The sequence below is a fragment of the Leptonotus elevatus genome, chromosome 17, assembly GCF_054856555.1.
Source record: "Leptonotus elevatus isolate MCC_2025b chromosome 17, RoL_Lele_1.0, whole genome shotgun sequence".
NCBI classification, from domain to species: Eukaryota; Metazoa; Chordata; class Actinopteri; order Syngnathiformes; family Syngnathidae; genus Leptonotus; species Leptonotus elevatus.
In genome coordinates, this window is record NC_141255.1 from 362441 (window position 1) to 590727 (window position 228287).

Consider the following 228287-nt stretch of genomic DNA (forward strand, 5'->3'; position numbering starts at 1 on the left):
GCTCCAATGATTTGAGCGGAAAAGAAACTAAAAGCCCTGACCTCAAACCTATCAAAGCCTTTTGAACGAGAACCGCTTGTGGAAAACTGGACACGAATTCCCCACAGACGCCACCAAAACGGGGCTGCCCAAGTCCGGCTCTCGACTCTGCCGTGTCCTAAACGCTACGCTAATACGACACGTCGGGTTCGAGTGTGGCGTCGAGGAAGGTGGAGAGGCCTCATTTGATCACATTAGCCTCAGACGCCTTCGAGGCCTTTTGTTATGCGCCCTAATCAATGTTGTCATTCGCGTGGTTTGAATGCAAATGTGGCGAAAAGGGTCCAGGTGCTTCATTTTCACGCCTCCAAATAAGTTTGATGCTTTTTGGAAAGCAGGTAGGCCCGGGTTGACTTCTCAGTTGGTGAGTGGTATGATTGCCTGCGTGGGCACACCGGAGCAATTCAAGTATTGTCCTGACCAGACGCAAGCGCTGTTGCGCAAGAACTGCACCACTAGACCATATGGATGTCAATCTTATATTAAATAAAAATAATAAAAAGTCTCTCTCCTCCAAAACACCTGATTCAAATGACCAGCTCATCAGCAAGCCCCGTAGAAGCCTGGTAAGGATCCTGAATCTGATCATCATCAGGTGTGTTGGAGGAGGGAAACAGGCAGCACTGCGGTAATTCCATAGCTGTGTTCGAGGTTGCTTCCATGCATCAAGCGCTGCTCTCTCTCTCTCTCTCTCTCGGTCAAGGTTTCTCTGCATCCAGCCCGCTCAAGGGTCTTAGCCAAGGTTTTCTTCGAGGATATCTGAAACCTGCTCTCTTTTTTCCTTTTTCCTTTTGGTAACACAAAATCATCATACCTTTATTTAACCAGATAAAAAACAAAACGTTGAGATCAAGGGTGACCTGACCAAGAGGTCAACAGCACACGTCTTTTAAACGGAGACATGCATACAATCAATTGAAATGCATTTTACAAATGTATGATGTCTTCAAATAAAATGTTGTTACTTTGTATTTTTGTAAATAAAGACTCTCTGTTTCTCAACTTCCGAGTCTTGTCTACATTTGGGTCCTAACGAGACTTCAAATGTTGCATACTGATATGATTTTTATCTGTAGTTTAAAAAACGTACAATTGTAAGGAAAACTAAGCCAAGTGCTCTTTCTTTAAAAGGATCTTTCTTTGTTTTTGGATGAACTTTTAGGCATCAAAAGCATGCGTGGTATTCGTATTTAGTATCGGTATTGGAGACTACTCAAGAGTTGAGTACTCGTACTGGTATTGGTCTGAAAAAAAAACATCCCTACTTTTAGGTGTGTAATTAATGAGCAATGGAGTGAATTCAAATTTGGGGGACAAATGGGCACATTTAGAAAAGTTGATTGAAATTCAATATCGACGTCTGACTCGTCTATTGCTGGATTGGAACCGTTTGTTTATTCGTCCACTTTTGCGTGTCTGCGGCGTCCTAACGTAACCGACGCGCTTGTGATTTCATGTGGTCAGAATGACAGTACGTACATTTGCGGCGCGTAGAGGAATAATAAGAAGGCAGCACAAACGGATTGGCAGCGTCCAATCAAAGAACGGCGACCCAACCTGAGAAACGAGCCGTTTGCGTGCGCGCGTTCCAACCACAAGCCTCCTCACGCCTCACTTTGCCGCTCCCCTTTTGTTTCCATCTCCACGTCCGAGCGCTACTCCTCACCTTCTCCTCTCGCCAAACAGGAGACGGCAACAAGGCGTCGCCTTGTGTCTCCCGCGTTGTCCCGAGCCAGCCACGCATGCGCGTTCATGCCGACTCATGTGAGAGCAATGAAACACGGCCGCCCGTGCAATTAGAGCGTTGCGCACACTGTGACAAGATGGCGCAAATGTGACATTTTCACTCGAGCACACATGCACATTGCACAATGGCGTCTCAATGTACGATAAGATGCAAATGTCACTTCTGTTATTTATTCTATGCTAGCCAAAGTATCCGTCGACACCTCATTGGGAACGTTCATGTTGCATTCCATCGTGTCAATTTGACCTCTTACTTGCTTTACTTCTCAACTTGACTTGGGGGCTCGGTTAGCCTTCTGTTGAGGAACAGCCGTTAAATGTCACCCGGCTGGCGACCGATCAAAGCGTGGAAAGACGTGGGCAGCTCGTACCCCCGCCACTCACTTGTCGTGGCAAAATCCTAATCAGACCACAAGATTAGGTGGCACGTGTTCAACAATGCATTGTCATGTGCAGGGGAGTGGAACTACCAAATGTAAAAAAGTAGAGCGGGAATTCAAGGAATGAACCACCTCAGATTTTTTTTGTAGTGGTCCCACCGATTAATTATAATCGGCTGATTATTGCCCTTCAAACATGAGCCAATTGTGCCAAATGATTGATTATTTTCCCCTTAAAACGTTATCAAAGAAAACCAAAGTTGTTGACGCTGGGAAAGTACCCAGAATGCACCATTTTGCTTGTGTAGCATTAGCAACTAGCAAGTGTGTAGCGAATGTTATTCTGGTTATTCTGTTGTCTTAAAGCGTCCTTTAAGATGTTTAATGACATCCCAGTTGGAGTTAACTGTAAAGTTAAACACCCAAAGATAAGAATGACATCCACTGAATATTTAAATACAAAACATGCTTCGTTTTGAAAAAATCGCTAGCCTAGCGCTAATACTAAAAGCGAAGGGAGGATCCCATTCAAATGCTAACAGGAAGATAGCATCCACTTTGGTAGTGTTTTTCCTTCAAATAACGAATATTCACACACAAATGCTGTGGGAACACAAACACAAAGATAAGATAACACGACGCAAGGGCACAAATTCTTCCCAATGTGTGAAAAACGAGTTATTTGAATAGAATTCAATCGGAGTCCAGTCCAGTAACTTTCTTCTGTACTCCCTTTAAGTGTGTACAAGCATGGATGCACTGGTCCCGCCCCTTGACCTGTTCATCCAATCACATTCAAATACTTTCATGAAGGCTTGACACATGAAACTAGTTTTGGCAGCTCGGGTCTGACCACAACATATCAAGATCATAGAAGTCCAGTCCTGAAGTCAGCTGGAGAGTAGATGTTAAAATTATTCTACTGGTCTATAAAGCCCTGAATGGTTTGGGCCCTGAATATATTAAAGAAATGCTCATTGAATATAAACATAATATTGCTGTGAGTTCAAAGCAAACACGGTGAATCAGCATTTAGCGTTTATGCTGCACATAAATGGAATAAGCTGCCGACAGAAGTGAAATGAGACGTTCAAAAATAACGTTCTAATATTTCAGATTTTTTTTTTCTCCCAAATCGTGTTCTTGCGCTGTACGTTCTTTTAGTAACTTTTTATTTCTTTACTTTGCTTTCAAATGTCTTCAATTCTTTTGTTTGTAAATACTCAATTATGTGAAACACAGAGTTAACCTGTGCATGAAATAAGCTACACAAAATTAGATGCCTTGCGGCAATTTGTCCTTTTCGCACAAAAGCGGTTATTGATTGACCACCAGTCTTTGTTTTAGCGTCTACGGAGACATTGTGCTTTGATGTCTGTCTTTTCATTGGTACAGAGGACGTTTCGTGTGTTGGGACAAACCAATTCCACAACTTTGCTCAATAGAAGCCAACTTTCTGGTCTCATACTGTCGTACCGTTGTGCTCATCCCATGTTACCATAGCAACAGCAGTGGTAGGAAAAGCAAAAGAATGAACAGGATGAGAGAACGAGCACACCGCAAAAAAAGAAAAGCAGCGTGAAAGGGAGTGCTAATGAGTTAAGAATGAAGGGATGGAAAGATAGAAGATGAAAAGCAGGAAAGAAGACGGCGACCATGAAGAAGAGGTTGAAAGGTTGCAGCAGCCCGCTTGTGACGCACGCACAAGCGAATGGCGGAGCCGCTAGAAGGTCACGGCGTGAAAGCGCATCGGCGTATCGTGCTCGCGGGGTGGCGGCGACGCCCCCCGTCATCATTGACACGCTAGCGGGACACGGTGGCCTGTTGGCGGCCTCAATGGATGGAATGAAACGAGTCTCTTGCTCAAAGTAGCTTGTTTGCTCAATGTGTCGACTCGGTTGGATTTTCAAGTCGTGGAATTCTGACAGCAGCGCGATTGGACATCTTCCGACATGGAAACTTCTTTTTGTGTCACACGGTTGAGAAAAACACGGAGTTAAAATAGGCTCAAAAATGTTGTACACGTGAAACTGAAAATTCATGTGTTGAACTTGAATAGGGTCAAATGTAAAAATGCATTCAAAATAAAAAATGGTGTGAAGCGTTTTCCTTTTAAATAAATGATTTCTTTTCACTTTTCGCTTCCATGTATGTTGACATTGGAGGTCTTATTTCTTTCAGTTGCATGTTTTTCTTTTCAGATTCAGATCTTATATTTTTCAGCTTCAAATCTTTTTTCAGTTTCAGACTTTTGACCTGAGCGGGCCGTGGAATCATGAGTGACCACTCGCCACATAGTACGTACCCGCACAAGCCTGTGCCACTTTAAGACAAAGGAAATATGTCTTAAGACATCTGTTGAAGAGGCATCCCGTGTCTTCAAATGTTTGTCTTTAGATGTCTTGAGACACAGCTATCCATCCATGCGTCTTTTTTTGAAGTATCAAAAGTACGAGTGTTATCGGCTACTGAAGAGTCGAGTACAAAGTGGTATCGGACGTCTCTAACAAATGTTGTTATGTTGTAGTTTGGGTCAAAAAGTTCAGACTTGTGTTGTGCGTGACGTATGCTTTCTGCTGTAGTGAGCCAACATGACAACGCGCGTCTGCTCGTCCTTCCTCCTTTTGACAAACGAGGGCATGAAAACGAGTCTTCCGCGCGCCAGGAGAATTGCCAACGCTTTCCTTTGGCCCCGCCTCTTTAATCAACCTGGTCTTATCTCCGCCTCGCATCCTCACGCTTGAAAGGAAGCCAGTCTCCACGCTCCCGCGGCCGCCCGTTCACCTTGCGGCCGCCTCCATTGTCTTCGCGGCACTCCGAGTCTCTCGCCCGCTATCTGCCGTTGACTTCATTTGACTTCGTTTTCAGCAGTCAAAAGTTGATACTTTGCCCAGAATCAATGTGATCACTTCATTCCTTTTCATGTACAATGAATACCTTTCAAAGGACTTTTTTCCACTTGCGGCCGACCGAAGATGACATCACGATTGGACGTAGGAAACGACCAATCGTGGTTCCGTTTGCTCACAAAACAGGTGAGCCACGATCGTCCGTTAGCGCCTTCCTCAGCACAGGTGATGTCGCCTTCGGTCGGCAGCAAGTGGAAAAATGTCGTTTTTCCATTCTGGATGTTAAAATGTTACCTTTTTACTGCTAAAAATGGCTCAATGAGTAAAGTATCCCTTTAGGCGCCATGTGCCGCTTTTGCTTGACATTAGTGATGAAACAGCCGGTTATAAACACAGGAACAAAAGTAATGGGACAGCTGCTCGCACCATCTGGCTTTGTGCTCATTGCGGGAACAGAAACGGGCTTTCCTAAAAGGCTGAAGCACAAATGAACTAACGCTCTGCCAATATTGATTCATGCATCGATTAATGTCTCACACTATTGTCCATATGTGATATCAATACCGTAAGGCGCAAAAGAGCTAATTCATTAAATCCACAGGTATGGATTGGAGTAGCATTCAAATAAAGTGATTCCCATTCCTGATTTATAGCCTGTACAATTTTGGCCACATTTCCTTCCTGAGCTTCTGAATTGTTTTTCCCGTCGTGTTTATGTGGATATTGGATAATAAATCCTCATTGATGGGATGCAGTCCAGACTTGTGACGGCCCCAGCGTCTGCTTAATTTGCACTGAAGGACAATTTTCTCTGCTGTCATCGTCTCACGCTCACCTTCTATTCGACTCTCAGTACTTTTCTGGCCCCTCGCATCCTTTTTCTTCATCCTTGGACTCTTGCGTTTCAAACATGTCTTGCCTTTTTCTCCCTTCTGTGTCGTCTGATCGATGTTACCTTGTAAATAGTTTGTGAAGTTTGTCCGTAGCTACCTTTTGCACAGCAACTCTCATGGCAGCTAGCGTATAAAGTTATCCACGAGGGGTTGCCGTGGCAACAAGGCGCCCATAAACCCGTTCAAAGATCTGGCCCACAAACACACAGGCAGCAAAGTGGATTCTAAGGAAAAAGGTAAGTCTTCAGCGCTTAGCGCTAATTTGACGAGAGTGTGATTATTTTGGACGGATTACATTGTGACAATGCGGCGGAATAATGGCGGCTCGTAAACAATGCTTGCTTTGTGAGCTCGTTGCGACTGTGGGAGAGGATCAGGTAGGCTTTAAAGCGCAGTCGAGCGCCGCTTGCAATCAATCGCATTCAATCAGGACGCTTAGGGACCTTTTGCCATTTGTTGGGTCCGGCCGGGGGAGTCATTCAACACAAGAAATGCGTGTTTATTTTTTCAATCTGCGTTTACAAAGATGATGCTCACTTTTGCTATTAACTGAAGGATGCATGTACCTGATTTATGGTCATTGCCTGGGCTAAACAAATAAGGCAGTAGAATTAAATGTTTAAATCGTAAAAGCTGAAATCTTGGAGAGAAAAAATCTTTTTGGGTGTGTTGCTTATTAACTCATTTAATTTACTGGATTTGGACTGATCTTGCAAGGCCCACAGAATATTGTGTTCTATTGCTATATAAACATGGAACCCACACAGCGGCATCATGAAAAGTGGAGTAGGGCACAACAGTGGGCACTTTACATCCATAAGCAGCAAAGCCTACACAACATATTCAAATTCAATTCAAGATCACAATATGGTGGAAAAGCGCGATATAAATGAAGTCGACTGGCATTTAATCATAGCCTTACAAATGAAGGCTATGAACAAAACCTTTAAATGGTTCAAAATAGGGCTGTGCAATTCATCGGAATCCATTTACAATTTCAATGATTACACTCCACAATGACAAAATTGGCATAATCGTGAACAACATTAAAAGATTATTAATACTCATTTTGAGTTGTTTAAATTGATATATATGTCACTTTGTTGTATTAAAATGACTCATTTAAGTCCAAAAGGAACTTACAGCAGTGTTTTTCCTCACCGATTTGAAAATATGACTGGAACGCCGATAGCTCACACACGCCCGTGCAAGCCGTTGAAGTCACAGGGCGGCCATCTTGCTCCTCCCATCTCGCGAGCAGACTACTTTATAAACTATAAGGCAAGGGTGCCAACCTTTTTTCAAGTCGCCGAGATCTCCACTTTTCAAGTGGCCGAGATCTCCCACTTCAGCAGCAACATGGCAAACTCACACCCATCTTTTCCATCCTGCTGCCACAAACTCTTCTCATCTCACATTTGCCATTTTCAACAATAACCATAAGCAACCTTCATATGAAAGAAAGTGGAGGGAGAAAAAGCGGAAAGAAGACAAGTCCATGACTTCCTACCTTGGTGGGAGAGCGGACGTTGGGAGGAGGCAGCTCGCTTCTCCTCATCAGGAGTATTGGACGGCGCTGCTTGCAAGGCAACAAGGTGGCAATGCGCTTTTTGCCGCTACGTCCTCCTCGTAGCTCGCGATGGTGTCGAGTTTGAAAGTGCCGCTCTGCATTTCCTTTCTTGGCCAACGCTTGCAAATTAAACCGACGGGGTTTGAATGGCAATAAACGGGAAAAAAATGTCTGAAGTCCTCTTGTTGATGTTGAACAAATGGAAAACATCATAAATGCTGGTTCTACTAAGTATTGTCCCAAACGTTGTCCAATTTCGATACTGTAAATGTATATGATCATATGCTGAGAACCGTTTCTTGGGAGGAGCAATATGGCGGCCTTAAAAGTCTTGGCCTACCGGCTTTCCAGCCATATATTTACATCAGTGCGATACTCCCAGTCCCACCCTACACTTCCTCCTTCTCTTCTTGTCAGAAGCTGCGTCAGACCTTCCTGTAGACTTTTGCATGACATTGAAACTGTTCAGCCTTAGTATGCAGTAGGGATGTAACGATATCCAAACATCGCGATACGATATTATCACGATATTGTGGGGAGGTTGGCGATACAAAAAAAACAACACAATATTGTGCTGCTTTTGTACATAACAGCAATGCATACAAACCACAGACACAATATATTGAGGCACTTACTTGCGAATGCACGCACACATTCAGTTCCTCCGCATATCGACTCGCTTCACAAGCATTTTACATTCCCAGGGCTTAAAGTACAAAAAAAAATCCTGAGCCTGAACTTTTTCCGGGGAGCGACGTTGCAGTGTCCAACGTGCCGACATCAAGCCGTTACTATTGGATTCGTGGCCGTGGATGGACTGGCCATTTGGGAAACTCGTGAAATTCACGACGGCCAGTCCTCCCCAAGCGTCAAGTCATCTCTTTCATTATCCATTTATATGATGTATAAGTGCAGTATATATATCTCATGCTGCAGCTATCGAATGTTTTGCTATTCAAATATCCTACGGAAAATGTATTGAATAAACAGGTATTTGGATAAAAATAATATTTTCGTGTGGTGAAAGAACATTTATGAGTAAAGAAGACATTAATCATGTATTTCCACTTACTAATGATCAACTAACTTCTTTTCTTTTCTTTTATTCACTTAAATTAAAATGTATTTCGCTGGCTAGAAAGTGCGGGAGATTTGAGAGAAATCTCTCGCAATGCATTTTGGAATGACTTGCGTTAATTATGAGGCAACCTCCCTCTCTACCCTCTCTTGAAACACATCTTTGTTCTTTGGCATTTGACTCAGCATGAGACTCATCTTGGTTTCAATGCTTAATGGTGCCTGCTGTATTTTGTTATTCATTCATTTCTTTTATTGACTTGGCTACTTATTCATTTAGCCACTTAAGATAATTATGAATGCATTTGGTGTCATTTTTGTTTTACCCGTCTTTATTCCATGACTGATTTTTACTCCATGTACAGCACTTTGTATGAAATGAAATGTCCCGTCGATTTTGGTCTGTGAGACAAAGTGACGTCACAGTTGCCATTTTGCCGACCGTCAACCGCACAGCTGAGTGAGCTCGGTTTATTTCAGAGGAACGGCGACTTCAATTCTGTCAGCATCAAAGTGCGCAAATCGTCCCGTCGATTAGACTGCCTTTGGAAAGTAGTCCGATAGCTGCAGCCGCTAGTATCGTTAGCACGCTAACACTGTAGACGCCCGAAACACTGGCAACAGGCAACAGGCACCGTGCAATACAATGTCAGCGTAATTCATTCTTTTTTTTGTGCCCTTGATTGGCCATCGAACGTGATTTCTGTACAAAGTTGTTCTGTTGACTTTGCTCGCAATAGTTTACGCCGGCAATAAGAACGGCAGGCAACGGCAACGTTCCGCAAAACGAGTCAAGTCATCCGTTGCGCCGCGACTGGCAAAAAGCTCCCGGGAAAAACTTCAAAATAAAAGCGTTTCTTGGCATTGCGCTCCACATATTACTTGCTATGGGAAGGTTCATTTTGAAGTTGGCCTTCTCTCCGCATTGGCGGTGTTTTGCCAGACGTGTCCAACATTCCCCACATGTGAACTGTTTACTTTGCCGGAATTGTCATTGCACATTGTGGCTCTTACGCCGGAAATCCGGCACCGTGCCGGAGTACTTTAAGGCCTGCCTCATCTGACCATTAGCGTGGATTTTAAACATATAAGGGCCAAAACATGCCATGTGAAAATGAAACTACACAAAAAAAAGCCACCAGGTGGTGCTAGAACTGCATGACTGGAAATCAACCTGACTTTTTAATCAAATGTGCTGCATTTAATATCGTGACATGACAATGATAAAATTGAGGCCGTTTTAATATCGCAATCTCACGATATTGCAGTTATTGTTACATCGCTAGTATGCCGCGTGATTTACTACAAGGTCATGCATTCCGATTCCGATTCCAATTCAGCGTTCCATAAGCTCGGGAAAAACAACTCGTTTGATTTGAGCTCTCGAGGCTTTCCATTTTCAAGTATTACTCGAAATAAGGCCTTGATGCGGCCTTTTTCGGAATATTTGTCTCCAACCTTCGGCGCTTTTCCCGCCGTCCCGACGCTTGAGTGTCCAATGTAGCGTTAAATTGCCCCTTTTACTTGTGTCGTGGTGGAAATGTCTGCTGGGAATTTGTGTTAATATTTGATATGTTAATATTTGTCTTGCTGTCAGCCAATGAATAATGCAGAGCAAGGAAGGCGGGATGGGCTGTTCTTTTCATAATTGCTGTGACGTGGCCTTTGGCTTGTTCTTTCATCGACACTTTTTAAACGTTTTTGTAGCATGAGCGGTGGTTGTAGAAACAATACGAGCCTGATTGCAACTCCTCCCCCGGCGAGCTACGTTCCGCTCAAGCTGCAGTTAATGCTGGCAATTATCATGTACTTACATCAATACCTTGTATTTGTTTTACCTTTTATTTGTAAAGAACTCGCATTCACTGTTTTTGAAAAAACTAAGTGCTATCGTACCTCAGATGTTTTTCGGCTCGACTGGACATTTGATTTTCTCAAGTAAAATAAAAGTAAAGCTGCTGGAATATCAATAATACTGCGGGCGTAACCAAGCTTTTCTCCCAAAGATACGACAGCGCCTCCTGCGTGTGCGACGCGGTAAATGAACTCCCTTTTAATCACCCTGCTGAAATATAATTAGCATTTGATTTGTATTCGTATGGAAGTGGGCTATATCCGCGCGGCTCATTAAGCAAATCAAACTCTGACTTGTTTGCTGTTCTCTCCCTGATTTCACATGATGGGCAAAGAAAAAGAAGAAGAAGAAAGCAAAGAAGGGAGGAGAGATGAAGGATGCAAATAATAAACAGCCTTAAATAGATGTAGAAAACATTCTTATGCATGACTACTCCCCTGCATAAGTGATTAAAAAAATGCGATCGCACATTAACTGTGCAAGTGAGACCAAGTGGAGGAGGTCATAAATAAAAAGTGAACACATTACAAATGTGATTTTAGATGCGTCTAAAAAGTCTCTCTCGTCTTCGATTGATGGTCTTGTTAAAAATAAAAAGACAAAAAAAATAATTCTAATTGTTAAGAGATGGCTGTAAATCCGAAACACAACCACCCCCCCCCCCCCACCCCCTTGTCTGGCTCCCAGCCAAGGCAATTCTTTTTGGGGAGTTTGCCGGCGCTGCTTTGTCAGCTAAATTCTGGAGACCCGCCTGCAGAATATTCCTGTCAATATATCGTCTTACAACCATTCGAATGGACAGCCCATAAAAGCCAGTCTGGAGATGGCATAGCAATTTTCAATAAGATAAAAAACAAGAATTACAACATTATTCCAAGAACGGAGGTGGGAATTCTTGAAATATTCAATCGTAAAATGGAGGACAATAATAGATGATGACACAACAGCAACAAGTGCCAGTTTTCACTTCCAAATTCTTAAAATTCATCGCTGCAATGCTATAGATCGGAGGTAGGCAACGCTGGTCCGGTGAGCTTTAGATATCTCACTCCTCCAACACAGGTGATTCAATTGGTCAGCTCAACAGCAAGATCTGGAGAAGCCTGATAACGATCCTCACCTGTGTTGGAGGAGGGACTGCGCTTCTCTTTCTCTACTGTACTGTACTTTTTCGTTGTGGTGTGATGGCATCAGTGAAAAACGCACTCGCAAATGTACTCAAATCCTCATTGTTGCTATGTTCATGCATACTTTGGTTCAGCGCTGAGTTTGTGTGTTTTACAGCGGGCATATTGTTAGACTGCTAAGGGGTCCTTGCGTGCGCCGTTTAACGTCAGGCACATTGTAGGGCTGGAATTGAGATTGAAATCACAATTATTAAAGCAATTACTCATTGATTTGAAAACTATATCAAAACTATGAGCGTCGCTTTACGCCCATTCACATTAAACACTATTCTTTTTGTCAAGTATAAAATAACTTTATTATATTCATTCTGCATTTTCAAACCTAAGCATTACATTACCCTCTTTACATATACACGTACACACACACACAGATTGGCTTCACATAAAGACCTATTTTGAAGGACAGACATTGAAAGAAATCTAAGCATCACGAAGGATTAAAAATCCAATTCGCCATCACGCTTGTAATTTGCAGCAGAAGAGTGAGGCAAAAGTTCTCTGTAAATTGGCCAATTGAAAAGCAAAACATGAGATTAACGATGAGTCAACATCTGCCCGGAGTAAAGTCGACTAATCCACGAACGGGTTCTTCCCCAGCAATGCACCCTTTTCTGCAAAATCTATTTGTCATTTCCCCCCAATGAGTGGGTGTGAATATTTCAAGGTGAAGAACGGATACAAAAATGAGTGTCACAACATCACATGAAAATGCATTGGAAACCCCTGAGAGTTGTGGTTGCACTTTTGTGTTTGTGCAGGCTGTGTGGGCGATGATTGACAGCTCAGTGCTGTTGGGTTCGTCCACTACTGCCAGCAAACCCCTGGAGAGGAGACGCACGCACGCACGCACACCGGCGAGGAAGCAACCCCAGACGCGCACACACACACAATGACTTTTTGTCTGTTGATCTGACTTTTGATTGCCATTGTTTTCATTGATACAGATGTGTGTGTGCGTGGCCGGGCGCTGAGGTCGAGTGTGTATTAAAGCAACGATGAAGCACTCGAATTCAATTGGCCGCTTTTCAGCATTTCAAAGCACTCGACCGGCCCGCCCGCCTGCAATTAGCTTATGTGCTGATTGTTTTAACGAGGAGCAGTAGAGCGCCGGCTCGCCTGTGCTTTTTTTTTGCCACAGACAAAACAATCAGGGAATATTTTAGTCACGTCATTTGGACGTTTGAGTCGAAATAACGCGGAACGTTGCGTGTTGCTACGACCACAAGCAAACTCATTAGGATCAGGTGCTTTTGTTTGGATTTGGAATTAATGTTGCCCCTAAAAATCATGGGCATTTAATTACGATGTTCAGGGGTTACATTTTGTCTCGGGATGCCTTGATCACATTTTTATTTTTCGGCACCCGAGTCCTTGTCCTTTGAGTATTTGACAATACCACGCCCTGATTTTATTGAACTTTTCTTTTTTTTTTTCAATTTACCGGGAATGTCCCATTAAGATTAAAAAAAACCTCTTTTGCAAGGGATGGGCAGAAGTTACAGTTCCAACACAATATAAAATGACATAAAAATGATACAAAATGCTCTCAATGTGGATTTAAAGAAATAAATTCTGTTAATTTCCGGTCCTTTCGCAACATGTAGAAGCGGCAGAGAAGTCAGCAGTTAGCAAGAAAATGTTATTTGAACACAAACTATATGAATGAACACTTCTCCAATATATGAGGGCAATAACGGACTTGGAGATAAAAATGTGCCAGTGAGCCAACCTCCTGCTGGCCAAAGGAGGCCATCCCACTCAAGTGTGAGGGTCGCTGTGATGGGTTACAATTAGTCGAAACGCGGATCTGCGTAAAACTATGCGGAACACTTTAGCGGCAGCTGACGAGGTTTCGCTGCTTCCTTCAGAACGACTTCTTGTCTTGACCCTCAAGCTAGCGAATGCGCTGCCGTCAGCGTGTCCTGGCAGTGCACGCTTTCCAATATTTTGGCAAAACATTGACATTTCTTACCAAATGTTACACGCTCACCTCCATCCATACAGCTGCTCTGCATCCCAATTTATTTGTATTTGATTTGATTCCGCTCTTCACACTTCGGCGCTCTTCCCACTAACAAGTCAAAACTGCTCATCTCTTATCACGGGTACGATAATTAGCATTCCAAGAGGCTCGGGCGCTGTAATTGCATGCTCGTGTATGCGAGTTAATCTACAATTCAAGTCAGATTTATTTAGAGTGCATCATCAGCCAGCCGAGGTCCCAGAGCACATAATAAAACACGCACACGGATAATAAACAACAAAACCTACGTGACACTAATCCTCCACGCCTTGTGTATTCAAAACAAGTGTGGCCGGGCCCTGCGTGCGCGATTAGGATATTGATGCCGCTATTGCCTCCAAACAAAGATAATTAAAGATCCTCGTGTGGCACTTAGTCACCTTCCATCACCGCTTCTTAATCCTACACAAAAGCAAATATGACAATGGAGTTTATTACGCTCATAACATTCTTGTTATGCTTGCGCTTGAGCACTCGCCGCTTGCGATTGAACGTGGACACCGCTGCCAACGATACACAATAATCAACATATTCATAAATGATGTCTCGTGGTGTCTCGCGCTGCTCAGATCGGTGCTCAACGGATTGTACGGATGCTCGACTGCTGTCGAGTTACAAAAGGCAGGATGAAAATATAGGATCAAAGCGTGTGGGGGGAGGAATGGATGCCTTTTGAGTGCATTTGTCTCATGTAAAAGTCACTAATGGAAGGTAGAGTGCAGCACATGTACCCTGGGCCACCATTGTCTGGGCAGCATGGCCACCGTCGCTGCTTTGCAGCTTCCGCCCCCAAAATGGAACATAGCTTCCTCAACTACAGTATGGAAAGCTTTAACTGGAGCATCCATTTTGGACAGCAGCTCCACTAACTTTTCATTATAAATGGCCTGTCTGCCTGCCATCCTGCCCCAGAAACGCATCTTCGGTGTACACAGTGACACAGCTGAAATTGTTGCTCAAACTCCGCAGTAAACAACTACAAATATCCAGTGTTAGTATGTTAAAAGAACACACCACTATTAACTCATTTTCCAGTGTTGGATTGAGGCAAAAAAAGAAAAGAAATTTAGGCTATGGTCTATGGCACTTGTGTCAAGATGCGGTCCTCGAGGGCCTGAGTCCTGGCATGATTCAACCATCAGGATCATTGACAGGCTCCTGCTGATTAGCTTCAATATGAATCAGCTGTGTTGAGCGTGGGAAACTTCTAAAACATGCTAGACTCAGGGCCTCGAGGACCGGACTTTGACACCACCGGTCTATGGCTACGGTCTCTATTCAAGTACTCTTGCAATAGTATTTTCCTCACTTAAGTCCACAAAAGCTCAAACTGTGGCAGTCTTTAAGTGGCGTATGTGGTGTTGTCATCAAAAGGTGTGTTAGTGGCTTCCAAAGTTGTAACGAGAGTAAGTTCTCAGTTGTTTTCCTCCGCCACATCACGACAAAGCGTGACAGAAAGACACCTAGTGACGCTCCATGAAGCAGGATGTGCGCTCTTAACAGGAGGCTCTGCAAGGCTTTAGATTGCCACGAGAGCATTCGTAAGCACCCCGCAGCTTTGACGTTCATTTGTTGAGACAACAGTGCCCTGGGACTTTGCTCGTCTTGCTCCCTAACTTCGCCGCTCAATTTTTTGTATGGCCCGAGGCTTTAATGTCAGGACCAATGGCATCCCGGTTTAAAGTGTCTCCTTTCCTGGAAATGATTGCTGTTAATGCATTAGCCTCTGGCCTCTATTAACTTTCCAATAAGACAATGCTTGTATTAAATTGTTCTCTAGGTGCATTATAGTAGAGAATTCCCAAAAGCTATTGGACAGACCGCAGACAGTCATTCACTGATATTACACTAAACTAGACCGCTTGGAAAGGTAAAGGTAGGCTAAAGGAAGCTAAAGGTATTCGGTTCTTCTTCGTTCATGTTCTGCTTTGGCTCCTGTCCTTTTGTGCGCTGTCAGTAAAACAGGCCATTAAATGAACATATCATCAATTCTCTTTTTTCCAAGAGGAGCTCAGTAAAAAGAAGTGCGCTGACAGACTTGCTGGCAGTTCAGTGTGTCAATAAGACTTGTCAGATATCCAGCTTGGCTGTGCTCTCCAGGAGTTGTTAACATCTCTGTGATCACACTGTGAACATCACATACAGACATACACACGATGCGCACACACATTGACATAGACACAATTTTTGGTATCAAACAATCCAAATGAGGTGCGCCAGGCTTCCTCTTCGACTCCAACCTTGTTATCCACAACCAGAGGAGCTTTTATAGAAAAATAATGCGCTGGAACAAAGGGATAATTGACCTATTTTTGACACCCATTTCTTGAGACCACGCTAGAATGATATCACGAGAGATAACTCGGTCATGCTAAATCCAACATGTGTACAATGAGAGGATACTACATAATGGATAGTAGAGCTTGGCCCGAGACAGCTGAATGAAGTGATCCATGGAAAGGAGAGGGTAATCATTTTTGCCAACAAATGCTACAGTGCCTGGTCACCATTTACATAATCGTATGCATTGCTACGCATCCTGTGAAAACCAAGAGCAACATCTCATCTATGACATGCTCTACTCAAAAGCAAACATCAGCAGACGGAATCAACTTCTGATGGTGGTAGCCGAGGGAGCGCCTGAGAGAATCATCACAGTATTGCCATTCAGTATTAAATTCTGATGGACTGACTTGTAGTATTTGTCTTTTTACCAAGTTGATGAGTGACCTCTTCCAAATGAGAGGAGAGTAGACAAGTGGACGAGGCTTGAACAGATCGCGGACCAATTTAAAGTGTCTAAACAAAGATGATGTTGGGCTGAATAAACACCTCAGACAGACAATTTGAATTGCAAATGTGTCGGAGACAGACGCCAACCTGTTTTGCTGTGGTCAGACGTGCCTTTGCATACAGAGAAGGATCCCGTCTGATAGTCGGAGCTTCCTTTGATGCCCCTCCTGGGCGAGTACGACCTGCCGCGCCGAGGAGCCCGAATCATAGTCGGAGCGTTTGCGACGTGTTGGCGGGAAGATGAGCAAAAGAGCGGCGTGGCATCAGGTCCGCCATATGGCTATCTGATCTTTTCAGCTTGGACCAATCTGCCAAACCCGTGGGAGCTTGGCCCGGTTCACTGCGCGCTCCATTTCAAAAGCATCTGATAGCAGTGCTTGCCTCAAACGGAAGATTTATACCCAAACGCTACGGTCGCAACTCTTGGCTGAAGGCATCGCCATCTCTCACCACTAAAGTCAAACAAGCAAGAAATGTGTGATATGACCCTACACGTACAGATATGTGACGACATCAGGACTCAATTCAACCTCGGCATGCCCATGGCTCAAATGAATCCTTCAAGCAAATCACCACAGCTTTGGCCCAGCCAGGTGTTGCAAATGCAAATTGATGATACAGTAATCCTCACTGCAATTCGATTTGAGCACTCAAGCCACATCGCGAGCCGTTTTTACGTTGCGCCATTAAAAACAAAAAGCCTATTACTTGTTCTGAAATGGTTTGAGTTGCCTGGCTACTCAAACAGGTCCTTGGCACCGAGCACAATTAAAACACTGACAAACAATCTGCATTAACTACACAAACACAGAGGGAATTGTCAAAAAAAAAAACACACACACTTTCAGTCTCGAGGCTAGTTTGCTCAAAATATTACATCAGCATCTGAGGGCTACTTTTACCTTACACTTAATGCAGAGACTGATATTCTATTTTAATACCAGATGGGGAAAACGCTTCTCTTTGTTCTGTGGCACTAATTACACCAGAATGGACCAACTGTCTTTGGGTTTTAAATAATGGCCCATACTACTTGGCCAAGGTAAAAGAAATGACTCATCTTACTAAATCTTTATGAGATTCTTTTATAAAAGGTTGTATCATCAAGATTAAGGTAACTGGAAATAAAGGTCACATTGTTACATGTTTACTTCAAATGTATTAAAAGTTATGGGGGGCTGCTTCAGAGGGACACTCTGGTCTTGTCTGGTCAGCATCGCTTGTCAGAATCAGTTCTTAGGGCGCCAGGATGACTGCCTCTGTGATATCATCAGCTAGCGGGAAGTGCTGAGACAAAAACACAAGCTCCTTGTGATCAAAGATACTGAGGAAGCCCGAGTGAGGGAGGACTGGCTGAATAAAACCCCTGGAGACATTCATCATATCTGCACACCGCACACACACAACACATACAAATTGTCAGAAAAGTTCCAGGACTATAGTCACAAATATATTTCAACTAAAAGTTTTGCCATTCCATGCGGGACAGACCATCTGTCAGCACAAAAAGATCCTGTGATGTTTGCTTCATTCAGGGCGCTGGACAAAGCGAGGAAGGTGGCAGATCCAGGTCAAAAAAGTAAAAACCCTGCCACAGTTTGGCTTTAGCCCGTAGTGCTAGCTAGCTAGCTAGCTCCCTAGCAGGTAAACGAGCACCGTGGGAGCTAGCTCGGGAGCTAGCTAACTAGCACCTGAGGCTAAAGCCAAACTGTGGCAGGGCTTTTACTATCTGGACCTGGATTTGGCACCTCTGGAAACAGGACATACAACAACATGAACCTGCTCGCAATGCCCTGAGCGTCCAAATATTCCTGACCAAGAAGACCATTTCCATTTTGGAGCAAACTTCCTACTGACTCGACCTGGCTCCGTGTAATACTTTCCTAAACCCACAAGCAGTTTTGAAGACATAGATGACATGGAGGATCACGGAAGAGTTCTTCCGGAAGTGCATGAAGGCGTGGCAGAGAAGGTTGGTAATGTCGGTTCGACTCCAGGAGAATTACTTTGAATTGTGGAAACCTGTAGTGTGGATTTGAAATAACTTTATAGCGGTCACACCAGTCCTGGAACTTAACTGACACCTCATATGTATGCAACATCGTAAATAAACCAGTCAAGACAAGTTTCTACTCTGATTGCGACATTTTCCCCATACTTACAAAAAGCAACTATTGAGCACTTCTGAAGAAGTTTGTATTGTCCTGTCAGCCGCAGGTGGCAAGAGGGCATTGAACAAGCTGGCGTGTACCCAGAGAACCCAATCAATAATTGATGAATGTTTTTTTAAAAGCATGGTGGATTTCATCCAAAGAAGTGAAGGATTTAACTTTGCAAGAAAGATTTTGTGTCCATGCAAATACGTTTTCTAGCCTGCAGATAGTCCTACAGATATAAGAGCGGTTTAAAAGTTTCATTCGGCGTCATTTTGAGCACGAGCAGGCCAAATGATTCATGAGACGCAGACAACGCCTACCTGCATACTTTCTGCTTCTGTGAATAGCATCCATCAGTGAAATTCCTTTGGTTCATTGCGACTGCAGGCTTTTCCTCCTGATTAACTCGGGTATGTTTGCACAAAATACCGCCGTGGTCAGAATAGTGCAGTTGGCGAGCCATTCATTAGGAGGCAAATTATGCTTTAGTCCTCCTTACGCAATGTTCTGTAGTCACTTTGCAGCAGACTGGAGAGGAGGAAGTGTTATTCGGTGCAAAAATGGAGATAGGATGCTAAGTGCCTATGACTTGTGCTTATAGGCAGAATACAAAACTGCGACTATGGTTGTTTTCGTTTTCACCAATGACTCACGTTCCTCTCTCAAACGTCCCTCTTTGTCTCCTTCCGTCTGTCCTTGACCACCTTGCGACTCACGCGCACCAACACGCACATGAGTCATTACTCTTCCATTTTCCTCCGATTAGACTGTTTCTCTGCGGAGTTAATACGAGACTGGCCAATACAAAGAGAGCCGGCTTCGTGTTTGCGGAATCTATAGCTTGGTTCCTTCCCCCCCTCGTTTAAACGCATGCATTCATTGACTTTCCAGTGTAGCGCCATAAAAAAATAACTGTTGGTGTCACACTTTATGGTTTTTTCACTTTAATGATGTGAGAGTCGCGGGTGATGGATGACCGCAGGAATGAGCATGGACGTTCAGGATGAGCACAGTCTGTTCTGTTTTCCACCGTTGCCAAAAAGAAACGCACCCGCGCCTTCGGCGTGTGGCACCCTCACCCGTCTTAATCCCACAAACAGGTGGGCCTCGTTTACTATTGGGTCTACTTCCAGGCGAGATTAATAATAATAAATTGATTGCGGCAATTACAGTTGACATATCTGAATTAATGTTCATCAACACACCACAGCTAATAACTCAATGAAGTAGCTGGTTAGCCCGTTTAGCCAGAAATTCCTCTGAGTGTGATGCAGTGCAGTTCAACTCAACCACAATCATGAGAATGCCATATAATTGACACTTACATCACAAGCTTGACAAGTTTATCCTACGATAAACACACAATAGATGAGGCCAGTAAAACTTTAAAGATCCGGCCATTGTTAGTGTCCTTAAGGATATGTGCAGTATCCTTGTCACAGTATATTACAATTCCACCTAAGAAAGTGCAGCTCATTAGATGGCGCGAGTGAAACCAAAGTTGTGGCCGACACTTGCGGGGTTGGTTTATCCCAATGGATCTGTCCCTCTCATCTAAATGGGCCAGAACTCACAGTTGCATGTTTATGCGCGATAAAAACAAAGTGCTGGATCGGAACCGTTGCTCACACCGTGACATTGGGGAAGCTTAGAGCTTCTCTATGTTGTCCTCGCTGGCCTGTTTTCTTTTCCTTTTTACCTCCTCGCCGAATGGTCCGGAGGGCAATCAGTGTGTTTCAAGACTTGATGAAGTGGAGCCTATTGTAGAGAACAAAGGCTTACTCCATCTTGGTTCTCGCTGGCTGACACTGTCGGTCCCTGGGGGAGTTTGAAGCTCTGTGCCAGTTGCTCAGTCTCCTGCCTGGTCGTTCTATTCAATGGTTACAGAATCAGACACGACGACAGAAAGGGAAGATTCACAGCGGGGTTCATTGGAGACTGCGACAATGACGAATGATTACATGAAACACAATTTTGTCATTCAAAGCCATTTGATGTCAACTGCGCTTCAATCTTGTCTGTACCGTATGAGGTGAGTTTCAGGATTGGTGACACAATAGATATCTTTCATTTCCAAACTAGCAGTTTTCCCCTTCAATGTGTGCCAGATGATCAACCAGCACGTATGCAAAAAGATCCTGTGGCGTTTGTGGCAGGACAACTTGCACACGCTCACAACGACCTGAGCATCTGACAGTTCCTGGCCGAGAGGAGCCTCGTCGTGCTGGAACAACCTCCATAAACACACAACCCCCCTCACCCCTCTCTCTCTTTTTGTTTGAATACATGCACATAAGTTATCCCCTATTTACTCTTATAGTATTACAAAGCATGCCTTGAAAACAGGAACTGTGCCTTATCACAAGATAGCGGCTGAAACACTTTGCGAATGAACTGTTGAAACCTTCAGCGTCGAAGAAAGACACGTCTGTATTATTATCTGTATGATGACTCATATCCTTCAAGGTTGCTGCTGTGTGTTTCCTCTCCCCCTCAGAACGACAACCGCTATGTAACGAGTGAATACAATAAAAAGAGGGCTGGGCAGAATGTGCTTCAGAGCGGATAGAAGATTGTAACTGAGTACTCTCTGTTCTCGGTTCTCCTCGCGAGCAAAAAAATCATTTCAATCACTTGTCTTCCTTCTTTGTCTATTATTTATTAAATGTCCATCAAGGGGACCAATTCTGAACAACATCAAAATGGCTGTGAGGATAGATGATCCCAGAATAATCCTTCCAGACATGCAGGAAGTGGAAGATAGCCGCCAAGGGGATGACTTTAAAGGGTAAAACATGTCATTTGGATCTTAAACACTGTATATCTATCTTCAGTGGCACCGTTCCTGGAACTTTTCTGACTCAGTCACACAATGAGTCACACTCACACGCGAGTTTGTAGCGAAAAACAACTCCAGTGAAGATCAGTTTGCAGTGTATTTCCTCAAGGAGCTGCAGCAGGTGCATCTGCGTATTAGCAAGAGACTCCGTATCAATAGTATCAGTTGAAGAACCAATGCAAAGATGCTCATTTCATATTGAAAAGAGAAGCGGTCGCTCACAGCAGATGGTACGTGAGTGACAAGACATCATGTGTGAAATGGAGGAAGGAAGGTCCTCTGGGAAAGACTCCACTGTCACAGCGAAGCGCTGCCTGTCACATCTTTTGCCATGTTCCACTTGGTCTCTTTTGTTTGTGTCAGATTGCATTTCATTTCTCTCAGGAGCCTTACAGTGCGCTACAGTGAGGAGATAATGGGGTAAAATAAGGTAAAACTACTTACTGATCATTTGACACAAACATAAGAAGCGTAAATCACTGGGGGGTTGCTTTTGTGGATGTATTCTCTGTCATGTTTCTTTCTCTCTTTTTCTTACTTTGTTTCTTTCTTCCAAGATCTATTTCGCTTCATGCTGACACTTCAGCTTTCTTCCGTCTTGTCTCATCTGCTTCTTTAGCGTCGTCTAGCCTCTTGCGCCAACCACCTCTGGCAGCTTTTCAATTCCTGCCTGTGTATTTCCAGTTCCCACTGCCGGGAAGCGCGGCCCGGCCTCCCTTGGGGATAAACACACAGACAGGAAGGAAAAAAATGCTGCTATAATCGCCTTCGGGGAACACAAACACACTGTCCGGTCACACATTATGTTTACTGGCGATGTGACAAAAATCTTGGTAGGTCATTTACGATGTGCTGTTTTCATCAAGAAGTCTATGGAACTTGACCTTGTACATTTACCGTGTAAACGGGATATTTATGACATTTGTATGACATGACTACGTTTCAAGTTTCGATCTGGAGCTAACTATGTTCAACAGATAGACTTTTACGGTCGCCAGTCCAATTTGCAGCCACAGGTGGCCAACATCGTTCAAGCAACTACACTTTCTGAACCCAGAGGAGCTTAATCGTCTGCAAAGCTCTTTAGCAGCTGTTATTTACATGAGAGTGCAGCTCAGGTGGAGCTCTAATTCAATGACATCAGCTCGTGTCAGTGGTGACAAATGGCAGAGGGGGGTGACGGACTAATGTGCGGCGGGGGGGGGGGGGGGGGGGGGGGCTCACAATTCCACAAAGTGGCTGACTGGAGCCCATTGGAAGGAAATATAGAGTCCATTAATGTCGCCGCATGGGCCGGCTGAGTCAGGGGAAAATTGTTAGGGGGGCAGTTTGCGAACTAGCTTAGAGCTTTTTTTTTTCTTTTACAAGTCTACAAAAAGCTACGTACGCAATGTTCCTGTGCAAGCCAGTGTGTAAAGTTGACTTTTTGGGACATGGTATATACTATCTTGCAGTACATGCAATTTGCCGGACTATGTAAACCTTTGAGAATCAACACTCATTCAACAATCGATGGAAGCGGCCCATGGGTCGGGGACAGGGCTTCGCTCCGGCTTCAGCTGGGTTGCGCCAAACGTAGTCAAGCATAAATGTCACAACCCGGTCGCCAGTCACATCCAGTCACCTGACATGTCCACAATCCCATTATTAGTGACTAATATCTTATTGGGCTTTCAATTTGTCTGTTGACGTGTTCACAGCTGTTGGGGACTCATTAGCGACTTGATGTAATTGTTTTTTAGCCCGAACATGATTGAGCACATTCGCCCCAGTAATTGTTGTAATCCATTTTGCTTTTACAGGTCTTGCACGAGGAGGTTTTATACATGGTGTCGATGTGACTGACCCCCCCAACGCCCACCCCCCTCCCCACCCCCACATCATCTGCGTCACTTCATTAATGGCGGGCTTTTGTAATTAATTCACGATCGGCTTAATGTCTCCAAAGACGCAGTTTAGGGAAGGAGAAAAGCTTTATAGGATTAATCCAAAAGCGTATGGCTTCAATGACGTGTAAACAATAAAAACATTTGTGCTTGTGGACGTCCAGAGTTAGACAGCCTTACGCATGCATACCAAACACTTATTAACACCCATGTGGCCCCTTACGCACATACATACACGTACACAACATCATTCTCATTAGTGTGCACTAATGAATATACATCCAATATTCGCTATTAATAAACAAAGAAAGTAAATAAAGCAATCGCTTTTGGACTGTAATTAAAATCCTCATATTATTGTGAACAAATGACCTTGACAATAGGCTGCATAAATATATTGAATTAGTGGTAGAGGCGCATCCTAACACGTTCAGACCAATATTTCACTGTGGTTTAAATGGGCTTTCATTCAAAAGGTCATCATAAAAATAAGCTGCATTTGTGGCTGTGAAAGATTCCATTTCAACTCAATGTTGAACCTTTACAGAAAACAGCAAAGTTCGGGTCATTGTGACAGTTTTACATTTGAGTCCATCACTCAAACAGTGTTTGTTTTTTGACCGAGGGTTGCTTGCAGGCTGGATTTGGCCTCTACCAACCAATGTTAATTACGCTTGGCAATAAAGATGATCCCATCGTATCTGCCTCAGTAGCTTGTATTAATAGCTTCCATTTCTTCTGACCACAGTGCTGAAGTAGCTGCCAACCACACGTACGTGGATGACCTGCAGTCACTCATTGTCACTGCTTTCTCAGGGAATGCTAAACTAACTTGCTCCGCAGCAGCTAAGAGCTGCAGTTGGCTACTAGCGTGGCGAAACGGTGGCCTCCTACCATGCGGAGATGATCCTCGAAATCGCTCGTGCTCGCTCGCTTCACGGAAGTGCATAAATACAGTCCTGGCCAGCATTGCCGCAAGAAGCAAGGATAGGAAAAGCCACGCTAAGTGCTAAGCTAAGGTGAAATGTAGAGTAGTGAAACGGCACAGTACAATTTTAGCAGAAGGGTTACATGTTTAGACTCTCAGCAGGCGTAGTCAGTGAAGAGCAACACCAGCAATTGCCTGGAAAGGACCCCGACATGATGAGAGTCGGATTCGGTAAGGACTCGAAACCAATCCGTTTGTTTACATGAAGTGGAGGTCCGGTTCAACTGGCACTGGCACAAATACGCAGACGCCAGGATGACACTCGGCATACAAAATAGCGTCATCGTGTCCGGCTCAACAACAGAATGTCATTTAGCAGCGATACAAAAGGGATTTGCGGAAAACCCGTTGACCCGTATCGTTCAGCTGAGACAGGCGTGCGGCCCACTTCCTCTGGCCCTTTGCGGGGTAATGAGAGCCGGTCGAAAGTGGTGCACCCGGCCTCCCTGGATCGTTAACTTCTCACAACACGAAGCGCAACTGGCACAAAGGTCTCACAAAATGAGCTATGGAAGTCCCAAAGGTCCCATTAGTCACTGCAGGATTTAGCCAAGCAGCGGAAAAGTACTCAGCATGTGACTATTTTTCAGCTCCTTAAAACTCAGGGGGGAAAGGGGGCGGGGGGGGTGTATTATTATAGACATGGGTCACTTGCGTGCAGCGCAAGTAGCGCAATTATGCTCCCATTCAGACTCTTGTCATTTTTTTGCTGACACCATTTGAATGTGCTCCTCAACATATGAATGGAAACGCCACAGTACATTCTTTGAGTGAATGCAAAATCCATAGAAGGCATCTCTACTCCTTTGACGCGGAGACGGCTAACGAAAGAACTCCCAGCCCTACCTGCAGCTAACCACCTGCTGCCCACTGAGATTACTGAAGAATTTGTAAAGAAAAGAACTGCTGAAAGAGCAATTGTTTCCTACTCGTTAATTCCCTCGCCCTCTTGCCGTGTTGGCTTCCATAGTGCGCTCCTCTCATTGGTCGGGATGATTGATGACAGGAACGCTCCGCACATCTGCACTAACCACGAAAGAACCTTCAGGAATCCGGGAAAATCAAGCGCATGGAGGCAAGATAAGAGATGTGGTTCTACAGAGTGGAGACAAAATGGAGCCCTGTCAAACATCATTCTACATTTTAAAAGGTTGTTGTTCCTTCGTTTTTTGGGACATTTTTAGACTTTTCTGCCTTTCTGTCGAATTTCTGACATTTACATTTTACATTACATTATTTTTGACATTGTATACAATTTTATGGACATATTTTCTGCCTCTTCCTTTTTTTGACACTTTATGGCTGTATATTGACTTTTTTTTATTGACACAAAGACTTTGGCAATTTTGTGGACATTTTATGCTCATTTTTAGGATTTCATTTTCTTTCCTATCTTTTCTTAAATCAATTTTCTGACTTTTTGCCAAGTTATGCGGATTTTCTGCCTTTTGTTTTGGGACATTTTATAGTTACTTTTTGAATATTTTCTTTTCTTTTCTTCGGAATTTTTGGCAATTCCAAGGACATTTTATGGTAATTTTCTGACTTTTTTTGGTTTTGGTCATTTTATAGTTACTTATCAAATGTTTGCTTTTCTGACATTTTGGACAATTTCATGAACATTTGATGGTAAATGTCTGCTTTTCCTCCTCTTTTTTGGACATTTTATGGTCACTTTTTGGACATTTTTAGGCAATTTTTAACCTTTTTCCTTTTGTCTATTTTTCTGTTACAGTTTTTGGAATATTGATTTGTTCCTTTTTTGTTATCTAAATCATTAACTTGAAAAATATTGTATCTAAAAAATTCTAAACAAATACGTAGAATAAAAAAAAAAAGTTGGCTCCACAAAGAGCTGCAGGAGAGGAGACTTAAAGAGCCGCGTGTGGCTCCGGTTTGAACTGCTTGAAGTCTTGCAAGCAGAACCTCTCACCACTCAAATTGGATTTCCTTGTAGTCACCCAACATTGTGTGTACACTGCATATGAAGAAGTATAATATTTCATCATGCTTGCACTACCACCCCCCTCCCCCCCTCCCATGTGTGTGTAGGGTCGGGAGCGAACAACTGGTGACTGACGATAATAAATTTGGTGAAGAGGTAAAAAGAAAAAAAGGCCATGACAGGATGAGAGGAAGGGAGTTGAAGGATGAGTATTTCTACATGGCCGCTCCTCTCATTACTTGATGGCGCTATTTTGCCAATTGCTCCATTTCATCTTCCCTCCGTGACACCAGCAGGCAGACGGACAGGAGGTCACTTTGATTTCCCTTTTTTACTCCCCAGTATCATCGCATCGATTGCTTCACGAGAGAAAGTTGTGATGAAGGATGAATTTAAATGTACGTCACATCTAAGTTGTTCTTTTTTCACCTGCATATTCATATCTTGCATTAACATTTTTGTTGTACTTTGCACTTTCAGGAGCTCTGCAAGATTTTTCTTCCCTCCTCGTCGGTATATTACAAATTATGCGTTTGATGAATTAATTGGTACCACTGCTAGTGATTCTCTTATAGCTGACTTGGCAATAATGGAACTCAAACTCAGCTGGTTTAGATTTGCGGCAGAGTGGTTAGAATCCAATCAGATATAATGGGTGCGATTCGGCTGCCTTTGTATCATCAAACGCACGGTATTTGGGATTCAAATTGCAGTTTTAGCTCAGAGCAAACAAAGGCTCACAATAAAGGTCTGTTTTTGAAGCTTTATCTTAATTCCGCAGATCTTGGAAATAAGCTCCGACAAGGTTTTGAGCAAGGAAGAAAGACAAATAAATGGGGAAACACACAGGATTAAAAGTGTTGTGGCGTTATGCCGATGAGCTTGTTTGTGCTCTTGACAGTTGTCGAGGTAACCCCATTATACTTCCCTTGCATGGTCTGATTTGTCCACAAAATCCTTCTTTTGTCCGAAAATATTCCAAAAGTCAATGACATCAATTGTCCCCATCTAAACTGAGGCAAGCGCGCAAACACTAATCATCTCATTATCCCCTTGTTGACTGACAAAAATACATTCAGACACTCGTGGGAATTTGAAGATATTGTTTATTTGCGCTACAAAGCCCAGCGCCGCCGATCCACAGCATCCAAACAGCTTCATTTGGTATTAAGAGCTGCTTTGTTTTGACAAAGTTGAGTCAAGCCAATCGAAGTTTCACACAGCGTCAAATGAAAACCACCCCAGAGCGTTCGGCGGAAACCCGATGGGCCTCAATTCATGAAGTTGCATTTCAGTTGATGTGATGTCGAACGACGCAATATGACCTTGTTGAAAAATTGCAAATTGCTTATAAAGTGAGTTCTTTTCGATCTTAGTGTGTGAAAACTGCAGAGGAACCGCAAACAAACATCGTGCACGGTGTCACGTATATGGTGACCTGCAATTTTCAACTTGGGGGTGTAATGGGCTATCGTTCGCACGCAGGCAGGCAAAGAGTGATAAGCGTATGTCGGAGAACATTGTGTGGTTTGCCTGGCGTTTTCTGTATATTTATAGAACATGGCACACTGCATTACATTTTCCAGGAAGCTATTCAGCTCTAGTTTACAGTATTTAAATCTCCTATTCATGTCTTCAAATGTGTACGCTTTCACGCGCCAACGGGCACAGCAGAATTCTGAACTGGGGGCCGTGCAGAATCGCTGTAAAAGCACCCCAAAAAATGTGTTTTTGTTTCTGTTTTTTTAAACACATGCTCGTTTCATAGTTTGCTGTTGTGTTCATGTTACTGCCTCCATTAAGGAGGGTACGTTTGAAATTGTGTTTGTTTTGTAATTAGCAGGATTACGCACAAACTCAACTAAACCTTTGCTTTTGAGAGGCCGAAATGAGTTTCCTCTGTAGGGTTTCCGGAAGCTCGGTCATTCGGGAGGGACTCGGGGTCGAGCCGCTTCTCCTCTGCATTCAGGCATGTCCCGCCGGCAGGTGGCCCTGGCAATGACCCTGGACACGAAGGAGAGAATATGTCTCTCAGCTAGCCTGGGAACACCTTGGAGGAGCTACGAAGTGGCTGGGGAGAGGGAAGTCTGGGCTTCCTTGCTAAATCTGCTGCCCACATGACCCGACCCCGGATAAGTGGCAGATAATGGATGGATGGAAGGATGAAATAAGTGGGCCACCATATAGTGGTTTATAGTGGAAGTACATAGGACACGAATGAGAGTAAGACCAAAATAGAGTTATTAAACGGTTCCAAAATAATAATGTCATGTGTGAAACAGTGGGACCTGCAACCCGCGGGTGAGGGGCGTTTACAAATGTGAAATCCTCCATTACCGGGATCAACTATTCTGTGGAGTAAATTTGACTCTATTTAGAGAGGGACCAAACAGACTCAGTTTTAGAGTAGGCCAATATTTACAATTGAAAGAGAGTAAATAAAAAAAATAACATTAAAGCTACTCAAGGGTTGAGGAACAAACTCACGACCTTCAACTTGGGAGACCGCACTGACTGCCACCGGAGCTATGCCCCTCCTACTGTTTGCTTATCTCCAAGAGGAGACCAAAAAAGCGTTTTTGCTCTCTTGAAACAAAGATTCCAGCTTACACGAGTGATATACTAACACACAGCAGGAGCTGCGTGGCTCAGGGACTAGATAAACTGTCTCCCAAGCTGAAGGTTGTGAGTTCAACCTTTGAGTGACTCTTATTTGTTTTTTTCAATTCTTTAATTTACTCTCATCCAAGTGTAAATTGTACTCTAAAACGGAGTCAAATTTCCTCCACAGAATTGACTGTGTAATCTCCTCACAAATTCCCTTACAAGCATGTGCATCCTCAGCCCGGGGACCAGAGTGTCCTGCACCCTGGCAGGAGGTCCAACAGCCTGCCATGCCAGGAAGGCCTGCAGGACTGGCAGAAGTTTGGCAGGCGGGCATTGTACCGCATTCATAACCAAAGAAGCGTGTCCCAGCTCATTTTCATCTCGCCTTCAACCAGGTGACACTCCGACATTGGCTTTATTGGGATTTTTGTTCTCGTGACAAAAGCAAATCGACGATGCTGATGTTTACTTCAGTGGTGTGAAAGTAATCATTTGAGAATATTGGATCCTTCTCGAACAACAGCAGTTAAGCCCAGGCATGACATTTAGCTCATTGAGCCGACTTTTGAAGAGAACTCTTTTTCGGGTTTTCAAGAATTAACATTTGTAGGAGGCTGGGAGTTGAGTACCGCTGACAGGGGGTCGGGTTCTATCGGGCAACCAAGTGGCACATTGCTCTTGTGGGCTTGCTTTAAAAAAAACACACACACACACACACACACAAAACGAGGTAGGATATTATGCTAATCCTACAACTGCTTTCCACATTTAAAATCAGTTTTGCACGTCACACACGCACATGAAAAAAACTTCCTAAAGTATGCACATATATTAAACAACTTCTCAGACAACACAAATTGTAGCGTTCAACTGTATGTCCTGTTGCATTAAAAACCAACACACACACAAAAGAAGCCCGAGGGAGGCTGTGGGGGGGGGTTGGGAGATGAGGTATAGCGGGGTTAAGATGTGAAAACGTTGCTAAACATTTTTGCTCGACATGCCGGGCTCATTTTCTACTTGAGTGCAAAAGTAGAGAAGCGGTGTAAAAGCCTTAATACATAATTCACCGCCATCTGTCCACAGCACATGTTGTGTAATAAAAGCTGTCTTGTCTCCGTCTCTCACACTCTCGCTGCCATGTAGGAATACTTGCACTTATTCTCTTGTCCCGCCCCACACATTTGACCCGGCTCCATTTACATGCCTGCTGTCAACGCCGTTTGCCGCCTCTTGCCAATCAGTGGCGTTGGCATTCCTCATGACTCGCCGGATCGATAGCCCGGGACGTCGCGTGTCTGCCGGTTTTGCATGCTCTCGGGTCCAGACCGGAGGCCGACAATGCAATAACGATGTCAAGCGCTTTCTTTTCGAGTCGGAGGCTGCCCCGCGTGGGAGGCGACGGGCCTATCTTCGCTTTGTGTCTGTGCGTGTGGGTGGCATGCGCTGTGAGGCTAAAGTGGCGGCCCGCTGATTAGTCGCTTTCAATAAACAGGTGGCTGATGGCCAAGCGTGAAGATGGAATTATACCACGTACATCGGAAGCTTGGTTTTAGATGCGAGCCACGCGCCAACGGGCTCCTGAAAAAATCTGCTAACCACGCTGTGCAATGTGTTGGGTTTGTAACAAGGCTCACTGGAATGTTTATGCTGTGTAATATCTCTTGAATTTCATCGATCTTGCGGACACATTACAGAGTCCAATTGTGTTACACTGACAGCGAGCTTCAATTGAAATGTAGAAACACAAGAGGGTTACCATCTTCAGAGTGACCAAGTGTTTTGAATGGTCCCTATTTTGTTTTTGAAATGAAAGAACGCTGCTGCGTTATGTCCACTGCTCATTCATTAGCAGAAAAGCTAGCGGTCGTAGCGGACGAGTCCTTTCGGCCGATCGGACTGAACCCCGATTTCTGTTATTCATATAAGAACGCGGCGGGAAGTGAGGAGTTATGAGGAGACGGAGCGTGGCCTACTGCGACCGAACATTTGATTTCGCCAACAAAGTGCCGTAGCAAATTGTTTGCTGCTGAAATGGGATGGAATAAAGCCCAATTTGAATAAGTAATATGACGTCCCATTCATTCGTCTTTTTCTGTTACTATCGTTGTTTAAGTCACAGGACCGAAAGGTTACCGGCGAGAATTAGTCCACTATGTGTGTGTGTGTGTGTGTTTTTGTTTTTGCTATATGGTCGGCCCATATTCCGGAATTTTACAGATTTGTGGGGCCATTTTGTGTAAATCAAATCCCATCCATTAAGTGGTGGTAGGCTGTACTCAATTAGCAAACGGACACCTATAGCATCGGCAATCATAGACAATCTGTTGTGGTAGAAGAGTACCAATGCGTTTCTCATTGCACTTTATGTTCTTTTTTATTTCCATTCATCGTTTCAGCCCTAAAACTGTACGGATTGTCAAGATCCATCTGTTTTTCAAATCATCACTTTTCAGCACTCTGCGGCACAACCTGTTGCGATGGTGCTTATTTTCTTGGCGTGCCCTCCACTGTAATGTGACGAATCCAGCTTTCCTTCGAAATGACACTTTGATTGCTCACATTTGTGCGGCGCTATTTGCTGATTGCCATCTTATTTGGCGCCACTTCCCCCCTTTTAGTCATCGGTGTTCTCTCGAAGCCATTTACAAATCACTGACCATAGATTTGCTTTTCCCTATTTAGGGTCCACCCCAATTATTTTACACCGCACAGGCCAGGGAAAGGTCTGCTTGCTTGCCAAATTGCCACCATACATCATCAGCACATATTTCCGATTCTTCTTCCGGCCAATAGCTTAGAGATGTGTCTGTTTTCGTAAAGTGGCGCTCTTATAAATCCTCCTCAGTCGATGCGTGGCAAAGAGTGACACACAGGAATTGTTGCATTGTTCGAGACCGCTAAACCCGAAAGGTAGTCTAGGAAAGGCTGAGGCCACATACATATTTAAGACGGAGGGGAAAAAATGATTCCTCCAAGAGCTACCTTACATTTATTATTCCTCCTTTTGCTCCTGGCTTGCAGCAAGGAATCTCTTTCAAATAAAAGGACGCTGGCTTACATAATGGCAAAGGTTTCTATGCGGTGTACTTGAGCCTGTACAACACTTTCTTCCGCAAATGTTTCGAACACATCACATCACAACATTCTTGGGCGCGACTCGAGAATTAAAGAGCAGGTGTAGCAAAATGCTAATGGCACTATCGGTTCAAGTTGCAATTTGCTGCCTACGTCATCGTCATTTTTCCCCTTGAAATAACACAGAGCCAGCATTGGCTAGCTAACTGCGCTAATATGAGGCTTGGGCGGGCCTTTTTTTTTTGCATGCTAATATGTAGGCTCATTCCTCCCGCTTTATTCTTTCTGTACTTTACTTTAGCACTTTGTTGTTTCCTCAAACTTCCTCAGCTTGTTTTGCTCTCTCGCCATGGACATTTCAGCAACCCCTTAACCCTTCAAAAGTCCTCCTTTATTGCAAAACAAGCATCTCTAATGGAGCTACGGCTAATATCGACAGCCGCTGGCAAGCGGAATCCAACAGCATCCTCTCGTGCCAAAAGTTGCTGCATTGAAACCAGGATTCGGAGAGCGTCTGTTCCTTTAGGTGCAAGCGATATCAGCAAGGTAACTGCTTGCACCTTTTCTAAAACCAAAAGGTTCCCCAAAGTGTAAAAGTCAAAGGAACAAAAAGTAAAACTTACCAAAACATTGTACAGTACTGCAAATAAAATATACCCGAGGACAATCTTTGAGTGTGTGTGTGTGTGAGTGCTGATAAGCTTGTGTAAGCGCTCGCCCACAATAATTGTTCTGCTCTCTGATGTCATTTGGACGTGTATTATTACGGCTTTTTATTATTATGATCAATGCTGCGCAATAGCAGCGTTTTAAAAGTGTAGTCAGTAAGTAATCTGGCCCATTAGGAATGACATTTCAAAGTTAGATAAAAAGGGACCATTTTCATAGCGACTCGGTCAAACTGCTTTGCCTTGCTACAATTTTCTATATTGTCAAGAACTCGTCATCTTTTCCCTTTTTGTCGCTCTCGACTTATTGTTCTTAATACTTCACGTGACAGCTCCAACGGCTGCTTGTATTTTCCTTGATCTTTTTTGTATCCCTGAAAAGTTCAAAAGCACTCCAGCAACTGGAAGGTCAGTTACGACACACGCAACTTTGTGAGCAGACACGAACCACTCTCATAGCGTTGTGACTCTCCAAACCTCCACAATATGTAGGCAGGATCGCACTGGAGTGCCTACTGAATATAGAAATTAGATTGTGCGATAATGTCTCGAGCTACAAAGATTGTACACATTTCTACAAACAAGGTCAACGTTTTCAAGCGGGTACAGTGTGGGATCGCTGACACGCGTACATGAAAAAAAAAAAAAGAAAAGGATGTTCTAACTCCCAGCCAAGTAACTCCCATCGCTCCCGGCTGCAAAGTCCACAGAATATTGTGTTCTATTGCTATAAAAACATGGAACCTACCAAAAGAATGATGAGATATTTGTATCTGTTCCCGTTTTTGCAGCAATTAGCGTTAGAATATAGCTACGTTTCATCAATATTCACATTCTTGTTGAAAACACTGACAAAAAGAGCCTGTTGTAACATGGCTGATCTCTTATACTCTGCTGCCACCCGATGGCTGTTTTTTGTCATAACTACCCATTTCTTTAAGCCACCTCTTCATGTCAGAAGTTTTATCAAAGCCTCAAAGTATGCTCTAGCATATAAAAAAAAATAAAACGTATAAATATGTTTTTGTGAGTGAAGGACAACGTATTAAAAACGTATGTCTATACAAATAAAATGTACAATTTACATTTAAAGTCATAGTAATACTCCATTACAAATAAGTCATGCGACCAACATAGCAGCTGTGGCTCACTTGTTTTAAGTGCTAATGCTAGCTCTGTATTGCTAGCGCTGCGCTATCCTATTCTTTTGAAGCATTATGGTCAAATCTTGCTACAATCTTTTAACCTCACAAAGTTCAACATTCAATCAATTCACATGATTTCAAACTTGAATGTTCACAACTCCTGTTTAATGATCATAATGACGCCACCTGGCGATACAGACATTGTGAAATGTCCTTGCCTTTGCTATGAGCATGAAATTCATTAAAGGTATTCTCATGGATCATTATCTGCTGGTGAGGGCAAACAATTCAACAGTGTGAAACATTTAAATGTACTTTCAGTTCATGCAAAAATGATTGAAATTTGAGTGTGTGTGTGTGTGTGGCGTGGGGGGGGGGGGTTCCAATTTTCTCCGTGGAGCAGAGAGGTGATTTGGGGAAAGATTCCGACTGAAAGGTAAGATTGCTTGCAGAATCAAACGCAGATGCCGAATACGCGAGAGAGTGACTCAGCAGCGCCAGACAAGGCGTGTGCAAGGCAAGTCTATTGGCATGGGGGGGAAATTGAAAAATGAAGCGGATGGGAGGGAAGAAAGAATGAAGCCAATGCGGAGCAGAGACGCACAACAATAAAAGTGTCCCTGTCCTCAAAAGCATTGTTTGGAAAGAAAGTAGCCCGACGCACACAACACCTGTAAACTTTACAAAGGCCTCCTAACACATTTGCGCTACACAAAGCTCACATAAAAAGATCTTTTTTGAATGAATGCATTTCACCTTCAACTGCATCTTTGTATTTGTCCCACTTTCTGCTTTATCTTGTCCACTATTGTGATGAAAAATGCAGTGGGGCCAAACGCAGGACTGCCTCACTGGGCTATATTTGTATTTCCACGCAGCCTCCGACAGGACTCATGAATAAGTCATTAAAGTCATGTAAAAGGCTGAAATGTCTTGCTTGAAACCACAGAAACAGAATGTTTTTCTTTGTTGGCGTTAAGTAAGTCTGCTGTTGTGAACTAATAAGCAGGGGATGATGTAAAAATGTTTGCCTTCACATTCTGGCCCACTTATTATGGAATGAAATGTGACAGCATGAAAAATGGATTCATATTTCTCACTGCACAAAGTGCATTTACTATTACTAAAACCGTACGGTCGGCAGTTTGTTAGGATTGTTCTCTCCGCTACATCGGAGTTCATCATCCGTGACCCCGTTGTGTCCAGGATTTGATTGGACTGTCGAACAATTGTCACTTATTGTGGGAGGGTCTGGAATGTAACCCCCTAGGGTGAATCGGGATTCACTGTACCAAAAATGTAAATCATATACATACTGTAAGAAAACAGCATGGGACCTAGGACTAAACCCTGTGGGACTGCAAGTTGCTCATGAATGGTCTATCAGTGGTGCCAAGTCGAATCACTTCCATGACCACGATCGTAACTGAAAAAATTCAAATCCTATTTCCATATTAAAATGATTGTAAATGCCTTTAATCCAGTTGACCCCCCCAAAAATTCTCTATTATTGCACTTTATAAAAAGACATCATAGAGGGAAAAATAAATAAGGCAAACCTCTGTAGTTGTTCAAGTCTTTGAATGAAGTGATGTTACCCAACCATTTCACACATGAACAAAATAAGTCTTAACGTGTCACTGACCGGATCAATGAAAACCACTCCCACAATGCAACAGTGAGTCAAAGTCAGGGCAGCTGGGTGAAGAGCGCTTAATTGAAAACACAAGGACGCGTGTCGATAAGAGCGCTAAAGAGTGAGATGCCACCTTTCTGCAAGTTTTGTTTACTTCCGCTCGGCTTGTTTTTCCTCGCTCCAAGCGTGAATAATTGTGCGTGTCGGGTAATGATGGCGGAAATGGGCGCTGGCGGTGTGCTGGACTCGCACTGTGAGTCTGACTGATACTCTGACAAATAGACCGTGTATTAAAAAAGTCACCTCCGGCTGAACATGTATTTTCATAACATTCCACTTGAACTTTTTACTTGACGCGTCATCTCATTGTGAGCTACTTTGTATTCGTCTGAACACATGAGCCCATCATGACGTGGTCATATATTTACAATCGAGTCATTGACAAATGTGCTCGGAAACACTTTTAATCCAAGTTCAATGTCAGTATGAAAAGTCGGGAAACCTCCCAATTTGTGACAGCCGCCATTGTGTGCCTTGATATCGCGGCGGAACGGTGGAGTTCAATTAGTCACATTTGTCGCTGTCTCGCCAAGCTTGTTTACACTTTCTGCCAGGGACAATGAAGTCCCTCCCATCAGCGGCGCACCAGCAATTGTTTGGCAGTTTGCAGTGTTCAACGCGGAGATCGTTGCGCTCTTACATATGGGCCATTGCTGTCGATAAGATTTCATATGGCTGGCGTGCTGCTCACGACACGACGAGAAGGAAAATCTCTTTCACACTGACATTTATAAACGGGAGAGAATTACAAGTAGTGGAATTACAACTTACAACTAACAAACAATGCAAAACACCTTCGTCTCATGAATGGCATTGGGTCACATACAGAGGTGGCAAATCCAGAACCAGAAAGTAAAAACCTCGCCACAGGATTCGCCACCAGCGGGTCACAATGTAGTAACCCTTCAAGAAATGTATATTTCAACACGATCGATAGAGTGACACTTTCAGACAGATAATATAACAATACTCGCAGGCCGATGTTCTTCATCCTCTGAGATGAACGACTAATATTACTACAGCCTGTGACTGGATGAATGGTTTGATGTATTATACTGCCCCCAGGTGGCCAAGACGCACAATGCACAATGTCCATTGAGTTACAGCAACAACAAAAGGTTGTGGGAAAAACGAGTTTATGTTATTACTGTGTTTTCATCAAATGGGCTATTCTCGAGTGATCATTTTCTTATTAAAAAAAAAAGAAAAACACATGACCAAAAAAAGTGCTTCAAGTCTTTTCCATTCATTTAAATGGAAATAAAGGTTTGAGATGAAAGAAATTAAACTTGTATCACAAGGCGCCATTACATCTCTAGTCTAATGTTTTAGCAGCTACACATCACACCATTTGAGATTTGCATTCATGCCTTGATTTCCCTAACTGGATTAACTTTTGTTTTTTCTTTTTTGGGTGAAAACGTGGCAAACAATAGACTGACAGATTTTCATCTTGTGTATTGAAGTGTTTCTCTTTCTGCAACGTTGCCCATGTCTACATGACAATTTGATTGCTAGATGCACATATTGGCTGTCAGAAATAAAGCATATTCCAAGGATGCTCGGGATATTGTAAAGTATATTGAGTAAGCGCATCTTCAGTAAGCAAGCATACCCCAAAAAAAAAAACAATTGACAATCAGGAAATAGAAGCAGAAGGAGAAAAGGTGTCGTCGAGGGAGGAAGTAATAGAGCATGCCAGTGGGAGATCAAACAGCAGCGATGAATAAGCGGGAATAGAAATGCAAGAAAACAACACATGGTGACAGCTGAAGTGAAAAAATAAAAATCATGAAGAAACAATATTGAGCAAACATCAAACAAGAGAATGACAAGAGCTAAGGTAAAGTGACGTCATGGGCAAACTTAAACATAATAAAGAGTGACGCCACCTCCCCACTGGCTTTTCTTGAATTTGAGACGCGCACTTGGTTATTGCAATCATTCTTTACAAATAAATAAATAAAAAATGTGCTGGACGCCTGCACGTCACGCTTGACTGCTGAACGCTATTGATGCAGTGCAGTGTGCAGAGGGGAGGGGACACAATCTTGTCATGTGCCAACATATTGCGCGTTGGCGCCGAAGCACGTCGACTGCTAATGCCATCCCTCGCTTGGGGAAATAATATTATCTTGGGGGGGGGGGGGGGTTGGAGCAGGAGCAAATAAGAGAAGAGAAAGGTTGCGATAAGAAAAGGGGGGAATGCAAATGAGAAAGCGCTTGTTGGCGAGGAGAAGAAGCGCTTGGAGGAAGAAGTGCAACACAGGTGAGAGGGAGTGGGACGAGGATGGAAGTGCACGTTGAATTATGGATGCGTTGGAAGCGACGCATGGTTTCATGCGCTCGCCTGCAGCGTGGGCGGCTGCATTGATGGCATCTGGCACGCAGGACACATGCTGGATTAACCTGCCAAAACTCATGACGCAACCGCATCGTAACACGGGACGCTCCGAGAGATTTTCAAACCCACGCATTGTTTGAAGACGCTTCAACGCGTGTACCGTACATGTATTGTGTGTAAACTGCGGCTGAGGTGATAAGGGTGACGTTTGACAGAAATCCATTTTTTTATCAATATTTGGGGGGTGAATTGATGCTAATGTGATGAAAGTCGAGTCGAGGTCGATTCATCTATGGTTGTCCATATTTTTCAGCACACTACAGTGGTCCACCACCTTTTTTAGCAGCAGTAAAGATTGACTTGTTGTTAGTGTGAGCCGTAAACATTTCACTCCTTAACGGCTCGTTGATTAGCAGGCCAGTCGACTGTACTGCACCGCATTGGCGTTCAGACTTCAAATCGATTCATCAGTAATCACGTGTTTTTTGCCTCTTGGTCAAGCAGAAAATGGACAAATAACTTCGGACCCATCTGCTGCTGTTGACGAGTCGACTTTTTTACGACTAATTGGTTCAACTCTAACAATCATCATCATACGTCACATTTACATCGGATTCTGCCCTTGTCCATTCTTTTATAATTATCAGTAGAAAAAAGGTCAGTTTCACTCTATGCACTGTTTCTCCCAGTGCACTCTCAAACTATAAAATGAGGCATTGACTTCTTTTACTGGTGGTTGTGTACCAGTAAAGTGGTCTCCACGTTTGAAATTTACAGTGGCGAATAGCCATCCCCGCTGAAAAAACGGAATTGGCAAGGACGCTTGTCAATAGCAGTGAATGAGTTTTAAACATTTGAATCCATGTACATTTTTAAGCCACACATGCATCCATCTATTTGGTAACGGGAAACTACCCCAGTGACTTGGAACCAACTGTAACAAGAATAAATGAACTTCTGAGTATATGACATAAGCTCACTGTCAAGAGCACCCTTCATGAGAACCACTCGTTAGGTGCTCTAAAATGTAAAAAAAAAAAAAAAAAAAAAAAACTGTAAAAAATGACAAGCATTATTTTACAGTAATTTGTTGTAATTAAGTTCCACTGTAATATCCCAATGAATACGTGTATAAACTATACAGGATTTGATTTTACAGCATGTAACTGTCACTGTAAAATCCTGCATTTTAAAAAACCCTGTAACGTCACAACAACACAGTAAAAATTCAAATTAAAAAAGCAAGAATTTCACAGTATTCAACAGCAGCATTACAGTGTAATAATTTACTCAAATATTCTCTGAGCCTGAAGACACCATTTCCCTTTTCTCTGAGAGGACAACAAAGGCACTTCCTCATCATATTTGGAGATTTCTTGCATGATTAATGAAATATAAATCAATGACAAAGCTGCTTCCCGAACCCTTCCGGCCGAGCTCATGGGACCTTAGATCAGACAAAATATGAATGATAGTGAATGAGGGGAGAAATATTATCTTTTGGTCCCGTTTGAGTTGTGACATGAAATCCAAGTATGTCGTTAATGGATTTAAAATGTACATTTGAAGTTGAAGAATGTCATACTTCGAAATGACATACTGATCGAAATTAGGAGCAAGGACTTGAAGAAAAGTTCAAAGTGAAAAAGACAAAGAAAAAGAAAAAGCTCTGCCAAAGGGTGAAAAGACGAAAAAGTATTGAATGTTGAAAGGCTGGGGACGAACGAGAGAGACAATCAAGTGTGGCTAAAGACAGACACAATATGAGGTGACCAACAAAGGGAACAATTGCTGAAAGGATGTCAAACGGTGGGGGACGATGAAAGTGAGGCCGAGGAGTAAGTGGAGTGAAAATGAAAGTCAGAAAGACATAAAAGTACGAGGAAATTGATGAAGGCTTAACCAGGACAGAGCGGCAAAGCACAGAGTTGTGCTCGAAAGGTCAGCGCAAGAGGACGTTAGGGCGCCGGATGTTTGATTTGACCTAGCAGTTCCCATTTGCGTAGATGCAGTGCGCAAAGTGGGAGGGAAAAAGTTTGGAGCGCATTTTTGATGCCAACTTCGAATGTCTCTGAAATGTTCTTTCGGGTCGTTGGAGAGCACAAGCAGACTTACGCAATACAACGTTGCCCACGAGCAGCGCGGCCACTTGTCTGCATATCGACGGGGAGCGTGGCAGACCTAATTAGGTCTTGCTTGGTCAGGGCTTTGGTCGGCGGTCGGGACGAGCCGCGCGGCTCACACCGTGACTCCTGACGTGCACGGTGTCAGCCATCACCGCTGATACCGGATGAGGGCAAACAAATGACTGCCAGTAACGCCGGAAAGCCTTCGTAAGAATGTTAGAACATCCTGTTACATCAAAATGGCAAAGCAAAAACAAAAAAACTCAACGAAAATGTCTTCATCTCGTGTATGTCCAAATCAAATCATCATTTTTAAAGGTAATGTAAGATGAGTTGAAAATGATATTGAAGTATATATACTGGGTGGGATCGCATTCGCGGTGCCGGGGCTGAGTTTGCCAGTCGGGAAGCTGCGGACTCTTGGGTTGGCCCTCCGCCAGGGGGGTTGCGCCCTGGTGCTACCGTGGTCTTGTCGGGCCGAGCAAAAAAGAAAAAAGAGAAAAGAAAATAAATGATATTGAAATGTTTTGGGATGATAGTTTGTGGTGTATTTCGCTGGCGTCGGGCCAAAACCGCAAGTCACAACTTGTTCAATTTTTTTTTTTTCTTAAAAATAAAAAATTAAAAAAAAGTCAGTCCACATGTGTAGGTGTTATTTTTATCAATTACGGACCACGCTAAAGTATTAAAAATGTCTTTCTCTCTTTGATGTATAGTTAAGAGTTGAACAAACATGCCGTTGCGTCTCGACCCCGACGCCAGCGATTTACTGTTTCAAACTACTATTCTAGGCAGTTATAAACATTTGACCATAGGAGAAGTAAAATAATTGAATGGCGGCGCAATGGTGTGAGCGCTATTCATTTTCTCCAGCAGAAGACCTTTTTTGTCATCATACATATCAGCTCCGTAGATCAAATATCCTGTGACCTCCTTTGAGAGCAACGAAATGCGATTGCAAATGTTTTGAGTTCTTTCATATTGCAATAAGGTGCTTTGAAGCGCTACCGTTCCGTTATGATGGAGCGGCGGCGGCGCTCTCACGAAGCCGGCCCGATCGTGCCTACTGCTTTTACGTGGCAACGTTTAGTCTCAGTGAGCTGTGAGCGGCGCTTCAGCGTCAGCTCTCTTGCGAACGTCTCCTTAAAGATCCCATGTTTGTCCTTAGCTGGGAAGTCCGTGAACGAGCATGAATAATGGCGCCCCAAGCCCGCGGCTCACTTGAATGGAATGCGGCCTCGCTGTCAAAAGGGTCACGTTACACGCTTGCAAATTGTCGACTGACATGCCATTTATTTTGTACCTACGGTTACAACTATGTACAGTATTTCAGGAAGAAAAATGTGCCTTTCGAGGGAGCAGATGTGGAAAGTTTGAAAACGGAAATGTTATCAATCAATCATTTTATTTTTCACCGGGACTGCCAGTGGTGAGGCCGTCTAAAGCACCTCGCTTACAACGTGTGTGATCCGGCAAAAGTATGTAGTGATGGGAGGGCATGGGCGGGACCACCATTTTCACTGGGACTCTGCTTAAATCGACTGCGATTGGGCTCACGTCACAGCAAGAATGACGGAAGTACGAACCTCTCGTGAAAACGTGAAAAGTGCATCGAGTATTTGGAGTATACGGTGCATGCTGCATCTTCTGTCCAGACTTGGAGATAAGAATTCAAGCTAGCAAAGTCATTTCTATTATTGAATTCCCTCACCCAATAAGATTGATGAATCATAAAGAATAGGGTTGATAAGCAGTGCCGAGTCTTAACAATTCCCACCATTCCATTATGCAAATACTACGTATTGCGCATGACTTCAAAAGCATCAGAAATCTACTAATTAATATGCACTGTATTACAAAATCATCAATATACAAAATAACCAATCGTACAAAAGGACTTAGCAAAATAATGATGCTCTTTACAATCAATTCCAAGCTGTGAACTGTGTGAACTTTGAATTTGTCTTGAGAAAGCATAAAAGCTGTCTCGAGCATGGCCACACACTCGACAATAAGCTCAATGGACTGAACACAACCATCAGATTCTTCCCACCGCATCTTTTTGCTTCTTTTCTCTCCGTGTGTTTTGCCACTCGAGGCTCTCAAGATGAACACTCGCGATTGGCCCCACAATGGCGGCGAGTTGGGGCATAATTGCTCCCTCCTCCGAGCTACCGACTGCATGCGCGGCTAAGCCTGTCTAAGATCATCATTTCAATTTGCTCTTAGCAAGGTTGTCAACACTCCAGTGTTCCTGGGGGGCGCGCTTCGCTTCTGACCCGCCGACAAGTTGCTAATCCTGTTACGCCGCAAGAGATAACGTAACAAAAGGTTCATACGGTGAAGGAAAACAAGCTGAAGCTCAGCTCCCCGCCAACATCATCGCGGCATGACATGTTATTAGGAAAAACATGAGGAATCTGTTCAAGCTGCAGCGGGAGCACCAATTTAGCATTAGGTTCGACGATATAGATGTACGTACCGACAGACTTCGATGAACAATATTTGAGAGACATAAGGCTTTTGTGTACACAGAAAAAAAAAAAGTGAAGTCAGCTGGTAAAAAAGGGGAGCAAAAATATCAATGTTGCACATATTTTCCAATTCCGTGTGTATTTCTGCTCAGTCGAGTGCGTTATGTTTTGTACAAATTCCTACTAAAGGTTTGAAGGTAATACGAAAGATGGTTTGGACTTCCATACGTATGCTTGTTATGTTTATGTTGTCATGCGGCAGAAGCTGTAGAAGAAGAATGCATATGCCTCCGCTCAGTTCGATGTCACGCGCTGTGACAGATTGCTGCGTATGCACGTACGTTTGTTTGTGTCGTCCTGCGAGCGCGCTTGCAGACAGTAATGGGATTGGACAGATTATGCTCCAGCCATTGTTGTCATGTCCGTGTTTTACAAATGCCTCTGCCTCCTCGCATGAAGCTGTGACAGCCAATCTCTCATCTTTGTCACTTGTCCTTTTTTTAAACTTTCCCCAGGAAGTTTGATTTGATCCAGTTAAAGTCGTCTTTGCGGATCAACGAGCCATTTGTGGGAAGAATTTGATGATTTTCAACCAAAAATGACTTGCGTGTCGACTCCCGCATGACGTCATGCCACGAGAGCGACAATAAACACATGATGAAAAAAAAAGAATCATCTCTGTTGGCCGCTAAGCGACCGTCAAGATGTCCAAGCGGATCATTCGTCAAACAAACGGACTTGAATGACGTACGGTATGTGCGCTTTAAAGCTCAACATGGCTATTTGTCTGCCTATTTACAGCTCGAAACTAAACAAATACTGGATACATAAAATAAGATGCTGCTTACGGTTAGGAGAAATAGGAGGATGGATCTCTCATCCAATCCGATAGACCCTCCTCGCTGATGTCAATTCACGCAGAATGCTTACTTTCTGTTTACCGTTCTGGAGGACAAGAAAAAGAAGCTTTGTTATTATTCGGCCGTTCAAAAATGCTTGTCATTTTACACTTCATATCTTGCACTGACATTTTGCCTTGTTTTTTCCAATTCACACACGTCCTCGCCACACGCACGCACACGCACGCACGCACGCACAGACCGACACACACGCAGAGCTACTGGTAGCTCACTGTAGGTAACTGCAGCTTGCAGCGAGCATACGTGGCACATGCATGCTAAAAACAAACGGTAGCATGTATGCTAATATACGGAAGTACATGTGTTTTAAAATGCCAACTGGAGTAAAATAGTGACTTCAGCTGTACTTTATATTCATATATAATTCAACTATTTAACTCACGGTTCTCACGTTATTCGTTGCCATACACTTTAACAGGCGTTCACAATCCATTCACATTCCGCGGCGTAACTCGTCCGGCCAGTTTGTTTTGGTGGATCGCTCCAATGCTTCTCACAACTTTACTTGGAACGTTTTCTTGCTTCCTCCCTTTCCGAACCAAGAATTCATTGATGTGGAATTGTCTTGCGGCTGCTCTATTCCCGTGCACAACCGCGTAACTGATAGATTGCAGTTTAACTCTCGACTCGAAGTTGACGCCATCTACGGAGTCAGCTCTGCGGATAGCGCCCGGTCGCTACACGTCGCCAAATGGGTGGGGAAAAATGAAAAAGCGAAAATGAGAAATGCTTGGCCCAAAACCGAAACGCCGAAAATAAATGATGCCCATTTTTCATTGCATTTATTATAATTCATTACAATTATAAAATGAATATCAAATATTTAGGCCTATTTAGCACGGGCATTTCAACAAAGCACAATATCAATTGAAATGCGTCCACACCACAGACATCAGAGACATGTTGGCGAATGGTCAATTAAACACCGAACGCAGGGTGAGCAACTGAGCATTTTCCGGCGGTGCAATTTCCCTTTATAGTCAATGCACAGTACTTTGCACCGGCGGGCACGGGTGCGTGCGGTGCGGCATGGTGCGGATGACGCATTCACATCAAATTAAATACATTTCTTCGCACCAGCTTTGGGAACGGACTGCAAAGTCACACGGCGTCCTGTACAGATCTGTAGTCACCCGGAGATAGTGGTAAGTGTTGACTTCTTTAAAACTGGTGATAGCAATAGTGCGAACATTAGCTCAAGTATTTAGCACGGCCACCAGAATGCAAGTGAAAAAGTGGAAGCGCTCGAGGGGCTTTCATCAAAGAAAAAAAGGAAGGTAGGTATTGCTTGATTCATCCTTTTTTGGCCATATTCTTTCGGCTCAAATTTTTTTCCGGCCAAATATGCATATTTTTGCCATTTTCGGACGGAAATGAAAGCAGCGTGGGAATCAGCATCACAAGCCTAGCAAATTCGTCCCATCACTTCGTTTATCGTAACAGGTAGCACTTTGCGGCGCGAGCGAAACCGCCTGTGTCGTTATGCTCCTGATCACGTCAGCTTTGCATTTCTGGTGCCTTTCTTTTTTCCCGATTCGTCATCGTGTTCGCCTGCTCGTTATCTCATTATCCCATCAGTCAGTCAGTCGTCACTCAGCATCTGTTTCCCTCACACACACAGACGTCTGCGAGTCAGCACCATTAGATGGCGAGTCCGTCACTGGCTTGCCGCCTGACGCTTGTCTGATTCATCCTTGCCAGTCGCAATCCATCAGCATAATCCGCCGATTGTTCGCGATGCAATGTGGCATGTTTTGTGAGGGCTAATGCGGCCCAAGGAGCATCGAAAGGCAACGTACTGACTTGACACGAACATGGATAACGACGTTACGCACTCCCAGTTCTCATTAACTGGCTCAAAGGATGGCGTCAAAGCAGGTCATTATGTGACAAAATCATATCAAAGAAGCCTGGTGTGTGTTTTTGTTGATATATATATCGCAAACTCAACCGCCACAACAATACTGATGTGTCAAAAATTCTGATTTATCAAATACAATTGTGTATTTATAACAACCACAAAGCTTTGCTTTATGCGAACGTCCGCTAGGCTAATGCTAACACTAGGGCTGGGCAATTAATTGAAATGTAATTGTGATTTCATTTTGGCTTCTCTGGATCATAAAAAAAAACATTATAATCAAAGAAAAATTATTAATGAGCCAGGATGTGTTTTTAAAATACTCATACCAGCAATTACTGTAAAATCCCAATGAGGGGCTAATAGAAATTTAGCATTAAGTTCCAGGAGTGATAGTCTTTCAAATAACAAATAGACACACACAAACGTTGCAACTCGTGGTGTAACAGTTCAGAGAAGCCACAGTTCAGTGGGCTACCGTACCTGGGTTTTAGTCCAAAAAGCGGAATTCTCGTTTTCTTTTCATTCATTTTTAGCAGACAGTAGTGCTAATAACAGTTGGTCCAAAATAGTGTCATTTAGAACTTTTGGACTGTACCTGAGAGAACTTGGTATAAGATGACCACAAAAAAGTACTTAAGGCTCAACCTTAAATTCAACTGTGAATTAAATTCAATTCTATGAAACCGTAGCAGCGCAAACGGACAAAATGGCTTCTTTCCCCAACATTTTGCTTGTGGTGGGTGGCTAGCTTCACGCAGGTTAGCATCTGCAGCTGTTGTGGCACCTGGTCCACAACAGCTGTCTATTGTAAAAGTATGGCATTTGCACACTAAAAGTGGCAGAAACTTTTGTATGCTGCCAAAATGAATGAAGTTATACTGCCCCTGGTGGCCAAAACAAACGCAGCAAAGACTGATTAATGGCTCTTTTTTCTTTCAATTTGGTTCAATGGGGAAAGATGAACGGAGCCTTCCTGTGTCTCTGTTGCAAGCTGCTGATGACACTCTAAGAAATGTGTGCTTTCTATCAACGACGGTGCGTGTGGTCTCGGTTGGTAGGTAGGCAACGGCATGCGTGTCGTCATGTCACGGGCCAGTGATCTGCCATAGGTGTCATCAAAATCGAAAATACGACGGCCGCCTCCTTGTTTCCCGTCAGCTGAACAGACAATCGAGCTGTCCGTCATCCTTCTTTCTGCCTCACCTGAGATAACACGTGAACTTCTCAAGTTCTGTCTCACAAGAGGACCGACCGCCGTGATTATTTCGACGCAGAGAGGCAGTGGCGAGCTGCGGACCTCAAGACGCGGCGTGTCGGAAGGAATGAAAGATGGAATCAGTTTGGCGCAGGCAGGCTGGTAAAAATAAGAAAAGAATAGATGGCGCAAGACGCATTGTCACAATGTGCTTTTTCCTCTTGGAGAGTCACAACCTCTCCATTTGCAATAAAATGCAATATGGCAGCCTATTACAATATACAGCTAGGCTGCATATTGCACAGGAATAATTTATGAGGCTTGAAAGCTTATACTGGCATAAAATGTGATTTAAATATCCACATTATGACTCATTATTGGACTTGGTTACAGAAAGCAACAGCACTGCTACATGCTGGGGCAGCCAGCTAATTATCCATACGCTGGTTACTTGAAAAAAGCAACACAGCAAGCTGTGAATTAAGTACATGGGAGGTAATGACCACCCACCACTTTCCACCGAGTCTGCACTTCAGATTTATAATACAAAGAAGTCGGATTTCCACATTCATTTGTATTTGTGTCATCATCATGACAGCGCTGATGACCACTTATTATAGTAGAACGAACTGACAGAATACTGTAAATCCCCAAAAACTAGATGAAGATATTTCTGTAGAAATTGTATATGAATGCTGAATGAAAGAGTGAAACGTGTGAAATGATATCAAGTGAGGTGGAATGTTGTTGAATGGTGTTGGATGATTTGGAATGTTATAGAAGGACGGCTAACAAACGGCAACGGAACCGACACACTATTGTCATCCGTGTCCTTAAAGCAAAACACCATTTATTAAAAATTGACCAGCTATTCAGTGAAATGGAAATGTCAACTCTTCCCTGAAAAAAAGTGTCAATTTATGTTGAGTGATTATGACTTTAAAGTACTTTTTAGGGATTATTTTTGCATTAGGCACAGTAGCTGCCATTTTTGGACAGTCATGTGATCATCGTGACGTATCACATGGCTTTCAATGACTACAAAAACACTCACAAGGAGGCTTTCATACTTCATAAACTAAAATTGTTTGGCTCGGCGGCGCAAAAATCTCGCTGGTTTCCAAACCCGGAAATGAAGGCGTCCCCGGGCCAGGACCAGGTTGTGTGAACGCTGCGGGGCAGACAGAGGCGGTGGCGGCGGCGGTCGGTCTCTCAGCCGAGCCGCCGCCGGCACCCGCTCGCCGCCCGTCACTACCGCTGTGCCGATATTTATCCGTGATTGTGCTTTTGTGCTCAAGTATCTCACAAACGTTTACTGCGCTTTGCTGCCTTTAGCAGCCTATGCTTAGGTGAACAAAATAAATAATACACAGCGAGTTGTTGTGGTGAGCCAAACTGCCTCCTTTGCAAACATTTCTTGCCTGTGATTGTGAGAATGCGGAACACTGCCTCTCTTATTCTTCACCGGGAAACCAAACAATAGCCGTGAAGAAAAATGAATGCCACATAGTTGGGTGAAATTGAAGGTTTTCTTCAAGAGCTCAGGATGGAGCGGAAAAAAACGTGACTTATGTATGTGTGACTCATGAGCGACGGATGGCGAAGGCAGCCTTGTGCTTTGTGCGTCTGACGTCTCAATGCACAAGAAAAGGTGTTGTACATTATTAGGAGAACACGCAGAAACGTAGACGTCAAATGTGTCGTGGTTGGAAAAAACAAATGTGTCGTTTTGACGCGGGTTTTTCAGTAACTTTGAAAGCAATAACTCCAGCTGCAAAAGTAAAACAATTATAATAATTGTGCTTTTGGTAATGGATGGACTTTAAATTGCCTGCTATTAAAAAGGTCCAGCTAATTGAATATGACAATTCAGGATGCTTAAAAAAGGCAACTTTTAGAACTATCACTCTAACTGTTCTAAACCTTCTCCAATCTGACTTTGATTTTGTCCCCTACAAAACTCCTAACTTTCAAACTCCATCAGCATTGACAAATTCATTATATGGCCAAAGCAACAGCTCTTTTTAACTTTGCAAACAGGCTTTTAAGCCCACTCAGCATCATTCTTTATTTGTTTATCTCCTTCTCCACAGAAGGCAGGCTGACACGGATCCAGACCCCCCAAAATAGAGCTGCTCTCATCCCACTCCGATTACACACGGTGGTGTCTGCTGCCAAAAAGCTCCCGCGCGCGCGCACGCACACACGTTGGGAGGAACATTTAGTATGAATGTTATGTACATCCAATAAAAGGAAATAATTGCAAATAGAGTGCAACAGAGGAACTCCTGGGGGAACAACTTTTTCAGGAGATCATTAATGTTAATTAGGTGATTCAGTCAACCAATTATTCCATTGAATCATATCAAAATGTATCATTCGACACAACGCAATACACACAAAGTGCATTTGAGGTGCAAGTATTTTATTTTGTCAGTGACACCAGAGGTGGCAAATCCAAGTCCAGAGAGTAAAAAACCCTGCTACAGTTTGGCTTTAGCCCCAGGTGCTAGCTAGCTAGCATCCTAGCTAGCTCCCATTGTCCTCGTTTACCTGCTAGTAACATCAGGGGTTAAAACCAAACTGTGGCAGGGTTTTTACTTTCAGGTGCTAGCTAGCTAGCTCCCGAGATAGCTCCTATGGTGCTTGTTACCTGCTAGGGAGCTAGGTAGCATCAGGTGTTATAGCCAAAGCAGGGAGCACCATGGGAGCTATCTAGGGAGCTAACTAGCTAGCACCTGAAAGTAAAAACCCTGCCACAGTTTGGCTTTAACCCCTGATGCTACCTAGCTAGCTAGCTTTAACCCCTGATGCTGATAGCTAGCTAGCATCAGGGTTTTTAATTTCAGGTGCTAGCTGGCTAGCTCCCTAGCTAGCTCCCATGGTTCTCGTTTTGCTCGGGAGCTAGCACCCTAGCTAGCTCCTATGGTGCTCGTTTCCCTGCTAGGGAGCTAGCTAGCTAGCATCAGGGGCTAAAACTAAACTGTGGCAGGATTTTTACATTCTGGACCTGGATTTGCCACCTCTGTCACCCTCTTCATGTTGTATATTGTCATATTTAAGACTTTGAGTGTGTGCAACTTGAAAAGACGGGTCTAGACTGGTGAGTGACGTGGACGTCATTAGTGTGTAGCTTGTAGTTGTGATTTTGCGTCAACCTATTTTGTAATCGAGTTATTCGATTCATAGTTTTGGCCCAATTCTGGACGAAATGTGATTTTTTTTTAAAGCCTTGCGCAACCCTCCAGGCAAATTCCAGGCTGTTTTTATTATATCTTATTTACAAGAGATTTTGGTCCCGTAAATGATGCCGGGAGTACAAAAAAAGCTTCAGCCATCATTTGTGCCGCACGAGGTCAACGGAGGTTAATACACGGCCATTACGGGACATTATGCACCATGGCAGTTTGGCGGCACAATCACGTGAACAATTGTGTTTGCCTCCTGGCATCTTTGATGCTCGCATCATCCTAAATGTGGGTCAAACATCCAGCGGACATAAGTGGAGTGATGTCTAATGACCTCGTCTTCATTCGAATATTGTAATTTGAGCTCCCGGCAATATACAGTAGGCACATAAGCAATCTTTATAATGTGTTGTAGATTTCTCAAAATGTGACTGCCAATGAATGTTATTGGACAATTTTTGTGTGTGATTGGCTATTAGCATAAACAGTAAGGAAATAAAGAGGTTTATTAGCCTGATTATTAAAAAAAAACAAAATAATCTTTTGCAAAAGGACAAAGCGGCATCACAGATCTCATCAATCCCATTTAGGCTTTAGTAAAACCGAGGAGTTGAGTCCATTATTAATCAGCATGAAGGCAGATCTGTATTTAATTCATAATCTGCCTCAGAGCGAGCATGTAGCTCCGCGGTCGGTCCGGTTCACTTTCATGTGGCGCTAATGAAGGAAAAACGCATAAATATCCAAATTGTGCTTTGGATGTGCTTCAGGACAAGTTGAGCAACATGCTAGAAGAAAAGAGCCGTGTTATGCGAGCGCTCCTCTTGCGTATGCAAAGTGACACATAAAGCATCTTATGCTTCCACGGTGTCTCACAGACAGACATGACACTGACTGCTCACGTGTGGCGTACCATCTGTGTCGTGAACAAGGAGTGTTTGCGTTGCGCAGGCCCCCCCGAGGGTTGGCTTCTCATGTCCTCACGTACGCTCTTATGTTCGACATCTTTTTTGGTGCCGACATGAATGCTACTCATACTCCATGTGCCTGAAGTGTATTTGCGCAGTCCCGCGTGTGCGTGTAATTGTGGTTGATACCTGTGGCAAGCGTGTTTCGGCACTGTGTATTCAAGTGAAGTGCTGTGCCTGTAAAGGGCTCTATAGCGAGCGAGTGTGAATAAAGAAGCAACATTTCCTAAGATGTTGCGTCATGTCGTCCGTTCAGGATCAATTTCAAACCAGGTAAACAACGGAGGACATTTAATCGATTTTTTTCTGGCTATTTTCTTTCAGCAAGTCCAGCAGAGACTGGAAACAATACATGATACCAGAATTAATTGACAATTGGCGCTTTTCACAGCAGCCATACGTCACCGCCAGCATTTTGGATGCCATTATTGATGACTACGTTGCACTGAAGTGGGATAGGATGGAGATGGAGCAGGGGCCAGAAAGAAGTTGACGCCTGTGTTTGAAAATAAGCAGCCTTTTGGGATGCAGCTCGAGGAAACGCAGCCAAAATACTTTGGCGGCCCGTTCAGGTCTATTGATACCACATGAGACTCCTTGGGCTGCTATAAATATGCAAAGTAAACACATTTGATGAGCGGCATTTAAAAGTAGTGCCGCGGCGGCAATTTGTTCGGAAAGCGTGAACTCAACTGACCCCTTCTTGCAACATCGCATCAATTTCAGATGAAAACTGGGATGAAATTAAAAGTTCCGACAACTCTCCTGACTCATCTCGCTTCCTGTTTGATGTTGATGACTTACAGGAAGTTACATGCGCTCGGCGGGCACCAGTTCTTGCCGGTCATGCAAAGGGCAGCTGTGAAAAGGTGATAATCAATAAATCAATTTATTGCACGATAATTAAAAATGAGCTTGATAAGTTTGCTGGAGCAGTCGGTTTGATTTTTGTCAGCAGCTGTGATCACATATTTGTTATCGTGACAGGCACAACCACATATTTTGATTGGGACTTTTTTTCTGTCTACCGGTTTCATTTTAGTTAGCGATTTGGGAAATTCATTTAATTGTGTGCTCTTTGCAAAATTACTTTTATGACAAAATTGAAAAAAAATAATAATTGCCAAAAGAAATTTGGCATAATTGGGATATATAGGTCTTTTTTTTATATATATATATTTGTCATTGTTTTTTGGGAAATTTTATGTATAAGTAAATTGTATTGGCACTTGGTATCGGTATGGGTGAGTACTGAAAATGTAATTACTGGCAGTAAAGCACTTAACGTTTTTGCTCTGGCACCATCTTGTGGCTTCCTGGTGCCAATGAACCCTGTGAGTTGAGGAGCTCCGATGAGACAAAAGGAGTGCTTTGCGGCCAATTGATGACATTTGGATGCCAAGGAAAAATTTGGATTTGATTTGATGAGCTCAAATCAAAGAATTGAGTTGTGGAGCTTCATTTAGACAAAAGTAGTGGTTTGGTACAAGGAACTCTGTTGAAGTTAGTTGAGGAGCTTCATGTTGACTACTTTTCTATATTCAATTATAAACCTTTTGAAGCAGAGCATCAGTTGGTCTCCAACACTGTACAGGTTGCGCAGGAGATGTCCATAATATTGTGACCGGCCATTTTTGTACAGTCTATCCAGTTTCGGTGCACCATATGTAAAATATTTTCCCCCAGAGAGCTGTCAAAAAGAGATGAATGGCTAAGCTATACGAGCTAAGGATCCATCGATGGCGCGTAAAAAAAGAAAAGAAAAGCAGTTTTTCAGGAATCCTAGGTCGGAAATAGAAGTCTGATCATCCCTAATGCCTCTCGGCCACTCTGGACACCCTCCCCAGACAATAGTTGACCCTTTTCAAGCACACCGCCGATGAATTCTCCGTCTGCTGAATCTCCAGCGGAGTAGGAGCGGACAGTCTCCCAGATGGACACGCGCTGGCTCCTGCTGAGGTGTTCTTGTCGTACCCACCTGAGCACTTCACGACGACAGAGTAAGTGGTCAAAGGAAGTGGATGCTCCCACGAGACAGGTGAAACGTGACATTAAATTTGCATTAACGCTCTCAGATCTGGATGACTTTACAGAAGATAAAGAGACAAGCTTCTTTTCAGGATCTAAGTCCACTTGGCTCTTTTTCAACAGTCTGGGACGGATTTACAGCATCACACAGTCCAGCGTGCAGACGCTCACGACAACTAATGCGTCGTGGTGATGATCGGAACAAACATGCAAGGCTGAAACAATTCAACACAAATCATTCTGTTACAAAAAGATCGCACCAACGATAAACAAATAGCAACAAAATAAATCCATAATAAGGACGTTCATACACGAGCTACAACGTATTCAAACCGCAAACTGGATACCGGGGCCTGACGGATTTCAGGGAGAATAAAATTCCGAAAACTGCTTAATCAGCCAATTCATTATAAAGAACGATTAATAAAAAAATAATTTGGGCCCACAACAATAAAGATACTAATTACTGTCAGAACATTTGACTGCTTTGACCCTTAGCATTAAAAAGATCATTAAAAAATAAAGCTAATATCGGCCGGCTGATTAATTAGTCGGGCCATCAAGTCGACACTCTTAATTGCTGACACCCGCGTCACACACCAGGCCAGGCGCCACCTTTTAAAGCCACACACACTTAAGGTCACATTTTGTTGTTTGAAATGTATTTTCATCCAATAAAAAATCAACTGGACAATCGGTAGAACAATCAATTCTCAACATATTTGCTAGCATATACATCCTAACTTCAGGTTCATTTCTAATGGCCGCAATGGACTGGTGAGTGTGTATATTTAAGTATTTACACGTCTATAATAGCAACACAAATATATGATAAGCTTTCTAAGTTATGCATCACACGTTCATGAACGCATATTGCAGCATATACGCTTGATTTATGACACGCTCGTCCCAAAATATGAGAACGTATTCCAAAACGGCGGGAACCTGTGAGGGAAACGGTAAAAGCAGGGGGGGGGGGGGGCAGCCTTCGTGATGTAATCCAACGGTGTCAATGCTTTCAGATGGGAAAAAACAGTAAATGTCTGCAGTGTCTCATGGGCTGGGACGTCACCTTTCAGAGGCAATAATGGTCCCACAGCACCATCTGTTGATCACTAGGAGAAACAAAATGCTTCTGCTTTTGGCTTTAAAAAAATATATATACTATATACATACACTATAATATGTGGAGCTACTTTTGTCATTTTTAGGAGTAGTAGGATTCACGTGCTTACATAAGGCTGTCAAATTCAAAGCGTGTGACAAATTTTGCCCAGTTCAAAGCAACAAGGGAGACAATTAGCGAGAATGTGACAAATGCACTTCTACCTGGAGTCTTGAGTTTTTCTCTGTATTAGCAGTTGGTGACATTTTCCTTCTCGCACAGAAAAAGCACTCGCCAATCGATGCGCACCCAGTGATCAAGGAGCCATTAAGCATCGGAGATTAGACGCAGACGTGGTAACATTTGTGAAATGATCGATTGGAGCAAAGTAGCGTCACCGTCCCTCGGAGCGGCTAAAACTAAACAAAAATGGAAAGAGCTGAAAGAAATCAATGTTTATGTCAGCCAAGGGATGGCGCATACAAACGCTTGTAAAAAGGGAAAGTCGCTTTATCATAATACAATGATGAAGCGTTTTACCACCTGCTGATCGGCACGCTCACAATAATCCTCAATGAATGACACCATCATTACAATAAAAGGTCATCATTAATCCGTCTTCCTTTACAGTCGGAAGAGTCAAGTTTGCTTCTGATGGAAATCAAATCGAAGGTGCTTTTTCGGCAGCCTGATAACAATGAACCGACTCGACAATAAGCGAACAATACCAAACTTTTTGGAGTGAGAACTAATGGAGGAAGTTGTGATTTGGAAAGTTGATGTTTTTTTTATTGAATCGATTTTAAACATGCATGTTTAAGCATGTCGTTTACTGGCTGGGACACTGCAATGAGTTCAGTGCTTAATATTTGGCTGAATGCGTGCGCTTTACTGGGAGTCGGGACCGAGGAGGGACAGCGGGACGTGAGGAAGAGACAGGTAGGCTCTTTCTTCACTGAGGCTGCAAGGGACCGGAAGCAGCTTCTAGAATCGATACTAAAGTGAGTCTTGGTATCATATTGATACCAAAGAGCTCGTATCGATCCTTTCCATTGATTGATTTGGGCTTCTCGTGGGTTCCTCCCTTTGCCCTGCGCCGGCGATACTGGCACCAGTATTTACTTGGTATTGATCAATATCAAAATGTGCAGTAGGCTATCGCACAGCTCCACCGCTAGCTAGCTTACCATCCGTCTGTTCCCCCGGTTTCGAAAAATGAACAAAATGAATGTGTTCAATGTGCTCTTACGAGCTCTCTTTTCTGTTGGGAACGCGCGTGTGAAGCTTGAACGGAGATTACAAGCAAACTCTTCCGTCCGTCGAGCTGCAGCTTTGCAGGGGTGTTTTTTTGTCCGTTTTTTGCCTCTTAACTCCAGTAGGCAGTTAAACATGGCTCAAAAGGCAGCTGTCATTTTGTCACTTGAATACTTTCAAACGTGTTAAACGATGCCTGCAACTGCAAGCTTCCAGGTGAACATTTTCAAGAGTTTGATTGTGGATGACATCATAGGAATCTGACCGTGTGATGACATCACCGCCGGGGTCACCTTTTCCCCATTCACACACTCAGCATCACGAGCTTTACAATCGTTATCGATCACCCCACTGACAAGGAAACATGAATTAGCATGTACTTACGCAACACGGCGAAGGCGCACGTATCCCCATGAGGAAACGTCACGTAACGACGTTCAGCACTCGCAAGGGAAAAAGCGGTCCTGAGGGGGACGCGCGCTGACGTATAATCGGCGACAGCCTTCAAATCTGGACTTCTATTGAATTTCGATTCCTTCCTTATTAAGACAGTGGAGGCAAAGCCGCTCGGATATCCACAGCCAGTCATCCGCTTTGATTGGCTTTCCTCCTAACAGGAGCTTCACTCGCGCTCGTTCCTTTTCTCGGTTACTTTACAACACACTCCAACATTCCAAATGAGAGGAACCAAAAGCCCAAACCATGTACGGGACTTTTGGGGCAGAGGCCGATACTGAAATTGGGGGCGAGAAAATGTCATAAGAACATTGCACAAGACGTGCTGTATGGGGAAAATTCTTTAAAAGGACAAAATATGATTCAACATGAAGCAGAACACTACTAAATTAAAATGAGGAACTTATGTCACCAAAGGGACAAGGCAAGCTATGCTGTATAATCTTCTTACATTAGAGAAGAGAGAACATGGGAATTAACAGTCGTTTATTTGAAAAATACATTTACACAATTTTAAACGTTTGCATAATAGTCTTACATTAGATGATGGTTGCCATGGGAATTAACAGTTGCCTAGATCTTTGTTAATATATATTAACAGACCGCCTAAAATATTATTGTCGTGGGACACAAAAGAGTAGCGTTATTTTGCTTGCAAAGTCACAGCTGACCAAAAATTCCTCGGTCGGGCTGTACTGTCGAGCGCTGTACATTTCATGTCCCTCCCCTTCGTTTGTCCTGCGGATTGCGCCCGATGTGCCTAATGAAGCGGTACCGGTACAAATGTAAAGAAAACACCGCATGTGTTTAAAGGGAAGCACAAGCGTCATCCATTTGCATGCACTCTAACACCACTTATGGCCACAGATGGCGTTGTTATTAAGTCAGTCTGCCACTGCACAAATGACAACAAACACACGGCGAATAAAGTATAATGGTGCATGTGAGCAGTGAAATAAAGGACAGTGAATGACTCTTGATTGTTTATACCAACGTAACGTTTGCGCAAAGTGCTTATTAGAAAGCCGTTTAAGAGGGCGAAGATGATGAAGAGTTCATCTTGAATTATGCCGGCAAACAGCATTTCAGATCGCAAATATATATATATAACTTTTTAGGAATAGTATTTTTTAACTCTAAACTATTAGAACACTTGGGCTTCACTGTCCTCTGACCTTTCCCGCAAGCAAGTTTCCTTCTCACTTAACGTCTTTACTGTCACCCGTGATCCTTTCCTGCCATTATGCTGGCATTTACCTGTCAGCTGCGTCCATTAGGGGCCGACCTGACCTCTATTGGGCGTGAGGAGGTCACTGCGGTCAACACTGACCAGCGTGTAGCGTGTACGTGACAACAACGTCAAAGCTCCACACGCGTTAAGGAGAAATATGAAGTGAGACCGCAACACTGCAACCGAACATTGCAAGCACTCAACGTGTCAAAACTGCATCGAGAGCTCATGCTGACCCACAGACACGTTATTGTTTATTCGCTATTACTATAATGAATTGAAATTCCATCAGTCCATTCAAGCCCCGAATAAAGCATTAACAAAAACAATGTCATGTGTTTTTAAACAAGAAATATAGCCTCTATGCTATTGGACATGATAAAAATATGCAGTAATATAATTAAAAGAAGGTGAAGAGTGGAACAGTTTGTGCATCACGATAAATTCATTGTGCGGCTTCTTCTGTTGTGCATGGGTTGGCCAAAAGGGGGCAGTATAATTTGCAAAAGAGACAAATTCTCAGTAAGCTGCGCTAATATTTAATCACAAATAAATAATAACTGTTTATGTTCATATTTCCATCCGCCGCTACGTCGATGCTAGTATTGTTAGCCCAGCTATGGTGTTTGAGTGTTAGCAGAAAGCTACGGACAAGGTTACGTGGTTATTCTGAATACCTTTATAAATCGTGTCATTTATTTTATGCTTCTTAATTAATTTTTGTTACCCCAAACCATGGAGAAGAAAATATTTTGCGCTCCCTCAAACCTCTGCCTCGTTTGTCTATAAAACTACTGTAAGTACACAGGAGCAAATACTCCTTGAGCATTCTCTGACGAGAGCGCCACTGCCACCTACTGTCGTGGTTGTACAATTACACTTTATTCCAGTACGACAAGGTCAAACTGCTGCTTGTTGCGAAGTTCGCGACGACCATCTCCATTTCTTGTTTGCAGCAAATACAAGTCAAGTGGCGGCTCGTATGGTTCCACTCTACCGTACACTTTGCTGTATTTTCAACAATAAATACATATTTAAAGTATGCAGATATTGTCCAATTTAGATTTAAAGAGAACAACTGATCGTAAATCCTGTTCGAGTGAAGAAAAACGGCAATTTCCGTACTCAAATGAAAAGCAGAAATCCATGAAGCAAGAAACCTGAAAAAGGACACGTTGCCTTCGCTGTCGTGGGCCACATCAAATGCGGGCTTGACACGCGTGCAAAACGCAACACGTCCTGTCTACCTTTTCAAAGATAATGCCCTGCTGTGGAAAACGAAATAAAAACTCTTTTGTTGTGGTTGCAGCTTGCCTGGCATCATACGGAGAGATGTTAGGTTGGTTGGGGGCTTTTAAAAAAGTGCATTCTGACAAAAGATACGCATCGCCTCATTTGTTTCATCAAAACAAGACATTTGCAAACATCTGCTTTGACTTTGGAAAACAGTGATGTACATTTTTTTTTTAATATTTCCTGATATTTTATGGACCAAACCAGTAAATGAATCACGCTATTATTTTTTTTTTGGGGGGGGGGGGGTTGCTTTACAATCTTCATCGTTAAAATATTGAACGCATAAATCTAACATACCCGTGAACGCTTGCAAAATGCGGCAAGTATGCTGCTGGTATTTTATTGTAAAAAGTGAAAATACAGCAATAAACTGTAATTAGGTGAATTCTGGAATAACAGTAATTTACGGTTAAATTGATAACAGCTGGGAACTGTAAAAGAAGAGTAACAAGCTGAAAAGTGAAACATCTAAATATTGTAAAGTCCTTCAAATTGAAACGGGATTGACAGGCGACCAGTCTCAAATATACCCCCTCATCAGGGCAAGTTACTGTAAAGGAGAGAAAAAGGATGGATGGAAGCTGGCAGTTCTACTTTTTCTGGCATGAGTGAGTAATACCTCATCATCATCATCATCATCATCATCATCATCATCTTCGCCTCTGATCCAAATCAAAGCATCTTTTGCGCTCCATCTCCAACTCACATCAGTGTGCGTTTCTCCCTATTTTTATTTTTTTTTTATCATCACTTCCATCCCCCTTCTTCTCTTCCTCCTCCTCCTCCTCCTCAATCAGGATGAAGGTTTGAGAAGGTCAGAGGAAGATAAGTGCAATTCGTATCCGTCTGGCATCTCGCTGGCCCGCAGATTGCTTGTGCCCGCAGTCACCCAGCGGACAATTCACCTCTCACCCTCGCTTTTGTCTTCAATCTGCCTTTCAAAAAAGGTCCATTTCAATCCCATTTGGAGTGTAATCCGACAACTGCGAGATCAAATGGACCTTCAACTGATGTTTGACAAAACATTCCAAATGTATGCCATGAGACGGGGAAATGAATATGCAGTGAGTAAATAAATGTTTGAAAATGAGATTAAATGTATTGCACTTAAAACTTAAATACAACTGATCTGAATTCAAACAAAAAAAGTACTGTACTGATTTAAAAAGGGGAGGGGGGGTTGTCTGATACCACTAGAGGGAGCTCACACTTTGAGAATACCTCGTCATGTTTCCAGAATCTGTGGAGCCCTAAAACAGACTCATCGTGTGCACATGCTGTTTCCATGGCAACTTAAGGCTGCAACACACATCAATGAAAGGACGGGTAGAACCGGCAGGAACAATAGTTTAAGATTTTGGAAGGGCAGTGGAGATTTTGCAGAACCAACCGCTCAATTTGTTTACCTAAAAATTCGAATCAAAAAGATTCAATGCAAGCGCTTCCAAGTTAAATACAACTATACGGCAGGGGTGCCAACCTTTTGTGAGCCAAGATGTCCGCTTTTCAAGTGGCCAAGATCTCCGACTTCAAACATCAACATGGCAAACTCACACCCATCTTTTCCATCCTGCTGCCACAAACTCTTCTCATCTCACATTTGCCATTTTCAACAATAACCATAAGCAACCTTCATATGAAAGAAAGTGGAGGGAGAAAAAGCGGAAAGAAGACAAGTCCATGACTTCCTACCTTGGTGGGAAGCGGACGTTGGGAGGAGGCAGCTCGCTTCTCCTCATCAGGAGTATTGGACGGTGCTGCTTGCAAGGCAACAAGGTGCTCGCTCGGCAGTCATCGAGGCGTCGAAGAGACGCACTTTTCCAAATATCTTCACCTGCTGCTAAGCTATTCCGCCATGGCGCCACATCCCGATCCATAGGAGTCCAATTGGAGGGAAAAGCTCTCGCACGCACACACCTGTCAATATCCTTCCTCGGGTGCTCCTGTCCATCCACGGCCATTTCTTCACCTCGCCTTGTCGTGCACTTCGTTAATGGCCTTTCAAATCTCCGATGGATTTTGGAAGGAGAATCTAAAAGGCTGCTTATCTCCCCGCTTCGGAATGGCTTCTTGTGTTGAGCAAGAACACGTAAGTGACGCCAATCGTTGCGGCTTTCGCCTTGGCTTGGGTGGAAATTGCCGGCTTTCAAATCCCGCACTTTTTTCTCGTAGCTCGCGACCGTGAAGAGTTTGAAAGTGCCGCTCCACATTTCCTTTCTTGGCCAACGGCGCGGTTCCCTTGCAGATGAAACCGACGGGGTTTGAATGACGATAAACACAACGATCATCTTCCTCCCACTCTGGGTGAAAATCGTACGTTTCGGCTGGTTTTTCCGCCATTTTAGGGCGTCCTGTCAGTGCTCTGTTGCGCGCTGCAACTGCTAGCTGCTAGCTGCTAGCTGCTAATTACTGCTAACCGCTACCCACTTCCGCCATGCACGCCCTTGGGGCAAAGGTGACATCATTTTTTTTTTCTTACTCTTAATACTTTTTGGAGTGAATGTGTAATATGGTGCCCAGGGGCAGTTATTACAAAAAATAAAATAAATAATAAAAATAGTAATAAAGTAATAATAATAAATAATCTCTCTCCCCTCCACCCCCCACCCCCACCTGAGGTCAATTTGCGAACAGTCCGATGGCTACGAATCGATCGCGGTAGACTGCATGTGCACTCCTGCTTACTGGATAAAAAAATAAATAAAAAGGTTTAAACCACAACGCCATTATGCAGTTTGAAAATTCAATTCATGTACAGTGCTACCAATGTTAACTATACTCTATAAAGAGAATTGTTGAAATTAATTTAAGATTACAATTTGAATTGTAAAATAAAAATAAAAAAATACTTTTCAGTAACACACGATTTAATTAAATGAATCCAAAGTGAATATATTATGTCTAATTAATTATGAGTTCATTAAACTTAATACCCTATATATGCACTTCATTGAATTGAATTAAATGAATTAAGTTAATTCTGGATTAATTTAATTTAATTGATCCAAAATGAATATATTAAGTTTAAATGATTATGAGTTCCTTAAACTTAATATATTCACTTGTATTAAATTAATCCAAAGTAATTATATTCAGTTTAATTCAATTTAATATATTCACTTAGGATGAACTGAATTCAATTGTGTGTTACCAATTGAAGCCATTTTTTAAAAGTTGGTCAACAATTCAATTTGCAATCTTAAGGAATAAAAATTGGAAATCGGAATAAAAGAATGTTTCCCCATAACGGCCTTTGTAGGCTCAGTTGTCGGACTATCATGGCATAAACCTCACACATTATCGATACTTTAACCTTAACGGTTACATCTTCTTTTCCTCCACCTGTTGATTCGGTGATGTCATTATCCAAAATAGATGCCGCACTTCGCTTGGGCCGCATTTGCCGCACGCACGGTCGTTAAGCCGTCGCGCATTACACAAATAAGCATTCTCCCTTGTGAATTGCACCAAACAAATGAGTTGAAATAAGGCCGTTTAGCTTTAAGTGCAGCACTCCATCACTTTCCAGCGCGCAATCATTAGCGCGTTCCCGCCACGCACAAGTGGCCGGCTCGCTGAATTATGCATGTTTGTTTGTTGCTTTCATTACGCCAGCAGGCGGAACCGCGGCGGATTTCCGAGCGGCGTTATTATGTGGCGCTTCCTCATACTTTGCGCTTGGAGGGATGACGAGCACTTCGGGGGCCTCGTGAGCTCTTTTGGCGCGCATCGCTGAAACCAGCTTCCTTTTCTTATTTCTGCCCGGCGAGCCGTCGATTCTGCTTATGTGCCGTTTGGGATGCAGCAGCATTCAACAGTCAGTCCTGTTAAAGAAAAAAAGAAAAAGGGAAAAAAGCATGACGCGATAATGCATCCAAGAACCCGAGTCTCGCTTGCATTTCAAGCAGTCCACATTCACCGGTTTTAGTGCGTGGGAGAGGATTTTTTGGGACGAGTGTGAGAATGTTTTTTCTTGTATGAGAGTTTCTGTATTGTGAGGTTTTCATTTTATCGTGAGAGTTTTTGGGTGGTTGTGAGGGCTTTCATTTTTGTACAGGTCCGTAAATTGTGTGTAGAGAGACAGACAGACAGAAAGACAGACAGAAAGACAGACAGACAGAGAGGATTGTTTGATTTGTCTGAGGTTTTGGCAGGTGTGAGTTTTTTGTCATGTGCGGGAGCTTTTTCAGTGTGTATTAGTACGTAGTAGTATGTGAGTACAATTTTTTGTTGTTGGTGGGCGGGATTTTTGGCTAATGTGAGGTTATTGGTGCTTGTGAGAGTTTTTGCGTCTTTTTGGTATGTGAAGTTTATGATTTTTTTTGGGGGGGGGGGGTGATGTGGTTGAGAGGTTTTTGCGTTTTTCTGCCAAGTGAGAGGCTCTCAATCTTGAGTGAGGGTTTGCGTGGGAGGCTTTTTGGTAACAGAGATTTTGTCACATTTCTTAGAGGTTTTTGGGCGTGTTTATGTTTAGTTGAACACACCCAGAAAAAACTGTTAAAAGAGAGAGAAATGAGAAAGTGTCATGTTTGGCTTCTGTTTTCCTCGTGTGTCTCCCTTGGTCTTGTTTAAGTGTGACCCCGCCCTTCCTCGTGTGATCCAATCAGTGCCCTCAGCCGCTTGTGTCTTGCCCCAGGTGTGTCTTGTTGTGTCGTTAGCGTCTGTGTATTTAGTCTGCTGTCTCCCCTCTGTCTGGGTCGCTTCATTGTTTTTCCTCATGTTATGCTGCCTGTTTTTGCCTTGTTGTTTTCCCCATGTTTTTGGTTTACTGGTAATTTGGAAGCTCGCTTTTGTTTTATAGAAATTAAAATCCCTCTTGTGACTGAACCTCGGCCTCCTCGCTCTGTCTTCCCGCATTTGGGTCCTCAAGCTCCCCCGATTCTGACAGAAACAGTTTATCAGGTGTACCGTGTAAGTCTGCTTTGGTGCATGCGAGCGATTTTGCTGTTAGCACAACGCAGAGGTGTCAAATCCATGCCACAGTTTGACTTTAGCCCCAGGTGCTAGCTAGCTAGCTCCCATAGTTTACTTGGTAGGGAGCTAGCTGGTTCGCTAACTATAGCGTCAGTGGCTAAAGCCAAACCGTGGCAGAGTTTTTACTCTGCCTGTGAGTGGTTTATGGGGTTAGGGTTAGAGTTTTTGATTACATTTTTAGGGGTTGAGTATGAAACATATTTTGTTGAACCTGAGAGGTCTGAAGTGTTTGTGAGATTTTTTAACGTGTGTTTTGTTGTGAGTTTCTGTGACTGAGGGAGATTTTGCTCGTGTGAGGTATTTAGTGTGTATGAAGTTTTTGGGTGAACATGCACATTTTTGTGTATGTGAGAGATAATGTCCCATTTTTCCTATGCAGCTTTTCATTAACTGAGGGCTTTTTGCTCTTGTATTGGAATTATGCAAGAAGTGTATTTGAAGTCACCCTCGCCCGCAGCTTGATGAGAAAAGCGCTTCATTATGACAGACGTGCATGGCTTGGTGCTTTCTGGCTTGTCAGGCGGTTGGCAGAATTCCCAGCAAGGCTCCGGAGGCCCGCTGTTAGCCTCTCCATCCCAGCGCCTGCTCGCCCTCCCCTTCGTGCTCGCAGGGGGAAGCGGCGGGACTCCCCGGTGGTCCGTAACGAGCGGCGGAGCCGGCACCTGCATGCGCCGCACTTAACGCATGCTGACACACCGCCACGTCTTAGGACAAGTTGACACTTAGCTTCCTGTAGAGCGAGGATGGAGATGGCGAGTTTGTGCGAGCACATGTTTGGGCAAAATTGTCATGTTTGGCTTCTGTTGTCCTCGTGTGTTCTCCCTTGGTCTTGTTGAGTGTAATCCCGCCCTTCCTCGTGTCAACCAATCAGTGCCCTCAGCCACTTGTGTCTCGCCCAGGTGTGTCTTGTTGTGTCGTTAGCGTCTGTGTATTTAGTCTCCCCTGTGTCTGGGTCGCTTCGTTGTCTTTCCCTCCCGTCGTGCTGCCGTTTTTGCCTTGTTGTTCCCCCCACGTTTTGTTTTTCCTTGCAATTTGGATTTCGCTTTTTGTTTTGTAGAAATTAAAGTCCCTTTTTGCACTTCACCTTCGCCTCCTTGCCCTGCTTCCCTGCGACTGGGTCCTCCACCAAACAAAGCCCCCTTGACAAAAATAAGCGTTAGGGTTTTTTTTAATGATGAAGCTGCAAAGAATGTTTTTTTTCTTCCTAACCTTGTCACATTATAGAGTAGACCGATAATATAATGATACTCACAGGCATATATTCTTTATCATCCGCAAAGATCGACAAATATCGCTGTCTCTATGCAAATCCGAAGGCCGGTATTGTTACTGCCCCCAGGTGGACAAGTTGCACACGCCAGGCAAAGCAACATAACGACCATTGAAATGAAGCAATAAGTTGACAAAAGCAGTTATTTTTCTTTACTTTCTCTTTAGTTACTGTATTACATTCCTGTTACTGTTTTTTATAAGTATATGGGGCAGCATATATGTATATTACAGTATATGTAAAAACAATTTGCACCTGCAACCAAAGTCACAAATAGGTCAATAGAATGTCCAAATATGTAACTGACGTCACAATGTGACGTAAATCTGCAAATGCGTACACTGATGGCGTAACCACGCAGATGAATGCGTGTACGCAACATCCGAGCCGCAAACGCCGCGCCTCTCGATTGGCTGCATTCTTACATGTGACTTTTGCTACAGCCGCGCAAGAGTCACAAATGTGTGTGTGGGGAGTCGTGTGGCTCCGACCACTAGGGGACGCTAGCGGCAATAATATTTCCGGTCTTGGTTGCCATCTTGTTGACTAGACGATAGACAGCGTTTGTTTTTGTTTGTTTTTTGTCTTTCGGAGACTACGGGCCGCTTCAGATTCTCGTCTTTGTCGAGGAAACGTTCAACTTTTTATGTCCATTACAGCTGTTAAACGTCCTCAGCGTCTTCTTTTGGACACACGCAAGTCTTGAAACGCTTCAAGACTTGTTGGAGGAACGAAGCCGGCTTTGCTTCCGTCTGGACGGGGCTCTCGTCTCCTCTTTCTGTTCTGAGTCAATCGTTGCCACGTTTGGTCATTTTCCACGTCTCGCCATTTCCTCGTCATGCCATTTGATTTGGATTCAGGACATTGTAGTTTTTGTTGTTTCCTGTCGGGAGGGATGGCGGAAATGGAATTGGAGGGGGAGGGGGGCGTAGGAATCAAGTCCTCCGACGTACATTGGACTGACACACCCGACACACTCGCGCCCATCAACGCGAATGTGCAAAATTGAGGCTCACAAAGTATTGGAAACAGCGTAATAATGTGACTCACAGAAGTCTGAAGTCCCGCCTCCTCCGTGGCATATACTCATATTCTAGTCCATATAGTGTGTTTTTCTTGGGAATTAGTGTGTGTGATGTTAAAACAACGACTCTCACTTGAATTGGTAAGCCAGTGGAGGAAGCACGCGCATTGTGTGTGTGGTGTGTATAATATGCTTGTTGGCAGAGCCCCCCTCGGGCGGGGTTCCGATCCGGGATATGAGGTTTCCTTCCTCAAACTACGGAACAGGCAGGCAGCAGGCGTTGCAGTATTGCTGATTTAGTATGAGATAGATGGCCTTACTGCTGCTAATTTGGTTGTTGGGATCCTACGCGTCAATGCTATGCCTCTGCGCTGTAGTGCCACCTGCTGACCATCATTGGAATTGCGTATTGATTTCAGACTACACAACCTGCATGAGGTTGTACAAGTGATGTTGAATCCATTTGGAACTGATGAATAGCATCAATAGACTCCTTGAGCTCCTTGAAGCGGCGGCAGTGTCATTTTGACCTTGATTGGAACACTTTCTACACACATCACAGCTATTTCCGATTTGGATGCTTGCCGTTTTCAAACGAACATCTGATTACGGGGGTGTCAAACTGCGGTCCTGGAGGGCCGGCGTCCTGCAGGTTTTGGAGGTTTCCCTCTTCCAACACAAGCTGATTCCAATCCGCAGGATCGTTATCAGGCTTATGCGGAGCTGGCGGATGAGCTGATCCTATGAATCAGCTGTGTTGGAAGAGGGAAACCTCCAAAACCTGCAGGACCGCAGTTTGACACCTATGATGGCGAAAGCGCCATAAAATAAGTGATGATACGAGACTACTCAAATAAGCATTGAATTGTCGAGGTGGCCCTCAAGCATGTCACAGTGGAACCTTCTCATCACGCCGTGCTCTCTCTCTGCTGACGTTGCTGAAAAATCAACTCCAGGAGGTTAATTGGACACCACAAGACGCCGCCGTAGCGTATCGGGGCGATGAGCCGGACAGTTTGCTGTGATTGTGTCTCATTAGGCATCATCTGCAGAGGCCATAGAGCCGTCTTGAGCGAGCACAAATTCAAGCTTCCAAAACAACACGAACATGCACTAAAATGTCCAAAATGATGACCAGAACATTTCGACGGCGTTAGTCGACGCTTGTTTGTCAGCGAGGAAGAAAAAGAAGAAGAAGGTCATAGGTCAAATAAACACATTCATACACATGGATCAGCAAAGGTGAGCTAACATCTGGCTGCACTTTAATTGGCTGATGCGCACGTCCCTCACCAGGTTAGAACACGCCTTTTAATACCATACACATTCAAAGTCACAGACAAATAACACCTGCATCATTTTATATTGTATTTTTGTTTGATAATGCAAAATCACTTTATATCTGATGATATCATATAATATTATTATATACAATAATTAAATATATCTAATGACTTGATTAATTGCTGAGAATAATCGATTCTAAAATATTTGATTGCTGCAGCCCTTGACCAGTCATTCTCAAGTGTTGTCACCCTCAGGCCCGCATTTTCCTATTTTCTTTTTACAGAAGTGAAGAACATTTAAGAACACGAATTGTCCAAAAAGAGCCTTTAAAAGCATGTATACATCATTTGATTGTAAGCGTAAAACGTACCTTTCAGAGCACCCGATTACGTAACTAGAGATGAACATGACAATAAAGTAAATTAGCAATCGCAAATGCACAAAATATTCCCGAAACATTTGACTTATCTTCATTTGGGAAAATCAAACGAATGTCATTTTCCAAATACATCAAGGCCGAGCTGGGATCAACTTTGGATATTTCACTTTTCTTCCCTTTTACAGCATACGACGCCAGCCAATCCCAGCTCAGTCATTCACAATGCAGTTGTTGTTTAAAAAAAAAAAAACGTTTTCGGAGATGTGCTTCACGGGAGACAACTCAATATGAAGTCATTTGTCTTAAAATGATGTAAAGCACGAAATCATTGTCATCATACATCATTAAAATGTGCTTTTTTTCCTTGTTGCAGTCTCCATAACATGATCATAACTCAACATGGCCACTTATGTGAAGAAACCAGCAGATGGCAGCATCCACAAATGAACAGGAAGGCATCTCCATCGACTTGCTCAAATGGAAACAAAACAATGTATTTGAAACTTTTTAAAGGACAACGGTGAGTACAACCGCAAATATTTGATTGGTTCAGAAAAATGAGACACTTTCGCTCATCTTCATGAATGATGTTGTCCTTGTCGATGACGTCTTTTGTTCTGACGTTCACTGTGACGTCACGTGATTGTGCATCCACGCGTGCAATTGCAATCATACAAACGCATTCAATGAAACCCTGTTTTGTTTTGGGGGGAGGGGGGAGGGGGGAGGGGGGGGGGGCTCGCCGACAACACGCCCCAGTAAACTCAAGATTCCTCTCCCACTGTTCACGTGAACTCATTTCTGATTTTTGCCTCTGCGTGCGTGCGTGCGTGCGTGCGTGTTTTATGCATGAGCACATGAGTGGGTAAGAGAGCGCCTCCCCTTTTATCTGCACGCGCCAAGAAGCGGGGGTCTCTGTGGGACGCACGCGCACGCGCACACACACAGTCGACATACTAATTACATGTGCGATGTTGCACTTTCACATTGTTACGTTCTGTGGACGTATTTCAAGGTCGAATGTTGCTTTTATTTCTACACAGGCCGAATAAACACGATGTGGCACATTGCACCTGTGGCTTTTTTTTATTTTACCGTCCAGTACTGTAACTTTCTTTCAACCCTTTGCTTCGCCTGGATGAAGGTCAAAAGGTGATATTGTCAAACCCAAACGCTCCACTAAACGGCCTTCATTGCATTTGGTCATTATGGATTATTTGAACAGGTGTCCGCCTTCATCCTTTTTGTTTTTTGAATTCGTTATCAAATGTAGGCATTCTTTTTTTTAACGTCCATGCAATGTGGAGTTTGTGGTCACAAGCACAAGTGAATCGATGTCTTAGAGCACTTTAGATATAATGTGCTCATTTCATTTAGTCCAGAACGTGTCTTGAATTATTGACTAAGCGATTGGTTATGCGCACGTCAATGAATGCGTGTGGGGTTCTTTTACCAAAATGAATGGAAATGCCACAAGCCGGCCGATACCGATGCCGATTATTAGTAGTCAAGGAGGCCGATAACCCATATTTGGAGCTGATATTCATTTTCAGTCCAATAAAAATTTAAAGGGTTGGTGGGTCGGTATATTGGCGTAAAAACAATTTGTTTTATACAAATGTCAATCTTGACTGTTGTAATGTCTTAAAGCATATTTATTGAAGAATTTTGACATCCTTTTAAATTTCTAACAAAATGTTCAGGAAGCTCCCAAGGTTATCAGTATGTCTTAAAAAGTGAAATAGAAACGTAAACAAGTAAATACGACAAGTCTCGATAGTTTTCTACAGTAAAGATATTTTTTCCCCAAATAAAAAAATACATCTGAAATCTTAAACTTTCACATTTATGTGTTTTAATATCCAACAAAAACAAATGGTTCAAAAGCATCTCTTAGAAAGTGAACTGAAAATGTAAATAAATAGTTTGCTGAGATTAAAACGGTTTTAGATTTACTTTATATCAACCGTCTGATTTTCAACAAAAAAAAGGATACTGATATTCATCAAAATGCCCAATATCGGTCCATCCCTAAATGATATTGTGTTTTTTTGTAATCCATGTTGGAAAAAATATCTACATTTCAAAATGAATAAATATGCCATCTGAAGTCTTGTATGGATGTTCAGGTGTGCCCCATCAATGTTGCATATCAAATTCCTTCACTTTATAGCCATCACAGTGCCTCGTGTGCGCCATCGGGAGAAAACCTTGGTTGTTGTTTTTTTACATGTTAACGCGGGCGTGGCTGCTGCCATGTCGGCCTGAGGCCGTGTCAGAAGAGTGGGGTCCGCAGCCGCGGTCTGCCGGGGGGGCTCGTGGATGCTCCAGTGATGGATGAAGAGTGACAGATCGGGGTTAGCCGCCAGGGGAGTCCATTTTCTTTGCAGTGAACGCCGCGCAACAGCAAGAAGAGAGGAAGGCGTGAAGAGAAGCCCTCCCCCCATCCCCCCTCCCTCCCTCCTCCCTCCCCCCTCCCTCCTCCCTTTCTCCCTTTCTGGCTTTCTCTCCTCCACTCCGGCGCATCAGTGAGCTTCAGGCGGCTCCACGCCGCATTGACGCTGCTCCATCCCACTCAACTCACACACGGACTCGAAGGGTGGACGCTGGATTCTGGATTCGGGGCTCCTTTCTTCCTCGGGTATGCCGCACATTCCCCCCCGTCATTTCGCTTCCCTCCAATGAGGAGGCGCTCCCGCACCGCCCGCTGATGATGAATGCAGACGCAGCACGGCCGCACGTTTGGATTTAAAGCACAAGTTTGCGTCTCATCAATGCAAGCGTTTGTTTGTATATTTGCGGACTGAGACGGCGATTTTCCCGCCCTGTCTCCAACATGGCTGTTGACTGAACGCGAGAGCGGCAGAGTACACGAAGGTGCACTTTCTGCAACCCCCCGCCCCCCCCATCCGCACGATGCAGATCCTCTGGCCCGGGATGTTATTCGCGTTCTTCCTCATCAACGCACACGTGTGTTTGTCCATGAGAAACAACAACGGGCACACAAAAGACCCGGCCAGGATTTCCAAGGGGTCACCGCGGGACCTTCGCCAAAACAAAGGCAGACACCACGCCACAGGTGAGGAGCGGCAGCCCATCATCCCAGGGACCTTGAACTCCACGTATCCGTGGAAACGAGGGGTCGCGGCTGCAACGAGGCGCTTTGCGCACGACTTGGATAGGACGGCGGAGGACGGCGCCTCGCGTCGGGGCCCGACGTGCCGCCGTAGTAAGAGGATGAAGTTGAATGGCGGGCTGAGTGCGGCGGGCACGCTGGCAGGTGGACGCCACAATGCTCCCAAGCCCTCCTGGGTGGGAGGAGGGGGGCCGGCGGAGGGAGATCGACGCAGGAGGGGCGCAAAAGAGGAGAAAGCTTGGAAGAGGGGGAGAATCGTTCTGAACAAAAGCTCACGGGCTCCGGCTCACGCGTCGCCATGGGAACCCATCCCCAAGCCGCTGGCCCTGACGGCCACCGACGCGCCCTTTGACCTCTTCACCAAGAGGCCCGAGCGCTTCACCTTCCGGGAGGAGAACCCCTGGGACGCCACGCCGATCACGCCGCCCAGCTCGCAGGACTTTGCGGACGAGCTCAAGAACCCGTTCTACCCGGTGACCAGCGAGACGTACGGCGCGTACGCCATCACCTGCGTCTCCGGGGCCATCTTCCTGGTGGGCATCGCCGGCAACGTCGCCATCTTGTGCATCGTGTGCCAGAACTACTACATGAAGAGCATCTCCAACTCGCTGCTGGCTAACTTGGCCGTGTGGGATTTTGTGCTGATCTTGTTCTGCCTGCCTATGGTGGTCTTCCATGAGTTGACCAAGTCCTGGCTGCTGGGGGAGTTCACTTGCCGAGTGGTGCCGTATATGGAGGTAACCCGCAACCCATCCTTACACCGTCAGAAAGAGAAAAAAAGGGGCCAAGTTGGCTCCTTTAAGGATCCAGAACCCTTAAAGCAGGCTTCCATAATGCTGCTTCTGGAGGTCCTGCGGGTTTTGGATGTTTCCGGACTCCATCAGCAAGCTCTGCCGGAGTCTGATAACCATCCTGATCTTCCCAGAATCAGGTGGGAAACGTCTGAAACCCGCAGGACTCCGAGCACTCGTCCGTACCCTTTCATGTAAACAATAGCGGCGCGACGGATCGGCGTTGATCCGCGGTCGGTTCGGATCAGGCGCCGCGGTTCGGATGGCCCACGATCCGCAACAAAGTGCGCGTTCTCAGTGGACGGCATTCAGACGTGTCGAGGAAGCTGAAACATCGTCAACGTAGCACCGCTTACGCTCAGGCTAACTTCAAAATAAACTTTGTTTACATTGACGGCAATGCAAATAGCCCGAGTAGACATTTACTTTGAAAGCGGCCCGCGTCGTGGCACCATGGCTCGCTGGACTTCCCTTTTAGACGTTTGGAGTTTTGATTGACATCCCAAACTCATATTTAATCGCTAATTTAGGAACCGCTAAATAATTACGCCGTCATTGTATGATACGGCAGAACGACGTGAGTGGCTAGCATGCGGCTCGCTGTTAGCATTAGCAACGGGTGCCTGGCTCGTAAAGAAAGTTTGACAGCTGGTAACTGGCTTACTTGAATTTGTTTTCAATATTGTGGACCGAGGCTACTTTGTAATTCATTCTCCGTGTTTAAAGGAAGAGAATTACACTTTCAGGTCTTTTCATTACTATTATATAAAAAAAAAAAAGATGACGAGAACTTTGTCTTAATTTTGCCCATTAAAAAGAAAAACATTCAACTGAAAATGTCAATCATCGCCGATTGTTGGAACACAACTTTAAGCTATTACTACCTTGTTATTTTACGTTACATGGACCAAGTATAAAAGAAGAATGTTCCAACCTTGTATTGCACTTCAAGTTGTGTTCCTAAATCCTAAACGGCGATATTGGACATTTTGAATTGTTTTTTTTATTTAATTTTAATGGGAAAATGCGTTTCACATAATACTATTTATCTTTTTTTTTCTTTGTCTTTTTTTGCTGATCTGAAAAACGATCCGATCCGTGGCTCAAATCCGTGTTCCGATCCAGCACGAGTAAACAATGTATGTTTAATCAAACGAAGCAACAAAGTTATAAATTGTTGCAACATAAAAGTATGAGTTGTCGCCAGGTGGGTGACAATTTGCGGCATAAACGGACAAATCTGGCGCGTTCTTCCGCCAAACGGCACCTTCGTTGAGACAGCGCTGTGGAGGTTCTGGTTTTGAATCGTAACTGCGGCCTTCCTGCCGTCCTCGCAGCTCGCATTCCCAAAAATGCGAGCTGCTAGCTACATTTTACGGTCAAACTAAACATCGAATAAAGAAAATGTTATGAAAGTTTGATAACAGCGAATAAGAAACGCGGGCTAACGAATAGCATCTATGCTACGCTACAACGCGACACATTTTTTGCCCATAAATCTTTGTTATGCAAATGGCGCCACCAATCTTGCTTTGCCTCACAGACATGCTGAAAGTGTATTAATAGACTTTGAGGTTTTAGGTTTCCTTAACTGGCCCATAAAACTGCATAAAAACCAAAAAAATATTTAAAAAAAGAAGAAGATCATCGTCCCATTCTTTTTGTCACCGCAGCAGTCGGATTCGTAGCTGGTTTGCGAGCACGTCTCCGACCTCTCGGCGCATACGACCTTTTTGCACAAACACCGTCAAATCTGCGTCTCACCTCCGTCCCGCATTTCCCTGCGCAGAAAGCCACCTTTGAATGTCCGCTTGTTGCCACTTTGGTGCGCTCGTCAGCTGACGGAAGACGTTTCCCTTTCGTATTTGGAACGGCTGTTTTGGGGGGTCTCATTTTTGGAAGGGCCATAAACTGCATAAAGGCGAGTTTTGAGGCTTTCCTTGCGAAATGACGAGAAATCGATTTGCTGGCAAAGGAGGTCAGCCAAGGAAATCACGTCGCTCCATTAGTTGCCCTTAATAGCCACGAACACGAATCGTTTTCTGCGGAATTGATTGCTTCTTGTTAAACAATAAATCCTGCGTGAAAACTGGAGCAAAACACGCATCTTATAAACATAACAATTAGCTGAAAGAAAATCAAGACAACTTTGATTGAACTTCCACAAAAGTATTGACAGACACAAAATCAACTCAACTCGTTGACTGTCCAAAAAGGGAACGAGCCAGCTCGTTTTCTTTCTTCGATCTTCTTTCTTTTATTTCTTTTTATTTATTTATTTGAATTATTTTTTAATTATTATTATTTATTTATTTATTTTCTATTTCTGTCAAACGTAATGGCGGATATCTGGCTGTGTCTTAATGATACTTTCTTCCTCTAAGCGCTTCCTCTACTCACTTACTCACTGACAAACACACGTCCACCGTGCTACAGCGCCCTCTCTGGTGTGGCTGGCAACAAACAAAAGCAAAGAAAACAAAATGCTTATGCAACGCAACAATGTGTTCTGCGCAGCCGATTAGTCCAAAACAGAATTGTGATTAACATTGCACCAAACCGCCAGCCATTTTGATCCGTCCCAGATGGCGGCCATTTTGCCACTTGCTGTCAACTGAAAATAACATCACAGTGGCTCAGGGCTCAAGTAACGACCAGTCACGGCTCAGCTGGCGAATGACCAAACTAAAACGTTTGCGAATGTTTCCACTGGAAAAAGAGCCAAAGTTGTTTCTCGAAGGATGCGTTCAAAGTCGCAACATTGGCTAAAAGTTTGCCGACAGCTTTAGTGGTTGTTCTTGTTTGACATTTTGAAAATGTCCTCGCGTCAAGAAAAAAACATTCATTTAAAACATTTAGCGAATGTTAAGTGAATGTTTTGTGAAAATTGCGACCTTGAACAAACCCTGACGACAATTCCACAATACCTGGACTCAAGAATCATATTGTCACGTTCTGTGTTTCGGTTTGTCTTATTGCTCACGTTTTCCTTGCGTGTGTCCTTTTGTCATGTGGTCCCGTGCTTGTGGTCCCGGTCCCTGGTGTTACGCAATCAGTTGCCCGAGCCAGGTGCGTCTTGCGCAGGTGTCTCTCGTTGCCTCGTTAATGTGTGTATTTAGTTCCCTGCTTTCTTCCGGTTCTTGTCGCCGTCACTCCCACGCCGCGTCCCGTCGTTATCATGTCCTCGCTCAGTCGTGTTCCTGTTTGGTTTGTCGCTTTGACTTGTGTTTTGGGATCTTGTTGATTTTGTTATTTTCGCCAAGTACCGTGTTTGCCTTTTTCCAATGAAAGCCCTTTTTTTTTAACTGCTTCCTTGCCTGACTGCTTTTTGCTCCTTGCATTTCAGTCCTCCACCAAACTTCATCCTTCTCATGCATCCATGCCGACTTGAGTATCAATTTCGCTGGATCAAAACAAAATAAAAGCAACGAGTGTAGACTACCAAAAGTGTGTTTGCGTGCATGCGAGTTGATCGTCTCCCAGTGGCACGCGCACGCACACGCACGCGCCAAAACAGTGATTGCAGCCGTCAGCAAATTGAGTGTGAGGTCAGGTCAGCGTCTGGACAATATAAGCACACACGCACAAACGATGCGCCGCAGATAACGACACCTTCGGTCAACGTGATTTCATTCGGTCATTCAATGGAGAGGTTCGACAGGCGCGGCAGACGTTTGGGATGCAACCAGCCTGCATTATTTGAGAAAAGCCGCGTTGCCGTGCCAAAGTCAGGCAGTTGTGCAGAGCGGCACATTTGGACGAGGGTCCGTTCGGGACGGCATTTACCATTCAGTCTCTCTCGTCGACGCGCTTGCACGTCCGTTGCGTACACGAGGAAGGTCAAACAGTCGTTTGACATTTAGAGTTTATTTATAACAAGCCCGCTCTAAAAACTCATTAAAACTGAGTATAAATAAAAACGGTATACCCTGATACTGTACTGAGATTTCTTTCCCTCATACCGCACACACGCCGCAATACGTTCGCTAGCGAGCATTGTTATTTTGGAAGGAGACGTTTTGGCCCCCAAAATATCAACCAGAACAGGAAGCACTTTGACAGCCGCCGGAGACGGCGACCGTTCTGGCAGACGACTGGCGACATGAACTCAAGGGAACGTCACGGCGCGTGATTTCAAGCTTACGGCACGCTGTGCGAGTCGGCTACATTAATAAATAAATAAACCTTTGGCTTTCAAGAGCACGAAGACAAAAAATGTTTGCAAAATTAGAATTGAAGTAAATGTCGCATGTCTTATTGCCTTAAAGCAGCCATGTCACACATGGTCACGCATTATTTGGGGGAGCGACAGCAGGAGACTGTTTTCCCTTTGGATGGGGGGGGGGGGGGGGCGTTCCCCCCTGACACATTTCTTTCCATCTGGCTTAATGCTAATTGTGTGTCATCATCACGGAACACAAAGTCCCTCAAGGAGTGTGAAATCTAAAGTCAGCCTTTTGGCACGGAGCCATCCACAGTCTTACTCGTAATCAATATGTGGCATGTCAACGATGTCGCGAACATACACTGAACTGATGTTTCATTCGCACGTTATTAGGTTAACTGACACGTTGTAACGAGGCCCGACGCGACAGACGCGTTCCAAATCCTGAGATGATGCTTCACGTGCTCATAATGCAAGTGAAACTGAAAAACTCTTTCTTTGCTTTGGTTCAGACGAGTTCTAATCAATTGTACTTAGTAAAAAAAAAAAAAAAAGTTTTTATTACAAAAGTACTTTTAGTGTTAGTTTTAGTTTTCCGAGTGCAAAGTAAAAAAAAAAAAAAAAAAAAAAACTCTCTATAGGATTGCGTAATAAAATACAATAAATAGTCCAATTGTTTGGCCTGACTTCTTCCATGCAGCCGCACATTAATACTGAAATATTTAAAAATAACGTAAGGCTGTCAAAATTAAAGTGTTAACGTTGGAGAATAATTTAAATTCATTAAAGCCTTAAAAAATTCCTTTTTATTCACTTCCACTGAGCCACTGGCGTGAAGATGGACTTTTTCACTTTTAGCTGCTTGGAGAAATGTCACGTCGACGTTCTCGTTTTAATTTCTTGTTCGTAAGAACGTGTTTTCAAGTGTAGTGTTTTGTTTTGTTCCTTTCGTTTTCGCTAACTGTACCCGCCTTGCAGCCAACGAGTCCTGTTATTTCTGGAACATAATTGGCAGCATTTGGAAGAAAAAAGACATTTGGAAAAAATCCCTTTTGCTTCTGCTATGCGACAGCGGACCTCGGCGGGGAATCATACAGAACTGGCGGACCGACGCTGCGCCAGAGGAGGAAAAAGGGTCGGCGGCCGGCGTAGACCCAGCGAAATGTTGGCCCTCCGTCAGCTTGACACATTCCCCGTCATTGGCTGACTTTTGCGGTTTTGGCTTTTCTTCTGTGTTTGCTACGCACACACATGCAAAGTTAGTGGGGCATGCTTAACCAGCAGACGGGCGCGATGGCCTTCCCTGCGCCCGCCGCTGCCGGCAGCCATTCTCCCTGCATCAGCTATCTGTGATTAGACAAAAGCCTCAGGGGGACGCGCGCTCTCTCGCTGGCGCTCGCAGTAAAGACGGCGTTGAAGCGTTTGGTGGCGTGCACGTCATTGGAGCGACACGCGCCGCGGCCGACGTCGCGCCCTGACGGCATCGCAGCCCTCCGCCACGGATTGTTCATTGGACAGCATTGGAATAATTCCGCTTAGCTGTTTGCCACGCACGTTATTCATACTTGACTCATTTCAACATTTTCAGCAGCAGGAAGTGAATTTCTTTTCTGTAACACTTTATTTGATAACTTCATTCATCTTCATGTACAATGAATTCCCTTAAAAACCCATTTTTCCACGTGCTGTGGACTGAAGATGACATCACAGGTGCTCAAGAAACAAGTAACGAGCAATCACGGCTCACCTGTTTTCTGGGTTTGGTCATGTGATGTTAGCAGACGGAGTCATGATTGCGCGGTTCCTGAACGCGCGTCACGTCATCTTCAGTCAACAGCATGTGGCAAAATGGGTTTCTAAAGTTTTTAATTGTACATGAAAAATAATCGTTATCACATTCATTACAGACAAAATATGATCTTCTTACTGCTGGCAAAAGAAGTTAAGTATCCCTTTAAAGTGGAAGTCAACCGTAAACATTTCTTGACCAAATCCAAGTCCAGAAATTCAAATCCCTGCCACGGTTTGGCTTTAGCTAGCTAGCTCCCATGGTGCTCGTTTACCTGCTAGGGAGCTAGCTAGCTAGCACTTGGGGCTAAAGCCAAACCATGGCAGTGTATTTACTTTCTGGTGCTAGCTAGCGAGCTCCCTCGCCAGCTCCTATGGCGCTCGTTTACCTGCTAGGGAGCTAGCTAGCTAGCACTTGGGGCTAAAGCCAAACCGTGGCAGTGTATTTACTTCCTGGTGCTAGCTAGCGAGCTCCCTCGCCAGCTCCTATGGCGCTCGTTTACCTGCTAGGGAGCTAGCTAGCTAGCACTTGGGGCTAAAGCCAAACCGTGGCAGTGTATTTACTTTCTGGTGCTAGCTAGCTAGCTCCCTAGCCAGCTCCTATGGCGCTTGTCTACCTGCTCGACTGAAGATGACATCAATGTTGCGCAGAGCTCAGGTAACGGCCGATCTGTTTCCTGAAGCTGTGATTGGTTGTTACCTGAGACCCGCGCAACATCGATGTCATCTTCAGTCAACAGCAAGTGGCAAAATGGCCGCCCCCTGAAATGGATAAAAAAAAATGGCTGAATGTTGCTGCTTAACTCATCTTCCACTAACCCGAATAGCATATTTAGACGGGTGGGGCTGCATAGAACATAATCTTGGGGGGGATTTGACTTCCCCTTTGAATAAGGAAACAAGAGCACACGACATGACGCGTAAGCCTGCGAGGAGTTGGACACGTTTATAATTGCGAGAGTACCGTTGTGAAATATTCACGAGGTGATTTGCATGCTTGAGTCGGTTGATTGAACATCTGCAGGGACGAGACAATAAATGAGGCCAAGAAGGAAGTTGGAAAGCGCGTCTGCCCGCCGCAAACCCCAACCACCTGCAAAGTGACTTTCGCGGCAGCTTGGCTGAAGTCAGAGAGGCAAAGGTTTTTTATTTCATATCCCAGGGAAATATGATGTCATTTAATGGAGGAGGAATTTATTGTCCGGAAGGAAGTGCCTGCCAAATGCTGTAAAACGCAGGGAGCGGCGTCACTAAACGGAGCTTTTGATATTTGATCTCATGAGAGGTTCTACTTACGCTAATTATTGTATTTCATTTTGTTGCACTCTGTGAGAAGGCAATTGATATGAAACATGATTAGGCACATAATAAAATCTCCAGAAGCGTGCGGTGGCGTAAGGTAAGCGCCGGGTGAGCAGATTTTCACCATTAAAAGCCGCTGACGCAAAATATACAACAAATACACGTCACCACATTTCGTCGCTCGTCAATCTTGTAACATTGGAAGTATTTGGCTTGAAAGCTCGGCTGGCGACCGCAGTGGACAGCAGGACGACATTTCCCAGGATTCTTAGATACGAAAACATGAAGTCGTTCCAGTCACCGCCCAAATGGGCCGTCAGTAACGAAAGACTTTTTGGTCGTCGACTTTCATCTGATGAGCGCCGAGTCGATGATAAATAAAACAATGACGTCAACATTGGGATTGTTTGAAGTCGCCGAGCTTGGAAGAGCTGAAGATAGCCAAGCTAGCTGCTATTAGCAACCACGAGCGTCTTGAGTGGAAGATAAGATGCAAAACAAAACGGGATTGGCAATGACTCCATTGAAAGTTTTGAACTGTGAAGTTCAGGACGTGAGCAGAATTTCATTTGGTTAGCATCGCTTTGCGTCGAGCTAACTGCAAACTACTAAACGGGTTCCATCAGTTTGCTCGTCAAAATGTGTCAATTGATCCAATGATTGATTCCATGATATCCAATGAAGGGCCAGTAAAATAACTGTCGCTGATCCTATTAAGGAAAGACCTGTAAAACCCAATATAGTATTTCTTCTTCAAACAAATGAAAAAGTGAAGGAAAATGACGGCAGCGTTTGATTTGAGATGCCGCACAAAGTCCAACGGGCCAATTTGAAGCCGTCTATTGTCAGACGCTGCCTGGCTGGCAGACGGATGACGGCTGAGTTTGCGTCTCTATGGCAACGCACGAAACCAGCCGACGTGATCCCCATCCTTCGCCCGGCAACTGCCATGACGCCGGCGGCGCTCACGCGGCCGGGCTGGCTCCACCGCTGCTCGTTAAGAGACAATTAATAAGGCGCAGCCTTTGCGGCACCGCCGGACCTTTAATCGCAAAGATGCAAAGACGTCACCGGAACGTGGAATCAAGCGCCAGCCTTATTCCGAGCTTAAGGCTGACATTATGCAATGCGGCCGTCATCGCGGTGACGCTCCAATAGGAGTCATTTCAGAGAATTCCTGAAATTGAGAACAAAGCGAGTCCTTTGCCCTCTTTTTTTTATACCTGCGTAATAATAGCTGCGTCAACATCGAAATGATAAATGCACCAAAAGGAATGTTGAGATGTGGATGCGTAACGGAGCCGAGACGGCTTCCATTTCCACTCAACCTGCCTGAGCTGAGCTCATTTCTCTGCCGTCCCCTCACACGGCTTTGTGGCGCCGCCAGGCCCGACTTTTGGACTCCTCTTATAAAGCGAACAAAGCTTGTTTGCGGCGGCTCGATGCTCCGCCCCAACGCACCGACCAAAGCTGCTCCTTCGTGCCGCCGTTTAAAAGACATTCATACAATCATGAATATTCACGTGTATTTGCATGCTGTCACTTGTGGGAAAGAAGATGGCGACGTGAAGCGGGAAAGCGGGCGCCTTCGCAACAAAGCCTCGTTGTCAAAGGCGGGCATTTTTTTAAATGCTATTATTTCATTTATTTGATTCTTATTTTGTCTTATTTATTTTCTCTTTTTGGTCCCACTTGGCAGGCAGCATTTGAACCGTGGACCGGTGTGTGTGAAGTGTGTGGACGCTTCGCACTCCCTGGTGTGGCTGCTTTAGAGTGCCTCGTTGTTGTAGCGTGGAAATGTCCTGCGACGACACACTGAGATATAATCCAAGCAAAAGTCATCGAGCATCCCTTTTTTTTTTTTGATTTTGAAGTCTCATTTGTATATTATTATTATTTTTAATGATTCAAATTTGCCGAGGTTGCTAACTCTTTTGTTTGGTGTCCAATTTAGAAGACGCACATTTTCACTTCACAGTAACTTTGAACAGAGAATACCTTTTTTCAGTGAAATGAAATGAACGCATGTCATGCTGAAGAACGCCGCCAAACAGGCCGTCAATCCAAGCCATGGTTTTGGTTCCGCTTGTGGGCTTTCGTCGCATCTCGCAGCTTCTGTTGAGTGTCGGACGTCTCCACGTTGTGGTTCCGATTCTGCCAAATGGGATGCGCCCGTTGGCCTAATGAAGAACGGGAACGCGACAGGCCCGACGAGCAGTTGGGATGCGTGTTCCGTCACGTTAGCGTTTGTTCTCCCGCGGGATAATGGGCGTTGTCTTAAATGCGCCGGCGCGGCCGTCGGCTGTGCTCCTTCCAGGTGGCCTCCCTCGGCGTGACGACCTTCACCCTGTGCGCGCTGTGCATCGACCGCTTCCGGGCCGCCACCAACGTGCAGATGTACTACGAGATGATCGAGAACTGCACCTCCACCACCGCCAAGCTGGCCGTCATCTGGATCGGCGCGCTCCTGCTGGCGCTGCCCGAGCTCCTCATCCGGCAACTGGTGGCGGAAGACGGCGAGATCCCCGACGGGCCTCCGGTGGAGCGCTGCGTCATCCGGATCTCGGCCGGCCTCCCCGACACGCTGTACGTGCTGGGCTTGACGTACGAGGGCGCCCGGCTGTGGTGGTGCTTCGGCTGCTACTTCTGCCTGCCGACGCTCTTCACCATCGGGTGCTCGCTGGTGACGGCGCGCAAGATCCGGCGCGCCGAGCAGGCCAGCGTGCGCAGCAACAAGAAGCAGATCCGCCTGGAGAGCCAGATGAACTGCACGGTGGTGGCGCTGGCCATCGTGTACGGCGCCTGCGTGGTGCCCGAGAACATCTGCAACATCGTGTCTGCGTACATGGCGGCCGGCGTGCCCGAGAACACCATGTCCGTGCTCCACCTGCTCTCCCAGCTGCTGCTGTTCTGCCGGGCGGCGGTGACGCCCGTGCTCCTGTTGCTGCTGTGCCGGCCGCTGGGCAGGGCCTTCTTGGACTGCTGCTGCTGCTGCTGCGGCCGCGCGCCCTCCTCGGCCGCCGCCAGCGACGATAACGAGCACGAGTGCACCACCGAGCTGGAGCTGTCGCCGTTTAGCACCATTCGCCGGGAGCTGAGCAACTACACGCCGGCCGGATCGCACTGCTAAGATGGCGGTCCCTTCGCCTGATCCCGTCCCGTCCCGCCGCGCGCGTGACGGGGGAAGAAAGTTCGGGCCTCGTTTCTTAATACGCTCGACGAGCAGAAAAGCATTATCGAGGTTCGGCATTCTCGGCGCGGAGGGAAAATAAAGGAGAGCGAATATGAAACGAACGAGCAGAGAGAAGATGCTAACGCTGAGCTAACGCTGACGGAAATTGCAACGCGGCTGCTCAGGTGTGTTTGAGGGTGTTTGTGTGCTGTCTTAATTACATTTCATGATTTTACTCACACTAAAATAAGGTATTTTTCTTTATATCTTATCCGTGCAATTGCTTTTGTGTGTGTTTGAAAAAAAAACTTTTGTTTTGCCTTGGCGGAGGTCTACGGTGCACTGTCATCGCATGTTAACATAAAAAAATGGAATCCTGCCGCCTGCATATTTCATTTTCCCAACAATCCTTTGTAAAATTCATTCAAATTCATCGGACCAAACTTGGGTTCGACTGTCATTGCCAAACTTTCTGTCTTTTTTCCTACTGGTTGAAACGCTGCCAAGCAACCGTGGAATGAAAACCTCCAGTCGGTCGGCGCTGCAGGATTCTGTTTACATGGGAACTCTATTGTAATTGCTGACATCGGCGTACGCACGTTTCCTCGGGAGATGCTTGTGGTTTTAGCTCGCGCGTTCTGTTGAACCTGCGACAGAAGCTGTGTCAAAGATGGCTGACGATTTGCTAGTTGTGGTTTAGGATGTCGTAGCTTGTGCAAGTGTACTTATTAATGAGGCGTCGCCACTGTACATACGAAACGTTAGCGTGACGGCGTTGAACGTGACTGGGCTGGCCTCAGAGAAGCAGAAAAACAAACGGAAAGAAAAATGTTCTCAACGGAGCATCGTGGAATTGAAAACACGCGCTCAGCATGGACAACGGACGACCCGCAACGTTGTTGTATCATATGACGCCTTGCACTTGGGGGCTGTAAAAAAAGACAAAAAAACGCTCTTTGGTGCTCTTATGACGAATGCGCTGTAAACAACAAATCAATCAATTCCACTTCGAATCGAGAGCAATTGAACTGCACACGCCAACGGTGGTCATTCGTGTTTGTGGACGATACTAACAATGAGCGGGACTTCAAAAAAAATGTCGAGTGCAACCACAAGCATGTAAAGCAGCACCAAAGTGACGACTTGATGAATAATTTCGTGTATTGTACTGTAAATGTTTTTTGTTTTTTTTATCCCTTAAAGATCTGATCGATCATTTTGAAAATATTGTCGTTTATTACAATCAAGACAACTGAGGGGAAACGGCCAAAACGATGGTTTACATTTTGAATAAGTCGTCCCCATAAAGTCGCGCAATCAAGCCTTTGATTTTTCAAGACGTTCAATCGTAAACTGACCTTTCACCTTCAGCCAACTTCCTGTGCCACAAGAAGCTCAATCGTACTTTTTCCACTGTCAGCACTTTTTCCCTTTGGCGACTGATCAGTCGTGTCGGAGTACGAACTTTATTGATTCTGGATGATCACTGCTAATTGGAAATCGCTTGATGGGGACGACTCGCGCTTTCTCTCGGATTGACCACATTTCTCGCATTCGGACCCAGGTGCAAGCTTTCCATGTCTGTGTGTCTCAATCACTTCAATTCTGCCTTTCTCGAATGTGTCTTGTGGTAGCAAGCGTTTCTGGCTCCCATGCAAAGGTCAGTTTGGCTCTCATGTGGACGATCCTAAAAGTTGACCTTCCGGTGTCCTTCGCAAACGAGGTGCTATCACGACTCATTATTTCAATTCCAGTCTGGATTTTGTCACGGAAGTCAAACTGACCTCCCGCAAATGTTCCGCGTGGGGGACGGGGGCGGAGTCCAAGTGTCTGTGTGTGTACTTTTGTGCGGTTCGCGCTGTTGATGAAGTGCTTCTTGCGGCACGCGGGTTGTCGAGAACTCTCAACGGCGTGAACGTCTTCTGTCCGTACTCGCCAACGTTAGCGCACGCTGCAATGTTGTCTTCAAGCACGCGCACTGGTTTCGAAATAGCTTTTGATGAAGCCAAAAACGCTCCCTTTGTCTATCAAAGAATGGAAAACTGTACATTAAAGTCCTGAAATCACAATCTCAGTTTCCTGTTTTCACTTGGAATGACGTTTCCGTTTTGCGCTCGTTTGCTGCCTCTGCGGATTTCGTCCAAAGGCGGCAAAAGTACTCGCACTGACTCGATACTTAAATGGTTTAGCTCCTTTGCTCAAAGTCATGGTCCACAGTTTTCCACTTGTCTGTTAGTAAACAAACCATTCCAAACAGACTCCTCCCATGGCCGACGCCCCCCAAAAAAAGAAAACGACATTCGCCTATTGGCTTAGCTTCACTTATTTATTGCACGTTGTAAATATACGTTTGACTCTCGTTCTCTGTTGCCGAGTTACCCTTTTCCGTGTGACTTAGCAGCCTAGCATGTGGCTAAATTAGCAAGCTAACGTTTTCTGTGTTTGGCCCAGAAAGTCCGCCAAGCCAAGAACCTCAACACTTCTGGGCTTGTGTTCATGTGCGGTGGTGATGGTTGAGGACAAAATCTGTATTTTGCCATTTTGTTGTGCTTTGCCATAAGTGGGACGTTTCTGGGCGAAAAGTCAATGTTTACCCATCCAGCCAATCACAGAGCGGTGGGCGTGTCACACTGTAGGCAGGCGGCCCGTTGCAAACGAGCAGAACGCCTTCAGTGAAATATAAAAGGGGAAATATTCCACCACAAAACGTGTCGAAAACAAGAGCGAATATTGGCTTGGCACTTCCGAGCAGCTGAAGCGCGACAGAGTTAGCCTGCTTGTAATGTAAGTGCCAAACGCAGAATATGTTAGCGTGCTAATTTAGCAACATGCTAGGCTGCTAAGTCATACAGACAAGGGTAATGCGGCGATCAAACTTATATTTACGCTGTGCAATAGGAGAAGCGAACCCAATAGGTGAGTGCCGTTTTCTTTTTTTTTTAGGCCATGGGAGGAGTCTGTTTGGAATGGTTTGTTGATCAACAGAAAAGGGAAAAACTTGGACCAATTTAGGGTGACCGAACGTCCGAACCTTTTGAGAGGACATACCATTTTCTTACGACCTGTTCAAGCATTTTTTATAGAATACTATAGTATTTTTATAGTTTTATAAATTGATGACGTCCGGTTAGCATTGCGTGGCTAATAGTTGAGGTATACTGTGTAACTGTAAGTGTCCTCTTTTCTGAAATGGAATATGGCCACCCTACCCGGAACGCCGCCTCATACTGTCGCTTTGCTAGCATGGGCAAAGTAAAACACACCACATTAGCAAATGCTAACGTACTGGTGCGTGTTTGTGTGTACACAACTTGCGTACTTGTGTGTGTGCACTTTCTCAGACAAGTCAACTCTGCTTGTTATCAGTTCTGGCAGCTCCCTCGGAAGTCGTCATTCCTTCTATTTAAAGCAAAGCAATAATCCATACGCCTTTCCAGCAGGACTGTTGCTATGGAGACACATTACTGAGACAAACAGCATACGGATGCTGCTCGGCCACTCGGGTGAAGAAACTTGCGATGAAAAGCCGGCTGGCCTGTCTTAGAGAATTTGGAGAAATCTTTACGACGCTGCCAGAGAGAAAAACAGAAGAAATGACGGTCGGCTGAGTCGCAATTATTTCCCCCGCAGTCGCTCGCAACATGTCGCAGGTTCCTCTACGGACCTCACACGAGCGATGCACGATATCGTTCCGCCGTTAACGCGAACAGCAATCGAACCTTTGTAGCAATGCAACATTTATGCGGAATTGGCGGACGTGACAATCGTCACCAAAGCGTGACGAGGCTGACTTTTTGTTTGCCTCAACATCTGATGGATCTCAAGTGCGGCTGCGGGAATAAAGTTCCTTGCATGCCGGTTCTCGTGCCGTGCCGGACAGCAACTAATGAGGTTTTGTTGCTTCAAAGCGTCTTTTCTCTTCCTTCCAAACCGCAGGCCAGCAAACCAAGAAACAAAAGCAGCCCGAGATGTTTTTCGTGCGCTCAAAAGGTGAAGGACCCCAATTGAATTATACGACTCGCTGGTATCGAAAAGTGAAAGTCTCGACGTGGCGACTTTCACGTACTTTGTATCGGTTTGATGTACATGTAAAAATAGTCGCTCCAGGATTTCGATGCCATTTTCCATCATTGTTGTGCTCAAAGGCCAGATTTTGCGGCCAATTTTTCTAGAAGTCGCAAAAGAAATGTTGCTCAAACACTTTTTCTCCACATTTGAAGCATTTCGCAGGCATTTCTTCAGATTGTTGCGGTCTCGTCGCTTGCCGCTTGATCTTGAAATGTGAGGCGTATAATTCCAGAAGATCGCTCGCGTGTTTCCACGTTTACTGGTTCGCTTGCAGTAAAGCTGCGTCACCTAAAAAATATGCATCCGTATTGAACTTAACAAAATAAAAGCATTCCACATTGTGCAAAGGCGTCGCCATAACACAGTTTAGCAATAATACGTTTACAAATAATGCCTATATTTGTGGGGACCGGGGTTAAAAATGTGCAGTAGTTGCAATCTATCGACATAAATATGCCGTAGATCGATGAAACAATAATTTTCTGCCTAATGAAACAAAATTGGATCATCTGATGATATTGCATGACTTTCAATAAAAAAGGCGTGTTTGTCGATGTTGATTGTCAGAAGAAGCAGACGGAAACCTGCTGCCGACGACCAGATGAGTCCTGTCGAACCAGCGCCTCTTGTTGCCATGGAAACCCTTCAGCCGCCAAACTGATCATTAGAGTGGTGATCCTTCTACCTCGTTCACCCGCTGTTCAAACCCCCCCCCCCTTCCCTCCTCCTCTTTTATCTTGCACATCATTCACCCTGTTTTTACTTCCTTGTTCTATCGTTTGCATCCTCAACCTTAATCTGTGACCCTCATCAATAATTGCCCTTGGTAGTTTTGATGACAGAGGACGACTAATTGAAAGGCCAATTAATGCCGCCCAACAACGCTGCTTGAAAATCCGGTTCTCATCCTGGGGCAAATTTTTTAATTAAGTAATTACACTACGGAATGCATAACTGCGTTCTGGTGGTCAATTTAAAGTGCAGATGAGTTGAGATGATGCTCACAAATGTCTCACCTCAGAATGTTGTGGGGTGAGGAAGTCCGAAACGTACAGTGGTTGTCATGGCGATAGCAAATTCGTTTTAACAGCAGGGAAATATCAAGCCGTGGAACCCTAATGCAATTTGCATGAATTGGATTTTAGTCGGACATAATCGCATTGGATTGATTAGTTATGGACGCCGTCGTGTAATGCTGGATGTCATAATAGGTGACATCGTCACATTATGGGATGGATTGGCCTTCATTTTGTGATGTAAGGTGTTCTTTTTTTATGAGGTCAAAAACACAATGTCCCAAAAGCCGCTATACGCTTTTCTACTTGGTTTCCGGCATCTTTCAGATAAATTTGTGAGTTGAGGCTTCCAGCGGATCTTGATGGTCTTCACGCTGCTCCAACACGTCGCACAATTGATGCTATTCAATCAAGTTGCTCAAAAGAGAATCTGTTCTTCTAACACCACTGATGAAAACTCCGAACTCCAAAAGCCGGCATTCGTGCCAGGAAAGGGAAAACATCTATCGGGAGGGCTGCATTGGAACGCGACATCAATAAAAGCTCCATTCAGCGGATGCTTCAGTGATGAATATTTTAGCCGTTCCAAATTCCGCTTGTTGAAAAACTTCAAGCAGAAGATGATTGTCATGTGAAAATGCGTGAATGAAATGTACATTTATGTGGGGGGGGGGGGCGCTTACGTACACTCTACCCACCATCTGGAGACATAAAGCAGCATCACACCAAGATTGCCATGCACGCAACAGGGGCTTCTTTTTCTTCTGCCCTCAAACCCCCGTTGAGTCCAGCTCGTTGCTATCTTCCTTCCAGATTCACTCGTAGGCACGCGCGCTGATAATCCACGGGGGGGCTGCAGCGTCCACCCATGTTGAATATGGATGAATAATTCCAGCCGCTTTCATCTCCCGGGTTGAAGCTTTAAACCCCAAATGCCCCCAAAAAGACATCCTGCACAGCCGCCCGCAACTGGGCCGCTTCTGCCGGTGAGGTGCGAGCGCATGATTATTGCGCCAGACCCTCGACGGCGAAGTGCAATGGAGGCACCAGGAAGTGAGGACAAGAGCGATGAGTTGAGCGCCAGAAAATTCGGCATGCTTCCTTTTGTGTCTCCGGTTCTTAAGCTTACCAGTTCATATATGAAAACGGTTTATTTGAATGAAATTAGATTTACTTTACCGATGAAAGCACCTCAGGAAAGGAATCGCATGTTAACTGTAGAAAGGCTTCATATCGCGTGATACGGACCCTCGAAGAACCCAAAAGCAACACTTCCTGTCAAAAGACAGACTTTCAAAATAAAAGCATGCAGTGTAGTAACAGTCACTTTCTTAGGCTATATGTTGGCTTTTGTTATATAGAAGTCACACGGGGAAAAAAGACTATGATACTGGCATGCTATTATTTTGAAGGCGTGCTTTTTGACAGGTTGTTACGTCAACGTTACCGAGCAGGCGGATATTATCGAGTCGCTCATAAATGTCGACGTGGACATTGACGGAATTCGGCCAAAGACGAACATATAGAGAAATAAATGCGATCTGAAGTGAAGGCCAATGTGGGCGTTGACCTGCAATTTCCCATGCTGCCTCAGCCGATGACATCACGCTGTGATTGCGCTGCTCGCCGCGAGCGAACGCGGCAGCACGGAGGCGCGCGGTGCGTGATGTCATGGCACGACATATTAGAGCTGTGAGCGGTCGCGTTCCTGTGATGGAAAGAAGGCCGCTGCGGCCGCGCGGCCTTTGGCTTTGTCAGTTACACCGTTTGACAAGCTCCCGAACCGCCGCCTTATCATGAACCGCGGGTACGGCCTGGAGCGGTTGCCGGCCAGCTGCTGCGTACTCCGAGCGCCAGTGACCCGAATCCGCAATTGAGCCGATCAAGCTTCAGGTCCAGCGTCTGTCCATTTGTCAATGGAATGGAGACACGTGCAAAGATCATGCGCAAAAGAAATTAAGTTCCGCAAGCAGCTCGACTCGACAGATGCCATGTCAATATTATTCCACTATGCGGCATGGAGTGACGAATCGAGTTCATCCGGAAGTGTTTTTGATGAAGAATTAGAACTGGAGGTCGGTTCTTTGATATGCTCCCCCTCTGCAGAATACGTGGTGGAGAGCGTTTTGGGGTGCGGCTCGTTCGGAAAGGTGGTCCACTGCAAGAAGGTGGCCACCAACGAGTCGGTGGCGCTCAAAATCATCATGGAGAAAGAATACAACAACGACGCGCAGAAGGAGGTGGAAACGCTGGAGGTGCTGAAGAACTTCAACTTGGAAAAATACAACATCGTCAAATGGTACAGCTCCTTCGTCCACGAGGGCCATTATTGTCACGAGTTTGAGAAGCTGGACATGAGTCTTTACCAATACCAGGTCACAGAGAAGGACACTCTGGAGCTCAAGGAGATTCGTCCCATTCTGCAGCAGGTTTGCTTTCGCGAGCGCGTGCAGGATTGTTGAATTTGTGGGCGTGGGGAACTGACGGTCATTTGTCGTGCTTCCAGGTTGCTTTATCTCTGCAGCTCCTTAAGAGCCTGGGAATAGCCCATACTGACCTCAAACCGGATAACATCATGCTAGTGGACCACGTCCATCAGCCACTAAGGGTTAAGGTCATTGATTTTGGCACAGCCATTTTGATTTCGGAGAGGTGCAAGGGCTCAGAACTTCAGACGCTCTGGTTCAGGTGAGCTCGTGACGGAAGCTGGGATGGAAAATAAAGAGTGGCCACTAAATGGTATTCAAATGTCAATGTTTGGTAAAGATCTCCAGAGATTCTTCTGGGTGCTTCCTTCAATGAGGCTATTGATATCTGGTCCCTAGGCTGCATTGCGGCAGAGCTGCTCATGGGCAAAGCGTTATTCCCTAGCAGCGATGAGTTTGACATGGTGAGTCGGCTGAAAGCTCGGCAACCTCCTTCCGCGTTGACTAAATGTGCTTCTTCTGACCCGGCTAGATGAGGCACATACTTCGAGTCGTAGGAAAGCCGCCCAACCAGCTGCTGAGTTCTGGAGTGTACACAAAACAGTTTTTCCAACATTTTGCCAGGCGTGACCAAAGGAAGCCAACCCTTTGGATGTTTAAGGTACGGAATGTTTCCAACGCTCGTGTTCAGTTCAGACTTTGGAGAAATGCAAATGTCAACGTATCCATCCTAGTCCAAGCTCTACACGTCGGCGTGCATCCCTTGCACCCTCAACAGCCTCTACGACCTTCTGGAGGTAAGACGTCCCGAGCGGCGCAAAGTCTCGCCGACCGCCGATAAGAATGAGTTGCGTGCGATGGCGAGCGTTCTTTTTCCTTTCATGAGGGATGCGACGAACTGACCGGAGAAGACGCGAGAGCGGACGACCTTGACAGGAGGAGCTTCGTTGACCTGCTGCTGAAGATGCTGCAGCTGGATCCCGGCGAACGGATCCGACCCAACCAGATTCTTCAGCATCCCTTCATCACGATGAGCCACCTGGTCGGCGACTTCAACGACTGCCAATAGTAAGGAATCGTCTTTCTTGCCGTGGCCGCAGAATCGCTTTTCTGACTCGACGCTCGATGCTTTCTAGCGTTAAGTCTTGCTTGGACCTCCTGACCGGCCATTTGACCGAGGCCTCGTTAAACCAAGGAGACTTTCAGCAGTCCAGCGCGGTGTGACCGCGAGGGTCTTCGCGACGATGACCACGGGTTCCAGATTCAGACAAAGCAAGACCGGCAGGAGATGCGATCCTGCGACTTCCTACTATCTGTTTGATTTGGGAGTTTCCGATCAGAGTCGATCGAACGTACGGAAAGAGATCAAGCGCAAGTTCAAATCGAACGTGAAAGCAAACTGACCTTTGGTCAAATGCGACGTGAGATTTGATCTTCCCGGAGATTTTTTCTTGGATTTACATTGACTTGATGACTGAGTGTGCAACAAAATCCTAAACAAATAAATAGAGGTCTGTCCTGAAGTATGATGGGAAGGAAAAAAAACACCTTTGTGTCCCAATTGGCATTCCTCTCTTACGCAACATCTTCGAACAAAGCCGCGACAAGAAAATGCGGACTTCCCGTGCTTTTGACGAGGGATTAAGCAGCATTGCAAATGTCGTTTTGTGCATTTCCGACGTCTTGTGGTCACGTACGAGTGCTGCTGTTTAAATTGACTTCATAATCAAGGGGACTTTTGTGGAGTGAGACACTTTGCGGCTTCGCCATAAGAGGCCTCATAAATGAGTGTTACGCATCGGCGGACTCGAAGACGCGCTCAGATTGAATTCCCGTGAGCGCTCTTTAATCCCCTTTCAAACACCTTTGAGTCTTCCTCGTTGACGATTGAACGAGGTTGGCGCCTTCGACGTCAACTGATGCTAATGTGCGGTTCCGCCGCGTCTTGCTCTTGATGACGCAGAATTCTCCGCAGCTCAGTCGACCGCACAATCGTGTTTTCTGCCCATTTTGCTTCGTACGGACAGTTTGCGTGTCGCGAACGAGGCGGAATCCGAGGGTCTCGAGGACAAGCCGCGGCCTCGGGTTCGACACAAACGTCAGGCGCAATCTTTGCACATTCCGCCCCGAACTGCCAGCGGCGTCCTGAATCTGCTCACCGGTCAGCATGTGAGGGAGCAGCAGGCAACGTTTGCCGGCGTGAACACGCTAGAGCCACAAACAACCGAGCTCCAAAAGCACATTTCGAGCCTTTAGCTAGCATAACAAATCGGAGATCAAGATCCCACAAAACTGAAGTCCTGAGCGTCATCGCGACCGATTTTCATTTTGGGTCCGAGTGTCGCCATCTTCTCACCGGCCTCAAAGAGTCAAAAACTGACAGGGCGCATCCCCCCCAGCCCCCCCCCCCCCCGACTTGCAACCACCCACTCACTCTGTTCTACTTTGCTTCAGCTAAAATTGAAAAATGGTGACATGGCGCATCGCCTTTACGCTAATGGAGGAAATCGGAGTCAACACAAATAGGCCACGATGCCCCGCGAGTGCCGTTTGCCAGGACTGGAAAACCCTTTGGTGACAACCAGACAAGTTAAAAAAAAAAAATCCTATTTCTACAATTATACTCCAAATATTGTAGAACGTCGGCGAGGCTGGACAGAACCTCGGGCTTGAGAACTTCTGTGTCACATTCAGGCCACCCAAAATATGTCAGGCGGGTTTCGGTCACCTGCGGAGGTTGAAGTCAAGCAAACGGAACCTTCTTGTTTTCCAAAAATGTTCCAAAACGACTTGGGCAACAATGTTATTAAGATATAAAGATGGATAATCTGATTTTGAAAAGAATTGGTTTACAAAAGCAATCAAGCGTCATTTCAATTGGATTAGTTTGAATCAAAGAAAGCCAGAACCATTCTGGTGACTTTCATTTGTGTTCTCCGCCGTAAACCAACGACGACACTCGCCGCTTATCCTCAATCTCTCTTTCATTCTCTGCTTTGCCTTCCGCTTCACCGTTTGAACAGATGAGCCAAAGCCAGATGTGCCCGCGCACGTGCACACGCACGCGGGCAGCGTTGTCATCTGTTGAACGATGCCAATGACAAACAAAATGGACGGGAGGTTCGGGGACGACATCCGGGGAAAAGGAAGCCGCCTCAGAGCAACAATCGGCGACCGCTCGTCATTTTAAAGCGACGTTCGTTTCCTTCGTTCTGCGAGGCGGCACGAACATCAAAAGTGCAAATAGGGATGACATCGGATTGCCGGAAAAAAAGGTTTAAGCCGACAAGTAGAAAAAGTTTGCTTGGTGACGAGGCGTGACGGCCAAAATACTGCGGCAATTGTTTTGAAGTTAACGCGAGGACGTTCGTTTGGGTGGAAATTCATCACATTATTGTGTGATTTGTCACATAACGAAACATGAACTCACAAATGTTGCATAAAGCGACGTCACGTTGAGCCAACGTGACGACTTGAGTCCAAAATATTGAGCTTGTTGTCATGTTTTCAGACGATTGAACTTAATGCGTTTTGGGTTTTGGGACATGCGGCACCAGAATGGACCGGTTCTACAGTGCATGGCTGAGTTTTGTTCTTCTTCTTTTTCCTTCTTGAAGGAAGAATACGAAACCTGAGATGGTTAAAATCGCGATATTTATTTGACGATGCCATAAGGAACTCTTATAGCACGATGTGGACCAGGAAACCGGTCCAAAATGGAGAATGCCACATTTGCGTGCAACACATGCGAGCCATGATGTGGACGGGACACAAATGTCCAAGATGGCGGCATGCAGGATTTTTCAACCTATTTTCAGGGAATCCGATGGAGCCGTTGATATTTGCTCTTTTCGTGTGCATACGCACTGCGTGCGAGAACGGAGGAACGTTGAGTCATGTGACAGCTTTGACCTGCTTTCCCGCGCTCCGTGTGAACTTTGTGTTTTGAGGCAGAAACGCGCACGCATTCGTGGTTGATGTCAACGTTCGTGCGTCCGGATGTGCAAACGGCAACGAGTCACGTGGTCTCGACGTGGTCTCGACGTGGTCTCGACGTGGTCTCGGGGTGGTCTCAACGTGGTCCCGACGTGGTCTCGACGTGGTCTCGACGTGGTCCCGACGTGGTCTCGACGTGGTCTCGACGCGGTCTCGAAAGAATTGTCCTGGCAAAACGCCGCGGCTGCCGTGCGAGCGCTTTCTTCACCTCCCTGCGGGCCTCACGCTCTTGCGGCCGACATCCACGCCAGCGGCTCCCGCGGCAACACTTGCAACTTTCAAAATGTGTTGGCGAGGCTCGGCGCCGTTGCCAAGTCAACGGCGCCGAGCGCAAAAAGGCTTGAAATCAACACAAAGAGGGCGTCTCGTTAAAAGGAAGATAAACCTCGAGGCTCGGAGAACTGCTTGCTAAAAGGAGCGGACTTTTTACCACCTTACTTACTTTTTGAGTTTGCGCATCCGGCTGGAACCGGTTCTGCTGGCAAGCATTTTCCGATGGTGGCGTTGCCTTGTGGCCCGCGTCCTCTTTTTGCTTGAGCTTCAGCTTCCCGCATCAGGAACTCTTTTCCCTGACCGGCAACAATGAACGCGCTTTCTCCACCACCTTCATCATCATCATCATCATCATCCTCTCTGCATTTGGGTCCTCCACACACCCAACGTCATTTGTCCTGATTTTGACAATAAAGAGAAGGAACGTGCATTGAAGCTAACGCCGAGCTTCATCTTGCAAAAGTCCACTCGTTAGCTTAACACAAAATGAAATGTTATATTGCCGTCTGATAAAAAACAAACAAACAATATTTGATTGGAAAAAAACACACACACATTTTCATCACAATTGCAAGCAAATGTTGTGTACGCGTTCGTTTGTCAAAAGTCGAGACGTCATTTCACGGGCGGCCAAAAGGGTCGCCATGCAACAATACCGCTTGTGTGTGTGCGTGTGTGTGCGTGTCGCAGAGCGGTCAGTTCCCTGTCACCGCGCGCTCGCGCACGTCTTTCCCGGCCCACTCGCACCAACATGTGGACGACGCGCACACACCAAGTGTACGTGCAGAAACAAAGGCGGGCGAACGTGCGCTTTGTGAGTCAAAGACGCTTTTTGTCCCAGCAACAAAAACACACGCTTGGACAAAGACGAAGGAAAACAGGAAAGGAAGTTGTAACTTTCCACTCAGGCTTGGCCACGACCCGAGTTCGCTTTCTCTTCTATGGCCTTGGCACTTTGTGTGTGCGTGTGCGCGTGCGTGTGCGTGCGTGCTACCACAATCCCCATTTAAAGGGTTTTAAAGGAGGTTCTGCTTTCGTGCAGGTTTTCAAAATTGAATTGACAATTCAGTTGTCAGAAAGTGCGACCTTCGATTTGAAAGTAGTCCGGGTTTCAAAGTCACGTTCCGAATGAAGGTTTGGCTTCCATGCAGGGCCCCGATTTCCAACACTTGCTACCAGGGGTGCGAATCTTGGACTGTCTCGCGATTCGATCCCCATTTTTGGGCTCCATTTTCAATTCAGAGCGATTTTTGATTCAAAATGATTTGATTGGCAACTTGAACAATTTGTTGGACGATCCGTCATCGGTTTCGCGTTGATTTGTCAGGATTCTGATGACTTCCGACGGTCCTCCAATAAATACGACCACATCGGTCGTTTTGAAAAGGTGCCAAATTACGATCCGGTTCCGTTTAGTATTTTTTTGCACGTCCGATCGCGCTGGCTAAACTCCAATTTGTAACACTTGGCCGTATTTTAGTGACCTGCTAAAATGGCCAATCGGGTCGATATTGTTGGAAGACTTGTTGACCTGGAAACAAATCTTCTCCCAACTCAAGAAAATGTCCGCCGCGGTTCGGCAGAAGTTGGCCGGCTCGACCCGAAGGCGCTTATTAACGCTTCTGCTCTCGTTCCTGATTCTGTGGTGCAAACAATAGATTCAAATTAAAGGTGACTTTTCCAAGCTCCTCAAGTGACACAATATTTTCTTTGCCTGCCAAGTGAGCTCGCAGGTGCAGTTACACAAAGATGTGCTCAGCGCGGCCATTGCCATAGTAACCGCAAAAAAAAAGAAAAGAAAAGCTCTCCATTTGAAAATCATCCCTGAGAAGATTTCGCGCAGTGGAAGCCGTCAGCGGCAGCGAGAGCGTGTAAATCCGCTCCCAGTGTTCCCAGTTGCAGCGTGCGATGGGAGGGGGGGCGGGGCAAGGGGTCGGGGGGGGCAAGCTGTTGCTAGGTGGAGCCGCACTGGTGCTTTGCGGACAGATTAGCGCATTTGAAACACGCTGGGGTGGACCGGCATCTGAAAATAGAGACCAGCACGTTGTTGAAGATGGCAGAAGGAGGAGGAGGAGGAGGAGGAAGAGGAGACGAGTGGAAAGAAAAGCCCGATCGCGTTCGTGCTGCAATCTTGACGGAGAGACACTGGCCACAATATTAGGAACGCCCGCTCGATCAACTCGGCCCAAGCGCTGGTCGCCACATTACTTTCCAGAAAATGTAAAGAAAGTATTGATGATTAAAAAAAGATATATTTGGAAGTATTTGTATATCTATATTTAGACGAAAAGGACACACAGTAGTAGGGTGCGTCAAAGACCTCATTTTAGAATTTTGAGAGGCGGCAAGCCAAACGTGTTGAAATCTATCGCTGACGTCTGGTCGAAACCTCGTCCATCCAAATGTGTCACTTTTCAGGAGACCCCCAAGACGGCATATTTGTTCAACCATTAGCATTGCGGCATCAAAGAGAGCCAGCCATTTTGCACAATAACACACAAAAATATGACATTTGATGTGTTTAGCATTGCGCTAGAATTGAAGCGCACTGCATCGCACTGAGAGCTTTTTGCGAGGACAGCAAGCAGCTCCCGTCGCCAAAACCATCGTCCTCAAAAAGGGCGATTTGGAACGCGCTAATAAAAGAGGACAAAAAGCTGCGCTGGATCGCGTGAAGCAAGTGATTGCGTTATTGATTGTGTCGCGGATTCGGACACGTTTGTTGATCTGCATCTCGTTGATTGTCAGATGCGGTCTGTCGGTTCGACCGCAGCGGCCGCATAAGACATCATCTGGTTGCAGATGACAACAATAGACAGTTGAAGGGTTCGAGGCAGGCAAAATTGGGATTCATTCTTCCATTTTTTTGTCCTCCCTCTCAAAATTGCTTTCAACACTGCAGCCAAATAACACCGTTCTCTGCACACGCACACGCACACACGCACACACACACCGATGCGTTGGCTGTGGGCTAAAGTTCGAGGTCACCATGGCAACAGGAGAGTCCGACTCAGGTGGTCTAATCTAAAATGTGTGGCTGCACCTGCACACATGAACACACACACGAGTGCACGCACACACAAAAAGGAGTAAATGCTCCCGATGTGATCGTTAAAACGTCTCCCTTGAAATGCAAATTGTCTTGTTGTGCAATTTTTAGCTTCTCATCTGCAATTGTGCGCAATTTTTCCTCCATTTTTACGTCCCAATATCCCAGTAGCTTTTTTGCACGCACGCACACACAAAGGCTGAAAGTCGGAGAATCCGCAGGTCGCATGCGAGCGCCCTTGGCAGACTCGAGTGGGCGTGGCCTTCATGCAGACAGCGTCGAGGAGCTAAAAGGATGCGACGATGGCGCAAATCCATCAGAAGCCGGAGCCGGTCGGGGAGAGAATCCAAACGGCTCATTGGGCAGGAAATACATCAGCTTGGATCAAAGATAGATCGCAAGTAAATGAGCGCCATGGGAGTTAGCTAAGAAGCTAGCTAGCAAGCTAGCACCTTCGCGTAAAGGCAAACTGGAGCAGGGGTTTGACTTTCTGGACCTGGATTTGCCACCTCTGAATTTCAAGCATATAACAAAGTTGACACCGGTGGAAAGTCGACCCACTCTCGATCCCGCGACGCCCGCGAATAATATCGACACGTCGCCTCTTGAGCGATCCTTGTTTACGCCTCAAAAATCCTTTCAAAGAAAGACCGACGTGTCGCGAAAGAGCACGTTTCTGTCAAATTGCATGAAATGAATTGCAATGTTGGAGTTTTCTCGTTTCTCATTTCTAGTTCCTGATTGTAAAACGGCCACAAAAAGGTGGTTGCAAGTACGATAACTTGAAATAAGGCGTACCTAGCAAATGCATTTTCCGCCATTGGTTGCATACAAAACACGTTGGATGATGGAAAGATGACATGGATCGAAATGTGGGAGCCTCACAAATACATTGTCGTCTCAAAAGACACATTTTTGCAACAAGAATCTGGCGCACACGCACACACATTTTGTCCTGGATGTATTTCAGACACTTTTTGATCCGTCAGATTTCTTGGCGGCGTTCGAAGATTGTCGGGTTCGATGGCGGGAGATATGATGAACTCTCCTCCCTTCATTCTGCTTATCTGCGGTCGTCTTTTGTTCCCGTGTCCCGTCTTTCTTGCTCGTGAAGAATGAATGAATGAATTGTATTTTTCAAACGCACATTTATATATAAAAAAGAAAAGAAGAGAGCGAAAAAAAATCTACTCAAAGATATAAAAAAAATCATACAAAACAAAAACATAAGCTATAACATGTTTGAAAAAAAGCACATGAATCAATTGAGAATATTATTTCTGCGACGCGAGACAAAAAGTCCAAATGAAGCAAAAGTGGAATCAGGCCAAACTTCCATGAATGATTCATCGCGTTCCTCCGCACCCGCCTTTCGCACCTGAGCATGAAGCTGGAAATAACGCGACCGTGTTTTTCTCGATTATGCACTTTAGAAGGTGCGGGAAGAAGTGAATTATTTATGCGTGACGGCGCGACCAGGAGGCAAAGCTGGACGGCGGGAAAACCGCGAAGGACGATAGCAGGGAATGATGGATGCAAGAATGGCAGCAAAAAGATGCAAGTATGATTTATGGATGTTCGCCGTTGCTGTGCAGAAGAAACGAGCGGCGCGGCAGCAAAGCCCAATTGAATTGTTCGGCCGCGTCCGCGCGCTCGCGTCCGCGCGCTCGCGTCCAACGGAAGTGTGTCAGTGGGTCAAAGGCGGACGTCGATACCTCGGCGCCAGATGTCTCCTCAATTGGCCCCCGGGGGGCGCAATTGGATGCTGCATTTTAAGGCTACTCGCGTGTGTCGGATTGGCCCGAATCGGGCTGGAGTGACTTTTCAATGGATTGAAGAATATCGTTTAGCTTCATGAAGGAAGAATTGAAACTTAAACACATTATTTGGTGGACATCGTTACGTTTGTGTGTGTTTGTTTTAAAGCAATCACATGGCTTCACCTCTATTAACTCATTCACTCGCCGCCATTTTGACTGAAGCAACCCCCTTCGCTCTCGACTGGCTTACTGGATTTCGACAGATTTTAGCGCATAGTTATCACCCCTGTTTTAATAAGTACCAACTTGGCACTCCTTTGACATTTCACTGTTACAAAAAGGGCGATCTGGTGCATGTTTGACGAGCAGACAGCAGCGTGCGTGCGTGCGTGCGTGCGTGCGTGCGTGCGTGGGCGCCGCGTGGTGTGGGAAGTGATGAAGAAGCGTGCCAAAGATGGCGTCGGCGCCAGGATCACCATGGGGAGGAGGAGGAACAAATAAAAGAGCAGAGGTGAGTCGCAGATGGAGGAAGTCCGAGTTGAAAGGCGAGTGTCCCATTTGGACAACTCTCACCTGGTGGCCAAACACGCAATTGCCATCCGAAAGGAGAAAAGAAATGTCTTGTCACATTGATTGCAGCTTTGTTTCTAAATGTGAAAATAAAAGTCCGCGGCTTGGTGGGCAATCTGGGCTCAGTCCGTCGTGGCCCAAACGTCTCCAGTTGTCTCAAAATGACGTTGCTGGCATCGAGCACGTCCAAGGACGCGTAATTCAGATTCTGGCCGCCTTCCACTGGCTCAGTCCATTTGAAGGTGATTTCATTTCATTTGAAATCTCTCGGCAGTAGCCCCTCCCCTCCCCTCCCCTCCCCTCCCCTCCCCTCCCCTCCCCTCCCCTCCCCTCCCCCCACCAGCCTCGGGTCAGCTGACCGTCTGCTTGCGGAGGTACCGCCGTCTCGACGGAAGCTCGGCGAGGACAAAGATTTTTCTGTTGCTGCTCCGATTCCAAAACTCAATTCCTAAAAGCCATTTTTCAAGACTCCATTTCTCCGGACCGTCGCACGCTCATTTTTACTGCATCCGTTTGCGCTCCTCCCCCAATTCTTGCTTCACTGACACGCCGGATCGCGTCGTCTCCCGGGAGACGATGACGTAACGTCATATGAGTCACCGATATGCAGAGAAAGGCTCTTTATTCCGCCGCTGGGTCGATCTTGGCCCGTGTTTGTTGCGTTTGAGCGTTAATGAAAGCCAAGTAGAAGCTTGTCACCGAATCCTCCTCATGTTTTCACATTTCAGGGAAAAACATCCGATAAATATCCACTTCCGAGTTTCAAGTGTTGGCCGTCGTGGGAAGGCCGCCATGACATCTCCTGGACGAGGTTTCTTGATTGCATTGTTAACAAAACAACAACTATTCCGCTGTGATAATCGTCTTTCTATGTCTCTTCTTTTTTTTTCATCTTTGGAGGATCTGAGACATTTTGAAATCGCAAAGTTGAAGGTAGCGTCTCATCTCGATGCCGGCGTGGACGTTTATTAAAAGACACATTTTGGGCTAAGAATAGACTTTGTCGAGCACGATTCGTCATCAATCAGGTCGGCATCTGATCATTTTGTTTCAGGCTAATAAATGTCCAACTCTTCTGTGCCGCAGTTACATTTGATTTGATTATTCAGCCAGCAAACCTTAAAACGCCATTCTTCGACACCCATGTCACTCACGAGGGCAGGCCCTGCATTTGAAAGCCGTGGTTCAAAATCACAGATAAAAATAATAATAATAATAATAAAAAAATCACAGATACTACATTAGAACATTACGATGATCATTTCACGTCATGCACTTGTTATTGCGTAATGATGCAAAAAAAACATTTGTTTTTAATCGATTTATTAGGTTAATCAATTGAATAGTCGGTGATATACTGGAGTCCAAAATATTTGAGAAGTGAAGCAATAAACCAGGCTCACATAGCAAAAAACGTATGAATAGGTTTTTGGGAGTGCAGGACAAAGTATTATAGAACGTAATTATTCGTTTTTGGATTTGAATGAGTCAGAAATCACGAATGGTGTAATGCTTCACTCACATGATTTCAGTTATGGTATGAATTTCGTGTTGTTTTTGTTAATGCTTTGATACAGCTTTTGACATGAAGAGGATGCTTAAAGTAAGGGTAGTTATTACAAAAAACGGCCATCGGGTGGCAACAGAGTATAAGAGATCAACTGGGGTCAACAAGCTTATTTACCCGCAGTTCTAAACAGATTTGTGAATAATGATGAACGACATTCTAATGCTAATTGCTGCAAAACACAAACAGATAGAAATGTACTTTTTTTTCTCAGTGAATGAGTTCAAACTATTTTACTATTTCAATGTTGTTGTTCACTAAAATACCGAATGCTCTCCTCGTGGGCCCGCACTTGATACGCTCGGATTCGTCAGTCCGAGCCTGAGTGGACGCGGAGGAGGACAGAAAGAGCGCCGACGTCAGCAAGCGTCCACGCGGCATATGAAGTCGGCGTCGGGTTGGACCCATCGGAGCGCGGGCACAGTCTCCGGAACCCATGGCGACCATCTCCCGCGGGCCCCTCGGGGCGCCGCGCGGGCTTGTGCACAACGGGCAGCACGGCGGAACAATAGAAGCGGGAATAGCCCCGCCTTACAGGACTCGCCTTTCCCATCGATTGGATTATAGATCGGCGGCTGCAACCTGGAGGTGGTCGCGGCGACAGCCTGTCGCTGATTGGCGCTGATTGGGCAGAGCCGGCGCCCAATATGACAGCGACCGGGAAAAGGTCAACGAGGTGGAACAAAAGACTCGTGAATGTCGCTTGCTATCAAGTTGTCACGGAAAGCCGACCTTGGCAAGAATAAGAAACCAGTAAAGGAGATTTTCCTCCAAAAGGTGCTTCGTGGCCACGATGATGACTTTTTGCTGATATCAAGACGTCAGCAAGACGTCAGCAAGACGTGCATGTGTAAAAACGCTTCCGTCCACAGGACGGCGAAAAGATGTCATCAGTAAGAGAGAGAACTTTGTTTTGCTAATTGGAGAGCGGCGAACGAACGCGGGGACGAGGCGGTGCTTGGGCTTGTTTAAGATGATGACGTTCAGCGGAAGGTCAACAGAGACGGTGAATTACTGCAGGTTCCACGGGAACCGCAGAGGAGAGAGTTCAAAAAAAAAAGTTCATTCATTCGTTCATTTACTGCAAGGATGGAACACAGATTAGCTTATGCTAACACAGTAGTAAAGTCAGAATTGCAGTAAATATTAGGGATGTTTCGATGTCAGACCGATACCAGTGCGGGTACTTAATGCTTGAGTAGTCAACGATACCAACGACTGATACCACTCGTCCTAAAATGTACGCCAAAAAACAATTACAGATCATTTGAAAGAAAATATAGCTCGTTTTTGTCACATTGCCTGAAATTAATTGCAATATTCTATTTTCTTCTCATATCTAGTTCTACTTCCTGTTCACAAAATGGCCACAAGAGGGCCACCGAGTAGCGATTCCTTGCAATAAGGCCGGGTACCTAACCTGGCAATAGCCACATTGATCGTTGCCAATCTGGGACTCAGGCGGGATATTCAGTTCAATACTTCAAGCTGATTGGCTCGTGCGGCAACTGGTTTCGACCAATCACGGCAACGGATGAAAATGTGCAACTGCAGCTCTGGATTTCGCGTTATGGTGAGTCATTCGTGGGCTTTGTATTTGTTCGGTGGTGTTTATTAAGGAGGACACTTCGAATAGACAAATGTGGCTTCACGTTGATCGTTCTCCTGAAAATGGTATCATAAGCGTTGCCATAGTAACCGCACGAGAGCGTTGTTCTTCCCCTTGTTGGTGTTTGTGCTGCTAATTGCATAAAGACGAGCAACTTCATTTAATCCAAAGGGAGGAACGAGGCGGGATGAGATCGCTACAAGGGACACGCAGACAAGTTGATTCGAATATCATGTTAAGGAGACGAAGGGGGAGGAGGACAAGCGGGGGTTTTGCTTCTTTGTGACAGGGCGCACCCTCCCCGGTCGGGGGGGGGGGGGGTTGCTTTGAATGCGTAATGAAGACCGCCTGCCGGGAATAATGCAAAGCTCCTTGGGGAGGAATGTCTTTATCCTCTTTTCATCCTCTCCACCCTGGAGGAGGCACGAATCGTATCCGAGCAACAGGCAACTTGGAAATATCGGACGTGGTCTGACGAGACCACATTTCAAATTGTTTCTTGCGGCCAAAGAGGAAAAGAACCATGCAAATTGTTATGGACGCAAAGTTCAAAAGTCCTCATCGGTGATGGTGAGGCGCTTGCACATCTGCGAAGGCTCCGTCAATCCAGATGTTGCTTTTGGAGAAACATACAATTGTGCTGCCATCCAAGCAGCATCTTTTTCATGGACGCCTCCGCTCATTTGGGCAAGACAATCCCAAACCACATTCTGCACATGTTAAACAGCGTGACTTTGTAGTCAAAGCGTGTGGGTGCGAGACTGGCCCGCCTGCAGTTTTCAAAATAAAAGGGGACGTAACATGAGCCTGTCATGCAATTCTAAGTTCATGATTATTTGCTCAAAACCATCAAGTTGATCACTTTCAACGTGAAATATCTTGTCTTTGTCGTGTATTAGATTAAATACAGTTTGAATGTGATTTGCAAATCATTGTCTTCTGTTTTTATTCATGTTTAGCACAACCTCCCCATTTCATTGGACTTGGGTTCGTCTTATGAAGGCCTCTCGTAGACTACAAAATTGCATGAGGCCATCTGCCCAATCATTAATGGCGAAAATGGCTTCTGAAATGACCTTTTCTGCTCCTCTGTCGCAGGCTGACGTTCATTTCCGGAGCAACTGAGTCGCCCGCAGACAGCTTCATCTTCATCTTCATCTTCATCTTCATCAAATAAGCCTAATGGAACGGATTTGATGCGGGAATGTTGTCGTCACGCTAATGGCGGCGGGCTGTCGAGCACCTGAATGGGATGGAGATGTGATGGGCGTGGCGTCTTGCTCTTGACACGGACACAAATAGTAGGAACGGTTCGATCGAGCGTCGCGGATGCCTGCGGTTCAAGATGGCGCGGAGGGTATCGTGTATTTATTACACGGCGACAAGCTTGAGCGTCACGAGCAACCATTTTGCTCTTGTTTCTGTGAATGAAAACGAGATTTTTGGCTCGCCCAAGCCGGTCACAAACATGTCGCGATGCTGCCACCTACTGTTCACTTGTGGTACTTGAGGTTCGTTTTCCTCTCTCTGTCCTGTCAAACCTCGTTCCGTGTGACCTGATTTGCAATAAATATACATCACAATATAAACAAGCGCGAGATGGAGTCTGTCGAACTCGCGCTGAACGTGCCGGCAAAAACAGCAAATGGCGTGTCGTAAAAACAAGTTTGTAAGAAAGCAGCAGGGAATGTCGACTTTGTTGGCGTTTTCCCCCGGAAGTATTTGAACGCAAGCAGAAAGTCCGCGGATGCGAGCAGCCGCTGCGGTTCCTGCGGAGCGTCTTTGAAAACGATGTTTCGGGACGGCCAAGCAGATGCTCGTTGATGACTCGTGATGGTTCGTTGTGCCAGAGACAGTTGTCGGATCCGGACCGGCGAGTCCAGCGGTTCCGGTGAGGCCGAGGAGAGCGCACGGTGGCTTCCGCCGTGGATGCGGCTCTACTTGTACGGAATGCACGGCGTGAGCCTGGACGTGCTGCTGTCCTCGCTGCGCGGGGTTCGAACCCACCGGGACCCCAAGTTGCTGGGCTTCTCCTCGCCAGTTCTGTGCGCGGTGCATTCACTGACCCATTTCGCGCTGGAGAAAGTCTACTCGAAGAAGCGGCGTTTCAAAGGGCGGCCTGCGCTTTTCCATCTGCTCGTCTACCCGTCCGTGTACGTCGGGCTGCAGGTTGCGGTCCAGAACATCAGCGACGCGCTGAGCCAGCAGGCCACGGTGACGTCACGGACGCACTTGGTCCTCCACTACACCCTGGCTCTTTATTTTAGCCAGGTGTTCCACAGGGGGGTGTCCAGGCTGCGGTACCGTCCCACCAAGGCGGCCATTCCTCGGCAAAGCCTTCCCGGGTTCTTGCGCTTCTTGTTCTTTGGCATGCACGGCTTTGTGGACGAGGTGGCGTTCACCTCCATCTTCAACCTGGTGGAGAACCGAAGCCTCGCGGGTCACACGTCCTTGTGGTCTTTCCTCATGTACGGAAGCTGCAGCTACGTGGTGGAGAACCTCTACCTGCACCTGCACTTCAAAAGAGGCTGGAGCACCTGGCGGAGGCTGCCCGTCTACATCTGCTTCATCTACGCCTGGGAACTGGGCTGGGGTTTGGGTTTGAGGCAGTTTGGCGCCTGCTCCTGGGACTACTCGCACTACCCGCACAACTTCCTGGGACTGGTCACGCTCCTCTACCTCCCCGGGTGGGCCTGCCTGAGTCTTTATCAGGACGTGCTGTCCAACGTTCTGCTCTGCGTCAGCGGCGCCGGAGACACGCGGCCGTCGAGTGTGGACGGCGGGGAAGTCGATGGACGGCCTCGGCGGCGGGAAAAAATGCTTTGAGTTGTACAATGACGATCGTTTCCGGTATGATTCGGAGAGAAGAGGAAGTCATTAAGAGAAAAAAAGGGAGAGTCTATAATTACGATTGCAAAAAGTTCTTCTTCCAGCGGTTTAGCCACGCAATGCGGAAACATTGTTCACTTTTCAAATACACCCGACACAAACTCAAATCGAAGTCAATCTCCGCAAAAGGTGCTTTTAAGAATTCACCAAAATAAAAAAATATTGTATTTTTCCCCCCCATTGAACTCGATTGTATTAAGTAAATAAACCGCCCATCTTTTTCTTTTTTAAATAAATTGGTGGGCTTTTTTTTTTTTTTGCATTTCATGAGCACGTGATTAGCAAAGTGATTCTGTTAGCAAGCTGGCGGTTCACTCTTTAATATAAATCGATGTTTTACTATGAAAGAGTGAACATGTTAAAGCTTGACGACACATGAAATGTGGTTCATTGCAAAAAGTGTCAATATTACTTTAATCCTCTTTGGAGAAAAAAGACAAAATGCCCGTCGTCATGTGAACGAAAACACGAGTTTAAGGAGCGGTAATTTCAGGGACTTGAAATGCCAAATCTGCCAAATGATTATGAAACGAGAAACACACGATGAGATGACTCGTTTTAATTTATTTAACAATATGACTATGCCGTGTTTGGGACATGCAAAATGATGCACCTGCAATGAAAGAACGCGGGTTCAAATGAAGGAAGGACATTTTCAAGAGACTTACGACTGTCATTTTATTCATGCAAATGCTTAATTTGTCGTGATTCTGATGAGGACACCAAAAGTACTTTCAGATCCGTAATCCAGCTCCGCCATCTTGCCAGTCACATTCAAATCAGTCTGTAAAAAAAAGTAAATTTTAGTCATGTAAATGGAAGTCACTGTGAACGAAATCCTCTATAAATCACTTTTATAGGAACGTTTTCATGAGCACGTGTGCTCGTATTTTGCGTATATTAGTAAACCATACCAAAAAATATGATATACCTTCCACTGTGATCAACCCAAAACGTCAGCAAATCCAGTTGAACTACTTTTGGTTGCTCGTACGGGCCATGAATTAAGCCGCGCCGTAACATCCGTTGACATAAAGCTTTACAAACACAACATCAAGTCCCAACATGAGAAACTCGTTTTAAGGGCCACGTAAGGAAGACCGGTTTTGACGTGATGACGTCGACTTGCACTGTGGCAAAAAAAGAAGAAGAAATCAAATCAAATCAAATGTCAAATGTTCTTGTGTCTGACTTCTCCGGTGAAACCTTGACTTGAACGTGTTACTATAAAATGACAAAAATACACACAAATAAATGCTATAGTTCAAAAAGTATTATGTGTGTATTTTAATTCAACAACAATACATGTTTGACAAAAGAAAGCTTGACATTTTTCCTAAACTCTTGTGAGTCTTTTTCTACTACAATGGTGCTGTTATAGTGAAATGCTGCCCTCTTGTGGTTAACTTTAAGCATTTAGTGGAATTGGGTTTTTTGGGGGGGTGGGGGGGGTTTACATTGCGGTGCCTATTGAAGACCCATTTTCCTATTGTACGGCAAACTGACAAATTGTACGAATGCCAACATGATTAAATATGCATGCGAAAGTCTGGAGTGCACATCTTGTTCCACGACCCCAAATATAATATTCATGCTGCCATCTTCCCTCCTTCTTTTGTTTGTGGGTCAGGCAGATTTGTCATGATGCCGACCCCCGACGAGGTGTCTGCACTCAAACCCGCGCAGCATTCCCAAGCAGCCACACGACGGCCAATAGGGATGTAACGATATCCAAACGTCACCAATCGCGACACGGTAAATATCACGATATGAACCACAAGATATGATCATGACGATGATCATGTGGGGAGGTGGGCGGCGTTAAAAAATGCTAATAACTCACGATATTGTAAAAAACAAAATATTTGCCGGTGTGACTCATTTATTGGCATAACTGCAGCAGTGGCCAAAACATTCCTACTTGAAATTAAACTGCACTAATAAACTACCCACCAGAGGGTGCTAGAATTACACCATACCCTACAGCCTCACCTGCTTTTAATATGGTGACACGACGACCGCGATATTGTGACCATTTTCATATTCGTTACATCCCGAACTGACACGTTCTTCTGTGACACACGCGGACTGTTTGCGTCACGTCGACTCTTGCTATTGCGCAATCGACCGTGGAGGCATTTGGAGAAGTAAGCGGACACGAGCAGAGAATCAGACGTTTCAGAACTCGCTTCCACACGTCAAAAAGGCAGTGAAGCCGCTCGCAGAACGTTCTCTCCGTGTGGCGACCTAAAAATCTAACCAGGTGGAGCAACGCAGCATTTCCTGGTTTTTGTTTTTCTCCCTTCCCCACTTGTAAATCAGGTTTTTCAAGTTGGTCAAGCATCGATAGTGCAGTGCAGGGAAATTGGGTTGACCAAAGACCATGTGGAAGCGTACATTTGCTGGGGAAAATGTACAAGCTTTGTTCCTTCAAGTTATTCAGACATCAAACTGACTTACAGTAGATAAAGAGTCTTCAAAATCCCAGTCATAAGAGGATGTGCACACTTATGCAAACCGCATTATTTTTGCTTCTTTTGTACATTGTACAGGTGACATTGGCGGTTTTAAAAAATATTGATCTGCTCTTATTTTTACATGGCAAAACCCTGGCATGACAAAGGGTGTGTAGACTTTTTATACCTGTCAGATGGCGTGTTTTGGCATAAGACAAATTGCTGTAAATCCGTCTGAACGTAATTGAAGGTTCATTCAGAATGTTGTCATTCACTGGCTGAGTCACAATGACAAGCATTTGTATTGCTGCAGCCTGGACGAGCGCGCTCATGAAAAATGTCGCCAGATATGCAAGTCAGCGGCCATTCGGCCTTTGACCTCCCTGAGGGCCCGCGTTGGGCGAAAACAAAAACAAAGCCACTTGAAATGGGACATTATCGGCCTCCGTGTTTGCAAACTGTGTCTTACAAGTGCCATAAATAAAGTGGGTGGCAAACACGCACACACATCTGGAGTGTATTTTCTTTTCTTTTCTTCTTTTTTTTCATTTCCAGCACGCCGCCATTCTGCGTCACAGCCATTGATGAGCCTGACTGAGCATGTTGCAAAAGTATCAGCACTCCGCAGGCTTACTATTGAAATAAGTATGAGTCACGCATGCCGGCAACAATGTATACTTTTGTTTGCAAATGGCTGTTAAGCAATATCATTTGCGGGGGAAAACATGCCTTGTTAAAAAGGGGGAAGATGATACAAATGTTAATATCTAATGGATGTTGTGGGACCAATTTGACTTCATGTATTGTGGACTCTTTTTTTTGTGTGCATTGTGATGAATCATCCGAGCAGCATTCGCGGTCCAGGAAGAAAATGAATCCTTACAGTGGCCAAATAAGCGCAGATCTTCTTTTCTGACGGAATTCAGCAACACAATCTTATGTGAACGCTTGTCTTTCAAAGGTGCTTTTTTTTTTGGATCGGCATTCATTGCGGCCCAAAGTCCTTCAAGTTGCTCGCACGATTCCGCTGGCAACACGCACGCACGCACGCACGCACGCACCTTGTGTCTTACCTCCTCCCATTCTGCACCGCACACATTCCTGTCATAAAAGCCAGGGGCGGACAGGACCGCACCACACGCACATCGAACAGGAAGTCGCCGGAGATGCCATTTTGTGTATAATCGTAAAGCTGCCGAGATTCGCGTACGATCTAATCTTATTTCATTGCGAAACCACACACAGTTAAAGTGCGTTTTGTGTCTCGCCGATCTATTTTGGAGCGCGTGGGACGGAGCCGTAGCACGACGTCGGCCCCTCCCCCCCCCCCCGTTCCACAAGAATGGACTCGTCCTGACGCTGCCATGTTGGATGGACCTGCTGGCTGCGGGCGCTGAGGCAGCCGGACTTCCCAGGAAAGTTTTGGCCGTTTTCCGCTCGATTGTTGCGCTTTTTTCCGCACACAACCGAGACCCGGCGTCTTCTTCGTCAACACTTTTGGCAACACTATCGCGTGAAAGCGACTTGAGGCGGACTCAAGGGCGGGAATCGGACGGAGGAAGACCGCGAATGACCCGCGGATTGTTTATGGATCTTTCCGGACTGAGTTTACCTTCTTAGAGTAAACGCTATCGTTCGGTTAACAATGAGTGGACTTCATAAGCTGCAACGGCAAATACATGTCGGTTCCATTCTACTGACGCCTCAAGAGAACGACTACATTTTTACCCACCTTGGCAGGAAATGCATCGTAAGTTTTCTTCAAAGTCTTTCAATTGTCGCTATTTGGTCTCATTTGCTTCCTGTTTAGCGACGCTCGTTTGAAGTTACTGTTCCTTTTCTTTTCCCATGGGCTGTTTTGACAGCCGAGGTGGCAAGGGGAGCGAGCGGCGACGTCGAACCTCGCTCGGGACGCTCGCAGTCGAACAGCACTGAGTTGTAGTCCAGTTTGTTTTTAGGCCTCAAAGTTGGCGCTTGGCACACCTGAAGTCATCCAGGAAATGTTGCTATCTGATTTAGCATCGTCACGCCGACGCAATTCGGCTGACATGGCGAAAGTGGCGTTCGCTGCTAAGTCAATCAACAGCTTGCAAAAGGGTTTCGTGTGTGTGTGTGTGCCGGCATTATATAACGTTAGCCGAACCTGGGTTGTTTTCGGGAAGTGTGTCCGCCGAAGGAATGTGCCGACAAGGCTTGGCAACGGACGGCGCTGACTCGTGAGAACTCATCGGGGCCCCCCCACCTTCAGTCCCCCCCACCTTCAGTCCCCCCCAAAAATGGAAGAGTTCTTCAGTGTCATGTCAGCATTCTAAAATGAGAGTTAAACAAATCATTTTGGAAGTCTGTCTCGTCTCGACTTAACACTCCATTTATCCCGTTTTTCCCAGCAGCGCTGTGGCCATTCCTGGTGAAGTGTTGTATACTGTAACTGTACTCTCAATTTGTACCGTGAACTCCATTATATGTGGGGAGATAAGGACCAGGCCCCCCATAAAAGTACTTAATATCTGTCTGCCCCGATACTACGACCCCGGTACCACTTTACCATCCTGACGCCAAGCTACGAGCAGGTGACTCAGGAGCCGTGTGGACGTGCAGTGCAGGTTCACACGGACACGGGTGGGTGGAGGAGCCATGTAGCATGGAGTAGCTTTCTTTTTGTGGAATCTGGGTCCGTTTTTTTGATATGAATGGCGACAGGTAGATTGTAACCTCTTCGTCATGGTGAGAAAAGCGTTTGATTCGGGTTCAGCCTGTCGCTATACGTTTCTGTCATAAATCTATGAACTAAAATACATGATTTGTGATCAAGTCAAATCATTTGCCATGGCACAGTTGTTTGGGAACGTCAAAGTTTTAGAAAATGATCTTCGAGAAAAAAGGTTTCACAAGTGTCGCGGCGTATCGGTCACACTGTTGCGTTGTACTGTGCTTGTCATGCTCGGACCTCGCCTGAGATGGCTTCCTCCGTTGATTCCTGAGACTGAAGTGTTTTACGATTGGGCAAGTGTTTGTTTTTCTTCTTCTTCTTTTTTGCTGCTCACCTGGCAGCACTTGAGCTACCTCAGTTTCATTTCCTGCCTCGTGACCCCGGACAGAAGCGCGTGTGCGCACCTCACGCGATTGCTGGTTTTGTCTTCCGTCCTTTCACGCGAGGCAGCACACCGGTTTTGTGGGGCGTGCCGCAGGTTGACGTAGGCCCGCTGAGAAAGGCCGCGGCGACATTCCTCCTCCGGCGCTCTCTGCCGGTCGTGTCACTCGGCACGAGACGGGGGTTTCGGGAGCATTCCTCGCAATCCGACCCGATCTATGCATGCGGGGAGAGGATTGCGAGTCTCCTTAACGTTATAATTAAAATGGCCGGCAGTGGTTTAATGACTTTCCTATGTGGTATCCGTTGTTGACTTTGGTTTCTTGGAGTTGATTGGATTCATCCTTGCATCTTCTCGATTGTATTCCCGGTTGACTGCAAAATCGGTCAAGTGTGGTTTCATTGCTTACGGGGCAGTCAAAAAAAAAAAAAAGGGGGAAGCCGATTTCACCGCTTTGACTCGTGCACGTGCAGCGACGCTCATTGGTATTCCTTCGCTTTGGACCATCAGCGGTACTGCCGGGCTTGGAAAAAACGTGGCAGGCGTCCAGTGTTTGTGTGTGTGTGCGTGCGCATGCTCGTGCGCAGACTGCCTGATCAGCAATCCCCATCATACAGGAAGTCCTGTGGTCGGTCCCCCTTTGGTGGTTTTTGCTGGAGAAGTGGAACACGATTCCACTCGATATCGCCCTATCTGTCTTCTTCCTGCCTGGCTCCATAAAAAAAAAAGAAAAAAAAGTCATTTTAACTGCAGTTATTATCTACTTCCACCTCCTGCACAAATGAGGTCAAACTTTCTTGTCTCAGAAATGGGGAAAAAAATGTCGTGAATGGTTTGAAGAAAAGAAGCGAGCGAGCGCGTGTAGCTTCACTTCCCGCCATCTTTGACCCCGTCAGGAACTATCAGCACTCCATGGACAGATGAAACCTCGGGCTCTTAAGTCCCGACGTCATTAAAAAAGGCCTTCAAATGGCCTCCTTTTTACTCACTGCTGCCAAGAGAATCAAGTTTAAGCATATCGTGTTTAGGAATTGCTAAAGATGTGGCGTTTCTGCAGACGTTTTGTAATCGAGTGTGGAAGCAAAGCAGCAAGAATAAATCGGAGTTCGTGAACCGTCCTCATTACTCAGTATTTGTTTGATGCTGCGTAGATTAGCGGATTGACAAACGCTGACCATGATGTCACGTCTGCGCTGCTTGAGCTTGCGTCTCAATTCGCCGTGCGCGGTCTTGCCTGGACTCCCAGCATGCAATTCAACTGTTATTACAGCAACGCTTCCAAATGATATCATGAGCAGTACGCGTTGTCACTTCTGTCAATATTTGACTAAAACAGGAATCGATGTTTGTGTTCCTCACAAGATAAAACGATAGCTGAGGGCCTTCGTGGCAGAAAACGCCTCGCCAGCCTCCAGCTGCAAAATAAGCCGTCAGCTCAGCATGTGTTTACCTGTTCTGGGCACAATTGAGAACTGAATTGAGAATGAGCCCGAAATTCCAATTCCCCAAAATGCACCGGCCGTCGGAAATTCCCGATGGCCGCGCTGCCGCCAACTAATTAAAACGTTGTTTCATTTCATGACTTTGAAATAAAGATAGAATGATAGAAATGTGACTTTTCTGGCCACTCCATGGTTTTATTTAATTTTATTTTATTTACATACACTTCATTTTAGTGTGTATTCTACAGGGTGTCTATATAGTCTGTACAAAGGCAAAAATACAAATGGCCCTACAAATTCGACAAATAAATGGAATGAAATCAACACTTTTAATATATAATAGACGAATGTTTTATTAATTATGAATTGCTTTCTTTTAGTAGGAATCAATACATCATTATTGATTCTCTTTTGTGACTTATTACATCTGTCCATTGTCTGAACTTCTTATCCTCACTCGGGTTTGCGGGCGTGCTGGAGCCTATCCCGGCCGGCTCGGGCGGGGTACGGTGTATACACCCTGAATTGGTCGCCAGCCAATCGCAGGGCACGCGTAGACGACCAGCCTTTCGCACACACAATCGCACCAACGGACAATTTGGAGTGATCAATCGGACGACCGTGTTAATTTTTGAAAGAAACCGGAGCACCCGAAGCAAAACCCACGCAGGCCCGTACGGGGAGAACATGTCCGCACTGGCACAGGGAGGTTGGCGCCGGAAAGGAAACCTGCACCTCAGAACTCCGCCCTACTTATGATGACAGCTATCTTTAGTTTTTTGTTTGGTGATGAAGTGATGAGTTCTGCTGATGTGCTGCGTTGTCGTCATCAAAAACGGAAATGTTTATTCAATCGTTGACATTGCATCGTCAAAGCAAGTGACTTTCAATCAAGATTGGGGAATGATTTGTAATCTATACGATTTTTGAAGAAAAGAAAAAAGATGGAAGCTGTCAGCCCAAGGGCAGCGATTATACCGGTTCCGGTGCCGGTTCTTACAGGACCACCACCTGAAAAGGCTTAACGTTAGAACCCTGCCCTGGCGTTTACAACCCTGATGCTTTCATCTGTGCAATGTTAGCTGGGAAGTCGAACCCCCACATGGCGCGGGAACCCTTGCGGCAACCTGTAAAAGCAACACGGCGTCTGAAAGTTTGCGCTGCTTTTATGAATCATTACTCGACTTTGCTCACTTTCAAGAAGCAGGAACGATTTCCTCGATAATGCTGATGATGAGGGCGAGTGTCACTTTTATTAATGCCTTTAAAGAAGTTTTACGGTACGAGCAGCTTCCCGACGTTAATCCGAGCGCCCCAATGAGACGTTAAAACCTTCAGGCAGCGGTTCTCCAAACTTCTTACGCCGCATAACTTGGCCGACCTAAAACAGACGTTATTGTAAACCGCAGTCGCATAAACTGCATCACTTTCAACATTAACACTGCGCTTCATTTTTTGGGGGGGGGGGGTACCTAAATAATAAATGTTAGAAAATAATTCTGAGTGATTAAATTCCAATGTTTTGAACTTAAAACTCAACGCGTCTTTATTTATACAGCGCAACACAATCTTTTTGCTTAGCTCGGGTCAACAACCGTCCGTCCCGCGTCCCGCGTAGCGCGTCCCGCGTCGCGCGTCCATGCACCGCGTTTGAAGCCCGACTCGCGCGTCCTGATAATTGGAGCCGTGAATGAGGGTTTGGCGCCATTACTGTCGTCGTACAAAAGCGTAACCACGGACGAGTCCGTCAGCGTCACAAAAAGTCCGCCATTGCCTTCATGACCCCCTGAAGCACCATGGTTGCCTTTTCGTTGTTGACCTACTTCTGCGCAGCACTTCCGATCGAAAGGCTTTTCTCATTGAAGCAACGCCGTCCGTCATAACGAGGATGTTGTGATGATGCCAAATCCGCAAAACCAAAAACCTGCCACTCGGGTCTGTTTGTTAGCCTCATGTTGTTATCTTCAGCTAGCGCGAGTTATTTTTTCTTCTTGCCGACGTCACCGCTTTCCAAGCCCCGCCTGCGGTCCTTCATATTGGCGTACATCAGGGAACGTCTGTTTTTCTTTAGCTTTGAGAGATCGCACGAGATTTCTGCCTCTGAGGACATCGTTTGTGTAGAAAAGCCATTTTTCCAAACACTGACTATGTAACATTGTCCATTTGGAACCTTTGAGTGATTTGCTGGCTTCTCACTGGACGGTGAGAAACACTTTGGGTTGACAGCGGCGGGGCTTGACTCTTGCCGTGTCCCTCCCCCCGTCTAGACGTTGTCCTCGGCAGTGGTCCAAGTGTTCATCGCGGACCGCAACGGCGCCTGGACCAAGAGATGCTGCGGCGTGGCCTGCCTGATCAAGGACAACCCGCAGCGGTCCTATTTCATCCGAGTCTTTGACATCAAGGTATGCGCACGCGTCACGCGTCACGTCGCGGGCGCGCGTCGTCGGCGGCACGTCGGAAAGCTAACCAAAGTCGTCTTGTGCCAGGACGGTAAGATGCTGTTCGAGCAGGAGCTGTACAACAACTTTAACGTAAATCCCTCCAGATCGTACTTCATCACGTTTGCTGGAGACGTGAGTTGACTTCCTCCTTCTTCTCTTTTTTTCCCGCTACCACATTGATGATGTATTATTTTGCTTCGAGACACCGATTGCATCATACTGACAAAAACGTCATCAATTTGAAAGCCGTTTTCAATGTCCAACGAAAGCAGTTGACTGTCCCCTTTTTTATGCCTCTGTTAGATATTTAGTAGACTTCTTATTTATAATATATACAGAGTAGGGCTGGACGATTAACCGGAATTTTATCGCCATTTCAATTTTGGCTTCTCCTGATCATTTAAATGTAATGATCGAAGCAAAACTATTAGAACGCTGCGGCGCATTGACACGTTTCCTACATTGTGAAAGGACGCCACGTAGCTTGTAGCTAACGTGGCTGTTAAGCTGTTTAATGGCAGCCCAGTCGGAGTTGGCTGTCAAACTAAACACACGAGAAGCAGAATTACATACTGTGTGTATTTTAATGCAAAACATGCTTGGCTTTTAACGCATCACGAGTCTGGCGCTAATGCTAATGCAAGTGAATGGAGTATCCCATTCATTTGCTAACAGGAAGTTAGCATCAACTTTGGGAGTGTTATTTGACTTGACTTTGCACAGCAATGAAGTGTAATTTGCTTTCCAGTCCTTTCGTTTGACTTTCACTTGCCACAATTTCCTCCTTTGTGGATCTCCAATGAATCGACGCATCTTAATAGCGCTGCCCGGTCGTTGTGAGCAACGAGGCAAGATTGAACATGAACGTGGAAACAGCCGTTGCAAAACACTCGGAAATCCCGGTTAGAAACTCTAAACTTGATATACGGCTCTGATATGCACGGGCACCACGCTGCCCCCAAGAGGCCAAAATGCGCAGGAACACCCAGTTGCTGTTTAAGTATACAGTATTGTTATTAAATTTAATTTTTATCAACAGCAGACCATGCGGTATGCGTCACAGTAAGAGAGAGACTGCGGGCATTGTGCACGTCACCAAAATCATATTTGTACAATAATGCGCTCATTGTTTACACCATCTAAAATGAAAAGGACTTGTGCCCATGCTTTGTTTTTGTGTTCATTATATTGTTTCTCCCACCCTCGCCCGAACCTTCAGTCGAGCCAAGTGGGCCTGAACTTTGCTAGTGAGGAGGAGGCCAAGCGTTTCCGAAGTCACCTGGCAGAGCTCTTGGGAAAAAAGCAAAGGAAATCTGGTACTGACTTCCTTATTGCACCTCACCCACCACTGTGGACAAAACGGCACGCTGAGCACTTCCGTCTCGGGTTTTACCTTCAAAGAGCAATTGGATTCTTTTCCATAATCGTTCAGCCCTAATGGCGATTCAGTAATTGTCTTTTAAATCACACTGACAATAACAAGTTCATGAAAACTATGACATGAAGTCTATTTTTATTTTTATTTTATTTTTTTAATGCACAACTTCACTGTCTTAAGTTTGATAAATGCTGTTTTTCACATAATCTTTTTTTTTTTATTAAACCTTTTAAATGAAAATTTATTTTTTGACAAAATCATCCTAAAAGCAATTTTAAGAAGGAGTACAAATATGATTGAATGGTTTCTTTGGTAAAAACGCAAAGAAACAGCCAAGCCAAAATGAGATATTTTTGTGAATTTCGCGAGCGATGACAGTTCACTGCCCCCCCCCTTTTTTTTTTTTTTTTTACTCTGCGCATGCGTGATGTCGTACAACCACGGAATCGTCTTCACTCTGAAGCTGGAGATGACGAGCTGTCAGTAAATTGCTCGCTCACTTTTTAATTGAATTTTGTCTCACACTTGACAAAAGACAAACGCGAAACATGTTTCGTAATTTGATCCGTCTTGTTGACTTATTATTGTATTATAATGACAACTTGCTTAAATTGAAATGTAGTGACTTTCCCATCTTTTTGAGCTGCTGCGATATTTTGTTCTTGAAATCACTGAACGCTGCCGCGTAACTCGGGAGACGCGATGCGTTGCTGTTCGTCCGTTAGCGGCGACGCTAACGGACGGCTTCTTTCGGCTGACATCTCGCCGCTAACCCGATCCGACCGCTGTGGCTTTCGATGATCGAAGGTGCCGTTTCCACGATTCCATCTTTTTTTGCGTCAAACGTAAACGCATCCACCTCCGGGGAACCGAAAGAGGCTGACGCCGTCCTCCCGTTAGTTTGAACAAAAAGTGTCAACACAATGAGATCATGCAAATTCCTTTAAATATGAGAAAAATCATGAGGAGATAAAACACGCGTGCAGCCAGCAAGCAACATGGCTGCACGACGTCATGTCCGGTTTGGACGCGGCAACATTTTTGCCACGTAATTCAAAGGTCACCAAATACTCGGGAAATATGTATTGATTTGAGGAGCCGGTCATTTTTAAGAACATGTTTGATAACGAATTAAAATGAGTGTCCAACACGCTTTAAATGGATCCTTCACTTCCCTCCTTTTCGCCTCGGGTGCACACTCTTCGCTCCCGAGGCTTCTTTCCTCCGTTCCTTGGAAAACACACACCACATGACAGCAGAATCTTTTCATTCGGTTCTCTGCTCTCGGACTTTTCCACACTTTGGATGTACGGACGGCTGTGATGATGCGTGTGCGTGCGTGTTCCGGATTTGGCTCACTAACTCTTTCTTCGGCAAGACTTTGGTTTTCACAAACTCTTTTCTCTGTCCGTCTGCCTTCGCCGCTCGCCAACTGAGCGCAACGTTGTAACCATTTGATTTGTCTGTGTTCGCAGAGAAGAGACGCGAGCCTCCAAATGGTACGTTGGCCACCGTTTCCTGTCCTCACAACACATGCAAAGCAGTGACATTTTTCCATGTTTTTAGGTCGATTCTTGCCCCAGTCGTCGTCGCCATTTCCGTCTTCTCGGTCCCTTTACGTTCTCCTGACCTTCGTCGTGTTTTCCTAAACGGAAGTTTAATCTGAGATTAAGCAGGCATGACGAGTTACATAAAATCCATTGCTAAATCCTGGAATAATGTGCCGGGATTAGAGCCCCGAGTGTGTGTGCTTTGACGGGAAAGGGAGGAGAAACCAGCCAAAGTGGGCGGAGACATGACAGCGGCGAGCCAATGCCAGCGTGATCATCTTAACGGTGTGCCGCGCTGCGATGGGAAGTCGCTTGGAAAAGGCGTCCGAATGTGTGTAGATGGACAATAGCGAGAGGGGCTGCCGCTGCCCCGACGGAGGACTTGTCCAAACAAACAGGACGTGCGTCCCCTCAGCTCAGACGGCGCACCCGTCCGCTCTTCCAGATGTCTGATCAGGGTATTAAGTTCTAAATCCAAGTTGGCTTCCTGCACGGACCTGCTTTGGCTCTTGTCTTTTGGCAAGCTTCTTAGACGAGGCAGAGTTGCATTTCTCCCCCCGCCAGAGGTGGTTCGAACCTGCGTGTGATGCGTCCACCAGAACGCATTCCTCATTTCTGACGCGAGCAAATGGTTTCTTTCTGGAGTCGGTGCAAGTTTTCTCCGGGATCTCCCTCGCAGCAATGATGTTCTGCACCACCTTCTTGTCGGCTCCCTCGGAAGACCTCGGGTGCGAAAGCGCCGGCGGGGGCTCGGGCCCGGCGAGCTGCTTGTCCACCTTGCACTGCTTGGTCCTCCCCCAGGACGAAGTGTACCCGAATCTGTCGGAGCCGTCGTCCGGCCAAGTGCGAGCGCGCAGCTTCATCGGCGACATGCGGCCGGACGCCAGGGCGGGCGCGTGCCGGGACAGAGACGGCGGGGGGATGTGGGACAGGGTGAGGAGGAGGCGTAGTCGCTCCGCCTCGCCTTTACCCAGCAAAACGCCAAAAAGTCCTTGTGGTGACAGCGTGAAAGGTACGTGTTGCGCTAGAACGGATCCGGTTTCCAGATCCTGAAACTTGCCGTGGTTAGCGAAATCCTGCTCCGAAGTCAACCGGCGAGCCGCGGACAAAAGGGAGTCAATGATATGCTTGCAAAACCCCCGGATGTTGTCTTGCAGGCCCCGCGCTGCCCATGGCCACCGTGGACATCAAAAACCCCGAGATCAGCATGGGGCACCGTTTCCACAGCAACTCTCAGGTGAACAACATCATGCACTCCACCTTCACCAAGAGGGAGAAGAAGAGCAAAGGCAAGAAGAAGCGGCTGACCAAAGCCGACATCGGCACGCCGAGCAACTTCCAGTAAGCCTTTTGTTGCTCGAATGCGTCAGTGAAGGGGTCACCTGCGGGTTTGTTGACTCCGGCCTCTCTGCTTTGGCGCAGGCACATTGGGCACGTCGGATGGGACCCGAACACTGGCTTCGACGTAAGTAAAGGATTAAAAAGACAACAACAATGGAACCCTTGCTGCGTATAAATGAACATGTGGATTGCGTGTCACTCCACATGTTTTTCAATTAAGCTCTGCTCGTTGAGCTACGCGTCACTCAGACTTACAAATCATGGAAATTAACCAAATATTAATCTTTGCCGCACGCCACGCGGTTACACAAGGAGATTTTGGCAGACACGGCAACCTGCGTTTGCGTAATCCGTGGACTTGTTCCCAAAAAGCATCCCCAGCATGAGATTACGCAGAGCCAGGCTGAAATTCAGATGATTTCATTTCGATGCTTTCAAGGCCTTGAAATTGATCAGAATGGATGATGTCATTCAAAGGAATTGTTCCCGTCTTCGGGTTTAAAGAAGTGGATTGACACCAAAACATGCACAAAATTCATTGTTAATGAACCTTAACAGTACACTGCAAATATGACCACTAGGTGGCAGCAGTGAGCTGCAGAACGGGAACAGTTCTTGAAAAAAAATGCTGTTAAATGTCAAACTAAGAGAATTACTTGTGTATTTAATCAAACTGCATAAATTGTGCAAGTCTACCAATTTTAATGCACAGCGCAAAACAGCACAGACGGCTCACGAAACGAGCGTCACCGTTGCGGTCGGCAAATAATGCAGCAACACATGTAGCCAGACAAAATAATACTCGCATCATGAACCGTTCTGTTTTGTTTTGACCACACAGGTCAATAACTTGGACCCTGAGCTGAAGAACCTCTTCGACATGTGCGGCATCTCTGAGGCTCAGCTCAAGGACAAGGAGACGTCCAAGGTCATCTACGACTTCATCGAGAAGAAGGGAGGCGTGGAAGCCGTCAAAAATGAGCTCCGGCGACAAGGTGGGCCGCCAGACGGCGCGGCGTGCGGCGTCTGGCCAAATGAGAATGATAACTTGACACTGGCATTCACTTTTAAGACGGCGACGTAAGCGGCGTGCTGGGTTTATCCTTAGGGCGTCTCAGGTGCAGCGGTACGTCTCCATGCATGGGCTGCTGTGACGCACGCACACGCACGCAAATTGTCCGAAAAGAAAAAAGATTGAAATGCAGACGTCTCCATTTTTTAGTGCAATTATTTTTCAGTTTTTTTCAGTTTAAGCTTTTAAACAGGCGGATTTGAAAATGTTTTTCAAAGACGTCTGTCATTTTCATTGCAAAACTATCAAATGACACAAAAGTGGTGACGTGCTCTGCCTTGCCGAGTTTGACTGTGAAAAGACTTGAAACAAAACACGCATAAGATGATACGAAACATGAGTGAACGCTGCCTTCCAGTGGCGTGACTGTGTAACTGCATGTGCCCCCAAGGAATGACTGCAGTTTGCGTGCCGTTGAACCGTTCGGCCATTTCAATTCAATTTCAGTCGCGGCTCAACTGGAGCTTTTCCCAGCTGACGGGACGAGCAGGTTACACCCCTGGACTGGTCACCGGCCAATCACAGGACAGACACATTTAGACTAACAAACACATTGACATCTACAGACAATTTTGAAAATGTAAATGTTGCCACCGAGAGGAAGGGGGGGGGGAAGCGGCAGTGAAACAGGCCCAAATCCAAGTCAGGAATCAAGCGTGCCTGTTTTTTGGAACGAGTACCTGGATTGACTATTTTTCTGTTCTGCGTTTCCAGCTCCCCCGCCGCCTCCATCTCGAGGTGGCCCTCCTCCCCCTCCCCCTCACCATGGGTCAGCCCCGCCCCCTCCGCCTCCCGCCCGCGGGCGAGGCGCCCCCCCGCCCCCTCCGCCCTCCCGAGCCCCCGTCTCCGCACCCCCGCCGCCGCCTCCGTCCCGGCCGGGCATGACGGCCCCCCCGCCGCCGCCTCCGCCCAGCCGAGGCTCCCTGCCCCCGCCGCCGGCCCACGCCTCGGCGCCCGGGCCGCCCCCTCCTCCGCCCCCCACATCCTCAATTCCTTCCTTGGGCGGAGCGCCGCCCCCTCCTCCTCCGCCCCCTCCAGGACCCCCACCGCCGTCCTTTGAGGCCAACGGAGCGGTGGATGTCAGCCCGCCGCCCGCCGCCGGCCAGTCGGCCTTGCTGAGTCAGATCCGCGAAGGCGCCAATCTGAAGAAGGTGGAGCAGAAGGAGCGGCCGGCGCCAGCCAACATCGGGCGAGACGCGCTCCTGGGCCAAATCCGACAAGGGATCCAACTCAAAGCTGTGAGTCGTTCACATGAGGTTCGATCTGTCTCGGTCTGACCTCGAACCCTGCTTTCTCATCCTCAGAGGGACGAAACAAACGACTCGCCTCCTTCCTCCCTGGCACCCTCGGCCGGCATCGTGGGGGCGCTGATGGAGGTCATGCAGAAGAGGAGCAAGGCCATTCATTCTTCGGGTACGAAATGCAGCGACGGCTACCTTTTCGCATTTGAACCCGTTTGCTTCCAATTCTGCGTACCTGGGAATCGATACCGATATCCAATTTTGGATACTTTTGTTCGGTCGTTTGCGCTAATAAATGTTCATGTCTTGAACAATGAACGCGAGAAGAAGAGTCGTAGAGAAGTAACAGTTGTTCTATCAAAACAACATCATGAATTTAGAACAAATGAGCAAGAGTGAAAAATATGCAGGTATAAGATTTTGCAGTTGCTAAAGTCTAAATAAGTTGTTTTGCTTCTGCTCGTGCTGAAATTCAATTGGAGCCCACCTCGGACTGAAATGGAGCCAAAAGTGACAGAATAATTGGGAGCAAACTCATTTCAATGTCGCTGACGCGCGACAAGGAAAGTTCGAAAGTTGCCCCGACGGATTTGCATCATTTGGAAAAATTCAAAAGACACAACAAACGTCGTGAGCTCTTTGCCGCCATTTCCTAAACATTCATGTTTGTCTGCCGTTTGATTTGCATCACTTTATTCGTTCAAGATCGGATAAAGGAGCCACAAACCGTGAGAACTCAAAACGTTGAACAAAATTGACTCGATCCTTTTTTCCCGCCATTTTAGCAAATAATGGTGATGAAGTCCAGCATACATTTGACATCTCATCAAATCGTGATTTGAGGAATCTCTTCCTCAGAAACGTGAACTCTAAATGGTCGACTTTCTCTGCGGGGGGGGGGGGGTTTTGAGGAGGGGGGTTTCGCATCGACGTGGCTGCCGAGTCCTTGTTCGAAGCTAACAAGATAAGAATTGAAGACGGCGCGTTACAGAAAAAAACGTTCAACGTTGATTGTAAACAAGGTAGCATTTAAGGCTAGCCTGTGAGGCGATGCTTTGTCAACGCGACGCAAAAGCGTGGGAATATAAGTCGCACGTGCGACTTCAACCCTTTTGCCCTTCTTGGAAGATGATGCGGAGGACTTTGCTTGAATCATGCGACTTAGAAACGGACGTCCGTGGCAGGCAGCACAAAATGTATGTTGTGGTCGTTTTATTTTGTCCTCATTAGCATATTTGCAATTGGATTCATCGGTCCATACCCAAAAAAGTGCCGTCTTCGTGTACGCTTTCCCACAATTCCGTCGTGGCCTCACTCAAGTCCGCTTCTCTTTTACAGATGACGATGACGATGACGAAGATGACGAGGACTTTGAAGATGAGGACGAATGGGAAGACTAGTGATTATTTTTCTCCCCCCCCCCCCCCCACACCTTTGGATGATTGACGCAAAACATTTTCCTTTCTTACTTAAAAGAGAAATCTTTAATTTCAAATCACAAACAAATGTACATTTTCTATCAATTTGCTGTATATTTTGTGTTGCCTTCATGCTTTTTTTTTTTTTTTTGTTATTAATCTGTGCAATACCTCATTTAATCTGTCGGACGTTGTCACGTGTTGTTTTTGTTTCCATGACGTCTCCTTTAGCCTCCTGCTTGTTTTTGCTTCTCGTCGGACCATCTGTGACTTGTCGCTTGTCATTGCACATTCCTTTCATCGCGCTCGCTCGCTCGCTCGTCCTCGTCCTCGTCCTCGTCCTCGTCCTCGTCCTCGTCCTCCCAAAATAACGTGCAATTTTGACATCAAGCTGTCATTGATCTTCTGTATCGTTATCGTAGGCGAGCGTTGCCACGAATCCGCTTCTTATGTCTTCAGTGGCGGGAGGGAGAAAGAAAAAGAAATATTTTCATACCCTAATTGTGGTTTATTTTTGCTTACTCTCGAATAATGCTCGTTTCGTCTTCAACAAAAAAGAATTTGGACTATTTAGCTTGAGCTGCTGTCCTCCGCAAATGCGCTCCAGATGCGAGTCTTTTTTGTGCACAGAAAGAGACGAGTCGCTGCATGACAAGAGGACGTGTTCAGGTCCGTATGACGCGTTTGTGAAAAGAGGAAGAATGCGATTGCAGCGTTTTGTTCCGACGGTTATCGAGCGGCGTACATTTGCTTCCAACGCGGCGTCGGTAACGGATGCGCACTCGACGACATCAACTGACACTTGTAATGAAATGTATTTTAAGAAGTGATATTTTGTCACGCCGTGATGATCGCAACCCATTGGACATAAAAGGTTTTATTTTTCGCCCACTGTATTAACACGACACTACATTCAAATGGATTTTTCAGTCACTACACAATCTTTTTTTTTTCTCCATCTTTTTCTATTTTACAATATGAAGCAGAGTTTTGACAATATTTGTTGGAATTGGGTCAATGCAATGATCATGTAAAATTTGAGGAATAAAGACATTTTTAGTTTTACACCTCCTGATGCTTACATTTTTGAGCAACTGTTTTCTACGACCGTTAACATTGAATATGAATTCATGTTTATAAAAGGACCTCGGCCAGCGGTAAGTTTTCCACACTGAACATTCAAAATGAGGCTAAATAATGATTTTTTTTAATTTTTTGTTATTGTTGCCCTTGCAGATGATTATGTGAGAAAGCTAAAAGCTATCGATGCTAACTGGTGGTAATACATGACTAGCAAATAATTCAGCCAACTTTGAAATGTTTTATTGTTGATTGTCTTGCCTTTTTGTAGGAATGATTTTTGCTTGGGCTTTATGCTAACAAGCAAAAAGGGCAAAGACTTTGATGTAACTGGAAAATTAGCACGACAATGTATTTAAAACGTTGAGCTCTTAAGTTGTTACTTTTTACCTGGCTTTGAAAAAAAAAATACATTATGAGATAAAATAGCCATGAATGTCGCATGGAATTAGCAATGAGGCTACATTTGCTAAAAATCCTGACATTGTCCAGACTCCAGAATGTGACAATTAATATACTATATTTTGATGAATTAAATGTGCAACTATAGAAGACCAAAAATTCCAGAATAAAAAATGAATACAAGTGAAAATAGAAACGAATATGGAAAAACAAACGAAAAAGAGATTGTGCCCCTTTTCTGTCCCATTTTACTTGTTTTGCATGAATTAATGCCAACAAGTAGATTAAAAAATAAAAAAATATGTGGGGGGGCTTAAATATCAACCCATAAATAAAAACGCTCTGTTCTCGTTTTATTTCATGCTGCAGTCAGCGTGAAATGTTTTTCAAACGAGGGGGCGGTCCCAAGTGTGTCTTGGGTTGAACCGTCTCGCCTATTGGTTGATCGACGTGTCCATCTGCCAGACTCACGCACAAGAAACAATGGCGATGTTTCGAGGAACTTGTGTGAAGTTGTCGAGCAACGGGACATTTAAGTCGCAAGTTGCGGCGACAGTTGACAAGTTGGCCGTCAGAGCTCCAGCGAGCCGTCAAGACTTCCTTGTTCGCGATCGCCGAGCGGTTTGGCAGGTCACGTTTAGGACCCGCCCCCTCATTAGAATCACATTTGATGATGAGCGTGAAATACACTTTTATATATAAATATAAGAGCAGAGCGTGTTGATTGATATTTAATTCCATTTATCTATTTCCTTTTGTCTATATTTCCACATTTATTATTATATATATTTATTTATTTATTTATTTATTTTATCTCGTTTTCTATTTTTTTTAACTTTTATTTATTTATCCTTGTATGTTATTTGTATTTCCTTTTATTCTTGTATTTCATTTTCGAATTCTTTATATCCATTTTTAATTTTCACTTTTATTTAAGTGAGTTTTTATTTTGGACATTTTTGTAGAGAATAAGAATCATTTGCAGCTCATTTATCTTCATTCTATGGACGATCTCGTACGTTTGTCGCTCTTCCATGCAAGCTATTTTACATACTGGTGACATTTTGGAGTTCATGTTCTTGTTTTGGACATTTTATATTGTAAAGTGTGTTTTGGTTTAGTAAGTCAGTCCACGGTATTAAGAGAAGTCATTGTTCCTGTTTTGGGCCTGCCATTGTTTACTCGAGAGTGTCAATAACAACAGCATGAATTCTATGTGCCGTTTTATTTTTAGCGAACGACCCCGGGCTGTATCACATCTCAGCTGCGGACCTTCTGAGAGGGATTAGAACGAGGTATGTCACTTTCCGCTCGCTCATAGTGACACACACGCGCATACATGCAAAGTACAACCACAAATAAAGACTAAAAAATGCAAAGCTTGAAGTTTAGCAGCTTGAGAGGAATGTTCGTCTCCGAATTTGACACGAGGGCAATCGAGCACATTTACAAGCAGGAAGTCGCCGCATTTTACAGCAGATCTCATTGAGTTCACCCACGGGCTTTCCCTTATTGCCACTTGGACGGATTGTTATGACAAAGTGCTCCACTTCCTGCCAGCGCGTTTTCTTCTTCGGAAGGGAGGGGGCGCGTCTTGTCCTTCAAGTGTCAAACAAAACGTGCGGATTGCTGTCAAGTGAGTGGGAGGCAAAGTTAATACCGGAGTTTGGCGCTGGAAAAAGGAATTCCAAAACTATTTTACAAGCTTGAAGGCACTTCGCACCGACTCGACGCATCGTCTTCATGCAGCTGTTAACGAAGCATCACCGATATGCTCGCTTCTAAAGTCGTAGGCTTGTTAAATGATATTTTCCCGCGACATCTTCCCCTTTACATCCATCGTGGGGGTGTCGAATTGTTATTATCGGCTGTCACTCGTCAAACCATGTGAACAGCTCAAAGTGTGAGACGTGTGAATGGTTGAATAAGTTTGACTCACAGCTGTTAAATATAGAATTTTAAAAATACCGGATAGGAGTCTTGAATAGTAACTTGACAAAAAAAATGGACAAACAAACAAATCTGTATTTAGAAATGAACACACATCATATTTACAAGTTTACAAGCAAAAAAAGGAAGAATTATCAGTAAACAACGTTAGCTTTTAAAAATAAAATTACAAAAGAAATCATGTGTAGCAGTGCAAAACAATTCCAACTTCATTTTATATGTATATTTTTTTACCACTGTTGCATCATCCTGAATCCCAGCCAGTTACCATGACAACTTGCTCTTCCTTCCAGATTATCGTAGGTGTAATGGCAGTTCAACCTGTAAAAAAAAAAACCACACACATATATATATATATATATATATATATATATATATATATATATATATATAGGCTACATGTATCTGTGCAACAGACTTTTGCATTAAGCGTCAAGTGAAAGTGTTGTCGCTCCGTCTGCTTTTATCAAAGCGAACACTTGCTATGAATAGCAACATGAAGCGGCAGGAATTTGGCGGCTGAGAGCAGAGCTGACTTTTTTCCACAGTAACGAGTCGCGAGCGAGCAAAACACTCGCCGCCATTGAAAAGTATTTGCGTGGCAAACATGTGGACAGCACGGATGCATTTGTCTGTGGTAAAAAAAAAGAAAAAAAGAAAGGTACATTTTCATGGATTTATTATGTCGTCATTATTATTTAAATATACACTGGTAGCTTGACTTGCGAGCGACGTGACATGACTTTTTTTTGTCTTGAGTTGCGAGCAAAAATCTGGCTAAAAGACTAAAAACAACAACAAATGACTGCAGCACTTTTGTGCTACATATTCAAAGGCTGACTGTCGTCCGTACGACGAAAACGAAGGCTTTCGAGCGCTAATGGAAAAAAGTGAGCCTGCGCGCTAATGCTAATGCTAATGCTAACGCTAATGCTACTTCATTACAGACGCTGCTGTGCCTCGTTTATGCAAACCAAGTGCGTTCCGTTCCATTTCAGCTGGCATAAAAAATAGGTCGATGCCATTGTTGCATTGTTCTCATAACTGCTATTTTGGTTTTAAGCTTTATTTATTTATTTATGCAGCAGTTTGAAATCAAGATCATTGTTATGACTGTACAATTCTATTCAATGGTTTTTAATTGATTCATTAATTTAATTTATTTATTTAAAAAGTCACTACTGTAAGTACGTTTGTGACTTAAAAAAAAATAATTAATGAAATAAGTAAAGATTTTTCTAATGCGACCCCCCCCAAATATGCGCAATGGCGATTTCCTGACCTTCCGCAGGTTGCGGACGCTGCTGTTGCGGATGGAGTCCATCAGCTGGCCGTGGGCTGACCTCATTGGCGTGGACGGCCTGCTGGCGCCCTCGTCCCCCCGCCTCTCGGCCGCGACGGGCCTCAGCGCGTTCTTCAGCTCTTTGAGGATGCAGGCGGTCTCGTCCTTGCCCTTCTTGCCCTTCTTGCCCTTCTTGCCTTTGGTCTTGGCCTTCTTGCTGGCCTCGTGGCATTTGATCACCTCTGCGATGGTCCGGGTGGGCTTCTTCTTCTCCTGGCGAGAGGAAGGCAGTGGCGGCGGAGGAGGAGGCGGCGGCGGCGGCGGCGGAGGAGGAGGAGGAGGCGGCGGCGCCGGCGGTGCAGGAGGTGCCTGCTTCTTAGCCAGGTTGCTCCGCGGGACTTTCGGGGAGGACCAAGGAGAGGATGCAGGTGAGCTGGAGGGCGTGCCTCTCTGGAAACAGGAAGAACAGACCAACTTGATTTTGTTTTTGGAACAAAACGTACCGATGAGATGGCGCCAAAGTACTCGTTTGAGCGCTTTGACATCATCCAAGAGTCACGATTGTCCGCTAATCATCTTGTGCCAAAGGGCGCTTTTCAAGTGAGGCCCTCAGCGCTGTCTAATCAAAAGTAGTGCTTTGGTAACATCTTTTGCCTTCAACAGGGCATCATAAACAGTTGACGGGGGCGTCAGTTACTCGCAAATCACGCTTAATCGGGGTCGAATGACGAAAAACATGAACCAAAGTGGTTTCCGTTTTTCTTTCTTCTTCTTTTTTTTAATAACAACTGTTCCATGCAGCCCCACAAAAAGCCTGCCACCGTTTGGCTTTAGCCCCTTGTGCTAGCTAGCGAGCTCCCTAGCTAGCTCCCCCGGGTGCTCGGTTACCTGCTAGTTCCCTAGCTAGCTAGTGTTGAATTATTAACATTGTTTTTCAGTTTTAATTTATATTTTAGCCGTTTTGGATTTAGTTATAGCAGTATGGCTCAATGAATAGAATTGTATTTTTATCTGTGTTACTTTCATGAGAGAAAGGGCAACGGGTTTGTTCCATTTGCTATCTTGAGGGGAGTTTTAGTCTGGGGCCGGTCTCTGCCGGTCGGAAGAAGGGAGTCACAGGCTTATTATTATTGTTTTTCTCTAATCTGATTTATACCCATGGGAACAGATTCTCTTGTATTCACTGAGTTGTAAACAAATGTACTGTGGGCTAATGGGTGGAGACTTTTCTATGGACCCACTTTTCAATAAATAAGGATGTGCCGGAGAGCCTGACACACAACCTGATGGAACACGACTTCAGTGTCGTCAGCGTTTTGTCATCAGAAGCTTCTGATAATTATTTACCTTTGCAAAGGGACTTCTTCACCAGGATCTCACCATTCAGTTAATTGAACACGCAAAGAGTACAATACTTAATATTGTCTACTCTAACACTAGCTAGCTAGCTAGCACCTGGGGCTAAAGCCAAAACTACTAGCGGCGTTGTCTTTGTGACGTTACCAGCACAGCGGTGCGCGGGTTGACGGCTCCTTCCTGTTGCTGCTGCCTCTGTTCCTGCAGTCGTTTCTGCCTGTGCCGGTCCTGGTTCCTGGTGAGGATGCCCGTCATGCTCATCCTGGGACCGGGCAGGTTGAACTGGTAGCCCAGCTTGATCAGGGTTTGGTTCTCCCGAAGTATCTTCACCATCTCCATCTCCACCTGACGCCACGGAAGCCACGTTGTGACGCGGAAGGAGGTCCAAGTGCGGCGGCGCGGCCGGACACCAACCTGCCCTCCGCAAATGTGCCTCTGGTTGTGGAACCGCAGCTCGGTCAGGGTCTTGTTCCCGGGCAGGGCTTGAACCAGCGCCATGACGCCCTTTCCGCTCACGTAGTTGGACTCGACGTTGAGGCTCACGATCGACGAGTTCTCCCGCAGCATGTTGCCGATGGCCACGGCCACCGGGTCGTCGGCGTGGGTGTTGGCCAGGCTGAAGACGCGCACGTGCGTGTTGGACCTCAGGGCTTCGGCAAATCCAATGAGGGTCTCCTAGGAAAGCCACATTCACGGGTTTTACGTTCGTTTAGGATCCTCGTGGTAATAGTAAGAGAAACAACGCGGTTCTGCTCAAGGCCCAGATTGACACGATTCGCGGTCGTCAACGAGGCTGATGACGTTCAGGAAATGTACTTTTTCTTTTCCTTTCAACAAATGTGGCAAATCCTGGTCTTAGTAATAAGATAAAATCCCCAAAAGGCGTCTTACTTTTCAGAATATAGATACTAAAAAAGAAAAATATCTCTAAATATATTTCCTGTATTGATTTTGTCTGGCTGAATTCCGTAAGAAGTAACAAAGGCACACGTTTGTTTGCATTGTTATTGAAGTCTGACGGACGGACGGACGTTTTCGTTGTTTACGCAGAATTTTGTTGTCAACTTTTAAAAAGTCAACAACCATCATTGAAGTCGATTTTTACCCCCCCAAAAAAATAAATAATAATAATGTGCCTTTAGTTTTGCGTAATCCGTTGAGACCAAAACATTTATGTGTCATAAATCTATTGTAATACAGATCGTTTTTTTGCTTGTGTTGGGAAAAGAACCTTTGAAAAATGATTGCAATTCGATTGATTTCCAAGATGGTGCCATTGTGTGTTTTTATTGCAAGTCAAATGCGTTTGTTTTTAGGGCGAAATTTGGTCCTGCCTTCTTGCAAGAACGAATCACGCTGCTTGACTCGAATTTTCTGACAGTAAGTCCAATTGGTTCCCATTTTGGTGCATGCAAATTGTCATGTTTTCACCCAAATATGTTGCACTTTGGCGTTTATGATGTCATCCGTTTATGATGTCATCCGTTTTTCTACCTGCGAGATGTCGTCGATGTTATTTAAGTTGACTTGCGTGAGCTCGGGGTCATCGCTAAGCGCTCGCTGCAGGACCTCGTCCACAACGGTGGGGTTCCCGCTGGCGTTGGGGTCCGCAGGCGGAGGGGGAGGAGTCAGTCTGAGAGGCTCCGCCTTCTGCGGTTTCAGATGCTGCGGGGCGCTGATCGGCGGCGGCGGCGGCGGCGGCGCTACGGGCTCCACGTTAGCGTTTTGCTCTTCCTCGTCGTCTTCCTCTTCCGTCACCTCCTCCTCCTCCTCGCTTTCCTCTTCGTCTTCATCCTCCTCTTCTTCATCCTCGTTTTGATTTTGCTGATCTTTCTCGCATTCGTCGTCCTTTTCATCCTCGGATTGGCCGTTTCTGTCCGTCCCGCCTTCGTCTTCTTCATCCTGTGTCCACACACATTTTAAAATGTTACTCTTGAAAAGAGAGGCATGAATCACACATGGAATGGTCGCCGGTCAATCGCAGGGCAACTCACATTCATACTTTATGGACAATTTAGTCTTCAATGGACCTAAAAGGCCTCAATTGGCTGATTGCAATTTAGGGGAGTGGCAGGAAGTTGTTGTTTTTTAAATAAAAAGTGTAGGGAGTTCCTAGTTTCAGCATCATTTTTTTTATAAAGTGGAAATTTCAATAGATCCATAAATGTCATCTCACTGAGCGACAAATGCGTGCGAATGGAGCTAAAAGATTTTCGCAGCAAATTTTTTTCACGAAAACGCATACAAATCATGATGAAAAGCCTAAATTCGCTACGTTCGCAAGCATTCAGCGCTCAGCGACTTTATCGGCCTTCAGATTCGTCAAAATGCCAAATATCGGCAGGGCCGATAATCGGAACGGCCGATAATCGGTCTATCGCTGTCAAGGAATCTGACGGCCATGTTTTTGGGTGGATGTGGTTGCAAGCCGGTGCACACGTCGGTGCGAGCTGGCCCCAGTTTGACATTCCAATGCATTTTCTTTGGATCCGACGCATCGCCACCCGCCGAACGTGCCACACGCACTAAATGTTTATTTTCGTGACCAATTCAGCGCCTTTGTCGCTCTCTAGCGCCGCTGCTGTCCGCTCTTCGTGGGACGAGTCCGCGGAAATGCAAGAGAAAATCCCGAGGCCATCTCGTGGTTGATGTGACACGGCCCTCGAATAAAAACGGATGTACGCGATGAGATGGCGGCCGCGCACGAAGGTCCGAGCCCGCCGTCGAGGCGAGAAGCTGAAAAGGGATTAGCTTCATTTGATGGGAAGCCGATTCAAGGGCAACTTTTTGTCCTTCTCGCCACTGACCATTTTGGCTCCGGCTCCGGCAATTTCATTTTGCAGGATTTTCTGAGTCTCGGCTTCCCAATATTTCATGAGCGCCTCTCGACTGAAAGTCCCCGTGGGGGTCTTGTCGGTCTGGTCCTTCTGCCGCAGGCCGATGGGCACGTCGGCGTCGGGCTCGATGTCCGCCAGCTCCTTCTCCAACTCGGCCAGCTCTTCGGGGCTGAGCGACGCCAGGAGCTCGTCTTCGTCCACGTCCTCGTACTTGCTCAGCTCGCGGCGGTATCCGAAACAACTCATGGCCAACGTGAGATCGGCGCGCGACGGCGGCCACCTTCAAACCGACAAACCCAGAAACCCAAAAAACGGACCGCGAAAGCAAAAAGGCTCTCGGGCCCGGAGCAGAAGTCTGCTGGTGTGGCGTGCCGTGTCCCCGACCGCTCTAATCTGCCCCAGCTGCCGCTCCGGCCTTAAGAGAGGGATCAGAGGTTGCAAAAGTGGCGGCCCCTATGACGCGCCGTCTTTTTTTGGGACGCCCGCTCTCCCAAGTGGACGGCGCCACGAAAAGCATGTGAGCTCAGAGGCCGCGGCTTGTCATCATGGCGGCGTGTCGCCGATGCAACGCAACACGCAAGAACACAAATGCAGACATGGCATCACACAACTTGTCCCTGCGTGTCCGTCAACAAACCTGGACAGCCTCTCCTGGTTATCCCAATGGCAGCCACTAGTGGGCGTATTTCCTATGATATGCGAGGAGCCTTTTGCCCTGAATACCTATCTTTGGCAATTCCGCCCGGCGACAGAATAGCTGTCATTTACGTACAACTTTTAAAAGAAATCAAAATGAGATTTCATTTATAATTCGTTATATTATTGGTTTTAAATTCTTTTTTTTCACATATCCGTTTTTATTTTCACTTTTATTCATTTTTTATTTTGTTCCTCTATAGAATCATATTTAATTCATCAAAATATAAACAAAATGCACATTAATATATATACTTATAGTAGCATATTAATTGTTTAGCCAATTTAGCCTGATTGCTAATTTCATGCTATATTCAAGGATCATTTCTCGAATAATGTCGTTTTTTTCAAGACAAGTAAAAAGTAAGAATTTGGAGCAACTGCTAAACATTTTAAGTATATTATCATGCAAATTTTCCAGTTACGTCAAAGTATTTGCCTTTTTTGCTTGTTAGCATAAAGGGGTGTCAGAATTAGTACGTTCCTTTTGAGTTCATCTCAACTTTTTTAACACGCGATTAATGACCGCCCCTTACTTAGAACGCTTGTACTGATGGAATTCCCGTCACAACGCACGAGACAACAATAATAATAATAATAATAATAATAATTCATATATATTTGTGGAGACTGAGGTCAACAAAATGATCTTCATGTTAAAGATGAGATCGCGCTTAATATAAGCTCACCAACGCCTTACAAGTGCAATGATGCCATCTAGTGGCAGAAAAATGACCTCATCATCGGGTTTTTTTACAGTACGGCACATCTTTTTATTTTTAACTCAATTTTATGATTTATTATGAAATTATTGTATAAATCAAATTGAATGTATGATTAAAAGATGCGGCCATATTTCTATTAGAATTTTAAAAAAATGCACTTTTATGTTAACAAGAGTACGAAAACTTAGGAAAAACTATTTTATTGCACATTCAGAACAGATATCCAATTTGGGATTAAGCGTGAGTTAACTATCGAAGTCATGCAATTCGTTCCGATGAATATTTGCGTGTGTGTGCGTGTCGCCTACTTTCCGGAGTGGCACAAGGAAATACTGACAAGTGAGTACGCTTCGCAAACAAATGCCGCTCATTAAATGAATGGGATGCAGGTGAAGAAAAAATGTCTGGAAGCCACACGACGAGAAAGAGCAGATGGCAAAACAATCCTGCAATGATGAAAACATCACGAGAAACATGTTCGTTGAACATGACATTGATATGTTGTCAAAGGTCAGAATGCTCCATTTGGATTGAGAAGTTGATGTGAGAGATTTCCATTTCAGCACAAAATGATCAAAACATATCTTGTTTTGATGTTTTATTCAAATGACATACATCATACAAACCTACCTTTTTATTTTGTACACACATTTAAAATGGATGAATTTGCTTTCCTTTTTCACTGCTATTGATTCAAGTGGAGCATCTTTTCCTTCTCAAGCTCTGCAAATGTGCATTTTTTTTTTTTTGCTCCCTCGACATCGTTTGCGTCTTGGATATCAAAGCCACGCGTTGATTTACATTTAAAAAGAGCAGCTCCGGTCTGGTATTCCCGGTGGAACACGCCCGTGCCCGTGCGCGTGTGCGCGTGTGCGCGCGCGCGCGCAGCCGAGCGAGCGCCCACACGCGCGGCTGACGATCCGATTGATCGTCTCAGACGCGGTCAGCGTGTGACTCAGCCTGTAGGCGGCCTTTGCAGCCCTTCAAAAAGTCTCCGCCAGCCAGTCTGAAGGCAGGAAGGCAGGAAGGCAGGAAGGCAGGAAGGCAGGAAGGCAGGAAGGCAGACGGCTGGCCCATCCTCAACTTTCGCCGCTTGCTTGCACTCAAACAGGGCTCGGTCCTCGGTCCGGCTTTGGATTGTGAAGATCCATGCAGCGCATCGAGGCAACCTTGCATTTGGGCTCCACATGAGGGAGAAAGTAAGTCTGCTTGTTCTCAGTTTTTCTTGTGACTTCTTTTGTCTTTTTGTCGGCCTTCGTTCGATGTCGTCAGGTGAGAAACGTGCGGACGATGGCGAGGATGTGCCTCGAAAGCAGGAAGGAGCATCGGATGATGTTTTTGTGTGTGTCGAAAGTGAAGGCTGACATTTTGTTGTCACTCCTGCTGACAAAAGCAGACGCGAGACAATATTGACCTTCCGTGTCGTGCGTCTCTGCGTCCCTTTTGCGTCCCTTTTGCGTCCCTCAGATCTTCGCGGCGCCTTGTGTCCTCCTGAGTCTGTTTGCGAGCTTGAACGTGTGCTGTGGCAAATTTGGAACCCCGATCACTGACGATGTGAGCGAGCTGTCGCTGCTGGTGAGCTTTTCCAATGACATGATTGTGGCTTTCTGTTCGGCTCTTGCATTTATGAATCGCGACTTCCTCCTTAGAAGCTCAACATCCCTTCCGATTATGAGATTCCTGTTCTTTACATTCCCCCAAAAGTGGTAAGCATGCGATGAATGAATGATGCGACGCGATGAGCTCATCGGGGGGGACTGAGATGTCGTTTTTGGCAGGCCGGCGCATGTTGGGTGGTGTTGAACGTTTACCCGCTGGAGCAAAGTCTTCGCCACCTGGCCAACACGTTTGGCGCCGTCTCCTCCAACAAGGAGAACATCCTCGTCTTCATCGCCATGCTGAAGAGCTTGCGCTTCACCTTTGACCACCAGGAACTGGTAAGCGCCGTCGCCGTCGCCGTCGCCGTCGCCGTCGCCGTTCCGCTATTGGGCCGTTGCCGGGCAGTCACGGCACGTTGTCGCGCAGGAGACGGCGATGCAAGTCTTCCAGTGTCACTACCGGGAGGTCCGCTTGAAGAATGAACTCTATTTCGACTACGTTGAGAATATCCTCCGCGTTGCGGGTCGGGAAGCGTCCAGCTTCTCCTGCAAGCCGCCGCCATGTCTCAGTACGGCAAACGCGCCAGGTAAGCCAAAACTGCCGAAACTAAAAAGAAAGAAATGAATACGAGTGGAAATATAAATGGATAGAAAAAATATCGTTCCAAATGAAGTACAGAAAAATAAATATATGGTTATGATAAGCCGGCGCTCACGCGACCATTGAAAGTCCAACCCATGACAGGTTTAGGACCACCCCCTCATTTGAATAACATTTCCACCTGACAGAGCGTCTGCAGCATGAAATAAATAAATGTATTGATTGATTGATATTTAATTATATTTGTACATTTATTTTTGTATTTATTTTTGCATTTATTTTCATTTTCTGAATCTCGTTTTTTATTTATTGTCTTTTTTTTAACTTGTATTTATTTATTTATGGTCATATATATATATATATATATATATATATATATATATATATATATATATATATTGTTGTTGTTGTTTTTCCATTTATATTCATTTTTTGTATTACATTTTTTAATTGTATTTTTCATATGGGTTTTTATTTTCACTTTTATTTACATTATTGATTTTGTTTCGGTCCTCCATATAAATGAGGGCCAAATGGGACACACGTTGTGTCGGTTCCATCAAATATGAGTAACTGGCTTGCGTTCTAAAAATGTCTCACCAGTGACGTGACACTGACTCGCTAAGAAGAATTAAAAGTTCCTTAATTTACAAAATATTCTATATACATATATATTTTTTTAAGTAATAGATTGTGTTGAAGGAAAGAAACCGTCTGTTTTTATGTACTCAAATATGACAAAAAATAGCAACATAAATAAATAATTTTATTGAGTACTAACTATCAAAAACAGGAGGTAAAATGTCAACCCGGAAAGCATGTTATGTTATGTTATGTTATGTTATGTTATGGCCCCAAATAAAAATCCGTAACAGCGTGATTGCGCAATAAGTCAACTGTAAAGTTGCATTGGAGCACTGTTTTCGACATGTTTACAACGATCCCCACTGCCTTCTTTTTTTCAAATAAATAAATCAATAATTGTTTTTTTATATATTTCCAATGACGTCCTTCTCGCAGGGGGTCAAAAGGAAGGTCGTGATTCCAGATGGCGGGAAAGAACGCCGCTGCTGCTGCTGCTCGTTCCGGTAACGGCGTGCGTCATTCTCGCCATATGGCGGGTGAGTCGATTTTCCAATTTCTGTCCTATTTACTCACCATGTAAAAAAATGGCTGACGGCAAAACGTGTTTGATTCCAGGCAGTTATTTGTATTGCCGCTTCTTACTCGTGTGTATTGGATTTGGAACATGTCAGCATTTATGCAAACAAAATAATGGCCTTGCAAACAGTTGTTTCAAAACAGGACTGGTTTTTGTGTCTATTTATTGCGGCGCAGTTGACACGCCCCCCCCCCCCCCCCCCCGCCCCCTGCACAATTCACGGCTTCAGCTTGACGTTTTGCCCGAAGCCGTTTTTCAGTTTGTCCATGAAGACGACGATGATGATGATGTTTTTCCTGGGCTGTCGCTATGGAACGCAAATGAATGTCATTGAATTCAATATCAATTCATTCCTCCGACTAATACGTCTCGGTGCAAACTCGAGTCGTAGAAAATGGACGCAGATGATCTTTACTATTGAAAAAGCCATTCTATTCTCCAAGGGCCACTTTCAATAAAGCCCGAATGACGATGTCCTCTTGTCTTAACGAGCGCTTCCTGAAAGGAAATTCCTGTTAACAAGTGCTCATTAAATATGCAGCGGTGCTTTGAGACCCGCCGATGAGCTCACCTCAGGATGTCCGCCTGCTGATTAAAGTTGATTTTCTTCAGGTCACATCGACGAGACATTTGCCAGCGCGTCGTGCCGAGGAGATGGAAATGGCGCCTTGTGACTCGGTTCCGAGCGTGTCTGTGTCGGTCCCGCTTCAAAAGGCCGCCGGCGATGCTCTTCCGGAGGAAAGCGGCGTCGGCGGGCGTGAGAGCAGATGAAGACGAAAGACAAAAAAGGGGGGAAGGATCTGGAAGGGAGGGGCTGTGATGGCTCACTGCCCAGATTTGGCGTGCCAGTCAAGGCCACGCCACCTGCTGCGAAGGTGAGCGTGCGTGCGTGCGTGCGTGCGTGCGTGCGTGCGTGCGTGCGTGTTTGTGTCGTCAAGACGCACGACTGTCTTGAGCCACATCTTGTACAAATCCTATATGGACTTAAAGGAAGTGGTGTTAATGCAACAACATGGAAGTGTGAAGCAGCCAGGATGAGTTCTGACACAATATAAAAACTGAGACCAGAGCGTCATGTGGATTAAGTCTTAAATCCCGAATCACGAATGCTGCAAAGTGCGTTGGAAAAAACACGCTTCTATGGGGATGGCTGGTTCTGTTCCCGGCACAGAAAAAAATGCCGGGACTGGATTCTCTTCTGGAGGAACGGACATACGGATTTCCAATCGGGTGTCCTGTCAGCAAGGGGCATTGTTTTGAAACTCGAGACTCAGTTTGAAACAAGATGAGCGGTTACGGACTGCCAACATCCTGGTTAGCTAAATTGGCCTGAAAGTCATCATTTGACCTTCTCTTTTTATGAAAACCAGATATTGCAAAGTACAAACCCTGCCACAGTTTGGCTTTAGCCTCAGGGGCTAGCTAGCTAGCTCCCCGGCTGCTTGTTTACCTGCTAAGGAGCTAGCTAGCTAGCTAGCTAGTGTTAGAGTAGACAATATTTATATTCTACTCTTTGCGTGTTCAATTAACTGAATGGTGAGATTCTGGTGAAGAAGTCCCTTTGCAAAGGTATCATTAAAACAGAAGCTTCTGATGACAAAAACTGACGACACTCAAACCGTGTTCTGGTCAGATTGTGTGTCCTCTTCTCCGGCACATCATTATTTATTGAAAAGTGGGTGAATACGAAAAGTCTCCTCCCATCAGCCCACAGTACATTTGTTTACAACTCAGTGAATACAAGAAAATCCCAGTTCCCATAGGTATAAATCAGATTAGAGAAAAATAATAATAATCAGCCTGTGCCTCCCTTCCGACCGGCTGAGACCGGTCCTAGACTAAACTAGACTAAAAGATAGCAAATGGAAAAAACCCGTTGCCCCTTCTCCTCTCATAAAAGTGAGACAGATAAGAATGCAATTCTATTCATTGAGCCATACTGCTATAACTAAATCCAAAACGGCTGAAATATAAATTGAAACTGAAAAACAATGTTAATAACTCATCACTAGCTAGCTCCCCGGCTGCTTGTTTACCTGCTAAGGAGCGAGCTAGCTAGCGAGCATGTGGCAGGGTTTTTACTTTCTGGACCTGGATTTTCCAACTGCAACTTGATTTGACAAAATGGCAGGACTAAGAGTTGACGTGATTCGTCAACTTCACCACAACATTTATATCAACATTTGACAATCACTCATGTCAATTGGTACAACGCCGATTTAGGACTTGCTTGACATATCAATGATGTCATCGATAAATTGACTTCAGAGTGAACTTTCAGCACGTCCCAGTTGACTCGGAATTTGTCGCGGTTCAAGGCCTGCTAATGACTTGTTTTAGATGTCAATGACATCATCGATGAAACGACTCTAGTTGACTGCTAAAAATCGTATGTAGGACTTGCTTGAGATATCAATAAACGTCATCAATTAATCGACTGGACTTTCAGCACTGGTCTTTCATATCGTAAACACATGCAAAGTGATTTGCACTTGTTGTTGACGTTGCGACGATGGGTCGCAGACGGCAAAGCCGCCGGTCGCAAACAACGCTGCGCCTGCGGTTCAACAAGGGTCCCACTTTGTGTATCAAAGCTCGGAGCAGATGGCAAAGATCGCCGCGGCCAGACGGGCTGTGAATCCCTCCATTGTCTCGCGCTCTCCACCCGTCATGTATGGCTTCTTCTTCTGCTGCTGCTTCTTCTTCTTCTCCGCCGAGCAGCGGACTTTTTGTAACGCCTCATTCTGTGAGTCAAGCTCGTTTCGGTCATGAGAACATGACTGTGTGGCGAGAGGATGCGTCACGCGCACGCGCGCGCACACACAGGAGCGCGGAGGAGATCCAGACGGACGGACGGGCGGATGAGCTCAGCGAGGAGCATAAGAGGGACGCTTGTTCTCGGCCCACAAAAGACGTGGCCGTAGGCCGGAGGAAATGCCACTTAACAACACGACTGATGTCGGCCGAGCGCGATGAATCAACGCGCCAGGAATCTTTGCCCGCCGCACGCAACGGCCGCCCGTCATTGATATTCCCATAATAGTTTTTTAGTAGTCCAACGATTGCTTTCCAAGGAACCGCGGCATTAAAATATACAAAGGTGCAAATCGCTAAAAGACGACTCACAAAAAATACGAATATTGCTGACATTTCTTGATGACCTCAAGACGCACTGTAACCTTTAACGGTGAACGAAATTTGACCTCATCTCCACTTTTCAATGTCCAATTGTTGAATGTTTCGTTGTCATCTTTAAAATTGACCCCAAAGTCCAATATCATTACTTTTTGTGTGTCTCGTGTACATTCCAATGCGGTTTTACTTGAAATGATGACTTACAATGTTTATTGAACCTACCAGGAAAATATTTTGTTTTTGTTTTGTAATTGTGAGTCATTCTGCAACAAATTACTGTGAGCACATTTGTGCATCTTACATGTTTATTGGCTAACATTTTGATACTGTTTTTTACATGTATAGTCTAATATTGTAATTGCATTATTTAGCCACAATATGAAAGAAGCCGCTCCGTTTGATACAATGCAGTTCTATACTACAACCACAATAATGACAAATTTTGTATTATCGTCATTATTATTATTATTACCATTGACAGCTACAGATGCCAAATATGCATTGAGTGTTAGTCGTAAATGAATGAATGTGTCGAACTTATCTTTGTATTGGACGGTTTCATAAATGTTGCCTTCACTGCATGTATTTCTTGGTCATTTAGGATTCACTATAAGGAAAACATTAACACTATTAACATTATATGTGAACTTATAAAATAAAAATAAAAATAAAACTCATGGTTGGGACGTTTATACAGTCTGTGTTGTGTAGTTTGTGCAAGATGCGTGTTTGTCTTGAGAGCTTTATATTTTGCAGCGTTTGGCGAACTTCACAAGGGCAAAACAACATGACTGAATTGTTTTTGAATGCATTCTTATTTAAATGCTAATTGTAATCATCTGTTGTTACCACGAGGAGAGGACGTGGATATGAAACAGTCCATTGTCCCATTGATACTTAATTTATTACATAACAAAATATAATTAATTAATTAGACAATCAAAGGTAAGCTTCTTCTTTTTTTAGCATCTTACAAGTCTGTAAACACTTTGTTTAATGGATTTCCTTGGCGTTATGGTTTTCCCGTCTTGAAATATAATATAATAACCTTAGTTTTAGTTTGACAATTTGGCGCCGTACCGCCATCCAGTTTCCGAGGTCATTAAAAGTATTTCGTTTCAAATGTGCGATGCTTTTACTTTATACAGTCACTTCCGCCGGAAACACCGGCGCTTTTGTTTTGGAAAGCTACTAGCCTCGGTCGCCATTATTCTTCCTGGCTTGACGTTCGAGAAAAAGACATTTATTTTACTTTTATTGAGTATTTTTAAGCTAACAGCACGTAGTTTTTTTTTATGTAACTGGATTATTACCCCCGTGAGTTTGCAACGTTGACCAGCGGCCACAGAATGGAGAAGCGGTCCGAGGGTGTCGGTAAATTGCTAAGCTAACGCTAGCGAGCTAGCAGCTGCCGCCAAGAACAGTTGAATAAAATGTGGCGCGTTCAATCTGTCGCTAGGCGTTAGGATAGATACTGACAACCAAGGACGGCCATAAATGTTGCCCAAACTCTTTCATGTGGGCAGCATTGCGAAGTAAAACCCGTCACAAGTCCATGCACGCGCTTGATTAAAAATTAAACGTAGTTGCCCGGATGTTCCGAACGGCCGCTGCGTGGTTGGTTTTGTTGCATGCACTATCAAACAAAATTCCAACAGTTGTTTACTAATTCAAAAAAAAATCGGATGCATTTTTTGGAACTAATTTCTATCAATGTGCATGGTTCTTGCAACCATTACTGTTTATGCTTCCGGTTTTTTAAGTGCACGACCAGCGTCTGCGCATATTATGCTCAATAACGTCATTACATTGCATAAGTGACTTCATTAATTTGTAGAATACTGTATGCTATACATACTTGGCCACAATCCTGCATTCGTGATATAAAAGGTCATGTGTGGATTTGAAGGCATTACTAGCAGCCTGTAGTCTGTGTTAGGGTTCCAAACGTGTCAAAGCTGTCCTGTGCAGCCGCAAATAATGCACATGCCAGAAAGCACGATTGTGTGATTGGCTTGTCGAGCGCAGTCTTGCCCCATGACCCCAAATGAGGACAAATGCTATGGAAAGTAAGTCGATGGACGCTTATAGTTCCTGCTCCTTGTTGTGTGACCCGCCCAGGTGCCGGAGGGGCTCTCCCCCTTGCCTCCCTTCAACTGATGGCCTCCCCGCTGCAGCTGACGTACTCGTTCATGTGGCAGGTGATCCGCCAGAGAAACGTCAGGCAGTACAAAAAAGTGGAGGAATTTGTCACCATGGTGACGCAGACGGTTCCGGAGCTCATGAGTTTCAAGCAAACGGCCCAGCTGGTGTTGGGTTTGCGGGCGAGGGTAAGCGGGCATCTTCATTGCACACACGTACACGGAACGAGTCCATCCGTACAGTACAATGGTACCTTGACCCACAAGTTAAATCTGTTCCATAACCAACCGGCGGTGCAACCGAAGCTCCCTCATAACTAAAAAAAAAAAAAAAAAAAGGCTGCAGCTATCAAATATAAATTTAACAGTACAAGTATAATAATAGTATAATAAATGTAATCGTGTAATTGGATACAAATGAGTAGTAGTATTTGTTTATCTTGACAACAGGGGAGAAAATCAGCAAATTGGTCAATCAATTAATTGAACTAGTAGCAATATTGAATTGGCTCTCATCAATATGAAAACTGTGTTGGCGATCATAGACATGCTGTTGTGGTACGAGTTATTCAATAACTAAGAACTCTTTTCTTCTTTTAGGTCATTTTGGATTTGCTCCAGGGGGAGGGCCAACCCGATTCCCGCGCTATTCAAACGCTAATAAATAAACTGAAGGTCGCGCCACCTGCGGGGGTAAGAATGCCAACAGTCTCTTCCCGAGATGTACGCAGCGTCAAACGTTGGATCATTTCTGTCACGACAGGACGCGGAAGTGGAGAAATGTCAAACTAACTTCATGGTGCTGGTCCAGAATCTGCTGAAAAGCCCCGCAGAGAGGAAGCTCTTCTTTAAGGTACACTACGCCTTCCTGAAACCATACATTGTTGAGCTCGGGTCCAAGTCGTCGTGGATACACTGGATTCATGCGGCGTGTTTAATAATAATAACAACAAAAGCTATCTCCATAGTAACCGCGTTGCATCGGTCAACATTCCCAGTTTTGAGGCTTTCCGCTGTCAGTAAAGCTCCCGCATCGGACTTTCCCTCCACAGGAAGTGTTCCCGGTTCAATATGGCACAAAGTTTGACACGGCGCTGCAGACTCTGATCGCCGGCCTGGTGTGCAAGTTGGAGCAACTGCTTCCTGTTCCCAATCTCTCGCAGGTATGCACGCCAACGCACCACGTTGGAACCCAGCCGACCCAATGTGGTCATTTGCATTTGTGACATCATCGGACTCATCTTGTTCCACCTCAGCTCAGTTCCATGATTTCGTCGGAAGCGGCTATGCTGGAGGCATGCGGGGATGTCATCCCCGTCGGCGGCGACCTCAAGACTCTGCTCCAGTACCAGCAGTCCAAAGGACTTATATCTAGTAAAGGTATGAACTCGCTAGCTTTTATTGCGCATTATCGGATTGAATACAAAATGGCGCCATCGCAGTAAAGCCCTTCCCATTCGCTCAAATCACCTTCATGCTTTACAACTAGAACTGAAACGATTCATGGAAATGAATCGTACAGACGCAGCCGCCGTCGTGCATGAAATGGATTTATTGGACAAACGGTTACAAAATAATGAAGTCATTGACATCTTCATACACTAGAATGAACACAAGTGACATGGAGGCTTTTAAAGGGACACTTGACTCGTATCGATTTTCAGAAGCTAATACTTTGCCGATAGTTAATTTGATAACTTAATAATATATTATTATTATTATTATTTATAATTATTTTTCATGTACAATGAATCCCTTTAAAAACACATTTTGCCACTTGCTGTGGACTGAAAAATGACATCACGTGTGCTCTGAGGTCAGGTAACGACCAATCATGGCTCCGTTTGCTAACGTCACATGACCAAATTCAGAAAACATGTCCGCTGACCGACCTCAGAGCACCTGTGATGTCATCTTCAGTCCACCGCAAGTGGCAAAATGTGTTTTTAAAGGGATTCATTGTACATGAATATTCATGACGTTATCAAATGAAGTGTTACAGAAAATAGATGAACTTCCTGCTGCTGAAAATGTTGAAATGAGTCAAGCATCCCTCTTAGCACGCTCAGGTTAGCAGCCGCTAACTGATCTGTATGTATGACTGGACAGCCGACAGGCCCAGACTTTTGAGGCCGCCATTTTGCTCGGCGCACGATCCTATACGTTTACAGAATGGAATTTGAGACGGTACTTATTGGAAACAGCATGATTTATGATGTTTTAGACATTTTACGACTTGCCTTCAATACATGTTTAAATGATATGCTTAATGATGCCTCTGCCAACTCTAATATTGGGGTTGCATATTGCAGATGTTAATGTGTACGTAAACGGTTTAGCTTATACAGTAGTCTGCTCACGAGATGGGAGGAGCAAGATGGCCGCCCTGTGGCTTCAAGGGCTTGCATGGGTGTGTATGGCCTATGGGCTATCCAGTCATATTTACAGATCCGTGTCTTACGCCAACCAAGTCAACTTCTAAAGCCACACACGCTCAAAGTCAGTCTGCCGTGGCGTATCATTTTCCGTCTGTTTTCATCGAGGATCTTAATCGAACCTTCCCCATGTCCAGCAACCATCTCGTCTTCAGTGGGCGACTGCGTGCTCTCCTCCCTCGCCTTCCGACCCAAAGCTGCCGAGCCTCCGCCGCCGCCTCCTCCTCCTCCTCCGCCGCAGCCCGTGGTCAGCTCTCCGCTCGCGCTCGCCGACCAAGACGGCTTAGGCGACATGTCGAGCGACTCCGACGACGCGGAGGTCCTCGTCGCCGCTTGCCAGGCGGATAACGCAGCCGGCGGCGGGGCGGCAAAGAGCGTCGCCAAGACGGCGCTTCCCGAGGGGAACGTGAAGCAAAGCAAAGGCGCGGACGAGGCGGAAAAATGGGAGCCGCCGCGACCGGCGCTGAAGTCCATCCCTTTCAAAGTGGTGACCGTGCCGATGAAAACGTCGGCGTCCAATTCGGCGGCGACCAAAGACGGGCAAAAGGTCCAGAGGCAGCGCGTCACCCTGCACCAGTGGGTGTCGAAGATCGCCAGCAACACCATCTCCCTCCCGGCCCTGCCGCCGCTCCCGCTCGACAGGTTCAGCCACGACGACTACTCGCAGCCCAGCATCCGCAGGAAGAAGCCGGCGCGGCCGCCGGCCGACCGCTTCAACTGCAGCATGTGCGACAAGAGCTTCCCTTACCAGTCCAAGCTGCTGGACCACGAGCGCATCCACACGGGCGAGAAGCCCTTTGCGTGCACCTCGTGCAGCAAGAGCTTCCGCACGCAGGCCTTCCTCAACAACCACCTGAAGACGCACAGCGCGGCGCGGCCCTACGCCTGCGGCCAGTGCGGCAAGACCTTCGCCAAGCTGCAGAGCCTCAGCAAGCACATGCTGGCCCACAGCGGCCAGAAGCCCTTCTACTGCCACATCTGCAACAAGGGCTTCACGCAGTCCACCTACTTCAAGCGGCACATGGAGTGCCACACCAGCCAGATGAGCTTCCCGTGCAAGCACTGCAGCAAGAGCTTCCCCACCGCCTTCAAGCTGTCCAACCACGAGCGCTGGCACACCCGAGACCGCCCGCACATGTGCGAGCGCTGCGGCAAGCGCTTCCTGGTGCCCAGCCTGCTCAAGCGCCACATGGGCTACCACATCGGCGACCGGCAGTACCTGTGCTCCCAGTGCGGCAAGACCTTCGTGTACCTGTCGGACCTCAAGCGCCACCAGCAGGACCACATCCCCAAAGCCAAGATCCCCTGCCCCGTGTGCCAAAAGAAGTTCTCCAGCAAGTACTGCCTGAGGGTGCACCTGAGGATCCACACGCGCGAGCGGCCGTACCGCTGCTCCACCTGCGAGAAGAGCTTCACGCAGGTGGGCAACCTGAAGGTGCACATCCGGCTGCACACCAACGAGCGGCCCTTCAGCTGCGACGTGTGCGGCAAGACCTACAAGCTGGCGTCGCACCTCAACGTTCACAAGCGGACTCACTCGTGCAAGAAGCCGTGGACGTGCGAGGCGTGCGGGAAGGGCTTCACCGTGCCCGGCCTGCTCAAGAACCACGAGCTGGTGCACCTGCGCGAGGCCGACCCGGACTTCGTGGCCAAGCGCAAGAACCGGGGCAAGACGAAGAAAGGCGCGCTCAAGAGGAAGTTTGACGAGGAGGAGGAGGAGGAAGCCATCGATGACTTTTAGGCAAATACGCCGGCGCCTCCCGCTCGTATCTCGCTCAAAATGCTCGCGCTAAGAAGTAGCATCCATGTTGCTGTGAACGTGTGTGGCGCGGACAATGCGGCGCTCTGAGTCTATTCGGTGTATTCTTTATCCTCTGCGTAGAAAGACTAGCCTTTTACTGGTGACCTGAGAGAAATAATTAATTAATTAGCATTTGTGTCTGTGTTTTGCATACTGCCTTTAAGTGTGACGAAAGCTCCGTCTTTTTCTCCTTTATTTGACTTTAGTCATTATTGTATGCGCAGTACAATATTTTGGAATTTCTCCTCCATTAAAACGGACTTTCAAGTCTTGTTGTTTTTGGGCCCGTTCCATTCATTTCCATGGGAACTGATTCGAGTGGTGTCACAAGGAAGCACTCTATTTTGTAAAGCGCTTCCAAGCGAAGGCATAAAAGATTCCAAGCGGACATTTTGTTTCCAACTTTCTCGTGAGGTCAGCCAGCTTCTTCGCATTTCTTTTTTTTCTTTGCTCATGAGATCGATTTTGGTACGCAATTGCCGAGATGAAAGGCAAGCGTGGCCAATTAATCATTTGTATTTGTCAAACAAAGCGCGAGATCAAACGTTTGAATTTTGTTGTCGTATTCCAGTGCACGAGAATGCTGACTTTGGCATGTTGCATTCTTGACATTTGAGTACAGCGAAACTCCGATTCAACATTTTGCTTTCTATTAGATGGGAGTGCGTTGATTGTAGTCTGACTCTCTAGTTTTCATAATGAAGCATTTTCTTTTCTTTTTTTTTTAAATGCAAGTGTGGTGAACTTGTCACGTGTGTGTACACCTCAGAATATTAAAAGTTTTAGCCAAGGATTACATTCTTGTTTTCATTTCACTTGCTCATTCATCTTCATCGTGAAGACGTCGGCCATTAATCCTTCCTGCCGGAGCTGAGGCAATCTCCCTCTTAACCCTTAAAATGTTTTGCCCTAATGACATTTTAATAGCGAGTCCTTCATTTTGGCCCCCTTTCGTCACTCCTTTGGGGTTTCAGGATAAGACAGTCAAGTGTGCAATCGATGATGAATGGACGCTCCCTTGCATCTGCTACTCACTATTTGAACTGGCCTTTGCAAAAACAACAAAGATCATGAAGTCCGACTTTAAAGAATACGTTTAGTGGCGGGATCATTCAAGTCTGACACGCTTAACAAGAATCCGATGGCTTTGGAACGCATGGTTTGGATTAATGATTAGTTTTATGTGTGCGACGCTGTAATGTGGGCCAGGCTGGGCCTTTTTTTTTTTTTTTTTTTTAAGCAAGTGGACTATCAACAAGAAGTGAGTCACTTCCTTTCCTTCCCCAGGAGACCTTCCGCGGCCATTATGGCCAGCTCGCAGTAACACGCCACATTGTACATACATTAGTATGTAACTTAATCATCAGACTGGACTGTCTGTTGCCAAGGAGATACTGTGACATCTGACATCCAAGAAAACAATGCAGCTGCTGTGGCTGTTTATCATCGTTGGCATGGGCCCATCACGACTTGTGCTTTTGTGTGTCATTAATACATATGGATATGTATATATATATATATATATATATATATATATAGTGTTCAACATATGAGTACACCCCCTTCGAAAATTTTTAAGAATTTATTCAATATCTCAAAAAGGTTTTTGAAGAATATACGCTTAACTCACAACATGAAAGTGAGGTTGATAATCGAATGCATGGATTACAAAATTTTCAGTTTAATCAATTTTACTAAGGCAAAAATAATAATAATTATGCAACTCACAACAAAAACGACACAAAACCACAAGTACACGCATAAATAAAAGTGAGTTAAAAATGTTTGTTAAATGGTTATTTTATTATATACAGTACAGGCCAAAAGTTTGGACACACCTTCTCATGCAATGCATTTTCTTTATTTCCATGACTATTTACATTGTAGATTCTCACAGAAGGCATGAAAACTGAATGAACACATGTGGAGGTATGTACTTTAAAAAAAGAAGAAGGTGAAAACATGTTTTATATTCTAGTTTCTTCAAAATAGTCACTCTTTGCTCTGATGTTTTTTTTGCACACTCCTCGATGAGCTTCAAGAGTGCAAGTCACCTGGAATGGTTTTCCAATAGTGTTGAAGGCGTTCCCAGAATTGAGAATGCCAAAAGCGTGCAAAGCAGTAATCAGAGCAGAGGGTGAAAACATGTTTTCAGTTATTTCACCTTTTTTTGAAATACAAGTTCACGTGTTCATTCTTCGTTTTGATGCCTTCAGTGAGAATCTATAATGTAAATAGCAACGAGAATAAAGCAAAACACGTTGAATGAGATGTAAGTGTGTGTCCAAATGTTTGGCCTGGACTGCACATATTCAGTTGCGCCTATTTATGTAATTTATATTTTCGTAACATTTTTTTTTTTGGTAGTCATTCTGTCTTCTGGTAGGAACGTTTGAGGCCGGAACTAATGGTATTCTTCGGGGGAAATAGTTTGTGACGGACTACTGCCGGCCATATTTCCGCAAATAACAATCCTAACTACTGTATTTTGTGCTGCGGTACACTTTGGAAACCATCATGGAGGACTGTGATCAAATTAACACATTTCATTTCGTGATAAGTATCCACTAGTCGCTGGTAATAAAAGTGAATCGGAAAAAATATAACGATAAAAGCTCCGATCGGCCATTGTACTGATGACTAGCGCGACAGTCACTTTAGCATGTAGCATCTCTATGTTTTGCTGTCGGTTATCATTAACATATCTTTAGAGTAATTTGAGATTTACTCATTTGGTTTACAGATAAATACATGTAACATCTAGCTATCTGTGAAAAGTGTAATTATGTTTCAAGCGACCATTTCCTGACCGGGAAGTTTTTAAGAAGATTTTCCTCACGTGAGTAATGAAAATCATAATAATGTGTCTTATTTGGATATTTATAGATATGTTGCATATGATTGTTGTCCCACTGTTCTTGTTAGTTCAGCATTCACCTTCTGCTTACAAGATGAAGATGTTCTCAGTAGCCCACAAGACTGTCTTTGTGGTGGACCACTGTCCCTACATGGCTGAGTCCAGTCGTCAGCAGGTGGAGTGTGACGTTCTAACCAAGAGCCGAGGCCAGGGTGTCATCCCTCTCGCCCCCGTCTCCAAATCTCTGTGGACGTGCGCTGTGGAGTGCTCCATGGAATACTGCCGCATCCTCTACGACATTTACCCGTTGGACAAATTGGTGAGTGAGTCCTTCGGTTTTGTTACTGCAAGGAGAGGCCAGATGCTTTCAAGTAAAATCTATATTTCTTTACAGATTAACTACATTGTGAGTGACTCGGAGTTCCACCTCTTGAATAGCTGGAAACGTGATTGCCAGAGCACTCACGAGGTTAGTTACATCAAACCTTTATCGAGCCAAGGCACATTTTATATTAGAAAAATGTCTCTTTTTTTTTTTGATACCGCCAGAAGGAGTACAGTATTACCAATTATGATCAACTCTGCCGTCACAGCGCAGCAGTTGGGAATCACTGCTTTAATCACGAGCCTGCGATTTTTCACATGTTCAAATGTGGAGTATGTACCGTTCCTTACATTTTTCCTTGTTCAACAGCTCATGTCATCGCTGGCGGCGGTGGGGCCCCCCAACCCGCGAGAGGACCCCGAGTGCTGCAGCATCCTGCACGGGCTGGTGGCGGCAGTAGAGTCGCTGTGCAAGATCACCGAGCTGCAACACGAGAAGCGCATCGCTCTGATGGACGTGGCTGAGCGGGTTGCCAACCGGGGTCGCATTATCTGTCTCACGAATGCTAAAAGGTAAACAACGCCGTGATGGAATGTTGAATATTATTATCGTCAATCGAAAGGGAAACGTAGTGTGTAGAGATAATGTTGATTTATTTTAATTGTTTTTCAGTGACACTCATGTACGCATGTTGGAAGACTGCATTCAGGAAACCATCATGGAGCAAAACAAGCTGGCAGCAGGGTCAGACAGGTCCGTTTGTTTATTTATTTTTATTACTATTATTAGGTAGTATGCTGACTTGCCGTAATGCCCGTGTATGTGGGAAAGGAGAATGAGGAGCAACGTTGTGTTTGCATCCAAGTAAAAAGTTCAACATTGTTTCCATCAATCCAAACCAAATTCTCCCAAACGCATTACGTGTTATGACTCCCTCCCTATGTCATGTTATTAATTAGGATGGTGGAATTGTTAGAAATAGCAGCCATTGTTAGCACAAAAGCTTCTGCTCGAAAGCAAATCACAATGTCAGGAAAAGCCTACCAGAACAGCTGAAGTTTGTGTAAGGTCTATCAGAGGCTTGTGCAGGTGATAGTTTTCAAATGATTTCTCTCTGCCACCTTTTTTATACCACAAAAAAAAAAAGATATTTGAGCAGGGGTGTGTTGACTTTTTATGGCCACTGTTCATGCGATGTATTCATATAGAGTGCCTCGTGGTTTGTTTTCAGGCTGATGGGCATCCAGCAGTGTGAGCTGGTCCTCATTCACATTTACCCCCAGGGCGACGACACGCTGGTGTCGGACCGGCCCAAGAAAGAGGTCGGTCGGCCGGCGCCGCTTGAAAGGCTTCCTCGTTGCTCTTCGCACGCCAAAGGATTCCTTCTTGAAGTTGTCTTTCCTTCAGGTGTCGCCTTTGCTGACCAGCGAGGTTCACAGCGTCCGCGCAGGGAGGCACCTGGCCAGCAAGTTGAACATCCTGGTGCAGCAGCACTTCGACTTGGCCTCCACCACCATCACCAACATCCCCATGAAGGTAGGCGCCCTTTGACCCCCGGCATCCGCACTCGCATTCAAATATCACTTTTTTTGTCTTTGCGTTGTAAGCATGTTCTGAAGAGCCGCATGCTTTGCTCCGCTCACGTCCGCTTTTGAGTTGTCCCTCTTTTCGCTTGCCCGCTCTACGCGCGAGCCCCTCCTCACTTCCAACCACTCACTTCACTTCACACTCTTTTGTTCTTTTTGTAGATATCTATTTGTTTATTTTTTTAATTCCTTTTGGTGCATCCCACCTGCATGTTGACGCGACTGAACCCTGCTGCTGGTTTCATGCTGTATTTTCTGTTTTGCTAGCCCACATTAAATGTTTGCGAACAGGTTAGTACTCGATTCGCACACACACACGCACGTGAGGAGGAAGGGGCAGTGTCCGAGTCATGTGTCGTGCATCTTTCTTTTTTTCTTATGTGTGTGCGTGTGTGTGTGTGTGTGTGTTGTAGGCTCTTTTGTTGCAAATGTTCATTTGTGATTGACGTGAGATGTTTCAAGAAAGGTAACTGTGGTCACATTGGGATATTGTGACTTTTGGGTTTTTTCATATGACTTCATGATGCGGTTGCATTCATTTGAACCTACTTTTAAACATTTATTTAAAATACATCGAATAGTGTTTATTGTAAAACGCATCAAAATGAGCGTTCACGCCGCCATTTTGGCAGTATAGAAAACACGTGCGCTACTTTGAGCAAACGGCAAACGGCACACTTCGACAATGATAGACAGTTGCTGTGGGCCGGCTGCCACGACGAGGAAAAAAGGATGGAGCGTTCTGCAGGCGAGCAAAAGAGGAAGCGATGCGTAGCCAACGGATGACAGCAGCCATAAAAAGGGTCAACAACAGGACGGAGGATTTGGGATCACTTCAGATCGGGCCAATCAATTACTGAATCAGTTCGCCGTGTAGCTCGATTGTATCGTTAGGATTCCGCCAACCAGCGTCGCCGAGTTGGGGGGGGAAAAAAAGCATTCCTGACACTTCACCGCCAACGTTAATATCATCCAACCTGAGCATGTTTTTCATGTCCTTTTCATCAAGTGAGTGTGAATTGTGAGTTGACGGTTAAACGCTAGTTTTATCCCTACTCGCCGTTGCCGTCCATTCACGTGGCGCGGCTACTATCCTGCCACAAGGGGGCGTCCGCATTTCTATATTGAAGGCAAAAGTCATTCACTCCTCTCATCGACATTGGCTCTTTTTTTTTTCTCACCCGAGAGGCAGTAAATCTTGCTTGTAATGAACATTTTGAAACGACTCGTAAGTCGCTGCTGAAAAGTCAAAAGAGTTTTATGTAGCAAATAAATTGTGACCAGCGTTGCCTCTTCTTCCTCTTTAAATGTGTTGATGTCTGTCTGTTCCTCCTCCACTTACAGTCAGCCACTGTGTGATCCTGACGACATCACTTAAGTGTTTAATTGAACGCACCTTTAGCTCTTAGCATATTAGCTTCCCCATCTCCTCTGATTGAAAACCTCATTCCTCAACCGGAACATGAAAAGAGCGGCGCGTGGCCATTTTTCTTCGACTTGATCTTAACGTGTCGTGTTTGTTTGTGTCTCTTCTGCGGCCGACCAGGAAGAGCAGCACGCCAACACGTCGGCCAATTACGACGTGGAGCTGCTGCATCACAAGGACGCCCACATGGAGTTCATTAAAAGCGGTGGGTAACCCGAAGGGCTTCCGAACTTCAAGAGGGCGCATTTCTATTCATTGCCATTTGGTGTTTTCTCGCACAGGAGATTTGCACATGGCCGGCACCAGCACGCGAGAAAATGGACTGAAAGAAACGGTCACGCTGAAATGGTGCACGCCGCGAACCATCTCCGTCGGTGCGTTCAAGCCAAACGAGGGCTGCCATGATTTTGAAACGGCGTGCTGACTAATCGGATGACCTTTGGCCCCATTTAGAACTGCATTACTGCACAGGAGCTTATCGCATCTCCCCCACGGACGTCAACAGTCGTCCTTCGTCGTGTTTGACCAACTTTCTCCTGAATGGTAAGTAAGCCGCAGTGGTGCCTTACTATAAATATGTATCAGTAAAATAAGGATTTTTTTGGGTGTGTGTTCAATAAAGTTACAAATGTAATATTTTCATGCTTCACTCTCTCTTATTGAGTCCATGACATACGTGTCCATTGCCAAATCAAAATGTTGGCTTTCATACAATGTCAAGGAGACTTTTTTTTTTCATATCGGGTTTGCTTGCACCGCTACAAGCTCAAAATGTTCTCATTTGCTCCATTGTTAAATTAAAATGGATGCGCCCTGAATATTTATGTGCTGTACAATTTTCTAGCGTGAAACATGTGACATGGGCGGCCATTGCTAAATTGTAAATAAGGCAATGATTGTGAATAGTGTTCTACTAGTACGTCGAGTGTTCCTTAAAATAATCATTGCCTAAATACAGTTTGGTTATATTCACATTTGTAGTACAATACGTTTTGTGAATGACCACATTTGGTCACAAATTTTCAATCTTCACGTGGAAACCTGAAAAATAATACGTTTGCAGATGTGAAAATTCCTGCTCACAGCGACAGAATGAATTTATTCCTAAACTCATTCAAACCTAAAAATGTTTTAACACATTTTTTTATACTTTGTCCTTCACTCCCCCCAAAAAATGTTTGTTTTTTAATGCTAGAGCATACAGAAGGCTTTGATGCAGCTTCCGGCATGAAGAGGTGGCTTAAAGCAATGATAGTTATTACAAAAAGTGGCCAGCAGGTGGAAGCAGAGCATAAGAGATCAACCAGGGCCATGTTGCAACAAACTCTTTTCCCACAGTTCTAAATAGATTTGTGAATATTGATAAAATGTCGCTATATTCTAATGCTAATTGCTGCAAAACGGAAACAGATAGAAATATACTTTTTTTTTTTCGATGAAAGAAGAGACTCTCATCTTTCTTTTGGCGGCTTCCATGTTTTTATAGCAATGGAACACAATATTTAGTGGGCCTTGCAAAAGCAGTCCAAATCCGTGAAAACAGCCGGGGCGAAGGGGGTTGCTTCAGTGAAAATGGCTGCCAGTGAATGAGTTAAGAACTCTGTTTGTCTTATTTGAATCTTCTCGGTCCATATTTGCTTTGGTTGTCTGCAGGTCGATCGGTGCTACTGGAGCAGCCCAGGAAGTCCGGGTCCAAGATCATCAGCCACATGCTCAGCAGCCACGGAGGCGAGATCTTCCTGCACGTGCTCAACAGCAATCGCTCCACACTGGAGGACCCGCCTTCCATCAGCGAGGGCTGCGGCGGCCGCGTGACGGACTATCGCATCACCGTACGTCTGTTCCAAAAATGCAAGCCAGGAGTCTTCCGTCTTTCCTCATTGCTTTTGTCTCTTTCAGGACTTTGGGGAGTTCATGAAGGAAAACCGCCTTACTCCGGTTTCGGAGGCCTCGCACCATCCGGCAGCCAAGTTGCCGGCGGATCGGGCCAAAGCTCAGCTCGAACGCCACACGCGTTACTGGCCCATGATAATCTCCCAGACCACCATTTTCAACATGCAGGCAGTGAGCGCGTCTTCCTTCGCCATCGCCACGCGAGTCGACCTGCCATCCTTCAGCGTCGTGTTTTCCGTCTTCGAAGGTGGTTCCTCTGGCTAACCTGATCGTGAAGGAGCTTCTGACTGAGGAGGACGTCCTCACCTGCCAGAAGACCGTCTACAACCTGGTGGACATGGAGAGGAAGAACGACCCGCTTCCGATCTCAACTGTGGGTTCCAGAGGCAAAGGCCCCAAAAGGTTGGTTTGGAAATAACGTGTTTGTCGTACACGTACATAAAAAGCGACATGATCAGAAATCAGGGACAAGCGCGGAAGTTTCAGCTGATGGTCGGGCTGAACCATTTATCGTTTTAAGACCGGAATTGCGATTGTCAAAGCGAAGTTTTTTTTTAAAGAGCTTTTATCCCCCAAAGTCCAAATTTAGCAAGCATGCTTCTTTATATCAGGCAAGGCAAACTTTTCATTTAGCGCTGAGACTTGCCAGGTCGACATCTTTGGGAGTATCTTTCGTCTTGCGTCTTCCTCCAAGCAATTTGATAGCTATGAGACCTTTCAAATGTATTTAAACATCCAATCTTTTTCACCTGATACCGGATCATCTGAATATCACATGATCGGATCTGGTTTCTGATCACGTGATTGGATTGGGACATCCCTAAAAAAAATGCAAAATCCAAAAAGAAGCAGACAAGAATGCATATGATACTTTCAGACCTTCACATTAAAATAATCCAACCAGAAATACTGCCATTATGATTTTTACACTTTTAAACTCAACATTACTGTGAAGACCAAAATGTTTTTGATTGTTTACAGTGTAAGAAATGACATGAGCCCAAATGACGTTTGTCCCCTGTAGAGACGAGCAGTACCGTATAATGTGGAACGAGCTGGAGACTTTGGTGAAAACCCACGCCGGGGCCACCGACAGGCACCAGAGGGTCTTGGACTGCATCGTGGCCTGCCGCAGCAAACCTCCTGAGGAAGAGGAGAGGAAGAAGCGGGGCAGGAAGAGGGAGGACAGGGAAGACCGGGTAGACAAAAACGGGGGCAAGGATGCCGAGGACAAAAGCTGGAAGGACTCCGAGAGGCCAGTTCTTTTCACGCGTGTGTACGCCAACCGGACGCTTCATCAAGTAATCATCACTTGACTCTGCTTTTTTCTTTTTAGGGTGAAAAGTGTGCCGGAAAAAGAGGATCAGGAGTCGGAAGTCATCAAGGATTCGCCGGACTCGCCAGAGCCACTGGTCAAGAAACCCCGTCTGGCCACTGACGAGGTGGAGTCACTAGAGGGCGCCAAAGGTACTTGAATAAGGCTTGTGTTTTCTTTTCACAAACTTTAGTGAGATATTTTGCTTGTTTTTTTTGAGGGGGTGCGGTCGGTTTCAGAATGGAATTTGTGACTTTTTTACTCATGACTGCCACCTCTGGCCTCAAGTGTAACTGCACCCCATTGGTGTCGTACGCTGGCTACAGAACACAAACTTTTGCCTGAACACTGAAGGGAAGATACAAGCTGATCAAGTTGAAAAGTCAGGGCTGTGACTCATCTGTCTGCATCTTCAATACTTTGCGTGGCCACAGGTCCCGTCTCGCTCCTCTCTCTGTGGACCAATCGGATCGCCGCCAAGTCCAGGAAACGCCGGGAATTTATGGGCAGAGCGCACTCAGTCAACAGCAAGTTTGAGCTGTACCAGCACCTCAAAGATGAAAACGGGTGAGTTGGGAGTTACAAAAAAAACAACTGGCCTGCGTATGCTTGAACATGATAAGTGAAATACATGTTTTCCTGTTTGCAGGATGGATGTCCATGAAAATGGCAAGGCCTCCAGATGATGCTTTTCCACCAAGCAGCGCTGCCTCCGTATGTTTTAAGCTTGGGTGTCAGTCTCGCCCTCAAACCACGATCTGCCAGTGAAATAAGGAATGTCACGTTTTTTAACCATTTTTGTAAATATACTCATGTATTATATACATTGCAATAAAAATGGATTGTGTTATGCTGACACTCTCTTCTTTATACACACCCGACAAATCTCCCATTAACTCAATGCGTTTAGAGAAAGACATTCCCACAAAGTTAGCTTGCTGAACAAAACAAAACAGATGCCATAGCATGCATGTACATTGAATATTCTGTTGAAGTTATGGAAACGACGACTTTAGAACTGCGCCAGTGAACAAAGCCAACCAAATCGAAGTGATCGCCACGATTGTGAAAATATAATTGAATTAGTTGAGGCGCAACATTTGGGAGTCATTTTGGTAAATAGTTTTGGGGTGGAAGAAAAGTTTTAGGCAGCTAATGAGGCCGCTGACTTGCTGTCATGTGTATTTAACTCCAAATTTGGATTTATGGGGTACAAAGTTCGAAAATGTATTTATTTCGGTTCCATACATAGTATAGAAAAGAAAAACGTTTCGTACTAATCACGAGTGATTTCACGGAGGCTGCCCGATGCCATCTTGGGTATCTGACGTCATCATACTTCACCAAATTTGGCCTTCCGGTGGAAAATGGAACGTTCGCGCCTCCTCCTCCCCCTCCGACCCCACCCGTTTCGTACCGCTTCTCTCAAGTCTCAACTTGGTCCAAAGTGTACCGAACGTCTGGTCAGTGTTGGCAAACGAACTTCAGAATGTACGCGGGCCGGCGCCGTTAAGCTGCTGCGATATCCGAACAAGCTACCGGGCGGCGAAAGCGAAAACTTGGGCTGGAAAAGCGAAAATGGAGAACGACATCCTGGAGATGGAATCCTTCTCTGACGTGGAAGAATTCGAGGCAGATGCCCGCTTGGAAATGATAGAGGAAGACGTCGGTGAGACAAACACTTGAGCCGCTTCTTGTACTTTTTTTATTGTGTATTTTGTTTGGAAACTTAATCAGACAATAGGCAGGCCACAAAAGCGCACATATTGAAGGGAAGTCAATTCCACGCTTCGTGAGTCATGACTTCGCAACCGTGTGTTGAAATCAAATCAGTGTGCATTAACATTTACAGTTGTGACGAGCTGGCAACAGAAACTTACTGTACGTTTTAAACCGATTTTGGGAGGGGGGGGGGGGGGGGCGTGTCTCCATGCTCTTTGAAAAAAAAAAAGAAGAAGAAGCTCTTTCGTGTTCCTCAGGGATGTCACATGGGTCCTCTTACATTTTCTTGGATGTTGTGGTTCTGCCTAGCAACAGCTCGTTTGTTGTTGCTTCCATTCCTTGAGCGGAACCGCGCGGCATTTTAGAAGTAAGACAAAATGAAGTCCAACCTGTCTTTGAAGAGGAAACTTTTTTGTTTTGTTTTTTGCAACCGATCACATACAAACACTCACATTCTCACCAATGGAGAGCCAAACTTGGGTTTTGGGGGCAGCATACAGAAAATGAGAAGGATGTAAGGGTCGCTTTTAAATTCTTTGACTTGAATTTAAACACACTGACCTAAATAAAGCAATCCGTTATTTATTGTTTAAAGGTACAGTGTGTAATAAGTGACCACTAGATGTCGCTATAGCATAGAATGCAGCCCAAACGCATGCAAGCCTACCACCAATTCTTATTTTGTGTGAGCAAACGAGCATCTGGCGAGTGACGGCGACTTGGCAGCCGTTGCGAAGCCCAGCAAATGACACCAAAAGAGCGAGCGAGCCGGATTTAGCCGGAGCAGCTAACCAGGGTGAGTTAGTCAGAGCCATAGGCTAGAGTGGCTAACAAGAGCGGCTAGCGGGAGAAGCTAGTTAAAAAAAAAAGAAGAAAGAAGCTAGTAAAAGCTTGCAAGAGTAAAGCAGAAGGTGACAAGCGACGTGAGCCCGAATTACGGGACTCAGCGACAACCCCCAAATGTCGAAGGTCAGCGGCGGTCGACCCATCGGGTCCGACACTCGATGCAACGCCACCCGGGCTAACGAAGGTCTTGTGAGGTGAGGCGGCAGTCATGTCATATAATTAGCGATTACTTGACCTCTCATTATATCAAAACTAAATGTACGTTGATGTGATAGAAAATATGTTTTTCTATATTATTGAAAGCAATAGTGGGTTTTTTAATTAAATGAATTATTAGTTCACCACTAGCTGGCGCTATTAGCTAAAGGTTACACGCTGCGACGAGTTTCGTATTTTCACAGTTTTGGGATGGCCTCGATCTTATATCCTACGAGACGAGACGCATCCATCGACTGAACAGTGACCAAAACCCATCTCCACATTCCGAACCCAAACGAGCCGTTTCCAATGACCTCTGTCTGTTTTTGAAAGAGGCTTATTCAAATTCATGACGTGGAAGAAACCATTTTTGCTTACAAAATGGAATTATTCACCACATTATTATTTTAGTTGTACATAGTTAATTTGTATCTTTGTATATCTAGAAAAGCTCTAAGAAATATCAACTCATTTATAAGTAGGCTACGTAATAGCGGCACTCACAAGCAGGATATTATTGACCCCCCCCCCCCCCCCCATAATCAAACAAACATCAGTGAGTGCACTTTGCTGTAATTGATGATCAATTATTCACACTCACACACTGGGAGCGTTCTTAAGACTGAAAACATGTCAACATAATATATAGAAAAGTGTGACCTTCCCTCCTAAAACACACACAGGAAGTAGTACTCACAAATTCACACCTTTTGGACCTTTTCCGCCAAAACTGGAACTGACGTCCTGACTTGTCATCTCAACTTCCGGTTCCTTATATTGACCGTCTTTACGTTTAGTGATCTAAGAGAGCCCGTTTTAAGGTAAGAACAAGTGAGGGCGCTGTCGGTCGCGGTTTGGAACGCCTCAACGGGCCTCAACGGGGCCGCAAAAACATTTGGACTCAGCGGATTTTAGACTGCACAAACTCCATTTATGATTATTTTTGAAACCCTCTGCAGATAACAAATTTGTAGTCACAAGTCCGTACCAGTAATAAACTCACAAACCCGGAATCCAGGTGCTTTTTTTTGGGGGGGGGGGGGGTGCGTACCCCCCTGATCGCTCGCAGCCATTTCTTTCTTTTTTCGCGGCCCCTTCGGGCAGGAATGCGATCACACTTTTTGTCGGGCCTCCAATTGATGGCACAACAGAAATAAACCATCCTCCTCCAAACGTGCAAAAAGCATCAAAGTACATGTAAAAAGCGCATGTTTGAACCTGCAGCCTGGGCTAAAATAAATAACAGTCAAAGAATGCATATACGTGTGAGATTATCGTGCGGCAGGCGGAATGCGCTTGAGAGGAAGTGGTTACAGAACTTTTACAGATGCAAATTTATACTTTTTGTACAGGTACAAAAAATGTTTTGTACAGATACAAATCATGACTTTTACAGGGACAAATTTGTTTTTACAGATACAAATTTGTTTTACACATACACTTTTTTTTTTTACAGGTACAAATTTCTTTTACAGATACAATTTTTTTTTTTACAGGCACACATTTTTTTTACAGATACAAATTTAGACTTTTTTCTACAGGTACAAATTTTTTGCACAAGTTAGTTTTGCACCATATTTACCTCCATAGGTTCGGCTGCAAGTCTCTGTAGATAATCATATCGACTGAAACTAGAGATTTGACGCACGTTGGCTGCCTCCTGCAAAATGTCCCATTTTTATCAATCCATCATTTTTTCCTTCTCCAGTTTACCCCGAGGAGTTTCTGCCAACGTATCACGGAATTCAGGAAGGTTCGACGGTCGTCAAAGTGCAACTGGTGAGTTCTGAGTGTCGCACATTTCCACGCAGCTCAGTAAAAGTAAAAGTAAAAGTAAAAGTATCATGTAAAAGTTGACTTCAAAATGGGACAATCCTGCATTATAAGACCCCCCCCCCCCCCCCAGTGACCCTCTATTAGATGATAATCCACTCTTAATAACCACAATGTTGAAAGTTGCTACACGTGCTTTGTCATGTCGTAATGTTTGCTCATCCCACATCGCCCGTATAAACCGCAATGACATTTAAAACCCTGGGCGGACGGACGGACGGACACACGCCGATGGCGGACGAGCACGGGTTTCAGTGTGCCGACGTACCTGACGAGCCGCGCTTTTGCCCGCAGGCCGAGTTCAACGACAAGCCCGATTCGCTCTTCTTCAACGACGGCGTCCGTCGCGTCGACTTCGTTTTGGTCTACGAGGACGAGGACAGGAAGGAGTTTGACAAGAGACACACGTTCGCACGGCGAAAGGTATTTTTCATCAACTCTTCTTAACGGTGCAAATGGCAATGAGTGTCAGTTTCGGACCACAAATCATTCCATTCAAAATGACAACATTTACAACATGCAGCTCAGTTGACAGTTTTTTATTCAGTACGGGACTTAAAAAAATATATTTTACTGCATGCAGTTGCTCGAACCCTAACCCTACATTTTAATTTATTTTTAAGAACAGCGCTGTTGTATTCATCTTAAATACATTTGTGTTTAATCTTAGAACTGTTTGTTTTTAAACAGTCATTTAACTCCAATTCAATTTTCATTTAATGTTCATGAGACATTTTGAAAATTTAATGTTTTTGTCCTCTCCAGTTTGCATATTGGAGCGAGCGAGCGTGCATTTGAAACGTGTTTGGTCGTTATTGACTCTCGACTAATGTTTGTACAGGGAGGTTTCGTTTGCATGATTTTAAATGTATCACAACAGTTCGTATTTATTATAAAGTTGCTCTTTTCTTACGAGCTCAAATCCCTGCCAGGCGACGAATGCGTGTTGTGACATCACAGAAACTTTAAGGCGATCGCTTGGCCAAGTGTGCCGTTTTGGAATCAGCCGCTCGTGAGCTTTTTTTATTATTATTTTTTCCTTCGTTAAAGAGCAGCTCAGCCAAAACAAACGGCGACGGTCGTCGGCGTATGTTCGGCCTTCTCACGAAATGATGACCAAACTTGGAAGTCGCAAAATTCAGGTCGTCCCAAATGCGCTTGAAACGTGAAACCATCAAGTCGCTTTGTTGTCTTGTGCAGCGACGGCGGGAATATTTTGAGGCCAGCCTGATGAAAATGGGAATGGAGTTGGAAGCCACGCGATCGGTAAGTAACTTCTTGTCGCTTTGACAGTAAACAAAAAAGACTCTCATCAAGTCTTGGATTCGTACAAATCTGTGCTTTTGCTTGGTGTGATTTTTCCAAATGAATATTCGGCAATCCAAAGTGTTGAAAATGGCTTTGCTGTCTTGGATGATGCAAAATGAATTGACCGCTTTTGGGGTCTCCTTATAAAGAACCAATAAAGCAATTATTGGATGAGATCAATGAATTAGTACGTTTCAATCAACCCGCAAAAAAAAAAAAAAATCAATCAATATTGCTGGGTGGAGCCGATTGAAGATGTCGCAATCGGACGGCCACGCGCCATGTTTTGCCCAAGCTGAATTTGAATGCGGCGCCGATCCAGGTGGCGGACGAGCACCTGGTGTTCGTCAAGGTGCACATGCCGTGGGACACGCTGTGCACGTACGGCGAAGTCCTGCACATCAAGCTGCCCATCCAGCCCAACGACTTGTCGTCGCAGCGCTCGCCGTGGTGGCAACAATGGCTGTCCGCCGTCACCGAGCCGTTCTACCCGGACCCGAGCCTCATCAGCAAGGAGGCCGAGTTCTTCACCGCCCCCTTTGAGAAGGACCGCCTGGACCAGTTCTACGTCAAGGACAGGGACGTGTTCTTCACGTCGTCCATGCGCAGCAGGATGGTGAGTTTGCGCCTCAAAATGGCCCCCAAGAGCGCCGCCGTCAAAAGCGACCGCGCTGTCTTCCAGGCTTATTACATCCTCAGCCGAGCTCCTTACGAGACGCGCGGCAGCGTGAAAAAGTTTGGCATCCGGAAACTCTTAGGCGGCGGCGTTTACAAAGCCGCCTATCCTCTCCACGACGTAAGTGTCCCCGGGGCCGCGTTGGGCCGCAGGAGGACATTCGTTGGACGTTTATGCGTCTGGTGTGTTGATGCAGTGCAGGTTCAACGTCAAGTCGCAGGAAGAAGGCTGTCCCAACGAGAGGTTCCGCCTCTACAGTGAATGGGCCCACCCCAAAAGTTTCTACAAGATGCAGCCTCTAAACCTCATAAGGTGACGATTCTTCATTATTGATACTTTTGACTTCCTTTTGGCTTTTTTAAATTCACTTCATTTTCATGAGTTTTTCTTTGGTTATAATTTTTTTCAAAAACGCTTCATTTGACTTTTTATTAGTTGAAGTATTGTTTTTGGTTTTTTGGCAAATTTGTGGCATGCAAGCCCAAAAAATCATTCACTTCATGTAATAAGGTGACGTAAACTACATTTCCCAAAAGCGACTGTTTAACCTTCCTGCCGAAATAAATACATGTAATAAACCCCCAAAATGTGTATGAAATTAATTAATAGACAAAAACAAAAGACATTATTGCAACCATCAGTTAGTTTTGATTAGTTTCTGTTTTTTAACTCCTTTTAATTTATTTTTGTTCAAATGTTTTGGGAATTTTAGTTTGACTTATTTCGTTTGTTTTCTGTGGCTCCCACGTCACTCGCCAAGCCAAGCCCCGCCTTTTAAAGCAACGCACACTCAAAAGTCGCAGATTCTTACAGTGTGAAATGTGAGGGTGGGGAACCCCGAGTAGTATTTTGTGTATATTTTGTTGTTTAATAATATTAACTCCGTGTTTATCTGATGAATTGATACAATAGACCAACAACTGAACAATAACTTTCCGTTTGACGAAGCAGGCCCGTATATAATTAAATATATCATTCATTTGAGACGAGACATTTTTGTTTGGCATTCTGTTGTGTCATTTTTACAATGTCAAAGCTTGCACCCTGGATGGAAAACAGTGCTGTAAAAAAATGTTCACAGGAAGTACTACGGGGAGAAAATTGGCATTTACTTTGCCTGGCTGGGCTTCTACACGGTCATGCTGGCTCTCGCCGCGGTCGTCGGTCTCAGTTGTTTCATCTACGGCTACAAAACGCAAGAAACCAGCACGTGGAGGTACTCGTCACACACACGCGGACTTCGGCACTCGACCGTGAGTCCATTGCAGCTTTTCCGTCCGCAAATTTGCTGCCTTTTACACGCGCGGCGTCTGCTGTCTTGTGCGTTTTGCAGCAAAGAAGTTTGCGACCCGGACATCGGCGGCAAAATAATCATGTGCCCGCAGTGCGACCGGGAGTGCAAATACTGGCGCTTAAACAGCACCTGCGAAGCTTCCAAGGTCAGTCGGCAGCGCTGGACCGTCAGCAATCGCAGCAGTCGCTCGGGTGTGCGTCTTGACCTCGGACCCGGAGTCGGACTCACCCGAACCCGTGGGCTTCCATTGAACGCGGGTTAAAAACCGCCGGTTGAGGGATATCGGGCTCAACCGCCAATCACGGTCTTTGATCTTTCTGTTTTGTAGAAACTCTGCATATTTGACAATTTTGGCACGCTGGTGTTTGCAGTTTTTATGGCAATCTGGGGTGAGTCGCTCTTTTTTTTCTTCTTTTTTTTTTTTCAAACATGACTCCGCTGCGCCTCTAATCAGCAGATGCGTTTGTCCTCGTTTCCTCGCCGCAGTGACGCTGTTCCTGGAATTTTGGAAGCGCTACCAGGCCGAGCTGGAATACCAGTGGGACACGGTGGAGTTCCTGGAGCAGGAGGAGCCGCCTCGGCCGGAGTACGAGGCCAAGTGTGTGTACGAGAGGAAAAACCCCGTCACGGGGGTGAGTCGCGCTCTCGCGCTCGTCACCACAAGATGCCAAAGGTTTCGGGAGCCTAATGCGTGTGCGTGACTCAGGTGAAGGAGAAAGTGCCATACACGGCCTGCGGACGCTGCGTTCGGGTGTCAATAGGAATGGGGACGGTTTTATTCTGGGTAATGTCACCCTCCCGTTGAAATTCCTTCCTAGAAGTCCAAATCCCTCCTGATGACGCTTTTGATCTTTGCGTGACAGATCCTGCTCATCGTGGCCTCCATCGTGGCCATCACCGTGTACCGCCTGGCCGCCTTCTTCGCCTTCTCGGCCCGGCTGCGAGCGCAGGACCTGAAGGAGCTGGAGCCCCTCAAGGAATACGTGACGCCGCAGATGGCCACGTCAGTCACCGCCTCGCTCATCAGTTTCGTGGTCATCATGATTCTCAACATGTTATACGAGCGGGTCGCCATCTGGATCACCAACTTTGGTGGGTGGCTCAAATGAAACGCTGTGAAAACTACAATGACAACATAACACTTCTTTATCCTCTGCAAAGAATGACTGGTCTTACTGTATGTTTGTATTATACTGCCCCCGGTGGCCAAATAACACACATAAAAGCTGCAATAAGTACGTACATGTGACCCATTCCCACAAAAGGGTCCGTCTGCATGTCGGCGTTTTGAGTTGGTGACAAAAGTAGAACGTTTGGACAAAAATGGCGATTTTGGAAAACCACCACCTTGATTAAGAGCTTTCTATTTTCATTTGCCAGCAGCACAAAAGTTACAATTGGAATAGAAGTGTATGAAAAGAAGTAAGTATTAGAACAAGTGCATCTTCCTTGGAGGGGGGGGGGGGGGGGTTGTTTATCAATCAACTTTCTTGTCACAAACCACACCAAATATCAAATGTGTCATTCCACAATTGGAGAAGTTCAAACTTCTAAATAAATAAACCTCCACTTTTCTGATTTTCTGCTACATATTCATCGATAATTGCTGATAAACTATCAACGGCTTGATTAGCACATCTTACAGATCAATAACATTCTTTTTTTTCATCCCAAACCCAAACATTGTCCCACCTCTCAGAGCTGCCAAGGACCAAGACGGACTACGAGAACAGCCTGACGCTCAAGATGTTCCTCTTCCAATTCGTCAACTACTACTCGTCTTGCTTCTACATCGCCTTCGCCAAAGGAAAAGCCGTCGGCTATCCCGGACGGCCCGTGTACCTCCTGGGAAAATACCGGAACGAGGAGGTACGCTTGCGTCCCCTCTTGTTGCGCAGCGACTCTCGGAACGCGTTTGTATCGGTGTTGTTGTTTTTCTTCTGTTTTAAAATCAGTGCGATCCCGGCGGTTGTCTGATTGAACTGACCACTCAGCTGTCAATCATCATGGGCGGGAAAGCCATCTGGAACAACATCCAAGAGGTCCTGTTACCGTAAGGACGACAAACCGCGCAATGAGCTCCAAGAATGCCACGACAGCTCAGCTGAACTCTGACCCCGGTCCGTGCGTCTCGCAGGTGGGTGAAAAATCTGATCTTCCGCTACTGCACGCGCGCGTCGTCGCCGAAGCTGGTTCCTCGCTGGGAGCAGGACTACCGGCTGCAGTCCATGTCCGAACTGGGACTCTTCTATGAGTACCTGGAAATGGGTGAGAGTTCAACCATCTCAAAAAGGACACGGGTGCGGTACGAACGTGTCGTAATGATGCGTTCCCCCGTCCCGCGTAGTCATCCAGTTCGGCTTTGTCACGCTCTTCGTGGCCTCCTTCCCGCTGGCTCCGGTCCTGGCGCTGGTCAACAACCTGTTTGAAATCCGCGTGGACGCCTGGAAAATCACCACGCAGTTCCGCCGCATCGTTCCCGAGAAGGCGCAGGACATCGGCGCCTGGCAGCCCATCCTTCAGGGCGTGGCCATCCTGGCCGTCGCCACCAACGTGAGTCGCCGCCCGGGCCAGTTTGACGTCCTGCGTCCGCCGCGTCACAAAATGGTGGTTTCCCTCGCTGTTGGTGAGTCCAGGCTATGATCATCGCCTTCACCTCCGACATGATCCCGCGCCTGGTCTACTACTGGTCTTTCTCCGTGTACCCGTACGGGGAGCAAGACTCGCAAAGCATGCGGGGCTACATCGAAAGCTCCCTCTCCGTCTTCGACATCGCCGATTTCTCCAACCACAGCAGGCCGCTGAGCGCGCCGTACAATATCACCACCTGCAGGTACAAAGTTGTAAATACCTGGCCAATATCTCATGTGTGTATAAATCAGGACATTTCTAACTCTCAGGGAATTTTCATGACCTTCAAGTTTTTGTGCCTTTTTTCCTTTGGGATTAGGAATTAGTTTAAAAAAAACAAACACAGCAAAGTAGTTTGTCAGAGTATTCATGTCAGTGGTTCTAGGCACTGAACCCCACCACTTTCTTATGCACATTCGCCGAACCCTTCTTTATTGAAGAATAAAATATGTTTCATTTGATATTGTTATATTTTAGGCCTTTTCAACTCTATATTTAGAGATCACTTCAAAACAACCACTGCTGTTTTCTTATGACGGAACCCAGGGGCAGCAGATACAATGAAAACCGCAGAGGCCTCGGAATTGAACCCTGTGGAACACCATACGTTCCGTTATACATTTGAATTCATATTGCACATATTCGTCCAACCCCTTTCTTTTTTTGCTTGGCATAGTTAGTATGAAGGCATTGCAGTAATAATCATAACAGCTGTGTGTCACCTCGTGAGCGAGCGCACCAAATTGCACCTGCAGCACAAATAGGCCGAGCAATGTAGCGTGATCACCTGCGGCCAATGATGGCCAAGCGAGGCGTACCATCACCAATCATTTGAGTACCGCCGAACCCCTGAGACTGACTCACAAAACCCGTGGGGTTCAATCAAACCCAGGTTAAGAATCTCAAAGTGAAAAGATGATATTTTATTATCATAATACATATTTGTATTTTCTTATGTAAAAAACAAATAGTGTATACGGTATCCTTTTCAGAACTCTGTTTTCTAATGTAGCAAGTAAAAAGCCTTCAGAAAAAAAAATGCGTACGTAAACATGCCTTAAAAAGTATAGTAACTAAGTATTTCTACTTTGTTACTTCTCACCAAATGTTTTTTTTTTTTTCAGGTATCGTGATTTCCGCTACCCTCCCGGGCACCCGAAAGAGTACGAGTACAACATCTACTACTGGCATGTGATCGCTGCCAAAATGGCGTTTATTATAGTTGTCGAGGTAAGCGACACAAGCAGCAAAAATAATAATAATAATCATTTGGAGTTACTGATGAATGTCTTTTGGCAGCACATTGTTTACCTGACCAAGTTCATCCTGTCGTACGTCATCCCCGACGTGCCGTACGCCGTCAAAGAGCAAATCAAGCGGGAGAAGTACCTGACTCAGGTGATCCTGCACGAGACCAACCTCAAGCTGGTCACCAAGCGCTTGAAGCCGGCCCACGACGTCACGCGCAGGAACTCCCACGGCAAGCCGGCCAAGGAGGAAATTGCGCTGGATTTCGATTGTTGAAACGAACGGACCATTTTAAGCAAGCAAGTTGGACAATAGAAGGAGAAACACTCCTCGCGTGCTGAGAGCAGAAAACCATGTGAAGTTGCTATTGACGTTGCAGAAAGGTTCACGTGAGATGAGTTTTACGCTTTTTAAATTCGGACATATTTCAGTATTATTGAAAGCCATAGAGATTAACGTACACTTTGTTTTCTACTTTACAATCAATTCGTGAGAGAAAAGTGGAATCATTTGAACTCTGGGTTGAGACGTTTGGATCATTTTAACAGCAAATAGTCTGTTTGAAATCTGTCCAAATATTGAACGTTTTTCGTCACTGTGCCAAAGTTTGATTCAGTTTCTGCTAAAATGAGGATTTTTGTTGAAAAGTCCATTTATTCTGCTGCACTTTTCCCCCCCGAATGGACGGACTTCCAACTATGTGACCACTGCACTGCACATTATTTTTGACTGCATGTTGGAACCTGTGTTAGTTATGTGTAATACCTCTGCTGTATTATTGCCACACGCTATGATGGCACTATAACCACTATAAAGGGCCTCTCTTCTTTTATACAGAGATATTAAATTGTTTTAGTAAGAAAAAGTGTGCTCGAAGTAATTTTTTTGTCATTGAGCAGGGTAACAAAGCAAAATTGGTTCATATTAATAATAATAAGAATGCATTGTATTTATAGGCGCCTTTCGAGACACTCAAGGACACCGTCGAATTTTTTAATTAAAAGCACTGAAATATTTTTGGTACTTGGCCAGAATTGTTACTTCAATTTAACTAATTGCGCATGACGTCTTAAGTTAAGATTTTACACAACAAAAATACATCATTCAATTATTGAATTCTCATATATAGTGTGTTTTAATCAGTTTCTCCATTCATAATCAAACGGGCGTGGCGTTGCGATTATGTGACGTCATCAACATGCGCTCAAACCACATGGTTTGCTGGCAAATTTAGTTGCGTGTGCGTTTTAAGAATTGTTATCTTTTCTATACAGAAGTCCAGCTGCAGCTTTACAAGAGTTTGTCATACATCATGAGTTCTCATATTACTTGTATCGGTTGGGTGACGCGGGGTTCCTCCAAGGAAACGCCGGACAAAGTAAGTAAAGTAATCGGAACGGTTAGCTCGCTAGCGTTAGCCTGTCAAGAGCTAATGTCAACAAGAAAGTCGGACGCCGTTTCCATCAGCTTTATGAACATAATCCTAAATGCTTTAGCTGTAATTTGTCATGTGAAGTTGACTATTGTTTCGGTACAGGTTCAGTTGAGCCAGGAGGAGCTGCAACGCATCATCAATGAGGCAAAGAACGAGCTGGGGTGCATTGACGTGCAGTATTTTGTTTTGAGATATCCGGGATGTGCTTACATTTCCGAATGACGTGGTGTATGTTTTCCAACAGGGAACAAGCAGCAGAGGAAGAGGAAGAGGAGGATGCCGGCATTGTAGCGGACGATGATACAGGGGATGTTGCCGGAGCACAAAATGATGAAGAGGATGAACTTGCAGAATATGGCTTGGATAAATATGACGAAGAAGATATAGGTAAAGTTGTTGGCGACATTTTGGAAGACATTTATGAGAACATGCATGCAAATACTGAAGAAATACAAGCATCAGGAGTTCACAGCCAAGCCTCTTTTGGAGAATTCAGGATTTTTCCAGCCTCTTTAGTTTTGTTTTTGTAGTCTATTAAACAGGTCTTGTTTGTCTACAATATAGCGACGGCCAACCTCGGGGACAGCCTGGCAGGTCTCACCGTGTTCTGCTCCAATGACGACGACCCTTACATCACGCTCAAAGACACTGTGAGTTGAACGCTCGCTGAACATGAAGCATTTTGAATCGAACAAGTCCTCATTTTTAGGATCAATATGAACGGGAGGACTTCCAAATCAAGCCCACCGACAACCTCATCCTGTCTGGCAAGGTTGACAAAGACTGCTGCAATCTGGAAGTCTACGGTAATTAACATCAGAATAATCCAATACATTTGGAACGATTCATTGGGAAACTCATAATGCATTGATTCACAAGCTACTGATTATTATTTTTTTCAAATCTTCGTTTATTTTATTTATTTTTCCCCAAGGTCCTCTTCCTATGTGTGTTTTTTTTTTTAACAAACAGTAGCAATTAATGAATCTGAATTAGAAAAAAATATCAAATTTATTATACAGAAATGTTTTGGACTTTTTGGTTTGGTTGATGCTAAAATAAAAGGCAAATGAACCGTGAACTAATATGAAAGTCAAATCGCATTCGACGACATTGCAATGTCAATTTGAATTTGGTTAACTGTTCAGCCTTAATACAAATTCACAGAAACTTCAGTAGAACGCGAGGACATTGACCCAAAGTCAAGAAAAATAATGCTTGCGCCACACGGGCTGACAACATTTAATAATGCCGATTCATTGATGGAATAATCATGGAAAGCCAAATGCACTTCCTTCCCAGTGTACAACGGCGAGGAGAACTCTCTGTACGTGCATCACGACATCCTGCTGCCGGCGTACCCGCTAAGCATCGAGTGGCTCAACTTCGATCCCAACCCCGAAGAAAAGCTCTGTAAGCTAAAAACCTCCGTTGTCACCTTTTGGTATCACACGGTTGATGGCGAGGTTGAATTTTGCCCTCTGTCGCCAGGCAACTACGCCGCCATTGGCAACATGACGGCGCAGATCGACGTGTGGGACCTGGACGTGGTGGACTGCCTGGAGCCCGTCTTCACGCTGGGCAGCAAGAAGGCGGCCAAGAAGAAGAAAAGCAGCAAGAAGGTACTTTTTCTGTTTTCTGTCGGCAGGAAGTCTTTTATTGGAGTGGCTTTCATCTTTTGGTGGATGTTAGGGCGCGTCCGCAGAGACGGCGGAGGGCCACACCGACGCCGTGTTGGATTTGTCCTGGAACAAAATCATCCGGTCAGTAAATATGAATATAAATATGCACCGTTCTTTTTAAAATGCAATTATGTGACCAGCAAATTGCATTTTAGGGCACTAAAATTCAACGATTTGGCAAATGGCCGCCTTGTATCACCAACTTTTGTTATTATTATTATTTCGATTTTCTTCAATTGTACATGTTTTGGTGGACATTTTATTATTTTTACCCATGGCTTTTTTGTATAAATGAAAAGTGATTCTGAAATTGTGGGAGGTTCCCTTTAGATTTGGAATTAAATGTTTTTTAGTAATCCAGTATAATCCATTTGTGTGCAATGCAATTTTATTAATATAGCCCATTTCATACACAAGGTAACTCGCATAGTTAACAACGGCAGTCGGCGTCAACAGAACCCGAGCGAGGAGCGCCGTCGGCTGTCAACTATGTTTTTGTCTTGCAATGGGCGAAGTTTTGGGGAGAAACTACGTTTATATCGTTCATGTTTTCTTCAAATGCACGTAATGTAAAATGTCAGGATTGATTGAAGACCTGTATCGGGATTCGCACATGATGACGCCTGTATGGTGAAAAAGGGGTTTTGTTTTGTGAGGTTGTACAGATTTTGCGTGCAATACATTTCAATGGAATCGTTCGTACTTCCTTGGCAATCCCTCAACGGCCTGCGCGCGTGCAAATGTCTTGCGCGTGCAAATGTTCCAAAATGGCATTATTGCGTACCTGACGTGCGCTTTTCCCTTCTCAGGAACGTCTTGGCCAGCGGCTCAGCCGACGACGTGGTCATCTTGTGGGATCTGACCCGAGGCCAACCCGTCACCACCCTGTACAAACACACTGACAAAGTACGGCGCAAAGGATTTATTGAATCCACATCGCGGAGGACCTTAAAGCCAAATAAAAAAATAAATCAAAGTAAAACCAAAAAGGGATGTAAACATATCATTCAAAAATTAAATACAAAGAAATAAATGAAAACGACAATAAATCAAAGTATGGAAATAAATCGATTTAAATATGAATCAAATAAGAATGCTCTGCTCTCATATGTACATCATGAAATGTTATTCAAATGAGGGGGCGGGATGTTTTTTTCTTTTTATTGTATTATGGATGTTTTAATTGTTTAGCATTTTAATGTGTGAAAGGTGCTCTATGAATGGAGTTTGCATTTTTGCTCCTCCATACTAACCCTGCTCTTCCTCCTCTTCTTCTCTTCCAGGTTCAGACGGTGGCTTTCCACCCATTCGAGGCGCAGACTCTCCTGTCAGGATCCTACGACAAGTACGTTTGCGCCCACGTTTGCTCCCACGTTGGCTTTTGTGGCCGAGCGCCCTTTTCTGGAAGCGGCGCTCTCTTTGCAGGACGGCCGTGCTGTACGACTGCCGCAGCCCGGACGACTGCCGCGCATGGCGATTCAGTGGCCAAGTGGAGCGCCTGGTGTGGAACCACTTCTCCCCATGTCACTTCCTGGTAGGTGCCGCGGCGTGATTTGGGCTGTCGAAGTGCGGACGAGCCGCGCTGACGTGTGGCCGCGTTTCAGGCCAGCACGGAAGACGGCTTCGTGTACTGTCTGGACGCTCGCGCCGATAAACCCGTTTTCACACTCAAGGCGCACGACGACGAAGTGTCAGGTATGCGTGGGAAAATGTACTTCAGCAGGTAATGGAGTATTTGTACTTTCCTCGCCACTTGGGAAACTTTGCATTCTGTATTTCCAGGTTTGGATCTCAGCAGCCAGATTAAAGGCTGCCTGGTGACGTCTTCGGCGGACAAACACGTCAAGATCTGGGACATTTTGGGCGACAAGCCCAATCTGTTGCATTCCAGGGACATGAAAATGGTGGGACTTTTGTGCAATCCTGTCAATGATGCAGATGGTGAAGAAGAAGTGGAACATTTGACGTTTGTGCGCGCAGGGCGTGGTGTTCTGTGCGGCGTGTTGTCCCGATCGGCCCTTCACTTATGCTTTCGGGGGACAGAAAGACGGCTTGCGGGTTTGGGACATCAGCGATGTTGCAGCAGGTGAGACCAAAATGTCTCCGGCCGGCTTCACGCTGGCAGGGTCAATTTGGGATATGTTGGTCAAATCCGATGTTTTGATTTTATTTATGGGTGTGTAAGCCTTCATGTTGCATATTAATTGTGTCCCCAACGTGGCTCAGAAGACGAGACGACGTCACTCGCGTTTGCCTGCAGTGTGAACGTAGCCTCAGAATGAGTCTCACGAATTAACAACTTTTCATTGTTTTGGACATTTACCTCTAGTGGCTACAGTGTTTGGCAATCGGGAGCGCTTGGTGGTGAACGCAGGATCCGAAACATCCGGCGCTTCAGCAGCGATGGACACCTTGTAGCGGGACAACAACTATCTATTCTGTTCATATCTTTAGATAGAGTTTTTCTCTCACAGGAAAGTGCTTTCACGGTCAATTCTCGTTCCACCATCCATCTTGAATGTGTGCGTTCGCATCACCGGAGTTGCCCATTTGTTGGTGAAGGCTGTTAATCCTTTGTACATTTCCGGAAAGGCCACATTGATATGGCAAACATGTTTGTTTACTGGTAAAAGTGTTCGGAGAAAATGATGTATATCCAGTGTATAAATACAGTTTTGAAATTTGTAACTTAAAATGTTGTCATGTTTTCTTATTTGTTGGCTGAGTTTATTATATCATTGATCGCCACACTTCTTGCAGAGTGGGGAAAAGTTGCAACAAAAAAAGTCATCATGAAACCATATACAAGTGGATACACATTGTAATTTGTATTGCTTTAGAAAATGGAAACATTCTCTGTTGCAGTAAAGTGCTTGTTTATTTGTTGTTTAAGTGATAAATCATCTTATTAATTGTAAATTAGCATTTTATTGCTTTAGAAAAACATCAAGTTTAAAAATATCAATCTTCTATTGCAGTAAATTGCTCTTATGTATTTTTTATAAGGTGGAGTTCATTTTATCCAGATGTATTTTTAATATGCAAGTTAAATTACTAAAGTAGGTAAGAAAAAGTATCCAAAAAATATATTTTTTAATTGATAAATATGCATTTACTATTTTAAACTTAAGTACGTGAATGTATTCACCAAAAACAAAAAAAAAAAACGTAAATCTAGTTGTTTATAAATCAATAAAAATAAAAAAAAGCTAACTTAATCGTATTAAAACAACATTTTGTCTGACTTACAGACGATTACGTACTTATTTTTTCTTCCTCGTTCAAGTGACCGGACGTCATGCTGCAATTTTCCGGTGTGCATCTTATTTGTTTTTCCGGGTGGGCTCGCAGCATCAGCATTGACCCCAGCAAATTGCTCACCATTTTCTAGAGTAATGTAATGCTCTGGTTGAACTTATTAAAAATACAGTTTAATGCCCATCCCATTATTTTCATATGGCAATTTAGAAACCGTCGTTTTTGAAAGAAATATGATGCGGAACCAATGTAAAACCTCCCCCAGGCGAGCTAACCGTCTCACCCGGAAACAAAATAGTAACGTACACAAGGAAATAGCAGCATGGCGTCAGGTCACTTGAGCAAAATAAACAGTCTACTAACGAGAATTGCCTACTGTAGTAGATTACCACATGTCCAAGGTAATTACTATTTGATGTTTTTACATTAAATCAATGTTTATGTTTGTATTTATGTTGTAGGCCAACGATTGCGAGTGAAGCTAACGGTAGCTAACCTTGACGTTGGCGTAAACACTTGAAATACTGAAAATGTAACATTGTACATTTTAGTAGCAAACTAACCGACCTTAACTATAAATGTAATAATCTCGCAATTTGTTTTGCAGCTTGCTTGATGCCGGTTCGAAATGGGTCCAATATCCGTGATCCTTCCATTGACGACTGCAGGTTTGTTTATTGTGTTCACCGTAATATATTACCATTGGTTGATTGTCTTGTGTTTATTAGTGATGTGGAGATCGGTTTGACGTCAGACGGGAAGACCGTTGTTTGCTACCATCCAGCTGTGGACGTTCCCTATGAGCTCACTCAGGTAGGAGTGGAATACAGGACACTCGACATAACGCACGTAACTGTCATTGCATTGTTATCTAATGTACCTTCTTCCCATTTGTCGGTTGCAGCCAATCGAGAGGCCCGACACGCTGTGCAGCCCGCCCGAGACCCACGAGCAGGTGCTGAAGGCCCACCTCGGCAAGGAGGTGCCGAAACAAAAACCGGGTCCCACCATAGAGGAGCTGAGCAAGATGTTTTACACCACCAAGCACCGCTGGTATCCAGTTGGACAGTAAGTCGACACAAAATGCTCACTTGATGGAAAATGAAATCCTTTTAAATGTGCTTTGTGTTGATTTTCACCGCTATTTACAGATACCACATGAGACGCATTAAGAAGAACACACCAAAGGACAGATAGTTGTTCAAATGTATATCTTATGTTTCTTTGTAATAAACTACCAGGTATGTGCACATCATTTTGTTTTGAGTGTACATTTTTGTTCCTGGTCTGTCGTGATCTGCTAAGTTTGTTTTCAGCAATTCCAAATGCAGGTATCCTTATCGGCTCTTGTGAAGAAGGTGAAGAAAAATGCAGCAGCTTTAGCAGGGAAGCCCAGGCTTCCCTCTCCCCAGCCACTTCGTCTAGCTCCTCTGGCGGGATCCCAAGGCGTTCCCAGGCCAGCCCAGATAGTCTCTCCAACTTGTCCCGGGTCGTCCCCGGGGCCTCCTGCCGGTCGGTCATACCCGGAACACCTCTCCGGGGAGGAGTGCAGGAGTAATCCGAGCCAGATACCCGAGCCACCTCAGGTGGCTCCTCTCAACGCAGATGAGCAGCTCCTCCACGTTGGGTGATTTAACAATAACTTAAATTTTGTGCAGTTTTATTTCATTGGCAAAAAATAAATGAGTACTCCCAAACAGGTTTGTTCGAAAACCATGATTTTACTTTCAGAATTGAAGTATTGCATAAACAGTAAAAGCTCCTTTTTCAAATGGGATCCACGTGCTAATTAATGTTGAGCACTATATATTGACATTCTTCAGTAAAAAAAAAAAAAGTCTTACTTTTCAATGACAAACTCTGCAATTACGCTTATCAGCAGTTGTTTCATATACTGCACATATTAGGTATATTATAATTTATCAATATAAATATACTTCACAATTTGTACTTAATTTTATAGTTATTATTGTAGCATAATTAAAGTTTATTCGTTGCTATATACCAGTATGCAACATCTTATTGTTGTTGTTTTTTAATCTTGTTCATAAAATATTTTTAACTTCTTTTAATGCTTCCTCAATGCTGCTCTTGTGTATCCAGAGAAATAGCTCTCACAATATTATATAGCCTACTGCTCAAAAAAATTTAAGGAACTAAGTACTTTTGATTTTTTTTGGAGCAGTATATATATATATATATATATATATATATATATATATATAGCATATACAGTAGTGCTTAAAACAATTAAGGGAACACTTTGTTCCGTTAATTTCTTTGAGCAGTTTATTTTATTTTCGTATATACTTGTTTTGAGGAAGAAGAAAAATAGAGGAGGAGCAGAACCCCCCCCCCCCCCCCCCCAAAAAAAAAATGAACAGTACGGTTATTTGATCAGGTCTGATTTGACTCGTACCCGCAAGCAGTTGAGTTGCGTTCATCCGGGAAACCCAAGAAGCGGACGATCCTGACAGGCCGCATTTTTCCGCCCTCTGACGTCACGCGAAACCGGAAGCGGGCGTGGTGGGCCCCGCCCCGACAGCTCAATCCAGCCAGCCTGAAGAGAAGGCGACTTGCACTGCTAAAACTATCAACAAAAAACAAAAAAGCCAACACAAAATGGCCGGTTTGCCTCGTAGGATTATCAAGGTACACTCCAGCGACGCGCCGTTGAGCGTGGGTGGTAATCGGACTCGCGCGGGCGTCACCGCGGTGATATTTAAAACGCGGATGGGTCATTTTGCTACCCTCGGGAACGCGCACCCTGACGTTAGCACGGTTAGCTTCGCGGCTAACTGCTTGTCTCGCCTCAGTGTTTTGCTTGCCACTTCTCTCCCATCGCGCTCACTCATTCATCCACGGCAGATTCTATCTATTTAAAAAAAAAAAATCATAATTGAATATAAACTCGCGAACATCCGGTGCGATGACACGTTTCGAATGGACCTCTGAATGGGGTTCGTCAGGCTCGCAACTGTGTGGCTTTACATTAGAACTGCTGATAATTCACACAGCGAAGCACAGATGAATTGCACGTTAAATATTAAGGCCCACTCAGGATAGTTTGCTGAGGGGGTTCTGGCCCAGGCCCAGGCCCACCAGCCTGCTCCACCACCACAGCCTTTACAATCAAGTTAGGCAGGATTTGACGGCAATTAGCATAACAAAGCTAACTGACAAACGCCGTCTCACATCCACTTCCTTGTTGCTGCGTATCACGTTGAAAAGCTCACATCGTCCTGTCGAGTTGATGTGTTAAATTGGGTTGTCACAAACCAAGTACCGCCTAAAAACACACTCTCGCATACATACGAGCTTCATTCCAATGTCTGAGTGGATTTCAAATGTTATCAATGAGATGTATTTTGATTGAGTGACTAGACAAGAGGGAGCCCAGACTGCCTTTTAAGGATCAGTGATTATTGACAATTGCAAACATCCGCGCAATGTTCATACTTTCCCAATGCAACGCAATGCAAATGCTTCCTTTTATAAGGTGAAAACAAAAGGCGGCTTGTATTGCTTTTGCTTGTGACGATCAGACGAACCACACAGATTGTTAGAAGTCAAACGACACATCACATTTTAAAATCATAATAATCCTCACAAATCAAATGACAACCATCCAAACTTCAATGCTTTTCAACGAGCAGAGCGATTTCTTTTCACCCAATTGTCCGCCATTTGGACTTGTGATGTCATCTCGTAATTGTCGATACAAAAAAAAGTGGATAATTAGCATCATCATCTCATCCATCCATATCGATATAGAATTTTTAAATATTTGATGAATATTCGATATCTTGAGCAGCTCGTCGTTACCAGCTGCCAATTGTCATCACTGCCAATAGCAAGGTTACTTTCTGTGCATCATCTCGACATGTTTACCAACCTGCCGGTTATCGGCAGGTGACGATAACCGCGAATCCATTTGATCCGATCCCGCTCGCGTGGCATCTTTGGATGCCGCCCGGCCGACGTGTCGTGCGCCGATCCCTAAGTTGTGTCTGACCCGTCCGTCCTCAGGAGACGCAGCGGCTGATGCAAGAGCCCGTACCCGGCATCAAGGCCACGCCCGACGAAGGCAACGCACGCTACTTCCACGTGTACATCGGGGGGCCCAAAGACTCTCCTTTCGAAGGGGGCACATTTAAACTTGAACTGTTTCTCCCGGAGGAGTACCCCATGGCGGCCCCCAAAGTGCGATTCATGACCAAAATCTACCATCCAAACGTTGACAGACTGGGGAGAATATGTTTAGACATTTTGAAAGGTACGCGCGTCTTACTCCTCCTGCCTTGTCGCTTTCTGGATGTGCCATTTTTTTAAAGGTCGTTGCCCTTCCTCCGTGGTCTTCCTCCTCTAGAGAAGTGGTCTCCGGCCCTGCAAATCCGCACAGTGTTGCTATCCATCCAGGCATTATTAAGCGCTCCCAATCCAGACGACCCGCTGGCAAACGACGTCGCCGAGCAGTGGAAGAAGAGCGAAAGCGCCGCCATTGAGACAGGTGGACGTTTGTCTTTCGTTTTTCTTTAAAAAATTCTAGCCAACATCACAATGTAGTAGAACGCACATTTCAAGTTGCAAAGGCTGCAATGTGTAAAAAAACAACATCATTTTAATTATTAATTATAATTTAAAAAAAATACAGAGGACCTTGAAAAAGGTAATCACTTATTAAATCTAGTGCTGGGTGAAATGGAAAAATAAATCACGATATGTTATGATCTATTTTGATGCCAAAAATGCACGCCTCGACGCTATTTGAACATAAAAAACAAAAACGTTTGCGGCATCCGGAACCAACGTTTCGTGTTTCCGCCTGGACTTTCATTGCTGCAAAACAAAAAGATGCTTCCTAAGGTTTGTGTTTGCTTTATACTGCAAAATGGAGGCTCTTCACACTACGTGTGACCCGCTCGGCAAAAGGGTCCGCTCGTCTGGGAAAGCTGCCTCCAAATAACCCGAGTCATCATTTTCCCCCCCCGCTTGTGTTTTTTGCAGCCCGAGCATGGACCAAGATGTACGCAAACTGCAACAACGAGCGTCACAGTAGCAGCACCGGCGTCTGAATGTCGTCCACCACGCGTACTCCTTCACTGTCAACATTTGAATTTGACGGACAAAATGAGATTATAAATCCACATCTATTTGAAAGAAATCTACTGTTGCAGACCTTTGGGGGTGACTTTTTTTTTTCTTCTTCCCCCTTTGTAAGATGCGTTTCATGTGTGTTACCCTTTTTTTTCCTCCTCCCTTTCCACCCCTCGCCTTCCCTTGTGACTACGTTTACATGCAGGCAATAACCCTTTTAAAAACCCGAATATTGGCAATATTCGGGTTTTGTAAGGCCACGTAAACACACGCAATCACCCGAATATGCTCTTATTTGGGTTGTCAAAAAATTTGAGTAAATCCTCTGGGTTTACCCCTTTTACAACCCTTTACATCGGGTTATTCCAAACGCCATGTAACTTCCGATGGTTCCAGGAACCCGAATTGTCACCTTAGCCCAAATATTGCCTGCATGTAAACGTAGTCTGTGTTGCTATTTAAATGCATGGACAGAGAATGACAACCTCTTCACTACAGTCTTAAGGTGAATAATGTTTGTTCATATACGGTGTCATGGAAAAGCCAGGCGCGCACTGGTACGAAATCATCATGCATTAAAGTTGTCCTCCTTTTAATACATGCATCATTTGTCAACTCATCATTTTTATGTCACGCACACTCATGTGTGTGTTTTTTTTGGGATCACTTTTGAGAGCTTAAACACACAATTTCCTTTTTGATGATTCTCCTGAGTCGGTTTGATGGCCCACTTGCAAAACGTGTAATGACGTCCAAGTGAAGGAAAAAAAAAAAAGGGGGGGGGGCGTTTTAAAAAAGCCTGTACGTATATTCAGTGTAGTACACAACTTCCCCTGCTAGGTGGCGCAACAGCATTTTAACAGCTTGAGCACACCCGGAAGTGCAGATCGTCTACTGATCGTCACAATTTGTCAGGTAACGACGTCAACTTCATGATCGCCCTTTTCGTGTGATGAACTAAGCAGGCAGACCAGTAGCCCCCCCCCCCCCCCCCCCCAAAAAGACTTAATTACGATCCTCAATTATTACAAACACATTTTGCCCTCGGGGTCAGTTTGACCCCAGAGATATTTGCCTCCAGAAAATGATGTATAGTAGGCCTAGGCTTATACATTTTTGGGTTAGAATGTAGCTCAAGCTAACATTGTAAAAACTTGTTTTGTTTTTTCCACAAACAAAGTAAAAAGTATGTTCCTTGAAAGCTACTCTGACATACACGATAAAAGAGTTAATGACAAATCATTTCCGGTTTGGGCCGGCTGCATTATGCTAAAAGTGTCGTATCCTGTGCCATTCCACATACTCTCACAAGATGGCGACACAAAGCATGTCCCACAGCGTGACGGCGACGTGAACATGGAGGCCGGATGCTTTTCACAGCGTTTTATGACCTGGCTGGTTCCCATGGCAACAGCCAGCCATTGTTGGAGTGAACTTGCAGAAAACAATGTGAAAATGTTCGATGATTAACTGGTCACTGCGGCTTGTCACTCAAAGGGCTTTTATTGCGGGGATGGACTTGCTCGTGATGTCGTATTAAGTTGAACCCCGATGACGAAAGCGGCTTACTGGCAAGTGGCAAGCATCCAATATGCATGGCTGGCCTGGGTCGTGTCTCGCTGGCCAGGGGCCAGTGGAAGAAAAAAACAGAAAACCGTTTGGACTGTCAGGTGACGACAAGCTGCCGTTGCAGGGCCGCATCAGCGCTTTTATTGAACACGTGACACTCACGCTGGTAGACTAGACATGCTTATAATGTACACTACTCACAAAAAAGTGATGCATATTAGAAATGAGGGTGACATTTCATGAAGCTAAATCTTGACAAAGTGTTGCATGCACGTGTCCAGCTGTTCGGCACTTTAAATGGACCCATTCGATGCATGTTAAGCTCGATACGTACTTAAGTTTTGTACACTTTTCTTAGACTTGTTATACTATTACTGCATTCAATTTGAGATGCAGTTTGACTGGGAAAGACAATTAAAAAAAAAATCTTAACAATAATGTTCTGTGCCACCTCACCTTGGTAACGTCAGATGACCAAACTCAGACAACAGGTGAGCCATGATGGTCGTCACCTCAGCCCTTCGGCACCGAGAGGTCATTTTCTGTCAACAGCAAATGGCAGTGGGACATAAAATGGCCGCCCATGAGATGGATACAAATGAGTGGATATTTCTGTTTAATTCATATTCCACAAACACAATGTTTTACCAATATGACATATTTACAATTAGTGGGGGTGCATAGAACAGATTATTGTAAAAAAAAAAAAAATATATATATATATATATATATATATATATATTTCAAACGTCATTTTATTAACTTTTCAAAAACAACAGTGACAAATATGGTACATAATCATGTATAATTAACAGCTTTCTATAAACAAAACCCCAAATCCCCAGACAGCAACACCCCCCCCCCAATTATACAATAAATAGATACACTAAACATTAGAGTTAGGTCGAGAGTTGGATCCAACAAGGGGTAAGAAAACTACCCATAGAATGTTAAATTGGACAACTAAACTGTCCAAAATGGTGACCAGCTTCAGCTCTTCGGCCCATTTGCAATCTCCAACCCAATTTGCTGGGTCAAAAATAATCAAGCCAATTTTAGGTACAAGTATCCCAATGTGCTCCAAATTCTTGCGCAGTAGAAATAAACAGTGAGTGTACAGCACTACCTAGTGGAGAAGTGGTGAATTGCAGTTTTCTTCTCCTTTTTTCCCAAACTGTGAAAGAGGGACGTGCTGACGTCCCAAGTTCGCACCAAATGTCATCACAACTCATGCGAAGGCGTCGTCACTAGCACCACAATAATAATTAAGAATAATAAAACCGTTTTGAAGATGTCACTTGAATTGCACAGACATTTTCAAGACCCCCCCCCCCCTTTTTTTGCCTCCATCCACGCATCGCCTGTATTCGAGTCTTTTTCTTCCCCTCCTTCCCCTTACATAAGAGCTCATTCATAAATCAGCACCACACCTCAGGGAGGGATGAGGCAGAGACCAAATGTCTTCACGGGGAGCTTTTTTGCTGCAGCGTGTGAATACTGATGAGAGGTCAAGTCAGGTCACGGCGAAACGTACTGAAAAGATCGCAAACGTCGTAGTTGTGCTCCGCTGCTACATTCTGCGTCTCAATGTGACATTCACTCGGCAGTTTTGTGTCATACGGCGCCGACGTCGCGCAACGCGCTCTTTTCGATGGCATGACGTCACGCAGGTGGTCGCGGCAGGTAGCCCTCCCGTCCGAGGTCACCGAGTTCATAGAGGAGATGGACGGCCGAGCTCATCAGTTGAGGATTTCTCCGCCTAAGCCGCCGCCAAATGAGATTAAAACTGCGGCTCCAAAGTGACAATGATGCGCCATTTGTTAGTGTTGGCAAGTCGTGACGCCGGCAGAGGGTGAGAGGGCGAGAGGGTCCGCCGGCTCTTCCAGAAACTGGACCCCGCCTTCACGCAAGCTTGGGCTAAAAGAAGATACACAAATTGCTGTGCCGGAAGATAACCAAGAAACATTAGCAGCAAAATCAGGATGAAACCATTTATTGTTCAGGACAATCATGCAGGTAATTTTTACCCAATTCATGCACAGTATTTTTTTTTTTAAAGACCAAATTTCACCAATATTCTGATCATTAATACCAAAGTTGGTCAGTTCAGTTAAATTCACGCCAGAGCTTTGCAATTATTTTTTATTACACAACCCCCCCAGGAAGAAAAAAAAAATCAAAAAAAAAAAAGGGGTACTGAGATAGTGTGTTTGCATAAGTGTGCACACCCTCCGAATAATCTTTAATGGCCAAGTATGTAAAATTATACAAGGAATTTGTCTTTGGTAGTCTGAGCTGCACGCAAGCGCTCCATCACACGTAAACAAAATCAAAATCAAGTAATTGAGTAATCAAAATGAACCAATCACATTCAAACTCATGTTAAACGGGAGTCAGCACACGACCGGCGCCTCTGATCAACCCGCTTTCAATGTTCTAGTAGGCTTTTCGATATCAGTCAGGAGAATTTACAAAGGCCTCGCTTCTTCGTGGGCCCAAATGATTTCTGAATTCTGCCTGGCAACAGTGAAAAGAAGACTCTGCAGCGTTACGCAATAGGACGAATGATGTCTACTGTATATTTGGTAGAAGTCTGTCACAGTTGTTTTGAAAGAAAAAAGTTTCCTGTTGGAACAAGCATGGACGCATGAGAGCAAGATGAAAAAATGTCAACAAGACGTCCTTGCGGGGGCGTACAGGGTGAGCTGAAGAGGATTAGAAAGCCACACTTGATGGCATCGTAGATGATGAGAAGTGCGCATGCAATCCTGACGCGTTTGTTCTTTTCATAAGCGCAGACGCCGTTTCCCTGCGAAGCCGACGGCGTCCATTCCGTAATCTTCACAAACAAGTCCATCGATCGTCTCGCACCGTGGCCCACTTTTCACCAATTGTTTGTCTTTTCTTCTTCTCTTCTTCTCTTATCTCAACTTTTATGACGTGGATCCTCCTCAGCCAACAGGTGAAAGGTTAACGGAGGTTAAGGGTCGACATGCCCCCTTGACGCTTTTTTGACGCTTGGTTCTTGCTTGTTAGCTCGTGACCGAAGTTAATGAGTGCGACCGGCGCATTGTTTCAATCATCCGCTATCACATCGCACATCTTCCGCCGGACGCAAAAGCGCAACGTGGGCGTGTCCTGGCGTGTGACATATTTCACTGAAAGGCGCTTAGACGGCGGAAGCTCTTTTTAGGAGTGGTTTACTTGCGACACAGAAGCGAGACATTGATGTCATCAGTAGCCGTTAAATGCGGAGCGCACACAACAGTTGTTGCGAGGTTGACTAATCAACTCCAGTAATTAACTCATTGATTTGATGAGTCAAGACGACGCAGTGTGGCGCGTATGTACAATTCTCACACATTGCTCGCGTGTGCATTTTTGGCGTGTGTGCTAAATGACTAATAACCTTAAAAATGCACGCTGTTCAAGTGCATCCACGTTGGAGGCCCAAGTGTTCATCAAAAACAAAACAATTATTCATCCTAAAAAAGTACAATTCATTTTCTTAAGCAGTTAAAACGTCAGGGCTCTTTTGTACTTGATTTGCGGAGCATGCATGATGTAGAAAAATCGTCAACATTTTAAACTCCAACATGGTTTCTTTTTAAGGAGAGGATAGATTCAACATTTGTTAAAAATTAAATGCAAATGTACTTCAAAGTGAAATATATGTCTTCAATATTTCAGTGATTGTTTTGCATTCTGCGACACACTTCGTAACTCACGGTCTTACCTCAGTTTAGCCACAAATGAATTTGTTTTGTCAGCTGGCACCGACCGGTCAGCAAAGACTGTTTGGGGTAAATCGTATTTTTGGGGACTAATTACCGCCCGTGAAAGTGAATCATCTCTCACGGCACACCTGCTGATCTCACAGTCCAGTAGTTGAGAATGAAACGGCGCAAACCGCATGATAATGTGTGAATACAAAAAGGAAGTGCTGTAATAAACCAGCAGTTGACATTTAAAGTTTTCTCGTGAAACGCGGAGAAGTGATTCGAGAGCGCTAAAAATGCCACGTTTGACTGACAAATACGTGTTTTACTCGTGTCATTTTCTTGGCATTTGCACACAATCTGGGCCGGAGGCTTCTTCGTTTGAAAAGGAAGCGGAAGCTTTTTATTTGTTCTCGCAAGATCAAAGCTGCAATGATGTCATGGAATTGCCCAAAGATCATAGAGTGTGTTACGCATCCAATCACAATGCTCCCACACTTTACGGCATATTCGTTTTTTATGTTTTTTTTTTTTTTTACATTTCTGATAATACTGAATGAGTAGTAATTACGCGCAACTGAAATTGAATCTATTTAATAATTCCTCATGTTTTATTGTCACGATTTGATCGGGGATTGCTATGGGTGCCCTCAATTGATATCCTTTAGGCCATTTTAGCAGTGGACGCCGGGAGATCAATCGATAAAGCATCCAATCGGATTGCGCTAAATGGAGGTGGAGCACCGCCCATCCCCAATAGCTCATCCAATGAGACCGCCTTATCTCCGCCGGGGCGTGGCCTGTATGTGTCAAACTCCGCTCGCTTGTGTACTGAGTCAGCGGCCATGCGCAAATGGATCCAGAGGAGGGCCGTCTACATAAAATCCCTGCCGGGGGCGGGGGTCTCCATTCACCGCTTACCAGACAACTTCAACCAGCAGCTGGAGATCTGACCTATCTTCCCGGCATATAATCCACCGAGGAAGACTTGAAAAAGCGCCTTGGAGCTTCACTAGTCCCTCCTCTCACGACTCTGCGAATTTAGACAGCGGCGGTGATGCGGCGGCGGTATCGCTAACCTTTCTTTTCGCTAATTATTCGCTCATTGTCGCCGGTTCTACCTCGGCTGAAGACTCCATTCGGGATGAAGCTGAAACCCAACCAGACCAGGACGTACGACGGCGACGGTTTCAAGAAGCGGGCGGCGTGCCTGTGCTTCAAGAACGAGCGCGAAGAGGAGGTAAGGGGAAGCCGCCTGGCAGTGCGCTGCCCTCCGCTACCAACGTGAGCCACGCACGGCTCTACTTTTGGGGCCTTCTCCCTCCCCAGACGACAAACTGGGGCCGTGACTTGAAACAATGTCATGTGTTTGTTCAATTCGTACGTTAGGTGTGATTCTCACTAAATGCGTCACAGCATTTTGAAATGTACAGTACCACCGAATTCAATTCATTTCCATGTGTTTTGCCTTCCTTTCCACGGATGCGCCTTGGACCATCCAGTTTGGGCTAGTTTGAGGAGTCGGTAAAAAAAAAAAAAAAAAAAACACACACAAAAAAAAACGAGCGTCGTCATTGGCGTCTCTAAGCGGCAGCGCTTTGCTACCTGTTTGGATTTTCAAACTAACCCACTTCCCCTGCTTGTATATTGGGATAGTGTCTCGCTGTGACGTACACCTTTTATTTTGAATACCACACTTGCACTTCCGCTAAAGCTTGTCGTACGCTTGTCGGCACGGAGGAAGAGGGGGCGAGGCGCTTTATTGCATGTCCACCGGGGTTTCTTACGTACTCGTGTGTAATTAGCGTTTAATCGGTGATGAATTGAATATTCATTTCTTGTGTCACCCGGTCTTGATAATAAAACGACCCCAGCCAGTAGTAACTGGTGGCCAGACTCATTCGCGTCTTTTACTGCACCTCGACCCGCCGGTTTGGCGCATAGCGTCCGTGCGTATGCAGATTTAAAGGGGACGTAGCATGTAAATAATGAACATGAGCTGACAGGCAGGAGTTGATGTGACTTCAAAACTGTCCCTTTGCGTTGATATTCTTATCTCTGACCTGTAGTTACCCCTGGAAGAGGATGTCAACACATAATAATACAGTATGCCATAGTTCTCTTAAATCCACCACAAAGGACTCGCATAAATATTTCACAATAAAATGGAACCTCTCAAAATAATGACTCACTAACATAATATGGAGCAGTAGACAATCACATTGTCGTCTGATTCAAGCCAGTTACGCACTCACCTCTTGCCAACCTGCTGTATGTGTTATTGCATATGAATAATTGGCACGTGTCTGGATTCTAATTGCCAATCCCGTGACATTAAGAACATGGTGGTCGACGGTCCATCACGTTTGTAAACTGGCAGAAGAAGCTCTTGAACTTCCTGTGCAGCCTCGGGACAAAAAGTGACACATACTAGAAAAGGACCACTTTCTCCATTTACATATTACTCCCAAGAAGTGACATATTTGTGTTCTGTCACTGTGCTTCAATATAAAAAATATAAAAAAAAAAGACAGAAAGAATGAATAAAAATGTGCATATTGATTTAGATAAGATTGTTTGCTATTGGACATAAATCATTTCAGGAAGGTTTTGCGTTTTATGAGCTTGGCATTGCGATGTCTCTCATGTAATCGCAGAGGTGACTTTGCTGTGACGCCAGCGCAGACTGTGACTTAAGTTGTTAACAAAGAGCTCCTTTTCAGGCCAACGCCGCCTTAGATGTTGGACTTTGCCCCGTCAGCGGACACACGAGAGGCAAATGTTGTGAAAGAAGAGCCACATTGACTCTTGCTACTCGGCATGATGGGAATCAAACGTGGCCCTCGCGGTTCATCAGCTATTCCAATTGGCTTGTTAGTTGTGAATACCAGCCGGTGAACGTGCGAGCGATTTTTATCCTTATTCCATCTGCTGGGTGACATTTAGGAGCCCCGTTTTTTGTATTTGGCAGCTACAGCGGTCCTCATCTGGTTGGACGAGCTGTTTATGGCGTCCGGAATATCCGGCACAGATTTTGCTGTCGCTGTGTGACGAGGAGCGATTTAGAGTCCTCTTGTTGTAAAACCGCTTCTGTGCGCAGAATACGAGAATGTTCTCTGTTACTTAAAAGTGGGAAAACATGAACAGAAATATGGCTGCATCTTTTAGTCATTGATGCAGTAATTTCATAATAGTTTGTGAAATTGAACGCAATGCAAATGTTGCCTTTTTATAACAAGCGATGCATTGCATTGCTTTTGTCTGCGACTCGTGCAAACCTCACCGATTGTTCTCGTCGCCAAACGAAATGTCATCGCATTTCTCGTAATGGCCGTACGTATTGTCGCCTGTCCCCCCCGCGAGTGCCAACGACGTGTATGTGGTTCATACGGCGAAATGGCGCCCGCGAAGTTTATAGTGACATTTGTCAGCCCTCCGTTGAGGAGATGTACTGCAAATGGCTGTCGAGTTGAGCGAGTGCCGCCTCCTCCTCCATGCTGGTGTCAACTGCTCAACAGCCAGGAAACACTTTCAGGACATGATCTGGGGGTGTCGCCTTCCCCCCCCCCCCTCCCCTTCACTCCCTCCTTGGTGACCCTCTTTCCAAATTTAAACTGGGTTTCTGCCCAGCTGTCACTTGTCCTCTGACCTATCTATCATGACGGTGTGAGTTATTTTGTTTTCGTCGCGAGCGCATCGTTCACGAACTGCCGGGCAAAAGCTTGGCCACGCCGTCGACGAGGACTGAACAATTAGGCTAACCGTATCTTAGCATTAGCCTTGGAAAAAAAAAAACTCGCAATCACAATATTGAGGGGAACAAATGGCAATGAGGTCATTTTTCAAGCGTGTCCAGCCCTACCGTCGACTCTTGGTGTCGTGATGGCGTTGCGTAATGACTATTGTTTTTATTGCTTCTATTTTACATGATCATAAAGTTATTTTGTGTCCCTGCGTTCAATTGGCTTCCACTGAGCATCTCCGCATGACGATTAAACACACTTTGTAGTATGTCGATTAGGCTGGCTTCATTCCTGCAGCCAAAGCAAGTGTTGTCGCCGCCCGCACGCCTGGCAAAGCGAGCGCATCTTTGCGTTTTTGTCCCGATCGTGTTTTGGGAACACGCCCCAAAAAACCTAAGGGAAGAAAATGAATGAATGTATGGAGGGGCGAGCACTTGAGCAGGTGACCACAAGGCCAGCGCGGCCTTTTCTTCTCACCGCGCGGGTGACATGTTTCCAATACTGCACACGGCGCGGCACCTGTTGCACATTGTAAACACCTGTCTGTGCGAGCGTTGTGGCATTTGTCGCGTCTCAAACGTTTTGTTTCCAGGGAAAGAACGTTTTCCAAGAACCCCCTTTCCACGCCACTTCATCATCCGAACGCCAATTCAATAGAATTGGCATGCAAACAATACAGTCAATGCCAAAAGGACAGTGGCGGCAAAATGCGGTTCCCTCTTGCGGCACGTGTGAGACTGGCCAAGTACGGATCAGCTGTCGTTTCAGTTTTTCAACGTTTATCTTGGTACAATTGTCTTCTTGACTGCAATGCATTTGACTTGAATCATTATTGCATTCTAGTTTCATTCAAATGTACTTTTAGGAATAAAACCCATCTTGTTTTGGATGAACACGACCTGCACTATTGTGTACTTATTTTATTTTTTTTAGGAAGTATTGGTGGTGTAAAAAGTAGAGCTGTCAAAGATCATTTATTTTTTTTAATCAGATTAATCACTTCTTAGAATTTCACTTAATTAAAAAGGCATTTAATCAAAAAAAAAATTGCCAGCCAAATTTGACAATCGTGTTAATTTTTTTTCTACATTTAATGTTATGACGACGTCTTTAAAAAAAAAATTGTCCGCTTTTTCTGATCTGTTAATTACTTGCAAGTTGCGTAATAAATAAAAAAAAGACCCCAATTGTTTGACAAAACAAATATTTGGAATGTCCTACACAAACATTTATTAAATACTTTTCTTGACTGCATGTACTCATGTTTATTGCTCAAACACAACCTGTGCTATTTTTTAACGTGACCATCCGATGTCGAACTAAAGGATCATCAGCGCTCAAAATTAATCGTGTGATTTGAACGCGATCATTTGCTGTGATTAATCAAAGAGGTAACGCTGCCTTAAAAATGGAAATGTTTTTTTAAATGCATCATCTTCATCATTTTAAGAGCACCAGATGCCTTCATTCTCTATTTTTTTTATTTAAATTGTAACAGCAAAAAAAAAAAGACTATTCATGCATTGATGTGATGATGACGACCTCTTTTTGTCATGGAGTTATCATTCGATGAATGTTGTCAGGTTGAAACAAACGTATTCTGCGGACCCGAACGCTGCCGTCCGGGACCCGAGTCTGAGGGCCGCCGCACAAGTGTGCCGAATCTCACACTGGGGCTACAGTAGAAGCCGTAACGTTCCTAAATACGTGTCCGAAAGGAAGCGGCCCGCGGACGCCGTCGAGGCCTAAATTCCCAAACGCCTCCTCCTGACGACATATGATCGATCACACGCGAGTACGTCGCCATCTTGTGTGCGAGCTGCTTTTTATTTGAACATTGACAGCGGATTTGATTTGCCACTCCGCTGCACTGCAAATCCTTAAGTCAGCAATTTGTAACAAGCCTGCAAGTGTGCGTCCTTCAGCTATTTTTGTCTCCTCGTCGCACATCTGGACTCGTCGAAACGCAATCTGCTCAATATGTAAAGACAAAAATGCTCACTTCAAGTCTGTTTTATGAATAACAACACAGGTTGCTAATAGATGAGCATTTCATTGTTCTGGCTGTCACTATATTATTATATTCTTTGGAGTAACTGTAAAGGAGATTTCTTGGACCAATCAGGTGGAATTGTTTACCCATGTGGGACGAGCGTTTAAAAATGGTATTATCGTTTTTTTGGAAGTAGCTGCGTCAAAGTGTGCTAAAGTTTACAGCAGCCGTGTTGTCGCCGAGGCTGCCAGAAAGCGATGCGCGAGTTTCAGACCACGTTGCAGCTGTAGCGAAATTGAAACAAAACAATTGTTGACATGGACAGTCGAACAAATGCAGCACGTTTGGAGCAATACGGTGCTTATTAATTATTGTCGTTGTGTTGCTCAGGTGTTGTTGGTCAGCAGCAGTCGGCACCCGGATCAGTGGATCGTCCCCGGAGGAGGGATGGAGCCCGAGGAGGAGCCTTGTGGGGCGGCGGTGCGGGAAGTCTTTGAGGAGGTGAGAAACACAAAAACAAAACAAAAACAAAAACAAAACCTTCATGTTTTGCTGCCGTGAACGTAACGGACGCTGCGGCGCTCCTAATTTTTTTTTTTAATTCCTGATGGATGTCACTTCTTTAAGAGGAAGTCGAGCTTAAACATTTCTTGACAATTATATGTTGTATGTGACCTCACTAGTCTGAACATGACATTCCGATTAATATGACATTTGTGGAATATGAATTAGGCAACAAAATCCAGCTGTTCTCATCAATATCTCTGAAGGCGGCCATTTTGCCACATGCTGTCGACTAAAGATGACATCACAGTTACTCTGGGCTCAGACCAATCACAGCTCACCTGTTTGCTGAGCTGTGATTGAGCAACTGTGATGTCACATTCAGTCGACAGCAAGTGTCAAAATGGCCGCCTTCCCATAGTGATGCAAATGGCTGCATTTTGCTGCTTAACTCGTCTTCCACGAACACAATATTAACCAGAATGGTGACGAGTGGGGCTTGTATCGAACATATTGTTGGCAAGAAATATTTCCTCTTCAAATCCAAAATAGAAGCTCCTCCCCTCTCCTCAACAAAAAAAGATCATTCGTTTAAACTTGGTGAGGTCATGATACGCGAAGCAGGTTGAGAGTATTTACGGCCGAGGTGTCGCTGGCCGTGACCCTCGTCTTCTCAGGCACGACGGCGTTCTAAACTCGGACCCTCGCAGGATTCCCGAGCCTTGGCGGGCCCGCTCGGCAAAGTGCCCGGCGCGTCTTGATTTCTCCCAAGTGTCATGTCGCATGTCAGCCGTTGGCAGAGGATATCATTTAGATGATTTTTTTATTTATTTTTTACTCGTTCACCGCCAGCCCAGTAAAAATGGGTCTTTGACGTCTATAACCGTCAATGGCAGTGAATGAGTTTAAAAGGATTTGAGCCAAGGACTCTTCAAAAGCATCGAAGAAACCTGAATTGACTCGAGCGGCAAAGCATAACAAGTTCTCAATGTATTTTCCCTCAGGCTGGCGTGAAGGGCAAGCTCGGACGTCTGCTCGGCGTGTTTGAGGTAAGAACGAATGCCGACGTACGCGGGAACCAGGAAGTCCCTTTGCCGCTCGTGGCGACCTTTTAGCATCTCAGCAGTCCGACTTGATGCGTTGAAACAAAAAGGCCGCTTTCACACGTGAGCTCTTCTTTCCTTTCACCTCCCAACAGCAAAACCAAGATCGCAAGCATCGGACGTACGTGTACGTGCTGACCGTCACCGAGACGTTGGAGGCTTGGGAGGACTCGGTCAACATTGGTGCGTTTCACACGTTCACTCATTGGCTTGCTTCATCAACTGCGTTTCACACGTTCACTCATTGACTTGCTTCATCAACTTATCTGCACCAATTTGCTGAAAATGACACTAGTTCTATTTTCACTTCATCACTCGCAGCCATTTTCACTGAAGCAACCCCCTTCGCTCCCGGCTGTTTGACTGGATTTGGACTGATTTTGCAAGCGCCGCAGAATATTGTGTTCTATTGCTTTCAAAACATGGACGCCATCAAAAAGATTAGAGTCTCTTCATTCATCCGGAAAAGTAGAAGTCGATTTGTGTCTGTTTCTGTTTTGCAGCAATTAGCATGAGATGAGCGAAGTTTCATCGTTATTCACATTCCTGTCGAAAACACCGGTAAAAAGAGCTTTTTGCAACATGGGCCCTGCTGATCTCTTATACTCTGCTGCCACCCGCTGGCCGTTTTTGTAATAACTGCCATCGATTTAAGCAGCTGCAAATCTGGCTCATGTTTTATTATTATTTTTTTGACATTGGCAGCTGAGCATGTTGCCTTTCAGTTTATGTCCGTCTGTCTGTTATGTAGGTTAGCCCGCCAAGGAGTTTGTTTACCTTCTGCAATGTATAGCATGCGCGCCGAGCCCATAGCGAGCGCAGCGTCAACAGAAATCGGCACCGCCGACGCTAACTTTAGCCACGTCCGAGCTGTCGGCAACGCGTCGCGCCGGCACCGCGACGTACGCTGCTCAACATTTGCCGCCTCTGTCTGCCCGCAGGCCGCAAGCGCGAGTGGTTCACGGTGGACGAGGCCATCAAAGTGCTGCAGAGCCACAAGCCCGTGCACGCCGAGTACCTGCGGCGGCTCCAGCTCAGCTGCTCGCCCACCAACGGCAACTCCATCCTGGCCGGCCCGCCGGCCAACGACAACTACCCGCACTACAGCGCCACGGCCACCACGCCCTCCACGGGCAGCATGATGGCCTCCTCCCGCAGATAGGACCCTCCCCTCGCCAGCCCCCCCCCCCCCCCCCCGACCCCCACCCCACCCAAGACGTTTTTCTACAGCCTCGCATGGAACTCTTCGACAAGTGTGTAAATAGTCTTAACTGCTGGACGGACCAAAGCCATTGGCAGAACTTGAGAAGGACTCACGTGACTGAGCGCCAAGATGGCAAACTGGCACGTTTTTCTCACCCTGACGAGCAAGAGGACGCCGCAGACTCGGCCGGCATGCCTTACACTACTTTATAGGAATGTTTGTGTTCTCACGTCTGGGGTCAATAATCACAAAGCCCGACCATGCGGGGAACGTTTTCGGACACGAGGATGGCTTTTGGCCGCCGGATGGTGACATCATCCGAAGAGACGCCGCTCGTTTTCCGGGTTTTTGTTTTTTGTTCAAACGTGACGGCGAGTTGCTATTCGAAATGGTTGTTATGGGATGTTACACTTTGCAGTATTAGGGCTGGAAAACAAAATTGAAAATAAAGTCATAATATGAGAATAAAGGTGGGAAATATTATGAAAATAAAATGGTCATACTTCGTAATAGAAAAAGAGAAGAACATTTCATTTATTTATTCTGCTCCCTAAAGGTGCGATAAAACTCGACTACCGGAATATAGTTTGTGCTGAAAAAAGTCGATTTGTTTTGAAAAGACTTCGTCAAAGAAAAGAGTAAAAAATATTTGGAAAATGATCATTTAAAAATCTGACTTTTCTCTACTCGGCTTTATTTGTAGAGCACTTTAGTGGCGCGTGCTGTACATAAAAGTTAGACGTTAAACACAAAAAGTGAATAAATCAAATGTTCTTCTAAATATTATCAGACCAACTTCTGCAGTGGCTCTTCCGTGTCTTAGACTAAACTGTCACAGCACTCGTGTTGACTATTTCTTTTGTTCTGAAACATTTGTCATGTGTTTTTTTTTTATGCTCGAGCATACAGAAGGCTTTGATGCAGCCTCTGAACTGAAGAGGTCTCTTAAAGCAATGCTAGTTATTACAAAAAACGGCCAGCGGGTGGCAGCAGAGTATCAACCAGGGCTATGTGGCAAACAAGCTGATTTCCCCCACAGGTTTGTGAACAATGATGAAACTTACAAACTGAAGCGCCTCTTTTGGCTTTTGCCAAAACTTTTCTTTTTTTTTCCCCTCAAAAATCCCAACTTTGTTCTCATATACGGTCGTTTTCGTGCCATGTCACGGTACACGTAACGGAACAAATTGAAAGTATGACCCATGCTGGATGTGTTTGTATTGAAATTCCTGGGCCGTTGGTGTCCAGTTCAAAGGTCAACGAGGCTGTACCCGCTGTCTGCGAATCGCTACCTCAGTCCAAGTAAACAAGCGGATGAGTCGGGGATGCCGTCGACTGACAACGACGCTGCTGCTGTGCTCGTCGTTGCACTTTAGCCAAAGCGGCCGCCGATGACGTCACGCGAGAAACGGCCGCCCGCTTCCCGCCTTTCAAATCATTTGAAGGTCTCTGCAGTGTAAAAAAGAAAAAAATGCGTTTGCTTCCTGCTTGGGTGTTTGCACTCGCGCACCTTGGCCTGTGCGGTAACATCTCAACTTCTGCTGCTGCTCTTGTTTTTATCATAAAATGTTGTTGCCCAGGAAGCCTTCATGAGGTGCTTGAAGCTTCTCAGACACTTTCTGCCAAAAAACGTAAAAAGTCGTCAAGTTGCTTCTGCCGACGGCTGAATGACGAAGCTCGGATTAGTCCACGCCTTGGCAAATGTATCGGAGTTGCGTTTTTAATTTCAATCAACCTGTACTTAATGTTTTGTATCTTTTTAACGATGTACAAATAACAGGAGAACCCCCACGAGCGCCACACGACACGCCTGCGTGCTTTCTACGGTCCTAATTGGGGACGCTTTGGATGTGTCACATTTCAAACGACAATAGCCTTGAATGCAAACTCTCATTTGGTAGAATTGGCGTTACATACATTTCATTTTGCACAGTAATTTTGTTGCTACAGATGTCAATCGTGCCAAATTTGAACTTTTCATGTAGATGTATGAAAGAAAAAAAATATACTTTTCATGATTGAATAATGTGAAAAAAGTGTGGTGTCGAAACTACTGTTAAACGTGTGACTAATGAATGACTTCTAATCATGTAATAATAGTGCATCATACCGTTAAATTTCATCCCCTTGCAGCAATTGTGGAACCTTCCGCCGCCCCAAAATCGGATGTATTTAATGCAAGTGAATGTAAGTCGGCGCAAGCCTCATTCTTTCTGTCACATTGGGCAACTTTGAATGTTCAATCAAAGCAACCAGGAGACGCATTTTGAGGAAATACTTTCAACTGGAAATAATGTGTCAGAGAGGGGAAAAAATAAAAATTAAATGGGGGTTAAGTCTTTTTGTAATTGCTTGTGGTGTTTTGTCTTTTGTTGTTCATAGTAAGGGAAATGTCATCCTGCGATGGGGTTCAAATTGCCAACCATTTCTGCACCCCCGCATCTCTTATGATCCTTTTATTAGCGAACAAATGTGACACTTTGTCGCCGTATTAAATGGCAATGACACTGGAGGGGCAATAATCGAGGGCCCTTTGCAAAAATAATGGAGTCAAAATGGTATCCTAGCAACGTGCAGCATGAGAACGGTACGTAGTGTGTCGTTGTTGTGACTGACCAGTGCCTAAACATTTGTTGGAATGTTTAAAAAGATGTATAGTTACAATGTTGTTTTTAAAAAGCTGTACTAAAAGTTCAAACACACTGAGAGGAGAGATATTTATTTATATATATGGAGAGAGAGAGATTGTGGAGTTTAAAATGTTAATGTTAAAGGAAAAAAACTCAGCTTTAAGCACAGCTCAGACTCCAAGAAAAGTGAGAGAGAGAAAAAAATAAGTTTATTGGTGTCAGTCACGAGTAAAAATGAATAACATCTTATTAAAACACACATAAATACTGTAATGCTACATGTCTGAATAATACATGCAATACAGTTAATAAACAATGAATTCAACGTAATATCGCGATATTACAGAAATGACTGCAAAGTAAATCCGGAAGTGAAAAAAACAAACAAGTACATCCATCTGATCGGCCCCAAACATAAGGATGTGGATCCTTCTCATTTCATATTCCTTTGAAATATTTTGGACAAACAAATAAAAGTGAGAAGTAAAGTGAGCAGTTAATCGTCTCCCGTTGGGCGGGTTTTAGTTTAAAACACACACAACGACAAGCAAAACCTTCCAGTTGCCCACAATGGTGTCACTTGACACCACAGGTAAGTTGAGCTCCGCCTGGCATGACGTCACAACCCAGCAGCACCAGATGGGATTTTCCAGAGGACAAAACAGGACCAAAAGTGTCCTCCGGGAACGGCGTCGCTGTCCTCACCTTCACAATGTCGACGAGACGGTGAAGAGGCGCAAAATGGAGGAATCCTTCTTCAAGACGGCCTTGCCGGCGCTCGCCTGCCAAAGGCGGGACGCCGACACCAGCTTGGCCTTGCCAGCCGAAGCGAGCGCTCGGTCCTCGGCTCGGCTTCCTTCCAGCGACCGCAGCCTTCGGGTCCAGCAGCAGGTTCAGCTCACCTTGGCCCGGAAGTCGAGGAGGAGCCTTTCCAACGGTAATCCCGATTTCCTTCAAGAGTTTACCAGAAACTATCGTCATTATTATGATGACGCAGCCTGGCGAGTTTTTGTTTTCACTTCAACTTCACCTTCACTGTTTCCAAATCAGGATTAGATTATTCAAACGAACCGAAGCACGATGCAATTTAATCACGTACACAGATTTACTTTTAAGAAGCAGTACGGACTTTATTTTTTTTGTGCTAAAATAATTTATTTTTTAATTACAGAGGCAATCTCCGCTTTCCATTGAGGTCTTTCATTGACTTCAAGCACGAAGCTGATTAGTATTTATTTTTATTTTTATTTTTGGGGGCAGTGGAATGCACGTCACTTGGTATTTTGCTGGTCCAACAGGTTCCCGCAAGCTCATCCATCCGCCCAAAAGCAACATGGAGGCATCTAAATGTCTTAAACTGGAGCAAATGTTCAACTTTTATCGATTGCACAAAAGCAGACTCGGGTCACTTGTTATTGGTTAAGAGCTTCCGTGTCATCCTGTTTTACACTTAAACACGCTTATCACAAAATTCCATTCAGGAGTGAGAACCAAAGTTTTGAGTGTCCCACAGCTATTATTTTAATATTATTGTGGTTGTGGTTTGTACTACGCAGCCTTCTTTTGGATGGCATTGGAGTACTGCAGCATTAGTGTACTGTACCTGTCATGCAAATGAGCACATGTGTGTGTGTGTGTGTGTGTGTGTGTGTGTGTGTGTGTGTGTGTAGATGCGTACACAGGTGTGTAAGCAAACACTCTGCTGAACTTCCTCGACTTGTTTCAGGCAGTGTCCACTTACAGAGAAGCGCCGGCAAGAGTTTGGAGGCTGCGGACGGACTGAGACTTCGCACCATGGTACGAATCACTGATTAAAGAACGACTAACAGACAAGAGAATGCTGAAGATATTTAGCATTTATTTGCTTAGAAAGCAGAAATCATTTTTACGATTTGTTTGTATGCTGAGCTCATGTATTTTGGCTTCCTGATTATAATTCTCTTGATGTATTCATCTATTAAAAACATGATTTAGTTTAGGATTTATTTATATATTTAAATGTATACGATTTACTTTATTTGTTTTTTATTCGTTATTATGTTTTCTAATTATTTTTAGTTAATTTATTTTTACAGTGCATTGTCACTTTTCAGCACCAGTATATTCACATTGCCTCCCGAATATATTTTTTGAAATTTTAATGTTTCATTTTTTTCATGAAAAACTGCCATTGGCGGTCTGTCGCCACTTTGATTCGTCCAATCCCGATTCACTGCAAATCGTGACGGGCCACTGCATTTTTATTATATTTTAGAAGTATGTTTTACTAATTTATTCTAATTGATTCTGTATGGATTTTTTTTATTTAGTATATTTATTTAATTATTGTTTCATGGTATTGATTGTTTTTAGTTGTATTTACACTTTTAAATTCACATGGTTTAATTTATGTATTTGATATACATTACAAAATATGTATGATATTTTAATAGATTTTGAGATATATATATATGAGTATTTTTTTTAAGTGGAAGAACCTTAAATAGTGATACAGGTGTGTTGTATTTTTCAGGCAAATGGCTCGGGTTGCGCTGTGTCAAGTATGGAGCGTGTGCGGAGGCCGTCCAGAAGAGTCGAAGTTTCCCCTCCAGGGACGCCCGACAAGGCTCAGGGCCATTTCAATTTCAACGGCCGCCATTTTGCCACATCCAGCCTTCCCGTGCGCAGTCTGTCCCACAGGAACTGCTCCCTGCTGGGCCGCTCGCCGGGCTTGCATCAGCGCTACGCCCTCTCCGAGGCCCCGCGCTCACGGTGGGCGCCGGCCAACGCCTCCGCGCCCGTTAACGGGAGCTCGCGCTTGTGGTCGGACGCGTCGTTTGGCCAGCGCGGGCGCGAGTCCGGCTGGAACCACTCGGCTTTCCGGCAGAGCGAGGGCATGGTCGCGGACCCCCGATTACCCGCAAAAAGTCAAAGGCTTCTCAGACTGAACACGTACCCACCCTCGGGCAACAGCGTGGAAGTGGACATGGGGGGCCGAGCGGGGGCGGAGCCTCAGCAAATCCAAGCCAACAATGTCTCGACTCTGTAAGTCTTCTTTTTGGATGTATTTCAATGCAGAGATGTGGATTCTGATTTCTTGTCTGGGCCAGAAGGTCCGAGAAGCCTCCAGAGATGACGCTGGAGAAGGCGGTCAACCTGCTGACTCAGCAGAACGAGGACACGTTGATCAGCGCCGCCGCGCACATCCAATCGCGGTGTTACAGAAGCGCAGACGCCAGGAAGACGGTTCGTAGACAGAAAACCCACTCCACGTTTTTATTTCATCAAGTGGTCGCACACAATCAAATTCAATATACAAATATTTAAAAAAATAAAAAACAGAAAGACATTTTAAGTAGACGTATTTAAAAAATGAGATGATTATATTTCATGACTTTTTTTCTTTTTTTTTTATATATCAAGTGGCCGAATATCTGACAGCTCGGACGTTCCTGTCGTTGACATCGATGGCCCAGATTTATTTTGACCTCGCGCTGCGGCGCCGTAGACGCACGTGCTATAAATATATGCGGTATTGCAAAACGCAAACATGTTCCTCGGCAGGGCAACGTACAGCACACGCATACTTGCCGTCAACTAGTAGGCTGCAAACGGTGAGAAGCTGCCAGGAATTGAACCCCCCAAAAATGCCTATATAAATAGTTGAACCCGTAACTCTACCACACTTGTTTGCTTGAAGTAAACGCTTTAAAGACCGCAAGTCAAATTGTTTAGAAAGTTGTTAAAAACGAGATGACAGATAAAATCGTTATTCTACGACGGCGAATTAGGGCCACGAATAAAGTTTTTTTTTTTTTAGCTGGGTGGAAAAAAAACACAAATTTGCCATTTTATAAAGGGAGAAGTGAGAAAAAAACTGAAACTTACGAGAAATACACGTAGCGTAGCTCTAGGCTAATGTGAGGATTGCTCGGCGGTTAATGGGACGCTGTTTATAAAACGAAAAGGCAGGATGGAGACGGATTTCTTCTAAATTGAAACTTTACTCGCGGCAGCGAGAGCGACAACACTTCCTGATCCCCTGTCAGCTGACTCACACCAGCCAATCAGAAGCCAGCATACTTGAGGTCAATGCAAGGGGATGACGGAGAGCAGCAGATTCCACACATCAACTTAATCAAATATACCAGAATGTATGAATGTGTCAATAATAATTCTGGAAAACATAAATGTACATTTGAACAAATGATCTTAAATGCTTGATCGTGCGGGCGTGGACCTTCGCAAAGCGAGGCCATCTTTGCGAAGGCTTAACATCGTATGGTTGAAGCCATTACTATCTTCTTATTTGATCATTCATTGTCACAAACATCCGAGAAGTACATCTCTCGTAAAAAAAATTCTCGCAAATATTTTTTTTTAATCAAAACTTCATAAAGTGGCAAATTTGCGAGTTTTTTTCTCGGAATATTGCCCCCGCCCTCTAAAAAAAAATATATATATTTATAAGTGGCCCTAATACGCCGTTGTACTATTCTAATATTGAGGGTGGGGGGGGGTCCAAATTAGATCCTCGAATGTTGAAGCACAAATATGCAGAAAGTTTGCTGTAGAGTACGAAATAATATTGTGAATATTGTGACACATTAAAAGTCATCTTTCAGGTTTATTTTTTGCGCGGCATCAAAAAACTGCTGCAGCTGCTCCACAACGACGAGGAAGAGGTGCAGCGCGCCGGCGCCGGCGCCCTGCGCAACGTCGTGTACCACAGCAGCGACAACAAGATGGAGGTGAAGGACCACGCCGGCCTGGCCGCCATTTTGCACGTGCTGAAGAACAGCCGCGACACGGAGACCAGGAGGCAGCTCGCTGGTCAGTTTTCCACTCGCATTGCGGCATTTGTGCAAAGCTAAGAGGACGACCTTTGACCTCTCAGGCCTCCTTTGGAACCTGTCCTCTCACGACCTCCTGAAGGAGAAGCTCTCCAGAGAGGCCTTGTCGGTTCTCACGCAGTCGGTCCTGGTGCCGAGCTCGGGCCTTTCCGAAGGGGAGAACCCCAAAGATGAGCTGCTCGCCGACCACCAGGTTTTCCACAACGCCACCGGCTGCCTCAGGTTCGAACGATTGTTGATGAGTCCGTCCCAACGCGATGCATGACATTTAAAGGCTTGAAATACTCTGCTTGCGGTTTGTGTGCAGGTGGGCAATGCAAATAGAAAGAAATGCCTTACCCGGATAAATAAAGGTTCAAATAAAGAATAAATACGTTGAATGGAAATGCCATTAATCAATTCAAGCCCCCCAAAAAGCATCAAACTTTTTTTTTTTTTATCAAAAGTTAAAGATTTTACTTTGACAGCATCTTAAATAAAAAAACAATTTTTAAATACATCCTATAATGTTGTACTTGATAAAAACATACAGTAATGACATTAATTGCCAATTATTATTATTTTTGCTTCAATTCTATGGACACTGGTTGCTCCTTCTGGCTTGTGTGTGTCTATTATTATTCGTATTTTCAGAAAACATCCATCTATCCATGAAAAGCTGAACCAAATTCTGATTGTATCATATGTATTAATAATTTTCAAAATTGAAGGATGTACGAAGATGATTTGAGCAGCGACGGCAAATGATCATTTCGGCCATTGCTTCTCAAATGGGGCGTACGTGAAGGCACTCCAGGGGGTGTGCAAGATTTTTCAAATCAATTTAAAAAGCAGCATCCATGCAAAAAATACTCAAAAATTGATTATTGATTCATCCAAATCATTATCATGAATTAAAATGTCTATTCAGTAGGCTGTTGAATTTCATTGTCCTCAAACCAGAACGGTTCGACCTTTTTAACGTTTGATTCCAAATGAATGTTTCTTTTGAGAACAGATCTTTATTATGATCCCAAAGGAGGACACTTAACGGTGCTAATCATTTTTATGTGCACAAATCTTTATTTGTAACAATTGTTTTCATCTTTTTCACCTTTTGTATTCCTACATCCTCGAACCGTTGTCCAAGAGTTGGAAAGCCATCTGCGGCTTACGCTTAACGTTTTTGTGTCCAGAAACCTGAGCTCCTCCGGTCCGGAAGGAAGGAAAGCCATGCGGGAGTGCGAGAACCTCATCGACTCTCTGGTCTACTACATCCGGCGGACCGTGTCCGACTACAAGGCTGACGACAAGGTTGCGTCCGAATCCGCTCTCCTCTCCTGACACGCGCGGCGTCTCCTATTGAAACTTTTGTCTCGGTCCCCAAAAGTCCACAGAGAACTGCGTGTGCGTCCTGCACAACTTGTCCTACCGGATGGAGTCGGAGCTGACCGACAAGGACGCCGCCGCTCTCCCGCCATCGCAAGAACACGCGGCGCCCAAGACCAAGGCGCTGGGATGTTTTGCTCAGCGCAGCGTTAAGACCAAAGAGGTCAACTTCTCGGACGCGAACTCGCAACTCTTGCATTGGAGCTCGTCAAACTTTGTCGTTAGCAGTTTAAAATCAATCAATAATGAAGTACAGCCAGCGGATCGCAAATGTCATCTTGTATTCCGTGCGTGGCCAGCAGGAGCAGCGTGGTCGCACGCCGCTGGAGGAGAAGGCCAACCCGCGCGGCACGGAGTGGCTGTGGAGTTCCATCACCGTCCGCATGTACCTGTCGCTCATCGCGCGCAGCGTGCGCCACCACACGCGGGAGGCGGCCATCGGGGCTCTGCAGAACATCACCGCCGGGAACGGAGCGGTGAGAGCTCGCGCTGACGTCATTGCGCGTTCCAAAAGGACAGATGGAGCTTTGGCTCCCTCTTGTGGAAACATGAGGCCATTACCAGCACTGAAAAATAAGGATTTATTTGTCAGGGGTGGTGTAAAGAAAAAAAAAAAGAGTAGAGATGCTCTGCATACGGAAGAGGATTAGGCCAATGAAGAGAGAGAAAAAAAGGTTGGCAGGATTCTGACTTTTTAAAGTCAAAATTCTGAGAAGAAAGTGAGAATCCTGCCTTTCTCTTCACTGGCCCGAATCCTGATTTATGGCATTGTAGCTCGTTTCCATCAGGTATTTTTTTTCCCCTAACAATGAGCGTTTCCTTCAGGTGAGCGAAGCCATGGCCTACACCGTCGTCCGCAGGGAGAACGGCCTCCAGCACGTCAGGCAAATGTTGCAGGAAGGCGAGCGCGACCTCAAGAGGACGGCCGTGTCGCTCCTCAAAAACCTGTCTCGCTTCTCCCAGCTGCACCCTGATATCGGTCGGTTGACGGTTAGGGTTAGGGTTCGGGTTAGTCACCGTTCGAAGCTTACTCCAAACGTTTGCCTGCAGTGGAACAGGCGTTGCCGGAAGCGGTGGAGCTGCTGCCCAACGACGACACGGGGAGGGGCCTGCCCTCGGACGTGACGGCGTCGCTGTGCCGCGTCCTCGTCAACCTGAGCCAAGGCGGCGCGCACAACGTCCGGGCCATGTTGAGCCAGGACGCCCTCCCGAAGATCTGCAACATCAGCAAGAAGGACAACGGGTTCGTCAGCGAGCGGCTCCCGCGCGATCATCGCGGATCGTTTCAGTTTCGCTTTTATTCCATGTTGACGTTGAAGACGAATCGCGCGGGAAAAAAAGACGGGGGAAGCTAAAGTGTGCAAATAAGCGTCATAAAAGTGTCAAAAAGAAGAAACTGCTCGGCTGTGACAAAATAACGCCGGAATTAATGAGAAAAAAATAAACAGCCATTTACGGGTATTTTTTCAATGCAAATATCTTTCAGTTCAATCTTTTCGAAACAGCCGTTCAAATGTTTTGCATCCAAAACAATATTTAGACAAATGTATTGGAACACATTCATTCTGATCTCGGTAAAAGCAAGCGGCCCTTAAACGCTTCCCTGAGGAACGCCAATCCCAGTTGCCCTTTTAGAAAATTGACATATACAATAGAGTGCAATATTTTTGTTGAACGTCGTTCTTCTCTTTCTTCAGTTATGGCCCGAGTCGAGCAGGTGTGGCAGCGTGCCTCCTACTGCACTCCATGTGGAAGCACACTGACCTCCATGCGACCTTCAAAAAGGTGAGCAATGGCGGAAGCCTTCTCATTCATTCCTTGACTGGCTTTGGCGTGTACTCACAATGTTTGTCTTTGTATTCAACAGTGCGGCTTCAGGAAATCTGATTTTATCAACGCGAGGACCACAAAAGCCGTCAACTCCATCGGGAGCTAAAGCGAAGACGCCAAACTTTTTTGGCGGAACCGCTGGACATTTATTTTTTGTTCACAACTTCATAAACGTGAATTCACGTTGTATTCAGGAGACATTTGTAGTTTTTAATCTCCTTTCATATGACGTAATATTACGTCCAAAATGACTGCCGTTGAATTTTTTTTAACCCGCTTCAACAGAAAAGTAACCACATCGCAACGTTATATCAGGCAACTAAAAACAAGCTAGTGTCTCTTTTTTTAAGGTTCGGAGATGTGCATCAAAACAATCAACCTCCGAAATGTCATTGTTTAAATGCCAAGCACGCAAGTTTGTGACTGCGAATGTCTCAATAAATCCTAATGAATAACGTAGAGAAAAGGTCAGCCAGTTATTTAGAAAAACTTGTTTGTTTGTTTTTCTAGTCATTTCAAATGTGACTACAATCTACTTCCCCCCCAATTTAAGGTCATGTTATTGCTTTTGGATCCTCTAGAGGGCAGCACTGCACCATTCGTAATCAAGTTGAATTTTGCCGTCCTTCAATTTGTCCCCACGCGACCTTCAACTCGCAATGCATAAATTCCCCCGAATCTCATATGCTTGAAGTGCTTTAACAACTTTCAGCCTTTCTATTTGCGGAACTCGCTCCAGTCAACTTTTAATCATCTCTTAATTAGCTTTCGTGTGTGCGTTTCAGAGCTCTTTCAGTGCGTGTGTGCGCCATTTCCAGCGCAAGGCGATGGAAAAAGCTGCTGCAGGGTCCAAAATCCTTTTGAACAATAAGAGGCCTCTTTGTCTTTAAGTACGGCTTACATGGCCGCTGCCAGGGAGAGGCTCATCCTCTGCTAATGAAGTCTAGACTCGAAGGAAAGAAAACTCAACTGCGGGGGAAATATGGGAGAAGGAATGAGAATTTCCCAGGGAATGGCGTCTTTTGAACCCACGTGATCCCTCAAGAATTTCGGGAATGAAGAACCACCCTTTTAATGTCAAGACAGACCCGACGGAGGCCACTTTGGGCTGGTAATGTTCTGGTTAGCTTAGTGAGCTAGCCTGGCTAAGTGTGACAACAAGTAGAGTTATTTAAAGAAAAAAAAAAGAATGAGACCACAACCCATGTTAAATTTTCAAAACAAATCAACTTGTTCTTGGTTAATATCACTGTTTTTCTTCACTTAAAGTCCAAATGCTAAATTGGCTAATAATTGCCTAGCATTAGCTGCCTGGTTAGTTAGCCACTGTGGCTAAAAGTGACTCATCTTCCAGAAAGTAGTCAATTAGTCCTTTGAATTATAATATATTTCTTAAAGAGGAGAGCAATGCAAATTCTTCATAACTTATTGTATCACATATTGAAGCCCTTTAAATGCACTTTCAGAATTGCTGATATTTCAGTGACAACAAACTGCATATTTAGCTTGTTTTTGCCTGTGACTAGCATACAAATCAGGCCGATCCAAAGAAATCCACTGCTTTTGGATGAGCTGAGCACTTTTTTCCCCCCCAGCGGTTCATGCGCTGCATTCAAGGAAGTCAGGAAGTCTGAGTGATTGTCCCGCCTCGTCCTGCAAGCGTTCGAAGGCAAATGCAAACAACAAAGATGGCTGATTTCGCAGTCGGTCCAAATCATGTTGGCTTACTTCGAATGATGAAATGGATGTGCTAATAAATAAACTCAACAGATAAATATGTTTACAGTTCCTGGTTTGAAGTCGCAAAAGTCCGACTTTGTAGTGTCGTAAATGATTATCATTTATTTATTTATTTTTTGCTGCGACATTAGAGTTTTATAAATGAGAAATGTGTAAATGTAAACGTTTAGGTGCACATTTTCTTGTTTTATTCAGTCTATGTTACCGAATAACTTTCTTCTACATCGTGTGGAAGCAACAGTCACGTGATGCTGTCCTTCAAAAAGGTGTTTATTTATGTTCTATTATCTATTTCTTATTCTCATTATTCACGTACCATGCGTTAATTTCCACCACAGTGCCATCTGCTGGATCTAGTGGGGTATCTCCCAACTTGCCCCCGATGCATGCCCACCACTGGAATGCAGAGGGCCTCTCCGGTCGCACGCTCGGGTCTGTTTGCTCGGGTCAACCGGTCCGAAGTGAGTGAGTGAGTGCTTTTTGAGCTTTTTCAATCTTCAGTTAGAGAGACTCGTGACCCGATTGTCTTCAAGGGAGGTTTGATTTGAGAAGCTTAGAGGAAAACATGTCAAGAAAGTTAGGGTGCAAGTGAAATAAAAGCTACGGCATACAGGATAGGAGCTCATTTCTGTCCTGAAAATGAGAATAATGAATTACAAACCTATTTCGTTATATATTGTTTTTATTTATATGTATATATTTTTTAATTCTATTTGTATATGCATTTTTATTTTCACTTTTATTAATGTATCTATTCATGTATTCATCTTTAATGTTGGCAGTTTTGCTCCTCCATAATTTTCCACCTCCAATGAGAAAAATAAAATGTGCATGTGCCAGCCAATGCCCACTTGGCTGTGTTTTGAAATAACACCTACTCCAAAGACACTCTGTATTGAATGTAAAATGGCAAAAGAGCGCCACCTGTCGCCACTGCATCAGAGGCTCCAGTTGAAAAGGTCCCGGCCAGTGCGGCGGCGGTGGCGGCTGTCGCTTTAACTGGTCCGTCATGCCTTGCAGTGCCCCAGTTCTGTTCCCACGTAATTTACAAGCCCCCCTCCCTCGACCCCCCCCACCCGCTCCAACCAGCAGGAGAGAGAGAGAGAGAGAGAGAGAGAGAGAGGTGCTGATTCTGAACGCTCCGTGTCGGATGTCCGGTGAGTGGAGCAAGCTGGCAAGCCGTGTTTACATGCGCATGCGGCGGCGGCGGCAGACGACGACGCCGACGACCACCACTACGACGCCCACCTCCCACTCCCACCGCCTCCTTCCTCCTATCGTTGCGTCTTTCCCCGCAAAGTAGCCTCTGCCGCCTTCGCTCAACAGGGGACCGTTGCTCCCCCCCCCCCCCTCCTTCTTTTTAATCTGTAGGGGAAACGAACTGCAGAGGGGGAACATGCGCGGCATAACGGGACGCTGTGAGAAGGTACGTTTTGTTTTGGTGGGCCCAAGCCAACCTATAGTGACCGATGAGCTGATATCTGCAGAATTACGCTTTCTGTAACCATAGAAATACTTTTGACTTGCATGCATACGGAAGCACATAGCATGATAAGCCGCGCAGCAAGCTTGTGTTGTGCTGTTATTGACTCCATAAGTCAAAAATATATCAAATTTTCTCTCTCTTTTAAAATCAAATGTCATCCGTCCTTGTTTGAGGACATGCATCGAAATGCTTCATTCCTCAAGTAAATATATTTGCTTCCACATTTTTCCTCATGAAAACGACATCAAGTGACCTGCAGGAAATGATGGCTCTAGGAACATATTCTATTCCTACAATTATTATTGTTGAACCGAACTTCATGTCAACATTCCGTGTTGAGTAACAAATCTCGTTGGAGTTTGTCTTTTTTTGCAGACCTCCCTCCCCTCTAAATTAAGATCCAAGACTTACAGGCTTATTGTCTCCAGCAAGCTGATTAGTTTGAATTTACGAGGCTGCGCGGTGTCGTTTAGTGTCAACACAGTCAGATGACTCGTCTCGTGGGTTGGGATGCACCAATGCAACTTTTATTTTTTATTTTTTAACACACAAGCACTTACATTTGAATACTCGCTGCAATTGTGATGAAAATGTGCTTCATTTGAATCAAAAAACAAAGATTAAACATGGCATACGTAGCACAAGATAATATGACATATTATTGTCAAGAAATGTTTTTTATGGATCATTTACTGATTTGTTTATTATAGTGGGTGTCACTTCCACTGAGATTACTGACAGCTATTTCAATTTTGACGCTCAAGCTAAACACAGTTACGTTTTGTGCACTTGAAGATGTATTTTTAGTGCTTCAGACCTCAAAAATGTTATACAGGTTTGACCAGTGCTGCTAACTGCGTATCGCTAGCATCGGGTCAAAACCTTGTACCGCTAAAATAATCGCTTTTCAGGAGAAACCAAATGTCTGGCATGTCTTTTTAATAGGGGTGTGCCAAAAAAATCCATTCTCATTTACTACGATTCAGAATTAATTTGAAACGTCCCAAAATCGATTTTATATCAATTATTTTATACTGTCTTGCCCTTGTTTGTGTATGCCTTTATTGGAGCGCTGCACGTTGTATACAATTTGGCCACTTAGGGGCAGTGTGGTTCCACGCGTTCTGATGCACTGTTAAATTGTAGCCACATTAGAGAGAAGAAGAAAAAAGTCACAATCAAGCTATGCTAATAAAAGTTGTTGTGTAGGAAGCGCATTTGCCGGTGAGTCATGTTAACATGCTTCTCTGTCAACATTCCTGAAGGTTTTTGTATGAATAGCCGTTCTTTTGAGTGATACAAGTGCCGCGAGTAGCGCGCTAATTAGCATTAGCATGTCCGACTGGAGACGATTCTTTGCACATCTATAATTTGAAGCAGAAATCATTGCCAATCAAATTGATTCTGAATCAAAGCTCAACCCCAAAATCGGAATGGAATCGAATTGTGAGACAGTCAAAGACTTTGCCAAATTGTGATTTAGGAGGTTTTGGCCAGTGATATGCTAATTGTGCTAGAAAATGTAAATGAATGTGACAATCCTCAATGGATGTTGTGAGTCAGCTTTACGTGCTCGTCCAAACGTTCACCGGCTCCGGCTCCGCATCATGTGAGATAAAACAGCGGGAAATGAACCTCAACTTGAAATGACAAGGTCACAAGTGTATTACTTGACTGGCGGCCTGAGTGCCTCCATCAAACTAATTGATATCTTGTCAAGGGGACACGGGTCAATCTAATCTAATGGACTTTTTTTTTTTACATTCGAGCAACTGCTGACATGAACATTCCCGGCCGGTGTCGCCGTCTTCCCGCATTGCTGGCGTGACCGAAACGCGTGAACTGGCTTTACTGACAACATAGCAGTCAGATTGGAGACGTTCCGTAACACTGTCCCAAAACTTATGCAAAGGACACAAAGTGCTGCTAACATCACAGCCATGAAAGAGTAGAAAGAATTCAAGTTTGGCCGACAGGAAGTCGACTTCTCGTGCTTGTCCTTTTTGTGGCGTCGACCTTCTTCATACTCGGCACACGTTCAGGTTTGCGTATTTGAGTTTCTCTCACAATACTTTGCATCTTTTCTTTACATACTCATTTATTCCGTTTGGACACGTTTTTGATGCTAACAAATGTTTTTCCACATAAAAGTTGTTGAACCAACCGCAGACTTGTGAGTGAGAACTGGCTCACTCCAAAGTCACGTGTACATACAAGAGATAACGGTTTAAAAAACAAAAACAACACACAACAGTGATTTAGCTCCTTTTGTGTGTGCGTGTTTTGTTAAAAGTCAAGGAAGAGGAAAGCACTGGTTACGTGTTGTTTTTGGTCAACTTTTCCCCAATCAACGCAGTCATCTGTGCTGTGCGAGCAACGCTCCGAACAAAAGGCTGGGAAAGGGGGGTGGGGGGGGGGGGGGGGTCACTGTCGCCATGGCGACCAATTGTTTGCATTCAGTCTCTGCGAGCGAGCCATGTGGACGCGCACGCTGCTGCGCTGTCTTTTGTTGGCGTGTTGCTCATTTGGAGTGGAGCTGCGGGATGTGTGATGACATCATCGGGGTTTCACTGCGCTCATGTTTGTATGCCTACAGATGTTCCAATGCGTTAAAAAAAAGAAGGATGTATTAAAATTGTGGCCACAAGGGGGCAGCAAAATTGTCACGCAGACAAAAAAAGAATTTCTCTTACCGATTGTCATTTTCTGCGGTTGTATTGGCTCTTTTTCGCAGAGGATAAAGAATATATGCTCGAGGATTGTTTTATTGTCGGTCTAGGTGTGCTGTTCCACTGTTTGTATAAAAAATAAATACTCGCAACTGCCACCTCTGGTCTAAATTGTAACTGCAGCCTCTGTGTAAAGTGCATGTGCGAGTATGTGTGCTCGAATCAACTTTTCGGGTTTTTTGTTTGTTTGTTTTCGAGGAGTCTGAGGTTGGGCTTTTTTCTTTTCTTTTTTTTTCTCGGTTTCCATCCCAGTTGCGTGACGTCATACGCTAGCTAACACGACCCTACATGTCTGCGGGGATGAGCTTGACATGACCTTTCACCCCCAAGAAAGTGAACACAAGCTGATAGGTGCAGTCGCAGTTAAAAAGTCCTCATGTTGAAAAGTTTTTAACATTAGCATTTTAAACTCCGCAATGCATCTTCAAAGCGCTATAACACTGCTTGCAATAGCATTAGCCTACTTATGGTGTTTCCCAATACATGTTAGCATTAAGCTAGTAGCATTTAAAGCTACCTTATGTAGCAATTTGCCCAACAATCTTTTTTTTTTTTACAGTTTATGACTGAAACATCTTCTAATGAGTAGATTAACACCTTAGCTGGTCACATGGGTACTCCTGCAAGCCTTTGGCTAATAGTTTTCAGACTGGATTTGGGTTTGAATTTCCCGCTCTTTGTCTGTGGAAGTTGTAACAGATTTGGTTTGGGAGTGTGCAGTTTCATTTTCCGGCCACAAGTGGCAGTAGTGATTTGAAATGCAACTTTCTGCATTGGGCAGCTTGAAAACAAAATGATGTGCTTTAAACTACAAAGCGTGCGTTTTTTCTGAACGTCCAGTCTACAATTTTACTGACATTTACAGTCAAATGACATCTTGAAATGTAGTAGTTGCTACATATATCCTGATTTTCCGTGTCCGTTAAATATTCCAAGGTATGATTTAAAGGGAATTTCTTCTCCCCCGTCCTTCATTTCTTGTTTAGGCACTTGCAGCCTAACCACGCACGGTTCCGTCCCTCGGTCCCTCGGCCCTCGCGCTGCCTTCCTTCCTGTGGCATCCCGAGAATGACGCGCAAGGACACTGAAGTTACAGCTAAGTTTAACTCCGTCCACCGCGCATGCATGCATGCAGCACGTGTGTCCAAGTCGTGTATTGTTGCGTGTCCCGCTGTCTGTGTCGCTGGCGTTGCACTTTGTGCTCGTTCTATTGTGTTCAAATACGAGCCGCTCGTGCTGACCTGGCAGCCATAAATGTCACATTTTCGTATGGCTGACATTATTATAGAAGCGGAAAAAAGCCGTTGGAAATGTCACCTCATAAAGTAGACACTGTTGATTTATTTTGCTTTGGAAGGGGCCAACAAGTGCAAGGCGACGTGTACCTAATGTTGTGGCCACGGCATTGAACGTCGAATTTGAACGTTTGAAGCCGTTTCGGTGTCTTTTTCTTTGAGGAATGCCGGAAGCTTCTGAGGTTCTGAGACGTCGTTGCATCGAAATGCGGCTGTATACATTTTCTTAGACGCCAACTCGCACGCCGCTGCGGCCTGTTGTTCGCCGTTTACGCACGTCCGCCGCGTCTGCTGCGATTTCCATCAAAGTGGCTTAAAGGAGGCGGTCGTAGCAGATCCTCACAAGTGCGGAAAATCCAAGGACGTTTCCGCAAGATGGCGCGCAACAAATTTGATTAAGGGAGTCTTTGAAGCGAGTGCTGTCTTTTCCATTTAGTTGGTATAAAAGTGCCTTTTCATCATAAAGTGGGGAAAAAAAGAGCAGCAGCAGCTTCTCAATCTCAACCGTTGCCTTTTCACTCTGCGCTTGCTGTACGTTTCGTGAAAAGCACATTTCGGTAAACTGCTCGGCAACAAGTTTTGAGTTGGAATCGAATGGCTCCTTCCTGCCTGTACGATTGTGCACGTCACAAAACACTTGAGTTCTTCTCATCAGCTTTGAAAATGACGCTTTTCTCATTTGCTGACTGAAAACGCGAATGTGGTGCTGAGACGTCGCTGACGTCACGACGATAATAATCGCTTTTAAACGAAAGCTGAGCAAGAGCGCAAGCTGACGGGAGTCACAATTTGCAGCCGCGCTTTGGAAAGCCACAGTCACTTCTGGGCTATTTTTAAAAAGGCCTATTAAAAATTAAAAAAAGGGAAAAAAAGTTTAATGTCATGGTGTTTAACTGTTTTATTTATTGTAATTTGTTTGAACTTTTTCCCTGTAGCATTTTGAGATTTCTTTTGAAATGTAAAATGCATTACAAATGAAAGTTGGAACCAGTTTGATACACAATACATCTGCTCAAATGACCTTTAACTCATCAATGTAATGGAAATGATTTCTCACAATATGGTTAAGATATTAAAGTTGCAATTTGGAACTTTTTCCCCCCAAAATAACTTTACAGTAAGCTTTTTATTGGACCATTTAGGACTGAAATGCTTTCTAATGAGCAGCTTAACACCTTCGCTGTTCACAATTTGCGCTCCTGCAAGTCTCGGGCCAACAGAATTTCCCGCGCCCTGTCTGCGGACGTGACGTAATGCGCGTCGTGTGTATGTGCAGTTTCATTTTGTCGTCAGCAGGTGGCAGTAGCGATTCAAAACTGAATATAAATATAAGATAAATATCAATTTGTATCGTAAGTCAAGTCAAAAAGATCAATAGAACACACATTGTAAAACTTAAAGCCAGTTGGCATAATTACATAATTAACGACACTCATTTGCTGACGCACACATCACTCACCAAGCTAGGCCCCGCCTCTTAAAGCCACACACCTTCAAAGTCGCAGATGCTAGTGTGTAGATCACGAGTTGGCGACCCCAAATGGTCAAAAGTATTACATCTTAAATGCATATTCTGTCGTGGTATTGTTGTTAAAAAATGCAAAATCATTTTTTATCTGATGAATTGATCTCATCAATAAATAGTACAATAATGGTTTCTAAAAACATTCAGTACGGGTTAGGGTTAGTCATGAGCATGATTTCTCACAGAGGAGCCAAGCAAAAGTCTATCTGTGGTGTGACGTGTGAATCCGTTCGCCCGTCAATAAACACCCAGCCGGGACATTTTGATCGCTCTCGCCAAAATGCGACGCGTCATCGCATCGTCCGCTAATGCGGCAGAAGCCTCAAAGCGGGTCCCGTCGTAGCGGCCCTCCTCGCCAGCCTGTCATTTAATTGGAGACGTTTGCGTTGACAAAAAAGGCCCGAGCGTCAAGCACCGCCGCCTTGCGCTGCGGTCCGCGCGGCCGCTTGGGCCCGCCGCCGCCGCGCGCGGCCCCCGCCAGGTTGCTAATGAGTCGGCCGAGATGCTTGTGTCAGCAGTTTGAAATCGCTTTCCAGCTGCGCGCAAGCAGCTGCTGTTAGCTTTGCCGCATGAAAATCACACCAGAAGGGGGGGGGGGGGGGGGGCTTTTGTATGGAAAGTCATTTCAGTAGCTCTCTTGACTCGTGTAAATGATTTTATCGATAGTGTGTGTTACAAATTGCATTGGGGGGAAACAAACATATTGAAAAAACAAATTGCAATTGGACTATTTTTATCGTATCATAATAGTAAAGACTACGAGTCAAAGCAAATGAATACGTTATTGAGACCCACGGCCACATTTCTGTTTCGTACGTGGGTTCAAGCGCACGGTCCGACGTGCACTTTGACGCGTCTTTCAAATTGCCCCCTAAATGTCATTGTTTATCAGGATGGCCAGTGAACCTTTAGCACCCCCTTGTGGCGAGGAGGAATGAAGGCATCTGGATGAAGGCCATGGAGCTGAAAGTGTGGGTGGACGGCGTGCAGCGCATCGTGTGCGGCGTCACCGAGTTCACCACGTGCCAGGAAGTGGTCATCGCGCTCGCTCAAGCCATCGGTAAGCAAAAGGATTCAACCGCGTCTCCGAAAAATACTCGTTGCTAGGCAGACTTCATAACATAATCATGAAGTCACTCCTAAAAATAGTGAATAAAGATGACACTCCACTAAGATGTAAGGCAGTTTAGCAGTTTTTTGTGTGTTTTTAGCACACCACCGCCTGCTGGACTTGATGGCATACTGCACTTAAAGCACAATTAATATTGTGGGAAACGTGTTGCATTTGTACTCTCTGAATTGAGGCCTAAAATGCTCCGCGAGAGGTTCCGTTTTCTATCTTGGTTTCCCACAAGCCCCCCCCCCCCCCCCCCCCCCCCCCACTCAAGACGGGGTTTTCCGGGTGGCCCCGAATGGCGACTGTAGAGCAGGAGTTATGGCGCTCACTGTCCTTTGTGCCTTTTTGTCCACAGCACGGCACTTTGTGCATGTCCTCGGTGATGAATGTGCCTCTTTTGCTCGCACCCACACACTCCATCTGCACACACACAGACAGAATTCACAGAGCTGTGAACCGTTAGGCTCAGTTCCTCGTACCTACCTTTTGTTGAGGTGGAATTTCCCCACGATAAAATCCTTTCAGTGTTTACTGTGTTGTGTTTTTTTCCCTTTGCTGCAGCGGCAGTGGAGGAGTTGGCGAAGATTTGCTTTGAAATACAGCCCACCTTCTTCCTCCTTCAAGCAGTGGGAACATTAGAGTTAAAGAGTTCTCAACGGCGAACTTGTTACTCTGAATGGAAAAAGAAATGGCAGGCTTGAAGTGCGCAAAAGGGCCAACATTAAATGGGTTGCTTTGACCATTTACGCTTCTGGCTCAAGTATGAGACAATGTTTTTTTTTGTTTTTTTTTTCATATTGTACTTTGATGCCTTGAGAAGCAAACTAAACATAAAACAACATAGCTTTGCTTTAAGATGAGTTAGTTTAGCGCTAAGCTAACTGGCTCGCTTGGCCCGCAATACAAAACGCTGTCGCGGGCTAACGTGTCGCATCTGTGTTGAGGTTTTCGAACACTCAACTAAAAAAGCACACATTTAAACTCGAGCGGTCAAACTTTTTAAATCAGATTAGCCGCATTTGAGAATTTTGATTCATCTTAATTAATGGCTTCATTAAAAAGGCTTTTTTTAAACATTTTTTGCCCGCCAAATTTGACAAGCACCTTTTTATGTGTTAATAATTTTGACATTTATGTGGACATTTTTTGATGCTCATCCTCCTCTTTTTCTAATCCGTTAATTACTTGCATAATTTAAAATGGGGAAAAAATGACCCCAATATTTTAACATATTAAATCCATGACTTTAATGCATTTAGTTCTGTTTATTGCTCAAACGCAACTTAACACAACGTGACATCTGCGGTCAAAATTAATAGATTAATTGGCATTAATACATGATTAACGCCATCATTTTTTTGTGAATGCTTTTAACTTTGACAGCACTCGTTTACACACAAACTGCAATATCCTCTTCAAAGAGCAGCTGACGGAGGCGTTTGGATCGCGTCCATGTATAAACGGTGGACGCTTGCTCATCGCAAGGGACCGGCACAGGATTTGACTGCATTTAACCAAAATAAAGCCAAACCTTGAATATGCGGAGGGGGTCCACTGCATCTGTCTATTTTACTGCCCCCTGGTGGCCAAGGCACATATACATAGATTCTTTACTATTCGTGATATTTTCCTCATTCAAAGAAAACATGACAAAAAGTTGATCCAGGATTTGGAAGGTCACACTTGTCGCTTGTGTCCCAGGCCGCGCAGGCAGGTACACCCTGATCGAGAAATGGAGAGACACGGAGCGCCACCTGGCCCCCCACGAGAACCCCGTGGTTTCGCTCAACAAGTGGGGCCAGTACGCCAGCGACGTGCAGCTGATCCTCCAGCGGACCGGCCCGTCGGCCGGCGAGCGGCCCCCCTCGGAGGGGCTGGCCCGCGGGTCCGATCGCGCCTTCTACCGCCAGAGCCTGCCCCCCCTGGCCAAGCTGCGCCCGTCGGCGGCTGACCGCTCGCTCAAGCGCAGGGAGCCCAAACGCAAGTCTCTGACCTTCAGCGGAGGTGCGAGAGGTCTGCGGGAGATATTTGGAAAAAGCAGAGACACGGAAGGTGCGGCGGACGCTTTCGGACCAACGACCAGGAGTCTTTTTCAACCCGCTCTCACGTCCCACCTGTGTTTACGCAGCCAAGCACTCCCAGCAGCGTGGCGTGAGTTTGAACCTGAGGCGGGTCGACGGCGGCGGCGGCGAGAGCAGCCAGTACTCTCCGGTACCGGGGAGTCCGGCCCGAGAACTGGGCCGGCTGGTGCGCTTGCAGAGAGACAAACTGCAAGTCCTGGAAAGCCGCCTGCTGGGATGCGAGGCCGAGCTGCGGGAATGGGAGGAGGCCGGCGAGGTGAGGGGAAGGGGGGGGGGTCAACACGGGTTGCCCGGCAACCAACTCAACCCCGCATGTGGTTGATAGCATTACACGGCATCTTTTTTTGAAGCTGAATGAATTGTCCTCCCACCAGGAAGGAAGCCTCGAAGAGGAGCTGCTGCTTTTGGAGCAGCAGGTGAGGAGGAACGATGCCGAGATGGACGAGGAGGAATTCTGGCAGAACGAGCTGCACATCGAGCAGGAGAGCGAGCGGCAACTCCGGCAACAGCTGGCCCAGCTGCAGGCCCGCGTCCGCGACGGCGAGGCCAAGCTTTCCGAATACTTGGCACGCATTCAAGTTGGTTTATTGCGTGCCCGCAGTGCAAAAGATGCCACTTCCCCAAAAAAAAAGCAAAAAGTTGTGTGTCGTTGGCGTTTTTAGAGCATGGAGGGCGGCCTGGAGCAAGAGCGTCTGCTGCAGGACGACCAACTGAGTCACATGATCAATGAGGAGGAGGTAACCAGTTCGTTTTGGGCTGCAAAACACTTCAAACTATAACGCAAGTTGATAGGTATTATTCCCATGTACTTTTTTTTTTTTTAAACAAACAAACAATAAATGTATCTGACAATAAACAATATCAGATGTGTTGGTCTTACAGACTTAAGCTAAAATAAAGAAAAAATCATATGAAAGACAGTTGAATCATCTACTTGTTAACTTGCAGTCTTAGAAGCATCCACGACGATAACAAAATGATACCAATTCCATTTACAATGTAAACAAAGCTGTGATTTGATCACTTCCAAGTTTTGTCAAGGTTTTATGGAACAATAACATGTAAACATGTGGACAAAGCACACATTTTACTCACAATATGTTCTATGCTTGTCTAAACACAATATTCTGATGAATGCTGCGTTTGTGGAAAATGAGTTAAGTAGCAAAATCCAGCCGTTTGATTGGCTCATCCGTTTTCTGAAGCTGAGCTGTCATTGGTTGTTACCTGAGACGGAACACGACGCCTGCCTTCAAAATAAAGTTGAGCAAATACTACATTGACGGCAATGCAAATAACCTTAGCAGACTTTCGCTGTGACGGTGAGCTTGACTTTCCTTTTTAGACGTTTAGAATTTCTTTACCGTAGTTTTGATTGACATTAAAGTTGCGACCGACATCAACACAACTCTATCCTGAACTCGTGTTCAATCGCTAATTTAGGACGCTAAGAAACCGTTAATTAATTACGCCGTCATTGTTTAATACGGCAGAAGTCTCCGACGTAAGTGGCTACTGGCTAGCATGCAGCTAGCTGTTAGCATTACCAACAAGTAAGTGTCTGGCTGGTCAGTAAATTTGACGGCTTAATTATTTCTCAATATTGTGGACCAAGACTACTTTGTAATTCACTCTCCACGTTTAAAGGAAGGGAATGTGCCTGAAATGGCACTTTGAGGCCTTCTCATGATAAAACAAAAAGAAAAATAGAACTTTGTCTTCATTTATTTTATAAAACATATTTTGCCCATTAAAAAGAGAAAAACATTCAACTCAAAATGTCAAACATTTCAATTTTAGGAACACAACTTTAACCACCTTGTAATTTAAGACATAAAATAAGAATGTGTCTGCCTCATATTGCACTTAAAGTTGTGTTTCTAAATCCTAAAAGTCTAATTAGACATTTTGAATTGATTTTTTTTTATGGGGGGGAAAAAATTACAAAATAAATGAAGACAAAGTACTATTTGTCTTTTCTTTTCTGATCTGAAAAACGATCCGAACCGTAACTGAAATCCGTGATCCGATCCGAACCGTGACTTTTGTGATCTGTTGCAAACTAATAGATGAATAATTACATACAAAAAAAGTCACAAGCCTACCAACGGTGCAAAATGAAGCAGAGTGATTTGAAAATTGCTTTCTACAACACTGCAATGTCGATTTGAATTGAAATGTGTCATCTGTAATATGAAAGTTGTTTTGATTGACATGGAACCGAGAAACAACGAGGAAGCAGAACTTCTCCCTCCATTTCTCAGTGAATAATGCATGAATGTTGATGACGAAATTCATGCATCTGCAGGGGAGGACTGTAATCCAAAGTGTGGAGGATTAAGGTCGGCTTTTGTTTGCCCGCCAAAATGTTGCGTTTCAGGTGGAGGCCCGCCTGCAAAAGGTGGCAACCGAGTTGGCCGTGCAGAACCAGCACACGGCTCGCCTGGAGAGCGGCTGCAGGGCGTTGGAACGCTCGCTGGGCCAGTCCGGCAAGAGACTGCAGGTCGGTGTCCCAAACAACCGTGAAGCGCGGAATACATTGTTTGAGGAAGGTGCTGGGGGGGGGGGGGGGGCGCAAGTCCCCGTCCTCCCGCCCTCGTCGGAGTGGAAGCGTGCAAATCTAAGCTCATTAGGTCGCAGCCGAGTTGAATCTCGACTTTGCAGGAAGCCTCCGACGCATCCTCGATTCAAAGCGCTCCGTGCATACGCGAGGTCCCGCTGGGTGTCGGGTCATAATGAGAAAAGGGAAGCGGGGATATTGCAGCATTGTTTGCCGCCAAAGTAGTCTGCGATCCCTTGCCTGCACTTGCACGAGCAACTTTTAACGAGGTTCCGGCACGCCGCGACATCCTCGCTGGCGTGCGCTTTCCCCTGCAGGAGAAGGAGGCGGAGCTGGAGCAGCTGACCAAAGAGCTTCGCCAGGTCAACTTGCAGCAGTTCATTCAGCAGACGGGCACCAAGGTCACCGTGCTGCCAGCTCGCCAAGCCGCGGGGGACCCCGACGACCACAATGGCACGTAAACGCACACGGGAGCGAAAGGAATTCAAATGTTTATATCGAGTGGTGGGGACAAGACTACTAGTTGTTATGATTTGCTAGTGAGGCAAAACGAATAGAATAGTTGAACCAATTTAAAATTGCAAATTGAATTGTTGACCCAACTTCAACTCCATTAAATCATTAATACACAATTTTAAATTAAGTTAATTCAAAGTGAATATATCAAGTTTAATAATTGCGAGTTCATTAAACTTAATATATAAAGGTAATCCAAAGTATTAAGTTTAATGAACTCATAATTAATTAAACTTAATATATTCACTTTGGACTAACTCAATTAAATCGTGTGTTACCGATTGAAGTGATTTTTTTTTTTTAAGTTGATCAACAATCATTTTTTTAGAGTTGTCTGAATTTTACTGCTACTGGTGTTTGTCAAATGTCTACTAGTTGATCCCAGTAGTGTTACTAGTGCAGCACAGAAGTTTACTCGTATGTGGAACAAAATCCTTAAAATTGTTTTGCTCGTGCGCTGAATGATCTTACTAGTGACAATAATACATCAACCTTGAAACGAGATAGCGATGAAATCCTCTCTTTGATTTGATTTCAATGTGGGTGATGATGATGCTTCTTTAACTGCTGTAAAGAAAATCGCCACCATTTTCCATGTTAAAATGGAGATTCTTGCAGCGTGTGCACAGTGCCACCCTGTGGTTGTACACGGTATTGCAATGTCGATTTCGAATTGAATGCGGCAAGCCTGCTGCTTAAAACGTCAAGTGTGTCTTAACGCAAAGGAAAAGAATTACACCAGCACCCTCATGAAGCCTTTTGGACATTTTGCTTTTAGCAGAGGAGGATTGCGGCAATTTGATGCGACGTCTTTTACCCAGCGACCTGCGCTCCCTGCAGAGCGCCACAACCTCCGGCCTCAACCCTGAAGGCATCTATGTTTGAAAAGCGCCGCTCACACACACACACACACATTGTGGGACACCACTCCATCTTTTCTGGGCTACCTTTAGGACTTCAAGTGATGTCAATACACAGTGCATTTGCAACTTTTCATATGTAATCTGTTCAACTACTGTGTGTGTATATATATATATATATATATATATGTATATATATATATATATATATATATATATATATATATATATATATATATATATATATATAAAAAAGACAAACAAGTAAGGCCAGCAGATGTATTTTTGTTGACTACCGGAATGTTTTTTTTTTTCTATTGGAATGCTAAAAACCTTATCAGGATGTCAAAACCGCATACGCGCACGAGCATGCACAACCATAGTCCGATATTTGATTGCCTTACTGTGATGTGTTGAACGCGCACGTCAAGTGAACTCAAGGTAGCTAGAGCCACACGGTTTGGGGGAAAAAGAGCTTTTTTGCGCCAATTCAGGGGAAATTTGAGCCGTCACTTTATTTGGTATTGATTTGAAGTTTGAAGACAAATGGAGGTAACCAGCAAAATGTATTAGTTACAGATTTAGCGTCACTCCACTTAGGTTTGCAAAGCCCGAGAGCCATTCATCTGTGCTTCTTCTTTTTCTTTTTTCTTTTTTTTTTCCTCCCTCGAGTTTAGAAACGAGTGATGGATGACTAAAAGCTTTTCTAGCCTGTAGGCGTGAACATCCCAGATTGGCCACTAGGTGGTAGCAAAGCCAAGATTATGCAGAGTAAACTTTTGCTCACTTTGAAATGAAATGACATTAAAGTGCATCCTAATGTAATGACTAAAGCAGGGACTGTAGTATTTTTTATCTTCACAAAAGATGTCGACTATGAACCAAAGCGAGTAGTAAGTTGAATGAATGTATTTTTTTACACACATCCGCAACGTTGTGGCTGGCTGGGACACTGTAACTTACTAATAAGAGAACAACGGCATGCCTTACAGTGTAAAGGACATTTCAGCCGCACCACTTTGAAAGTGTGCATTGAATAGAAGACCTCATCATATGCAAACAAAATAGAATCATTTTGCTTTGGAAGATCATTTAAAAAAAAAAAAAATGACGCCTCGGAGAAATTTGAGTGTTTTTCCCACATGTACAAATGTTCTTCATTTCTGTTGTGCCATCTTTGCTGATTTTCAATAAAATGTTGCAAATATTCAAGAATAAACTGTATAATATCATTTGTCCTAGCAGGCCCGTTTTGGAGGTCTGGCTCGAAAGTGTCTGCTCACCTTTTTGTTGACCAGACAAGACGAGGCGCCAAAACGGCGATCGGGGGGGACAAAGGATGAAAACGACTTCCTTTTGAACGCAAACAAAAGCAAACTCAATTTCCAACTTTGTGCAACAAAACTTTGCCCATCACACCAGCCGAGCGCTTACGCCAATACTTGATTTCATACTTTTATTGGAGGGTCAAAGGGCCTTGGATTGCATCTGTGGCCTTTTCACCTCTGGAAACTCTTGATTTGTGGCACACGCGCGCACACACAAAGAAGTAACCAAGCTTTGTCATTTTCTTCCCTCTAAATCCAAGCAATGTTGTGAAATTGAGACGTGAGCATTGATGTCCTCTTAAGTGTGACGAATGTGGAGCCAAGCGGCTTCTCGGATGTCAATACACACAAACCCATCAAATCAATTAGTCGTTTTTGGGCTTGCGGGGCAAATATTGCTTCATGAGATAGATTGCATTAGCGTGTTTACTACAATGAAGATGGATAACTCTGCCGCGCGCGCGTGTGTGTGCGCGCGCGCGTGGCCTGGCTGACACTCATTAAATAGCCCCTTGGCCCCCTCTCCGGAATGAGTTTATTCGGCACCGGGCAGGCAGGCGCGGAAGTGGCAAACAGATGGGCATCCATGAATTATGGAAATGATGGGCTTTGATTAACCAGCACGCACGCACTTTTTTTTTCTTTTTTTTTTCCCGCGCTGGATAAAAGTAACTTGGGAGCTGCCAAGTTGAGCGCACGAGCCTCGCTGTCACTCACCCGAGCACGGGTTTGACGACCAAAACTTTGCATTGGCTGAAGCTTAGCTTCTTGAAGGGATTCGCGAAGAACTTGTCAAGCGTGACAAGACCGATGAAGGCAGAAGTGGACACGTGACTCGCAGCCACACACCTGCCGGCTGACCTTCGCAAACGTAGCTCGACACCTGTTCAAAACCAGCCGTGAAAATTCTTTCTAAAAGTCATAAATCTGTTTACTGTTGCCTTTAACTGCATTTGTCGTTTTGCTTTTTTGGCCACAGGTACGTCATCATTTTATTGACAAAGCTCATGTGATACAACATGACATGTTTTGATGTCCTGTCAAGTAGCAGCAAAAAATAGTAACCGACGTTCGGCTTCTCGTGAAAACTAGTTTTTTTTTTGTCAATATGTTCTATGCAGCCCCACTAGTCTAAATATGGTATTCTGGTGAATTATGCATTGTGAAGCAGCAAAATCCATGGAGCGGCCATTTTGTCACTGAAGATGGCATCAATGTTGCTCATGTCTCAGGCAGCAACCAATCACAGCGCAGCTTCAGAAAACAGGTGAGCTGTGATGTCATCTTCAGTCGACAGTCATTTGTTATCTATGCCGAAATATGTCTTTCACGTGAAACTGGAGACGGCTGAACTCCAACGTTTGACTCCGCCCACACGGATTTAAAGAAAAAATGGTTTAAGCATTTTTTTTTTCAAACTAAATTTGCAGATATAATGATGCGCCGTAATTTGTTTGTGTTTTTTAAAAACACGTTATGGAGCGTCAAAAATTGCAAACGCTCAAGCCTCAGTCAGCCAGGGCGGAGCTAACTAAACGGTTTGAGGAAGAGGCGGAAGTGCAGTACTACATGTCCCCAGCAGGTAGCGCATCCCGGTTGGACGGTTGAGGTTAATATTTGGGTTTCGGTCAGTTTTTAGTTTTCGTTGTTCAATACATTGTTCAAAACATACTGTCATCGTGATGTGGTAGCGTTAGGTTTTGGTTTAACAATAAATAAAGAAGGCGTTTTGAGGTCAAAAATCGGTGTGGGCGGAGTCAAACGTTGAGGTCCAGCCGACATTGAGGCACGCCTCCTTACCTCCTGTGCTGTGCCGAAAAAATATCAATGGCATCCTTTCATTGATTTAGACATTATAGTCAAGTGGACTATTAAAAGATATTGATGTCCAGGTAAGGCAATCAAGAAGAGATTTTAAATTGAAAATGAACCCAAAATAGTGCTGACTTTAGGATGGAAGAGGTTTCTAAAACTGCTTGAATGAGGAGCGTGGGTGGTGGTATGCACGGTGAGCCTTGCCAATAATATAACCAAATAGTTATTATTGTGTGTGTGCGGTGAAAGGGACAACCTGTGGCATTTTTCACGAAAGCGATCATTGCGATGTGCCTCTTGGCATCGAAAGGGTTGACTCGATTGTTGCCATTTAAGTCGCCTCCTTTAAGAAGACGCAGCAGTGTTTTGCAACTTGATGATCATTAATTATGCATCTCATCGCAATCACTGTTTAATTCTTTAATTACGGCCATCAAATGGAGTTGGCTGTGCAAAAAAGTGTTTCATCAAAGCTCTTTTATAAAGTGTTTGATTTGGTTTGGAAGGGCTACCAATTATCTTTGCATTGGCAGCGCAATTTGGCAGCGCCTCCATTTAGCGGCCGAACCCCCCACCGACCCCCCCCCCCCCCCCCCCCACCGCCAACACACACACACGCCGCGTCCCCGTCCTCTCACTCTCATAAATGAAGAGAGGCAGCCTTATTCGGCGACCAGCACGGCAAAGCAATTAAAAGGGAATTAAGGGTGCGCAGGGAGAAATTGGATATGATACCCGAAGCCTATTTTAAATGTCAACGTTATTACAGTGTTGTTGTTTGCCGTCCCTTCGGCCGCCTCGCCCCCTTCGCCAGGAGTGACAGGCCATAGTGCGCCGCCGTAATGAAGCCGTCTCGACATCCTTTGGGGTGATCTTTTTTGGGGGGTGCGCCGTTGTACCGCCTCTCATTAGCATGGGGGCGGAGAAGCCGCCTCGCTGCCGGTGACGCGCAAATGCCGGCCGTTGACACGCTTGGCCTAATGGCGGCGCGGCAAAATGGCTGTCGCGCGATACATTCATCACTTTTCCCGAGCTCGTTTCTCAGGCCGGGCGAGCGCTGACACGCCAGCTAATGGGCATCTTGATTGCGCGCCGGTGTAATACAAACATGGCGGAACGTCCGCCGTGACGCTCTGCGTCTAAAAAAAAAAAAAGTGGGTGCGCTCGGGGATGCGATGAGCTTTGTAATGAGGGCTTGGTGGATTTCCCATGATGCATTTCCATCCATCTTTCTCCACAATATTCGTTTTGTTTATGTTGTACTAATTTGTGTCTCCCTTGTGGATTAAGCGCCCGGGCCTCCATTTATCTTTATAAAGTATAACTGCTGCTTATTACTACGAGACCGTAATGTGAATTATTTTCCCAGCTTTGGCCGTTACGTTGTTAAATATTGCTACCTCAAAATGCACATTGCATTTTGTTACAATTGTTATATTGTCTTGTCAACACAGGAAGACAGACAATAAAACAACACTCACAGGCGTATGTTCTTTATCCTCTGCAAAGAATGGCCAATATTGCACCTTACTGAGACACCTCATTTTAAAAGTCTGAGCATTTAGATCATTGCACGCGTCTATTGAGAAGGATTGCAAACATTTTGGGGGTCAAATTAGACTTAAAAAAATGTGATGAGCGGAAAATAAACGGCGAGTGTCAGGCGATGTTTAATTGTAATTCATCGCATGACTTCAATAGTTAACTCATGATTAATTACAAAGTTGATATCTGTTCTCGATGGACAATAAAATACCACCCCCCCCCCCAAAAAAAAAGTCTAACTAAAACCGATGGGAACTCTTACTGGTTCTTCTTGCATCTTAATGCTTGCTTTATTAATAATAACAAGCAGGATAATTATCAGTTGAAGTATTTTCCGGATGCCAGAAAGATCGAGTACGCAGCTGTGGCGCCTTTCCTGCTGAATGCGGAAAAAGGTCTAATCTATTCAAAATGGCCTCTACTCTTATACCGACTTGGCCGCCCACCCGCACGCGGGCCAGCTCAGCCTCGCCCAGTGAAAATGTGTGACCTGATGGTCTGAAAAACTGGTTTTTCTGCTGGATAAGCGTGCCGGAGCGGCAGAGAGATAGAAAGGCGCTAAAGCCAGGACTGGTCGCAGCGACACAACGGACGAGCTCAAGTCGCCTATCTCATCATTAAGAGGCATCGTCTAACAATGGCGACGTCATTGATACAATCATTTCAGAATAATTCATCAAATTGAGGGAAAATGAAAAAGATGTAAAAAAAAAAAACGTGTTTGTAAGACATTGGTGACAGCTCAGTGCATTTTTCTTTTCATCTTTAACGTGAAGTAACTTGTGAAATTCTGCACATTTTTTAAATTGCAAAATACAACTTGACCCCAGTCTCCACAAATATATGCGTTATTATGACACTTATAATAAGTGTTAAAGGAACTTTAAAGGAACTCAAAATGAACGCACTCATTTTGACACCCCTAATATAAACATTTTAAAAATTCATCTACAGAGGCTAAAAAAAGAGCTTCATTATGTTGAACATTCAAGAATACCACAATGGACTCATTTTTGTCACACTTGATATTCCACATTTTTTTTGCATGACCCAACAAACGGAAAAGCAGCCTTTAAGCAACATAACATGAGTGTGATGGAGTCCAATTCCGTGGCGGGTAAAATGCACTTAGGAAGCTTTTCGACACCATTTTTACATGTCTGCATCCGCTCGGAATCGATTTGGAAAAGATTGCTCCTGTCATCCATCGTGTGCATTTTTTTTCAGCTGATCTGGGATTGCAAATGTCTACTTTGATCCCGTGCACTTTTACTTTGCCAAGGAATGGCGTAGCTTTGATTTCAATGGACTGCAAGTCCCCTCGCGCTGCACACAGACTGGATTTAGATTTCTTCAAAAAACAAAAAATGTTATTTTAAATCCTCCCAGGGCTTTTCCTGGCATCTCTTTATAGGCTGCGGACATCTTCTCTGAGCTCAGCCACAGTCTGCCGCTGTTGGCCAGCGAGCAGCAGGCAGCAGGCAGCGCCATTTGAAGCCCTTGAAGACAACGCGGCAGATGTGCTTGCTTTTTTCCCTTCTTTTTTTTTTTAATTATTACAACTGAACACGTTTTATGTCCTCAAATTGTTCATTTTCACAAGAGTTCAAGGAACAACTGTGATTCCTTTATCGCTTTCTGTTGTCAGGATCATTCCAACCTGCGTGTGCGCGTGCGTGTGCGTGTGTGAATCCTTGTCCTTTGTTCTCAACACAATCTGCCTTGTGTGTCACACTTCATCTTGCCAGATAATGGAAGAAGGTGACGGCAGCGTCTGAAGTCGGGAGATGAAAGACATCATTTGGAAGAAGACGCACGCGCGCGCGCACGCACACACGCCCACGCGCGCGCATAATGCAAAACTGGCAGTAAATACACAAAATACAAAACAGATCAGATGCCACAATGGACTTCACGTTTGGACTGTTGATGTTACCTTTTATCCTTGAATATAAAGCTTTATTGACCCAAATTCAGGGAAGTTGTTTAAAAACGGGCTGCTAACACAATTGGAGCCATTTCTATGTTGTGGGCGTGTTCATTCAAATTCGAGGGTCAATATTACTATCAAGTGCCTTTGAAGTATTTGGTTGATAATGACGGACGGGGTGGACATGTTTTGGGGCTAATGTTAGCATTTTGGCAGTTAGCATGCTGAAAACGTGTCATTGTTTGTTACTTCTTTGAAAGCGTAAGGTTTGCCGGTATGCGTTTCTAACAGCATAACAAATATATACTATACTATATATATGTAGAAAATCTGAACTTTTCTTTTCTTTTTTTTTACTGAAATGGCCTTGGCGATGTCTCAAAGGCAACTTATGATGATCTTGACTCATGGCATGTGAGCGTTGCATTTTCAAAATCACATGTTGTTGTTTGAATGGTTAGTCACACAATTCTGATCATGTCGAGTGTTTAGCGCGATACGCTTAATTAATACGGTCCGTTTGTATTTATGGCCTGATAAAGAAACGCTCGGGGAAAAAAAGCTGACCGCGCTCTCTGGCGATTCCCTGCCCGCCTCTTCCTTTGTTTCTTTATTCCCCGCTCCACGCCGCCGACTTTTCCCACCCAATTACGTTGGAACATAACCTGCCCGTGCTGACGGACTTCCTGTAATCTCTTCCCTCCCGCATCCCCGGCGTGAACACGCCGGGGCCGAGGGTACGCGCCACCCCCGGCGCGCCTCGTCTCCGTGCCCTTGAGCGGTAATTGGTCCAATCCCTCCGCCGTCTGACTGGAGGGCACCGGAATCGGCGGCGCCCCAATCAGCCGGCTGTCAGTCACTCCGCCGGCTCAACGAAAGCCGGGGATGGCTAACAGGCTGAGATTGGGATTTGGACCGGGACCGACATAAATCGGAGAGACGACAAGTTTGTACTGGGCCAGGTAGTCGGGCTATTACTGGGAGTGGATGACAGTCGTGTTGCCGGTTGAGGGGGAAGCCCGGCATCCAATTGCGCTTGTCGTTTGGCCAATTTTCCTGCAAATGTACATAAGTGACAACATCCGCAGCCCAAATGGATGTTTGGCTCGAGCCAATCCCGACAAATGGGCCTGAGATTGCTCACGTCATGTGTCTGTCTTTCTTGACAGATAATCCACTTAATCATGCTTAAATAATAGCACGCCATAAGCAGGGACATTTTTGGACTCAACTCTTGATAGTCACTTTTGATACATAAAAAAGCAAAACGACAGATCATTTTCAAGAAAAACCGAGCATTTTTTTTCTGTGACGTTGCAGGACATTAAAAGCAATTTTCTATTCCAATTCTTACTTCCTGATCATAAAATGGGCGGCGATACCTTAAAATAAGTTGCCTGATACCGACACCTGGTATCGTCACCTGGTATCGTCACTCGCCCGTCCCTTAACTATTACAATACTGACTTTCAACAAATAGCTACTCATATATTTAAAAAAGTAAAAACAAAAAAAAACAATACTGAATCTACACAAAGTGTTTAAAAAATATACAACAGACAAATCCACTCTAAAAATGGAATTGAACTGAATTTGAAAAAAACAAAAAAAAACTCATCTAAATAAAATAAAACCTAATAAAAATAAAACACAAAACTATCAATCTGGGTTGTAATCCCATTTTGTAACGCTTTTTCTGTTCAACATGTTTTTGTTTTGTTTCCAGGTGTCGACACTTACACTTGCTATGCAAATCCAATTTGAGTGCCCAAAGGTAGAGAGAAATGCTAATTATGTTTAATGGGGAAGAATAATTCCACCATTAATATCTCCTCCAAGGAGATTGTTTTCTTCGCCAGGGCATCTGGAAAAAAAAAAAAGAGAAGGTGTGGCTGTAGCAATTATTTTGCCCACTTTTTGGTGAATAATACATTTTAATAAGCAAAATCTTTCTTTTGTAGAAGGCGGCAACCTAATGAAGGCGCACGATTCCGTCCTGAGCTGCAGTCACTTTTGTTAGCCTACTTTTGGGCCGTGAACGATTTCATATTGCACCGAGGGGACTTTGCCCAACGTCCATCCCGGCTTGCAAAGGCACCGCCGGCCGCCCAAGGTTGCGAGCGAGCGAGCGGCGTGTTTCGTATGAAAGTGCGCCATCCCCGCCCGTGCACACGCACTCATACGAGCCCCGGCATCCACGCTGCACAAATTCCTCTTTAATCGCTGCTCTCAATCTGCACCCGCAGGCCCACACGTGCCCACGCTGACCTTGCTGGCGGGGGCACACACGCACACACTCGCGCGCGGTACTATCGATCGACAGTGAAAAAGTTCACGCGCGGTATCGTTAATCACGCCGGAAAAGCCGGTGCCTGACGATAATCCCTTCCAACGGTGATTAATTTGGCCAAATAATGATCTGTGCCGACACAATCATTCCCTTTCCTGCCGGAGACACATTAAAAAGGGGAGCAGTGGTATCTAAAGTAGATGAATGGCCTCCTGTGGTGGTAAATAATGGAGCTTTTAGCAGAGGGGAGATGTGACCTGTGCTGGACGTTCAATGTTAGCGGCTACATGCTAGTAGCAGCCACTACAACTCATAGAAATATAGAAATCTATATAAATGGGTGTATGTCTGTGGTATAACTAATTATGTGGTAAATACTGTCAAACAACCACAATAACCATCATGTGTAAGTTTATTGGAATATGCTGGTATTGTAGTTTTCAAACAAATCTGTATTGTTGTTTTCGCCTATCATCTTCTTCAACTACTGCATTTTCATTCTGTGCTCTCCAGCGCCCCCACCTGGAGACGATCACACATTTCAGTCAAAGCAGCAAACTCAGTCACACTTTCGAAAACCACCAAAACAACGATTAAAAGGTCAGTTTAATTGTATAGCAGTTTCAAACACATGCACATTTGATATTACGGTATTTCTTCAAAATGAGTTGTAGGAGCCACATATTATTTTTGTTTTGATTTGCGCTAGATGGCCACAGGTGGCAGTGTAGCACTGCCTGGACCTCTCCACCCTCCCTCCCTAATCCTTGTAAACACAGGTGTAGGTGATTAGGTCATGCCGTTGGAGATTTTCAGTTATTAGCAGGATAATTTATGCCACGTTTTTTTGGCGGGGAGGGATTAAATCATTGAAGCCAAGTCGAGCGTGACAAAAACATCTCCGAAACGCATCCAGGGCGACTACACGATCTAAGGTTGGTCGCTTCATGAGTTAAGCTAATGTATAGCTTGATGGTGGGCTGCGTTAGCACGTTAGCTCGTTAGCTCGTTAGCTCGTTTGACTATAGCGATGTGGTTATGTAATTTGTTCACCCACTCGAATTGTCAGAGTTTTTAACCATCTACTCTTTATTGAGTTTACAAACAAAACAAAACTCTAAACTGTGATAGGTTTAAACGTATAATGTTTGCATAAATTAGCCCTTAACAAAATACATCATCGTTAATTTCAAGTGTGGCTGAGGCTAACAAGGATATGCAATTAGTTGCACTCGAATTTGTGATGCTGCTTCAAATCTGACTTGAGCACATCTGTATCAATTTAGCTTTTAGCCCATCATATGAATGCGGATATTTTAGTGAACATTTCATA

General features: G+C 45.0%; 15 protein-coding genes and 2 long non-coding RNA genes across 31 annotated transcripts; 14 read left to right on the top strand and 3 right to left on the bottom strand.

Annotated features, from left to right (window-relative positions):
- Positions 1–40009: 40009 nt before the first annotated feature.
- On the bottom strand, positions 40010–60234 carry LOC147159083 (uncharacterized). The gene is made up of 3 exons (XR_015090430.1): positions 59562–60234; positions 43213–43309; positions 40010–40358 (listed from the first exon to the last, which is right to left on the bottom strand). It is a non-coding gene; the product is annotated as an uncharacterized LOC147159083 (long non-coding RNA).
- A 9064-nt stretch (positions 60235–69298) lies between these two features.
- Positions 69299–83226, top strand: gpr37b (G protein-coupled receptor 37b). The gene is made up of 2 exons (XM_086058248.1): positions 69299–70676; positions 80303–83226. Exons 1-2 carry the CDS (start codon positions 69720–69722, stop codon positions 81113–81115), a joined length of 1770 nt encoding a protein of 589 aa, XP_085914374.1. The 5' UTR covers positions 69299–69719; the 3' UTR covers positions 81116–83226.
- An 889-nt stretch (positions 83227–84115) lies between these two features.
- Positions 84116–90329, top strand: LOC147159085 (homeodomain-interacting protein kinase 2-like). The gene is made up of 7 exons (XM_086058252.1): positions 84116–88670; positions 88748–88929; positions 89008–89131; positions 89200–89328; positions 89402–89464; positions 89554–89735; positions 89804–90329. The coding sequence occupies exons 1-7, from the start codon at positions 88158–88160 to the stop codon at positions 89889–89891; spliced, it is 1281 nt and encodes a 426-aa protein (XP_085914378.1). The 5' UTR covers positions 84116–88157; the 3' UTR covers positions 89892–90329.
- Positions 90330–98941: 8612 nt separating this feature from the next.
- tmem229a (transmembrane protein 229A) lies at positions 98942–105804 on the top strand. 3 transcript variants are annotated; one of them, XM_086058254.1, is made up of 3 exons: positions 98942–99343; positions 100197–101455; positions 102590–105804. In XM_086058254.1, exon 3 carries the CDS (start codon positions 103325–103327, stop codon positions 104315–104317), a length of 993 nt encoding a protein of 330 aa, XP_085914380.1. In that variant the 5' UTR covers positions 98942–99343; positions 100197–101455; positions 102590–103324; the 3' UTR covers positions 104318–105804. The 3 variants fall into 3 exon arrangements, with proteins under 3 accessions (XP_085914380.1, XP_085914379.1, XP_085914381.1); XM_086058255.1 differs by lacking the exon at positions 100197–101455 and having other exon boundaries at positions 99102–99126; positions 99216–99248; XM_086058253.1 differs by having other exon boundaries at positions 98942–101455.
- LOC147159087 (uncharacterized) lies at positions 105033–106669 on the bottom strand. Its single transcript, XR_015090429.1, has 3 exons — positions 106373–106669; positions 105312–105510; positions 105033–105164 (listed from the first exon to the last, which is right to left on the bottom strand). It is a non-coding gene; the product is annotated as an uncharacterized LOC147159087 (long non-coding RNA).
- Positions 106670–107970: 1301 nt separating this feature from the next.
- Positions 107971–122878, top strand: LOC147159088 (actin nucleation-promoting factor WASL-like). 2 transcript variants are annotated; one of them, XM_086058250.1, is made up of 11 exons: positions 107971–108586; positions 113638–113772; positions 113857–113943; positions 115031–115127; positions 116665–116688; positions 117897–118080; positions 118162–118204; positions 118922–119075; positions 119867–120390; positions 120457–120565; positions 121732–122878. In XM_086058250.1, exons 1-11 carry the CDS (start codon positions 108482–108484, stop codon positions 121791–121793), a joined length of 1524 nt encoding a protein of 507 aa, XP_085914376.1. In that variant the 5' UTR covers positions 107971–108481; the 3' UTR covers positions 121794–122878. The 2 variants fall into 2 exon arrangements, with proteins under 2 accessions (XP_085914376.1, XP_085914377.1); XM_086058251.1 differs by lacking the exons at positions 107971–108586; positions 113638–113772; positions 113857–113943; positions 115031–115127; positions 116665–116688 and adding an exon at positions 116696–117751.
- A 2422-nt stretch (positions 122879–125300) lies between these two features.
- lmod2b (leiomodin 2 (cardiac) b) lies at positions 125301–131121 on the bottom strand. The gene is made up of 6 exons (XM_086058249.1): positions 130689–131121; positions 129376–129783; positions 128296–128556; positions 128029–128226; positions 126526–126975; positions 125301–125564 (listed from the first exon to the last, which is right to left on the bottom strand). The coding sequence occupies exons 1-6, from the start codon at positions 130962–130964 to the stop codon at positions 125538–125540; spliced, it is 1620 nt and encodes a 539-aa protein (XP_085914375.1). The 5' UTR covers positions 130965–131121; the 3' UTR covers positions 125301–125537.
- On the top strand, positions 128834–139243 carry LOC147159090 (uncharacterized). 2 transcript variants are annotated; one of them, XM_086058258.1, is made up of 8 exons: positions 128834–129261; positions 133251–133338; positions 133607–133714; positions 133789–133845; positions 133918–134076; positions 134165–134324; positions 135359–135459; positions 136113–139243. In XM_086058258.1, the coding sequence occupies exons 2-8, from the start codon at positions 133327–133329 to the stop codon at positions 136269–136271; spliced, it is 756 nt and encodes a 251-aa protein (XP_085914384.1). In that variant the 5' UTR covers positions 128834–129261; positions 133251–133326; the 3' UTR covers positions 136272–139243. The 2 variants fall into 2 exon arrangements, with proteins under 2 accessions (XP_085914384.1, XP_085914383.1); XM_086058257.1 differs by lacking the exon at positions 128834–129261 and having other exon boundaries at positions 133065–133338.
- A 560-nt stretch (positions 139244–139803) lies between these two features.
- Positions 139804–145808, top strand: LOC147159091 (uncharacterized). 2 transcript variants are annotated; one of them, XM_086058237.1, is made up of 7 exons: positions 139804–140009; positions 140757–140965; positions 141377–141469; positions 141540–141629; positions 141829–141939; positions 142033–142156; positions 143349–145808. In XM_086058237.1, exons 1-7 carry the CDS (start codon positions 139985–139987, stop codon positions 144950–144952), a joined length of 2256 nt encoding a protein of 751 aa, XP_085914363.1. In that variant the 5' UTR covers positions 139804–139984; the 3' UTR covers positions 144953–145808. The 2 variants fall into 2 exon arrangements, with proteins under 2 accessions (XP_085914363.1, XP_085914362.1); XM_086058236.1 differs by having other exon boundaries at positions 139804–140965.
- A 582-nt stretch (positions 145809–146390) lies between these two features.
- On the top strand, positions 146391–155270 carry ints13 (integrator complex subunit 13). 6 transcript variants are annotated; one of them, XM_086058239.1, is made up of 18 exons: positions 146392–147851; positions 147943–148188; positions 148264–148338; positions 148564–148766; positions 148867–148947; positions 149426–149516; positions 149602–149730; positions 150048–150071; positions 151327–151411; positions 151488–151580; positions 151660–151749; positions 152860–153038; positions 153106–153270; positions 153347–153501; positions 154124–154375; positions 154436–154566; positions 154849–154981; positions 155064–155270. In XM_086058239.1, the coding sequence occupies exons 2-18, from the start codon at positions 147964–147966 to the stop codon at positions 155098–155100; spliced, it is 2148 nt and encodes a 715-aa protein (XP_085914365.1). In that variant the 5' UTR covers positions 146392–147851; positions 147943–147963; the 3' UTR covers positions 155101–155270. The 6 variants fall into 6 exon arrangements, with proteins under 6 accessions (XP_085914369.1, XP_085914365.1, XP_085914364.1 ...); XM_086058238.1 differs by having other exon boundaries at positions 146393–147851; positions 147938–148188; XM_086058240.1 differs by having other exon boundaries at positions 146398–147851; positions 147938–148188; positions 154124–154354.
- A 537-nt stretch (positions 155271–155807) lies between these two features.
- On the top strand, positions 155808–167035 carry ano6 (anoctamin 6). The gene is made up of 20 exons (XM_086058235.1): positions 155808–156083; positions 158889–158959; positions 159308–159436; positions 160214–160279; positions 160644–160937; positions 161004–161117; positions 161194–161309; positions 162079–162213; positions 162331–162436; positions 162620–162680; positions 162778–162923; positions 162998–163075; positions 163155–163383; positions 163991–164160; positions 164247–164344; positions 164429–164559; positions 164639–164844; positions 164928–165124; positions 166047–166152; positions 166222–167035. The coding sequence occupies exons 1-20, from the start codon at positions 155993–155995 to the stop codon at positions 166444–166446; spliced, it is 2769 nt and encodes a 922-aa protein (XP_085914361.1). The 5' UTR covers positions 155808–155992; the 3' UTR covers positions 166447–167035.
- Positions 167036–167355: 320 nt separating this feature from the next.
- Positions 167356–171982, top strand: pwp1 (PWP1 homolog, endonuclein). Its single transcript, XM_086058244.1, has 15 exons — positions 167356–167548; positions 167708–167766; positions 167850–167992; positions 168170–168255; positions 168315–168411; positions 168908–169018; positions 169097–169227; positions 169298–169368; positions 170097–170193; positions 170571–170632; positions 170713–170821; positions 170892–170982; positions 171070–171191; positions 171268–171373; positions 171617–171982. The coding sequence occupies exons 1-15, from the start codon at positions 167483–167485 to the stop codon at positions 171703–171705; spliced, it is 1440 nt and encodes a 479-aa protein (XP_085914370.1). The 5' UTR covers positions 167356–167482; the 3' UTR covers positions 171706–171982.
- Positions 171983–172828: 846 nt separating this feature from the next.
- mrpl42 (mitochondrial ribosomal protein L42) lies at positions 172829–174244 on the top strand. Of its 2 annotated transcripts, XM_086059762.1 has the most exons (6): positions 172829–172946; positions 173153–173213; positions 173274–173358; positions 173450–173613; positions 173697–173786; positions 173862–174244. In XM_086059762.1, the coding sequence occupies exons 1-5, from the start codon at positions 172868–172870 to the stop codon at positions 173740–173742; spliced, it is 435 nt and encodes a 144-aa protein (XP_085915888.1). In that variant the 5' UTR covers positions 172829–172867; the 3' UTR covers positions 173743–173786; positions 173862–174244. The 2 variants fall into 2 exon arrangements, with proteins under 2 accessions (XP_085915888.1, XP_085915887.1); XM_086059761.1 differs by lacking the exon at positions 173862–174244 and having other exon boundaries at positions 173697–173800.
- Positions 174245–175031: 787 nt separating this feature from the next.
- ube2nb (ubiquitin-conjugating enzyme E2Nb) lies at positions 175032–178246 on the top strand. Its single transcript, XM_086059871.1, has 4 exons — positions 175032–175197; positions 176575–176821; positions 176915–177055; positions 177553–178246. The coding sequence occupies exons 1-4, from the start codon at positions 175168–175170 to the stop codon at positions 177618–177620; spliced, it is 486 nt and encodes a 161-aa protein (XP_085915997.1). The 5' UTR covers positions 175032–175167; the 3' UTR covers positions 177621–178246.
- Positions 178247–183744: 5498 nt separating this feature from the next.
- Positions 183745–193813, top strand: nudt4b (nudix (nucleoside diphosphate linked moiety X)-type motif 4b). The gene is made up of 5 exons (XM_086060163.1): positions 183745–184170; positions 189057–189167; positions 190175–190219; positions 190369–190456; positions 191215–193813. The coding sequence occupies exons 1-5, from the start codon at positions 184075–184077 to the stop codon at positions 191433–191435; spliced, it is 561 nt and encodes a 186-aa protein (XP_085916289.1). The 5' UTR covers positions 183745–184074; the 3' UTR covers positions 191436–193813.
- Positions 193814–194501: 688 nt separating this feature from the next.
- Positions 194502–202599, top strand: pkp2 (plakophilin 2). Of its 3 annotated transcripts, none has more exons than XM_086060376.1 (13): positions 194502–195044; positions 195834–195904; positions 196620–197131; positions 197197–197332; positions 198712–198919; positions 198984–199161; positions 200115–200232; positions 200309–200470; positions 200607–200783; positions 201133–201286; positions 201358–201550; positions 202005–202092; positions 202175–202599. In XM_086060376.1, the coding sequence occupies exons 1-13, from the start codon at positions 194678–194680 to the stop codon at positions 202241–202243; spliced, it is 2433 nt and encodes an 810-aa protein (XP_085916502.1). In that variant the 5' UTR covers positions 194502–194677; the 3' UTR covers positions 202244–202599. The 3 variants fall into 3 exon arrangements, with proteins under 3 accessions (XP_085916502.1, XP_085916504.1, XP_085916503.1); XM_086060378.1 differs by having other exon boundaries at positions 200610–200783; XM_086060377.1 differs by having other exon boundaries at positions 194503–195044; positions 197200–197332.
- A 2441-nt stretch (positions 202600–205040) lies between these two features.
- Positions 205041–218262, top strand: rassf8b (Ras association domain family member 8b). Of its 2 annotated transcripts, none has more exons than XM_086059814.1 (10): positions 205041–205303; positions 209079–209187; positions 211805–211972; positions 213731–214081; positions 214158–214366; positions 214485–214688; positions 214773–214847; positions 216491–216613; positions 216988–217123; positions 217965–218262. In XM_086059814.1, the coding sequence occupies exons 3-10, from the start codon at positions 211861–211863 to the stop codon at positions 218069–218071; spliced, it is 1317 nt and encodes a 438-aa protein (XP_085915940.1). In that variant the 5' UTR covers positions 205041–205303; positions 209079–209187; positions 211805–211860; the 3' UTR covers positions 218072–218262. The 2 variants fall into 2 exon arrangements, with proteins under 2 accessions (XP_085915940.1, XP_085915941.1); XM_086059815.1 differs by having other exon boundaries at positions 217968–218262.
- The last annotated feature ends 10025 nt before the right edge of the window (positions 218263–228287 follow it).

Coding starts and splice junctions, on each gene's coding strand:
- ube2nb (XM_086059871.1), top strand. CDS start 175,168: ATGGCCGGTTTGCCTCGTAGGATTATCAAG. Junction 176,822..176,914: donor ATGTTTAGACATTTTGAAAG/GTACGCGCGTCT, acceptor TTCCTCCTCTAG/AGAAGTGGTCTCCGGCCCTG. Junction 177,056..177,552: donor AAGCGCCGCCATTGAGACAG/GTGGACGTTTGT, acceptor TGTTTTTTGCAG/CCCGAGCATGGACCAAGATG.
- pkp2 (XM_086060376.1), top strand. CDS start 194,678: ATGGTGTCACTTGACACCACAGGTAAGTTGAGCTCCGCCTGGCATGAC. Junction 195,045..195,833: donor GAGGAGGAGCCTTTCCAACG/GTAATCCCGATT, acceptor GACTTGTTTCAG/GCAGTGTCCACTTACAGAGA. Junction 198,920..198,983: donor GACCAGGAGGCAGCTCGCTG/GTCAGTTTTCCA, acceptor TTGACCTCTCAG/GCCTCCTTTGGAACCTGTCC.
- ano6 (XM_086058235.1), top strand. CDS start 155,993: ATGGAGAACGACATCCTGGAGATGGAATCCTTCTCTGACGTGGAAGAA. Junction 162,681..162,777: donor AGTTTTTATGGCAATCTGGG/GTGAGTCGCTCT, acceptor TCCTCGCCGCAG/TGACGCTGTTCCTGGAATTT. Junction 165,125..166,046: donor TACAATATCACCACCTGCAG/GTACAAAGTTGT, acceptor TTTTTTTTTCAG/GTATCGTGATTTCCGCTACC.
- gpr37b (XM_086058248.1), top strand. CDS start 69,720: ATGCAGATCCTCTGGCCCGGGATGTTATTCGCGTTCTTCCTCATCAAC. Junction 70,677..80,302: donor GAGTGGTGCCGTATATGGAG/GTAACCCGCAAC, acceptor TGCTCCTTCCAG/GTGGCCTCCCTCGGCGTGAC.
- LOC147159090 (XM_086058258.1), top strand. Junction 133,846..133,917: donor TTTACATTCCCCCAAAAGTG/GTAAGCATGCGA, acceptor CGTTTTTGGCAG/GCCGGCGCATGTTGGGTGGT. Junction 134,325..135,358: donor CAGTACGGCAAACGCGCCAG/GTAAGCCAAAAC, acceptor TCCTTCTCGCAG/GGGGTCAAAAGGAAGGTCGT.
- LOC147159085 (XM_086058252.1), top strand. CDS start 88,158: ATGGAATGGAGACACGTGCAAAGATCATGCGCAAAAGAAATTAAGTTC. Junction 88,671..88,747: donor TTCGTCCCATTCTGCAGCAG/GTTTGCTTTCGC, acceptor TCGTGCTTCCAG/GTTGCTTTATCTCTGCAGCT. Junction 89,465..89,553: donor GCCTCTACGACCTTCTGGAG/GTAAGACGTCCC, acceptor TCCTTTCATGAG/GGATGCGACGAACTGACCGG.
- pwp1 (XM_086058244.1), top strand. CDS start 167,483: ATGAGTTCTCATATTACTTGTATCGGTTGGGTGACGCGGGGTTCCTCC. Junction 170,983..171,069: donor GCACGACGACGAAGTGTCAG/GTATGCGTGGGA, acceptor CTGTATTTCCAG/GTTTGGATCTCAGCAGCCAG. Junction 171,374..171,616: donor CATCAGCGATGTTGCAGCAG/GTGAGACCAAAA, acceptor ATTTACCTCTAG/TGGCTACAGTGTTTGGCAAT.
- mrpl42 (XM_086059762.1), top strand. CDS start 172,868: ATGGCGTCAGGTCACTTGAGCAAAATAAACAGTCTACTAACGAGAATT. Junction 172,947..173,152: donor TAGATTACCACATGTCCAAG/GTAATTACTATT, acceptor TTTGTTTTGCAG/CTTGCTTGATGCCGGTTCGA. Junction 173,614..173,696: donor CGCTGGTATCCAGTTGGACA/GTAAGTCGACAC, acceptor CGCTATTTACAG/ATACCACATGAGACGCATTA.
- lmod2b (XM_086058249.1), bottom strand. CDS start 130,964: ATGAGTTGTTTCGGATACCGCCGCGAGCTGAGCAAGTACGAGGACGTG. Junction 129,784..130,688: donor CCGGAGCCGGAGCCAAAATG/GTCAGTGGCGAG, acceptor GTGTGGACACAG/GATGAAGAAGACGAAGGCGG. Junction 128,227..128,295: donor GGCACATTTGCGGAGGGCAG/GTTGGTGTCCGG, acceptor CCGTGGCGTCAG/GTGGAGATGGAGATGGTGAA.
- ints13 (XM_086058239.1), top strand. CDS start 147,964: ATGAAGATGTTCTCAGTAGCCCACAAGACTGTCTTTGTGGTGGACCAC. Junction 153,039..153,105: donor TGACGGACTATCGCATCACC/GTACGTCTGTTC, acceptor TGTCTCTTTCAG/GACTTTGGGGAGTTCATGAA. Junction 154,376..154,435: donor CCAGTTCTTTTCACGCGTGT/GTACGCCAACCG, acceptor TTTTCTTTTTAG/GGTGAAAAGTGTGCCGGAAA.
- LOC147159088 (XM_086058250.1), top strand. CDS start 108,482: ATGAGTGGACTTCATAAGCTGCAACGGCAAATACATGTCGGTTCCATT. Junction 108,587..113,637: donor ACCTTGGCAGGAAATGCATC/GTAAGTTTTCTT, acceptor CCCCCCGTCTAG/ACGTTGTCCTCGGCAGTGGT. Junction 113,944..115,030: donor TCATCACGTTTGCTGGAGAC/GTGAGTTGACTT, acceptor CCGAACCTTCAG/TCGAGCCAAGTGGGCCTGAA.
- tmem229a (XM_086058253.1), top strand. CDS start 103,325: ATGGTTCGTTGTGCCAGAGACAGTTGTCGGATCCGGACCGGCGAGTCC.
- rassf8b (XM_086059814.1), top strand. CDS start 211,861: ATGAAGGCCATGGAGCTGAAAGTGTGGGTGGACGGCGTGCAGCGCATC. Junction 214,689..214,772: donor AATACTTGGCACGCATTCAA/GTTGGTTTATTG, acceptor TGGCGTTTTTAG/AGCATGGAGGGCGGCCTGGA. Junction 214,848..216,490: donor ACATGATCAATGAGGAGGAG/GTAACCAGTTCG, acceptor GTTGCGTTTCAG/GTGGAGGCCCGCCTGCAAAA.
- LOC147159091 (XM_086058236.1), top strand. CDS start 140,693: ATGCTATGGAAAGTAAGTCGATGGACGCTTATAGTTCCTGCTCCTTGT. Junction 141,470..141,539: donor AGGTCGCGCCACCTGCGGGG/GTAAGAATGCCA, acceptor CTGTCACGACAG/GACGCGGAAGTGGAGAAATG. Junction 141,630..141,828: donor AGAGGAAGCTCTTCTTTAAG/GTACACTACGCC, acceptor TTCCCTCCACAG/GAAGTGTTCCCGGTTCAATA.
- nudt4b (XM_086060163.1), top strand. CDS start 184,075: ATGAAGCTGAAACCCAACCAGACCAGGACGTACGACGGCGACGGTTTC. Junction 184,171..189,056: donor AGAACGAGCGCGAAGAGGAG/GTAAGGGGAAGC, acceptor TGTGTTGCTCAG/GTGTTGTTGGTCAGCAGCAG. Junction 189,168..190,174: donor TGCGGGAAGTCTTTGAGGAG/GTGAGAAACACA, acceptor ATTTTCCCTCAG/GCTGGCGTGAAGGGCAAGCT.